Here is a 288358-nt window from a genome sequence, read left to right as displayed (position 1 = left end):
AGATGCAGAGACCCACAGCCAAACATTAAGCAGAGCTCAGGGAATCCTGCAGAAGAGGAGGAGGAAGGACTCTAGGAGCCACTGGGGTCAAGGACATCACAAGAAAACTCACAGAATCAACTAACCTGAGCTCATAGGGGCTCACAGAGACTGAATGGAAATCCACGGAGCCTGCATGGGAATGACCTTGGTAATCTCCATATAAGTTACAATTGTGTAGCTTGGTCTTCTTGTGGGACTCCTAACAGTGGGAACAGAGGCTATCTTTGACTCATTTGCTGGCTTTTGGGACCCTACTCCTCATACTGGGTTGCCTTGCCCAGGCTTAATACATGGGGAGGTGCTTGGTATTACTGCAATTTGATATATCATGTTTTGTTAATATCCATGGGAGGTCTGACCTTTCCTGAACAGAAACAGAGGAGAAGCAGGATTAGAGTGGCGGTGGGAGAGGTACTGGAATACATATATACATACATACATATATATATATATGTGTGTGTGTGTGTGTGTGTGTGTGTGTGTGTGTGTGTGTGTGTTGCTTGTTGTTGCTCTTGCAGAGGACTTGATCAGACTCACTGTTTTGGCCTCTGTGAGCCCTGCACACATGGTATACAGAGATACATGCAGACAAAACTACCCATATAGCTAAGTTAAAATAGACAAATAAATCATTTTTTGGAAGAAAAGAAAGATTTGTTTTATTTTAAATGGTGTGTGTGTGTGTGTGTGTACAAGCTTATGAGTGTAGGTGTCCTAGAAGGCCAGATGAGGGTGTTGGGTCCCCAGAGCTGGTGTAGAAGGCATGGGTGCTGGGAACTGAACTCAGGTCCTTAGCAAGAGCAATACATGTATACATGTTCTTAACTGCTGAGCCATGTATCCAGACAAAATTTTAATATTTTGAGATTTACTATATAAAGTCCAAATTTTATTTAGTTTTAGACCCTGCCTTTTTATTGACACTAGTTGTTGTTGTTTTTTAATCTTTTGTCTTTAGATGTAGGTTAGATATGGGTTGAGCTCAAATTGTCAGAAAATGCAAAAGCCAAAAAGGCTTATGGGACTTGACAGAACCTTCTATAGTATTGAAGGCACTTCCTCGTGGACTTTAAAAGATAAGTTATAATGCAATTTTCAAATGCACTAAAATTGCTTTTTAGATGTAGCTTTAGTGAAGATAGTTCATGAAATGATTTTTCTTTCTTTTTTTGGGGGGGGTGGCTGGAGAGATAGCTCAGTGCTTAAGAGCAATTTCAAGGACCTGCGCACATCCCAGTACTGACATGGAAGCAAGCTCGTAACTCCAGCTTCAGAGCATCTGACGCCCTCTTCTGGCTGCTGAGGTCACGGTACACATGTGGTGCACAGACATAGGCAGGCAAAACACCCATGCACATACATTTAAAGTGTCCTTTAAAAACATATTGTTCTTCACTAAGTAGTTTCCTGGAAGCATCCTCTTACTGGTCCTCAAATTCCTCCCCATATGCATTGTGTTTCTGGCATGACTGACTCCTCCACTAAAGGGCAAGTGTTTAACCTAAGCGGTGGCAACCATAACCCTCTCTGTATTGACAAGAGCACTCAGAAGGCATCACAAGCAATGTTTATGGGCAATGGACTAAGCAAGCGAGTATAGCCCATGAGGGTGATGGGTGAAGAGCAGTGAGGAGGGAGTGACAAGTGTATTCCGGCAAGAACAGTAAGGATGCCATTCCCGTAAAGAAGAGAGAACGCTTGTTTCCGGCCAGCATCTGCCAAAGTTGGTCCAGGAAGGAGGACTAGGATGCTGCTCATTTCTCAGAAAACATTCTGTTCAGGCACAGATTCAGTTGGCCTGGGAAACAAAACCATGCAAGGGAGCAGGAAGGGAGCGGGGTCTTTCTGGCTCTCCTCCCCTTCTCTCGCCCCAGTTTTCTCCCCACTACTTCGTTAGCACTGAACCCCAGGTTCAGATTCTAAGAGCTGATGTAACCCAGGAAGGGCCTGAATTACGAGGAGAGGCCACAGCCAGAGGCCTTGACTGCTGCAGAGTAAAGCATGACTAATTGTAAACTCTCATTTCCTTGTTAATGAAAAGAGACAAGCATGGTTTATATGGACAGGAACCACATGGACAAAACTCAGGGAGACTTAATGTGAGAAGTTGCTCGTTGGAGCATATTGACTGAGGGCTGTCTTCCAGAGCAAACCAGTTTAATCAAGTAAGGCCTGATCAAAAGAAAGTCACCTGGGTAGTGGTGTGTTATCATGAGTGCTAGCTTTTATTTTGATTGTTTGATAAGCTGTCTTTCCGGGTGTGTAAGTTCTCTTGTGCGTAACTTCTGAGGGATTCTGTCACCTTGGTCGTTCTAAATAGTAGAGCCAAGCATAAAAATTGTGAAATGATCTGGTTTAATTTTAATGAAAAATTCAAGCACTTGACTAAGTTACTGAAGACACACTCAGCCAAAACCTTTGTCTCTGAGACATAAGTTAAGGTAGGAAATATTGAATGGCTCCATTTTTATTTGGGGGATATATGAAATGATGACAAGTACAATTCTTTCTTCCCTTCCATGTACAGGGCGTTGGCCAAAATCCGGTGACTTGAGGGGACAAAGAAGGGAAGATGGTGGAATGCCAGCACTCTTTGAACTCAAAGTGAAAGTTGAACCTCACTATGATGTAATTACGGGAATATCGAGGGCTGTTCCAATGCAGCCTTGAAGTTAACATGTGGGTACCAGATGGACCTCCTGCAAGCCTGAAAAACAGCAGTGTTCCTTCACAGTTAGAAGTCATGTCAAGTGGTGTGCCCTCCCCACCACACACATAGGACCTCAGCTTTCTTGCATACAGAATGAGGCAATTGGCAAAGATTATCTGCTCTCTACCCAGGCTGTGGACTATGTTCCCTGGGTGGTCACAAAGGTGAACAGAACTCCAGACCAGCATTCAGAAAAAGTTCCTGCTATAGTTAGTTTATACCTTGAATGTCACTAAAGATGTTAGATGACTGATCTGCAGAGAATGGTAGAACTTTTAAGAGGTGGGACCTCCCATGAGTGACATGTCCTTGAAGGGGACTGGGGACTCCAAACTCTTCTTCTTCCCTTTAGGAGCTCAGCAGTGAGATGACTTTGCTCCGTCATGCAATCCCCTGCCTCACCACAGGCCCCAGAGCACTGGGATGACCAACTTACTGACTGAAACCTCCAAATCCATGAGCCAAACAAGTCTTTTCTATCTATAAATTGATTGTTCCAGGCATTTGTTACAGGGACAGAGAGTTGACTGAAACAACCCCACCGGTGATTCTAACACACAGTTGGGACTGACACAGTAACCTCAAAAGACTTCTATGGTCTCACACACCAGTAACATGCTATGCCCATGGCTTGATAGGATGGATGAACGGGAGTGCAAGCATGGTATGCTTTCCCCCAGTCTGTAAGGGACTTATTTTGTAATCGATGGTCGTCAGTTGCATCAGTTATTTGGTTTTATTGGTATTGTAGTAAAATACCTGGGAGAACTAACTCCAGGCAAGGACAGCTTAATGAGATGCCTGTTTTCAGAGGTTTCTGTCCATAGTCCTTGGCTCCATTGGTCCTGGGCTCATGGTGAGGCACACCATGATGTTGGAGGGAAAGAAATGAAGGACAAGAGGCAGGGAGAATAAAAACAAACAAACAAACAAACAAACAAACAAAAAAACAAAAAAGAGGGGACCGGGAAGAGATTCAGTCCCCAAGGACATGCCCCCAGTGACCTACTTTCTTTGATTAGTCCCCACATCCTGAATTTCTCAAAATAGTGTCACCAGTTAGAGACCGGACTTTCAAACACAAGAGCTCATGGGGGAGAAGGGCATGATATCAACCAAGCATGTTCTCTTTTACTTTATTTAGTTTTTGCCAGTTCAGTAGGTATAAGTGAACCTTGTGACCTTTCTGACCACATTTTCCTGACTTTAAAATACTTGGTTTATCTCTGGTTCTCTTAATCTGAATTGCCTGGTCTAGATCCTGTTTTTTGGTTGGTTTTGTATTTTAGGAAGGCAGAGTTCTTGGATTTATACTTATTTATCCATGCTCCTTTGGGAAGACAACAGTATTAGTCCTGATTTATATCTGTAGTGTCTATTCTTGTAATTTATCACTGTATTCATAATTAAACTCTGAATGTGTTTCATTTCCTATATTTGTGGACTATACCATGGGAACATGGATGTATAAATGCTGGTTACTTCTTATGCTGGTTCTGAAAAATAGTTTCTCTTACTGCCATTTGCCTACACACACACACACACACACACACACACACACACACACACACACACACACACACGGTGCTATTACTGCAGGCATGATTGTTTTCTGGGTTTCTTTACTTTTTAGCTCCATTCCCTCTGTCATCAGGCCTTTCTAAATTGTTGGGAGACTAGCCTGCCTTACCTCAGTATCCGAATTCAAGACACCTAATGAAGGTATCTTTTGTTCAGGACCATGTGTGGGGTGATCTTTCTAAAACAGACTTGTGCAGTGGTCTTGATTTCAACTTGGGCCCAGTTTCTGTGTGTGTTGTTTCTCATGTGGAGGTGTACATGTGAACATTCTTCTTGTGACTCTGGAAATTATTTGGGTGAGAAAATCATAATCCAGTTAAGACATGTTTTGGTAATTTGGTTAATAAGGCTAACAAGAAACTTCTAGGAACAACGTTGTAGACCATCCAATTTTCCATCTACCCCAAATGTTTACCAAATGATCACCCTTTATGTAGGATACTTTACCAATTATTTTCTGATATTGCCCTTTAGGCCTCAAAGAGTCTAGTGAGCAGAGCCAGCCATGTCTCAGGGCTAACTTAGCTTTTCTGCTCTTTGAGGATGTTCCTGTTTTTCAGTGAGGAGGGCACAGATCCATCTTTGACCCACACAATATCAGAACAGCAGCAGTTAATGCTCTGACAGTGTGTGCTTAGTTAGGGTCACTGTTGCTGCGATGAAACACCATGATGAAAAGCAACTTGGGAAGGAACGGGTTTATTTGTTTTGTATTTCCATATCATAGTTCATCACTGAAGGAAGTCAAGACAGGAACTCAAGCAGGGCAGGAATCTGGAGACAGGAGCTGATGCAGAGGTCATGGAGACATGCTGCTTACTGGCTTTCTCTACCTGCCTTCTTACCACCAACCAAGGGGTGGCACCATCCTCAATGGACTGGGCCATTCCCCTTCAATCACTAAGTAGAAAAATGCCCTACAATTTTGCATAAAGCTCAATCTCATGAAGGATTTTTTTTTTCTCAACTGGGTCTCCCTCCTCACTGATAACTCTAGCTTGTGTCAATCAACATAAAACTAGCCAGCTCAGGCGTATCTATGTTGTGCTGCTCATGGTCTGTCTCTGTGTCTTCCCAACAACTCCAGAAAACAGTCTTGGTTCTGTTGTTGGGTGAGCCCTGTATCCCCATCTCCAAATCTATCTATTAACCTGATCTCCCATGTAATGGGCATCTGAAGACTGGGCTTGGGGAAGGAGATTAGGGTTCAATGAAACCTGCATGATGGGATAAAGGCTTTAATAAAAGAAAGAGAAAACTCAAGCTCTCTCTGAAAACACAAACAAGAGGAAATCTCTTTCTAAGAACTCCACTATTGTAGCATCTTCTCTGTCAGCCTTCAGATCTCTGACAGAGTTCCATTCTATAAGGCATCAGTCCATCACATTACACTTGAGATGGCCAAGATGGATATTCTCCTTATAGATAAGAAAAACCAAGGTGCAGAGATGTTAATTGTAATCATTTGTCAAAGCCAGGCTGCTCTCTTCCTCCTGCGCTATGCACTCAACACAGCGGAACTCTGTTCTGAGCCTTCTCGCTAGCATCATTCAGTCTACTTGTTGGTGATGATTGATTTTCTGTGTCGTGGCTTTTTTCCATCCTTGCATCATAAGCCCTTTGAGAGTTGACCTCTGTTATACCTAGGTGAAGACACAGTGCCTGCTTTGTGATTGACAACACATGAACAAATATTCTAACTCCTGATTCCAGAGAAAGAATCAAAACACCAGACGTTCCCTTGACATTCATTAATTTGACCTCATGTAATGTACATTATGTCGGTAATGTCGTGTACTGCCGGGAGTCATTGAGAATCTGTCTCTGAAAATGGGGCTGCCCCTTCCACTTCAAGCATCCTCCAAGACCCCTTATTTGGGGATGGGTCTCTAACTCAGTGACAGAAAGGGAAGAACATGGCAAAACAGCCCAAAAGCAAAGACACCATTTTTTTTGTTTGTTTTTACCATTTTTTATTTAAGAACTCTATTTTCTGTATATGGATGCTTTCCCTCTACCTATGTCTGGGTATCACGTGCAAGCAGTGCCCCTGGAGGCCAGAAGAGAGCGCTAGATCTCTTGCAACTGAAGTTAAGACAGTCGTGAGCTGCCACGTGCTAAGGATCAAACCTGGGTCCTCTGGAAGAATAGTCAGTGCTCTTAACTGCAGAGATATCTCTCCAGTCCTATTCCCCAAAATATGCATCGTCCCACCCTTGAAAATAAAATGCACACGGGCTCCTGAACTTTGTAGCTTCTGTGAGAAATAAGCTTTAGTAAGTTTGATTAGACACATAAAGACCAAGAGCCAAGGAAATGACCACAGACAAGGAAGTAACCACAAATTGCCCAGAGTTGGACAGCCAATACCTGTCAATGGCTCAAGACTATAGTTTGGGCCTCCTAACAAACCTGAAGTCTTTTAAACCCGGAAAATTAAGACATATGTCTGCCGAGTATAGACTTCACTATGTTTGGGGGTTTGCATTATTTTAGTGTCTCCCCAGGCCCTATGTGACAGACAGTACCTCACCCCAAGTCTCTACCCTCACCAACAAAAGAGCAAGAAAAAGCATTTTTTCACAGTGGGGATTTTTTCAGTGTTAGGGATGCAGGCAGGGCCCATCCCACCCCACCCCTCCTCACAGTGCAAGCAAGGCAAGTGCTCTACCACTGAACTGTATCCCCAGCAACCTAAGTGAATGCCCCTGTTTGTAAGGAGTACGGTCCTATCACTTATATTTTTTCTGCTATAGATATGAACACTCCCATGTGAGTGGTTCTATTTGTATGCATTCTGATAGTGAAGGGGAGCAGACATTACATGGGAGAGTAAGGAGCGGAGCGCAACACTCTGATGCCAGCTTCTGTTGTTAGTAAGTTGTGGATGAGGGAATGAGCCTGTCTGCAAAGGAGTGGATGCATCCTAGGTTCCAAACTTACCCTCAGCTCGAAACAGCTGCCCTTTAAAGTTTTACTCATTTATTTTGTATTCAGTGTTCTGTCTGCATGCATGCCTGCACACCAGAAGAGGGCATCGGATCTCAGTAGAGATGGCTGTAAGACATCATGTGGGTGCTGGGAATTGAACTCAGGACCTCTGGAAGAGCAGCCAGTGCTCTTAACTCTAAGTCAGCCCTGAAACAGCTGTCTTCGTGGCTTTTTTTTTATATGAGATAAAAGTGAAAATTACTCTGTAATGTAGAATAGACATTGTGCCACTGGACTTGTTAGTGACCGGTTTTTACTTATTTGAATTCTATAAAGGGCTGTAATGTTGGCTGATCTGAATTGGATGTTGCTTATGGGACAGGATCTGTTCCAAGCAGTTCAGTTTTAATTCATAGGACAGCTGTATGAGGAAGCTGCTTAATGGTCCCACCCATCTTCCAGGTAGGGAAACCGAGTCTCTGAAGTGACTTGTCCAACAGCATATACCTAGGAAGGCATGGAGCCAGGGCTTGGACCACGTGGTGTTTGCCTGGCATCTGTGTTCTGTTTGGTTCTCCCTTGGGCTGTGTTGCATGTTCTCTGCCTTGTCCCTCATCACCAAAGGAGCTGGCTTGAACTGAATGGGAAAAGGCTCAGGTTTTGAAGGAACTCCTTTGCTTAGAAACTTCCAGAACAGATGCTTCAAGGCAACTCTGAGCAACAGCCTAAAGACACCTCAGAATGCAGTGATGTTTGGGGGCGGGTTATTATTATTATTATTATTATTTTTCCAGCCCTAAGGATTCAGTGTTCCCCCTGGTTCCTAGAACTGTTTGTTAGCCAAAAAGAGAAATACTTACCATAAACCACAGCGGAGGGACCAAAGGTGACAGGAACAGTGCGTTATCTCGTGGCCCAGCCAGCGGCCGGCACCTAGGTTCCCACAGCAGTACAGGGTCTTCACCCCTCAGCTTCCTTTCATCTTACTCACAGCTACTGTAAGCGGGGGGCGGGGCATGTGGGGAAGGGATCTGCCTGTCTCTGGAGTGTCACTGGCAGAAAGCCAAAGGGGTCTTAGGACCGCTGAGCCTTGCTGCCTGGACAAGAAAACTTGGCACCGCACGCAGGCAGCTCAGAACCCGGAGCTGACTTAGCCGTAATCGTTCATGCACCTCAGTCATCACTTGGCTCAACAAATAAAAAGGCTCTTTCATGTCCCGATTAGGAGCACTAGTTCTCCACTTTCTAGCTACATCCTGTGTGCTCTCACAGTATCTGCCTATTCGTATGTTCCTCCCATTCAGGCTTCTCAGTGAGCACCTATCGGTACTGGTCCACGGAGTGGGAATGTAACGATACTGAGAGAACTCCTGCCCTCAAAAGGCAAAGAGTGGGGAGTGTGGGCAGAGGAAAATCAATAAGCCTTGTCATCTTGATTTAAAATACTAGACTTTTTCATTGTGCAATATTATGCATTTATATTTTAAAATATCACACTAAATGTATTTATATTGATAATGGAGGTTTTGGACACCCTCCTTAATCTTTGTCCTCTGAGATAAAATTTCCCTGTCTTCATGTCTATCCTGGTCTTGACTTCACAGCACAGGGCTGGTCAAGCATGACCCTGCAGCCTGGGAAAAGGCCCAGATCCAAGGTCAGCAGCAGAGATCGGGGTAAGCCATTCCTTTCAAGACCCTACAACAGGCCACTCACACATTTATCTGTCTGCTAGAGTTTATTCACCTGGGAGAAGGAGGGGACACTGATGAGCCTGTGGCTTGAACCAGACATCCCAGTTCTCTGGGGTCCAGATATCTCCCAGAACCTCTGCCCTTTCAGCAAGCAACCTAGTGTTAGGGCAATGATGTAAGTCTCCTACAATGCCACCCTCTGCTGGGTAGGAGGAGGCTTCAGGATGGGTCAGGGTAACAAAGAAAAAAATGCCCGAGGGGCTTCTCCAAGGTCTGCCTGACTCTCAAACTGGGATCCCATGACTCAAAACTAAGTACTTAGCCAGGCAGGGAACATTTCAATGGTGTGTGAGCAAATCCTCAGACCCCCTTCCTGGCTGCCCCTTGCTAGCATTCCAATGAAGCTGAGGGACTAGTTGATTGCCCACCAGCAACATATGGACCCAAGACTCCCTGACAGCTGCCTACCATCTCAGGTATGTAAGGCTGAATTGAAGTAGGAAAAGCAAGCAGAGGGCAAGGGACTGTCGATGGCATGAAGGGCCATCAAGGTGGGACATTTAGGGAAGGCCTAAGACATCCAGGTAGATTAGAATTCTGGATAAAGAGTGAATAATTTCAGGCCATCTGGATGACTCGGCCTTTAAGGACATGTGCCAACAAGCTTGACAACCTGAGTTTGATCCCTGGGACACACATGGTAGAAGGAGAGAACTGACTCTCAAGCTGTCCTGTGACCTTCACACGTGCACTATGGCATGCCTATCCTCACACCAATACACACACCTGCATAAACAAACAGACAAACAAGCGTATGCAATGAAATTCTAAAAAGAACAACTGATTTATTTTATCTGTAGCGGTAATGCATAATAGTAATTGCTATTATTGGCGTAAGTGGCATGCTCTTATGTAGCCCAGGTTGGCCTCAGTACATGGGGGGCAAGCTTATCTTAAATACTGTGTTCTGTTGGCCTGAAGTCTCCACTGAGTCTTCCCTCCCCTCCCCTCCCCTCCCCTTCCCTTCCCTTCCCTTCCCTTCCCTTCCCTTCCCTTCCCTTCTCCGCACCTGAAACCCTGACATTGGAATGGGAAAGGCTGCACAGTAGGGGAGGCTGAGAATCCTGAAGACAAACTTGGTGACATTCCAAGTATGGAGTCAAGCTAGTCTGCCCGCCACTTCACCAGCACCCTGTACAGGAATAGAAGCTGCCAGCCCCACATGGAATGGCTTTGTTGGATGTAAGAGGAGGGCTTTGGATTCAGTCTGCTACTATAATTATGGATGAGGCTTGAAGTTATGTTGCAAATAGAAAAAAAAAATGTAGACACGGAAAGATATGGCACTTAGAACAGGCAGGTAGTTCACAGAGACAGGAAGTGGAATGATGGTCACCAGGAGCTGGGGAAAGAGGAGGAATTGGGAGTCAGTGGTTTACAGGGCACGGAGCTTGGTGTGTGATGGTAAGAGAACTGTGAAGAAGAATGGTGATGATGGATGGGCACACATGATAAGTGTCTACCACCTTTGTTGCATCTATCAGCCTTGAATTATTGCAAGGAAATGGCTGAAGCAGATAACTTACACAGACAAACCATTTTTGGAGATTACTGCCTTTTGTAGACAAGTGTAAGACTGGGCATGGTTGGCATCTCTGTTGGTTTGGCCTCTGGTGAGGACAATGGATTATGGTGGAACCCTAAAGGGGCAAGTGGCTACATGTCAAACAAGAGGTCAGAGAAGGAGGATGCACAGGGCTTGGTTCTTTCAGAATCAGCCTCTACCAATATGATCTGCCTTAGGACTTCCTGGGATTCCCACCTCCCCTAGGCCCCACTATTACCCACCCATCACCGTGCAGACCAAGCCTTCAATGGCAGCGGACTCTTGGCAGACATTCACCAAACCATAGCTGCCTTGACTACATTTTATCTAGGCATGGTGGAGGCATCTAAGGTTCCAGCTACACCCAGGAGCTCAGGGCCAGCTATGTAACACACAAAGGTCCAATTTTTTCTTTAAGAAGCAAATCCTATATTGTATGTATTTATACAGAGCAGTATAGAGCGCTCCAGGTGGGGCTGCTGGCAGCTTGCAGCAGGTTGCAGTGTCCAGGAGAAACACAGAATCACAGCAACAGCAGATTATTCCTTGAAGCTTCTTATGCCTGTCACTGGGCTAAGATCTCAGTGTCAGCCAGGAAAAGAGGGGCTGAGAGATTCCTTGGAGAGGCTCAGGGAGTCTCCAGCCTCCACATTAGCTCCTTCTTCTACCTTACAGCGATAGGAGCACCAGCCTCTGGCTCCATCACCCCCCTCCACCCCTGCTGCAATGAGCTAATCTCCAAAAAGAGCCTTCAGGGTTCTCAGAAAGATGGTCTATAAATACAGCATGTTCTTGCCAACCAGAAGTCCAAGGTGATAGGCAGATCACCAAAGGGATCCAGATAGGGCAGGAAGGGTCCTAGTATACTTAAATTCAGTCCTGGCTATTTAGCTCAGGTCACTGACTGCCTTGGCCTGATGAAGGAGACTGATGGGCAGGAGGAATCTGTACTCTGTGACTCAGGGATCCATCCTCCATCTTAGCCAGAAGCCTTATGGGTTAATGTGGGGTTTGGATGTGAGTATAAATTTTTATCAGCACTGTTGGTACATCCCCTGGGTCTTTACTTTGGGCACCTAGTCTCTGCTAAATTCAGACAAGATGCAGTTATAAGCTGATTAGACAAAACCTTACAAGGAGGCATCAGGGACAGGCCAGAAAGGGTGGTGAACCACCTGGTAATGGGTCTCTGTCTCTGTCTTTTCTAGTGACAAGATCTAATTCATCAGCTCTCTCTCCCTCTCCCCCCCTCTTCTGCCATTCCAACAGCACTTTTAATAACAAAAAATTTCAAACACAGCTACCTCATTAGGATGCAAATTAACTTATTTTTAATACATAGAAAAGTCGTATTTATGTCTGTGCTACTTTGATTTCTGTTGCAGTGATTAAAAAAAAAAAAGACAAAAACCACTGCAATCAAAAGCAACTTGGGGGAAAAAAGGTTTTATTTGACTTACACTTTGATTCCCAGTCTATCACTGAGAAAAGCTGGGCAGGAACTTAAGCAGGAGCTGAAGAACAACGGTGTTGTCTCATCCACTCACATCCTTAGCTTTTCTATACAGCTCAGGCCCACCGAGGCATGGGCTGCCCATCGTGGGCTGGGTCCTCCTGCATCAAAACTCAATAACCCAGGCGAATTCCCGCTGACAAACTCACAGACCCACCTGAACAAGGTAGTTCCTCCCTGGAAATTTTCTGTCAGAGAATTCTAGGCTGTGTCGAGTTGACAAGTAAAGCTAACTAGGACAATTCCCATGGATTGTTTTGAAAATAAATGTCCTTATGACTCATTATCAGCAAATGTTTTATTGGAGCACCTATTTTATCTACCCTTCCCTGAAATAATCCGTGCCACTCACCACCAACAGCCATGTTTACTCAATATAAGGCCGAGTAATGTGGAATTCTCAACATTTACTCTTCATATGGACTTAGGAGGCAGGCATAATTATCCCCATTTTTACAGAAGAGGAAACTAAGGCTTGCATAGCTTACACAGGGCCAGGTATCTCTAGAATGGCACCTCAAGTCTCTAACTCTAGCTGTCTACCTGTTAGCTCTACACTCCAAGCCTCCCATTGACCAGGATGTGCTCTGTGCTGGGGCTGGAGCACAAGTTAGGGGTCAGTCTAGAGGGAACCTCTTTCTCCCGGCTCCCAGCACTTCTACAAGTTTTGCCGCCCTCTCCTCACAGTGAGCCAACTTTTCTCCAGCAAGTTCAAGTGGATTCTGGCTTTAAGCATCGCTGAGCTCGTTCTAGGCAAGGACTGATCTGTTTATTCCTAAACTCAGCGTCCAAGTCCTCACAGCTGTCCTCATCCGTAAGCTCTGGCGATGAGTATTAGTTAGGAGACAACCACAAGGGGGCAGAACTAACAGCTCTGGAGATAAGTTGCCCTGACTGGGGCAAAGAAGTGAGGTTTGGACAATCGAAATGCGTTTATTCAGAAAAGTAAGCAGTGCTGTGAACCAAGTGAGAGACGCGGAAAGAAGCTTAGGGAATTTGGGGAACTTTCTGGAGTTTCTAGAACATTTGGAAAGCATGGAGGAATTCAGCATTTTCTGATGGACAGCTTGTCATACCTTATAAAGTGTTTTCACTTTTAGTTCCTCAAATAGGATTTTATCAACCAACCAAGAAATTCACAACCCACAAGGTATGCTACGGAAAGCACACACGTACACCTCCAAGGATGGTTAAAACCAATTAACTCTTTTCTACAATCCCCATCCCCCAATCTGGCTCCTTTTCTTATCTCTTTTTTCTTCTCAGTTGCCAAACATGAATTTAAAATATTTTAAACCTATACAGAGCATGGCTTTGCAGAGAAGGCTAGAGAAGGGCATGGAACAGTGTACAGTGACTGGCTTTATGGATCTACATTCACGAATTCACGAGATTTTCCCATTGTGAGAGTCAGACAACAAGAACTTTGAAAGGTGATGTTTTAGAAGAAAGATCATTTTAGGATCTTAGGGGGACCTGGAATCTCCTAAGATCTCGAAAAAGACTTCAGTGGAGACTAATGGGAAGCTTGACATGCACCCTCCCCCGTTCCTTCCACCACCACCCCCTCGCACACTACCCCTCCCACCCCGCCCTCCTCAGGTTGATGGATGCAGTGGACTGCTCCGAGATCCCCATCTGTGAAATCCCAAGGCAGAAAGAACATGCTACTGCTATCTTAGAGTTCAGAGTGAAGTGCAGGCTGTTACTGCTGCAGTTATATACGTGCATGGAGTTTGTTGGGGGAGGAGTTTCTGCTATTTCCCAGGAACCTAGCCTGGGACATTTGTTAGTGGAAGGGTGACAGAGACCCTGCCCCATACCATTGCCTAGGGAAGTAGCATAGAGCACAGAGGAAGCTGGCAGTGGATGGCTGGCATTCGGAGGATACAGAGTGAGGGAAAAGGCCCCCACAGATGATAAAGACACTGGGTCCTCCTTGTAAGCAAGGGACCTTCAGAGGTGGGACCACTGAGTGATCCGAAGCCATTTCTATGAGTAGTAGGGTTTAGCCATTTCTGGAGCACAAGCTCATCTTGCAACAGAGCCTGCTCACGGGCTCACGTGAGAGCCTCCCTCTCACCGGCTTTCCTCCTGGCCAGTATCCATTGGTCCAGAGGAGAACACTGGGGGGCAGGGGAGGAAAAAAGCAGCTACAACCTCTATCCCTCCTTGCATCTGGGAAAGGGGTCTTACTAGAAATGAAGACCAATGTGCATCTCACTCTGTTCCTGGAGTTTGTTGTTTCTGACTTGTCACTACGGTTTTTTTTTTTTTTTTTTTTTTTTTTTTTTAGCTTGAGAACTCTCCATGGCTTGGCCATGAGGGGATGGACAGTTCTTCAGGCTGCCTAATTCTGCATCCAGGGACACTAACCTCACTGGTCAAATTTAAAAGGAGCTACGAGAGACAGAAATAAAACTCCTCTGCACTAGCACCCTTCAGCTGTGCTTGTCCATGTACTAAATTTGTTTTGTATATGGAAGGCTGAAGGAAACTGTGATATCTGAGTAGCAATGGCCTTCTTTGGGAGGGGAGATTATGAGTGAAGATTATTTATTAATTTCTGGGAGCTTTAGTCAGCTTTCTGGCTTGGTGATAACGTACCTGAGATAAGTCAACTTAAAATAGGAAATGTATACATTAGCCAGTGTTTCAGTCCATCACACTCTATGGCCGGAGCAGGTGGCCAGGAGTCTTCCCTCTGTGGTGGCTAGGAAATGGAAGAGGATGGAACACACATCCAGTTCAAAGTACACTCCTTGGTCCTGAAGATTTTTTCCCTTTAAGATTCCTATCTTGGGTGGTGGGGATGCCCACCTTTAGTCCCAGCAATTGGAAGACAGAGGCATCTGGAAGCTCAGTGAGTTCAAGACCAGCCTGGTCTACAAAGTAAGTTCCTAGACAGCCAGGACTGTTACACAGATAAACCCTGCCTCAAAAATAAATAAATAAATAAATAAATAAATAAAACAAAACCAAAACCAACAAACAAACCCTCTCTTTTTATTCTAGAGAAAGAACCCAGGTCCTTGTCCATGCCAGGTAAGCACTCTACCATGAAGTCACATTTCCAGCTCTGGTCCCATCACCACCTCCGAATGGCGCCACAGGCTAGTGAACAAACCTTGAACAGAGGTGCGTTGGGGAGACATTTAGGATTGAAGGCATAATACTGGAGCTTTCTATTTTTTTCTTTTGCTTTCTAAATTTTTAACCAAAAACATGTTTTAATTTTGTAAGCAGGACATTGGTATGGGCAGGGGAGTAGCGGAGGGGACTGGAGAGATGACTCAGTGCTTAAGAGCACTGGCTGCTCTTTGGAGACACCATGGTGGCTCACAGCTGTCTTTAACTACATTACCAGGGGATCCAACGCCCTCTTCTGGTCTAAGGGCACCAGGTACACACATGGTATACAAGCACACATGTAGGAAAAACACCCACACCCATAAATACAAAATTTAAAGAATTTTAAAAAAGAACTGAAAATAAACTGTCTTTTAAAAGTGAAAATGAAGTTATAAAGGGAGAAATCCTGTTTGATTAAAGTTCAAAAGCCTATGCTGCTGGCCTGTGTGGGAGGAACGCTAGAGGCAGAGGCCTGATCCCCATATGGTAAAACAAAAAGTGATAGTGAGCTCCAAAGGAAAGCTAGTGCCCACTTCCCTTGTCATGACCCTGGCCTCTCACGTTTCTCCATCTCCCCTAGGTCCCTTACCTCAGGGCAAACCTATGAACCCCAGACAGACGGTGATAATTCATAACCCTTAGCAACTCCAGGTGGGACTTGCTTAGGATGGGAATTTCTATGCTAACATAGACCCAAGCATCCAAAATGCTTCTTTCCAGTCTTTCCTACCCAGTCCAGGTTTCAGTGACAGTGTCTTAAGTTCTTACCAAATCACGTGGGTGTTACACCACAGCACAGGGCTTCTCAGCCTTGGCCCCATTGCTATTTGGGGCTATTTAGCAGATGTAGGGTGTAAACAGTATCCCTAGCCATTTTTCAGTAGTATCCATAATTGGTTGTGACAACCAGAATAGTCTTTGTATATTATTAAATGTCCCCAAGATGTTAAAATCCCTGCTTTTGATGTAACCACCTTGCTCATTTATCCACAAGAATGGGGCCTCCACTTTTGGACTATTTATGCTGACAGCAGATCCTCTCAGAGTCTGAACAATGCATCAGCTGCAGACGCCTTCCTGGAATGTTGTGACAATGACATCAGATATGAGGTCAGACTTGCCCAGGTGCCAGCCAGGCTCTGCAATAGACTTCTCTTTCACCCACCAACTTATAGGTTGAAGCCTTAATTTCCTGTGTGACTATCTTTGGACATGGGATCATTAAAGAACCCATCAAATTTAAACAAAGCCATATGGTAAAGTATTGATCTGCCAGGACTGTGGGCTTGTAAGTGGAGGAAGAGATATGGGCCAAAGGTCTTCCGCTCACACACAGAGGAAAGGCCACAGGCAGACACAGGGAAGACAGCCAGTAGTGGAGGACACACTAGATACCAATTCTGCTTGGCCTTGATCTTGTACTCCAGACCCTAGAACAGCAAGAAAACCAGTCAGTTGTTTATACCACCTGTGAGATTGTGTGGTGACAGTTTAAGCTGATTAATATCAGCCTTCCATGCACAGCAGGGAAAGAGGCAGCCTCTGTGACCTGGGGACCAGGAGTGTCCTTGACTCAGGATGTTTGCATGGGAGGGAGAGTGTCCCACCTAAACAAGAAGTAAGGGATGTTGTAGTTTAATGAAATAACTATTAATCATAGATATGAACAATAAATCCCCCAGTTGGCCAGCTCTAAGAATCCTCAGGTCCCCTACAGTTCAGGACTCCCATACAGTCATGACCCTTACTGCCCCTTCTAACTCCGTACTTTGGTTGTGTGACTTTTTTCCCCTCCTAAACTGAGCCCTAAATTGTGGGGTTGGAAATAGGGGTGTGTCCAAAGTTTTGGGCTGAAATATCTGCTAAAACACCATTGGAAATTGAGAGAGTTGATTCTCAGCATTTCTGATTGCACAAGCGTGTGGGGGAAGCTGTGCATGGTGGTATACACTCAGAATTCCAGGATTCCAGAGTCTGAGATAAGAGGACCTTACCTTGAGGCCCATCTGGGCTGTGAGACCATGCTTGCCTCCAGGGATGAGGGTAAAGGTAAGGGTAGGGATATGGGTAAGACTACAGAATACAGGACAGATATTTTGACTGAGTATGAACAGAGTATAGAATATCCCTGGGATATTGTCACAACAACAAAATACTCAAATATCTGCTATGTGAGTCTTCCTTCATTCTATGGCTCTTTTTCCTAAGACTTAAGCAAAGTTAGAAAAGTTATTCTGTGGGGTGTCTGTTTTTCAGGTGAGACAGAAGGACCCTTTTGCCTGTGTTCATATCAGCACTTGTTTGATTTGAGAGTCTCAAAAGTAGATACACATGCTGCCATGAGAGTGGCAAGCTGGCTTCGTCATCGACTGGTATAAGGGAGATGAATGGTCCTGGAAGGAATCAGAACCCTTCAAGATTTATCTCAGTCAGTGATGGATGCTGATTCTTGAGGCTTAGATTCATCCTGTAAACAGCATCCTGAGGTCAGGCTGTGGTTGAGATGGTGGTTCTGATGTCCTTCCATCCCTCCATCACTACTCTATCCAACCAACATCTCCTGTAACCTGGAACACTTCAATTGGAAGCCTCCAAATTGTTTTTGCTGGAAGCCACCAGAAAGACCACATCTCCCAAGCCTACCCAAAAACTCCATCAACTGAAAATAAAGTATTCAAACATTTGAGCCTATGGGGGACATTTTCACTTAAGCCACCACAATACAAGATACAATTTTGTTTTTAATCTGAGAGCTTAAACTTTACTTACCATGGCAAAGAGGTAACAGGTCTGAATAGGAATCTCAGAGAGACTATGTATGATGGTGTCACACAAACATTCTATGGCACCATTTCTCACCACCCATCTTGAGTTCCATCATCATCCCCAGATCTCTTATTTTGTACCTGAAACAATGGCCACATTTTATATCAGGAAGGTACTACTGTCTTTTCTCCTCTTTCCCTCTACTTCCAAGCATCTCTTGTATTCTTCTCCAAGAATACTCCCTCTCTCCTTTCTTCTAAGCCCCAGCTTTTCCTCTGCCCTCAGTCTAGTACCCTTAAGAGTTCATCTTTCTCCAGGATTGCTTCTCTTATACACTTGTGTGAGGTCAAGGCCTTCTTCTAAATTCCACAGGACACAAGAATTCTCCTCTATAACCTCATAACTGTTTGCTGGAATTGTTTCGCATCTGCCTTCCTTGCCAGTTGATAAGCCCATGTAGAATTTGTCAAAATGATATTCCAAGGGGTCCAACATGGTTTCTGGACATAGCGGAAGGTTAGAAATGTGAATTGCATGAATAAATGCAGAAATACACCAAGTACCAGGAGGTTCTTCCAAGAGCGTCTAGATGTATGCAGAACCCAGCCTTGCTCAAATGAAGGCATGTATTCTTCTCCCCAAGCAATGCACACAGGAAGAAGCATGGGAGAGGGGGGTGGCTGGAGCAAGAGCATACAAGGCAGGCAATGGGAGCAATGGTGGGAGACCCAAGAAGGACATGTGCAGGGAGCGGCTGACATTCCTTGGTCTTCATCACCTTTGCTTAATCCTATGAAAGGACTTTAGAACAGAGAACAGCTCTCCTTGCTCAAATGTCCTGCAGTTCCATTCCTCTTACTAAACAATAATTTTCACTGTCAGAGCTGCCTAGGTAAGTGTCATAAATATGGACTCCTGGACCTTCTTTGCGTCCCATCAGAGTCTATAGAGTAGGCTTGGGGATCTACAAGGTAATGTGTTTTGGGGTGTTGGGTTTTGTCCTCATCCAAATTTTTACTTTTTTGCAATATTGAAAAAAAAATCACTTGGTGGGGGGATGGGAAAAGTTGGGATGAGAAGGATTACACAATTTCTTCCCCCATCTCTTCTTCACAGCTCCTCCTCCCACCACTCACAAGGTGAGGGTTTTTTTTTTTTCCCTTAAAGATGTTTAAGCATTTTGTATGCATGTATGTCAATGTACCATGTGCACGCATTGCTCTCAGGGTCAGGACAGGTATTAGATCCCCTGAAACTGGAGTTAGAAACATTTGTGAGGTGTGGGTACTGGGAACTGAACCCAGATCTGTTGAAAGAACAGCAAGCTTTCATAACTATTAAGCCATCTCTCCACCTACATCAGCTTTTAGACTGAACATCTGTGAGAGAGTGGGTGAGGTCTACCATGTTTCTCATGTACCCTCCGAAGTTAGCCAAATTGAAGCTGAGACACTCACTAAGTAGTTCTAGGTGAGTAAATGAGTGGGTGAATTCTAAGGCAGAAAAATGCTTATAACTTAGGTGGAGGCATAAAGGAAGGGGGCATACAGCTTCCTGTTATATTTGGTCATGTGCTTTCCTTTTCTTAGACAAATGCCCCATCTGTAATAGGGCCAACAGGCTCCCCAGAAGTTCTTCCTGCCCTCACCATCTGCAGCACCAGAAACCTGTGTCCAACCCACCCCAGCATCTGCTTCCTAACTCCCATATAAGGGAGTAGACAATTGAGACAAAAATCAACTACAATCCAGAGATTTGTTGTCACTTTTAATAGGAGGGGCAGAGTCAAACAGTTTAGAGAAATGTATAAAAAGACCTTAACTTCTCGCTGGAACATGTTATGGTTTGTGCATAGCACATACATATTAAAAGTAGAAACATCACATTTCACAAGCACATGACTGAACAGCTTCTGGATTTCCTACCCACTGCCCTCAAGCTTGAGGACAGGTCTGCACCAGGATCCAGCCCAAGGTCCTTAACAATGAAGACAGAGAGGACCATGCCTGAGGCTGGGGTTTCAGTAGTTCATGAGGTATACAAACATGGCTCCATGGTGGCTTTCTGCACACTTCCCTAGAGTCAGGATCTGGTTGGGGCTAGCTACTGTCCTCCTGCTCCACGAAGGAGCTCCATCCACTCAGATGGAAGAACAGTCTGAAGTATTTCTGCTGGTTCTAGCTTTGTCCCAACATTTCTATCTTTGGTGCTTTTTCAGGGAAGTGACATGGATGGCTGGTTCATCATGGAGAGGGAAGGTAGGAGTAACTCACAAGATCCACTGTGAGGAGGAGGTGTCACCTGTTCTGTGACAAGTGGCGTGGGGTTTTACGTAAGTAAGGGAAGACATAAGGATAGAAAGTTGAAGGTGTTTTCTAGCTTAGCTCCAAACAAAATAAAGGGGGGGGCGAAGGAATCTCAGCAGAGATGCTATGCTGGAGACTCAGGGCCAGCAGTCACAGCACTAGCGACAAAGGCAATGGGGGCCACGGACTCTTCAATGTCCTTCCTTCTTCAGAATCTGGAGAAACTGTGGTCTTAGGGCAGGGAAGGGGGCTGGAGGGTCACATGAGATGAACACCAAACTTCACAGGCTAGGGCTGGGGCAGAATAAGATTTCAGGCCTGGGCTGTTTGATCTAGAGATAAACTTACATGTCTAAAAAGAAGGCGTGTGGTAATGATTCTGATGACAAGAAAAAAACCCCAAGCAAAACAAAAACAAAAAAACCCTGTTCTTCTTAAACCATAGAATGGTTGTGGCCCAGGACTTGGAGCAATGTGTAAGGATAAATGTCTGTTGGAGGGACTGTGGGGTGAGACAGAGCAGAAGACTGGGAAGGGTAATGGCAGGGTATTAATTATTAGATTGCTCACTGTCTTCCAAAGGAAGGTTAAAAAAAACTGTAATGGAAGTAGGAAGAAAAGAGGTGTCACGAGGCAGTGGGACAATGAAATGTTCTATCCTCACATCTATGCAGTGCCCTTGGAGCCGGGAGGGATGGGGTGTTGGATGTTAGGGAGTTAACGATGGCTGTGGCCATCCTGTGGGTACCAGGAACTGAACCCAGGTCCTCTGAAGGGGTATCAAGTGCTCAAAAGCACTGGCCATCCCTCCAGCTCTGCCCCCATGAGCTTCTATATTGCACATTGGTGAGAGGATTACAAACAACAGGTGACCAGTTGTGAAGTAACACTCCATCCCTGTGCATAGTAGCAGGAGAGAAGGGATGGGCCACACCCCTCACTGACTGTGTTTTTCTCTTGTCCCTTAATTTGCCTGTGGATTGGGTTTGACTTGGGTGAAGCCCAAGTCACTTCAGGTCAAAGGGAAACCTCTTAAGAGAATTTCTTTCCATGAGGAAAAGTTGAAATTACCAGCCATGCATTGAACAGATAAAGAAAAATACTGGGACCATCTAGAGACCCTAGCTTCTTATGGCTGATGTCAGTCATAGGAAATCCTCATCCAGTATTGCTCCTAGGCAGCTGAACACTGGACCTGCTCCATCTGGGGATTCTGTAGTTCCTCTTTTGTACCCTGACCATGAAAAGTGGAAGGAGACAGTTGGTGAAGCTCTTTGTCAGGGCTTGAGCACAAAGAAGTGGGGAAAATGTAGCATCCCAGTGGCTTGAAACCTCTCTAGAGTGCATTGGCTCAAGATATGTAGGTTTAAAGATCTAGAAAGAAAGACAGGAAGGGAGGGAAGGAAGGCCGTCGGTTGACCATCTTGTGGCTTAAAATATTTTTTCCTATCCCTATCTCAGACCACAGCCCCAGCCATCCTGTCCTTATAATTCCAACAGCAATGAATACACTTGAAATTCCAAATGACCCATTTCTGATAAACCCTGTAATGAGGTTGATGGCACTGGCAAAGATGTCTAAAAAGGAGGGTGGCTTTCTCCTTCCAAGATTACTTCCATTCCGACATCCCAGCAGTTAAGATGGACCAGTTTCTCTCCCCCTTACACCTGAGCCAAGACTTGGTTCCTTGTAGTTTCTGTCCAAAGCTTGGGGGGTGCGCATGTGGCTGAACTCCTACCATCTGTTGATTTACCTCACTTAGCTTCCTACCTTTCCTCCTCGCCTATTCCATGTCCACCCTGACACTTGCAGGGCAAAGGAGGAAGCTAGAATGGTGTCCCTCTTTTGCATTGCCAACCCCCACCTTCCGCTCAGAATCCCTGAGTCCAGATCTGTCTATAGAGCAGCGAAGCTACGAATAGAGAGGTATGTTGAAGACAGAGGCATTTGCAACAGATGAGGGATTGCCTTGCAGGTCAGGGTTCCCAAGAGTAGCAGAGGGTGTCCGGTCATTTTGTAACATATGCTGAAAATATTTGTGCACTGATACGGCTCTCACTGGTATCAGATTTAGGAACATTCCAACAGTTCAGGAATCTGCAGGCTGGAGGCAGACCACATTTATAGTCTCTCGGGAAACCTCGGTTTAAAATACTCTCAAAGGACAAGAGGCATGAAGGCATTGTAGAGCCAAGGAGCCACTTCAGCTTGGCTGCCTGAATCCTGGGATTATCACACCTCTCCTACTATAGAGAGGAAGAGAGGCACACATGGAAGGTCAGTGCCCGTTCTACCGCATCCAGGTGGCATTGTGTATGCAAGATTAGGACAAGTGAGGAGGGAGTGAGGGTATCGGGTGAGAACTTGGGCGTGTTTCCTGGACATAGTTGGAGAGGGATCACCATGGTGAGTCCAAAGCCTCTGGACTTCCTTCATGCCCTAATTTGCACACTGCCCTTCCTTGCCAGGAAGGTTGCCATTATTAGGATCCTTGTCATCTGAGGTTAAAATAAAACCTGGTTCAAAGTGAGGAAACGTTATGGGCAGGCAGCCTGGTGCTGGCCAGTTCTTAGATCCACACACAGCTCAAAGGCCTCCAGCAACACTGCTCTCAACAGAACATCCAGTCCCTCTGCCTCCACAGATCTCCCTGATGGCCGCAGACACTGTTCTATCACTTTCTTCCCAGGAGGGGACCCCCTTCCTTAACAATGCATCCTGGTATTTTCAGAAGTCCAGTGGCCACGGAGTCCAGGGTGCCAGGTTAATTGTTTCTAGCTTTCAATTAATTCTTACACCCCACTTCCTCCCTACACAGAAAAGATGGCCGCTCACGGTCACTCAGACAACTGATGCAGATGATGCAACTGGATGAACAAGACAGAGTGAGGCATACCTCAACCCTGCTGACTTGACAAGTGATGCTTTGGCAGGCAGAGTCTTGCGGTGACAATGTTGGAAGAAAGAACATTTTGAAATGCCTTTGCTCTGAGAATCTACATAAAGATGTATGGGTATGCATGGCCACAGGTACACTCCCGCCCTGGCCTTTTCTTACGCATGAGACCACATGTCACAAGCATCACATATACTGTGTCTCCTCAGGTGAGGTCAAAGTACAGGATCCACTGCCATTCTGAGATGTCAACTGCAACCCTTCAGTCACATGGGTTACATGCCATGCAGTACAGTGGCCAAGGAAACCAACTCTGGTCTCCTGAAGCACAAGATAAGCTCGTATCACAGGATACGAGCAGAGAGCAGAATTGTTCTCTTGCGGAAAATTCCAACAGAAAAGATGCAGCTGTCACTTTCTGAGCCTTCCTTCACTCATGGGTCCTTATATCCTGGGGAGGAAGTGAGTGACAGTCATGATTGGGGACACCTTGCTGCCTCGCTTTACCCGTCCATATTTGCTCAGTGCAATGTAGGTCCCTCTGTACAGGTCTGACTCATAGGCGTTGTAATTGTTTGGAAGGAGGGTTTCTCTGAACTTGCATTCCTCTTGGAAGCTGGGCTGTGAAGATGAACAGACAGCAGAGACTCAGTGGTAATTAGGAAGTACCAAATACAAGCGGAGCCACACAGAGGCAGCCTTCCCGCTGTGGCCCCCTCCCTCCCCTTAGTGAAAAAACTACCACAGTGTGTACACTGCAAGGAGGGGAGAAACATGGCAGGTCAGAGTGGGAGGCACTTCAGAGCCCTCACAGCTCCTCTCAATTGCCCTCCCGTACCAGGAGGAAGCCAAGGCCCGGACCGTACAGGGATGAGATTCAGATCCTGTGGGAAATCAGAGCAGGACTTCCAGACCTCCAGGTGGATGTGCTTTCTACCAAGTCCTCGGTTGAGAATGTGTTCTATCCAGAGGCGAGAGAGCTATGCCAAGTCTACAGTGAGAGGTTGTGTGGCAAAGCAGGATGGAGGCCCAGGCCACCACTCAATGACTTTTCTGCTTCCCAGTAGTGTAAGCTTGGGCAGTCTCCTCCACTCAGGGCCTCGGTTGTCTTTCAAGCAAATTGTGTGGTGCCAGGGAGATGGGGTAGTGGGCAGAGGAGCAGAGAAACAAGTGGGCTCTTGAGTCCTTTCCCGGATTGGCTCTTTCCACCCTTAGGTCTTCTATCCTAAGTCTGTAGTAGTCCCTTAATGACAAAAGGCTCATTTTTCAGTTTGACTTTGAGCCCAGAAGGTGAGTGGAGCTTCACAGACCACACCATTCTCTGGGGCCAAGTGGGGTCCGAGAGAATAGCCATTTTTATGGAGGAGAAGAACCTGGTTCCCAAGGGAATTAGACAGAGCCCTATAGAGGAAGTTGCTCTACCCTTCTGACTACCATGTGGGATTGGCATATGCGTGTGCATACGCACGTACAGGGAACCACAGTTCAATACCTCTATGACTTCTCCCTGGTGCCAAAGGTGTCCTTGAATTTCTGAAAGAAATCTTGCAGGATATTTTAGTCTCACTGTGACACTCCTGAGACTGACAATAGACTCCAGGACATAGAGAAAGACGCAGGAAGTAGTAGGGAGAGGCTTAGGAAGATTCTCAGCCCTTTGGGATGGAGGAAGAAAGACAGAGAGGTCACTGTCGCCTCTCCGCCACTTCTCTGATCAATCAGGGTTTCACCCTGATATCTGCCCCCCCGAGTATTTATTGACAAAAGAATAAATTAAACAAATGCTTTAGAAGTCTGTGCACCTAGCCTCAGCAGCAATGGGGACAATGGGTCTCCCTTCATGTTGCTATAATGGGGTGATGTGGAGAGCCCATCATCAGTACTCTGGAATCATTGGGGCAGATGCCTCTAACAGCATTTGGACAGCACCTGAGTCCTATGGACATTTAGACTTTACCTCCCCCCCCCCCCGAAGGATCCCAGGGATCCATGGTCAGATTGTAGGGAGAAAGGCATTTGGTATGGTAACTGGTAAGGGCCCAGAGACTAGGGTCCTTAGTGTTCTTGGGTGTATAGCATTATTACTTCTTTATAGGACAAGTCACAGTATCTACTAGATTATTTTTTTAATTGGGATAATAGATGATCAGCAATTCTTTTAGGAACAAATCTTGGCATTCAGTTCCCACATATTTATAAAAGTTGGCACAACATTTTTTTTTTTTTTAATAGCAAGAATCCCAAACAGCCAGTCTTTACTAAAAGGGCAGTGGTTGTCTCAGCTATGAAAAGTTAAACTATGAGGTTCTATCTGCCATGAAAAGAAAATGATTTGCATATTGGCACTGGGCTATCTCAGAAACATATTGCCAAATGAAGATGCATAGTTTGAATCCACGTCTTGCTGAGGATATGGGTTCGAGTCCCAGCATTCACATGGTAGCTCATAACTGTCTATAACTCCAGTTTCAGGGGATCTAACACCCTCTTCTGGCCTCTGACACATAGGTAGTGCACAGACATGTATGCAGGCAAAACACTCATACACATAAAATATAAAAATCTTTGAACTTCTGTGATGTGACCTTTAAAAGCTACCAGCGCACACACTCATGCATAAACAAGCTATTCAAGGAATGGTCCACAAGGGACTGGTCTCACACAGGTTGTGTCTCAGGAGGAACTCATAGGCATCAAGACACTGGTAGGAGTGAAATTTAAGTTGTGTGGGAAATCTTTATGCTTTTTCTTCCTTCTTAAATCATTTTTCATGTGCTATCTACCCACTTAAGTAATTTATTTAAAATGGCAATGAGTTCAAGGTGTAAAATGGGCCAGGGAGTGTGTGTGGGGGGGAGTTTTTATCAAAAGCAGCGGTCTCTCGTGGGGATGCAGCCCCCCTCCACCCACCTTCTTTCCCTCTGCTCTAACTTTGTAGTCTCTGGAGAGGAACTCACCCAGCCAGTTTCCAGGGGAATTTATTTCTGATCTGGTAGTGGTTAAGGGAGAGGTTTTTGTGTGTTGTTTGCAAACTGGTGAGGGGAAGTCAGACAGAGGGAGGGAGAGGAATGGAGCCATTGGGTTGAAAACTATGGGCGTTGTCCACATCCCATTGCCTAGAATGAGTCCGGCTAAGAACCACCATTTTTTAAAAAAACATCTGCATCACTGTGGGTGCATATACAGATGACCATGTGTATCTGTGAGTTCAGTACCCCTAGAGTCAACTCACCATGGACCAAAAATATTCTGGAAAAGATTGCATCTGTATTGGACATGCATAGATTTTTATTCCCTAATAAGTTGTTCCTAAAAAATACAGTACAATATATATCTGTGTAGTCTTTGTGAAGCATTTAAGTATTAAAAGTAACAAATGATGAGTCAAAATGTCTAGAAGGATGCACACAGGTCCTATGAAGATATTACAGAATTTCTACGAGATACTTCATCGCCTAGAGATTTGGGGGTCCATGGGACTCCTGGAACCAACTCTCTGAGGATAACAAGAGAGGCTACACTTTGATTTCTGCTTAGTAGAAATTTTTTTTGACAGGAATGGAACCAAAGGCTTTGCTCTAGACCAGCTCCCAGCCATATCCCAGTCCTGAGCATCAGACAGATTTTGATCATTCAAGTCTGTCCCTTTCCCACTATTTGTTTGTTTTGTTTAAGTGACTGCTTTTGATTCCATTCTGTCCTCTCTAACTTATCTATCCTTGCTCTCCCCAGAACCCTTTACAAACCTGAAATGGGAAAAGAAGAGTTCTTTTTCTTTAGGAGACTTCTGCCTGCCCCTGCTCCTATCAGTTCTCCATCCTGCAGGACATCCAGGTGGTTTGGGGGGTTGGGCTTGTGACATGACATCACCACAATTCAGTTCCGGGAACCTACTGATAGCTCTGTTTCCCACGGGATGGTGGTGGTGCCTCATGCCCAGCCCCTGAGTTTTCTCCATCACACCTCTGAGCTTTGTGTTCCCGTGGCTCATGAGCACTGGTACTGTGCCTTGGTGAGAAAGACCTTCAGCCAAGCAAACACCATGTTAATGAAAGCAGCTACCATATATTATGGCTCGAACACATGAAAACAATTCCACCAGATCACATTTCCTGGGCCTGTTGCTCTCAAGCACTAGTGTAACAATGTCATAAATTCCATGTAGGGCCAAGCACAGCCAAATCTATTTAAAAAGACATAGTCTTTAACTCTCCCAATGTAAAATCATTGTGCAAAGTAACGTATCCCTGAGTGTTCTGGCTGAAATACCTCTGGTAAAAATGTTCCCAAAAGTTGTGTGTATGTGTGTGGGGGGAGGGTGTCATGCTGCCACATCCATCCTCTTGTCTTTATGCAGAGCTAAAGCCCTATTACTCCCTGTCACATGAGAGGGGAGGTTTGCATGTCACTGGGATCCTATTGATTAGAGGTATGTGAACATGGTATGAGTTCTTCAAAGTGCAACAAGCATTTTTCTCAATGGATGGCCACAGAACCCCTTCAGGAGGGGATCCTTGATAACTTTCTGGACTTCAAGGGGAGTGAGAATGTTGGGGTTCACTTATATCCTGCTCCAGGCTACATCCAAGATGGCAAAAGTCCAGGCTATGAGAAGCTCAGCAACTTTGCCTGAAGTAAGTCCAGCAGCTAGAGAGTAGGACGGGGCAGTAATTAGAAGGCTAGTCCTGGGCTGTCCTACCAAATGAGCTTCCCCTGCCAGCTGTCTATGCGTTATCTGCAGGGCCAGCTGTCTATGCGTTATCTGCAGGGCCTAGAGATGGTTCTGCACACAGGTGCAACTGGACACAGGGACAGAGCCAGAGATTGTGGACACCTCGTGTCTCCACCTTCAAAGAGAGGCTAGAGACCAAATGCTTCTCCAGGACAACACTCATAACCACTCTGCAGGACCCCAAATATGTGCTCAGTACAGGGGCGGCTTATGTCATCTGTAGAAAGAGACCTTAGATTCCATAACCCTTTGTCTGAAAGAAGGAAACCCACTCCAAGGTAGCTTTTCTTTGCCTTGGCTCACATGGTGGCTGCCTTTTCCTCCTCATCAGTCCCCTTCCCCCCACCATGAGAAATGCCATTTAGAGGTTACAGCAGCTGATCTACTAGGGGAGGAGGCAGCTCAGGGGGGGCTTAAAGGGAAATAGTGTGAATGAAATCACCACCCAGCAGGAGTCTTCCTGGCTCCTGGGATCAGTTGGCAATTGTTTTTTTAGACTGATAACTGCTGCTGAGGGATGGGGGGCAGGGAGGGGTGTTGAATAGCATCTGGTCCCCAGTCACACACAAAGCATCAGGTGCCCTAGCTGGGACACTGCTGTCCAGTGAGCTCCGATCTCTAGCCCTGGGGTCTAGGGAGACTATCCCACCAAGAGCTCATGCTTCCAGACAACTGCTGTTTAGTGAGCACTCCACCAAACACCTTTAGAACCTGGCGAGTCTGGGTGTCTCACACTTCAGAGAAATTTGCTACTGTGAAAGGGTCTATACTTGGGGAGAATTTTCTCTGGTAGCCAGAATTTATGTTCCCAGTGCTCAGCTCCTCTTAGAACCAGAGATTGTGAGTGGGAAGTAGATGCATTTACCCTATGTCTGCAACCCCCTCCCTTGCCATACTGAATTATTTTCTAATTGAGAAAATAATCTGTTAATTATGGTGGCAGATGTGTTTCTATAACTTAGGCTTCTGGTAGATTTGCCTGCTGAAATGCCCAAGTAGAGTTGTAGACCCAGCTGTCCCAGATCTCCTAGCTGATGGGATTCTGGGGGCTGGTGAGGAGGAGATTTTAGGAGGACTCACTCCACAAGAAGGATGCCTGTTCTTCCAAAGCCTTGGGTGGTCACAGACTGCTTTTTGCCTGCTGCTTCCCCAGAGAGTGGTACATCGGTGTCTGAGAATTCCATCTGGAGAATTCTACCTAGACCCTCCTGCTGCCCTCAGGCCTGGCTTCACACTAGGTAGACCTGCCATACTTCCTTGTCTGGCAGCACCCACAGCTACCTGCCCCTCCAAAAAAAAAAAAAACACCTCACAACCTAAAACAAAACAAAAACCCAAACCCTGAGCCAGACAGATCGGCAGCCTCCGTCCTGGTGCTACTGAGTCTCTGAAGCAAGTGCTGGAAACCCATGCATCTAACAGGTTCCCAACATGATGAGTGTACATGAATGTCCACAGCACTGTGTTGGGGAGGCACTGATTTTAGCCCACACCTTCAACCAACTTTGAGACACTGGCTCAAAAAGTTCGGAAGCAGAGATGCTCTGAGCAGCTCGCTCGAGTATTTTCCAGACTTTCTTTGCTGGAAGATTTCCCCAGGAACCCAGCACTTGTCCCAGAGCTGCTGTTCCCTTTCTAACCCTCATTCTGTCCACCAAGGGATAGGAGGAACAGACTCTACACTCTCCCTAGGAACTCTTGTAGTGGATCTAACATGTCCTTCCTCTTTAGCCACTGTCCTCTCCTCCTCCCCTTCCTTCCTCCTCATCTTTTCTTTTCCTTTTCCTTTTCCTTTTTTTTTAAGATTAAACCCAGGACCTAGTACATGCTAGGTAAGCACTCCACCACTTAGCTAGACTCAGCTTCAATAGGCCAAGTTGCAGGCACAGAGCCCCAGAAGCGAGTGTTTCAGAGAAAGTATGGGTTTCGGGAAACATATTTAATGTTTGCCCTTTCACCAGAGGGCCAGCATTTTCCCTCCCACAGTGATCCATACTGCAGAGGAAGGGCTGAGGTTCCAAAACCTGCTGGGAAGGCTTGGCAGGGCGATATTTCTATAGACCATGGGATCAGAGACCAGAGGATATAAAACTCAGGCTAAAGTCCTCAAGACACTGATGAAGACTAGAGATAGCCTCCTTCCACAGACCTCTTGATTTACTCTATGAAGTGTCTCCTGGAGGGGTGTGTCATGTGGGCAGCAGGCTGACCCACAGGCCTGCCTTTCTGGGTCTTTCCAGTTTAGCAACTCAGGCCTGACTGTGAGCCCGGATGACAGCTTTGTGTCAGAATGCACATTCTTCCCTACCCAAGAGCGCTCTGAACTATGGCTTCTTTAAGGGCAAAGGTCCTGGCAGGTGGGACTGGGAGAACCACAGGCCGGTGTAGATGCTTCTCTGGGAAATAGAGGAAGCATGAGCTTCAAGGTACCGTGTCAGCAAGGGCTCCTATCACAGCCCTTCTTTCTTCCTTCTCTCAGTGTTGTGTGTGTGTGTGTGTGTGTGCTGTTTCAATGGTGTGAGCTTCAGGCTTTCTGCATCCTGGAGTTTCCCCTTTCCCAAGCAACTCACCGTTGTGTATAGTCTTCCTTTACTGTTCATGGCAATGAAGAGGGTGCTTTTCACACCGAAGAGGCTCACCACACCCCGCTCTACTGTGGAAATTTCCAGCAGGCCTGACAAAGAAATGCGGAACACACACTCATGTTCATGTAAGCGTAAGAGAGGAGACTCAGGTCCTTCAGGGGCATCCGTTTGTCCCCTTCTTCTAAATCTCAGCCTCTCCATCACTTCTATCCTTGATCTCTCTAACCTTATAACATCCCTTCACTACACTGGCCATGTCCTGTCACATCCTGTAGCACACTCAGTTCTGTCACAATCCTGTAGCACTCAGTTCTGCATGGAAAAGTTTTACATTGGAATTGGGGATTGCAAGGAACATTCAAACATCTGTGGGGGTGGAGATAAAGCTCAGTAGTAGAGTACTTGCATGGTATACCTGGGTCCCTGGGTTCAATCCTCAGCAACCCCCCACCCCCCATGTGCACGCATACACACTCACACTCACATACACACTCAGTCAATTTTGATTATCACTGTTTAATGTTTGCTTCACATGCTTCCACTCAGCTCACAAACAATGCAGCCACACAGAGCCAGATGGCTTGCCTAGGACCCTACTATCCAGACCTTGTCTTGGCTGGAAGACTGTCCATGCAGACATCCGACACCAGAGGAAGCCCAGAGAGAAGGATGTGTGTCTGAGAGGCACTTTTCAGACTCTCCAAGAGGAACAAAAATGCATGGGTCTAACTAAGATGGGATAGCATAACCTATCTTCCCTATCAGTGCAGTTATGGCTTTTCAGGCTAACTCCAGGGCCAGAGGTGAGACCCTAGTACTGGACTAATTAGTACCATCAGGATGCAGTTACATAGGATGATGGCTAAGAATACCAAGATGCCTACGTCCTGGCCCCCTGGGCCTGCCTGCACCCCTATCAGGGCAGGGTGGGATCAAGCCATCTGAACACTGTCCAGCATGTTCCCTTTAGAATGCAGCCCCACCCACCAGCGCAAGGCTCCTTCATCTTTCGATTCTGCTTGTGCCCAAGCCAGCAAGCCCCCCAGCTGTCTGCTAGTGACACTCACTGTAGGGGTTCTCCTCGTGTGTTCCACTGATCCGGCCATCGGGAGGTACCTGGAGGTGGAAACCAATGCCCACGTTGCAGTAGAGTCTCCGCTGCCGCTTGATGCCCACCAAATAGCCACTTTCCCAATTCACACCCGAAATCTCTCCAGCTAGCCCAGCTCGAGACCTGGACAGGAGGGTGCCCCAGCCTCTGGAGTCCAGTAGCGTGCCGTTAGCACGAGTACCCGCCGGTGAGGGCACTACCATGCCCGCTAGGACGCCTAAGAAGACGAGAGCCTGCAGCGTGCCCTGAACACGTCCTACTCCCCGGAACATAGTGATGAACAGCGTCTGTCCCAGGGCCATCCACCTTGCCTCTCAGGCACGTGGTCAGAATTAATGGCCCTAAAAATACCGCCCTTCTTGTTTTTCTCCCCGCGGCATGGCGGCAGGGGCTTATTTTTGGAAGGCAGATGAAGGCTGCTGACATGAAACCAAAGCCTGATACAGGCACTCGGGTAGAGAGCAGTGGGACCCAGACTGAGCTGCGGCTGGTAGGGACCATGGCTTGGGGACACTCTCTATCCAGTTTGCAGGGCTCCGTCCCGAGGTGATCCTATTTGATTTGACCTATCATTATAGTTCAGCAACCCGGCCCTCCCCTTCATCACCACCCTGACGTCAGCCGGCCCAGCTCACTTACCCAGGGCTGTAACATTAACCTGCTCCTGGGCCTGGCTGGCTCCCCAGACCCCCATCACCCTCCCCACTCCCCAGGGATTCTGAGAGCCACTGTCATTCCAACTATGAGGCAGGAATGAAGTTAGCAGAGAGCATCTCTGCGGGAGGGTGGAGCTGGCTAGGGGCCCAGGGAAGAGGGAGGCAGAGGCCACCCAGGACCCAAATTGGGCAGCAGTCCTTGGCTCCATTATGCTGGCTTCCTTATTTAGAGGGCAAAGGGTAAAGAGAGATGGGAAGGCATGGTGGCAGGTGATGATGCTGGCCTACAAGTGACTCTCAGGACCTATTCATGGAAAGAGCTCATGGCTGAGGAGGGGCCGTCTAACAGGACAATGCATATTCTGTACTGGGCATAAAGGAAAGGGGTTGTCCAGCAAAATGAGGGCTGTGGAGGCAGGGAGAAATGGGATCACCTTTTCCTGCTCACGGTTCTGGCCATGGTTTTCACCCAGAGGGAAAAGTGGTGTCATGCTCTTCTCTTGCTTCAGTTTACCTTTGGCCTCTAATTGTTACCATTCCCCCTTGACTATTGCACAAGCTGAGTCTCAGATGAGGCTTATCATGGGCAGTAAGTAGCAGGATCAGGGCTTATAGACTGCACAGGTCCAAAGCCTTCTCACGACATTGCTTATACATAGAAGCGAGATTTTCAGAGGTTACCATAGATTTTCCTTATTATGTACCAAGTAGACATTGAATGATTATTTCAGCAGGACAAAATGTTTTGGTGTGTGTGTGTGTGTGTGTGTGTGTGTGTGTCTGTGTTTAGACAAAGTCTCATCCATCCCAAGATGGCCTCAGACTCATTGTGTGGTCAAGGATGACCTTGAACTTCTGAATATTCAGAACTTGTATTACAGGAATGTGCTAACAAGCCTGGCTTTATGTGATACGGGGGATTAAACTCAAGACTTCCTGGATATAAACGATCAGTCTATCAACTGAGCTATAGCCCTAGGTACAAAATGACTTTCTTGTTACACACACACACACACACTTTACCAAATGTCTGTATTTTCAGTCAACTTAAAATAATTTAAAAATTTTAAGTGTGTATGCCTATGTCTGTGAGTATGTGCATGTGTGTGTGTGTGTGGGGGGTGCCATTGGAGTTCAGAAGTGTGTTGGATCCCCTAGAGCTGAAGTTACCTGTGATTATGAGCTACCCAACACAAGTTTTGGGAACCAAATTTGAATTCTCTGAAAGGGCAGTAAGTGCTTCTAATGGCTGAGCCATCTCTCTAGCCCTGGCAGTTAACTTTTGCTAGGCTAATATTACAGTTATAAACTACTAAAAACATTTCTATAGTTACCCTTACACCCAATTTCTCTTCTCATATGTCATTTAAGCAGAACGTGTCTATTACCCGAGGTTAAAAATTATTTTAAAAGGGTATAGAAAGGATCCTGGGCTGGTGAGATAGCTTGGTAAGAAACAGTGCTCTTGACCAAATGTCATGACCTGGGTCTGATCCCTGGGTCCCAGATGGTAGAAGGAGAGGATCCTTGCAAATTGTTCTCTTACCTATACATGTGCACCATGCCACATGTGAGAATGCACGCTGCAAGCATGCACACACACACACACACACACACACACACACACACACTATACTATACTAAATAAATGCAGTGAAAAGGGTTACTAAAAATGGTTATAGACGAAGGGATTCACATCTAGGAGAGTGAAATAAGTTAACAAAGGCCACCCGAGAAGACAACTTGAGTTTGACAACTGGATTCTTTGTCCAGCAATCCAGCTCCTAATCTGTTGGTGGAACAGCAGTGTGGGAACTGTAAGAGGTGTGTGTATCCTGGGGAGGAAATATGGTGACAATAGTACTAAGGATTATTTTGAACACAGCATGAGCCCAGATACTGCTCTGTGCTGGTAAGACCCAGATGCCACCTCATGTGCATGCCACACTTTCACTGAAGGCTGCTGGACAAATTTCTCTGCAAGTTCCATGCCTAGCCAGTCTAGCCTAGCAACACCTGCCCTGTGGTCCTAAGCCTCCTGCTCAGGTCTGGGGCTGAGCCACCAGTCCATGACTTCTGCATATTTTCTGTTCCTCTCTTGTTCAGTTGACTGATGCTTTGGTTATCATTTCTGTCAGTTCAGTCCCAGACATGGGTTCTTCAATCCCTTGAAGCTGTGTGGCCATAGATAAAGTCAGCCACATAGGCCTTTACAGAAAAAAATACATACATTAAAGTAGGGCTTTTGGAAGCATCCCACTGAATAGGAGTAACCAAGAGTAATCCAGAGATGGAAGAACTTTACTTTGGATGCCCAGCTTGATTTCATAGATTAAGTTTTATGTGCACAAGAGCAGAGGTATCCTCTGACCAATGCTCAGCTTGGAATCTTGTTAACCACATTCCTACCACCCCAGGAACTAGCATCCCAGTCTTTTGCTAAATGGTTCAGAAAATGCTATGGTTTGCATGTAGAATGGCCTCCAAAGGCCCCTATGTTGCAGGCTTGGCCCCCAGCCTGTGGTACTGTTGCAAGATGGAGGATTCTATAAGAGATGAAGCCCAAGAGGAGAAAGTTATGTCATTGGAGGAAGTTAGGCCACTGGAGGTACGTTCTTGAAGCCAGTCTTGGGATGATAGTCTCTTCCCACCTCCCATCCCCTACCTGCATCCTGGATGCCATGAAGTGAACAGACCTTCTTCACTGTATGAAGTACCACAGGCTGGAGCCACGGAGACCATGAGCCAAAGCAAAGCCTTCCTCCTTTAAGCTGATCAGCACAGGCATTTTGTTACAGTAAAAGGAAGCTGAGTAATGCAGAAATGTTGGCTTGGAAATAATTTCTTGTAATTAGTGAGGTGCTCCTTAGTGAAGACAGGTCAGAACCCCTGGAGTATTCCTTGGAACACATCCACTTTCAAAATGTAACTAAAGTATAGCAAGGGCCACTGGCTGTCCCCAAATGACATGGGATCCTTCCCCTCCTTGGGTCCACCTCATTTCCCATTCCTTTCTGTGCAAGTGTCACAGATATAATGGCATTTTATAAAGCAATGGGTTTGGGGAGCTCTGTGTGGCCTTGGGTAAGTTTTGGACCTTTTGGAGCCTCCTTCTTCTCATCCGAAGGGCAAGCTAGTTAGCTTATGTGGTTTTTATAATGACTAGGCATGGCAAACGCAAAGGGATGTTGCTGAACCACGTAGCCCTTCATGGACCATTGTCTGAAACCCATCAGAAATCTCTCACCCAATTAAGGAAGGACAAACTAGAAGTGAGAAAGGCCATCTCTCATCTCGGGGGGTGGGGGTGACACACGGGCATCCAGGGCTTAACTGCTGCCCCCCACGGCACATGTAGTGATGGGTGTTGACATATGCAGGGGCGAGCAGGCAGTTCAGATTCCTAAAATATTCTGAAAACCAGTAATAGCTTTGGTGCTGTCCCCTGTTAAATATAAAACTTAAGTAATTCATTCTATTAAAAAGCTCCAGTCTTATTTTTATCGGGTGATGTGATGAGGCCCCACTCTAAAGGCACCTCCTGTGCCTGTCTCTATAGCAACCCCACTCTGCTCAGATAGCCACATCATTTTCCTTAAGGCTAATTAACCTGACAACTGCTGGGGCGTCTTGGTTTACCAGATTTGCACTTGACCCTTTACTCAGGGCTTAGGGACCCTTTGGATACGAAGTGATAAAGAAAAGAGTAACAGGTGGAGGAGGCCTTGCTGGACCCTTCTTTCACATAGTTCTCTCAGTAGCCTTTGGGGGCTGTCAATCACTCTTGCTTGATGAGCCAAGATTTAGTGGAAGCAAGTGGGGAAATGCCTATGTGTATCTTCTTCCACGAGCTGGGGCAGCAGGAGCTATGGATGGCTTAGATGAGGGGCTGAGCTACACCAATCTGTCATATCAGCTGCTCAGGGGAGCTACCTCTGCACAGCATGCTGGCTGCCCCCGAGGCTCTGGTTTATTACATAATATGGTTCAACAGCCCCACACACCAGGAGTGGCCAACATGAGAGAGCATAAGCTGGCCCTAAGAGCCATGCATGTTGACTGCCTCTGTTTACTTGGCTTATACTACTTTTCACAGTTGTCGCTGAAAAAGTAGCATTACCCTTTTCAAATGATGGCTTGGAAAATTCAGAAAACTGGCAGGTAGAAAGCAAAGCACTGGTTTGTGCTTACTACAGGAGGTTTGTGCTTACTGCATCCATACACTCCGTCTTGGCCTCTGCACCCACTCTGTTTTGATTCAGAGCCTCCAGGCCTCCCCTTTGCTCTTCCCCTGCTGCTCAGAAAGGCACACAACACCTGCTGCAGGTTGCTCATAGACTTCCTAGTACAGGGTGGGCATGTGTAGGGAGGTGAGGGCTGAGGGAGGACCCTGTTTTACACCTGAATAAAGATGGGCACTTAGGGCTCATGAAACTTGTGACAAGAGATGTGTCTGTTGCCCTGTGACTGTTCTATGGAGAACCCGTGCTTTTCAGTTTCCTAGCAGAGCTCCACCAGCCCCAGGCCTTCCCCGTGTAAGTGGAAGCCAGTTCACAGTCTTTACCAGCCCCCCCCCATTGCTGTTACCAATTCATGTGAAACCCCACCCATGGCAGATCACTCCCAAGAGACTTCTGGAGATGCCAAGCATGCCCACACATGTGACCTGAGCACATCACTGCTCTTGCTCAGGGCCATCATGGGACATCCATTTGGACCACACATCCAGGATCTGACTCCAGACCTACTCTTAAAGCCATCACGACACTGTGTATGCCTCGTGTCTCCTTTCTAGGCAAGTGAGAACAAGTAGGTTTTGAATTTGATTTTCTGACTTCCTGTCCAGCAGAGGGCTAAGTCTCTTGCCCGGTGGAACTCACTGGGATGGGCTCCCTTTCTGTTGAAGATGTCTTCTTTCTCAATAGGTCCCTAAATCCCTAGACACAGGGTCTCTGCTGGGAATAGTCTATCACTGTCTTGACATGTCAGAGTACTGATGGGACAGTCAACTGGAAACTCTCTTCTACTCCTGATTTCCTGAACTTGGATACGCACCAAGGAAGACCTGGGTGCTCCACTTTGTGGGGTTACTGACCACACTGTTTCCTCTACTCCACCTCGGAAATCAACTGCTTGGGGGCTTGCGTGCTGTGGGATGCACTCCTTCAGCTCGAGCTTCCATCTGGTTGTGTCTCTCAGGGTGATTGACATCCAACCTCCCAGCTCTCTGATCTCATCTCTGCTTCCTCTCTATTTTTCTCCTTCCTCTCTCAGTGTCCCCACTCCTCACTATGCCCCAGCTATCTCTGTCAATGCAAAGGGTCATCTGGTGTTGCTGGAGGCAGCGGGTACGGCTGGATGGCTGCACTTCTCAGCTGAGCCTGCAAAGGGGCAGAGGAGTCAGATAACTTTCTGGAACTCCACAACATAAGGAACCCTGGCTCTGCCCAGAGTTTGCGATTTCTCAGGTTTGTCTTCCGTGGCCATCATCATCTAATAATACCTTGTGCGTGCTGAGGCGGGCATGCCCCCTGCCAGCCACCACGAAGAGTTATGTAAAGACTCCGTCCCTTGGTGGCAGGCTCCCTGGGGTGGCAAGGAGGCTCTCATGCCCTGACTTCCCCTGTCCTCTCAAGCTCCATCCCTCACTCCCCTTCTCTGGGGACTTTTTCTGTTACTCTAGGGCATACTTTACACCGTTCTTGTCTGGTGGCTCTGCTCAAACTGCCATCATTTTTGCTCATAGATGGAGGTCCCATCATAAAAGACATCACAATCATCACCTTCAGAAGTGACCCTAGTCATTTTGCCACGTGTCTCCGGCCACTCCGTTCTGCCCCCATTGCCCTCGTTCCTGTCTCATGAATGATTTGTGTGCACCTCTGACATACTCCTTACCTGATTGGCAGCGATCTCATGAAGTATTCGATTTGATGATGAACTCCATCAGGCAGCCAGGGTGTGCTCATTTGTGGATGTGCAGGACTGTGTCGTCCCTGCCACAAGATACAGCTCAGGAGCTGTCTGAGTAACTTCTGGATGGAAGGCTTGATTGACTCCATGGCTTTCTGTGGATCAGTGATGTCAAATTGGGGAAAAGCCTTCTTGGTGGTGGTGGGACACATTAATTTGAAAACACACTTTGAATCATAGTTATTTGTGTTTTGCCACTAAAGATAACACTAGGGATGAGAAGAGTCAAGATAATCAAGACTAGATGGCTCTGTTGTTTTTTGTTTTTTTCAGCAGGTTGTGATTAATATAGAGATCCACAAGTGGTCAACATGCAGAGAATAAGAGACAGTGAAGTGCTTGGCTCTAAATGGGCATCTGTATCCCACAAGGCTTGTTGGCCATCACAGATAAGGAGGCTAAAAGTTCCTAAGAGTCAGAGGTTGTGGACTTGTGCAGTGAAACAGCATTTGCAGGGTGTGACAGGGTCATTGCACACATCAGTCATGTCACAGCAGCTGTCACTGCAGGTGTACGATTTGCACAAGAGCAGGCCAACCACAATTCTGGCATGAATGGGGGATGGTCTCATGAAGTCCCCCCCCCAACTGAAGAGCTATTGGCAAATCCTGGCTTCTAGGGCTGGAAGAGTAAGTATTCTTCAGAGATGTGGCCCCTGAGAGGCTTCTTCATGCTTCAAGGGGTGGCCACACGAGGCAACAAGTGCTAAGTGCGCTCAGTGGGTTTTTGAGGGGAATAAAGACAGCGAGAACATGAAGTTGGGAGGAAAAAAGCAGGAGGGTGGATAGGGAGCAATTGGGGAAAAATAAATGGTGGATGTTATCAAAGTACATATACGCGTTATGAAACTCTCATAATGGAGGGTGGTTGGAATGTTCGTGTTGGTGGAACATATTAACTTGAAAAACTCACCTTCAATAATAGTATTACTTGCATTTTTGTCATCGGAAGCAGACTGAGAAGAGCAGGGATAATCAATAGAGGCAGGAAGAGATGGGCATCGGACATCAGAGTGGGAGAGGCAGGAAGAGAAGGGCATCGGACATCAGAGTGGGAGACGGAGCAGTTGAGAGTGCAAAGGGTGACTCAGAGAAGGCAAGGGACACAGGGCTCGGGCCACCGCACTCCCCTGCAGGGACTTATTCCAGAAGTAAATCAGATGGCCCAGGTGAAAAGGTGCAGTGGAAGGGAGCCCCCAGCTCAGAGGGCAGAATCACAAAAGAAAACCCATTATTTGAAAGTGAGTTAACCGGAGAGCTTGAGCAAGGGAAGTCACAAGCCAGAGACCTAGAAGTCAAGCCTCTGTGGCCCCAGGGTGACAGACAGCCACAGGAAGCCATTATTGTGAACAGGAGGGGCAGCAGCTGGCAGGCCAAAATGTGCAGGTTATCATGAGGCTCAGCCCAAACAGGGACGTTTACAGAAGAAGGTAGACCTGCCGGCAGAGGTTAAGTGCTCCATCACTCGAGAATAAATTTGGCATCTGATAGCCTTGAACTTACCTGGCCCACAGGCAAACAAACCTCCAGAGCCACAAGGTGCACGGAGAACTCTAAACCCACAGCAGACTTTTGGACACACTGTGTCACCAGTGCTCAGTGTGTTGTGTGAGCACAGAGACAGGGCCATCTGTCCAGATCTCATGACTGGTCGTCTCATTGAATCTCGGCATATTTGGGAGATAATCCTCCAGCCCAAACAGAACATTGGCCACCTCAACGTATGTACCCAGGGAAATCTCATGAGGGCGAGAAACCCTGCCCAGCCAACAGACCACAAAGCATGCCAGCAAAGGCCCTTGGTGTTCAGAACAGGGGTGTTACTGACATGCAGACAGCTGTGGAGGGCATTTGACACTTGTCCAATGCAGGTTCAGCAGCAGCAGAAGATGCAGAAAAGACAGAAGCCCAAAGGTTTAACTGACATCTCATCTACCTGGTAGGTTTCAATTTCAGAATGCTCAGAAAAAAGTCATTCAAATATCATCTTTTTCTTTTTTAACCCCCCTCTCTTCCTCTCCTTCTCTCTTCCTCTTCCTCTCTCTCCTTCTTTGCTATACTGTTAATAGTACTTGATTTCTCTCTTATGTTTTAGAAAAGATTTTAGGGATAAGAAGAAGGCCTACTGGATAAAGGGCTTGCTGTCCAAGCCCTCTGATCGGAATTCAAATCCCCAGTACCCATGCAAAACAAACAAACAAACAAAGAACAGCAACAATACCACCAGACTGGCAGTGTATGGTTATAATCCCAGTTCTGGGAAGCTGGGCAGATACAGGCAGATCCTAGAGGTTTTCTAGCCAGAAAATCTAACCAAAAAGATGAACAAGGGCTCAGTAAGAGACCCTCTCTCAAAACTCCAGGTGGAGAGAAAGGAAGAAAAACACCTAGCAACCTGTGGCCTCTACACGAGCACATATGAGTGTGTGCACCCACATATACCACACATGTAAACAAACGCACACACAGTTTTTTTTTTTCATTTCTTATTACTTGTATCCAACTGTTTTTGTTGAATCTATAGTTGTCATTACTGGGCAAGGTGATTTGAATAAGAATGGCCCCCCACAGGCTCATTGATTTGAATATCAAAATACCAAATAATCCCATTAAAAATGGGGTACAGATTTAAACAGAATTCTCAACAGAAGAATTTTGAATGGCTGAGATACACTAAGAGAAGTGTTCAACATCCTTAGCTATCAGGGAAGTGCAAATCAAAATGACTCTGAGACACCATCTCACACCTGACAGAATAACTAAGAACAAAAACGCTAAAGACAACCTATGTTGGAGAGGGTGTGGAGTAAGGGGCTGGTGTGAGTGCAAATTTGTACAAGACCCAGCAATTCCACTCTTAGGCATATACCCAAAGGATGCTCAACCATATCACAAAGGTACTTGCTCAATTCTGTTCATAGCATCATTATCCATAATAGCCAGAACCTGGGAACAACCTAGATGCTCCTCAACCAAAGAATGGATAAAGAAAATGTGGCACATCTAAACAATGTAAAAAAAAAAATGATAGCATGAAATTTGCAAGCAAATGGATGGAACTAGAAAAACTCATCATGAGTGAGATAACCCAGACTCAGAAAGACAAACACGGTATGTGCTCATAAGTGGATTTTCAATGTAAAACAAAAGATAACCAAGCTACAATTCTCAGCCCCAGAGAAGCTAGGCAATAAGGGGACCCCAAGAGGGATGCATGGATTTCCCTGGGAAGAGGAAATAGATGAGATGTCCTGAGTAACCTGGGGGCAGGAGGGTAGAGTGGAGGAAGTGGTGGGAGGGGAACATGAGGGATCAGGATGGTAGAGTTGGGGGTGGGATGGAGGGGGAGAGTAATGAAAGAGATATCTTGATAGAGGGGGCTTAGGGAGAAACCTGGTGCCAGGGAAACTCCCAGGAACCCACAAGGATGACCCAAGCTAAGACTCCTAGCAATAGTGAAAAGGGTGTCTGAACTGACCTTTCCCAGTCATCAGTATAGTGAATAGCCTAATCGTCATCACAGAGCCTTCATCCAGTAGCTGACAGAAGCAGATGCAGAGGTCCACAGCCAAGCACTGGGCTGAACTCTGAGAGTCCAGTTGAAGAAAGGGAGAAGGGGATTGTATGAGCAAGGGGAGGCCAACATCAAGATGGGGAAACCCACAGAGACAGCTGAGCTTAGTTTATGGGAGTTCATGGACTCTGGACTGACAACTAGAAAGCCTGCATGGGACCTGCTTAGGCCCTCTACATGTGGGTGATAGTTAGTTGTGCAGCTTGGTCTTTTGTGAGACCCCTAGCAATGGGGCCAGGACCTGTCCCTGATGTAGGAGATGGCTCTTTGGAATCTATTCCCTATGGTAAGATGCCTTGCCCTGCCTTGAGGCAAGGGGGAGGAGCTTGGCCCTGCTCTCTCTCAGTAGAGCGCTTGCTGAACAAACATGTGGTTCTGAGTTTGATCCCCAGCATCCATGCAAAACCTAAGCACAGCAGCACATGCCCCTATTCCCTAGAGCTGGGGAAGTGGGAAGAGGAGGACCTCTGGGATACTGTTGCTCAATTAGGGAGCTCCTGGTTCAGTGAGAGACCCTGCCTCAAAGATAAGGTGAAGAAAAAATAAAAGGGGGCTGGGGGCACACACCTTTAATCCTAGCACCGGGAGACAGAGGCAGGAGGATGTCTGAGTTTGAGGCCAGCATGATTCAGGACAGCCAGAGCTACACAGAGAAACTCTGTCTGAAAAAAGAAAATTAAATAGGATGGAGACTGATAAAGGAAGATATCTGGCTTCTACCCTCTAGGTACGCATATACAGTGACATGTACTTGTGCCTACACTATATACAGAAAAAACAAAGTAGGTGAAACTATAATTCAATAATAACAGAAATCACAGAAACTCTGCAGGTACTTTGAACAATACACTGTTGGGTAATCAGAGGGTCACTGAAGAATTCAAGGATGAAATATGGAGGAAAATGAAAAGACAACTTAGGAGATCCTTCAGGACACAGGGAAGGTGGTTCTGAGAGGAACCCTTGGAGCTGTGACCATGAAAATGAGAGGGACTTCAAATAAGAAAGATATATGTACCTCTTAGGGTCTTAGCAAAGCAAGAAAAACCAACACCAAGGCACTAGACAGGAAACAATTAGAAAGGTCAAAGAAGAAATTCATGAAAAGGAGACTAAAACCACAAAGTCAACTAAACAGTTCTTTGAAAAATAAACAAGATAAACAGCGTTTACCCAAACAACCAAATGAAAAAGTGAGGAGACCAAATGAAAAAACAACCAAATGAAAAAGTTGGCATCACAGCAGGTACTAGTGAGATCCAGCAATTGTTAAGAAAATCTGTCTTCTGTGTCCTGAAAAGTCCAGGGAATAAGGAATGTAAACAGACCCATTAGAGGCAACAAATAGTAACAAAAGGATTTCTAACAAAAGGACACCTTGGCTGGACAGATTTACTTTGAAATTCTATCAGGCTTATTTTTTCTGTACTAATATTTTGCGATAGGGACTCACCATGTAGCTTGGGCTAGCCTGGAACTTGCTATACAGACCAGACTGGCCTTAAACTCACAGAGTTCTCCCTGCCTCCGCCTCAAGAGTGCTAGGATGAAAGGGGTTCACCAACATACCTGGCTTCCAACAGTCTTTAAAAAAGTGCTAGCACCAATGCTCTTGACAGTTCCATTAAACAGAAAGAAAGAATATTGCCAAACTCACTTTATGAACCAAGGACTGTCCCAATACCGAGTCAATACAGACATGACAAAAATGGATTGGTATTCTTTTATGAACATAAAGAGTCTGAATAAAAAAATCAGATTCATGCTGGATGTGGCATGCATGCCTTTAATCCCAGCATTTGGGAGGCAGAGGCAGGAGGATCTCTGTCCTTTAAGGGTCATCCTAATCTACATAGAAAGTCCCAGACCAGACAGGGTTTCTAAAGAAACCCTGTCTCAAAGTAGAAAAACAACAACAACAACAACAACAACACAAAACCCAAATTTAAGTACAAGCAAGGCAATGCTAACTCCACTCTCCATTGCTTTGTAATACTATCTTTGCTATCCTAGGCAGTGCAGTGAGACCAAAGGAAATGAATACAAATAGACTAGGAAGGAAAAAAAAGCTGCTCTTCATAGATGGTAGAAAAGTCCAAAAGAATAAAAAATGTCCTTGGCTTCAACAAGTAAGTATAACAACAATGAAAGATGCAGGTTAGGGAACAAAAGTTTACTGTTGTTATTATTACTAATGTTACTGTGCAGTATATTACATATATGTGTGAATGGTGTGCTTGCGTGTGTGTGTGTGTGTGTGTGTGTGTGTGTGTGTGCACGCGCGCGTGTGTATTGGGAAAGTAGCAGTCACGGGACTCAGGTAAAGATCAGAAGATAACTTGTGGAGTCAGTTCTCTCCTTTCACCTCTATGTGGGTTCCAGGGATAGAATCTTGGTCCTTTTACTCACTGAGCTATTTCACTGGCCATTCATCACTTTCCTATATGCCGCCCATGAGCAAGTGGAATTTACACTATCATTTATATAATCACACTGCCACATGAAATATTCACATACAGCTATGACAATACATTCAGAGGAGCTATATGAGGGAAATGAAGAACTCTAATATATCAGAGAAGAACCAAGCAGAGGTACTTCATGTTCATCCATGAATCAATATTGCATATCTTGATGTACATTTTCCTCAAGCCAATCCATAAATTCATTCTCTGAAAATTCTATCAAGTTGTGCACTTTCTGGGTATCAACACATAGTATCCACCTTTAACACTCATGCAACAAATCAAAAAATAGCCAACAAAACATATAAGAATAAAGCTGGTAGATTGCTACTATCCTTCGAAGGCCAACTGGAAAGCTTCAGACACTGGGACTGGTATTAGTGGAATATGCAAATAGCTCAGGGGAAGAGAACAGCCAGAACTGGACACAGTCAATGCAGATACTTGCTTTTGACAAAGACACAAGGTCAATGCAACGGAGAAATCTTTCCAACAAATGGTGCTAGGGTATTCTAACATTCATGTGGGAACAAATTGAGTCTGGACTGGATTTACAATATCCACAAAAATTCCTTCAAATGGTCCACAGATCTAAGTGTAAAATGCAAAACTATAAAACTCCTAGAAGAAATTAAAGGAGGAAATATGAGTGGTTTGGGGTGTTGACTTTTAAATATGACACAAAATAAATACATCATGGAAGACGTTGAACTTCATTAGTTTAAAACCGTCTATTTTGTAAAAGACAATGTAAAGGAAATGAGAAGGCAAAACATAGACCAGCAGAAGCTATTTGTAAAAGATACATCCAACAAAGGACGGTGATACAAAATAATCTTATAAGATAATGAGCAACTTAACTAAAAATTGAACCACAGATCTGAAAAGATACCAAAGAAGGAATGTGTGTATATGTGTGTGCATAAACCATATATGTGTGTTTATAGATGTGCATACACAGAGATAATGGTATATAAGTATGTCTGCAACTTATGTATGCACCATATACATGACATATATGCATAAACATACAGTGCGCACACACACATATATTACTATATATGTATGTCAGGGTATGTATTGGGAAGTGTCTTGTGTATGTGTGTGCCAACTTAGCACATGAGAACATGCTTGAAATCAGGTATCACCACGGAATGACAATGCAAATTACAGCAATATGTCACTGCATTAGACAATGGAATCCCACAGAACTGGTAACACTGAACACTGGTGAGTCTGCCAAGTCACAAGGATTCTTGTCATTGCTGGTAGGAATGCATATAGTCTAGCATTGAACTCAACTGAATTGAAAACATGTTCATACAAAACCTCAATGTGGACTATTACTGTACCTTTATTAAACTGTCAAGACTTCAAAAGAACATAGCATGACCTTTAGTAGGTGCACAGATATAAATCATATCACAGGCAATGGACTGTTAACTGGGAAGAAATGGTCATCTGACATAAATACATGGAAGCGATGCAAAGGAATACTACATTGTGAGAAAGTAGTCAGAGCCACACACTCTACTGTTCCAGCTATATGACATTTCAGAAAAGGCAAAACTACAAAGATGCTCAGAAATCAGTAGTTTGTAGAAGAGCAGAAGGAAAGTGTGACTAGGCAGAGAAGTCACTAGACAGACCTGGAGGACAGTGAAACTGTCATGCACCATAATGTAGGGGTGTATTACTATCTGTTGAAAGTCACAGTATATCCAAGAAGAAAGCCCAATATGTACCATGTACAGGCTTCAGAAGAAAATGTACTAGCGATGTGTTCATTAGCTACAACAAATGTACCCCTCAGGGCGAGATAGTGGCTATATAATGAGGATATGCAGCATGCAAGGGATTCCGTATTTTCCAGGGAGTTCTGTAGTCACTTAAAACTTTAGTTTCACACACACACACACACACACACACACACACACACACACACACACACACTTGTAGCTGGGTGTGCTCCCATGCCTGTAATTCCATCACCAGAGAGGCTAGTGCAGGAGAATTGCATGCGTGGATTTGAGGCCACCCTGGGCTATACAGTGAGCTCAAAGCCAACCTGTAGTTTGAAATAATACTCTGGATCCAAAATGGTATTATTATTATCATCATCATTGTTGTTACTTTTAAATTTTTAAAAAGCTGAACGCAGCATCCTTTCAATGACTTTTTAGTTATATAACTGGATTTATCTAACAAAGGGGGGGGACGTTTCAAGCAATAATTGCTTAGAATTTTCCAAATTTGATGAAAACATCAAACTCACAAATCTAAATTTAACCCAAAACACTAGATATATAAAGAAAAGTACAAGGTACTTGCTTGAACTGAGAAAACATGGCAACAAAGAAAATTTTAGAGCAATTGAAATGTTTCTCTTATATACAGGGGAACAAAGGTAAGGATGAAATGATGTTTTCTAGTACTATGTTAGACTGGTTTAGGGCATCCATTTATAGGCAGAGATCATTGTATTTGATGTTTAAATGTATGCTGCTTAGAAGAGATTTACTATGCAATGTAGTCTAATTGATGAGTTCTAAGCCAGTAGAAGCCTCTGTCTTGAAGAGACAGAGAGCATAGGTTAGAACGAGTCCTGAAAATGCTCTCTGGCCTCCACACCCATGCACACCCTCACACACATGTGCAAAGAAAACATAAGGCAAGAGATAGCTGATAGATCTGCATTAATAACTATCAAAATAGGTTTCTGAGCAAATAAGGAATAAATAACACCATTTCCTAATGAAAAAGGGTCAAATAATCAGGACGTTATTCTACTTGAGTGTAGAATTTAAAAAAGAAAATGAAACAAAATCCAATACAGTTGCAAAAAAGAAATTGACAACTCCACAATTATGGCGACAGATGTCCACACACTTAGCAATTCACTGAACAAGTAGACTAACAATTAGCAAACTAGCATCTATGTCCCCATTAAATGCTAGTTGATGCTGTTCTCTAGGCTCAATAAACAGCATTGGCTAACATTTGTTGGGAACATAGATCGCCCCATCTAGTAACAGCAGGATAGCCATTATTCTCAAAGGAACATGCAAATGTACCAAACTAGATCATGGCATAGTGATAAATTCTATCAAACATTCAAGACATAAATTATGTCTATTGCATACAAACCCTTGCAGAAACTGATAAAAGGAAATATTTTCTGTTCTTTCTTGAGGCCAACATCACTTACCCAATCAGATGAAGTTATCGTATCTTTACCTCTAACATCTTTATCTGTCCTTTTGGGTGCTACTGTGAATGATTTTTTTTTTTATTTTCAGATCATTCTTTGCTAGCATATAGAAATCCCACTGCTTTTTGTATACTGATATTGTATGATGCATGAACCCATTTGTAATTCTAATTGACTGTACCATCTTCACACAGAGTCCCATCCTTTTCATAGAAAAATTGGTTTCCCTCTACCTTTCCAAATTGGATACAGTAGTTAGTTTCCTACCTCAGGGCTGATTACACTGTGGCTGCAATGATAACTGGTAGCAATGACAGCAAACAGGCTTGCCTTGTTCCCAGTACCAGGGTGAACATATCCAATCTCCCATGTTAAAAACATTGACACAGATTTTACATAGATGCCTTTTGCCTAGCCAAGGTAGTTCTAGTGTCTTCTTCCAATTTTTAGAGTTTTTATTAACAGTGGATATTGATTATTAAGTGTTTGTTGTGCTGTGGATAGGAAATGTGCCCCATAGTATCATGTATTTGGACCCTTTGGTCCCCAGTGGCTGCCACTGTTTAGGGAGGTTACAGAAACATTTGAAGGTGGAACCTTGTAACACGGAAGCAAGACCTAGGGCAGAGTGTTTGCAGGGTTTATAGCCCTCAGACCATTTCCTGTTCTCTCTTGCTATCCCTCTCTCCCTTTCCCTTTCTCTCCATTCCCCTCTCCCCTTCCCCCCTCTGTCCTTCCTGTATGCAGATGAAAATATGATCATTCAACTTTCTCTTTCCAATTCCCTGTCTTCCCCATCATGATGGACTCTTCTCTCTTTAGGACCATAAGCTTAACACAAACCCTTTCTTCCTTAGTTTACCTTTTTCAGGGATATTTTATTACAGCAACAGAAAAGGAACTAAAACAAGACTTTTCTCCTGGACACATCGAGGTAATCATAACCCTTAATTTGTTAACTGGTGAACTGCATCTATTGCTTTTGTAATGTTAAATTAAGATTACACTCCTGAGAAAGATCCCATGCAATTATGACGTTACCCTTTGTAGGTATTATAATAATTGATTTGCTAAATTGATGTTAGGAACTAGATGTGATGGCTCAAACTCATAACCCCAGCCCTCAGTAGCAGAGTACAAATTGGATTTGTTCCCAGCACTTGTAGTTTAAGGCAAGTTTCAACTACACAGCAAAGGGAGATCAAAGCAGCTACAGCATCATTAAGGTTGTCTGTGTCTAACTTGGCAGTGGTGGTACATGCCTTTAATCCCAGCACTCAGGAGACAGGCAGGCATACATATGAGTTCAAGGCCAGCCTGGTCTACAAAGCAAGTTCCAGGATATCCTGGGCTGTTACACAGAGAAACCTTGTCTGGAAAAAATCTATATCTGTGATTACAAGGAATGTTGGTTTGCAATTATAATTATTATCATAGCACCTTCTAGGAAGTTCTAAAACTGAAGTTTTCTGAAGATCGACATCCAGTTCAGTGGAAAGGCGATGGAGGTCTAAAATTAAAATGTTTGGCCAGTAAAGTTTGGACAAAGTCACAAAATTTCAACAGAGAAAGGGTAGTCCTTTTCAAAAGTTGATTCTGGGACATTTGGCTATATGCAAAAACATGTATTGAAGCCCTATCTCATACCACGTATAAAAATGTGATGGGTTAAGTTTTTCACAAATAAAACTTTTGTGTTTCAGAGGATATTATTAGGAAAGTTGAAGATGTAGGACCCAGTGAAACACACTTTTTATATGAGCATTGGGGAGACTGAGCCAGAGGAGTTTGAGTTTAAGGCCAGCCTAGGCTACAAAACAAGATCCCTTTTCAACATGCACCCCTTGTATTCACTTACCACCAAAGTCTACGAGAAATACTTACAAAACACAGACTAGATAAGGTTCCTAAATCAGAATAAAGAACCCTCATAATTCATAAAAGGAAGCCCAATTATAAAACATGCACAAGACTTTGGTTATCTACTGTGATGTTTAGTGTCAATTGTGTGACTTTTTTTTACTATAGTGATAGGAAAATAAATTAGACTTCTATAGAAGAAAAATTAGATGGCATTCAAACTATTTTTCCAAAGTCAAAAAGGGCTTAGAAAAAAAAAAGACATTCAACTATTTAAAAAAGAGGAAAAATTAAAAAATAGTCAAGACAATTTTGAAAGAGAACAAAATTGAAAATCTGCAGCCTGATTTCAAGACTTCTATGAAGTGACAGAAATGAAAAATGAAGAGACTTATTGGCATAAAAATAAATAGAGGACTAGAGAGATGTCCTGGTCCCACCAGCTTGGCAGACAAGAGTGCTTGCTGCTTTAGCAGAGAACTGAAATTTAATTCCCAGTATATATGGGAAGTTCACAACTACCTGTAACTCCAGCTTCAGAGGATCCAATGCCTTCTTCTCATCTCTGTGGGCATCCCATGAAAGCACATTCACACACACACGCACACATGCACACACGCACACACACACACACACAATAAAAATATTGAAAAGGCAGGTATAAAGACAAATGCAGATAGATGCACTCCAGAAATAGATGCACTTGTGTGTAAACAACTGGCTTCAACTATGATCCCAAGGTGACTTGGTAAATGATGGACACAGAGATACTACACCAACATCTTTTCCAAAGGTGGCCAAGTTTTAATCCCAGACCTGGAAAAGGGTTACCTTACATTGCATGCACAAGGACTGGTGAGGCCTGAGTTACACTTTTTACCTCTCCTTGTTGTGATAGTGTAAGACAGCTTCTAAGACTGGCTCTGCGGACCATGTCCACCTTGTTGATCCCTTGGTTAGCCTCGCTTCAGTGCAGCATTGGGGCTGCGTTTGGTGAAGAACCAAAAGAAAAGTCTGGTAAAGGTAATGACAGATGACTTCTCAGGGCAATCCCTGAAGGGCATTTCAGCTTCTACCTTGCCCCCTTGGATTGCTTCTCTGAAAGACTTGAGTGTCATGTTGTAAGGAAAGGCTCACGTGACGAGGGTACTGAGGCATCTGGCCCACAACTCTGGCTGCCAGGTACGTGAAGTCAGTCAAGCCTCTGGACCCTGGGTAGCCTTTGGGTGGCTGTCATCTGGCTGACCTAGAACTGTTCTTTATAAGAACCCATGAGACAGACCACATGGCAGAGCCATTCTTGAATAGCAATAGGTATTTAAGAATTTAATGATAGGATTTGTCATGAAATTTGGGGGTCAATTTACTACACAGAAATAACTACTAGCAGTATCAATTTCTTTTATGTTAGGACCCCAATTTTACTTATCAGCTCATAATCAGAATAGTTTTCCTTCCATATATCCATGTTCCTAAATTTAGGAAGCCCCTAAACTTACCCAATAATTAATGTTTGTCCCCTGCCTACCATGCCTGTGGGCCCAAATGCCTCAAGTTGTTCCTTTCTCAGACAGCCATTGTCTGTCTCTGTCCCCTTCTATTATTCCTCTCCTCCTTTGCCCTCTAGCACTTCTGAACTTTCTCCAAAAGTTTCAAGATTTTTCAGAACTAGGTCCTAAATTTAAGTACCTTGAAGCAGGATTGAGAAAATCGGGGCCCACCAGCCAAATCCCTTTTGCCCATTTTAATAAGGAGTCTTGGTGGGACATAGCCATCTCTTGTTTATGCACAGTCTCTGTCTGCCTCTGGTGTATCAGAGTTGAGTGACTGTAATAGAAACCATATGGCATCTGAAATACAAATTCTTTACTACTTTATCCTCTACAGAAGTAGTTTGCACCCCAGATTAAGGTTTCTAGTATTTTATACTGTGTGCTATACCACCCAGGAACCCCACTACCAAACCAGGCTGGGGTGTCCTCCTACAGAGGCATTCATCATCTGTAGAGGCTGTCACAGCAGCTTCTTTTCCCCCTGCCTCTCCTAATCACCAGTATATCACAGTCCTGTTTCACTCACACATGCACCTTCTGTCTACATAGGGTATTGTGTCAGTAGGAGGGCATGGATCTCTATTTTCCTTCTCTCTCTCCCTCTTTCACCACTCACCCCAAAGAATGAGTGTCATAACAAAACATTTAGATTTATTACTTATGAACTGAAAAACTGTGTGAAGAGAAGAAAACATTTTGATTCTGAATACACACACACACACACACACACACACACACACACACGAACAATTACAAAACAAAACCAGAGCCAAACAAGTTTGGCATGGAGATGTCATCCCTGACATATAATCACAGAGCACTCCTCAGCTCTGGCCCTGCAAAGAGGAAGAGGAACAAGGGTAATTCCAGCTATTACAGGCTCCTGGGCAGCAAATGAAACACTGCTGTAAATTGTATATAATCAGTACGGAAGACTTGTTTCTCTGTGGTTCTGAATGGGACTTTTCCTTCCTCTTGTCTAGGAGGGAGAGAACTGGTTTAGATCATTCTGGGGGAGTTTCATCTGGCAGAGACAACCAGAACTCTCTCTGGATCTTAATAGGGCCCTTGTCCTATAATCAGGATCTATGCAATGGAAATTCTGTGTCTCTTTATACCCATTTCTCCCTTCTCCTGACCACACAATTTTGGTACTTAGAACCTGGCACCTCAACCATGAGATGATAGAGATTTACAGAGGATTACTATTGTATTTAGAACAGTAACACATGCTTATCCTGTAACATCTTTACAACTGTGCCCATGTACGCTCCACCCCGCATCTCCACCCCTGCCCCAGAGCCCTCTATTTTTCAGGAAGTCCACTTATTTATGGGAAAATGCAGTTGCAAGGGTTTAAGTCCTTAACAAGCATGGGAAACCTGCCTTCCCTGTGGACACCACCTTTCAGAATGAAGGGTTCCGTTAAGGTCCAGGAGATGTATGATCGGGTCCTACGTATGTTCCCTCTGTACGAAGGCAAGATGACAAGTTCCCCCTAAGTTACACTTTTAGAAATGATCCTTTCTCATGATGTCCTACAGGGTGGTGATGGTAGCAGCTAGAAGTTGGAGTACCTCTGCTAGACTAACTTATGTGGCATAAATCTACAGCAAATCTGTTAGCCCTGGAGGAGTGGGATGCTTAGGACAGAGTGGGAAACCCACCTTCCCTGTGGACACTGCCTTTCAGAATGAAGAGGTGAACTGCAAACACCAAGCAGCTAGTAAGCCAGACAGGATGAAGTAGATTTATAAACCCTTAAGAACAGAGAGCAGGAAGTGCCTACGCTGACAGAGACAGAACCAAGGTCTGCACATCAGACAGAGACAGGAACTGAGGTATATGGGCATGGTGTCAGCAGGAAGGAGGGTGGGGCTAGAACAGCAACCTCTTCCCACACCCAAGACTAGAAATAGCAGTCCACACTTATGCTTCTTCCCATTAAGTAATATTAAAATTTTTGTTCTGATTTTATGATAGTTCTATATTATTTGATCTATAAATTACATAATTTTATTGGTTATTTTTAATCATCATTTTCTGTCTCTATAATGTTCTCATTGTGGAATCTATTTACCTCTCAAACACTTTTCACTACTTATGTAACCTGTTGTTGGATGATTACCTCTTTTTTTCTCTATATATCACAAAATATGTTTATTCCCAATGTCATACCTTTTAAAGGACTTCTTTAATGTCTATCTCCCTTTGTCTCCGCCTACACATGACTCCTCATGCATAAAATCCTGAAGACTCTATCAAAACCTGCTAGAATTAGTAAGTGAATTCAGTAAAGATGTAGGATATAAAAATCCACTCATAAAATTAATAGGATCTCTATGCATAAATAGTGAATCATTTTAAGAAGCAATCAATAAAATAATATTTTATTGGCAGCATCAAGGGATGTGAATTAGCACAGCCATATGGAAGGCAGTGTGAAGGGTCCTGAAAGACTAAACCAGAACTACAGCAAGATCCAGAAATCCTACTTCTGGATATATGGCAAAGGAGATGAAATAACATGTCAAAGAGAGACCATGCTTATTGCAACACTATTCACAATAGCCAATATAATGAAATCACCCTGCAACACTATTCACAATAGCCAATATAATGAAATCACCCTAAGTATACAGCAAGAGTTGATTAGGTTAAATAATATGATATCTATACACAGTGGGATAATAATACACAGCCTGAAAATGAAGGTGTATGAAATACTTTCTATTGCTGTGATAAAACACTATGACCAAGGCAACTTACAAAAGGGACGGTTTGTTTGGGCTTATGGTTCAGGAGGTGTAAGAGTCCATCACCATATTGGTAGGGAGACAAGATGGCAGGCAGCCACTGCAGCTGGAGCATCAAGCTGAGTTCACATCTTGAACCCTATCTACACATAAAGCAAAGGGAACAACTGGAAAAGGCACAAGTCTTTAAAGTCTCAAAGCCTGCTTCCAGTGACATATTCCCTCTAACAAAGCTGTACCTCCCCAAACAGTGTCAACTACTGGGGACCACGTATTCAAATACCTGAACTTACAGGGGGCAATCTCATTCAAATAGTTACAGAAGGATTTATGAAACTGAACGAACCCAAAGGACATTGCAACAAGTGAAATAAGACAAGGAGGAAAGACAAACACCATATGATCTCATTAACGTTTAAAATCTAAAGCATCTTAAATTCATATATACACAGAATAGAATGGTAGTTAGCATGGGCTTGGGTGGGCATTAGCAAGATGTCAAAGAAAAGATGTGAATTTTCAGCTAGACACGAAGAGCACATTTGTACCTACTGTATGATGCTGTGGCTGCACTTAAAGATGCATTGACAAATTGGGGGTGCTGATCAGTGGCAGAGTTCTCAGCTGGCAATAATAGGGCAATAAAGTCAGGCATTGTAAGACTAGAAACTGCTAAGGGTCACTTTTGAATGTTCTCATCACTGAAGAAGGCAAATGAAAAGGAATGCATATTAGTCAAGTTTGCTTGGCCTTTCTACAGTGTATTTGAATACTAAAACATCACATGTACATTATGAATATTGTGATTTCATTATTAAAATTATTTAAAGGTTTTCATGCTTGACATTTCCCCTAGTTTGCTAGTTTTTGTCTTTATCTTCTGTAACTTTTTCCTATCCTTGTCTCTACCTGAGTTCTTCTCTCTTATGGAATTACATCCTACTATCCACTCTCATTGATGCATTTCTTTCTTATTCATTCATTCAAGCAAGCAATTAGCCTGGCCATGGTGGCACATGCCACATTTAATCCTAGCACCCAGGAAGCAGAGGCAGGCAGATCTCTGTGAGTTCAAGGCCAGCCTGGTCTACAGAGTGAGTTTCAGGACAGCCAGGGCTACGCAAAGAAACCCTGTCTCGAAAAACAACAATAACAAAAAAGTAAACAAGCAAGCAAACAAAGAAAAAACCCCAAAATGAGAAAACCAAACAAAACCAAGCAAGGAAGTGCATTGTGATGGTTAATCTTGACCATTAGGTTGATGGGAGACACACCTCAGGTATGTCTGTGAGGGTATTCCAAGAAAAGTTTAACCAGGGTGGAAAGATCCGTTCTGAATTTGGGCAGTGCCGTCCTGTGAGCTGGGACCTCAAACTGGATACAAAGGGAGAGAAAGCAAGGGAAGTGCCAGAATTCATGTTCCTTTGCTTCCTGAGTGTGGGCATGGTATGATCTGTGGCCACCACCAATGCCTTCTTCACCACGATGGATGGTTCCCTTTCAAACTATGGGCCAAAATAAGCCCTTCCTCTCTTAAACTGTCTTGGTCAGATATTCTGTCACACTAAGGAGAAAAGTAACTACTTGAAGTCTTAGAGTTATGTTGCTATGATGAAACACCGTGACCCAAAGAAACTTAGGGAGGAAAGGGATTATCTAGCTCACAGTTTTATATAAGGGTTCACTATCAAAGTGAGGGTAGGAACTCACACAGAACAGGAACCTGCAGACAGGAGTGGATGTGGCGGCGGTCATGGAGGATGCTTCTTACTGGCTTGCTCCTCATGACTTGCTCAGCCTGCTTTCTTATAGCACCCAAGACTAGCACTGCCCACAATGGACTGGGCCATCCCCCCCATAAATCACTAATCAAGAAAAGGCCTTATAGCCTTCCCTACAACCTGCTCTTATGGAGGCATTTTCTTAATTGAGGTTCCCTCCTCTCAGATGACTTTAGCTTTTGTCAAGTTGACATAAAACTATTCAGCACAATTGACCCCTTGTCAACTTGACACATAGGCACATCACCATTAAACCACAACCTTTCCTTTCTCATTAATCCTTAAGCTCTCACATTAAATACATGAATAACCTTAAATGCCCTATACTCTTTACAAATTCAAACACATTAAAAGTTCAGTCTTTTTAAAATAGTCAATCTCTTTTAAAGTTCAAAGTCTCTCACCTGTGGGCTCCTATACAATAAAAAAAATCAAATACGTTCTTACTCTAAGAGAAAAGAACCATGGTACAGTCAAAATCAAATCAAAACAAAAATCAAACTCAAAAAGTGTAAATAACTCAACATCCAATGCCTGGAATTTACTCACAATCTGCTGGGCTCCTCCCAGGGACCAGAATCACTTCTCCAGTTCTGCCCTCTGCAGCACACACAGAGCTGTCTTCCAGGCTCTAGCCGGCTCCGCTCCACCGCTGCTGCTGCTCTTGGTGCTCATCCCATGGTCCTGGCATCTCCAAAATGCCGGGGTCTTCTGCTGCAACCAGGCTGCACTTCCACCAATAGCTTCTCATGGCTTTATTCATGGTACCAAGCCTCGACTTCTCAGCATGAGTCCTTCAGTCCTGGACTTTAAACTGCTGCTGAGGCTGCACCTTCACCACTGGTCTCTCCTAACTTCTCACACTGCCAAGCCTCAGCTGCTCCCCATGATCCCTTCATGCCTTCAAAACCAGCACCACCTGGATGATGCTTACACTACCAAGTTCAACTGCTAGCATGAGGTATAACCTTGACCACCTCTGGAACACAGCTTCTGTGTGCTCTTAGGGGACACTTCCCAGGAGACTTCATCTCAGTGATGCTGGTTTCTTCTTCGTCACTGCTAATTTCTCAGCTCCAGCTGACCAACATCAAGTGTCCCAGCAAAGCAAAGGTTTCATGTAGTAGTTCTGGCATCTTGTTAATCACAGCTGTTTCTTTAGCACCAGCTAACCAGAACCACAGAACCTTAATTTAAAATAACAAATGTCATCCATGAAGCCAGATAGAGGAAGGATTGTAGGAGCCAGAGGGGTTGAGGATACTAGGAGAACACAGCCTACAGACTCAACTAGCAGGACTCATAGGGGGTTACCTGCCTAAGACACTTTCTGATCGATTTAATGAAGAGTTGAATGTCCAATAGCTAGGCAGGAAAGGATAGGTGGGACTTCTGGGGAAAGATAGGAATTCTGGGAAAGAATCTGACATGCAGTAGATCTGCCAGCCAGACAAGGAGGAAATTGCATGTATGGTACTGAGGAAAGGTAATGAGCCACATGGAAGAACATAGATGAATAAAACTAGTTAATTTAAGTTTTAAGAGCTAGTTGGGAACAAGCCTGAGCTAAGGTCAAGTTTTCATAATTAATGAAACATCTCCACATCATTATTCAGTCCAAAGAAAGACCTTCCACACGGTCCTACGATGAATAAAACATGGTGTCAGGATTGCTGGCCTCAGAAAGTATACCATTAATCACAGTATGTGACCTCTTAAGAAGGCATGCATTTGCACTTCCTCCTGTCCAAGTGATAGCTCAGTTCCTATGACTATGGGATTCCTACCTACTAGAACAAAGTTAACAAAACCTAGGAGTTGACTGCAAAACTGAATTCTTAGGAGAATCTCTTCCACTGAAGATTTATGTGTTCCGTGTTCAAGGCCTGTGATCTTGGGGGCTACAATCAAAATTGTCTGCCTCACTTGGATGCAGGAAGGGTTTTGGTTTTTCTAATTCCTTTTGTTGTTTTGCTTTAAGACAGACTCTCCTCTTGTAGCCCTGGCTGTCCTGGAACTTATTATGTAGACAAGGCTGAACTTTGAGTGCTAGGCTTAAAGAAAGGTATATTTCACTATACTTGCAAAGTAATGTAGGAATTTTTTCATCTTTGAGGCCCGAGGCTCAAAGGTTTGGGCTTGGCCTTTTGGAATTAGTATGCTGTCACTCATTGTGAAGCCCCTACTCCCCCCACAACCAGAGAATACCTTCTCTCCAGAGAATGGGGGAATGTCCCTCTGACCCTTATAATCTTTTAGCCTCAGCTCCTACCACCTCACAATAGTCCCTCTCTCTCCTCTCAAATATAATCCAAACATTGAGTTCTGAATTCCTAAACTGGAAGGCAGAGAAGGTTGGACACAGTGTCTTGCTTTTCCAGTGTTTTTAGGAAACACAGACATCAGGCTACATTTTTTTAATGGAGGAGAGGGAAATACAAGAAGAAAAACAATACATATTATCTTGTGTTATCCCATCATAAGTCTTGTTTTCATGGATGGGTTGAGAAGATCACTTAGGAAGCAAATGGCATGTGGTGCATTCTATTCCGGGTCTCCAAGCTCCTGAACCTGTTACTTGTTCTGGGTCCTCTGTCGTCATTTCAACTCTGTTGCTAAGATGACCTGCTTGAAATACAACCTTATGCCATGTATTCTATGTTCAGAAATGATCAGGAGGATGTGATCTGCTCTGGAATTAGAATGTGATGACGGTCAACTAACTTTGTGAATGCAGTCAAAAGACCTGTACTTTACACTTCAAAAGCATTTTAGGGGGTTGGAGACATGGCTCAGAAGTTAAAAGCACTTGCTGCTTTTGCAGAGGACTTGAGTTCAGTTCTCAGCACCCACATAATGACTTCAAACTGTCTTTAACTCTAGTTGCAGAGGCTCTGACACCCTCTACTGGCTTCCGAAGACCCCTGTATGTGTGATGCACACAAACTCAAGCACACACACACACACACAGGTACACATAAAATGATACATATTGTAAGAGGATTTTATACTTCTCGAACTATAGCTCACTTTAATAAAACCAAGGTGTTATCATGCTTCTCCCTCGGAGTTCCAGATCTTCAAATATGACCTTTCATTTTTTTTTTCCTCTACTATCATCTTCCACTACCTAGCACCCCTCTTCACCCTGAGTACTCAGTCCCCTGACCTCTGGACGTGCCATTTCCTCTAACTGAAATCTGTTGTTCCTTTTACCAATCCCTATCCCACACTCACCTCAAGATGAGTTCAAGTCCCACCTCCTGGAAAACCCCATCATTTTCTAATCTCTCCGGATTCTAAACCCTCTTTGCACTTAGTCTTGTAAGTTTTATACGATCTCTTGAAAAAGAGACCACTTTTTTCCTCTTCTTTGTAACCCAGTGTCCTGCCTGGCATCTGGCACTGAGTAGACAATTTTGAAAGTATTTGAGTAAATTAATCAATTGCATTCCTGTTACACTTTCAGGGGATCCTATATGCATAACTTAACCTTGAGTTTTTTCAACTAGAAGGTAAAGTCCAGTAGGAAGGGTCTAGATTGAATGCTAGTTCAGGTGGCTTGGCTGAGAAAGTGAACCCTTTTACAATCCATTGGTGATGATCTAGAAAGGGAGGGCCTTGAGCAGGCTCTAACCAGCCTCAGGATGCCTTGGTGAATGGCGGTCATCCCACCCTTAACCACAGATGGTTCATTGTCCACCGCTCTTGGCATTCATAAGAGCATTTGGAAAAAGAGAGAACAATTTTCCCCAGGGCTTATTTTTAAAGCCAGTGTAAGAGAGTGCTTGTTGGCAGTAGGCTCAGAGAGATCTGAGAGTGTGCCATTGGCCTGGTGGATGGGTGGGAACTGCTCAAGAAAAGAGTCAGTGTCTGGTTCTTAATCTGGGACCTCTGATTCCCTGGGAGAAGTCAGGCTAAGGGGGAGGGATGACTTCCCACCAAACAGACCCTCTCCCGGAGATAAGGAACTAGTCAACTTGTTTTAAAATTAGAGATGGATAGCCAGGGAGCCCATTCAGTGCCTTTCTCTTCCTGCAGTGGAAACCATAAGGTTTTTTTTTTGAGGGGCTACATATCCCCAAAACTCGGCCAGGCATTAGAGATCAAAGTGGGACACGAGATTCTAACCCTTCAAAAATATCTAGAAAACAGTAGGAAGAGAGACAAACAGATAAGTATTCTACTGTGGTAAGCACACCGTGATAGGGTAAAGGGGTAGGGAATCCAGGAAGAAGCATCTCAAAAAGCTGCATTGAAGCTGAAGTGCGGGCATGGGTTGGACAACTAGACAACAGGGGGCAGGTGTTGTTGCTGAGAGAAACCTGCAAAGTGCTCAAGGCAGGAAAGACGGGGCTGTATGTGTGTCTGTAGGTAGTTCAGTCCCCTCCACCAAGGGTGACTCTAACAATGGCCCAAGGCCACAATCAGCCAGCCACCTCTTTTGTTTGAACACAGTCCCAGTCACCCCCTTGCACACTGTCCATGCTGCCTTGTCACTCCAGACAACCACCGACCACCCCATAACACATTCATGCTGCTGTTGCTGCCACAGCCATGTTTTGCTGCATCTGTCATTGTCGTAAGTCTTGGGGTACCCAGCTGGGTAAGAATGCTAATGATGTTCCCCCAACATAGATAGCACCTTCCGGTCCTGTGACAGCCAGCCATCAGCAAGGGAGCTTCCTGATTAGGACCAACTTGATTCTTCCATGTCCTGTGGTAAAACCGTGTGGTATCTTCAGCTATGACAACTTCCCAAGAGGATTAGCCTTTATTGCTTTGTGGGTTTCTGTGATACCCTTGACCAATTACTTGAGGGCAGGTATTCCACACCTGGCACTGGAATTTTTATTTGGCAAGCCATGGCTTCTGGAAGGAACATTACCTCTGGGTATGATAACCAGCAAAACTTCTTCATTTGAATATATATATATATATATATATATATATATATATATATATATATATATGATTTCCAGGTGGCATTTTCAAACATTCTTAGTGTTACTTTTCCCTCTCCCTACCTCCTCCTCTGTTTTGCTCTCCCACCCCTCACATCTCCTCCCCACTATTCCCATGGCACTTGTCTCCTACTCCCCCTCTTCACTTAAGATCTTTCCTCCCCTCCACCAATGGTCCTTTCCTAGTTTTCTGGATTTTATAGACACTCCAAATTAAGCAGGCAAACTTAAAGATTTAACAGTAAGAGCCATATATGGGTGAGAACATGCAACATTTATCTTTCTGGGTCTGGGTTGCCTCACTCAGTCTAATGTTTTTCAGCTCCACTCATTTACCTTAAAGTTTCTTTCTTTCTTTCTTTCTTCCTTTCTTCCTTCCTTCCTTCCTTTCTTTCTTTCTTTCTTTCTTTCTTTCTTTCTTTCTTCCTTTCTTTCTTTTTTTGGTTATAGCTGAATAAAATTCTATTGTATATAGGTACCACACTTTCACTATCCATCAGTTAATGGACACCTGGACCATTGCCATATCATAGCTATTATGAACTAAGCAGCTATTAACATGGATGAGTATGTCTCTGTAATATGAAATAGAGTCCTTTGGATATATTACCCAGGGGTGATGTGGTAAGGTTATATGATGAATCTATTTCCATTTTGCTAAGGAGCCACCACATTGATATCCACACCAGATCCTCTCCAACCTCACCAGGACTCGCTCTATTTTGTTAGCTTAATGTTAACCATTCTGACTCAGCTAAGGTGAACTCTCAAGGCAGTTTTAATTTACATTTCCCTGGTGGCTGAGAATGGTGAGAATTTTAAAAAAAATCCTTCTTAGCCATTTGTATTTCTTTATCTGAGAACTTTCAGTTCAGTTCTACAACACACTATTTAACTAGATTGTTTGTTTCCTTAGTGTTTAGTTCTTTGAGTTATTTGAATATTGAAGACATTACTTCTCCATCAGATGTACATCTGGCAAAGATCTTTTCCCATTCTGTAGGCTACCTTTTCTGTCCATTAAGTTTCCTTTGCAGTACAGATGCCTCGAATGTCACCAAGTTCCATTTGTTGACTGTTAGTACTATTTCCTGGGTAACAGAGTCCTATTCAGGAAGCTTTTACATAAGCCTACATCTTGAAGTGTACTTCAAGTGTACTTTGATCTATTTGGAATTGATTTGTATATAGGGTGAGAGGGGATAACCGTGTTTCATTATTATACATGTAGAGATCCAGTTTTCCCAACATTTGTTAAAATGACTGGCCCTGAGTTTTATTATCATTTTATGAGATTGTAGGTTTTTAATTTAGTTCACTGGGGAATGACGATCTTTTATCCTAGTCAACCTAGTTTGTTTCAGGTCTTGCATTAAGACCCACCTTTTGGGTTGTAGTTTCAATGTTGGAATTTTCAATGATTTCCCTAGAATGTATCTCACATATGTGCCTTTCAGAGTCTAGAGTCTGGTGGTGTCCTGTCTCATGGCCTGGACATGTTTGGCAGGGTGTTTAGGGAGATTCATGTTGGTGCATGAGAAAGCATCTTCTATTCTTTGGGTAGTCAGTACAAAATTTTTTAGCTCTTTGATTAAAGGTTATTTACTCATATCTTCATGTCAATTACATTACTCTTGTTATTTTCTCATGTGATAGATCATAACTTGTAGCCTCATATTTATTTATTAATTTAATTTGTCTCATCTACTAGATGTAGGTAAAATATCTGTCAATGTTTCTTCTATCTGTCTTACTCATCATTATGTAATTTTCTTACATAGTACAAAATAGATACTCAATGCATACTTATTTAATGCATAATTCCATTCTTTCTTCTAACCACACATCTGTGTTTTGACTTATCCCCACAAGGATGTGGAGATCTTTAAGATATAGCAGCGATCTGAAGAATCAAGTCTATAATTTTTATAACTTTATATTTGTAAAGCTTTCTCATATCTATTTTGTCCCTGTGTGGTTCTATGAAACAGAGAACAGGAAAAGATAGAAATTATACTTTGTAGATTCATCCACTGAGATCAAAATGTACTAGCTTGTTTTGTAGGTCAACTTCACATAAGCTAGAGTCATCTGAGAGGATGGAGTCTCAGCTGAGGAAATGCCTCCATGAGATCCAGCTGTAGAACATTTTCTCAATTAATGATCAGTGGAGGATGATCCAGCCCATGATGGGTTGTGTCATCCCTGGGCTAGTGGCCCTGGGTTCTATAAGAAAGCAAGATGAGTAAGCCAGGGGAAACAAGCCAGTAAGCAGATCTCCTTTGTGGTCTCTACATCACCTCCTGGCTCTGTTTGAATTCCTGTCCTAACTTCCTTTAGTGATGAACAGCAATGTGGAAGTCCAAGCCAAATAAATCCTTTCCCCCCAACTTGCTTTTTTGGTCATGGTGTTTAGTCACATCAATAGAAACCCTAACTAAGACAAAAAGAGTTAACATATTTTGTCCAAGATCATAGCTAGCTAGTAACCAAATTGATGGGAAGGGACAGAATGACTGCCTCACTGGGTGAAAAGTCAGCTGTTAGCTGTCTTAGAACTTGTTGTTTCTTGATATCTACTGAGAAGATGTTGTTATTGTTTCAGAAGTTTATATACTTAGATACTGCCATATTTTATTTGATTTAATAAAACTATTAGAGACATCTTTAAGTTTATCATAACTGACCTACTTTTAGATTTCATTTTTATTTTTTGTTTAGGTTTTTACCTTTTTCTCTGAACCTAAAGATTTATGTTCATCAGTTCTAGGAAATAGTTAGACACAGTGGCTTGTCTAAGCCTTCCTGGGCCCAAATAAAATGGGATGCATAACTTACATATGGAATATGGAATCTCACATGAATTAAAGATCGAGGCAATAAAAAGGAGATGTTAAAAGTCATAAAAGAAAGCACATGAAAACATGTCCATGATCCTGGGTATAATAGAGGATATCTCAAATAATTACAGAGCTTAAACTGTATGAAAATGGTAAAATACATCCTAGTAAAACTTAGACCCTCATGGTCAAAGAACAGAATAAATGAATAAGTCAGTTGGGCTATAGGCCCTTAACTCAGAGTACTCAAAACTAATGTGTTAGGCTGAGGACATACCTCAGTGGTGGAGCGCCTGCTAGTCTAGCAGGTGTAAGGCCTTGTGTTTCATCACCAGTACCCTCCTCACCCAAGGGAGCTGCAGCCAAGATTCACAAGGATTCTATACCTACGAACACATTGGATCTTAATGCAGCAAACTGAGTCATGTGTAGAAAACAAAGTTTTCAACTGCCCTTCTCATAGGGCTCCACCTTCTCAACAGTGCTCCACCAAGACTGCAATATACCCATGATTGTGAGGAAAGACAAAAACCAAGATAGTGCTGAGGAGAGAACACTATTCCTGATTCCCTTCTCTATCCCATGTCCTTGTTTTTTCCAAATATGGAGACTATTAGCCCACTCCTTGAACTTGCTTTCCTCAGCAGAATGTGGCCACATCTCTAGTTTCCACCCTAACTTCCGCTACATGATTAACCTGGAGGAGGAGACCTAGTGAGAGAAAGACAGGTGTGTCAGAAAGTCAATCATCTATTCCTGTCAGCCAACCTTAAATGCCAAGTCAAAGTCATCAGTTGTCCAGTGACTCTATGGCTGACTAGAGATTCACAAATAAGTGAAGAAGAGCCCAGAAAAGCTGCTAATGTGACCCGCAGAACTATGAAACATAAAAGTTTATCAGTAGCTGATGCAAAGAAGAAAGTGGGAAGTGGGTCCCCTGGATCTATGGTGCCCTTAAAGGAGAGTCCAAAGTCAAGGGTTGTGGTGCACATCTGTAACTCTAGCACTTGTGAGATTCAGGCAGGAGGATTGTGAGTTCCAGGCACGCTCAGGCTACACACTGAGACCCTTATTAAATAAACAAACAGAAGAAGAGAAGGAGGAGGAAGAGAAGGAGGAAGAGGAGGAGGGGGAAGAGGAAGGAGGATGAGAACATTTACGCAAGCACAACATAACACTATGGTTTAATAAGCATAGGGACTAGGTGTACAAGCATGTACATAGGTAGGCAAGAAGGCTGATAATTCCATGAACGTTTTGACACTTTAGAAGCATTTTATAATAAAGGAAGTTCACTTAGAAAATGGTACACTAATCAAGATCCTCCAGATGTTTCTGGAGGAAGAACAGAGAGCACTTAATCCCTCTCCTCTTCTCAGTTCACTGCCGTCCAAAAAGCAGCCCAAGTAGACTGTGGATTTTGATTGCTAGTCCCCCTTTCTCACCCCAGGACAACCCCTCTCTTCCTTCCTAGCACTTAATCCTCCTGTCTCAGCTGCTCATCAGTGAAGCAGGAAGCATCTGATCAGATCACCAACAAGAGAGCTGCAAGAGATAAGCTGGGGTGGGAGGCAGGGCAGCTTCTTCGTCGTAGCAGTTATGTGGGCAGATTTTAAATTCCCTAACTACTTCATCCTATTGTTATGTCTAAAATTGAGGTTCACCTGATAAAAATATGCCAGTCCTTCCTGCTCCACTCAAATCCAAAGTTAGCCACCTACCCTGTGACTTCCTCCTGACATCCTAACCTGCCCAACCCTTTGTATCTGAAACTTTCCATTACTGACACAGGTGGTGCTCCGTCTGCCTGCCAAGAGGATTTGGGCTTCACCCACTGAGAATAACAAGGGCTTTCAGAGGGTACCCACTCAGCGCCAGAGAAATGCAGGGCTAAGCCCAATGCTCTCAATGGATTTGACATCTCTTTTGGACCATGTATTGCTAATGTTTCTATTTTGACTCTCACAGCTCTCTTACGTTTTGTTCTGCACTGGTTGTCTATCCTGGTCATACGTTGGCTGCTACTTTGAGTTACCATGTGTTCTTTCACCAACTCCTTGAGTACATAGTGTTTTAAGTGACTTAGTATCCCTACTGTCTAATGAGAGGAAGGAAGGAAAGAAGAAAGGTCAGACAGGAAGGAAGATTGGAAGAGCAGGCAGGAAGGAAGGATAATAGCAAACATTTATAGAATGACTATATGCCAGGTAGTCTGCTCATATTTGACCCTTCCAACCACTCAATGAGGTAGACACTATTATTAATTTCCATCCAGCTTACCAATGAGAGAGCGTGCTTAAGAAGGGTAGGTAATTTGCCTAATGTAACAAGCTACCGTGCATAAAGCAGGGCCAGCATTTGAACCAGGTTTATGTAACTCTTCAGGCATTGCTCCTGACTTCTGCAGCTATGCTTTGGCCTGGATTAGAGACTTCTGAATAAGATGAGTTAACAGGAAAACAGGACTTGTTATAAAAGGAAAAATGGGAGAAATCAAGGAAGCATTGGAGAAAGACAGAGAGATACCAATCAATACATTTTCCACATGGGTCACACCTAATCTTTGACAATATCATTTCTATTGGGTACCTAAATGTCTCCAGAGAGGACCTGTTTGCTGTTTAATAATGAGTTCTAAATCTCAGTTTCTGTATGATAAATGTGATGGTTCGAATAAGAACGACCTTCATAGGTTCACATATTCGAATGCTTAGGGAGTGGGACTATTTGAAAGGATTAGAAGGTTAGCGTTGTTGGAGGCAGTGTGTCACTGTGTACTAAGCAACTCAGTTTGTCCGTGAATGTTCACAAATGACTGGAAGCGCTACCAAAGGCCTTGAATTTCACTCCACTGAGAATTTACTACACACTTATTAAGTTACTTTTCTATTGCTATGATAAAGCATTATGGCCAAAAGCAACTTGGTCACGTTCTATGGAGAAGGGAAGTCAAGGCAGGAGGAACTCAAGAAAGGACACTGGAGGCAGGAACTGACACAGAAGCCATGGAGGGGAGCTGATTGGCTTGTTCTTGGTGGCTTGCTCAGCCTGCTTTCTTATAGAACCCAGGACCACACACACAGGGGTGGGCTACCCACAGTGGTCTAAGCACCCCCCCATCAATGACTAACCTAGAAAACGCCCCACAGACTTGCCCTCAGATGGAGTCTTTTTCTCAATTGAAACTCATTCTTCTCAGACAGCCCTGGCCTATGTCAGCTTGACAAAAATCCTAACCAGAACAATATATGATATAGATTTGAAGAAACTACTGCCTTGGTTGGCTCACCCCACCTCTGTGCGCATGTGTGCGAGTGTGTGTGTATGTGTGTGTGTTGTATTCATGTAAACTGTCCATGTATGCATATGAATGCTGGTACAATGGGTACAATGCTTTGTCATTCTCTGCCTTATTCCACTGAGACAGGGTCTTTTGCTGAATGGATTTATGTTGATAGCAGCAGTGGGGTTACAGGTCCCTGCACAGCCACATCCAGCTTCAAACTCAGGTCCTCTTGTCTGCATGGCAAGTGCTCCTAAGCACTGGACCATTCCCCAGTCCCTGTTAGTGACTTCTGCAGGTACACTACACTTTAGTGAGCAGGTGAGTTCACAAGTGTGAAAACTATGATTAATAAGAATGGACTGCATGTGGCATGAAGTTCAGTACACTCTTACCAGGGTATACCAGGAAATGTTTTCCAGTGGGAAAACAGGACAAGCACAGCAAGAAAAATCCCAAGTGTGCAGTAATAGTGTGAGCTCTGTCTGTGAACAGGAAGCCACAAGCACGTGCGGATCTGTGGGGAACCTCAAAGGAGAAGACACTCATCCATTCCCCAATCCTGCTGTCTACAGCTGTGGTGCCCCTTTGGGGTTCTACGTATTAGTCGTGCTTTAGGGTACCACTGAGATAGCTAAACAATCTTCAAAACTCGCATTTCACTTGGACAAGAACCCATAGCTTACACCAAATGCCAAGGTTCTGGTTTTGATTTTTCAAAATTTCCTGGAATTCTATTATGTCAAATCTACTACGTAATAATATGTGACAATTACACAGGCAGCCCTGTATGCTAACACTGTGTCAGCTAGCAATCAGAACTTCACCGTCACAGACAAGCCTCCAAATTTCAGCTGTGTGTTAAGCTTTCCAATTTCAGAGCTATGAGGGGACACCAGGAAAGCTGCTGGTTAAAGGACAGAAAGATCATTTATGTAAATGATTCTGAAGACAATGGAGTCTTTTCAAGGCAGGTGTTGGAAAATAATCCTTTTATTGTTTCACGTTTATGATAGTGATTTGTACATTCCTGTGGGTACTTTTGGGCAAAGAAGTTCAACTGAACAGGAAAGCAGTTACAGAAAAGCAACTATATCCAGAAGAAAGCCTGAAGCAGCTGCGGCCTCTAGGCTGTCCAGCTCTGGGGCTTCTCCCTGAGGACCCGAGACAAGAATGCTTCTGTACTGAAGAGTTCTCTTGTGAGAAGTGGGTTGCAATCGAAGTGACATAAGTGATGGTGCGTGCTGTGTCAACATGAGAGCTGCTAACTCCCGGCCCAGGGAGATTCTTCTGCTGAAATTCCTTTTCCATGTGTTTCTTCCATTTTGGTCCCAGTGTCGTGCTGAGACCCAGCTGGCGCCACACTTGTAGATCAATGGAAAGGTTCTAGCCTCCCTTTGCTTCACTTGGGAACAGGTGGGGAGGGAAGGGAGGAGCAGTGAAGAATGGAGGTCCCAAGCTCAGCATTCTGGCCTCAGTTCCCAGCTGTAGTTTGAAGGCCTTGAGGACCAAACAGTCATCTGTCTCAGGAATATTCAACTGTTTACACAAACAGAAAACTATGTTCACCAGGACATTCCTCACCAATATTCCTCACACCGCCACCACTACCACACAAGACTTAAAGTCAGTCCTCTCAACATGCTGCCGCTCACTACTGCACTGTCTGCGATTGTGTCTGGAATGCTGATGTCCTTCCTGTCATCAGAACTGCTTTGGATCTTCTCCTCATCCGGTAGGATTTGAGTCTGGAATGTGCTACAATGGAGAGTGATGGGCCTTTAAGAGGTGTGGCCTAGTCAAAGCAAGTTTTCCTTCCTTTGCTCCATATCTACCATGAAGTGAACAGGCCTCCGTGACCACACACTCCCACCAGAATGTACTGTGCTGCCACAGATACAAAGCAATAGAAGCCATGGGCTGAGCCCTTATTAAGCGGATTATCTCATATAGTCTGACACATCTTTCATGAAGTGCTCCCTTCCGAGAAGCGGATTAGAAGATATGGAAAAGTCTATAATCTTAATGTTCTTAGCTCAAATACAAAATTCCAGGCTCTTGATTATAGTGTGATTAAAATCACCACCATTTAACTGCAGGCAGTTGTATCAATACTGGCTTGGGTTTTGGAGTTCTTTCATCAGTGATTATATAACATTGTAGGATTTTTTTTTTCACTCTTGTTGCTGATGTTTACTGTATAAAATAGCACCAACTGAAAAATGGATACTCAATGAATTTGCCTTGCTTTTATAGGTCAAGTTGTACTTTATAATGCCATTAAGCCAAGGCCCCAGGTTACAAGTGACTTGGTAAAACAGCCTTGATGTGATAAAGAAGACTGGTGGGTAGCATTCATCAAACTTCTGTGGATGGACCAGCTCCAACACCATGACAGCTGCATGGGCCACCCTTCAAGCTGATGATGTACCCTTAAATATCACAAGTCCCACAGCATCTGTAGAAATATTCCAAGGTCTCTTTTTGAATGCTGCCACTCCTGACTGGGGTTCACACATGCTAAACAAGCCTCCTACCACAGAGGCACACCTCTGGCTCTGAATTGTTCGTGTTGATCCTACTACTCCTACCCTAGCTAGATCTGTCAGTTTATGAGCAGAAGTGGTCTCTGCTCCTGCCCTGTCCACTTCTAGTTTCTGTCTGCCTTTCCTGCATCAGAATTAATCCCATGAGAACAATGGTACTTGGCAGACCATTTCTTCAAGGATATGGGGAATCTCCATATGTAGTGTGGACTGGATATTCCATCTCTTTCTTAATCAGAAAACTAAGAGCATCCCTCCATGGGAAAGCACCTGCCTACCAAGAGAGTGTCTGCCATAGTTTTGATACTCTGGCATACTTAAGAGAGTGCTGTTTTTGTTTTCCTGAAATCAAGAAATACCACTTTATCATGACACCAAAAACTCGATTTCATTCTACTGACCAGTCCTAACACCCATGCTACCTAGACGTGAAGAAACTTCTGCTGTTCTAGATGTCTGTGTGCCAGTGTGATGGGATACATGACAAACAGCCTCTGAGGAAAGAGGCATGGAAAGAGGATAAACAGGAGGGAGAGAGAGAGAGAGAGAGAGAGAGAGAGAGAGAGAGAGAGATTTGAACGCAGCTTCGGCAATGGGAACAGGAGTAGAGGAATGTGCGAGGAGAGAGGTGCATTTCTAGAGAAATGCAGAAATGAGAACTATTCTAGTTATCAATGGTACTGAGCACTGTAACACTGCCAGGTGCAGGGTTAGACTAACTTACATCAGGCTGGCAAAAAAGAACACTATTCTCCCAGTCCATGAAATGCTATTAATAGACAGGGGCAAGGTCACAGAGGGATGGTGACACAGCGGTAAAGAATTCAAAGCCTTCTCTGACTCTAATTTATACAACCTTAGAAAGAGTAGATTCAAAGCCAGGGTTTGAAATAGGAGAATTTAAAACAACAAGCACATTTGTCTTGTGTATTTATATTGCTACAAAAACATTTTCACAAGAAACATATACTTGCAATGTATATTTAATTTCTGATTTGACAATGTAGAATTGCACTTGTATGACTAATTATGCTTGTGTCTGATATGATACATGCCTTAGAAAAATCAGAGGGCTTCATGGAAATGTAATGAACACCTCTGATAAATGACATTGTTTGATAAATATTTTAAGTTTTAACATTATCATTCACAGAATAGGACATAAAAGTAGAAAAAAAAAGGTCTTATTTCATGAAGGGGCTTTTTGAGTAAATGCTTCAGTTGGGAGCTGATCTCTAGTCTGAAGAATACACACATTTTTGGAATGTTTGATAATGTCCATCATAATTTAACAGGTGGTTGAGTTGTAGGTTCCACTGGGTACCTTTTGCTTGACATGATTCCAGCATAGTCCTTGCTCCTGGAGAGTTGAGAAACCCTCTTCTGCCAGAGTGTCAGTATAGTAGGGTTTTAGTGCTTGGATGTCAGAGTGAGTGTTGAGGAGACCCGGAAGATTTGGGGGAGCATGTTACTCAGCTGATAAAACATTTCTTCAGAAATACTCTGTAAGAGGTAAACAAGAAAGAGTTTGAATTTGGTAGATCATCACTGACATTTTCGCTTTTTCAAAGTATTTTAAAATGTGGATCTCATTCTAGATAGGTAATATAATATGTGAAAAATGATGTTTCATGGATGATTTAATAACTACAGATTGGGGCTGTTTTTGTAGTTTCAACCCTCTGGCAACTTACAGAAATGTCAAGTAAACTAGTCAACAGTACTAGTTTTCCTACATTCTAAACAGAATTCAGAACTGTTGAAAGTATCAATGGTCACCAGTATCATTGGTATCACTGGCTCAATCCCAGCACTCAGGAAGGCAGAGGCAGGCAAGTCTCTATGAGTTCAAGGCCAGCCTGGTCTATTCAGTGGGTTCTAGGACAGCAAGGGTTACACAATGAGACCCAGTCTCGAAAAATAGAATTCAGAATCATATGCTACTGTTCTTTCTTGTGTCCCTCCGCAATCTTCAAGCAGAGGGGAAGACATGTCTCATTTGATTTGCAGGCTAAAAATCTGCCGAGTGGTTGGTGCTCATATCTTTGACAGTATACTATGTGCCTGCATGATATCCAAATATGCTTTTCTCCTTAAAGTCAGGAAGCTACACTTTACATTAATTATATGGAAGAGTTTAGCCTGGCATGCTATGTCTTTGAGGAATATCTTAGAAGACCTTAGTTTGGAGTAGGATTTACTTAAGCAAAACAGCTGTGGGCTGGGGTGGGATCTGCTCAGATAACACACCTGTGGTACCAGAAATTGCACTGTCCTAGAAATTCCTCCGTCCCACGAAGCCATCTCCATCATGAAACCTAAAATAGACCAACAAGCTGCTGTGTTACAAACTTTGGTTCTCTATCCCAACACTCCCTTACTAAGATGAGTGGGATTTTCATTATGGAGCCTCATATCTTGACCTCTCAGGTAACCATTTATCTGAAGAAAAGGCTAAGCCTTTGGAACAGACAAAGACCCACACTCTCCAATTCTCTATGCCACAGAGGTTTAACAGTTTTGTCAACATTCTCAAATACCTACATGGCCTTCATAGAATGAAGATAAAAGGGAACTGGAATCGATATGTAAAATAAAAATAAAAAATAAATTAATGTATAGAGATTATGAAAAGTTAACTCAGCATTGGCTCTATTTTTTAAGAAAATAAAAGGCAATCAAGAGTAGTCAGAATCGACAAAGTGTATAACAGCAGCTGTGCTAGTTATACTAACCATCACCTTGACAAGAAGCAGAATCACCCTGGAGACTGCATGCCTGTGCGGCTGAATGAGGTGGGATGACCCACCCTCAGTGTGGGTGGGTCCTTCTTCAGGTTAGGCTCCTAGACTGCATAAGAACGCTACCTGAGTACCAACATTCATCCATTTCTTGACTTCAGATGACATGTGACAGACTGCATGGCTGCCACCAAGTCTTCCCTATTGGGACAGACTGCAACCTCAAAGTCTGGACCTAAAAAACCTTTTCTTCCTCAATCGAAATTCTCTAGGCATATTTTTCAGCACCATGTGAGATAACTAATACAGTACCCAGACATCCTTATGTTTCAGAATGGCTAGACATCTGTTTATTTTGTAACTGGTAAAAGATAGAATTACAAAGTCTACTATGACATATTTGACCGATTAAACATCTGACTGAAGAACTAGGAACAGAGGCAACTTTCACGTCTTTCCTTTGGCTTGCTCTTCTTTCAATAACTGGGATGAGATTTACATAGTAGCTGCTAAGCATAGGCCATGCTCACCTTTGACACACTTAAATACTAGTTCTGCTCTCCTTAAGCACCAGGGTATAGTCATTTCCTAAAAACAAACAAAAAATATGTTTTCAGCAAAACTTTATGTAAAAAATAAAACAAAAATCCCTAACATCAGATCTTTATTTTTAATTTTGAGTGTTCCTGCTTAAAAAATCCAGGCTAACATGCTAATCATGCCATTATTATTTCCTTGGTTTTTAGACATTCAAATTCTAGCCAATAAACAGTACTTATAATGCAAGTTGATTCAATGAGATTAGCAAAAAGGACTTTAAAAAATGAACATATCCTTGAAAGTTCCTAGGTAATTAATTTTAAAGTCAACTAGAGACATAGTTACTCCACCAAATAAACAGTCAATGTTAGCATGAATGACTCTGTTGAATTGTACAATAACTACAACTGAAATAAATCGCTTAATTTACCATATAATGCATTATCACAGAAGTAATGGCAACAAACAAGTAGCCTACATCAGACTCTAATGAGATAGATGTACTCATTTTCTTCATTTTGATTTTTGCTCTTTGGCCAATATACTCATGCACACACCAGACTCTGCCAACACCTTATATAATTTTCTATAGCATGTTAGTGAGCATACCATTTTACATTCTATTTCTTTGTACTGTTACCAGGATTATCTTCCCATTCTGCAAATCTTTTCATATATATATATATATTGCTGTTTCATTATGGTATTTCTTAAACTTTTGGAATTCAGAATATTTTTTAAATAACTTTTTTTTAAGATTTATTTATTTATTGTGTATATAGCATTCTGCCTGCATGCGTACCTACAGGCCAGAAAAGAGTGCCATATTTCATTACAGATGGTTGTGAGCCACCATGTGGTTACTGGTAATTAAACTCAGGACCTTTGGAAGAGTAGTCAGTGCTCTTCACCTCTGAGTCATCTCACCAGCCCCCCCAAGAATATTTTATACTTAAAAAAATTATCCAAAAGACTTATATGAGGGGAGACGGCATGTAGCCACCTGTAAGGTAGGATGCCGGGATATTCTCCACTATTATGAACAGGAACAGCTATGAACAATGCTGAGCAAGTATTTGTGGAGTACAGAAGCTTCTTAGCCTCAGAGGGTACCATTTATTAACTGTCCATCTCAGTGTCTGGGCTACTGGTGTTACATTCAGGAAGTGATCTCCTGTGCCAATGTGTTCAAGGATACCTCTCACTGGATACCTCTCACTTTCTCTTCTAAGAGGTCCAGTATGACTGGATTTATGTTAGGGTCTTTGATCCATTTGGACTTAAATTTTGTGCATGGTGATAGATATGGATCTATCTGCAATCTTCTACATGTCAGCATCCAGTTATGCCAGCACTGTTTGTTGAAGATGCTTTTTTTCCCCCATTGATCTTCAAAATATACAAAGAACTCAAGAAACTAGACACCAAAACACCAAGTAATCTAATTAAAAATGGGGTACAGGTCTAAATAGAAAATTCTCAATATAGGAATCTCAAATGACCAAAAGGCACTTAAGGAATTGCTCAACATCCTTATTCGTCAGAGAAATGCAAATCAAAACAACTCTGAGATACCATCTTACTCCTGTCAGAATGGCTAAAATCAAAAACACTAATGACAGCTCATGCTGGAGAGGAAGTGGAGAAAGGGGAACACTCCTCCATTGCTGGTGAGAGTGCAAACTTGTACAGCCACTTTGGAATTAGTATGGTGGTTTCTCAGAAAATTGGGAATTGATCTACTTCAAGACCCAACAATACCACTCTTGGGCATATAGCCAAAGAATGCACTCTCATACCACAAAGACATCTGTTCAACTATGTTCATAGCAGAATTATTTGTAATAGCCAGAACCTGGAAGCTACCTAGATGCCCCTCAACTGAAGAATGGATAAAGAGAGTGTGGTACATTTACAGATTGGAGTACTACTCAACTGTAAAAAAACAAAACAAAACAAAAAACAATAATACTATGAAATTTGCAGGCAAATGGAACTAGAACTAGAGGAAACCCAGACTCAGAAAGACAGACATGGTATGTACTCACTCATAAGTGGATATTAAATATAAAGCAGAGGATAATGGACTACAATCCACAGCTCCAGAGAATCTACGTAACAAAAACCCTAAGAGGGACACATGGATTGCCCTAAGGGGAATTAAGTGAGATCCCCTGGGTAAACTGGGAGTGAAAGGGTTGGTAAAAGGGAGGGGATGCAGGATGAGAACAAGGGAACAAGATGGTAGAGAAGTGGAGAGATGGAGAGGGAGACCAAGGAAAGAAATAATAGAGAGAGAGCCGCTATGGTGTTAGAGAGAAACCTGGTGCTAGAGAAACTCCCAAGAATCCACAAGGATAACCCCAGCTAAGACTCCTAACAATGGGAGAGGGCGCCCAAATCAGCCTTCTTCTGTAATTAGATTGGTGAACAACCCAACTACCATCATAGATCCCTCATCCAGTAATTGATGGAACCAGATGCAGAGATCCACAGCCAAGCACCAGGCTGAACTCTGGAAATTCAGTCGAAGAGAGAGAGGAGGGAATACATGAGCAAGGAAGGTCAAGATCATGATGGGGAAATCTACAGAGACAGCTGAACCAAGCTTGTAGGAAACTCATGATCTATCGACTGACAGCCATGGAGCCTCCGTGGGACTGAACTAGGCCCTCCATATGTGGGAGACAGTTGTTAAGCTTGGGCTATCTGAGAGGCCCCTGGAAGTAGGACCAGGATCTACCCCCGGTGCATGAGCTACCTTGTTGGAACCCATTCCCTATGAGGGGGATGACGTGCTCAGCCTTAACCAGTGGGGAGGTGCTTGGTTCTACCCTAGCTTAATGTGCCAGGCTTTGTCGACTCCCCATGGGAGCCCCTACCTGTTGGGAGGAGTGGGTTGGGGGTAAACTGGGGAGAGGAAAGGGGGGAGTGAGAAAGGGGTAAGAGGGAGAACTTTGGCTGGAATGTAAAATGAAATTAAAAGAATTAAAATAGTAAAATAATTACCCAAGAGTATAGACCTTTGTTTAACGTGGATATGTCCTCATATTTATTTTACTAAAACTAAAATGAGATGTAGAAATGTTAATTTCATTAAACAATGATAAACCCATGTTACTATATAACATAAAATGTTCTTTAATGGAAAATAACTAAAACAATTTTAGTGGAGCCGGTATGTGTCTAGTTGCTAACCATCAGTCACTTTGGTTTGAGTCTCAGGGTTCCTGTGCTCTGAGCCTCTCTCTGTGTGTCTGTTCTTAAGTTATTCTGAGTGTTCTTAGTGCCTCGTTCCTTAAGGGCACATCTTTGTGCCCTTACTGTAAGTGTGACAATTTGGATGGAAAGATATACTGGAGGTTGGTAGCCAAGGAATACCACAGAGTCACACCACCCAACAAACCTCACACAAGAGATTTATTGGGAGGGGAAAACTCAGGCAGGTGGCTACCTCTACTAGAAGCAGCAGAGATCTGAGCAGAAGACAGGGTTTATTTTATAAAGGGTTTCTTGTGTCTGTGTGTGGCAGCTTTTCAGGGCAGAGATTCCCAAGGTAGGGATTGGTAGGATTTCAGTCCTGACCTTGGGCTTGTCAGGAAAACAACTAATTATCATCAGGGTACCAGTGGTAATTATGGGAGGCTGCAGTGCAGCTGGAGCCAAGATAATCTAATGGATTGCATGTAAGTATACAGGAAAAGTGATCAAAACTTCCCACTGCCCTTCTTGTTCAAAAGAGCATCACATTTTTATCCATTAATGCCATGTTTCCTTACTGCTTTGTATATGTGTGATTAGTTAATATATGGCCTAAAACAGCCAGACAAATTAATAACTTTATATTCTTCAGAATGCTGTGAATTGACAGCTTCATGAATGCTACTTAGAAGACATACCAAAATACCAACTCATGATCCCAGCAGAGCTATGAAGTACAGGCTGTCGTATATGACACAATCTAATGGAGAGACAATTGACGCTGTCATATACAATTCATTTTTATCTTACTGTTGCTCATTAGTACAAGTCTAGAAAGAAATGCTAGACAGCTAAATGTTTTTCCTAAAACTTTCCTATATGCACATAGCAATTCCATCTAATAAATGTTAGATGTTTACCAGTTTTCTAGTTGTCACCTTTTTTTTTTCTGATTAAAACTAGTACCCAAGGGGATGGAGATCTGACTCAGCAATTAAGAACACTTGCTGTTCTTGCAGAGGACCCAGGTTCAATTTCCAGCACCTACAGGGTACCTTACAACCATATATAACTCCAGTTTCTGGTGACCTGACACCGTCTCCTTTGACTTCCCCAGTTACCAAGCATGCATACGGTGCACATACACACATACAGGGAAAAAAGCCCCACACATAAAATAAAATTTAAAAAATTAAATACACTTCCCCCAACTCAAAAAAAAATCTTTGCCTAAAAGAGTAGCCTTCAGAAGTTCAGAAGGCCATAAGAAGACATGACTCACTGCTTGTTGTCATGGGATGTGGCCAGTGGTTATACAAACTTACTCCCGGAAACTAACTTTAAAATATATTATTGTAGATGGGATAGAGATCTAGTGAGACAGACAGCAGCAACAGACTTTGGAATATAAGTCCTTTATATTGAAAAAGTGATTAAGTCTTGGCAACATGCCTTACTGAATGCCTTGTGCAGGAAATCCACCAAAAGTTAAATGGATCAAATGACACACTTTGGAATTTGGAAGCAAGACAGAAAACTGACCCGTGCTATTATACTATATATCATAAATAGGCACTGTACCCAAAATAGCGTCTAAAGTCCTGAAACTGAAGTCAACTCTCAATTTTGATTTTAGTAAAAAAGGTATCTTCTATATAAAACCTGAATCTTTGGATTAAAGTTGAATTACTGGAGTTCAACTCCAGTTGTTTATTTTATTTTTGACTTTTTTCATTTAATATTTATTATTTTACATATCAATCCCCATTCCCTCTCCCTCCCATCCTCCCATACCCCCTTCACAGTCTCCCCCCATCCAGTCCCCAGGGAGGGTGAGGCCTTCCATGAGGGATCATCAAAATCTGTCAAGTCATTTAGGGTAGGGCCTAGGCTCTCCCCCGTGTCTGTAGGCTAAGGGTATATCCCTCCATGAGGAATGGGCTCCCAAAGTCCATTTGTGCACTAGGTGTACATCCTTGTTCCATTGTCAGAGGTCCCAGACCTCCTAACTGAGACCCACATTCAGGGGGTCTGGGTCTGTCCTACGCTGGTTTCCCAGCTATCAGTCTAGGGTCCAAGAGCTTCCCCTTGTTCAGGTCAGCTGTTTCTGTGGGTTTTTCCGGCCTGTTCTTGACCCCTTTGCTCATCAATTATCCCTCTCTGCAACTGGATTCCAGGAGTTCAGCTCAATGTTTAGCTGTGGGTGTCTGATTCTGCTTCCATCAGCTATTGAATGAAGGCTCTAGGATGGCGTATAGGGTAGTCATCAATCTCATTATCAGGGAAGGGCATTTAAGGTAGCCTCTCCACTGTTGCTTAAATTGTTAGCTGGGGTCATCCTTCTTCTTGCTCCCTCATATTCTTCTCTCTCCTCATCTTCTCCTAACTCCCTTCCCCTCCCTGCTCCCAATTTTCTCAGGAGATCTTGTCCTTTTCCCCTTCTGTGGGGCCCATGTATGTCTCTCTTAGGGTCCTTGTTTCCTACTTTCTCTGGCAGTGTGGATTGTAGGCTGGTGATCCTTTCCTCTATGTCTAAAATCCCTATATGAGTACATACCATGTTCACCTTTTTGTGACTGGGTTACCTCACTCAGGATGCTTTTGCCCCCCCCCCCTTGCTGAGTAATACTCCACTGTAAATGTACCACATTTTCTTTATCCATTCTTCAGTTGAGGGGCATCTAGGTTGCTTCCAGATTCTGGCTATTACAAACAATGCTGTTATGAATATAGTTGAACAGATGTTTTTGTTGCATGAATGTGCATCTTTTTGGGTATATGCCCAAGAGTGGAATTGCTGGATTTTGTGGTAGACTGATTCCCATTTTCTTGAGGGAAATACTGATTTCCAAAGTGGCTGTACAAGTTTGCACTCCCATAAGCAGTGAAGGAGTGTTCCCTTTTCTCCACATCCTCTCCAGTATAAACTGTCATTGGTGTTTTTGATTTTAGCCATTTTGACAGGAGTAAGATGGTATCTCAGAGTTGTGTTGATTACTTTCTCAGGTGTCTTTCAATCATTTTAGATTCCTCTATTTAGTTCTGTACTCCATTTTTAATTGGATTATTTGGTGTTTCGGTGACTAGCTTCTTGAGTTCTTTGTATATTTTGAAGATCAGCCCTCTGTCAGATATGGGGTTGGTGAAGATCTTTTCCCATTCTGTAGGCTGCCATCTTGTTTTGTTGACTGTGTCTTTTGCCTTACAGAAGCTTCTCAGTTTCAGGAGGTCCCATTTATTAATTGTTTATCTCAGTGTCTGTGCTACTAGAGTTATGTTCAGGAAGTGGTCTCCTGTACCAATTTGTTCAAGGATACCTTCCACTTTCTCTTCTAAGAGGTTCAGTGTGGCTGGATTTATGTTGAGGTCTTTGATCCATTTAGAATTAAGTTTTGTGCAAGGCTATACACATGGGTCTATCTGCAGTCTTCTACACACCATCATCCAGTTGTGCCAGCACCATTTGTTGAAGATGCTTTCCTCCTTCCATTGTATACTTTTAGCTGCTTTGTCAAAACTCAGGTGTTTGTAGGTGTGTGGGTTAATATCAGGATTTTCAATTCGATTCCATTGGTCTACCTGTCTGTTTTTATGCCAATACCAAGCTGTTTTCAGCACTATAGTAGAGCTTGAAGTCAGGGATGGTGATGTCTCTGGAAGTTCCTTTATTGTGCAGGGGTACATGGTTGTTTTGGCTATCCTGGGTCTTTGGTTTTTCCATATAAAATTGAGTATTGTCCTTTCCAGGTCTGTGAAGAACTATGCTGGGATTTTGATGGGAATTGCATTGAATCTGTAGATTACTTTTGGAAAGATTGCCATTTTTACTATGTTGATCCTGCCTATCCAAGAGCATGGGAGATCTTTACATTTTCTGGTATCTTCTTTAATTGCTTTCTTGAAAGACTCAAAATTCTTACTATACAGGTCTTTCACTTATTTGGTTAACATTACCCCAAGATATTTTATGTTGTTTGTGGCAATTGTAAAGGATGATATTTCTCTGATTTCTTTCTCAACCCCTTTATCATCTGTATATAGTAGGGCTACTGATTTTTTTTGAGTTAATCTTGTATCCTGTTACTTTGCTGAAGGTTTTGAGACAGCATCTTTGCTACATATTCTAGGCTTGTCTCTAATTCTTGGCAATCCTCCTATCTCAGCCTATGGAAGGTGTGTAAAACCAAGCCTAAGCCTCAACATGTCATGTTAGGTTCCACTCCATGTCTTCAAAGTTAGATACAAGTACATGTACCCATGTAAAGGAATCAAGGTTAGTCTTTACTTCTAATATACATGCCCCTGAGATATTTGAAACTATTTTATAAATATGTTTTATAGTCATTGCAGATGGTATGCACACAGCTTTGACTATTTTGGGGGACATGGGCAAAATCTCACTATCTAGGCCTGGCAGGCCTTGAACTCAAAAATATCCATCTGCTTTTGCCTCCTGAGTGCTGGGATTAAAGTTCTTGAACCATCATACCGGAGTTGTTTCTTACCTTTAACATTAAAAATACAACATGACTATTACAAACACTTTGGAGACAATTTGGCCATATCTGTCAAATAAACATGCCCAATAACCAACAGTTCTATCTCTAAGTTTATCCACAACAGAAATGCTATAAGAGAAGCATAAAGTTTTTGCAGGAGCATTACAGGTAATGAAAGAGACTCAGGACCTTGTACAACTCACACCTCTACATCCTGGGCTCTGCCAGCTGAGTTTGTAGAGTAAACTTCCTGACCTTGACTGCAGGCTTAAATTTAACTAAAGGAAATCTAGAAAACACACAAATGTCCTTGAATAGTCAAAAGGCTAAATAATTGTAGTTGAGCTGCATTATATTATATATAACCATGAGAAAGAAGAACCCACAAGAACAACACAAAGACAGGGACATGCCTCACAAACGGTACTGAGAGAGCCAACCACTACAGACATGGACCTGACTGACCCACATTTTAGACATGTTTTTATACTTTTCTTCCTACTACCCCCCTCTGCTGTTTATCAAGGGTCAGTTCTTTCCTGCCTCTGTGTGGGTTCTGGAGGTCACACTCAAGCTGTCAGGCTTGGCAGCAGGCACCTTTATCCAGTGAGCCATCTTCCCAGCCCTTAGGCCCCTGGTGAAAACCAGGGAGATTCTTGCATGGAAAAGGGCTTAAGTAGCTGGGAGTACGTGGACAGCTTCCAGGTGCAGGAAATGTTCTGTTCAGTGTATGATTTGGGTATGAGTCACAGAGGTGCTCAGTCTGTGAAAATCTGAATGGAATGCTTGTATACACTATGTGTAGGCGTTCTCTCTCTCTCTCTCTCTCTCTCTCTCTCTCTCTCTCTCTCTCTCTCTCTCTTATTTTGGATTTATTGAGACAGGGTTTCTCTATGTAGCTTTGAATACCAGGATGGTCTCAAACTCACAGAGATCTGCCTGCCTCTGCCTCCCTAGTGCTGGGATTAAAGGTGTACGCCACCAACTCCAGGCATGTACTCATGTCTAACAGCAATTACAAAAGCCCCATGGACCAAAGAATTCCAGCAGTTACCAGTGAACAAAAGGTAGTGGGGACCTCCGGGTCCCTGTCTTGTCGATCCATCTGCTTTAGGTTAGACTGACTGCAATAGAACAGTGTTAGATCACTGACAGATACAGCCACATGTCCCCCCCCCCCCCAGTGGGTTTTGGTTTTCACTTCCTCTTTCTTTTAAAGCTGCAAACAATTCCATAGTTCTCTTGTCTGTCATGGCTATCAGAAAATATTTACTCTTACTATGACACCTTAATGTATGGCAACCACATCCCAAAAGCCTGTTTGTCAGAGGAGGAGAAAAAGCATCTGAGAAAACTTTGGGATCCCTGCACAAAACCTACCACACACCTCTATATCCTGGGCTGTGCCAGCTGAGTTTGTCAAATAAACTTCCCGACCCTGAAGGATGTTTAAATACAGCAGATGGGAGGTCTGTGGCTCAATCTACTTTTGTGAAATAAATTGGACACTTCCGAAACAAACTTAATGTTCTGCAGCTGGCTGTCCTAGTTTGAAGGGCAGCTTTTGTAACACTGTGGGAGAGGGAACCCTGTTGTATCAGATGTCTGGAAGTCAATCTGAACTGAGTGACTTTTGGAAACTGTTTTTGAGGTTGTTTCCCACCTACGTATAACCATTTTTATAAACTGGTTAACCAGGAATCCAGCTGCAGGAATGTCTGGACGTTTCCTTGTGGCAGGAATTCATCCCAGTGACACTCCCTAAAGACCCTTTTATAGATGACTAGTTAGTGAGAGTCACTAAGACATTCTCCACAGAACTGAAGTTTTACAAAGCGGGTCCATCTCTCCTGATGTCACCCAGGGAGAGTGAGGCTGGAGGAGTGAGTGGAGAATAGGGGAGCCAGGGGCTGGCACCATGGGAGGGTAACACAATTCTCTGCACTGAAACAGCATTGTGCTTGCTGAGCAAAGCCCCCAGACTAGAGTGTAAGCTGCAAATCACCCAGCAGCTTCACTTACATGGAACTGACTATTTTATTGTCTGTGTAGGTTGCAAGGTTAAAACGGGGCCTTTTGAAATACAATCTGCCTGAATGAGGGCTTAGTTCTTCACACACCTTTCTATAACATAGCATTTTGCACAAATTTTTATTTCGGTAATAAATTTGGTGCCAGATAGTTTTTATGTCAACTTGACATAAGCTAAAGTTATCTGGGTGGAGGGAACCTCAATTAAGAAAATGCTTCCATAAGATCTGGCTGTAGGCAGATCTGTAGGGTGTTTTCTTAATTAGTGACTGATGGGGGAGGGCCCAGCCCTTTGTGGGTGGTGCCATTCTGGGCTGGTGGTCCTGGGTTCCATAAGAGAGCAGGCTTAACAAACCAGGGGGGCAGAGCCAGTGAGCAGCATCCTCCATGGCCTGTGCATCAGCTCCTGCCTCCAGGTTCCTGCCCTCTTTGAATTCCTGTCCTGACTTCCTTCAGTGATGAAGTGTGATGTGGAAGCATAATCCAAATAAACCCTGTTCTCCCCATGCTACTTTTGGTCATGGTGTTTCATCATAGCAACAGTAACCCCAACTAAGACAGTTATCAAATAATCAAGCTTCCTTCCTGGCATTAAATCTACACAGCAGACAGCAACTTTTATTAGTGGCTGGTTAGTGCAGTGGTTCATACCTGTAATCTTGGTACTTTGGAGGCAGGAGGAGAAGGTTTGGGCCTTATCATGAGTTTGAGGCCAGCCTGGGCTACATAATGAGAACCAGGCCAGCCAAGGCTACAGAGCAAGACTGCATTAAATAAATAAATAAATGAAAAAAAAATATAAATAACCACATTTCCTCCCCTCTTCCCCCAAATAAAACTAAATGTGCCCATGCCTGCTTGGCAACCCTGTATTTGCTTGTTTTGCAGAAGGGCGTATTTGCTTATAAGGGGGACTCCCACAAAAAGATTTATCTGCATATACATGGGCTGCAGCTCATTTGTTCTTTTAGCTTATTTGGAGTTTGCTTGTTTGATTTCTACAGCTTATTTCCTATACTTAATTTTCACGTGAGTGAAGGAAGACAGCAAAAGGGAAGCAACCACAGAAACTTTAAGCAACTAAAAATGCCAAATAAATCACAGCACCTAATAAAATAGGTAATTTGCCATATCTTAATTGTATAAGCCAACATCTGTACCATCAATAAGACATCCTTGAGAGAATGGCTTCTTTCTGCTGTCTTAGAGTCTGTTTCCATTGCCTACTAATGCATATTTAGGAAATGCAAATGTATCATTGACCAAAGGCAAGTGTAGACGTGAAGGTAAACATAATGCTCCCTAAAGCCAGAGAGGGCAGGGCAAGTGGAGGGGACGGCTGGGTGGGAGAGAGGCTGGGAGGCACACTTCTTATCAAATGTTAAAGATTCTCTTGAATTCCTTGTTGACTAATACCAGGCAACACTACAATTTTCTGAGCATTATCATTGTTTTACGTGTCACTTAATTCAACTGATGAGACAGGAGATACAAAGGTCCACCAGTTGAAAGAAAAGGGACCCTTTAAAATGTAGGTTGCTAATAGCATTGCTATGTAACACTCAGTCAAGTGCTCTGCTTACCTCTGACATATCATGCACCAGCAAGAGAGGGACGCTTATTGTCGTGACGTCATGGGTGCAGCAAACCTTGAGTATATTTCGGAGTCCCATAATAGCAGGGTCCCGAGCAGTGATATTTCCCGATTTCACATTGTCATCCACACAGAGATGGAAAGCAACATGGATTTCTGAGAGATTAGAATGACGTGTAATATAAAATTCTCCTGTGAACAACAAATGCAGCCATGATTTTCAAAAGCATGAGTCACACTCATCCACAGCTTTATAAATAACCATGGGGGAAGTCAATGTGTTGACTTCAGGAAGCAACAGCAATCACTGCTTCTTACTTTCAGAGCAAACAATTAAAATAAAAGATAATAAGTAGCCAGTTTGTCATGGTGGCCACGGAGTGTATGAAGTTAGCTCTTGGATGATAGGTATATGAATGTTTATAATCCCTACTAAACATATAATGTCAAATTTAACACATGAAAATATGTGACTCCGCTACTTGCCTCCCTGCATCCTGAGTCTACTCTCACATCTCAGCTGACTGACTGCCAATCTCTGCTTATTATCAGCCCCTCAGGTCAGAAATCCAGAAATTGCACTTACTTCCCTTCTCCATTATCTATCCCCACCCACTGATCTCTTTGTTCTGTTGCTGCTTGACTATAAGTCTACTTCTTCACAGGCCCAAACTGATTTACATACACTGTGAATCACTCTCTCACTTAAACACACTCAGCAGTTGAAAACAGCCAGCTCTTTACTATGACCCACAGGCCTTTCTCTTAACACCCCCTTGCCCCATCTCTCTTCTTTGTTCTAGCCACACAACCTTTGTTCACCTCTAAAAACCCATGCAGCTTTTCCCAATTCAGGCAGATGCCTCAAGGGCCTTTCCCCAGTATTTTCGCATGGTTGACTCTACCAGTCACATCTCAGATCAAATGTCACCTTCTTAGCCTATCTGACACAGGACTCCTCCACCTGTCACACATTTTCTACTACCATTCTGCTTTATTTTCTTCTTAATGATGATATCCTACTTGCGTAGATTATGTTAAAGAGAGTACTACTTATAGTCCCCAGATAATGAGAACCTTTTCTATATTAATAATCCATCTCTGGCACGTACAAAGTTCTTGATAAAGATTTGCTGAATGCATAAATGAGTGTTTCAAATGGACTACTGGAGTGATGTTTCTTAAACTGTAAAATCCAGGCTTCCTTCTTACAATAATTATTTATCTTATGCCGCCAAGAAAATCTCATCAGCCTTTATTCTGTTAATAATGAGTAACATAGGAAACACATGTAAACCCACATGTATGTATGTGCACATCGCAATGGAAATTCTGCCCTGTTCTCCCAGAAGTTGATTTTTTTCACTCTTCTACAATTAGCCCTTGCCCTCAATTTCACTCATCCTTGATTCCAATTATATTAGAGTTTTATTTTTAAGACCTAATTCTTGTATTTAAAAATACTTGGGCCCTACCAAGAGCCAGGGTAGAAGGACCGCACAGCTATGAAGTTGAACCAACTGGAGAAGTCCCTGAACTGGTAAAGGGGAGCACACAGGGAGTTCAGGGCAAGCGGCAGATTATAGTCCTTCAAAGAAACAATGGACCAAGCTTTACAGGGCTGACAATTACAGCAACCCTTGGTCAAACAAGCCCAGATGGAGTATTTACTGGAATACCACAAAAGGAAATATCCAACTGGACTGTGAATGCTATCGCTTTATAGTTGACCTGAAAATTCAAGCAAAGGCAAAATATCTTGCTGGCTTTGTCACATTCAGACATTAGGCAGCATCTGTCTAGTATTGTCTTTATCAAGAACAAACTGTATACTAACTCCCATTGGGACTCAAGCTATATAGAAGCATGGCTTACCATATTTTAAGGCAAGTATATTCTAGAGAACAGTACTAATACACTAGATTCACTAGTAGTCATTATTTACTTGTGAAGTTGGTAGAATTTTTAAAGTATAAGCTCATATATGAATGTTTCATTTGCCTTTTCATTGAAATTTTGCAATTTTGTAGTGGATAAAAATTCAACTATCAAAAACAGTTGTGAACAAGTTATAAATTACCTTGTATAAATGAAATTTATCTTAATAAAAGTTACAACTCGATAGCTTAATATTACAAAATAGGTTCCTGTATTTGGCTACTTACTAACCTCTTCCTATTTTAAAATTCATTTTCCTGAGGTTGGGGAGATGGCTCAGTGGTTAAGAGTACTGGCTGCTCTTCCAGGGAACCTGGGTTCAATTCTCAGCACCCACATAGCAACTTACAACTGTTTGTAACTCCAGTTCCAGGGGATTAGACACCCTCACACAGATATACATGCAGGAAGAACACCAATGCACATAAAAATAAAAATAAATCACTAAAAAATAAAATTCATTTCCCTTTTATGAATACCTATGGTATTTTACTAAAATCTAAAACCAATCTAGGAACACAGAAAGGGAAGACATATGTACTTGTTTTTAGTATTTATATGAGGTAGAAAATGTGTTTAGGAAATAACATTTTATAGAAGTACTTTGGCCAGGTTAGACGACTTAGTAGATAAAGGCATCTACTGCCGACAATGATGTCCTGAGTTGATCCCTAGGACCACACGGTGGGAGAACTAACACCCACAAGCTGTCCTCTGACCTTTACATGTGCACCATGGCATGTGCACACACATGAACACAGGCATAATACAGACACACACGTGCATGCACACATCTACATAGATGTAATAAAAATATAAAGTAGGTAATGTGGTTTTGCACTTCTGCATTTTTAGTTACCAATGCATGTAAACTGTAACTCAAGATGCCTCTCACAGGATCTGGGCAAAAACTCTTCTTGAAAACCAAATGAACTAGAAAAAGAACATGAATAAAGGACATGGATAGAGATATGAAGTAAGCTAGTCAAAGAGAGAGTAAAAAGGAAATCATCTAGAGATGGGCAGTGAGACATGGGCTGCTTGTCAGGAAGGAGTCCACCATAGGAGGCAGTGATCATCTGGGTCCTGTGACGTGTCAGCCTCTGAAATGCCTGCTGATGGTGCAGTGGATGGGACTCCCAGCACTGGGTTTGTGCTGTGGGCCAGCAGGAGGGGTGTGGGTGGCTTAGTGAGCCAGTCAGGTGCTTCTAATCCCCAACCTGGCACTGCTCTGTGTGACCTTAAATGACTTGCCTCTGGTCTCATTTTACCCATGAACAAAATGGGGCCAGTCCAGGCGCTGGCAGTAGTAACAAATTACAAGATACTGTGGAAGGGGGTCTAGGTTGGAAGAGAAGGAGATGTGCTGCTCTCCAGTACTTGGGCTAGGTGAGACAGCAAACGAACTTCAACTTACTTGCATGGTACTTTGCGCAGGAAATGTGGAAATCAGGCCTAACTGATCTTTGACAAAATTTGTTGTGAAAATTAGATGACATAAGCTGTTATGTACCTACTTCATAATAAAGAAACAACCATTCCTGAGTTAAGGGGAAAGGAATAGGATTAAAAACATACTGTATGAAAAATTTCTTAAATTAAATTTTGAAAAAGGTATATGGACACAAGCAGTTTTCTTCATGATTTAAAATAAGTTTTGACAGAGATATTTTTCATGTCAATATGTTGGCTAAGGAAATTCAGATGCTGTCACTGTATGCGGTAAGTAGTTTAAAACTCCTTTCCCAGTTCAGACTTGAGGAATATCAGTTCTTGTTTAGTGGTAATAGTGATACTAACTCATAGGCTTTTTTTTTTTTTTTAAAGGAAGGAAGGAAATAAATAGAACAATAAAGATATAGGCACTTCCAAAACAGCAACAGCCAACAGACTCCTAGAAAGCCACAGTGTGATGACTCAGGTCATGAGTCTACGAAGAATAATAGATAAATGGTCTCCTGTTCCACAAAGGGGAGGAAACAGTTTGTGGTGATTCTAAATATCATCCACGAGGGCAGCAGATGCGAAGGTGGGAGGAAATTTGGAGGCTGATGACCACAGTCTGATGTGCTCTGCTCTAAGACGAATGCAGAAACGGAAATGACTTTTCCTTAAATTAGTGACATGGCCTGCATGTTCAAGATCTGAGGAAGGAAATGTGAGAAACTACCTTAAAAGAGGGTAGAAAACTATCAAGGGAGGACTATTTTTAAGGCTGTACAACCTACCCACCACTATGTTTAAGAGTTCACATTTAAAAGCACACACAGGGCTTCCATGATGTGCCTGGGAATGTGGTTGACTATAAGAACCAGCAAGAGAATTCAAACAGAGGAAGACCGAGAGCTTGAGCTGCAGCTGTTAAATGCGCCCGATAACAGTAAGAGAAATAAAGACACAGAGGCAGACAGATGTGAGGCGAGAGGTGAACAAGTGTCTACAAGTTCAACCACTTTCATCCCTGTGCAACACTGCTTATATTTTAGAGTTCAAAACACACCTCAGCTCATTCTTTAATAGCTAAGAAACAATGTGTAAGAGCACATTAGAAACCTAAAATCATGAAACTTATATGTAGCTTTTTTGGAGTTTCTACATGGATGTAGAAATAAGTCGTTGCTAATATAAAAATGAGGCTGGCATTGGGGAACATCTGCAAAAGTGCATCACACAGACACAAGCAGTGTTTCAAAGGATGCGGCCAACATTTCATAAAGGGACCCCGAAAGGGTGCATGTTTCAGAGCTTCATTTCAATGGGTGTGACTGTAAGAAAGCAATAATTTAAAACACAATACTTACCAGGTAAAATATTTAAATAGTTTCTCTCAGAATTCTTAGACTTCTCATCACTTCCTCCATTTTGGTTTCCAGAATCTATTCATAAAGAAAGCGCAACACAAAAACGCTACATACAAAAATCCATTAGCTCTACTCTTTCAAAACAACCACAATAGCAAAAGTGTGCAGTGCCTCTGCATATCCGGCGTTCTGCTCCATGCTTCACATTTATGAGCTCTGTGACCAGACGCGTGGAAGGCGGGGAATGATGCCCTCCTACCCTCCCTCCTCTGCTCTCTTCTCCCTTGCCTTCTTTTTTCTTGTTGGACTCAAGGGTAATTTAGCACATCTCCTCATTTTATATACAAGAGAAGGAAGGCTTTGGTAAGTTGTTATATAAGCAGGGGCGCACAGATAAGCGGTGGGATCAGCCTTGACCCCACATGGTCTCAAGCACGGTAGACTTGCCAACACTCTAGTTTCCTTCGGAGAGTTCAGGGCACGAAGTTAGCTGCACATAAAATAACTTCATTAGATAGCTGTGGTGTGGCCATCTTTATTTTTAGACTCTGACTCACTGCTGTTGATATAATCTGCTCTGGACCAAATAGACAGCTAGCAATATCAAGAACCATTTTCTATTCAGCACATTCCTAAAATTTACTGTCTCATCTGATATTATATACAACTGATTTCAAGCAGATACTGTTTCGAGCAGAACTTTTTCAGACTGTCAATAGTTTTTCTTTTCTTTTTTTTTTTTCTTTCCTTTTTTTCTCCTTTTGACGTATAATATTTTTCTTATAAGGATGTTAATTAGTGAGACATTTTGATTGAGCATCCATTATTAAGAATGAACACATTATTTATATACATGCATATATTTTAACAGAAGAAACACCTGGACAAGAATTCTCTTGTCACAAACACAAAATGAATTCTGCCTTTCAAAGCAGCTGTTTTTTAGAGGCTATCTACTTACTCAAATTGAACTGAAAATGATTTTAGAGTCTATTTTTGAAATGGCATTCCATATTAGAAAACAGTCAGCTCTTCAAATGGCTGGACAGTACATACCAAAACATCACTTCTACAACACTATCTGAACACACCTAACTTAATAGTATCACCTAGTACTACTGACAACACACACGCTTTTAAGAACTAGTAGAGAAAGTGTGAACTGCACAGGTAGACAGAAGGCTCTGGACTCTTTGAATGAATATTTCATGTAACAGAGGAGACCTTGGCAATGACCATGCTTCAAATCAGCAGTGGATCACAGCACAGACTGCAAGGGACAAATACTCTGATCTGACTGTAGAGAGAATGAACAAACAATCCCTATCAAAGAAGCAAGGCCTGGGGAATAACACACCAATAGGCTGTCCAGGGCTGACTAGCCCTGAAAACACACACAAGTGGCATTATATGGACGCAACAGGTTATAACTGGGGATGTATGCATGTACATATGTATATACACACACAAATACATAAATGCATGCAATAACAACTCATAGAAAAAGAGACACTAATTTGAAGAAACGCATGGAGGGGTATATGGGAGGGGTATATGGAGGGCATATGGAGGGTATATGGAGGGTATATGGAGGGTATATGGAGGGTATATGGAGGGGTATATGGAGGGTATATGGAGGGTGTATGGAGGGGTATATGGAGGGTATATGGAGGGTGTATGGAGGGGTATATGGAGGGTATATGGAGGGTATATGGAGGGGTATATGGAGGGGTATATGGAGGGTATATGGAGGGCATATGGAGGGTATATGGAGGTTGTATGGAGGGTATATGGAGGGTATATGGAGGGTGTATGGAGGGGTATATGGAGGGGTATATGGAGGGGTATATGGAGGGTATATGGAGGGCATATGGAGGGTATATGGAGGGGTATATGGAGGGTATATGGAGGGTATATGGAGGGTATATGGAGGGTATATGGAGGGTATACGGAGGGTATACGGAGGGTATATGGAGGGTATATGGAGGGGTATATGGAGGGTATATGGAGGGTATATGGAGGGTATATGGAGGGTATATGGAGGGGTATATGGAGGGTATATGGAGGGTGTATGGAGGGGTATATGGAGGGTATATGGAGGGTATATGGAGGGGTATATGGAGGGTATATGGAGGGTATATGGAGGGGTATATGGAGGGGTATATGGAGGGTATATGGAGGGGTATATGGAGGGCATATGGAGGATTATATGGAGGGGTATATGGAGGGCATATGGAGGGTATATGGAGGGTATATGGGAGGGTATATGGAGGGTATATGGAGGGGTATATGGAGGGTATATGGAGGATTATATGGAGGGGTATATGGAGGGTATATGGAGGGTATATGGAGGGTATATGGAGGGTATATGGAGGGTATATGGAGGGTGTATGGAAGGGTATATGGAGGGTATATGGAGGGTATATGGAGGGCATATGGAGGGTATATGGAGGGGTATATGGAGGGTATATGGAGGGTATATGGAGGGCATATGGAGGGTATATGGAGGGGTATATGGAGGGTATATGGAGGGGTATATGGAGGGGTATATGGAGGGTATATGGAGGGGTATATGGAGGGTATATGGAGGGTATATGGAGGGTATATGGAGGGTATATGGAGGGTATATGGAGGGTATATGGAGGGTGTATGGAGGGGTATATGGAGGGTATATGGAGGGTATATGGAGGGTATATGGAGGGTGTATGGAGGGTATATGGGAGTGTGTAGGAGGAGGAAAGGGAAGGGGAAAGTGCTGTAATTAAAAATACAATCTCAAAAAAGGGGGGAAAAAAGAAACATTAGAAAGTAGCTCACAGTTCACTTTCCTGTCCATGTTTTAAAGAGTAACATCTTTCACGGTGACATGAAGAGGAGGTGTGTGTGTGTGTGTGTGTATGTGTGTGTGTGTGTGTGTGTAATGTTCTCTTTGGATTTATCATCAGCTGGAGAAATATAATTACTATAATGATCAATAAAAAATAATGAAGCAGAATAAACAAGTACCTGTATATCAGGATGTAAAAATGATGAACAAATATGTAAACATGTGCAGAAAAGGAATACTCAGAAAGTGCTTTCCCAAGACTTTACTGTAACACACAAGTGCCTTTAAGGCTGAAGGAGTAAGATTCCAAGTTTAAGGCCAGCCTGGGCTACAAGGTGAGCTCTGGGAAGCTGGGGATATACTGAGACCCCATCTCAAAACAAACGAACAAACAAGAGAAGAGAGCTGTGTCTCATAAAATAACTCATTCTACTGACTCCTCTAAATCACAATGTAGTTGCTATAACAAGAACAAAACACCATGCCATACACAGTCTGCCTTAACTATGGGTGGTCTAGAAACTCCCTGTCATGTACTGCACACTGTCTCTCATACGCAGACCCAAAATCCTCCTCCCTCTCCCACTTACAATCCCAACCTTCATGTGTTTAGTCAGTGCTAACAACGGCATTAAAATATTCATGGGACGAGCAGGAAGGAGGAAAGAGAAAAGAGACACAATTATAATTTAATTAAAATGTATATGTAAGAAATAGTTCTGACTCCACCATCAGTAGCTGAGCGTGGTGGCGAGAGGGTAACAGAATGAGAGGACACACTGAACTTTGTCACGATTACTTTCACACTGGTCTCCTGATCCTTGCCTTGGCTCTGATATATAACACACGTTGCCACAGCAGAGCCAGTTACCTTTGGTAAAGAGGTAAATCAGGGAGCGATGGCTGGCATTGAAATGTTAAGTGGAGTACATACACCCTGTGACCATAGGCATGCTTACTCAAAGTGCACCATGATTCGTGCACAATGTTATTCATGCACTGCTATATACAATAATATGTGAAGAATAAATACCTACTGATAGGGGACCGGCTAGGCCAGGTACCCTGCAATGCACTACTACACAGCAGGGAAAAACGATGGGCTTTCCAGACTGATAGAGGACCTCCAGGGAAATCCTTAGTGCAAAAGCAGTGCATGGAATGGTGTACATGCAAACTGTGTGTGTAAAAAGGAGAACTAGACACAACATGCTTCTACACACATGAATGTATCTTAAGATACAGGCAAGACAGCACAGAAAGGTGGGGCAGTGGTACACTTTCATCTGAAGTTTTCCTTTCTGAGGTCTCAGTTATCCACCGCCAACTGTGGTCCAGGAATATCAAACAGAAACTTCCAGAGCTTTCAATTGCCTGCCATTCCAAATAATAAGATGGAGTGTCATACCATCACACACTGCCCCATTCAGGACATGGCTTGCTCCCTTGACCAGTGTATTCAGTGTGCATCCTACCTGCCCACGTGTCAGCTGGAAGCTGTGTGGTCAGATCTAGTGTCAGTATCACAGTGTGCTCAAATAGCTTTTGTTCTGCTGAACGGTGGCCTCAAAGTGATGGGACAAGAAATGTGCCAAAGAGAAGCCACTGAAGCGCTTGCCTTGGGTGAAAGGTGAAAACTTGTCAGTGATGTGGTTAGGAAAACTACAGTGGGTGCAGGTTTAGTGGGGCCTGTGGTTCACAGCATCTATTGGTGCTCCTGGAACACTGTCCAGGAGGAAGAGTCTCGCTCATGACAGTCTGGAAGAGCTGAACTATTAGGAGGAGGAGGAATAAGAGGAGGAGGAATAGGAGGAGGGGGAATAGGAGGAGGAGGAATAGGAGGAGGAAGAGGAGGAGGAATAGGAGGAGGAATAGGAGGAGGAAAAGGAGTAGGAATAGGAGGAGGAGGAATAGGAGGAGGGGGAATAGGAGGAGGAGGAATAGGAGTAGGAATAGGAGGAGGAGGAATAGGAGGAGGAGGAATAGGAGGAGGAAGAGGAGGAGGAATAGGAGGAAGAATAGGAGGAGGAGGAATAGGAGGAGGGGGAATAGGAGGAGGAGGAATAGGAGTAGGAATAGGAGGAGGAGGAATAGGAGGAGGGGGAGGAATAGGAGGAGGAAGAGGAGGAGGAATAGGAGGAGGAATAGGAGGAGGAGGAATAGGAGGAGGGGGAATAGGAGGAGGAGGAATAGGAGTAGGAATAGGAGGAGGAGGAATAGGAGGAGGGGGAGGAATAGGAGGAGGAATAGGAGGAGGAGGAATAGGAGGAGGAGGAATAGGAGGAGGGGGAGGAGGCGACAACGATGAAGAAGAAACGAAGAAAAAGGAAATTGGGAACAGAACCCATGAAGATGTTAAATTTTGTTCTTAACTCCCCCTTCCCCTGCCACCCCCACCCCCCCCACCCCGCACAGCAAGCCCACTGCCCCACCGCTAGGAACTTCTGCTTGTCTTTGCTGCTTTACTGACCACGTGCTTCTTTGCACTTGCTCCTGCGCTGGGTTCTGGCGTACAGCGCCACCTGCTGGACTACCTCCAGTTGCTCCTCAATCCGAGGGAAGTGGAAGTCTGTGCATTCTTGGCAAACTGTGGCAAAATCTAAGGGAACCACCAAATATTTATCAATTACTTATAGAAAAAGAGATATGAGAGAGTAAAGATTTAAATATGATTTGTCTTTGCAGTAACTGTGTATTAAGTTAGAGTACAATGACTTTCATCAACACTTGACTCACAGGAGTAAAGCATTCTAATACAGCTCCAAGTTATCACTAACAAACATTTTGATTACAATCTACCCCCAACTCTGCAAACCATAAGAAGTATTGGTTCTGTTTAATCAGGAAGTAATTGGAGACACTGGGTAAACTATGATCATTCAGCCTGATAGAAGAATCTTCTAAAGAACACTAAACACGGTATTTTGGGAAGAACTTAACATCACTGAGCTGTTCATGAATGGTAGTCAGGGCCGCATACTGTGCTTGCTGTTCACTTTAGTTGGAAATGTCCAGCATGGGCAATGTGTGTGGCTCTATGTACTGAAACACTGTAGCCATTTAAAACTGCCAAGTTTCTCATAGTTCCTTCATAAAAATGGTTCCAGCACTTGGAAGCAGAGGCAGGAAGACTGCTTTGAGTTTAAGATCAGCACGGCTTACAGGGCGGGATTCCTCTACAGAAACGGTTACTGAGGGAAACGATGCGATAAATATGTACGTCTACTTACCTCTTTTGATGCCACTGTAAGAATTAATTCGATTATCCACTAGTAAAACTAGGCCGCAGAGAGATGTGGAGTACAGCGACAGTGCGGTCTGGAGCCGGTGGAGTTTCACGCCACTTCCGTGAGTTCTTTTATGCTTACAGAAGTCTAGCATGTCTGCTCTCAGCAACCTCAAATTGTGCATGGTCTTCAACTGGGCTCCTGCGGGTGAACAGCAGTTACAGAGAGGGTAAGGAAACAGCTACAGAGACCCTGTAACAGACGCAAACTTCTGCGGAGAAAGCCATGTTCCACACAGTAACTAAAAATGGGCCTTCAAGCCCACATCTTAACAGCCATCATAGTTTATCGCAGATATATAAGCTGAAACCCAAAGCACACAACACACACACACTCTAGGTTTCGTGGAGAGGGATGTGACTTGAGATTAGGAATAATGGGCATATTCTTCGCACACAGGAATGTGTATCCCCGAGGAAAAGTTGAGAGGTTCCTTACGGCTACTAAGAGGGCTTCCATACCCAAGTGAATGGTGAAGCTTTCTTCCAGCTTCCTCTGCTCCTCATAGATCCTGCCAACGGCGTCTGTAGATTCTCTGAACTGGCTTGGCTGGACTTTAATTTCTTCGCTGAAATTAAGACAAGTATTGTTATGCTCTCATGGCATGTTCGTCAGAATGTTTTTCTTAGAGGAAAATTAGTTCGCCCTGAAATGAGAGAGAACTCAACAGCTGACAGCGGAGCCTAATTTATTCCTAAACTCATCCTTAATCCACGGTGACAAGCGAAACCATAAGCAGCAGCAGCAGGTTCTAAAAGCGCCGCTTGTCCTCCCACTTCCTCTCAGTCAGCAATGCGGATTCCTCTTCAATCATTACAGTATCGCCTAACACGCTGCCACTTAATATTGCCTAGCGGCTTAAAAATGATGCAGGGATTAACTGATGAGCTAATATGCGATACCTTTAAGCGTCACATCGAACATATTTAAAGCTATATAATAGTTCTCACGACAAGGCTAACTGTAAACAAAATAATAAAATAGGTGAGGTGACAGCAGTGAAGATTCAAAGGTTGTTCTGCTGAGATGGCTTTGCTTCCCAAGTCTGCTGACATTAAATTCTACATCCAGGCTCACGGTGGGAGGAGAAAACTGACTTGTGAAAGCTGTCCTGTAATTTCCAGAGGCTTGCCCACACACACGTCACGCGCACAGTGATGATGACTGGAAGACTGATAGTAATCATACATAGTTTTAGTTTTCAGAATCAGAAGGTCATATAAAAATAATGCCAGCTGTGAGGTTCACGTTGCTTCTTCCTGTCTGGCTGCCTTTCTGCCAGCACTCTCCTCTCCCTAGACAATCTCTCTCTCTCTGCTCTACTTGCTACTGGAAAAGTTGCCCCAGAGGAGCTATGATCACATAACTAACTGCTCAAGTCAAGTCCAGGACACAAGGCAATGAAGGAAACCGAACGGCAAAGTGTGGCATGGCCCTCCAAGGAGGGTCAGGAAATTACGACACCCTGTTTCCATCAGTGCACATTTGAAAAGGGTGTTGTCACACAAGGAAGTCAACAGAAAACAGCTGAAAATCACACCAGAGTTCTGAAAGGTCATGGGCAGGGTAGCAAGTCACTTTATAACAGTTAGGAGCCACAAACTTGTACTCCTGAACTCCTCCCTTTAGTCTTCACAAAGTGTGTCCAAGGAAACATGGGGACTGATGAAAAGAGAAGCCTCTGAGTGACTCAAGGCTTGCTGCAAACTGGAGCTGGACGGACAGACAACGTGTAGACAAGGCCTGGGATGTAGCTCAATGGCAGACGGCTTGACCCACAATAAGTCTAGTACCAGGTAACAAGAAAGAAGACTCCATTACTGAGTGAAGGGCAATAGCATGGAGAGGACCTACTCCACGGCAAGGTGTGCAAAGACTGCTGGATGCCGACGATGGAGCAGTGCACGGAGAAAAACTCTCAAACCCTGACAAACAGCATCCCGCTACCACCATAGAAAATGAAGCCTATTGGCAACTGAGGGTCTGGATGACAAACTTCAAAGATCTGCTGTCCTGCTGACAAGATGTGAACAGCCTTAATAGTGATGGCCTGCTAACTTCTGTACATAATTACTATTTAGCTAAATAGTCCCCTCCTTTGACAGTCCCCTCCTTTCTGAATAGCAACTTGCTATGTAGACCAGGCTGGCCTTAAACTCAAAGATCCATCTGCCTCGCCTCCCAAGTGCTGGGATTAAAGGCGAGTGCTGCCACTCTACAATATGAAATCACAGGAAGAAGAGCTGGCTATGGCAGTACACACCTATAATTTAAGCACAGAGAAGGTACAAGAAGGAAGGTCGCCGCTAGCTCAAGCCAAGCTGGTCTACATGAATGACAAGGGTAATAAAAGGAAAAGACAAGCCACAGAACAGGAGCCGAGCAGCTAAAGGACGTGTCCAGTGATAAATATGCCCAATAAGAAAACCCAAAGAAGAGACACAGACACAAAATTATCCCATGAAACACTGCTCAACGTATTAGCCGTCGGGGAAACACAAAGTGACCTTGGAATGAGAGGTCACAGTAATGCCTGTCAGGATGGTCCCAAAGCACTGGAAGTGCTGGTGACCACTCTCAGAGAGCTTGACTGGAGATGGCAAGAGGAGAGAGTGCTGAGTATAAAGGCAAAGAGGGAATGTCATGTCTTGACTGTCTTAATCTGTGCTCCACTAAAATAGGCAGGCTTGACTTCATGGCACTTATCCCTCAATAAGCCAAGTGTTCCAGGAGTTGAGAACAGAATTTCTGTTGCTTGAGGAAACACTTACCAAAGACAGTAATAGTAAAAGCATTGTCCCTGAGGCATAACGGTTTAGGGGCCAGAGCTTACACAGTGAGTTCTGCAGCACGTGCAGAGGGCACAGCAGCAAAGGGACAGGTGGCTTTTGTGACAAGGAACTTAGCCCATGGCTTTGGATACCTTTGCCTGCAACAGGAAGCATACGCTCTGCATCTGGGTCAGTGCATACATTCACACACAGAAAGCCCAGTGCATGGCTGCTCTCACCCCGGAGCCCCACTGCTCTCAAAATGCTAGCTGGGCAGTAAAGTACCCAGGTTGTCCCTAGGAGACTGGAGCAGTTTGTAAAAACAGTGGAGCAAATGAAAGACCATCATATGTAGGGAAGAGGCAATAAAACTGCCAGGGGAAGGTTTCACCAACTCTGTTTGTGTGTGTGTGTGTGTGTGTGTGTGTGTGTGTGCGTGTGTGTATGTGTAGGTGTGCATACAGGCAAAGCTGGGCACATGTATGGAGCTCAGAGGACAAATTCAGATCTTCACTAACTATACCAACTGTGCTACTTCCCAGCTTGATTTATTCATCCATTCATTCCAATACTTATGAACATTTCATGTGTATCAGTGTCAAGAGCACTTGGCAAGGAGCTGTCTGGATATACAAAACAAACAAACTGGAGACACACACACACACACACACACACAGAGAGAGAGAGAGAGAGAGAGAGAGAGAGAGAGAGAGAGAGAGAACTTATTTCTTATCCTTGAGGCAAGACTAGTGGGAGACTGACATCACAAAAAGCTCATCCAAAGACAGCCTGGGGCTGTGTAGCAGTGCTTACAGCATGTGTTGGCACATTCTGGAAACAGGTTTACTGTACATGGAGACTTTTTTCTCTTTCTGCTTAGTGAGTGTCTGGCACTCATCCCGTCATGCCTATTCAAATACAATTTAATGAAATGAAAGAAAGTGCCTGTAATTCTACCACTTGAGATACCAAGGCTGAAGGATTTCTCTGAATTCAAGGCCAACCTAGGCTAAATGCCAAGTTTGAGGTCAGCAGAGCTACAAAATGTGACTCTGTCTCAAGAAAATAAAAAGTATAAAATCTCGACTTTTCATTGCCAAACATAGACAACAGACAAGGCTCCTGTTTGGAATAAATATGGGTAGCGAATAAAACCAGAGAGTCAATACCTGAGAGAGCTGTTGTTGGGGTTTTTCAGGTCCTGATGAAGCTTTATCACCCATTCCTGATACTCTTGCTTCTGGATAGCTGTTGATTGTTTCAGTTCGTTTGACCATTTATTCTCTAAGTCCTAAGTAGAGAGAATCCCAATTGGTCAATTTTTTCCACAAGCAAACGAAAACATAATTATACATGCGAGGCCATTACATCTCATTTCACTTACTTGCTGGGATTCAAAATGCTGGGCAGCCAGTGAGTTTACATCTTGGTCTGTGAGTGATTTTCCCAATTCCTGCATCACCTTTTCCATTTCAATACCTTGTCTAAAGCATATTTAACAAATTAGATATATTGATCAAATTTTAAGGGTATATAGCCACTTTAGTTCACTGACACAAAATGAAAACACAATTTTTATTTTGTGATAGATAATATATCTCTAAGTCCTTGAAAATGAGTATGTGAATACTGATGAGTACGTCTTAATGTATCAACCATGTCGTGTATGCAACCAGACCATGAGCTGAGTTTAATGTATAAGCGGGAGCAGTCGACATCCAAGCAGATTCTCAAAGACTGTTTAGCTGTTCCAACCCTTCTCATTTGCAGAGTTCCTCAATGAAAACACTCTTATAATCCCAGCCTAAGCAGATTTTCCGTGCAAGTATATGAGAACTGACTTGAGCTCAGTGCTGAAGCCAGTCTACACTATACCCAGAAACTGCCAATTAAGTATGAAAAGACAAACTGTTAAGTCACACAATTACTAGGCTTTGTAGCCTAGTACTACTGTCATTTACCCAAATAAACAATGTACAGAATAGCTCCCTCCAGAAGAAGCTAATCAACAGTGCTGGAAATACAGACAGCAGTTATTTACAGGTACAAGCAGGCAGTGACTAGGAGGAATGAGGGAGGCTTCTATATTGCTGGAAACATCCTATTTCTTGATTGGGTGGTCATTATAAGGATATAAGGGTCAGCTTGCTCTGTGAAAATTTACTGGGCTGTACTTCTATAACCTAGTGGCTGTTCTGACAGCATTGAAAAAAATCCCAAATTAAAACTTATCTTTTAATACAAATGCATGCAAAGTTTGTTCTAAAAGATATTTTGAAAGGATGGGACACAGCTCAGTTGGATGCCCAGCACTTACAGAAAAGCTAGGAGTCATGGCACACATCTACAACCCTAGTGCTGGGGAGGCAGAGGCAGCAGTTCCCTGGAAGTGCATTAGCCGCACAGATAAACTTCAGGTTCAGTGAGAGACCCTGTCTCAAAAATCTATTGAGGACAGAGTCTGAGGAAGACACTCAATATTGACCTGTGGCCCTTAAACACACACACACACACACACACACACACACACACACTGCACCTACCTATACACATGAACACACCCATATGAACATGTACATATTCCACACTCACATATGCAACTAAGTAAATACAGTAAAAAAAAAACATATAATAAACAGAATAGAACACAAACTAAGTTTTAAGTTTTACTGTCATTCTAGTGAAATAAATTGTTCTTGAAACCGAGTTTATACTTATTCACAACAGGTAAGTAGGACAGATAGATGTAAGAAATGAAACTCATACACAATTTGTGCACATGAATACTCTGACATCTTCTGGAAGTAAATACTCTGTAACATTTAGCTCCCACTTCACAATATACAATGCAGATGATCCCATAAACTTTCTTGTTTTGTTTGCTCTTTGAGACAGGTTACTATGTAGCCTCATGCCTCTGACTCTTGAGATCTGGGATTACAGGTGTGCACCCCCACTCCTGGTCATTAATATTTTAGAAAGTATGAGGCATGAGGTGATGATTATGCTTATAAGAGAGATTTTCATTTAGAAACAAAAATATCTACCAAAAACTTAGATACATATTTGCATTAATATTTTATAAGAGTTCCCTCTAGTGGAAAAAAAGTATTATTGCCGTTTCTAAAGTTTATTTAAAGTACTACTTAGACTATGGTTTCATAAAAGCAGCAAATTTCTCATACACAAAAACAAAAAAATTCAAGGAGATTTTCATGAGCATTTATGTCACTCTGAATATAAAACCAAAATGCAAGGCATGAATCATATAATTAATGATTTAAGATATTGCCTAGATTAAATTAAAAAGAAATCTGTTCTATTTCAGGTAAATGCTAACTATAGACTGGCTCAGGATACCAGGCATGAGAACTCTGCAACCTGAATGTCAAGTAATAAAATGAAATAACTTCTCAAAAAAAAAAAAAAACCATCAAGTTCTAAAAAGGGAAAATAATTAAATAATTAGTAAGTTAATTCATTGTCTCTGGTAGACTAGGAACTGTGTTGAAGAATAATAAATAAACAGAACAGGGATCACCCCTGATTTTGTAAAGAGAATAGCCTAAGGTGACCAGATTGTCTTTTGAGGGAGGAGCAGGCAGGTCAGAGAAGTCACTGGCTAGGTGAAGGTACTGGTGACACACAGAACCATGGGGGGGGGGGGGCTGAGCAACACAGTTAGCCCTTGGGACTCACAGGGCACTGGTGCCAGGCAGAGGATTTGCATACAACTTATGCATACCCTCCAGCATGTTTTAAATTATCTCCAAACTGCTTACAACAACTAGTGCAATGTAAGTAGTGTTTAGAGTGTATTCTTAGGAATAACTACAAAAACCCAGAGAATGTTCAGAATAGGCATGACTCTTTTTTTTCTTGCATGTTTTTGATTCACAGTTGGCTGAATCCTTAGACACATGAAGCTCAATGCCTGGGTTCATTGTTCAGCATCATAAAAGAAAAGAAATCCATCTGTGATCATTTTGTATTTCAAGTTTTCTTAAATATAATAATGCTTAAAATGAAAAATATTACTTATACACTACTAGTCTTAATGTTTCCTAATATGAGGCTAATGAGAGACAGGAGCACACAGCATCTCATTTTAGTTGACTTCTTCAGTATTAACATTAAATCATTCACAGAAATTAAGTGTGATTTGGCCTTAACAAGCTTCCACAACAAAAACCATTGTTTACCAGTAATATTAAATTTTATCTTTATATCATACACGCCCATATTCTTAAATAAACGCTTTTAAGGTAATAAACGATTCACACCACAGTAACAGAACGGGAGGGAGCAGCCTGGAAAGCTATACATTAACATGAAGAAGCTGGTGGCTTTTTACTCCTCTGAAATACAAATCCAAGAAAGCACTGTTTGTGTGCTATTTTAGGTAGATCACAGAGAATTCAAATATAAATAAAATTTCTTGGGGCTATGCTATGGCTATTTCTGTTTTCTTCCTACTGTGGGAGGCTTACTGTGAAAGACACCATGGCCTAGAGAAAGGCAATCCAGAGGAGGCTGAACAAGGAGTGGCTGATAGTTTTGAAGTCGCCCTGAGTTGGTTAGAATTCTAGCTTGCCCTTGGATAAACTACTAGATTTATGTAAGCCAAGGTTTTCTCACCTGCAAAATGAAGATACTAATTGTAGGGCTATGGTGAAGATGAAAAAAGACAACTCATTCCAAGGATTTACAGTGTTTGAATATCCTGCAGGCTATTATAACTCACAATGTAACATTCAATCATGACAATGCAAGAAATGAGTGGTACCTCTCTCGTAATTTTTTCAGCTCCACGTCTCTTTCACCAATCAGTTCTGAGATGCTGACGAAGTAATTATGTTCCAGATTCAGGAGAGTTTCAGAGGCAGGGGAATGGATCAGGTCATGGTACACGTCTGCAAAATCTTCATCCCAGTTAGGCTCCTCGGGCCTTGCGTGCTCTAAGGTGGTCTGTGAGGTAATGCACACATTCAGTCATGGCAGAACATCTCTGCTTCACATACTACTGGAGAAGTATGGACATTATGAGCGTGCTTTTGCACACCAGACAGGGACACAGAGACCCTGCATTTACACTCATATAGATGTTACTGTAGGATTGTCTGAATACAAAAAAGAACACGGAGAGACAGACCTATGAATTGCCTAGGGGAATGAATGAGGTATTCCTACAGAGCAAGGGATGGAAGTGCCCACAATAGTAAAGGAAGTCAGTATGCCAAGACCCCTTTTCCACACACAATGCACATGTGTGCCTGCACAAAGGGATGAACAACAAAGCTAATGGTAACTATGTCAGGACAGGGGAACTTCTCACAACCACTAGCTTGAGTTGTATTTGCATGTATTATAAATGTCTTAGTTAGGGTTGCTATTGCTGCAATGAAACACCATGAGAAAAGCAACTTGGGGATGAAAGGGTTCATTCACTCAGTTCCATATAACAGTTCATTATCAAAAGCACTGAGGGCAGGGACCAGGAGGCAGGAGCTGATGCAGAGGCCATGCAGGGGTGCTGCTTACTGGCATGCTCACCATGGCTTGCTCAGCCTGCCCTCTTAAAGAACCCAGGGTCAACAGACCAGGAATGGCACCACTCACAATGGGCTGGGCTCTCCCCAATGTAGAAAATGCCTTCTCTATAGCCTGATCTTAGGGAGGCATTTTCTTAACTGAGGTTCTCTCTTCTCAGATGACATAAAACTACCCAGCATAATAAGGATAATTTGTGTGAAGTAATCTATAATCAGAAGAAAACTTTATCCCTAGTGCACAAATGGACTTTGGGAGCCCATTCCCCAGGGAGGGATACTCTCTCAGCCTAGATACACTGGGGCGGGCCTAGGCCTGCCCTAAATGAATTGGCAGACTTTGATGATCCCCCAGGGAAGACCTCACCCTCCCTGGGGAGGAAATGGGGGGTGCGATGGAGGAGTCATTGAGGGACATGGGAGGATGGGAGGGAGCGAGAACTGGGATTGATATGTAAAATAAGATTGTTTCTAATTTAAAATTTATATAAAAAGAAAACCTTATTATTAAAAATATACTATAAAGTGATTCATAGCTTAGTGAATAAAATGGTAATGTGTATGGCACCTTGGAATTCATGAATCAGGCTATACTAGCTGCAACCCTACAGAGAAACAACGATACTATACAACAACAACAAAGACAACTGACAAAACAGAATTAACCAGAGCTGAAAATGAACTTGGATCACTGGCTTAGGCTGTCAGATGAAATTCTGGCATCAGCTCAATTGGGACTTCAGATAGATTAATGTAAGCATGTAAAAGACAGTAAACATGCTCCAAGAAATATGTAGGATAAAGTAGCTTCATGTTTCCAAATGTACTATTCCAAACATATTTCATTTTTAAAAAAATGGTGTTGGGGCTAAGAAATAGTTCACTGGGTAGCACGCACTTGTCACCAAGCATGACAATCTCAGTTCAATCCCTAGGACCTGCATGGTGGAAGGGAAGAGCCAATTCCCTCAAATTGTCCTCTGACTTACACACACACACACACACACACACACACACACACACACACACACACAGGAGCTCATGCTGACATAGAATGGAAGCACAGAAGCAAGAACATATGATGTATGTTACTGGTTCACAAAAAAACATGGGTTTCATATGATTTCAACAATTAAAACATCTCCCTAAAGTCTGGAATATTTTCTAAATATACACTCTGACCTCTGTCTCACCTCAGCATAAGCTTTGGCCCATGTACTTGCCAGCTGGTGTAGATCGACTTCACCCGATTTAACAGCGTCCAAGGATGCTTCAGCATCTCTGTCATGGTCTCTGAGGGATTCTTCTTCTACAAACTGGCTCAGAGCTTCCTTTAAGTCTGTATGAGGGGCAACAAATATCATCTTCAGCCGAGATATACACACAGTAGGGGCATACATGCAAATGACCTGATTTGGTCCCTAGGACCCAGATGATGGAGAGAGTTAACACTCCTGAAAGTCATCTTCTGACTGCCACACATGTGCCATAGTATGTACGTGCACACACAGAGAAATGCATGTAAGCATAATGAATAAATATGTAATTTTAAAAGTATAATTCACATACATTTCTTACAAGCTTATAAGTTCCCAGAGATATTGTTTGTCTAGGTTGGAACAATCTTTAGAGAACTACCAATGGGGTAAGAATTTGCCCTTTTTTGTGTCCTGGTTCCTGGTTTATACACTGACAGTGCTAGAATGCTTCTAGTTTCCTTTATCTGTTCACCACTCTAGTTGGTGAGATGAACCTGGGAGAATGGAGCCTAAATATAAGGTGGACTAAAGTCTCATGCAATGACCAACCTATTCAGAGCATCAGAAAATTTATACTCTGAGGGGTAAGAAGAGCCACTGAGGTAAAGTATACAGTCACAAGGATGAGCCCCACATGGCAAAAACATGTTTTCCCATGGATGCATCTGAATAGCAAGGGCTGAAGTAAACTCACTCCTATCTACTACACCTGGGAGGAACACGGAAACATAGTCCAAGGCCAATTCTGTGTTTTGAAGGAACTGAGGTCACAAGATTTTTATCTTGTTTCCTTGGAGTTTTCTCATGAGGTCTCAGAAATCTCACACAGCTTCATTCATGGGGCATATTCCAACAATAATCCAAGCACGCAACGATCCAACAGATTCTCTATTTGAAAGTTCCCTCGGTGGTGAAAAAGAACATGGCCCTTTCAAAATAACTTAAAACAGATGAGTGTGTAGGTCGGGCAGACAGAGGTTATTCAGTGGTAGGAGCGCCTCCTGTTCCTTGGTACCTCAAAACCGATGAGCTAATGAAAAGAGATCAATTTAGCACCAAAGCTCCACCACGCAAGTGATGCTGAGATGCCTGGTAAACCCTACAACCAGACTCAGAGTTTAAATACTTTAGCTACTGTTTTATTATGGCATCTAATTCAGATACTAAATTACCTCATAAACAACTACAGTACAAACAAAAGTTTCAAAAGTTCTGGTGAACAGCTTTTCTTCTTGGAAGTTTAACTCACAATTTATACTTCCTTTGCCTTGGGGCTTCTGAAACTATTCACACTTACAACTCACCTAGGAAAGTTTTATATGACTCATATATTTAGGCTCCTGCTTGTTTTTGTCAACCTGACATGTCAGTCTTCCAAGAGAGAACCTCGGTTAAGGAAATGTTTCTACAAGACTGGCATGTGGAGCATTTTGCTGATAATGACTGGCATGGAAGGGCCTAGCCCACTGTGGATGTTATCACTCCTGTAAGAAAGCAGGCTGAGCAAGCCATGGAGAACAAGCCAGTAAGCAGTGTTCCTCTGTGACCTCAGCTTTAGTTCCTCACTCCAGGATCCTACCTTGAATTTCTGCCCTGACTTCCTTGATGATGGAATGCAACCACAACCCTTTTTCCCCAAGTTACTCTTGGTCATAATCTTTACCACAGCAATATAAACCTAAGCAAGACATTAGGTATATGAAATAGGTATACAAATCAAATACTGTTTAAAAATCATGAAGAAATTTATGTTACCTTGGTGTACATAAATTATACTATTTATTAAAGACTAAATTAAAGGCTGGGAAAATGTCTCAGTGAGTATGCTTGCCGTAAGTATGATTTCAATCTCAAGGACTTATATAACATGCTGGGCATAGCAGTGTGTACCTGTAATTCCTGGGCTGGGGAGGCAGAGACCAGAGGATTGGATCCCTGGGGCTCACTAACCAGCAAATCCTGCTGAATGGATGAGCTTTAGCCAGCAAAAGACCCTTTCTCAAAAGTAAATAAATGAACAAATAAATATGTGGACAATAGAGGAAGAACTGACAATTTTTGTTCTCCTGTACCCACACCCACACCCACCCCATACACGTACATCCCTACACACCTACACATGCCCACACATACATGCACATACATGCACACACACACACACACACACCACACTTACCCCTCCCACATACACCCCTACACAATACACCAAACATACACATACCCCACATCCCTACACCCCTACACCACCACACATATTCCCCCACATACACACCCCCACACATACCATACACATACACCCCACACACCCCACACATATACCCAACACACATACATACGCAACACACATACACCCCACACACATACACCCCACACACATATACCCCAACACACATACACCCAACAAACATACACACAAAGACTAAAAGAAAGATGCATAGTGGTGAAATGGATGTGCTTGTTCGCTTTCTACACAAATAATTAGATCTTGGCTGAATAGTTAGACTGCAGGATGTAGTGTATCTTTAATATTTCTCATTTTCATTTTATAATTGTCAATGCCAAGAATGCTATTTCTCATAAATATGTAGTTTGAAATGGCGAAACACATGTTTAAGGACATTTCAGAAATTGTTTGCAATTCTGTCTTAATTTCGTGTCAAAACTCATTAAATAAACTTTTATAAAACTAAAGTCAGCAACTAAAGCAGCAATTTTTAAAATCAAACGTTTGGGAACCAAAGAGATGGCTCGACAGATAAAGATGCTTGCTTCCAAGGCTGACAACCTGAGTCATATCCCAGGGTCCACACAGTGGGAGTGAAGAACCTACTCTGCAAGCTGTTCTCTCTCTCTTCACACAGGCTCTGTGGCCACATTGGTTCTAGCCTCGCGATAAATAAACACAATAAAAACTTGTTTTAAAACATTCTAACACATTCTAACACAAAGCAATCTAAAGACATAGTAATTTAAAACTTCAATGTTGAGGAACAAGAACAGGAAAACACTAAGCTCTTAGCTTTCCATAACTAAGCCATTATTTATACAAGAACAGGAAACCATACACACAGTAAGAGCACTGCAATTCCTAACAGCAACCTTGAGTCTGAGCCTGGAAGCTGTGGGCAGCACTCATTGGAGGTGCATAACAGGGTGGCATCGGCAGTACCAAGTATACAAGCCTCATGTACCATGAGCCCACTATACAACTGATTCTTAGTTAATTTTTGATCACTCATTCTTGAGAAGCTTTTCCTGTTGCCACTATTTTTCACCATCCTAACATTCAGTTGTGCAATCTCACGGGTCACATCCCGAGTTCAAGAATCTGTGTTCTACCCAGAAACACCCAGTGACAGAGACTGCAGGAACACAAGAGAAAGTCAGTTCTCACCATTGTCTATGAAGCAGGGCAAACAGTGCAGCAGCATCAGACGTCCATGCAGATGGCTGGCATTCTCGTCCACAGGGAACCTGAGGGGCACTCTCAGTTCGAAGCGCTCATTTCCTGCCTTGAATTTGTACACGAATTCTCTTTCCTTGTTGCAGAATCTTTCTCGGCTTTTCTTCATATTCTTCAGCAGGATTTCTGCCGAATGAACAAAAAAGGCCACTGGTCAAATGTCCACGTTTCCTTATTGCTGCAACACTTCTAAGACACAGCCCAGTAGCACTCACGGACTGCACCCCTGCAGTTCTGAACCAACTATTCCAATTTCTATTTTACTTCTGTTTCATTTTAGATATGGTCTCACTGTGAAGCCCAGGACAGCTTAGGACTCACTATGTAGCCCAGGGTAACTTCGTTTAATCTTCTTGCCTCAGCATCCCCACCAACCCCCAAGAAGTGAGATTATAGATGTGCACCACCACAATCAGCCTATTCTAGTTTTTCCTGTTTGTTCCTGCACATTTGTCTTCATGACAAAAAATGCTTCTTTTTCCTTTTTTGAAAGTGAAAAGTTATTTTAAAGTTAATTTCAGGGCAACAATATGCTCAGAAAGTACGTTTATTTCTAGGCAGGAATAAAAACTATTTAATATGAGGAAAGGAACAGAGGAACAGAGATGGGGACAAGAGGATCCTTGCGGTGTGTAGAGTTTGTGGAACTGGTAAAGCATCAAACCCAACAGACCGGGTGGATTCTTGAAGATATTAGATATGGTGGTCATGAGATATGATGGAAAAAGGGTAAGAGAACAGAGAAAGATCTCCAAGTGGGAAGCAATACACAGAAGAACAGACCATACATGATGCTGCCCACAAGGCAAACTGGACATTATTCAGAGAAAAGCAAACATAGTAGAGAGTAGGAATAAACATCCCTTAAAAGTCTACTCAGCAGCCTCCTAACTGGACTTCCCATTGCTAGGATTTCCCCCACCAAATCAGTTCTTAGACTGTTCTCTTCCTAAATCATAGTAACCTTTCTTTAAAAAAAAAAAGCACGTAAGCATGTATGTCCATGTATGTCATGTGTGTCAGAGCAGCAGCGCCTTGGAGGTCTGGTGGATCTCTGTCTTGCTTCAACAGTGCTTCGAAGGAACAGATGGGGACTCCCTCTTTGTCAGTGTTCATCCACTTTTCAGTCTCTCCAGTCACAGCCTAGGACCAGCCAGCACCATTTCTTTGCAGAATTAGCTTGGTACTGCAGATCAGCCGTGACCTCTCAGATTCGTCAAAATTATTCCACCAAAGTGGAAGCTGCTGTGAACGGCCTGCCTGATCAACTTGCTCCTATGGGCCTCCTACACCTACCTCTCTCTAGGCTACTATTTTGATCGGAATGACATGGCTGTGGAAGCCACTTCTTCAGAGAATTGGCTGAGGACGAGCATCTCCTCAAGTTTCAGAACAATCGATCGTGCCCCTCATCACACACACACACACACACACACACACACACACACACACACACACACACACACATTCTTCCAGGATGCACAGAAGTCATCTCAAGATGAATGGGGTAAAACTCAGGAGGCCATGGAAGCTGCCCTGGCTCTGGAGAACCTGAACCAGGCCCTCTTGGACCTTTATTCACACAGATCCTCATCTCTATGACTTCCTGGAAAACCACTTCCTGGATGAAGAGGTGAAGCTCATCTAGAAGATGGGCAACCACCTGACCAGCCTCTGTAGGCTGACTGGGCCACAGCCAATGCAGACCGGCATAACACAGCCATCTTTGGGTGAGTATCTCTTTGAGCAGCTCACCTTCAAGTATGACTAGGAGGCCTTGCCTTCCAAGGGGCTCCTTCTTCTACCCTGCACCAGCCAGCCTCAGAGCCTTCACCTGAACCTCTCAATCCACTAGGCAGCTTTGTAACTGCCCTGGAGCCCCACCCAGGTCTTGGACCAAGTTAAAACAAGGCTCTTTGAAACAGGAAAAAAAGAAATAGCACATATACGCACACACATATCTGAAGCATGCATACACCCACATATATATCTGAAGTTCCCCCAAATACAATACAGATTCTTGTCATTGTTCTTGGTTGCCCACAAAAACTAGATGATGAACTCTACTGCTAACGACACTGCACAGCTCAGTTGATGATGTTTCCTCTCTGCTGGGTAGCTTTTATAGTCCTGGAAGATACTATGCAGGCTGCTGTGGGAAAATGTTATTAATGGTCTCATCCAGCTGTGAACTATATTAAACTGTCAGGCAAGATGTGCCCACCTGTGCACTCTTTCTGTCGTGAGAGTATCCAGTGTGTTCTGCCTGGATTTAAGGTTAGCTCTGTAGGGGAAAAGGGCCAGACAAATAAACACATCCTGAGCAGAGCCAAAGGAACACACTTTGGCCCTAGAATCAGAGCCTGTGAAAGACAGATTCACTGGGGAAGCCCTTCCCTGCTGGAGCAGAGCTGATACTCTGGGAAAGCCTTTCTCTGGAGCAGGGCTGTAAGCTGCTATGGTTACTGTAACCTAAGACTCCCCTTTGCCAAACAGAGTACCTTTCCATCTGAGCTGTAACACTTAGTATTCTGTGGCTCCCGAGTGCCAGGGTACCCTTTCCATCTGAGCTGTAATGTTTACAGGCTCCATAGGAGCAAATCCCCACTTGGTACTATAACCCTGGTCAAAACCCCATAGCAGATAAAATCATAGGCCCTAGGAGGAACCGTAAATACCAATGTTCAGGTAGACTGACAGTGTTAAACCATCTTCTAAATATTGGTACCCATAGATAATACTACTCTCAGCCTTAATCAGAGAAGTGTCTCTTTCCAGTGAACAGTAGTGAACGCAGAGACTCTTTGTGATGACACGAGGTGCTGAGAGGAAGTGATAGAAGAGTGCTTAGCCCCAACAAGACATTTATAGCACTCATTTCGAAGGCTCAAGGAACACTGCAGCAGAGGGAGTGGAAAAATACAGGAGCCAGAAGATCGAGCAAAGGACGACAAAATGACATTTTCTGGGCAAGACCCCGCCATTGAAGTGAAAAACTCACTGCAGTTTCGGCTGCCTGCACTGGATCTGCATAAGAATAAGGCGCGTCAGCAGAGGAACCCAGGCCTTACTAGCTAGCAGCGGAAGGGGCATCATTGTCTTCAATTGTCCGCTGGTGTCCCCGACAGGCTCCAGCGAGTAGTTGCAACCCAATGCGCAGACATCTGGTCTGGTTAAGTTAAATGGGATACAAAACCAAACCAAAACTTCCCAGAATCTGGAAAGCGGACCCGGTAGGGATGTGGGGGTTAGAAGGAATGCTAAAGTAATAGGGGTGGGAGGGGCATATGGGAAGGAGAAGGAAAGAGTAATCAGAATGCATTGCAAGCATATGACAGAACAATAAAAAATGAACATCTTCATGCTATTATAATTTGCTTATGAGAGTCCGCTGATCTCGGGATAAATTCATCTTAAGACAGTTTACGTCTCCGGATTCTTTGGGTGTGCTCACACCCTGCCAGAGAGCAACATGCAACCTACAAATCTAGTGTTCCACATATACTGAGCTGTCCATGCCAAGCTGCACATCCGCACTTTAGTGGCAAGGAAGCCTGCTCGGGTTCCTTAAGCCTGCATTACATGCTCTCACTGGGACCTCCACAGTGAAGGGAATACCTCGCGGTTGGCATGGGCTCACCTCTTTCCTCAGAAGCCAAAGCAGACTTTGAGCTGTCAACGCAGAGCTGCCGGATAAATCAGCTGACTTCTGGCTTGTTTTTACAACCAGCGGATTCTCTTTGGCAGATTCGCTACTCTCCGTTCCCCTTTCCTCGCGCCCCAAAGAAAATTCCAATTCAAGAGCCCCTTTGTTCCATTCCTCTTTAAGTTATTCGTTATAAAAGTTAGAGGAGTGTTACTACTTTTATATTTTATTTTAGAGTCGGTACCAAATCGCTGCTGTGACGAAAGTGCAGCGTGAAAACAAACACTGGGTCCGGACCACCAGGATCCGGGATGGTGTGCACCGGGAAAGGTGTGTGAGCGCAGGCGCGCTCTTCTCAACACGCAGGCGCCGCCTCCCGCAGGCGAGCAGTAATTGGCCGGCTGGCGCAGCGGGGCGTGGAGCGCGATGTATGGGTTTGGGCGGGAATTGAGACCGCCGCGGCTGCTCTCCGACTCCGGAACGCTGCTGCTCTAGGCTGAGGACGGGCACCATGGTGCGCCCCACCAGGTGAGCAGTGGGTGGCGTCCCGCGGGGCCACGCTGGAGGCCATTGTCACACAGGGTTGAAGAGGGGGTGGGCCTGGCGGAGGGCAGCGGGTCGGATCGGTGGATGATCGTCGCCAGTCTCTGGTGAGAGCCGCTGCTGCTGAGTGGCCGACCGGGCATCCTGCTTCCCGCCTCTCGGTCTCCCTTTGCAGCCGTTGCCCGCTGACCCACACTATTCCAGACAGAACAGGCAGGTTAGCGTTTGAACTGCGCTTTGCGCTACACCGAGAGAGCACGTATGTGGCCTTCATGTGTTCAGCACTGCAGCCCCGAGCCTGTTTTATGGCCCCCAACCTCCTAGGCAGAAAGGCCCATTTAAGTTGTAGCGACCTGTGACGTACCTCCAGTTCCTCTGTATTTTCCATCGTACAGTTGGAATCCGTGATCACAGCTGGGATGCTAGGCCATCCATCCGTTTTGTAGAATTACCGAGTATAACTTAGGATATGGGCTCAGGGGTGGAGTGATTGCCTAGTACATGAGAGGCCCTGGGTCCTATCCCAGTATTGCACAACCAAACAAAAATAAACTTAGTGAATTCACTTAGTCCTGTACTGTACTAAGAGCTGGCGGTTACCCTCTAGTGGAAGATGGGGCAGGGGCAAAATAAACTCCACAGTGTGACCCAGTGGGAAGGAGGAAAGCCTTACTTTAGAGTGGAGGGTCATTGAGACAAAATATAAGAGGCATCTTAATAGATGAGTAGAAGCCAAGGCCATGAGCTTGACCATGTTAGAGAGACATTGAAGGTGTGCTTGTAACAAGCAAGGGGGAGAATCGTTGAGCATTAAGTCAGATAAATAGTTAGGTGCCAACGTAGATAGGGCTTTGTGGGCTTTAGAAAGGAGTTGGGGTTTTAGTCTAGGCCAATGGGAGATCAGTAGTTTTAGTGTAGGTAGGTGGGAGTTATTCTGATTTTACTTTTATAAAGGTCACTGGGAGCAAAAGTGGCCAGAGTGGTAGGCTAAGGTATCACCAATTTGTGATTTGGCACAGTGTGGGTGTGGAGACAGAGCAGGTGACTTTAGGTACTTCTGACAAGTGGATATGGAGATGAGGAGACAAGGACAGAATCAAGGTTGACAATGGCCTGAGCTACATAGTGGATGATCTTTGTATTGACTGAGATTGGGAACTCTGAAATAATGAGGTTTAGAAGGTAGAGTTAGACTAGATTTCTGTTTCTTACGTGGTAAAGTTGAAAGGGATAGGCGTACAGGTAGTGAAGACATAATACTGTTGGTAATATGTAGTAGAGTGTGGTCTCCAGGCCCTAGGGTCCCCTGAATCCTCAGGCCTGTGGGGTCATGACTATGGTGTGCTTGTGTTTATGATTTTGTGTACATGATAGGGGTGGAAATGGTGGTACACATTCCATGTCTTGAGTGTGGAGGTCAGTGGATAACTCTGGAGTCATTTCTCTCCTACTTTTTCATGGATTCCAGAAGTTGAGGTTAGGGCATCAGGATTGCACAGCAATGAACTTTACAAACCAAGTATCACTAGCCCATCACTTTTGGTACAGTAAAACCAAGACATTTGTTTTCACTCTGACTGAACTTAACACAAATTGAGGCAGTGATGGTAGTAGTTATTGCAATTTCTATGGCCACATACTCAGATTTTTAAAAAGAGAAGCATTTATGGACTGGAAGGCTGGCTCAATAGTTAAAGAGTGCTTGCTGCTCTTCCAGAGGACTCAGGTTCAGTTCCCGGCACCCACTTCAGACAGCTCACAACTCTTCCAGCTCCAGGGCATCCAGTGCCCTCTTCTGGCCTTCACAGATAATGTACTCATATACATATACCTGCACACAGGCACACACATGCGCACAGAATTAGAAATCTTTTTTAAAAGTAATGGTTTTCTGCATATCCCTCACCCCGCTGGGTTTCTAAAATACGATAGGGAGTTTGTGTTTCATGAACCAGGAAGAATTAATGTGTGTGTTAAACCTCAACCTGAGTATACTTACCTTTTTAGGAGGCTTTAGGTTTTATTTACTAGTTTTCAATTCGAGCGTGTTTAAAGATGCTGTCGTACTTCATGCAGCTGTCATACCCTGAAGAATGTAAGAGTGGCAGGAACACCTCCTTTAATGTGTGTGAGGCTACAGGCAGGCACACACGGTAGTTCTCCAAAGGGCTGGACACACCTCTTTCACAGAACTCCACTTTTGCTTGAAAGAGCAGACAGCTGTAAACAACAAGCTTGTTTATGCGGGGCATTTAATAGACCACAGAAGGGAAAACTGGACAATGTTGTGTTTCTTTCCTAGAGGAGGGAAATTAACCTTTTCATGTTGAATAGCCTTTTCCTCTGCCTATTTTAGTTCCTACAAAGATGGTAGGGACAAACTATTTTAAAGTGTCCGTCCCATTAAAAAGACATAATTTGGTATTGTAGAGAGATTTCTTTTAAATATTTATTTTACTTTTAGGTGTATTTCTGTGTGTCTATGTCGATGTGGGTATGTATACATGAGTGTAAATGTGTGAGGAAGCCAGAGGGGTTTTAACCCCCTAGAGATGGAGTTATAGGTGGTTGTGGGGTGCCCAGCATGGGTGCTGATGACGAAATTCAGGCCCTCTGAAGGAGCAGTTCATATTCTTAACCACTGTGACTCCACCTCTGAAGGATTTTTTAAAATATGTCAAAACTGAAGAGATACTTTATAATGTAAACAAAGAACTAGCACAAAGGAATTTATAAATGCCCAGTAGCCACTAACAGAATATAAGTGTTAATTGATAATTATTTGTATTCTCCTTTAGTTGGGGGTTTCTTGAATTAACTTTTTCCCCATATCATATCTATCAGGTATGGTTTTGGCTTTTCAATTTAATGCCAAGTTCTTTGTGTTAAATTCAAATAATATTTTGGGTTGAAGTACTTCTAAGAGACCTCAAACACATTTTCCTTTCTTCAGGACTATTAATAACTTTAAAGTGAAAGTAAAAAAATTACTATTTGTATTAATGAAAAATTTTCTGTCTTGATCATAGAAATAAAAAACCAGTCAATTACTCACAGTTTGAGGACTCTGGTGGTGACTCTGATGGTAAGTAGAGCTTTTTACTTTTGCTTAAGAGATAGAGAAATTTATTCCTTCGGAGTTAAATACTGAGAAATTGGACCCTGAAAGCTTAGGCTTAAGCTTTGCCGAATTGCTTCTGTCTTTGTTGTCAGAACTTTGATCACAGTTTGAGAAATATTTCATTAAGTTACAGTGTATTTGTAGTAGAATTCTTTTTTCCTCTGTGTGCTGGGGATCAGTCCCAGGGCCTCCCATGTGCTGAGTAAATACTCTGCCACTGAGCAATAACCTCATCCTGGAAGTAATTTACACTTCCTTCCCACACCAGCATAGTTTCCTTTAAGTCAAACACTTTAGCAGTTTCTCTGTTCAGAGAAATCTCTTTTGCATTAAGTGTATATACAACTTGTGAAAAAATAGTATAGCAGATAACTTTTAGCTTTCTGTCATTGTCAAAGCTATGTGACCAGGTACTTATAAGTTGCCAGTTGTGTTCGTGATACTAGGAGGGTTGGAATGTGCAGAAAATTCTAAGATAGATTTCCATATGTGGAAGCATGAAAGAAATATGTTAACAAATTCTTTTAAAAGGTGTGTGATCCTACGGGTATACGTTCATGTGTCATGCATGGGTTTTTTTAGTACCCTGAGAAGAACCATGGGAGTCGTGAGGGTTTAGGGGATTGGAAAGGCTGTGAGAAACAGGAGTGGGTTGGGAGAGTGATCAGAGCAGAGGAAGGCCGTGGGTCTCGGGTAGACAGCTGGTGTGGGACCACTTCGCCTGCTCAGTGGTTCTTCGTGTTTCCTTAGGCTTGGTTTCTTACTACTGATGTACGTTTGTAGACATGCTGGGCTACACATGAAGTTTAGTTAAATCATTTCCTTCTGATTTTCCTAATGATTCTGTGGGTTTTTAGTTAATTGTTACATCTGACATTTATGAACTCTTTTAATTTACCTTTGTAGTCTGCAGTGAATTGGATTTTGATAGGTTGATATTTTTAAAAAACAAGCCACCATTCATCTTGAGATGGACGAGTGAAAGTAGAAGCAAATTGTTTTATTGATTTTTTTAAAGTGTACAAATTAAACATGATTGTGCATAAAATGTGGGTAAATGAATTTTAGCTACCAAGAAAATAATTTTCCTTCTTTTAATTTATGCAAAAATAGATGATTTTATTTCGACAACCATGCCTAGAAACAAGAAGTCTAAAACCATGCCAAAGGAGGTAAAGCAAGACAAACCAAAACCTAACTTGAAGAATCTTCCAAAAGAAGACATCCTGCCAGCGAAAGCCCCTAAAAAAAGGTGAGAGGTAAGACACAGAGAACACAGGGTGTCCTCCAGATGTGCTTATTCAGTGCCTCGGCTTAAATGGGGGTTTGCGTGGGGGCTGAGTGGTGTTTGCAGCACAGGGAGGTGTTGTTTAGTCTTCCGACTTCCTTCACAGACATAAAAGAGAAAAAACAACTGGAAAGTTTTTGGGTTTTTTTTTTTAATTAATAACATTTTGTAATATTAAATAATGATGTTACTAACCCTATATCTATTCCTGCCCCTCAGACCTCATAAAGCTATTTTGTTGAAAGGATAAGTTTAAGATCAGTTTTAAAACAAACATTTTAAAACATTTTTCCCTCTAAATAAAAGATACTTTCTCACCATCTTGTGTAATTTGTTCAACAAAGAGAAGGTCCTATAGTGTCTAGGCTAACCCTGACACCTCATCATTTGGTACCAAGAGGGAGAAGGCAGTCTTAAGTGACCCCAAAATGATTGTGCACAAAGGAAGGGGTGGGTGGGATGGGTAATATTTTACTGTTAAGGGTTCCTCTGTGGAAAGTTAATCAGCATTAAGAAATGTCATTCTCTGTACTGTTTGTTTCTATTTTGAAGGTCAAAGATGGGATTTTAAATATAAGACAAGCTCAGTCCATAAGCGGGAGACAACATTTGCAGATGCAACTTAAGTAACTTGCATCCTAAGTATATAAAGAACACTTAAGTTCTGCAATGAAAAGGCTGTAGTCTAATTTCAACGTATAAAATATGAAGGAGCATTTTCCCAAAGATAAAGAAGTAATCAGCAAACACATGAAAAGATACAGGGCATCATTAGCTGTCAGGAAAACAGACATGGAAACCACAGTGTGATAATTCTTCTCACCCACTAGGTGGTGTTAGTAAGTGTTAGTGAATATGTGGCCAAATCAGAACCTTCAGACATTGCTGCTGGTAGAATTATAGAATGGATGCAGGTACCTAAGAAAATAGATTAGCAGTCTTCATTATATTCAACCTAGGACTGTTCTATGCATGGCTTACATAGTGCCCAAGGAAACTGAAAATATGTCCACTTCATGTCAATGTTTATAACAGTGTTCATAGTATTAAAAACAGGAAAGCAACTGGATGGCTGTCAGTCAACAATTGGTTAAATAAAATGAGTTCTCTGTCATGGACACAGCCACAAAAAAATGACCAACAGATACATGCTGTAATGTGAATGAGCCTGGAAATGCCATGCTTTCTACACCAGGTACAAAGCCACATATTACATATCATTCCACTTGAGTGAAGTGTCCAGAATAAACTAATCCATGCAAACAGAAGATGAATTACTAGTTGTTTGGGACCGAGAGAAGGGTGACGATGTCCCAGTTAGCATTACTACTGCTATGCTAAAACACTGTGGCCAAAAGCAAAATGGGGAGAGAGGGTTTCAGCTTAAAATTGCACAGCATGGTCCATCACTGAGAGAAGTTAGGTCAGGAACCTAGAGACAGGAGCTGATACAGAGGCCATGGAGGAATGCTGCTTACTGGCTTGCTCTTCATGACTTAATCAGCCTGCTTTCTTCTAGTACCCAAGATCACCAGCCCTGATATGATACCATCCACAATGAGTTGGGCCCTTCCACATCAAGAAAATGGACCACAGCCTTATTCACAGGTCCATCTGTTGGGGACATTTTCTCAATTGAGGTTCCCTCTTCCAAAATGACTATAGAGTGTGTCAAGTGGACATAAAGCCAGCATGCACAGGGTAATCAGGAATGCCTGGTGATGGGTGTGGATAATGAAGTATTCTAAAATTAGGTGATGGTAATGATGCTTTCAGAACGCGGAAGATACTAAAAGCTGCTGAATTATTTCCCTTAAAGTGATGGATTTTATGGGGCTGTGGATGGAGCTTCAGTGGTAGAGTTCTTGCCTTCTGTGCAGGAATTCCTGGATTTTATTCAGCAGAAAAATCAGAAATAAAGGTTATATTTTACTAAGTTTTGAGGGCAACTTAGGATACATGATATCCTGTCTCAAGGAGAAAAGGAGGGAAAAGAAAACTATTTTAAAGTACATGAATTATATCTCAATAAAACTTTTTGAGTTCCATACGTGCTTGGAATTATTAAGATCGTATTCATCCCCACCATAACTTACTTAAAAAAATAATAGTTCTAAAAGGTGCATTTCAAGTTTTCTTCCCTTTTGTGATTTTTCCTCATCTGTCTGCGTTTTCCTGTTATAATCATTAGAACTGTTGGTCAACTTGAGCAGGAAGGCTTTACAATCTGCCTTTTGGGGACTAATCATTTATATGGCTTATTTCTCCACCTTCCTGATTCACCTTGAAGACTCCTTGAGACTACTTTTAGTATTCCAACCAGGATACTGTCTTTACATGGTATATAGTGAAATATTTGTTAAAAATCTAGATTGGGAGAACAGAGGTAGAAATACATTTACATCTGCCATAGTGGTGGACGATATGAAGAGAATTGTGGGTGGGAGTGATGTTTGAACTGAATCTGTCTTCAGTTAAATCAGAGCTTTGTAGGCAGAACTGATAGTAAAGAGAAAGGACAATTATAAGAACAGTAGTAGTCAGCAGAGGTTCAGGCTACTCCTGCCACACCTGTACTCACTATATAACACGACCTCGCTACATTTTAGGAGTCTTGAGTCAGTCAAGGACATGTTAGGAACATTTTTGGAAGGTGCTCTTAAGTAGTAAGATAGGAAAATCTGAAACGTTTTAGATTTCATTGTATTAGTGCTGTAATTGAAATTAAAACACCATTGTTTCACACATCTATTTTAGGATGGCTTTAGATGACAAGATTTTCCAACGAGGCCTAGAAGTTGCCCTGGCTTTATCCGTGAAGGAACTTCCAGCAGTCACCAACCAAATGCAGACTTCTCAAGAGAAAAGTAATTCTATTTCCTGTGTTTATCTTTAAAAGTGTCTTCCAGTCTTTGTGATCATTTTTTAGGGTAGACCTTCACAGAGAAAGGAATACATTTAATCTATAAAAAACACTTGGCAGAGGGCATCTGTGGATTTAGTTCTTTATTCGGTTCTATCAGTGTCCCACATCACATGTCTTTGCTTGGCACATTCAGGAGCCTGGGGCTTACTGTGATGTGGGCTGCTTGACAGCATGATGCCATGCAGTAAGGGTCCAGTCTTGATCAAATGATCTGTACAAACCTAACACTCTGATTCCTTAGCTTTTAAATCTAAATTTCTTGAATATGACCTAATGGTGAACATTTGTGTGATCTATTAAGATTAGAGGCACCAACCTTCATAGAAAGTTCAATAGAAATGACTTCTAGATTTCTCTGTGATTTTTCACCTCTGAATTTTTTTTTTTTTCTTTCTGTAACCGTGTAGCATATGATATGGGTGAGTCTTTTGCTTTTTAAAGTTATTTATCTCTTTAAAAATCAACCATTTTGATTAGGAAGACTTAATCAGGAATTAGAAATTTCGAGAGTGTCAGCATGTACTATATCTGAAATTAGGGGGACAGAACTCATCTCAAAACACTGGATGTATAGCAGGAATTTTTCTTAGAAGTAGCACTCACTGAGTAATGCTCTTCATAGCATGGGGACCTAATGTTACCAATGTCATCATTTAAAGGTCCTCTAAAGGCTTGAGATTGGTCTTGTTTTATGGTGCTAAGGCTGAAGTGATAAGGCATACATGCTGTGCCTAATATTTTAGCTCTTTATTGTTTTTTAGGTTGTAATGATGGCAAAGAGTTTGTATCAGTTTCTTCTTTGTTGCTGTGATAAAAGACCATGACCAAGCGCAGTTTATAGAAGACAGTTTATTTTGGTTTGGGTTCCAGAGAGTTAAGGGTTTATAATGAATATCAGGGGGAACTTGGCAGCAGATGCAGGAGCAGAAAGCTGGCTGACCCTGTGCACACCCAGAACGGGACTGAACCTATACACTCTTGAGGCTTCCAGTGACTTCCTTCCTCCAGCAGGCTCCATCCACATCCCACTCAGTGTGCCAGTGGGGCTCAAGTGTCCAGATGTGTGAGCTTACGGAACAGTTCTCATTCAAGACCCCACCGAGCTTAAATTGCGCGAGTGTGGATTTGTCCACACACAAGTGACGCTGACTGACTGTATTTGGTCATACAATAAGCAGTTTCTACTTGAATTTAATCTTCTCCAATAATCACATAAGACATTATCCTCATATTATAGACAGGGAAATTAAATCTAGAGAAGAAAGGCAAGTTTACATATGGGACCTGTCTTATTTTAGAGCCCAAGCACATAGTATGTGCTAGCTCCTCTAAGTAAAACCACTGGGCTGGTGTGAGTCTGGGGTGGTTCATCCCAATCTGTGTGTTTGTGTGTTTGTGGTCGTCTTCCTGCTTTTTAGACCCTGATTGATTAGGATGCATCTGATGTGCTTTGCTTACTTCCTATGGTAGGTGCTGACAACCAAGGTGATGGAAAAACAAAAGTAACGGATAAGTCTCCTCCTGTGTCTAACTGCAGTGCAACCAGTGATAATTCAGGTAACTTTTGATGTTAATGATGGTTCATTTGCAGTGCTGTTTTTCTAACTTGTTTCAGTTCTTGTGCCTGTAGCTAGAACAAAGTCTTCCCATGTCCCAAGGCGCTCTATCTCCTGGCCTTTGTTTCTTTATGCTTTAGTCTTATTTTGACTGCAGACCTCCTTTCTTCCCCGCTGGGCAGTCATAACCACTCAGGCCCTCCCCTCCACAACAGGTGACCACTCAAGGGCTGCTTCTTCCCAGTACCATCTGGAGAGTTCTTTGGCAGTGACTCTTTAGAGTCTCAGACTAACCCTTAAAGCCAGAATCTATTGCTGGGAGAGTGATGGACTTCATCCCAGCGTGGCCTGTGTAGTGTGTTATTGGAAGCAGAGAAAGCAACAGGTTATAGAGTTTGCTCAGAGTTCTCACTGATGCTCCTGTCTCCAGAAGATGTGGACAAGATCGTGGAGGAGGGGGATGCCGGCAGTGTGGACGGGGAGAAAAGAATAACATCTAAAGCTGAGGCCCAGCGGAGGAGGGGCCTTTCGGAAAGCAGTGATGGCAGCAGTGCTAATGACACTGAGCCGGACAGTGCAGCTGGTGAGTGACATCCTGCTTCAAGCTAATCCTGTGGGAATTCAGTAAACACTTGTCGGGGAGCGGGGTGTGTGCAAAGCACCGTGTTGAGCCTTTGACGTCTGTAAACTCAAAGAACAGTTAAAAGGGAGAAACTGAGTGTAGGGGTAACCTGTCGGCCTTGTCTGGACAAACAAGTAGTGTTAGAAAAGCCAAGGGACAAAGTCTCGTTTCTGGCTGAGGGAAAAGCAAGAGCAGACAAACACGTTCAATGCGACTCCAGGGAAGAGGCCGGAGACACAGGCTGGGCTGCCGCTGGCTGTCAAACAACTCTTAACCCGCTAGCAGGTCCCAGCTTTTCTACAGCGAGTAGAAACTTAGGAAGTATTTTCAGTTGAAAGTTGTATGAAACAATTTTATTATCAGTTCTTTCCAGACTTAGTAGAAATTAGGGCAAAGGGAAAATGTGGTGACTTTGACATCATCATGTGTTAAAAATTTAAAAGAATAAGTCTGTACATTAATGCCAATCAGATACAGCATTTTAGATTTTAATCTGTCAGCAAATAACAGACCTATTCATCAACACTCACTGAACAAGTATTTGATGCCTATGATGTTTGCTATGTTCTAGGTGCTAGTAATGAGCAAAACCGTTCAAATTCTAATGAGGGATCACAGACAGTAAACACGCAGGTAATGTTTTTAGAGTTATGGTGTGCAAGCTGAAGGGCCTCAGGCGGCGGCTCGGTGGTAGGACACTTGTCTAGGAAGTGTGGTTTCCAGGGTTTGATCCCTGGGGCTGTAGAAAATAAAGCAGTACAAAGAAGAAGGAAGTGTGGAGTTATAAAAGTCTGGTGGGAATGAAGTGGGACTCGTTGTTTCATGTCGGAAGAGGCTGAGGTTTGAGGTCAGAAACCGCTTTCAGAGGCCAGAGCATCCCTAGTGTGTAGAGTGACAGTGAGGCCATTGCAGATGTGACAACAGAAGTCTCACTTTTTAGAACAAAGATAGAAAATATAGTTTTCTGTTTTAGGTGAAGACTCAGAAAGTGATTCTAATTTTGATGAGAGTGAAGAAAGTGATGAAGGCTTTGCAGCGAGAAAAAGTAAAGTTAAAGAAACAAAGAAGAAAGCAGTGCAGAGAAAACCTGCAGTGGACAAAGAAAAGAAATCAAAACACAAATGTGAGGAGGCATCAGGTAAACCTGCTCTCAAACTCGCCATTTTACTGAGTCCTGTTTGTAGGGTTTCCGGCTCTTTGCTAACACTCGTCTCTAGTTGAAAGGAACCCTGGATGGGGAGAAAAGCTGAGAATTCTGAGCCCTAGTAGCCACATGGACAATGAGTGTGGACCCTCCACCATTAGCACGCAGCCATCCCTGCAGACACCCTGAGCCCACATCTTACCTTCAGAACACTGACATTCAATATATGCTGGAGTTGTACACATCAGTGAGGCTCAGATCAATCCCAGATTTGCTTGTTTAGAGACTGGATCATGCTGTCTGGGTGTTAAATAGTGAAGCATGCATGAGCCTAAGTCCTTGCTTTCTTGCACAATGTGATCTTGAACCCATTTGCAACATCTTAGTGTTATTATTACAGTGAGAATTTGTGACAGCTTGGACATGGGACACATGTTTCTTATGTTCAAAAGTTAGACTATTTTTGAGCCTGTATTATATAATAGATTATTACAAAATGCTACTTTTATTATAAGATTTGTTTTATTTATTCATACCAATTTTTCTTTTACTTTCTTAATCCTCCTGCCTCAGTCTTCTGGCAGGTGTCTTATCACCATGACCTAGTAAGAAGTTTTGAACATGGAAGTCACTTCTAAAGAAACTTAAAACTGTGAATAGCCAGACTCCTGGCATAGCCTGTGGGTACATGACAGTACCTTGATTGTGCTCCTTACCTTTCCCACCCTTCAGACTCCTGCTCCACCCAAATAAATCACAACAAGAACTTGTGCTCTAGCATCGCCTGCTCTACTCTCTCTGCCAAGAAAACTTCTCTTCATTCATCTTTCCCCTCAGTCATGATTCAGCTCAACCCATGATCACCTCCTCTGCACCTCCTAAACACACACGAGATTCCAGGGTCCCTCCTACTGAGCATCCTTAGAATCTCAGCACATTGCAGTAGACACAGCTCTTCACTTTACTGTCCTCCCACTGATGTGTAGTGCAGGACATTAAGTTCCTTGGGAACAAACTGGACACATAGTGTGTTTAGTCTCAGGGTCTTCAACACTTCTCCAACATGTAGAAGAGGCATTATTTGTAAATGGCTACAAGTGTGGCCTTTGATGGCAAACCTTGTTTCTAATATGTGCTCCAACAAGAGCTGACAAACTACAGGCAAATTGCTTCACCTCTTCTCTGTTCCCTTATCTGATAGTGGCTTAGTGATCCTGAAATGGGAGTTGTCATAAAGAGTGAAAGTTCATGTCTGGCACATTGCCTGACACAGAAATGCTCATCCAAAGTCATGGTCCTTAGGCTTGCTGTCAGTGATGTTTGGTCTTTTGAGAACATCTTACTTTATAGCTTATGCTGCCTTTGAGTTTAAGATCCTTCTGCCTTAGCCTCTGGAGTACTGGGATTTCAGGAAGTCACTACCTCACCTGGACAGAAAATGTTTTTTTTGTATGTTTTTTTCAAATTTGTAACCTGTGCCTTTCGAATTTTTTGGAAGGTATGAGACTTCATCATATAATTTAGACTTGAACATTATCTTCCTGTATGACAGCTGCTTTGGTTTTGTTTGTTTATGTTATTCAATGACTTCAGAAGATGTGGCTCCAGCTGCCGTCAAGTCAGGATCTCCGTCCTTACCCCAGGCAGTTGGTCTTTCTTCTGAGCCCACTAGGAAACCAGCAGAAATGTGCAGCCCTTCAGCTAAAGCCAAGAGACCCAAATGGGTCCCACCAGGTATGGTAACTTGCTCTCAAGGGCACCAGCTTAGAAAGCTGCCATTGGTAGCTCTTTCCAGGTCACAGGAGTTATGGCTAAACAGGTCCCATGTTAATTTCACGTTTTTCCAAACCAGGGTTTTTAGCACTTCAGTTTATCGTCTTACCATTTCCTTATTAGGCGTCAAGGTTGAGTTTGATTTGTTTTTATTACTATAAATAAAACTACAGTAAAACAGAGACATTCTTATTTCAAAAATCTGCAGACACATCCCTATCACAGAGTCAAGGGGCATTAGTGAACTATATATATATATATATAGTTTGTTTGTTTGTTTGTTTGTTTGTTTGTTTCTGGCCACAACACAATTTTGCCTCAAGACCTGCTGCCCTCTACAGTTTCATTGAGTCCTTAGGCCTGGGGCATTTGAGCATTGTAACATGTAACAAATATTAATGCATTGGTAAATTTGAATTTGTATATGTTTGTTTTGCTGCGCATCCAGAAAAGTTGAAGACATTGACGTTTTTAGAGTTGGGGTTTCAGATTGTGTTGCTTGGCTGCCCTATGCTCTTCCTGAGCTCTGTGTGGGTCATTCTTTTGATCTGGTGTTGCCTGTGTCGGGCTCTGTGGAGCAGAACAACACCTAATGACTTGTTTGCCTGTGTTTTCTTGCAGCCGCCTCTGGGAGCAGAAGCTCCAGCAGCAGCCCACTGGCAGGAGCACCCACCAAGTCCCCGAATCAGAGCCTCCGTCTGGGCCTCTCCCGACTAGCCCCAGTTAAGCGTTTGCACCCAAATGTCACAAGTAGCCAAGTGCGGTAGCAGTAAAGGACCTGTGGGACCCTCAGTCCTGCAAGCCGGTTGTTGGATTCAACTTGCACATGAGGAACCCTTTAATGAGCCACATGAAGGATCTCTGCCTGTTGTGACTCTGGTCTCAGCAGAGCTTTTCTGTCCTTCAGCAGAGGGTGCTTGAGGGCTCTCCTCGTGCCACTCCTGAAGGATGTGTTGTGTTTTCCTGTCTCATCAGTCACTGTCACTTGGGGTTCTGGCACATCTGTTCTGAGTGTCCGTCTGGCAAGGGTTCCTTCAGGAGGTGTTTCGGAAGTCTTTCCCGCTAGTGAAAATTCTGCTTCTGTGCATATTAAAATGATTACTGTACTGTAGCATGTGTCCCCTACGTGGGGACAGATAGTTATTGTACAACAGGTAGAATGTAATAACACTTCATGAACTTTTCATTGTCAAAACTTTTACTAAGTGAGAATGTTTGAAATGTGTTCATTGATGCCATGTCTCCACCAGTCTGTCTACGTTTGGTAAAATGAGTTCTGTGGTCAACGTAAGCAATATAAGCGGAGTCTCACCATTTCAGATTAAACTGGAGCTTGGAAGACTGGCTGTCAATGTGTCACCTGTATTAGCTAGTGTAGCTTCTCAGGAAATTTAGATTCATTGTCAATAAAAGTAATTATTTTTATGGTGAGACTATAAACTTGTTCCTGATGACTCTTTAATAAAAAATTTAATGTTTACAATAAACCTATTTCATAGCTGTGAGACATTTGTTACCATGGGAAGAAGCAGTTTGAATTATGATTAAAGTGAGCATTAGCTTATTGACTTTTGTATGTTTTTTTCGTGTGTGTGTGTGTGTGTGTGTGTGTGTGTGTGTGTGGTGTGTGTGTGTGTCATTTACACTATTGTTCACCACCTTACCTACTTCACCATTCCCCTTAAAACCCCAATCTTCAGTTGGTGTTTAGTGTTCTGTGTGGTTTGGGTTCTGGGTTTTGAGACAGAGCTTCCTATATAACCCAGGCTGTCCTTGAACTCAAGGTCATCCTGCCGTAGCCTCCTTAGTGGTGGGTGTTTCCTGAGACTGAGTTAATTTGTATACTTTGAATAATAACCACTGTTAAGTGATAGTAACTGCTCACTGGCCCTCACTTGGGGACTTGGTTTTTCTTTAGATCCATATTACTTTTATTTAAAAGTTCCCACAGGGGCTGGAGAGATGGCTCAGTACATAAGAGCACTTGCTACTCTTGCAGAGGACTCAGATTTGATTTCCAGCACCCACATCCAGCGCCTTAAAACTGCCTGTAACACCAGTCCCAGCAGATCTAATACTCTTCTTCTGGATTCCAGTGGTGCATATGCATGCATACACTCAGACACAAATAAGCTAAAATCTTCCTCAAACTTAAAATGTGCCTAGCTACAAGCATTAATAACCACCAGTTGCCAGCCTCATAACTTCTCACCCAATTTTACCCACCCCAATCATCATACCCTGAAAACATTTTTCTCCTTTGGCTCATGCACCACCTTCCTGTCCACTGTAGCTTTCTGGTCTCGTGTTACCTACATCCACTTGCCGCAGCATCATACCTGCTTTAGACTACATCTGGCTTGTCACACAACCTATTGGTGCTGAGTAAAATGTCATTGTGCCTGTATGCCACTACGCTCGGTACCACTATGCTGATTTATTCCCTTGCTATTGTGAAAAGAACAGTAATGAGCATAGCTTTCTGTCAGTTACTGGTACCACCAACACAGGTGCCCAAGTGCAGTTCTAAACTATTCCACTAACTGGGTTTCTCAAAGCTACTCCTCCATCTGTCCTGTTATTCCTCTGGCACACTGCTTTACTGATCTGCCGTCTCACCTCTATTCTTCCCTTGCTTGTCCGTACTGTTACAGAGCATTCTCAAAATAAAACCAGCCTGAACAGTGGATGTGGTGGCAGCAGAGGAGAGTGCATCTCTTCTACTTCAAGGTCAGCGTGGTCTACATAGTGAGTTCCAGGCCAACCAGGGCTATATAGTGAAACTCTCAGAAAAAAAAAAAAAATTAGTAAATGAACAGCAGGGGTTCAGAGTCCACACAAACACCGAAGTCTGCCCCACACAAGCTGCTGGTGGTACTCGCTTGGCAAATGCTTAAGGACTTGAAGACTCAAACTCAACTGCTTCTTTTCAGTGAGTCCTTCCTGTGCCAAAGCCCCTCAGGACAAGCCAACATCACTTATAATTCCATATGGTGCTTTCTGAAAAGTGGTACAGACTAAATGCTCAAAGTGGACAACATCTCGTGAGGAAATTCAATCCAGGGCTTTTATCTACTTCTACATACTGTTCTTGAAGGTGCTTGGAAATTTTCCAGTCTGGTCTGTCTAACTTTAATCTCAGGGTCCTGGAATTTCTTTCATATCGTGGCTGATCCATGAACTGGGGAGAGGAAAACTAAGGAGAAAGATGTAGTCTTTGGCTTGGGTGAAAGATAGTTTGGGCCTTGACTGGGATAATCCTATTCAGTTCAGAGTCACAAAAAGGGCCTGAGCCGTTTCTACAGCAACGGAAAGAGGGTGTGGCCCTCCCTGTGCAAGGCTGCTGGCTCACCCTAAGCCCCTGCAGAGGTCCCTGTCTATGACAGCCCGATGCAGCTCCTCCCACTTCCTGCTCTCATCCGGACAGAGTAAGCGCCAGGGAGAAGAGGCTTGCGATGGGCGCAAACCCTGAGCCAGCTAGGGCCGGGTCCACTTGGGGCAAGTGGAAAGGGAGAAGGGAAGTAAGAGCAAGGGCTGGGACGGGTGTGCGGAGGAGAGGAGTCTCTCAGGCCTTGCCAGCTGCACGCTCCTGAGCATCCCGACTCTCCTACTAATGGAACATTGCGTTAGGACTCCAGCAGAGTGTCAGAAGGGAGGCAGCGGGTGGGACTCCAGCAACTTGGGGCATGAAACTGTTCATTTCCACATTGTCATTGTCACTGCATGTGGGTGTCATTGTCACTCACACACACACGCACACACGCACGCACACACACACACAGCTCAGCCCTTTGACACAAGAATGTCCCAAGGAGTGTATGGATCACATGCCTAGATCAACTTTCCTCAATGATGCTTGCTTGCCCTGCAGGAAAGTCCCCAACATTGGCAATATGGTTTGTTTCAGAGGTAGTGGGCACACAACTCTGACCAGTGTCCAGGCCACTTGGGGCTTAGTTTTTAGAATCACCAGTTTACATAATCATAACTTTGGATAGAAGCATCTTGTGAGATTGTCCTTTGTCTTGCTTGGGAGGTGGGGTGGGGGTGGTTGCAATTCTAAGAAATCTTCAAACATGGCCCATGCCTGTAATCTCAGTGTCAAGAGGCAGAGAAGCAGGGGATGCGTGTTAAGTTTGAGGCCAGCCTGGTTAACATGGCAACATAGCAAGTGTCAGAGCAGCCTGGGCTACTGCCAGGCCTTACTGCCCGGGGACTTAATCCTTCTCTATTTCAGTCTTTAGCCAAATGAAGATGGGAACTGAAGGCCTATCTGGCAGTTTGCCAACCACTCCTCTGACTTCACGCTTTCCAACTACATATGGTCTATACCTCAGCTAAAATGAGTGCTTCTCAAATATGGGGCACCGAATTGTGGTTTTAGCTGACTCTATCCCCCATGTATGTTTGATATGACCAGCTAAAAGGGAGAAAAGGCTAGTGTAGACTGTACTCAGTAAGTCACCAGGACCATCAAGGGACGAAACAGGCACACTGCCTGACCTAGCAATGATAAGAACACAAGACTCCTAGAAACGGTAGCTACTTTAAGAAAAAATAGAGTAAAATAACCACAGTGCCATCTTAACCTGCCAGGCCTACGGTGTGCTCCATTGTGGAAGAGGTTCAGGCAAACCCCCACAGGCTGCATTGGGTAGAGTACACATAGGGGAGAAAAACAAGGTTTTTATGTTCTGAATACTCAAAAATTCTTGGATGGAAAGGAGGATAGATTTGTTCTTTGTGTTTTTGTGAGGATAGAAAAGAGAGGTGAGAATAATATCTTGCGTAATGTGAAGTACCCTTCCCACAAATACTTAACAAGCATCTACCATATGTAAATTAACATCTCAGTATGAAGGGGGCTTGTTGGGAAAAATTTCACTGTCTCAGGAACACTCCAGCACTGACAGGTGATTACTGGGGAGACTAAAGGTCCCTGCACCACCTGAGGGCATGGAAGAGAGGGTTTCCCAAAACCTCCAGCTCTTACAATTAAGTTACTGAATCATGAAGAATTCAAAGACTCATGTAGAGGGCTGAGGAGTTGAATTTGCTTTATCAGGGTGTCATTTAAATAATTAAATAATCATGTCCCTTTTTGAAGAAATATAAGGAGAGTTACCCTAACCTTATTCTACCACTATATCCATTTCAAGGACAACCCCCAACTCATAAAGGTCAAGCCACCGCCAACTGCAGTAGAGATCTGCAGGTGACCTCAAGAGACATTTTCCCTTTGGACATTAGTGTCCTGTGTACACAGGTGCATATGTTTAAAATTCCACACAATAGGATTTTAGTAACAGTAACTCTGTCACCTCTGCTTCCAGATTCCAAACTTTCTGAGAAATCCATTCTCCTCGTCTTTCATTATACTCAGCACCATCGTTGGCACTGGGCTGATGCTCTAGTTCTTTGGTGAATTAATCTAAACTCTCTTAGCTTTCTCCTCATTCAGCAAATTCATACAAAGGGTTTTCAATAGAGACCCATTGCCATGCTCAAGCTTATGAGGAACTGAAAAATATAAGTACTAGCTCACCGCCCATGGCCCCATGAGACTCAGGATCAAAATGACACAGAAATTTCAACACCTTTCCAAGACAATTAAGTGATGCTAATGTTGTTGACAAAGGGGGTTCACACAGGGAAGGGCTGCTCAATCCAGGAGGGGAAGAAGGGGTGTGGAGATGGAAGGCAATTCTGACCTGTATGTAAGATCATCTTTTCCATTTTAGATTCATTTTTAAATGGCCACCACTGCAGCTCTGAGCTAAGTTTATTATCGTCAAGCATTACTGTAATAAAATGTAAAGGAAAGGTTAAGTCATTTTAAGTCATTGTCTATGCAACTCATTGGACCCCAGGACGTTAGGATGTGCTCTGCCACTGAGCTACATCCTAGTCCTCACGACATAGTCTGAAGACTAACAAGCATTTGCAAAGTTTTGAGTCAGGCTTAAGTGCTCTCTATCATTAGAAGCCATAAAATGCATAAATGAAAACACAGAAGACAGTCCTTGGTAATCACCGGATCATCACAGGGGAAGAAATTAGAAATAATTTATAGGACTGGTGTATGTGTGTGTTCCGCGTGACATGTATTGTAGGATTAGAATGTAAATTACTAGATGGGTCTTGAGAGTTCATTCAGTTTGGTCTTATCATTTTACAGATGGTGGAATGGATTATAGAGAAGACCAAATGGCTCAGTGGTCTCTTGGCAGCATGGCCATGAGACTCCAAGGTCACTCAGCACCATCTGCAGGCCTTGGTCTGGCTTTTACCTCCAGCTACCAGAGAGGGGGAACAGAGGAAAAAACTATACAAAGGATATGTTACATCACCCATCTTCCTTGTGAAGTAGACAAAGAAGGATGCGATTCAGGAGAAACTTTCTTTCTCTGTGTTGGGAGCTGACCAATGCTGTGTCCAGTTGAAGGCCAACATTTTTCCCATTTCACCTCTCAGTTTATTTTCTAATCCAAATGTCCCCCTCTGTCCCTGCCTTAGCTGAGTCCCTCACTATGTGTCAGTAGGTTCACAGAATGGCTTCCCAACAAAGTCCCTCTAAACTGTGCCCCATGGCATTGCCATGAGATGGTCCTAAAACACAGAGCTGTCATGCCAGACCAGATGGCCACACAGGCCACAAGACTAGCCTGGGATAAGAGACCCCTCACCTATATAGCCCTTCAGAATGTCTCGGAGCTACTTGAAATTCCAGAGAATTCCTTTGTACTTCATTCTCCATGTGCCTTGCCCTTCTACTCTCCACTCTGTCCATACTCACTCTTCAAGAATATTCTCTGGGAGGCTGCCTCAGCTTTCACAGCTGGACCCCGTACCAACCAGAGAGTGCTGCACACATTCTGCATGCACTGCTGACATTTTCAGGTTCCCTTTCCCTAACCGTGAGTTTGCCTTAGCAGCAGAGACCATGGCTAGCGAGCTCATCAGTAGAACTGCCTGAACAAATATGTCTACAAAATATAGAAGAAAGGAGGGAACTGATCAGTAGCAAAGAGCAGTTTAGTTTTTGCTGACTTTTGCATAGGTTTTTGTCATTATTATCATGTGTGCTCATGTGTAGTGTGTGTGTGTGTGTGTGTGTCCGTGTGTTCGTGTGTCCTGTAGCTTGAAACAATGGCATGATCCTGTTGTCCACACAGTTGAGAGACTAAAGGGGATCATTTGAGTATGGGCCACTTGTGCCATGTGACGAGACTCTAATATCTTTTCTGAAGGAGGGTACCACTTTATAATCAAGGCTGGCCTTGAACTTGCCATCTTTGTACCCTAACCTTTCAAGTGCTGTAATAACAGGCATGCATATCACTATGCTGACAAAGAGATTTTTTTTTTTTTTTGTAACCATAAAAAATTCTGCTCAGTTCTCCAACTTTACTCCTTGCAGGGAGGTTTTGGTTGGTTTGTTGTGTTTTATTTTTTATCAATTCTCTCCTTCTAGATCCTTTTAGATGCCTGTATGGAGATGTTAGCATCAAGCTTTTTATTAGATAAATATAGGATCCTGCTACATACTGTTGCACTGATTTTTGACTCAATTTGCCATGGGTATTGTAAGACCCGCCTCGTTTTAAAACTATCATTGCACATACTTCATTGGATGTGGAAAGTAGAATATTGTTTTGAAATGTTTGATTCCTCAATGAATGTATGTTTGACTTGTCTTAAATTCGATGAATAAGTGAAAAGCATGGTACTGCCATCATTGATGGGTTATAATGTCTGCAAAAGCTAACAACTGTACTAACCGTGTCCTGATCTCCATTCCACCCCACTTGTTCTATTTGTTTTCCAAATTCCCTTTGCTCTTTTCAGAGCTGGAAGCTATAAACGGACTCCATGGGACACAGCAGAATTTCAGCAGTACTCCACAACTAACAAGAACTAAAAATGTCCCAAGAATTCCCTAAGACTTGCCTCCCACTTATATACCACAGCTCTATCTAGACTCTATAGCCATATGCAAGGTTTTATTTTTTTTTTCTCATCTTGCACAAGTTAATTATTCATCGAGTTGGGCTTTGAATGAGGAAAGCACAAAAGAAAATGCTGATAGGACATCAGCTCCCCCTTTCCTTTTCGTAGATATCAAATCACCCAAGTAGTCTACTGTGTGCATGACGGTTCCGTGCCATATGGTTGGGGGCCACGGGCAGCAGGGGGTGGGGGTACCGTGTGTCCTAAGAGGATGCCTTTGGCTTTGCAGTTTGCTAGGGAAATGGACTCAGGGCTGGCCATTGTAACTGTTGCTACCTAACTTCGCCATCCTGCTCCTTGGGCCCTGCCTCTTCTTCTATACTCCTGTCTTTCTCAAGCCCAAGAAGGAATACAAGAACTTGTCCTTGCTGTAGGCTGCTCCCTGCTTTTCGCTAAGCCCTTCCACTTTTGTTCACCCCCAAGAATGTAGGCCTGTGTTTGTATTTTATCCCAATTGCCACCTTGCCATTGTGTTATCAGTGCTCCCACCATCATCATTACCTCCCACACCAGCACCGTCTTTGAGACAGGGTCTTGATATGTAGCTCAGGATAGCCTTGAACTTGAGATTCTCCTTCCTCAGGGGTCTAGCTCCGGTGGCATAGGCATATGCCTTGATGCCCAGAGCCAACTTTATTTTTTTTGCTCTCTTCTCTCTCCTGCAGGACTCCGATGGATGCAAACAAGCCAAGGAAACGCAGTTTGACGACCTTCCCAATTCTGAAAACAAAGAAGAAGCAAAGTTTCACCTCTGTGAAGGTAAGCGTCATTAGGTCCCAAGTAAACATAGCCAGGAAGACGCAGAGAGCCCGGGACCCCGGGAGGAGTCCCTCACCCAAGCACCTCGAGCATAGTACTGAGGCGAAGGTATGCCGGACCCAGACAGCCCTGGAGTCAGTGCTGACTGCCTGGTTGCTTTGACAAAATATTTGAAAGAGAGAGGATTTGTTTTGGCTCAGAGTTAGAAGGTACAGTGCACTGTGCTGGGGAGAACATCGTGACAGGGGCTTTGCGGTGCTGGTTCACGTTGCATCGAAAGTCAGAAAGGAGAGAAATGAATGTGGGTGTCCAGCTCACTCCTTCTCTGGTCCAGGCTGCTGCCCGCATTCAGAGTGGGAAGCTCTCTGGAATCAGCAGTCCTCCCCCCCCCATCCCCCTGAAGCCTGTGCAGAGATTTGCCTCCTAAGTGGTTCTGAATCCCTTCAGGTGGACAGGATTACCTATCAGGGTGGACTCGAAAGGAAAAGCAGACAGACTTGTGAGGCTTCTATCAAGCAGGTGACCTGTCCACGGTGCTACTTTTCCCTTCTGTCTACATGGGATTACCCCACAACAATCCCCCACAGTCCACAATGAGTATTCAAGATCATTTCAAGACAATATGTTCTTTTTTCCAACAAAGACATAATTTATTTTTTACTCAGCCACAAAACCGAATAAAAGGCACAACACAGAAGTTGGACCAGGAAACAGTAATCAAATTTACCACCTATGAACCAAGTAAAGGGGAGATTTTTTTTTTCAATCCAGTACAATTTAGTGTGTTCAAAATATTATATTGTTTGGGGCCTTTTCTCAGAACTGGTTTGAGGGCATTCTCAACTACATTGTGAGTTCTAAGCCAACCTGAGCTACCTGAAATCTTGGCTCAAAGGAAAAAAATGTAAACAAAAATGGGACAGTTACTACAAGAAACATTTGAAATAATAAAAGCAGCAATTGCTCAATTTCTTCATGCTGCACTCTGCAGTAACTCCCAGCAGGTGGGAGGAGGTTGGGGAACACAGAGACACACACAGGTACACACACACACACACAGACACACACACACACACACACACACACACACGCAAAAAAAAAAAAAAAAAAGCCCTGGAGATGAATTATTACCTGAGTGCATCCTCTGCCTTTAGAATATGCCAAAAAATACTTAAACACATTAACAATGATGTGTAATTTTCATAATATTTAATATGCTCACATATTAGCTGTTAGGCTGTGTTTGGGAATGAGCACCATGCTTCATGCATTTTAGGAAGCACACTACTCCTGAGTTACAGCCCAATCTTAAATAGTTTAAACTTGAATGTTGGTAACTTTCAGTCAAAGAAGCTCTTAAAAACGTGACTTTTAAGGGCTAGAAAAATGGCTCAGCAGTTTTCTAGCTGAGGACCTGAGTCCAGTTCCTACCACCCATGTCTGGCCGCTCACAATTGCCTGCAACATCAACTCCAGGGCATCCACACATGTGCTCACAGACACACACATACTTTAATAACAGTAAACAGAGAGCTGGAGAGATGACTCAGTGGTCAAGAGCACAAACTGTCCTTCAGGAGGACTTGAGTTCAGTTCCCAGACCCATGTCAAGTGGCCCACAACTGCTTATAATCATAGTTCCAAGAGGATCTGACACCTCTGACCACCACAGACATCTGCACACGTGTACATACTCTACATCCCTATACATACAGTCAAAATAAAAATGGACCTTTAAAGAACAATTTAAAAATGTGATATTTTAAAAAAGCTATCTGGTGGGTGGAGAGATAGCCCAGCAATTAAGAGCACTGGCTGGTCTTGGGTTCAATTCCTAGCACCCACGTAGCAGCTCATATTGTCTGTAACTCTAGTTCAGGGGTACTAGTGTCCTAGAGACCTCTCTTCTGGCTTCCATGGGTATTGCATGCATGTGGTACACAGACATACATGCAAGCAAAGCACCCATATACATAAAATAAAGGCCGGGGGTGGTGGTGCACACCTTTAATGCCGGCACTCAGGAAGCAGAGGCAGGCAGATCTCTGTGAGTCTGAGGCCAGCCTGGTCTACAGGGTGAGTTCCAGGACAGCCAGGGTGGTTACACAGAGAAACCCTGTTTCAAAACACTAAATAATAATAATAGTTGTTAGTTTTTTAAAAAATACTTTGGGTTGAGAGGGTATTTTCTAAAATTGACTGGGATTGATGGCACATGCCTGTGAACTCAGCACTCTGGAGGCTAGGTTAAGAGAACAGCCTTAATTTTGATGTCAACCTGGACTACATAGTGGGTTCCAGGCCAGCATAGGCTACCGAATAAGATACCCTCCAAAGCAAACAAACAGCAAAAGCCACAGACTGAAAAACAAGACAGACCAGCAAGTCCTTATTAGTTTTAACCACAAGACCCTTCAATGGGAGACCCCAGGGTCAGACCGAAGGCAATGAGGACAGTGGGAAACCTGGAAGTGTGTGGGCCTGTGAGCCACACAGCAAAGCTAAACTCAGCTGACGAAGAGTTGGCTGGGATTCCCAACCTTTGCAATAGTGAATGTTTGGCTTAGTGTTTTTCTGTCGGCCCTTTGGGTATGGGGAGCTGACGAGACTGAACAGGCAATGAAATCAACTGTGGATGCATAGCTAGAACTGCCTGGGGAAGTTGTCTAGGCCACTGAGGGTTATAGGGATTATGATTTGCTGAGAGAGAGAGAGAGAGAGAGAGAGAGAGAGAGAGAGAGAGAGAGAGAGAGAGAGATGGCTTTGCACTTACTGCTCTTGCAGAGAACCCAAGTTCACTTGTCTGTAACTCTCCAGCTCCAGGAGACCTGGCACCTCTGTCCTCTGCCAGTGCATACATGCAGTGCACATGTACACACACACACACACACACACACACACACACAGACTTTAAATAAAGATAGAGTGCTTCTCTATTAGGTAACACAAATATCCATTTAAATACCAGATATTGTGGCTCACACCTGTAATTCTAACCCTTGGTAGGTAGAGACAAGAGGATCAGGAATTCAAGGTCTGCCTCAGCTACAGAGAGAGTTTGAAGCCAGCCTGGGCTGCATAAAACCCTGCTTCAAAACCAATAAACAGGCAAATAGATAAATACACACTACCTGCAAAATGAGATCATTAACTGTTTCTTGTGATATTTGACTCACATTAACTGTTTCTTGTGATGCTGACTATGATGGTATGAATGAATGATATTATTAATGAGAACATAAAATCTCTGGATGGACATATGCTCTTGATGTCTCCCCTTTGTTTAACAGAAAGCAGTTTCTCTTGAGAGACAGAAATGGGTTCTCACACAGTGGAAGGAAGTACTTAAGATCATCCATTTTTGTCTCATCAGCATCCCTCATCCAAAAATACCAAGGGCGGGGGACACCAAGCCAACAATTTGCTATTGCAAAAGGTTTAAAATCTTACTCAAAACTGAATGGCACACAAAGCAAAGGTCTCACTTGTCAGTTCACCCTAGCTTTGTTTGGTGGCATGCTGGTATCTAGGGTGATCCAATCATAGTTTAAATACAAACAAATGCTTCAGGGGAAGTGCTTGTCACTATCACAGAACATTTACAATAAAAGCATCTGCTAGAGTTGGTGGTGAAAGCCCAGCACAGTCTTCTACCCAGTGTACATCTGGGAGAGATTTGGCATCCTGAAGGAGACCTTAAAGCATCTTGTTTTCCATTCTCCCCCAGGGACCCACTCTTCCTCCTGAGATCTACATGGTGAGTACCAGTTCCTCTGCCTTCATTCCCACAGCTGCCCGACTTTGGAGAGAGGGGAACAAAGGTTTGAGATTACCATCACTTGCTGTGAGAGGATGTTAACACAAACTGGCATAGGAGAGTGTCTCTCTGATGCTGGAATTCAGCAGAGCAAATGCATGCTTCAGAGGACAGCATCTCTAAGCTGTGAAACAGGGAGGACAGAGGCGTTAGAACTGCAATGTGGCTTTGGCTTTTCTTATTTTCGCTTTACATCTATGTTGAGATAATTTCCATTGGTTCACAGAGGAGGAAGCTGAGACCCAAAGAGATTAAACATGGTATCTAGAGCCAGCCTGCTATTAAAAGGTGAAATTGGTACTCTGGATTTATTATGCAATTCATAAATTTTTAAAATTATTTTCACTACAATGTATACTAAGATCCATTCTAAAAAGAATACTAGATGCATCTACTATCTAGCTCAGTGTAAAAGTCACCTCAGAGTCCCTTCCCATTTCATTCTGTCCCATTCGTTGTCCCCTACGCAATCGTCATTCTCTTGGGTTTTGCATCTATTATTCCGTTGTTGTCCTGTGTGTGCATACTCATGTATGCCTCTGGTCACAAATGTGCCAGTGTTTCCAGACGATTTATCCAGGGATGGGCGTCCTGGGTGATGAGATTTGAAGACTCTGAACTTAAGCAGATATTGCAAAAGTCTCCCAACCCTGGCATCAGCATGCTTTGCCCTGGTGCAGTACGTGTTTCATCTCCTTGTCATTTTGATCTGTTTGTACCCTGGGGTGCTTCGTCTCCTGGCTTTGTAGCTAAGGGACATGTCGATTGTCTTTAACTAGTGCTTGGCGATTATATTAATGAGGTAGAACTTCCTCTCATCTGTTCATTGGCCATTTGTGTCGTTTTCTCGAAAATGCTTGCTAGTCCTTAAAAGTTTTTTCTGTGATGTCACCATTTCTGTATTGGGGATAGAATATTTTATATGTTTATCTTCTAGACTTTTGCCAGTTGTAAACAGCCTCTCCAAGGTAGTTGGCTTCAATGCTTTCATGTACTTAATAGTCATACAGCCATTTTGAATCTATAAAAAAAAAATAGAGAACAAAGTCCTCCATTGCCTGTCAAGGTCTTTGTATTATTGGCATCTATGGTGGTGTGCTGCTGTTATAATTGATGATGCAATACTGGTAAGTTATTATTAACTGAAGGCCATAGGTTATATGTGAGTTTGCCCTTTATGTTGTGCAAAAATTTGACAATGCATAATGTCATGTATCACAGCATCATAAAAGACATATTCACTGGCCTAAATCCCCCATTCTCTATCTATCCATCCATATCTTCTCCCTTATGACACCCACCACTACCCTTAAGTCAATAGTTGTACCTTTTCCAGAATATCATATAGTCAGGATCATACAACATACAGCCTCTTCAAATGGCCTCTGTCCAGTTAGCAGTACAAGCGCATTTTCACATTTTGTGGTTTGATATAATTTCCCTTTACTGATAAGTAACACAGCATTGTGTGAATGCAACAGCTTGATTATTTGCCAATTAAAGGACATGTTGATTGCCTTTTATTTTTTGGCAGTTGTGAATAATACTGCTGTGGAACATTTTAATGTGCAAGTTTTAATGTGAACAGAAGTTGTCAGTTCATTTGGGTAACTACCCAGAGCATGGCTGCTGGATTGTAGGTTGAGGCTACAATTAGCTGTTTTCAAAAGAAGCCAGAGTGTCTCCCAAAGCAACCATAACATTTTGCCTTCCCAGCATTAGTGAATGAGAATTCCTGTAGCTGTCACCTCCTTTTTGACACTTGGCATTGTCAGTGTTTGAGACTTTACTTGCCAAATAATGTATATAGTACTAACACCTTTACATTGATAATTGACTAATGACTCATGATGGCAAACATCTTTACCTATGCTTATTTAATGTCTGTGTATTTTTGATTTTAAGACAGACTTCAAAGTCCACATACTATATTCTTTAGTCTGTGATTCCTCAAATGTATTACATTTTATTTATTTAATTGTATATTCACACACACATGAGTGTGTGTATGTGTGTTGGGGGATGAGTGTGAGTTTGTCACAGCATATGTGTTAAGACCAGGGGGCAATTTCTAGAAGTCAGTTTTCTCCAACCACTATGTGGGTTCTAGGGTTCAGGATTGGCTGAAGGTACATTTACTCACTGAGTCATTGAGTCAGCCCTATGTTATGAGTCCTTGAAGACCAGTCACTGATGGATTCTTTCAGAAATCATTCTCCCAGAGCCAAAGCATTGTCCTCAGTGCTGTGAGACAAAATGGTGCATTTCTGGCCAGATTGCATGGTAGAGCTGGGTGTGAACATGCAAACAGATGCACATCAAGGTACAGTAAAGGCTCTCATTGAGGAAGGTGTGACAGGGGCTCTCACTGAAGTAAGAGCAAGTTTCCCTGGCAGTTCAGAGAACATCTTCTTAAGCTACTGCCCAGAACATTCCATCACGTACCAAGCATGTACCAAGCAGTCATAACAGCATCACAATAGAGCTCGTTTATTGTATTTTCTTCTGTTTGTTAATGTTGCCTGGAGTTGTTCAAGGAGACTGCATGTGAAGTGGAAGAGAGCATTTAAGGCAGAAGTAACATAAGCAAGGTCATGGCATAAACACAAATGAACAGAACACATTATTAAAAATCATCTCCTTTAACACTTTTGTGGTACACGTATCTCTATGTTACAGAAACCTAGAGTTTCCTGCAATGATTAATAGACAATTGATTTCTGCAACCATATACAGATAGCATCAGAATGAAAATATGAAATTTACTTAAAGATTTACTTTTTATTTTATGTGCATAAATGTTTGCTTGTATGTATGTCTGTGTACTGTGTTTGTGTCTGGTGCCCCAGGAGGCCAGAAAAGGCATCTGATTTCCTGGAACCTGATGATTATAAGATGCCATATGGTCCTGAGAATGAAACCCAGGTCCTTTGAAAGTGCTTTTACCTGCTTCAGCCTCCTCAGCCTATTTTACTTAAGAGTTTTGGAGAAGTATTTCGTTTTCCTCGTCCATCGGTTTTGTAGCAGACCACAAGTATTCAGAAGGGGTAGCACCATGACTCAGTAAAAAGGCACTTGAGGGCTTAGGTTCCAGACTCAGTTTGCTACTGTTGGCGGGAGTGCTGCTTCCTTGGACAACATATTTGGCTAACCTTGATTTCTCTTTCTCCATGTGTCAAATGAAGCCATTCTGTGACATATTCCCGAACATTGTCCCCAGCAGCACGATTACCCAAGATCCATTAATGAAGTCGTAAGATGTGTTCCCCAGTGCCAGGCACTGAGAAGTAGGCTCCAAGTGTTCCAAGCCTGGGTTCCTGCGTTTCTCTCAGTCTGTCCAGGTCCCCTGGGAGGACATTGCATCCATGACATGGGGAGTTGTTGTTCCTATGTGAATGGTCATGTTCATTCCACTAATGGGTCTCCAGAGTCCCTCCTTGCCTGTGGGAGGACCCAGGAGACCATTCCTTCCTGCTTATGCATCCTGGGCCGCCTCATGCAGAGGAAAGGCACTTTCAGTGAAGACTCTCAGCTAGAAGTGGCATCAGATATAAACTTTGATTAGTTAAGATTTGCAGCTAGCAGTGTAGCTTAGTCTTTCAGCTGGGCTGTAGGATCAAAGCACCTTCCCCTTTCCCAGCTCTTTGTCTGGCTTGGATGGGCCTAATCATCCACTTTAATTATATTCAGTATCAAATCCCTAATGACTTTTCTTCTCTCTCATCACCATACTCCCTCCTTACACTGAGCATTTGTTTTGAACTTGTGGTTTTTTTTTTTTTTCCGGCCTCTGGGAGAAGATTATGGAGCCTGCAGGGGAGGAAACTGAGCTGATAGCAGAGAACTAGAACCTCATATGCCTGCCAGTCTCATCCAAGCTCTAGGGATTTTTTTTTTTTTTTTTTTTTTTTTTTTTTTTGAGTGAGAGAAAGAGGAGGAGGAGCCAGTTGAGAAAACAGAGAAGTCGCCTGTGAGGAATGACTAAGACCGAGTTGTTTAATGATGTACCTCTGAACAAGCTAGGTGGCCTAGAGACAGGGGACCAGGGGGAACTGATGCCTGTCTAGAGCCCAGATGCTTTCTTCCCTGGACATCACAGATGAGGACATCCAAGGCTCAGTCCAAGGTAATAAAACCAGGAGATGCATCTTGGGATCTTGTTATGGGGAAGAAAGCAATTGTCCTTTAGCTCTCAGAGTGACAGCGTTGGACATAGGTTCCCCTGTGGCCCTTGTAAACTGAGCAGAGCTTTTCGTTTGAGGTGGGGGAGGGTGTTCACGTTCACTTGGGACCTGGTGAGGAGACAATGCAAGCCAGAGGAGGAAAAGACAGAATGCCACTGGTAGGGAACACTGCAGTATATCGATGATTTCATCCTTCTATGTATCCTCTGCAGCTCTGGGGATCCCATTCTTCCCTATCCCCCCCCTTCATTCTGACAAGCAGGTCACATGATCAGGTCATTGTGACTCACAGGAAATGAACACCTGTCTGGGCTTTCCAGAGCTTGGTTCCCTAACATAGACCACTTTTATCTAGTCCCCCAGCTCCTAAACTACATTCAGAAAGAGGTTCGTTTATTGGGAACAAAGCAGTGAGGGGCCAAAGGACAATGCCAGAAATTGCACCTCCTAAAAAGAAAATTCCTCTTCCATTGTGGATGTGGGAAAGCACAGCGGCTTCCTCTTGTCCCTTGGGGATGCTATGGTGGAATGAGGTGCCATGAGGTAACATGCCTCTTGAGGAAGTTGATGGGAAAAGAGGTTGTCTTCAAGTCCATCATCTGGTACTACATATCACTTTTTGAGACGCCCCACCTTTCTCTCTCTCTCTCTCTCTCTCTCTCTCTCTCTCTCTCTCTCTCTCTCTCTCTCTCTGTGTGTGTGTGTGTGTGTGTGTGTGTGTGTGTATGTGTGTGTGCGCGCGCGCATGCGTGCTAACATGCAAGCCGAGACACAGAAGCCACCATTTGGAAGGAGTGTCTTCATCAAACCCAGTAGGCTCTAACCTTCACTATGAGCTGCATTTTCTCTAAATCCTGGGTTGCTATACAAAGTCAGGCAATATATGGCATGTATGGCATGCTTAGAAGCTTTGCTGTATATGGTCTCATGAATACTTATTTTTTCCTTTCACTGTTACTGAATATTAATTCTTTGGCATTTCTTACTTTCTATGTCTACAACTTATTTCTTGCCCTGGTCCTAGAATCTGCCATTTGTCCAAGGACCCCTGGTTCCTCTTATTGAAGAATGGTATGAAATATGATTCTCATGTGGGTTCGAGGCATGCTTATTTCTACTGGGGGTGTTATTTCTCTTAAGTTCTCTCAAGAACAGAAGAAGTGTGTGTGTGTGTGTGTGTGTGTGTGTGTGTGTGTGCACGAGCGCGCTAGTCTATGTATATACATTGATATAGGATTTCTGTGTAACCATTTGTAAGTATATTAAGTTAAACACCAGTTTTTCTGTATCCAGTCCTAGTCAGTTATAAAGTGATGATGATGGACCCTCACTGATATGTAAATTTTCACCCCAACAATGAGAAACCTGCCATCTTCCTTCTAGGCACTGCACTCAGCTCCCTTGTGTCTGGCAAACTCCATTTGTTGTCTCCCAGATGTTTTGTTTTGTTTTACTCTTTTCTCAGGTTAAACATTGTGATCCTTTAAGTTTTGTGGCCACATCATCTTGTCCATCATCCATCAGGTCTGTGTTCATAGCTTTTCCTGTTTCAGGGAAAATGACCAAGATCGCCCCAGGCTCTTCACAGCTAAAGACAAGGAACCACCTCTGCAAATTTGGGTACAATATGAGTTGTCCAGATGGGGACTGTACAACAGGAACTGTTTCAATAGTCATATTTGACCTCCTAGACTCTGAAAGAGGGCTGAAGGAAAGGGGTGTACACGGACAATGGCCATGGTCTCAGATCCCATTTGTTAATTTGCTAACATATGCTAAATTCAGAATTTTCCTGTCCATAGAATGGGCCCTAGTGTCTGGAGAAATACTACAAATTTAAAACCCCAAGAATATTATTAAATGTGTTTCCGGGGATTAAAACTCATAAATTACATAAATGTTTTGTTGGTGAAATGTTATACTGACTACTTTGTTTTTAAGCTAAGAATTTGCTTCATAGTCAGGCTGTCCTGGAACTCATGACCCTCCATATCAGGTATACCACTACTGGAACTACAAGCAGGTGCCACCCCACTTGGCTTTACATTGTTTCCATTTTTTTTCCAAGTATGTCAAACATAGGATAAGTCAGTCGATGCTTAACATTTCTGGAAAGAACATTTGTTTGGATAACAATTCATTCTTCTATTCTTTGGATAACAACTCATTCATGCAGCCACTGGATAACAGTTCTTTCAAGAATTCACTGAGTACTTCTTTTATCTTCTCTTGACTTTTCCTAACTTTAAAGTTAGGAGAGCTGGCTTTGAAGGCACTTTATCATAATGGGAAAAAAATGTGCAGGTGACTATTTCAATTATCTCTCACCTGATCTAGGTTGAGAGTAAGCCTTTGGTTCAAGTCCAGAAGCCATCCTCCAAGATCAAGAAGCTAAGAATGACCCGATGTTCACAAAAGGTAGGAAGTGATGGCTAGTGCCCTTTCTCTAGAAGAGGGTGGAGGCAAATGGATTGTTGGGAAAGAGTTTAACAGGCCATTTTGTTTAACAGCTATCGTACTCTAAATATGGCTGTGGATTGATAGATAAACTCTCTCCCAATCAACCCATAGACTAACCAATGCAGGATAATGTGGATCAAATTATAATGTATCCATAAAGAAGACTGGGGGTTGTGTTGCACATACAGCAGGAGAAACTTCTCCAAACTTGGATGCGTTTTCAGAGAAATGCATGAAAGTCAGACAAACACTTAATTTGGGAGATACATCGAGAAACTTACTGTTTTTTAACTGAAAAGAAATTCTGGTTGGAGATAGGTCTTTCTATCTATATTGAAATGGTGAAAATAAAAGCCAGCACTTTTGGGGTATTTACATATATTTCCTCATGAAAGTCTTATGAGCATGGTCTCATTTTGGTCACCATGGTAGCTGTGAAATAAATGAGGCTTAGAAAGTCAGTGTGAGCTACTGAAGGCTTACAGTTCACAAGTGGTTGAGGGAGGATTTGAACATCCCAATTGTTTTCACACTCTGCTCTCTGGAATCTGCTTTTATTGTGAACCTGGGTTAGGTTCCACATTGTTGTGGAGTTAAGGATAGAAGAGATAACCCAGAATTCACTTCCATTTCTGGGATGTCTGTAACCTATTCCCTTTCTCCTTCTATAGAATCCAAACACCAGCAGCACTGCACTCCCTTTTGTGGACACAAAGGGGAGAAAGAACACAATTAACTTCCCACGCATTGGCAACAAAACCCTATCAAAGCAATCCATGCTGTATCAGGTGAGTAAGACAATGGCCATGGCCTCGGGCAAGCAGATCTGAGTCACGAGGTCAGTGCAGTACCAGGTCTGGGGAGGTCTGGGTTCTAGAGTTCTCACTCGCTATGCAAACTTGAACAAATGTGCCTTCACCTTTTGTTACATATAAAATGGGTTCTCTGTGTCTTCATGAGCATTCATCAAGGGAAAGAAAATGAAGTCCCTGCTGCACAAGTGGTAGAGACATTCAAAAGATTTCTTCCAACGTCTTCTACTTAAAAAACATAAGTTTATGTAATGTGCTAGGTATGTTCTTATGAATGTAGGTGCTCAGAGAATCCAAATGAGCCTGTCAGATCCCCTGGAGCTGGGGTCCCAGGCAGTTGTGAGTCACCTGATGTGGGCCCTCTGCAAGAGCAGGATGAACTCTGAGCCCTGTCACCAGTCTCTCCTCTACCTTTCCTGTGTGGCGACCCAGTGAGACACTGTGAGCTAACGATAAGTTGACAGAGGCTGGTCTCAGTTGAGCCTCTGTGTTCCACTAAGTCACTTAGCATATTTGGAACTGATCTGTATTAGTTACTTTTTCTCATCACTGTGACCAAATACCTGCAAGGAAGCAACTTGAAGGAGGAAGGGTTTATACTGGGCTCAAAGTTTAAGGCAATGAAGTTCTTCATGCTAGCAAGGCCATGGCAGAAGGAGCTTGAAGTAGCTGCTCACATCATGTCTGTGGGCAAGAAGTAGAGAAATAAATGCTGGTAATCAACTCTATTTTCTTTCTATTCTGTCTGGGCAACTTAAAACTCCCCATTAATGGTGTTTCCTAGTGTCTTCTGTCCCCTGATAGTAGGTTTCTCTGCTGAGGCAGTAAGCCAGATCAAGCAGAATTGAAAAACTGTAACAACAGGTTTATTTGAACAAAGCAACTCCGGGACAGGTTCTCCAGTCTCAGAGATCAAGGCAGGAGAAGCTGCATGCCCAAACTAAATAAAGCCATAAGCTGGGTTTGTGCCCAAGTATGGTCAAAAGCTGACTGCTTTAGACAAGGACTTGGGCTGCTGACAACTTCAGGGGAGGAGCTGGTATAGCAGCCAGGAACACAGAGCTGGGCTTTTTGGTGCCTTCCCTTTGTTCTGAGATTCTCTGAGTGGACAGGATTTGTAGAGAGGGGAAGAGGGCTTTTCTGATCTTGCAGGGGTGAGCTGGAGGTTCCAACTGAACACTTCCCACATTCAAGGAGGGGGTCTTCATTCTTCAGTTCAGGAAACATCTCATAGGCAAATCAAGAGGTGTGTTTCCATGGCGACTGTAAACCCAGTCAAGCTGACATTGAAAAGTAACCACTTCATGACCTCTTCAAGAGCAGCTGTAAAAATTGTTGAGTCTCTCTCCACAGTGACATGCCACTGCATTGTCAACTGCGTGGCGTAATACAGTGGATCTCCCAGGGCACCATGTGAGAGTCGGATACTCTCTCTAGGAGAAGGGATGAGAGGCACACGATCTCTTAACTCATAACTTTTTTCCTCCAGGGAGTGGTAGGCAATGATCTTGGCTGGGGGTAGATCTGTTGGGTCAACTGGATGACCTATGACCTCCAAGAGAATCCAGTCTTTTGTTGCAAACTTGTTTTCCTGGACAGGAAAATCAAACTCACAATCAAGTGCTCTCCTCTGAACTCAAGACTTCAGAAATACCGTTCAACTTTAACCCTAAACCCCAAGACACCAAGCCACACACAGAGCTACCTAAGAAGCACAAGGTCCCTCTTACAGCCGCAGGTATGACGACGTGTGGGGAGGAGCAAGGCAGAGTGGTCCGGGAATAGAGTGGCGGGGCAATAGAGTGGTAGGGAAAGCGTGGTTATGGATGTTTAAAAGTTTGAGAACTGAGCTGAGTGAGCTACGGAGATCCAAGCTTCCACGTACTGGAGTTGCCAATTATGGCAAAGAACCAAAATGAGAAAAATTATTCCGATGATCTCATAGTGGCTAAGCAGGAGGCCAAGAGGGAACGAGCGCCAGCCCTCTTTGTTTCTTTGTTCACCACAGAACTGCACCAGGTCAAGGTCAGCTGTGTCAATATAGACAGAAAAGCGCTGAACTGTCTGTCACAGTCAGGTGTTTTGAAGTTTCCTCCTCTTGATAGGACCATCTAGACAGGGAAGCCCGAGGAAGAGCTCAGTCATGGACAGGTAGAGGCCTCCAAATGGCAGTGCGCATGCGCAGTGGGGGGGTGTGGATGTGCATAAGAATGCTTCCTGACCGGGAAGCTTGATCCTGGGCTGTAGCTCCAGCAGGAGACTGCCGTGTATGTGAAGTGCTTTGAATCAGGAGGGAAGCTGCCCTGTGATGCCCGCCTGTAATTGTGCTTGGTGGAGCCTTAAAGAGCAGAAGCCAGACTCCTCCCAGGGTCCAGAGATTCAAAGAGCATCCAAGTCTGCTGAGCGTCTTCCGCATGCCAGCACTGTTCAGTCTGTAGCTCTTCCACCACAGAGCCCGGTTGAAATTGGCTGTCCTTCAACCATCCCAGCAATGACTCCAAAGGAGACAGCGTCTGTTGTAGGCTAGTTCTGCCTTTACTGGGTGTGGTACCTTGCTCACTTGCTGTCCCAAGCCGTGATTCTGCCTCTGGGTGGAAAATAACCTGTTTTAGTCTCTAGGTGACTGTCTTGTCACGTGTAGGAGGCCATGCACCTCGTTTTCCTTCTCCCAGTGGTCCCTTCTGTAACTCTTCAGCAAACAGTCTGCAAGACAACTGGGTGACTGTCCCCAACCCTCTGTCCTGAGCAACCTCCTTATATTAAAGTTTACATCACTGGGGCTGGAGAAACTGCTCTGAGGTTAAGGTTGCTCTGAGATTGAGATCTTCCAGAAGACCCAGGTTTGATTCCCAGCATCCACCGACATGGAAGTTTACAACCATCTTTTACTTCAGTTCTGGGGGATCTTAAGCTCGTTTCCGACCTCTGCGGGCACCTGGCACCACACATGTAGTGTACAGACTTTCAAAATTTGAAAAATTATTAAAGTTGACTATTACCCATAGTATCTCACCCCTGCCTTAGTACACACACACACACACACACACACACACACACACACACACACACACACTGAGCTGTGCTCTGACCATTTAGCACAGATACTCTTCCCTGTGCCCTGAGGTGCTTGCTACCTGGGTTGGTTCAGCACAGATTTGAGTGGGAAAATGTGCCAGGACAGTTGCCATAGTAAAGCTGTGTTTACAGTACCTGTCTGACTGCGGTAAACATTATCACTTTGAAATCCGCCCTCCCTCCCCGTGTAGTGTGATTCCACATGAACTTGGCCAAATGGCACCTTAACCCCATACTCTTGTTGCCATAGAATTTGCTCCTGGAGCTTTCACTCATGCCGTGGCACCCCATGGTCTTGGGTTGCTAAATCCTCCTTGACATTCATCTGTTACATGTCCACAGGGTGAGAGGTTCAGTGTGTGGCCCTTAGGAAGCCAGCTTGCCAGGGAAATGCCCCCTTAACTGGAAAGAATCCTTGTCTGGGGCAGATCCCCATGGGACTCAACTGAGTGGCTATGTTTTTCACACACAGAGGCCCTAAAGTTTTTTAAGAATCAGCTGTCCCCTTATGAGCAAAGTGAAATCCTAGGCTACTCGGAGCTGTGGTACCTGGGGCTTGAAGCGAAGAAGCTAAAGGTGGGCCCTGATAAGTTCAGCAAGACAAGCTTTGATGATGAGCACGGCTCCTACGTGAAGGTAAAGGTGCTGGGTTGTGAGAGTTTCACCTGGGTGGGGGGAGAGGGAATTGTTGTATGAAGAGAAAAACAGGTGGGGGGAGTTTATAGTACTTTATACTAATGTACTAGGGGGTAGGTTTCCCAAAGGAGTCTGTGATTTGTTGTACAAACCCCTCTATTGTCAAAATGCCAATGTTTTCTATGAATCCTGGGGCAACAGATTGATATGGTGAACTACCACGGGCTCCTCTGAGTAACCGTGGATCCATTAAGAAAGGAATAAGAGACATTACCTTCATGTCTCCTTTTTCTTTCTCCTTTATACAAACCCCATTTGTGGACATTTTTCTATTTTATAGTAGGAGTCATTTTCCCATAAGGAAATATCTCACAGCTTTTGTTAGTGTGGCCTCTGGTACACAGTTCCCAACCACTCCTCTTCTGCCTGTCTTATTGCTCCTCTGGGGCCCTGGAAGCCCTGTTTCTCAAGCTACTGTGCACACAAATCAGCTAGGGATCTTGTTAAAATACAGATTCTTATCCAGCAAGATGTGACAGATAAGGGATTTCACATTTATAAAAAGCATTTCGGTGATACCCCAGCCACCGACCAGACCACACTTAGAGAAGCAGGCATCTTGTTTCTACTATGCAGGTGCCACAAGAGGCCAGGTTCTCAACAGTTTTGAGTCAAGGATCCTTTGGAAGTCTTATATAAGCTATGTGCCCTCACATCCCCCCACCCCAAAGCAATCTGCACATACACAAAGTTTCAAGAGAATAATATGGGTCGTTAGTTACAAATAATCAATATAAGTTTTTCCCAGGCATCATCACCTATTTCTTCCTGGATCTTTCCATCTCCCTATGAGGGCATTAGCTAGGACCTTCAGTGAATGCACTGGACCTCAGTCAAATCTTAGAGAGCTTTTTTTTTTTTTTTTAATGTGGCGGTGGTGGAGGTGGGTGGGTATGTATTAATGTGTGTTCTCTATAATCTCCTATCAGCATCTTTATTTCATTTTATACACGTCATGCACACAACCAAATACCCAAATAAGCTGCACAACTACAGCTACAATCTTATATTTACTCTGCCATCATTTATATTTTTGTTACTTATATATCTATTTACTGCTCCCCTGTCACAAGCCTGGGTGTCTCCTAGACTCTGCAACTATAAAGAAAGCAGTCTATCTATCACACATTACTATACTGTGTTAGTCAGGTAACTACAATTAATGTCAAAGTGAATGTGCAAGCAAGCATGATACAACCAAACCAGTGCCATGAAGGAGATTAAAAGAATGCCAGGAAATACAAATACACTTTTACATGAGCAAGTCTGCAGATCCTGCCCACTTCATCACAGGCCTTTACCAGGAGATGAGCCCTTTTCCATGTTGATGAAATTGTACATGCTCCAACTCGTGGTGTTGATGAAATTGTACATGCTCCAACTCATGGTGTTGATTCCTTCTGTATGTACAGAACTACCACATACATGTTCACAAGCATAGGGTGAAATCTACACACTCATCCTTTATCCTCCCAGACTTGCGAGTTTGACACTATTAGTTGGAGATTCACATAGCTAGAGGACCTCACACACCATGTCAGTCTGAATCCCTTGCCTGGCATTATAGATCAGGGCACTGTAGCTCAGAGTGAACAAGGGGATGTCTGAAGACATTCAGCTCATCTTCAACCACCAGCTTCACATGGCTTTGGTTGAATGCCTGCTCCCTGCTTTTCTACCAGATGATGATTCTCTCTCTTTGAAGATGTTTTTATTCTTAGCCAAGGAACGCCCAAGTTTCATACTACTTCCTCAGGAGAGGATTAAATCTAGATAAATGAAGGAGATGTCTGGCCAAGAAATGATAAAGCAGACACCAAGCTTTCTTGTATGGACACTGAAGGCAAAGCACGGGTCAGAGTGGAGTTAATTTTTTTCTGCTGCAGGCTGTAATCATACAGAAAGACAAGTTCCCCCAAAGAGCATCCCATGCTCTTTACACTATTAGATGTGGATTAAGCCTTGAGGGACATTTCCTGATACCACATGTGTGGTCTGGGGTCCAAACAACCTAGTCATTTATGAGAAGATAAGTTGAGAGCAGGAGTTCAGAACTGTTCCCTTCCCAAGAATGAGCCAGATCTAGGTAGTGGGATCCAGGGGTCTTGGGATGAGGTGAATCCAAGAGTCCATGGTTCTGTCCCTCACTGCTGCCTGACTTCTACAGGTTCTGCATGACCATATTGCCTACCGATATGAGGTTCTGGAGATGATCGGGAAAGGGTCCTTTGGACAGGTGGCCAAATGTTTGGATCACAAAAACAATGAGTTGGTGGCCCTGAAAATCATCAGGAACAAAAAGAGGTGTAGTGTGATGGGTAACCTAGGACGTAGAAACTGGACCATGTGGCTCTACGTGCTTCCAAAATCCAATTCTCTCCTCCACTGCGCTTCTCAGTTCTCTCTGTGGCTTTTCCTGTTTCTCTTTCTGTCTGATACCATGAAGGGGCAAGAAGAAGCAAAATGGATCTTTGGATGCATTCTGACATCCTAGACATTCCTGGGGTTGTTGGGAGGGACCGAGGACTGTCTGCAACATTGTGATATGATGTGTGTTTTCTGTCCTCATTGCCCACCATCCTGGCCACTCCCCAATCATCCCAGATTTCACCATCAGGCTCTGGTGGAGCTGAAGATCCTGGAAGCCCTCAGAAGGAAGGACAAAGACAACAGCCACAATGTGGTTCACATGAAGGACTTCTTCTACTTCCGGAATCACCTCTGCATCACCTTTGAACTCCTGGGGTCAGATACTTTTTGTTACATTATGAATGGCTGAATAAGTGACAAAAGAGAAAGGGGTCAGAACACCAGATTTTTCTAGATGTGGTACTTAGTGACTAGAGTGGATAGCATAGCCCCTCAGATAGAAAGGAGTTTGATATGGAAAGCTGACATGTCACCACATGCCTCAGTGAAGGCTGGCACCTGCTTGAGTCTATACTTATGTTGAGCTTCCCAGATGCTGAGTATTGGAGTAGGAGACATAGCCCAGCCCTTGCCTCAAGCACACTGAAGTATACTGCAAAGGACATCACTTTGCTTTCATGTCCCCCTGTCCTGACTTTCCAATTCTGTGGTGTAGAGATTAGGACACAGAACCACAGGCAACTGGCTACTTCGAGTGAGCAAAGGACTTTGATGTTGAGTAAAGATGAAAACAGATTTTTTAAAAATAAGGAAACAAGACCCTGATTTATGTAGATTGGCAGCAAATGGCTGGATATGGATCTGAAAAGATGTGCTTGTTGGAAGGGTACATGCTTATTTGGTTATATTTCTCACAGCGAAGGCTGATGCATTTCAAGTCAGAACAGAAACCCAGAATGCACTGATCAAAGGAGAATAATAAAAGGAGGCTCTCAGTAGCCCAGTGTTCCTGGTCATCGACTTAGTAACATGATGCTTTGATGACTTGTTGCACTTCAACAAGAGAGTAGACGTTCTGTTCACCTTCTCTGGTGACTTCGAAATGCAGTCTACTCTCCAGTACAAGTGAATTATCTTCCCTGCCTCTCTTAGCCACTTAACACAGTGCCCAGGTAGGATGCCACTGTGTATAAAAGAGCTATGAGAAACCAGGTCTACTGGGGAGTTGCTCAGGGTCAAAGGTTGGGGAGTCTAGAGCCAGCTCTCCTATCTGTATTGTACCTCCAAGCCAGCTTCCTAAATGCTGCTACAGTCAGATACTGTCAATAATGAAAGAGGGGAAGGGAGTGTCCAGGTGTTGGCACATGCTCTTTCCTTCCTGTCCTCATCTTAAAGTCTGTACAGAAGACAAAAGCCATCAGTGCACAAACGTATGTTTCTTTTAAAAATTCTTAGCATTCGTTTTGAAGACTTGCATACAATACAATACAGCATGGCTTTGTGGAATGTTGCAGACTTCCACTGCTGTAGAAAACTGAGGATGGTATGGGGAGATTCAGCCTTCATTCTTGCAAGGCCACAGTTAAGGAGCCAATGAGCCACACTTACCTTTGGTAGAGTGGGGGCTCCCTGGTTTACCTGAGCTTCCATTGGGCCATTCTCATTTCTCACACATGTCATGATGCTGAAGGTGTGGCTGCTTTGCCTATGGCTCTCTGGGTCTTATTCAAGAGCTGGAGGAACTATAGTTATGCATCCTTGCCTCCTGGTTTATGATCTGCTTGATATTAGAAGGAGCCATGTGGCACAGGTTATACACGTGTGTCCAAGCTGAGCATGATGTGTTGACAGCCAACTACCTCACTCTCCTCTCTTTTTCCCAGAATCAACTTGTACGAGTTGATGAAGAACAATAGTTTTCAAGGCTTCAGCCTATCCATAGTTCGTCGCTTTACCTTTTCTGTTTTGAAATGCTTACAAATGCTTTATGTAGAGAAAATTATCCACTGTGATCTCAAGCCGGTGAGTACAAACTCTGTCCAGCTGGTGGGGCATGCTGCCATCGCTGGTGTCCAAGGAGGAAGCTAGGCAGTGTTCATTTGTAGGTGGAGATATGAGGACTAAGGCATAAATACTGAGGAGAAAAAGAGGAAAGGGGATATATTGAGATATCTAGGAACAAGTAGGGTCATGGTTGGTATCTTGAGCATCAAGGCATCCTATGCTGCAAGAAGTCCCGGGAGTCTGGATTTACTCTTTTGGTACAGTCTTTAAGAGTATTCTTGTCAGTTAGGTATGGTGGGAGATCAGGAGTTCAAGATCATCCTCAGCTATATAAAAAATTCAAGACCAGCCTGCGATATATGATACACTGCCTTAGACTCCCTTTCCCCAGTATTTATTATTCTATAATTAATGAGAGAATTGGCGATTACTCTGTAACATGCCTCCACAAACAGGGTCAATAAAATCTTATTGGAGAAACTCATGCACAGTCATATTGGAAAGACCCATCATGACATGTGAAGGTAGGCACATTCTTATTGATATCATACTTTGCATATTCAAAACTGGTGGATGACTTGGGCATAGCACACATGTAGGCAGATGGTCTCCATTCAATTCTCATCCTTACTGGCATTGTGTACATGGATCTATAGCTGTACTGGTCGCCTTATTTAGTAATTGCTTCTTTGGGAAGGGGCTTGGTTTTTATTTTGTTTTGTTTTGTTTTTGAGCCAGGGTTTTATATAGCTCAGGCTGGCCTCAAGCACCATATTTAGTTGGGACTGACCTTGAACTCTTGATCATCTTGCTTCTACCTCCATCAAATGTTAGGACTACCAGCATGCACCACTGTGCCTGCTAGGAATTGATTCTTAGATCTGAGCCATCCTCTGGACAACAAGCTCTTCCTAAGAGCAGGGACCACTTCTTCTCACGGTCACATCCTCAGGACCTAACACAGAACCTGGTACCAGAAATAGAAGGCAACAAATGATTGTGACATGTGTAATGGCTGTCAATTCAGAGCAGTGGCTTGGAACAAGATATAAAGAATTAGTTCATGGATTCATGAACCAGCCTAACTCACAGGGAGGCAACTATTCTTAACTTGTCCTTACTCTCTTCTCTTCATCCTTAAAAGTGGTTCATTTCTTTTGAAAACTGTAAGTCCTGGAGTTAATTTTTTTTCAATACAGGGTTTCTCTGTATTGCTTTGAAGCCTGTCCTGGAACTAGCTCTGTAGACCAGGCTGACCTCAAGCTCACAGAGATCCCCCTACCTCTGCCTCCCAAGTGCTGGGACTAAAGGCGTGCACCATTGATGCCCAGCTAGTCCTGGAGGTAATTTTTGTGATTAAATATTTCAAGATAGATGCTGTCACATCCTCATAAAAGTGGAAATATATTGATTTATTCATGACACCCATTTTCAAAACATCAACTTCCCAGCTCCAAGTCATCCCATAATATCTATGGTCTTTAGGGGCTGGATTCCATCAAGGGAACCCACAAGATTTTCCCCAGGTAACAGATTTCTTTGAGACATGACTGAGTGTACTCAGTAAGTATGCCCCTTTGGGAAAGGAAACACAAACCAGGAGGGTGTTTTGTGAACATGTATGCAAAGCAGGGAATTGTTGTGTCTTTAGTGTTTACAGTCAGTGCATGAGTTTTGAGTGTCCATAGCATAGCTCCCTTCTAAGAGAACTTTCTCCCAGTAAGAATCGAGAGGGGAGGGTGTGCCTGTCAGTCTTCTATTGCTGTGCCAAAATACTGATGAAATTAGCTTCTAAGGAGGAGGAAAGGTCTGTTTTGGCTGGTGGCTTCAATCCATGGTCAGTTGGCACCATTAGTTTTAGAACTGTGGTGAAGCCAGTCATCATTACAGAGAGTAGAGATATTTATTTCATGGTGGCCAGGAAGAAAGAGAGCGGAGGGGAGGCTGGTTCTCAGTGTCCCCTTCACTGCCGGGCCCCAGTGAGCTAACTTCCTTCCACTAGATGCCCCCTCCTGAAGTCCCTGCCACCTCCCCATAGTGCCGCAGGCCAGCAACTAAGTTTACAGCGCACAAGCTGGTGTGGATACATAAGATCCAAGGCACAACCCGGGGCCAGCCCCATCTAGTGAAGGAGCCTCTCCATTGAGCTGAAGATACACCAGAAAGCCTTGCTCTTTTAAGCCTTCTGCTGCCGATCCTCCCTTTACAGACATTCTTCTGAAAAGTATTGACGGAGAGATGTGTGCTTTGCGTGAGGTGCCAGAGACTTCAGATGGGCTCAGCTGTGCCCCATGTGCATGTTAGCTCAGTAAGCAATCCTCTGACAGGGAGACCCTTGAGACACAGTTAGGACATCATTCTTCCAGCTTTAGCCAGCACAGCTTCACCAAATTTCAGGTTGAGACAAGAGGCCAGAACTCTGCCTTGATCTGTGACTTAAACTAAACACCTGGCTCCCAAAACTCAGCATGAGAATCATACAGCCCCATAAAATCTATCTGTCTGTCTATCAATCACTTATTTATCTTTCTATTATCTATTTATCTATCAATTCTTGGTTCTATATTATCATAGCAGGATGTTAAGGATAGCATTTCTTATAAATATTACATATATTCAGCCAATAGCATTTGTCAGGCCTTAGGCAAGCCAAGCAAACAATCAGGTACCAAAGAGCATGTAAATAAACCCATAATTGTCAGGAGTTGTTGCAACTATATGCAACTATTTGCAACTATATGTAAATATATGCAAATGAAGGTATGCAACGCAGTGGATACTGGGTCCAAATCAGATACCGACCCCAAGTCAACGTGAAGTCCCAGGAAGGGAGGACACTGGGCAGTGAGAGGATGTGGGAAGAGGATCTTTGAGGAGGTTGTATTTGAACAGGACTGTCCATGTATGGGTGTGACACATGGGGAAGGAGAGAGCTGGGTAGGTAAGGAGAGAGCTGGGTAACATTAATTTAAATAAACATAACATACACCTTCTTCTCTCCAGGAGAATATCGTGTTATACCAGCGGGGCCAAGTCACTGTTAAAGTTATTGACTTTGGATCAAGCTGTTATGAACACCAGAAAGGTAGGCCCTTCGCCAGCCTCTCTGTCTGAGTTCTGCTGCTTTTATAAGTTCTCTGTATTGCACACAAGGTTACCTGGGTGCTAGCCTGGGCTCAGCCATCACAATTATTGACATACATCATCTCTGAGTGCAAGTTTTTCATCTACAAAAGGTGAGAGTTGTATCCAAAGAGCATACAGACTCTCTGAAGTTCTCATAGTCCGTAGCTGTGGAATGACCCATGAACATTGGGTCCCCAAACTGACTAGGTGAACTTAAAATCACTCCAGGGCTCTACAACACTATAGTTCTTAGGGGCCCACCTTACATGCATCAAATCCAAATTTCTGGTGAGTCCTCGGGAGATTGCACTTTAGAAAATACTCACTCTACAGTTTAGAATGAACCACTTACCCTGATTCAGCCTCTGAACTTTTCAAGCTACAACCTAGAAGGGAACCCTGGGGCATATTCATACCAGCCTTCACTGAACTTCACTATCACCTGCCTCTCTGCCTTTTACAAGTCTGATCTAGACAATATGTCCCAGCTATATGCCATTCATTAGTCTAGGTACAAACAGATAGAACCCCAAACCCCAATATTGTCTCACAAAAGTGAGATAGCATCTGACTTTATTCCAGGCTGGCCAGCAACCAGGGGTCCTTCTGCCTCTACCTCTCAGATGTTGGGATCACAGATAATGTGCCACCACCCCCAGCTAAATTCACGCTTTAAAATGCCTTGTGTAAGATAGGGGCTGTCATTCAGTTGATAGAGAGCTTGCCTAGAATATACCTACGAACTAGTGGTTCCTAGCAACAAATAAACCAGGTGTTGTGACACACATCTGAAATTCTAGCACTGGGGAGGTAGAAGCAGGAGGATGGGACATTCTAGGTCATCGGGTCTCAACCGGTGAGTTACAACTCCTTTGGCAAACCTCTATCTCCAAAATATTTACATTACAATTTATACCAGTAGTAAAATTAAAGTTATGAAGTAGCAACAAAATTAATTTTATGGTTGGGGGTCACTACAACATGAGGAACGGTGTCGAAGGGTCGCAGCATGGGGAAGGTTGAGAACCACTGCTTTAGGTAATATTCTAAGCTACTTTGTGAGTTTGAGGCCAGTTTGGGCTCCATGAAACCTTGTTTACAAACAAACAGAAGCCCCAAAAAATGAAAATATGTCTGCATAAGTGCCTGACAAACCCGTTTTATAAGCAAGTAGGGTACAATATTTATTTTTAAATAATGAAATCTTGAAGTTGAGGACCCAATACATCTTCAGTTGATCAATTTAACAACAGAGAGGGTGCCTCTCTCTGCACCCATTCAATAATCAGAAATCCTAGTCATGTGTAAATTACCAAAAAGTTCCATCTCTCTGCCTCCAAGCCTCTCACCTATAAAATCCAGGGTTCCTGCAGCATCATTGTTTAATGTGTCCTCCCCTGCTGAGCTTTACTGAATCTCTGTCTCTATACTTCCTGTTACAGGAGTCATACATAATGTATCAATAGCCATCCAAATTGAGTTATGACTTTAAAAAAACAGGGTCTCAATTTTGGCCCACGCTGGCCTGGAATTCAGAACTCTTAACTCATCCTTGTGAGTGTATGGGATACCTGGCCTGGCCCTACATTTAAATTATGCATTTTGCATGTTTCCTTTCCGATTGTGACTTGCTTACTTCCTTAGCAAACAGCAAGAAGCTGTCCACCCAAAGTTTGAAAACTTAGTTTGTTAGCTTTACAGTTTACTTTTGCTGTTGTTGGTTTTCAAACTTAATTTTTGGGACTGGGCCTTTCTATGTAGCCCAGAATAGCTTTGAACTAAACAAGGAGCCCAGGCTGGCCTTGAACTTTCATCCATCTGCCTAATCTCCTAAATGCTAGGAATAAATGTGTATAGCACCATACACACACACACACACACACACACACACACACACACACACACACACTTACACACAAGCATGCACGCATGCGCATGCACACACGCGCATACACACACAGACACAGCTGGCAGATTTGTGAGTTTGTGAGTTTGTGTGTTTGTGTGTTTGTATGTGTGTGTGGGGTTGCTATTCAGTTTAATATTGAAAACAGCTAATTTAAACTTACTTCCTTGGAATTCACTCCTTTGGAGTGCCTCACCAATAAGATGGAGATGATAGTCAGCTATTGGGAGGATTAATCTGTCGGTAGTTAATGGAAGAGCCTATGGGGCGGAGGGCGGTGCTCTAAATGAGTTACCGCAGAGGCATCTAGAGAAAGCTTTGTGGTAAGGTTTCTCTCCCTCTGCACCACAGTGTACACATATATCCAAAGCCGGTTCTACCGATCCCCGGAGGTGATTCTGGGCCACCCCTACAACATGGCCATTGATATGTGGAGCCTGGGCTGCATCATGGCAGAGCTGTACACCGGGTACCCACTGTTCCCGGGGGAGAATGAGGTCGAGCAGCTGGCTTGCATCATGGAGGTGAGGGGCAGGGTCAGCCACCAGCATGGATGGCATCCTGGGATAACCTCCATTCTCAGACACTGGGTTTCATCAGAGCCAGCAAGGGCAGTGCCCTGGGTATCTCCCTACTTCTCAAAGTATTTTTGTAATGATGTGCCTCTTGTATTCTGCAGAGCTGAGAACTAACTTTTCCTCATGATTTAAATAGTTGCCAATGATGCCCTTTCCCTTCCTGTAAATACTGATATTTTAAAGTAAAATGGTGATACTAGTCTTCAAATACATCACTATGATGATGATAATAACAATACTGAAGCCAGTGTAATAACAAATAATTACAAATTGAAACCAGATCACACTAGTACCCACCAAATCTACCTAAAAATCTGCTGTGTTCTTAGGCAGTGTCGCCTTTCTCTTGCTTTGTTCTTCTTTCTCCTTGAAAAAGCGGGGAGGTGACAATAAGCTGGAAGTGGCAGTTAACTGGTCCAGGAGTTAGTAAACCAGGGTCCAGCCTCGGATTTATCATGACATAGCACATTGTTTGCTGTGGACTATTGCAAGCAAGAGTCGGGGTGTGTTGTTAAGGCTGAAGTACCCGTGAACCATTCCTGCTTCTATCACATGGGAGCCTGGGGTGTGTGAGCTGTGTTCCCCACTGCTCCAGGGGCTCTCTACTCCCTTTCGACCTCAGAAGGGCTGCAGAGCCAAAGGGTGGGGTTAGTTATGCCTCGGCTGCGTCTGCCAACCTGGGCGGAGGGTGTGCTGGCTAATTTGTCTTATACACATGTAACTTTCAGAAAAAACAAACAATGGCCACTCAAATCTAATTTTCTTTCCAAGAATATTCTTTTGTCTTTTCAGGCTCCAGGGCTTTTTGCCCTTTGCCTCTCCCAGCCCAGTGCTCCACCCTAGGAGTCATTCCTCATTCAGTGCAGTTTGTATGGAATGGACAAGGGATCTGGGTGCTACCACAGTGTCTTACCTATTTTGCATGGTCGGTGTAGGATGCTGAGGCAGCCCAGAGTAGGAATCATGAGACCTAGTCTCTGGACGTGCTCTGTCACTGGTGTAGTGTTGTTACTTAAAGCTTTTGCACCTTAAATGTAAAGACAGAGTTTGGCCAAAGTCCCACCTAGATCTTGACAGCCTTTGAATTTGTGACTCCACAATAGTGACACAGCCACACTGTACTTGTTGAAGGTGCTGGGCCTGCCACCTGCCCACCTCATCCAGACGGCCTCCAGGAGACAGATATTCTTTGGTAAGTCCCAGATCTCTTTGTCCCACACCATAGACAGAAAGACAGACAACTTTTCTTTCTCTGTATCGAAGGGTGATGAGGAGCTGGAGATGATAAGTGGGTACATAGTAGTGTGACAGATGGTGTCTCAGAATGGAAGGGGGTCTTAACAGCACAATACCAGGAGCATAGAAGACCCCATTTCCCAGACCTATCAGTACTGCAACCATGGAAGAGTAAAACCATTCTTCCTCCTAGAGATGCTCCCCAAACACTTGGTCTCTCTTGCCATGTACCATGTTGAGAAATCAGGGCAAAAACTTCTGGCATAGTGGGAAATTCCACTGTCTATAGTCTACTGTTAATGGAGAATATTATTATTACGACTACTACTACTATTAGATTTGCATGTGTAGGGGTGGGGTGTATGTGTGTGGGTACATGTGTATGCACGAGGATGCCAGAGTTCAGTATCATCTGGAACTGTTGTATGACACTATTCCTGGGGTGGTGTGAACAAACATAGATCAAAGTAAGGATAGCAACAAAGTCCAGTCGGTGATCCATTGAGTGTTACTGGGGTTACTGTAAGTATGGGTGAGAGGGGCCAGGGGGGCAGAAATGACTTAAACATAGCTGCATCACCAAGAGCCCAGTGTTGGTGACAGCTAATGAAAGTTGGAAGTCTGAAGCTCCGGGCACAACTTGCATGAAGCTCAACAGGTTGGAGAGTGGCTTTTTCAGGCAGCCCAAGAGGTCTGGGCCTCTTCTAGGTAGCTCAGTGATCTCTGCTCCTTCCATGGAAGAGAGTTATCTCTAGGCAGTTCTTATAGCTTATGTATGTTTTGAGAGAGAAGGGACTAGAAATTCATTTCAGGGACTTCCTGAAGCTTTTGAATTACCTCCTGAGATGAATGAGCTCCGCTGTAGGCTGACAAGCCTCCCCTCCCTTTGAAACACCCTGAGTCTTAAGGAGCTTTCCTCTAGATAGAGGTTTATCTTGGAAAGAATTGCTACACAAAGGGTATAGTCTCCTGTCACTCTCTACCTTCATTTTGAGATAGCACTTCTCTCACTGAAGCCAGTGCCTACATTTTAGCCAGCAAGCTCCTGGGATTTTCCTGTCTCCATTTCCCTGGAGTGACAGTTGCTGTTATATTTACATTTTATATGGGTGCTGGAGATCTGAATTCAGGTTCTCATGCTTGCACATTACGAACTCAGCCTCTCAGGGTTATCCAAATAGATGGAAGCCAGACATGAAGGAGCAGAGACTCCCCAGGCAGGGGGAATTATTGCTAGTCAGCCACTGTTGTCAGCCAGCTAGTTGACAGGCTCACACAAGATGTGCAATCTGAGTCTGTTCAGTCCTCTCTAATCATTGTCAGGGACTGGCCTCAGGAAAAAAATAGGTAAATCATAGATTACTCTCAGCCTTCTCCATCAGCAGGAGAGTTGAGATTGGCCTCACAGGGAGACACTAAAACAAAAAATGGTTTCAGTCTTGCTGGTCAGCATGTGTCAGTTTCCTCTTTATGCTATTCAGTAACAAGCCAAGTCTCCAGACTTCCTGGCTCCTCACTCAGGTGTCCTTGGAATGTCCATTTTATAAAAACTAAAAATTGAAGGCCAGAAGTACTCCATTATGATCCATCTGTCCCATGCCATTCCAGTTTTCCAATCTTTTGAGTGTGACCTTTTATTTCTGACTAGAGATTGGAAGACCTTGCCTCTGAGCAGGGCAGCATCCTTGTTCTCTTAGCACAGTACTCTGATACTTAGCTTTCCTCCAAACACGTTGAGGACAAATACAGGCTCTGGCTGACTCCTTGGTGAACTGATAGGAGCTGGGCTTTTGACTGAAAATGCTCTTCCCACTAGCTGCTCATAGAACTGAGCATTTGGGCTTTGAAGAATTTGAGGGAAGAACAATAGGCATAGCGGGTAACTCCCTTTTGCTAGACTATCACACCAGGGAAGAGTCATATCACATTGTAAACTTTAACAGTGACCTCATGAGACAGTATCCAAGTGGGGACTTAAGGGAGTACACCGCATCCTTGTTGAAAGACACCAATGACATGTGGGCTGATGTTCTATCAGTATCATCATGCCTAGGTCTTGGGGTAGGTTTTCATAGCAACGTCCACATCTTGGCATCTTCAGTATCACTTGGAGCTGCATCCACTTCATGGTTGCCCAAGTGTTAGAATTATCTGGGTGCTCAGCAAAAATGCTGATTGCGATGATTCTCTTATGTGACCCACAGATCTTGGGTCTCTCATGGCTGCTATTTGGGACTCTTTGGATAGGGTGACTCTGAGAAACACCTTCTCACTTCCACTCTGGACTCTTCTCCCTGATTTTGGTTTTTAACAATTTTTTCAAGTCCCGGCTACTCTAGGTTACATTCCTACTCGGCAGGAAAGAGAAGCTGCCTCTGGGTAGTGTGATGAATGTCCCACGTAGCAAGAAGGAGATGGAGGGGTTGGGAGAATTAGATCATAACTGGGGTCAGGTCAGAAGAGAGGGAAAAAATGTGGCCAAGAAAAGCAATTATGTGACAATGACTTTAGATGCCATTTACAGGGCTAGAAGCTTGGTTCTCTCTCTCTCTCTCTCTCTCTCTCTCTCTCTCTCTCTCTCTCTCTCTTTCTCTCTCTCTCTCTCTTTCCAACATGGGGAGAAGATGAGTGCAGGAAACAGAATTGGTGTGTGTTTATAGGCCCTATATAATTCTCTGGTCCATTCACAACCTTGTAAACATGAGGATATCCATGTCCTCAAATTCCTATACACACATTTCTGGAAGTCTCTCTTGCAGGAACTCAGTCAGAGCAGATATTTTGGAGTCCTTGCAAATTACACTGGTTACAAAACCAATGGAATAGAGGTGGGCATGGGGTCTACACCTTTAATTTCCGGAACTCAGGAGGCAGAGGCAAATGGATCTCTGTGAGTTGAAGGAGAGTGTAGTCTCCATAGCAAATTCCACGTATGAGACACATATGAGACAATGTCTCAGAAAAAGGAGTGAGGGGGTAAGGAAAATGACAGAAGTTCATTATTTGGCCTCCACAATGCCCATCGCACACACACACCACTGATTCTGAGACACAGATTGTGTAAATACATGTATTTGCTCACACACTTTACAAGGTTTCCTCTTCAAAGGCTTCTACAAAACATCCTCTGGCAATCTTTAGAACTTCCTGGACTTCACACTTTTGGCAAGGGACTAACTCCCCAGAAAGAGTTGAAGAAAGGCCATTCCAAGCTGTGTCTTCTAGAGCCAGGCAGGACCAAACGCTCCAGTTGTTGACAAGATTTTGGTGGTGACCCTAAAGCATCAAGGAAGATCACCAGCGTGTGTGGCTAGGAAATGAGCTCTGAAAGCATTCTAAAGTGTCTTGCTTTATTCTGCCCCACGAATGGCCTTATTTTTACTTTATTAAGGTTAGTGAAGAAAAACCAAGGACACAGATAACTCAAGAAGCTGCAACACCCAGAGATGGGATACGTTTGCCATTTGAAATTTATCACTAGCACCTCCAATATATGATAACATTGGTCAGTGGCAAGTGAATTAAACTATCTGCTTGGCGTGGGAAGCATGTGGTGGCGGGAAGCAGGCTCAGAACATACAGGAGAGTGGCAAACTTTGTATTGGGCATCAGTCGTGTTCACCACATAAGATTCGTGGATTATTTCGGTCTGGCTGGGACCATTGGATGTGTTTGCATGTATGGGTGGAGAGGGGTGGAGTGGGACAGCCATGTCAGACAGGACAAGGGCTGTCAAGGAGCGGCACGGTTGAGTAGACAGCTGAAGTGATTGGCGAATATTTATACCTGGAACTAAATACAGAATGTTGTTTCTCTGAAGATTCCAAAGGTCTTCCGAAAAATATAACCAACAACCGGGGAGAGAAAAGGTACCCAGACTCCAAGGATCTCACGATGGTGCTGAAAACCTACGACCCCAGCTTCCTAGACTTTCTCAGAAGGTGTCTGGTGTGAGTTTGTCAGGGTGCCTTTGCCTGCGGGTCCCCTAACCTTCAAGTACTATGCTTCCCCCAAGGGATTACAGTGGAAATCTAAGGCTGAGAGATAGGAGTCAGTCACTGCTCACAGTAGAGCTTCGAAGTCTTTTAGTCATTTAATGTGTCGGACACTGCTCTTGCTGCAGTCTAGGCTCGTAAGTTCCACTGTTTTCTCTGGACGGCGGCTCTCTCTCTCTCTCTCTCTCTCTCTCTCTCTCTCTCTCTCTGTTTCTCTCTCTGTGTGTCTCTCTGCTCTCTGTCTCTATTTCTCTCTCTCTCTCTCTGTGTGTGTAGAGAATGTCACTGTGTTAGTCTCTGACAGACTGTAGGTCCTCCCATCTGACACTAAACTAAAGCCAGCTCTTTAGTGGGCCTGTGGTATTGTGTGCCAAGCTAGTCCCTGGATTTAGTGTCCAGACGTCCACATACTGAGCAGTTAGGGTAGGGGTAGACTACTGTGCACAGCTGTTTACTCAGAATCTGAGAAATCAAGTTCTGCACTTTAGTCACATCCCCATGAACAAGGAGTGGCCCGTGATGCAAGCAGCCATGTCCCAGTTCTGTGGTGTCCAGAAAAGCTTGGCTGTGGCTATTATTTAAGAGGATTTGCCAGCCCATCTCTGTTGAGTCTAATTAGACTGGTCATGTGTATTTTCAGCAAATCATCGTTTCTCTCTGGGCCTGTGTCCTTTTCTCTAAAATGAGGTATTACTAAGATATGTCCACCCATCAGTGCTACAGCTGTTTATTGTTGTCAGAACAGTGTGTCATGACAGTTGCTCATTATTCTGGAGGGACAGAGTGACTTTACAAAACAGTCTGGGCACTCATGCCTTCCAGAACTTGCGCAGTGTCCCAGAGGGCAATCTGTATTTCTAGAAGAACCCTCTCCATGGGGCAGTCAGGCTATTTTCCATCTGAAATCAAAGATGGCTCCTGTGCCTCATTTTTACCCCACCGCATGTCACCCCAACCTCTGGCTGAGACTATGGAATGAAAGTCTCTTAAACAATGACAGAAACCAACATTACTGAGACTGGATTTGGGATAGGGGTTACCCAGAACATAATTCAGGAGCAAAACAGATTTGTTTATTTCTTTCTTATTTCTTTATTGCAAAGGATGAACTGCCCTCAACTCATACAAGGCAGTAATGTTGACAGGGCCTGTTACTCACCCTGCAGTGGCTAAGCAGTAACGCTTTGGAATGGTAGGTTAGAGGTTATGAGCCAAAGCCCACAGGGATAGACAGAGCACATTAAAGCCTTGCCTCTTAGTCTTAGAGGCTAATTGCAGACATTCAGGAGAGGGGAGATCCAGCCCAGCAGTAGTTCATTTGGCAAGCGAGAGCTCGTGTAGCTGATGACTTTGATGAGTCTAGAATGTTCGCACTGCCTCCCTGTAGCTGGAAGCTCTGCCTATCGTGACAAATGACGGAAGTACCCACCATGAAAGGTGGTCAGACAACAGAACCACAGTGCACAGCCAATAGATACTGGCGACTGACAAGGTTTGATGTTTGTAGGAGAGTGTGTCTTTATCTGTCGTTCCTTTGGAGAAATAGGGTGACATTAGCAATAGTTTTCAGATTGTTGAAAGGACTAGGATTCAAAAGAAAGATCAGCCATTTTATACTATATAATGCTAATGGATAGAATTTAGATTTGGGTGAAAGTTACTTGGAAGTAAGCCAATCTTGGCTTGATACGATTGAACATTAAAGCCTTTTGAGGATCAGTGTTTTTCAGCTGAGTGAGATGGCAAATGTACATAAGCCCAGCTGTTTGGGAGGCTAAAGCAGGAGAATTTCAAGGTTGAGTTCAGCCCTGGCTAAATAAGATCCTTTTTCAAAATAAGATTGAAAAATACTAGAGTAGGGCTCAATGGTAGAGACACGTCTGAGTACGTGAGGCACTGGGTTTGAGAACTAGCATAAAAAAAAGACATTTTCAAAACTGAAATCTGTGCTAATATCTATTTCCTGAAGGTATTTTTAAGAGTGGTAGAATGATTTGCTCGTTCTGTAAAATGTATTTTTTTTGTTTTGTTTTACTACATTGTTTTGGGATACAGGATCTCATGTAGCACAGGCTAGCCTCAAATTCACTAGACATTTGAGGCTGGACTTGATCTTCTGATCCTCTTGCCTCCACCCCCACCCGAGATCCCTCCCCCCACTCCCACCTCCGCCAGAGCTGGGTTTAGGCATGTACCATCATGCCCTTCCTCTGTATAAATCTGATATGCTATGATTTTCTTTCCCCTTACCTTTGGAGGCCCAGACCCCATAGTTTGAGAAGCACACACCTTGTTCCCATCTAAACTTGCCAAATCCTATGTTTCATTGGCTTGGATTCTTAAGTAATATTTAGGTTGTTTGTTGCAGATCTGGAGACTGATCGATACTCAGGGTCCCATATATGCTAGGCGGGTGCCCTAATGCCAAGCTACATCCCAGCCCTAAACAGTATTTCCTGCAGGATAATCTCTAGGGACCCTAGATGATTTGATATTAATAGCGTACCTGGTTCATTATGCATCTTTAAAAAATAATCAGTAGCTGTTTGCAGCTACTTTTCAAGTATGTCACCATATATTTGATATATTTGAGGTATAACACAGCTAAAATGGAAAACATCTTGGTTAGGTTTACAAAATATTTAACTATGCAAAGGGGAAGTCAACAATAACCAACTCATGTTGGGTTGTCTTGGTGTCCAGATGGGAGCCTTCTCTGCGCATGACCCCTGACCAAGCCCTCAAGCATGCCTGGATTCACGAGCCACGGAAACTCAAAACACGGCCTAGGCCGCAGATCCTAAGGAAGTCCAGTTTATGTACTTCTTCTGAGATAAGCAAGGACAAGGCTGAAGAGCATCACTCCAACAAAAGCAAAACAGGTGAAGCCCAAGGGCGAACCAGCTCCGATGTCTGCACAGGGCGTGGACTAATTCAGCCCTCACTACACCATCATGAGCTTACCATTCCTTGGGTTTTGTGCGTTTCCTTTTTTGGGAGGCTTCATTCTAGCTGGACCCCTCCTTTTGGCCTCTTGCCATTAAGATTTTCCCTTTTTTCAATATTCAATTCCTTTTCTCCTCTTTCTTTCATTATGCTTACCCCTTATGCCCTAAGACCACCTTTTATGTCCTTTTAAAAATTATTTTATTATTTGTGAGTGTGTGTGCTGGTACCCACAGGAGCTGGAGCTGGAGTTATAGCAGTAGTTGTAATCTTACATATGGCGGCCAGGGGTGGCGCTCTGACCCTCTGGCAGAGCAGCAAATGCTCTTAACTGCTGAGCCATTTCTCTAGCCCCCTATACATTACTGTGATGGCATACTGTGATGGCATGAGGCAGATTTTTCTTTGCAATGTAGCCTAGTGATACAGATCGCTGGACTCCAGTTATGTGGGATTAAATTGTGCTTCTGCCATACTGGGTGTGGTTCTTAGGCAATTTACCTGTGTATCAGCTTCTACACATATGGCAATAGTGCTCATTCTGTGGGGTTTAGGAAATGATCAAATGGATAAGCACAAAGTGTTTAGAACGATGCTGGTCACAGAATGTTCAGCCTCCCCAGGCTGATGTAGGAGCTAGCACGCAGTGGCTAAGCGCCTTTGAAGGCTTACTCTCTATCCTTCCTTCCTGCAGACGAGAACACCAAAGAAACCGAAGACAAACTAAAAGATGACGCCGAGAAGCATGGTCAGAATTCAGGCAAACAGCAGAGCTCTCTCCAGCACATGGGTGACACAGTCCAGCTGCCCCATCTAGCAGAAGTTTCTGGAAAGCCAGAGACTGTTGCTGGGTCAGAGGTGCCCACAGAACAACAATGCACCTCCTCCCCAAAGAGCACAAACATTTTGCCACCCATCATGTGACCCTCATGGAGGGTGCATCCTGTTCCTGTCCACCATCGATTTGTATTAGAGAAGACACTTTGATTGTACAATACTTCACATTGCTTTTTTAATGCATAAAGGTTTGTAAGAAAAATCAAACTCCATTCACATGATGAGTTGGCATAATTCCTCCAGTCAAAGCGGATGGCGGCCTGAGGGAGGGAGTCATTAGCTGAACTTACTTTTTTAGGGTGTGTGTAGGGGACAGTGGCAGATGCTATAGCCTCGTTCATGGAACTCTAAATAAAATCAGATCTTGTTCGTGACTGTGAATGTATGTCATTGTTTTTGCTTTGTTCATGTGTTTTTGTACATATGTGTGTGCACATGGAGGCTAAAGAATAACCTCGGCTGCCATTCTTACTGTCCAGGTGGTTTCCTGAGACAATCTCTCACTGGCCTGAACCCTTGATAAGTAGGTTGTACTGGCTGGTCACTGAGCAGGGATCTGCCTCCACCTCCCCGGGGCTAGGATTACAAGTGTGTGTGTGTGTGTGTGTGTGTGTGTGTGTGTAAACCTGCCATGTGTGAGGAGTCCAGTAGAGGGCGTCAGATCCCCTGGAGCTGGAGTTGCAGGTGGTTGTGCACTGCCTGATGTGGGTGCTGGGAACTGAACTCTGGTCCTCTTGAAGAATGAGCAAGCACTCTTTACCACTTAGCCACCTCTGCAGCCCCAGGTCTGTTTTTCCCCCCACTGGTCCTGGGTATTGAACCCAGGTACTTATGATTATATGACAAACATTTTACCAACTGACCTATGTCTTTGGCCTGGAATTCTTGTTTGAAAATGTATGTCATAGCAGTTCGTTGACTTGTACAGTTGGAGAACAGCTCAGATTCCCTGTCCATCTATTAACCCTGCCTCTTGCCTCCCTCCACTTCTCCCCTTCTGTAGTTAGTTTGTTCTGATGACAGGCTCAGTCTGGAAGTTAAGGGATTACCCACATCCTCTTCAAAGGGCAGTCTTGGGGTTGGGGATACAGCTTAGCTGGTAAAGTGGCTACTGCATAAGCAGGAGGGCTTGGCTGTGGACCCTAGCTCCCACGCGGAAAGCCGGCTGCAGTAATGTTTTGATTGGCTGGAATTCAGCCAGCTCTGGGTGAGGTAGGCTACTTTAGAACACACCTCATAACAAGAAACAGCTGCATCCTCTGAAATAAATCAATAAACAAACGTAAACAAACAAAAAAAATCTGCGCTAGTAAGATGGCTGCCAAACCTAACGAACAGTCTGCATTTCTTCCTTGCTGGGACTAAGGTCCACAGACCTCACACGGTGCTAGGAGAGAACTGATTCGGTCAGGCTGTCCTCTGATCTCCACACCTGGGCTGTGGCAAGCACGTCTTGTGCCACATAAAGACATAAATAAGTGTGGTTTAGAGGCAGAGAATCACCTTAAACTAACGAGCTTACTGCCTCCGCTGCCCAGTTGCAAGCATTGCAGCCCTGCATGGCTATACACCACCAAGAGCTTTCTTTTCTGCAACTGGGATGACCTAGGACGGCCCTGGCTACATCTACCATACCCATAGCCCTCAGGGCTGCTTCAGTGGAGTTGGGCAGTGGTCCCACGGCTGCGCAGACTGGACGTGGAGCCACACCCACAATACCACAATGGGAATGATTGGCTGTTAGAAACTGTTTTCTGGTCGTTGTGGTTCTGAAGGATGGAAATGAAATAAAATAAGCCCAATTGTGTATTTTAGGGGACCAGTATAAGCAGCTCACAGCTAGGGATAGCAGGCAACTTAATGGCTGGCTCTGCCATTCTTCTCTGCCATTCTGTCCTCTCTCTGCTCTCTTCCCTCTGATGGCTTTCTCCGAGAGGGTGGGGCCTTACCTTTCAAACAAAAGAGAGCCAAACTCGTGCAGCCCTTTATTTGTAATCTTTTAATTTATGTCCTTGCTCGCATGGACGAGAAAATCTGCAAAATCCAGTGAGTAGCGTTAGATGGTGCATCTGGTGTGGGTGGTGTGAAGGGAACTTTAGGGCTCTGTGTGGCAGGGAGAGGAGCTGAGGGAATGGGGTCACGGCCCACTGCTGGAACACCGGGTGGGCCCCAATCACAGGTTTGCCATCAGCCAGTCCAGCAGCTGCAGCCGCGTGACGTTTCCCACTGCCTCATCCAGCTGTCGCTCCTTCTCATACCTCAGCACCGACTGCAGAACCTCCCCGACGCTGCGGCCTTTCTCCACAGCAGCGGCTGAGAGCTGAAGCAGCTGTGGAGAGAAGAGAGAAAGGTGATGGAGGCGCAGAGCATCCCAAAACAGGCTGCAACCAAGAAGCCATCCAAGGGGAAAACTGAAGTTAGTTGCATCAACCACAATACAAACAAGTGTTAGAAGTCCCCCGTTCATGACTTGATATGGAATATGCGATCTCTCACTGAGTCAAATCTTCCCATTGTCTTCTTGAAGATGGTGCTTCAGGGTGAGCGTTTGTCAACACTGCTCTTGTTCCCCAAGAGTTCTAATATTCTATACTCGCCCTAATATAAAAATCTCCATTTGTGATGGCTTATATAGATTTCCAACTAGACAAGAGAGATGTAGAACCACTTTCTGGGTATGGTGAGGGGTTTTCTAGACTAGGGAAATGAGGTGTGCAGACCTACACTGAATGCGGGTGGCACTTTCCATGCGCTAGCGTCTCAGACAAGCACAGGAAGAAGAAAGCTTGCTGAGTGCAAGTATCCATTTCCTTCTACTTCATCGCTGTGGAGTGCAATCCTCCATGGTAAGGAGATCCTGGCAGTGGGGCCGTGTGGTCAGTCACAAGGCCTCCACAGCGATGAAACAGAGGGAGAGGTTGGATGTGACAGTGCTTACTTGGAATCCTAGGTCTCAAAAGGTGGAGGCAGGAGGATCTCTAAGTTTGAGGCAGCATGCTGTACAAAGTGAGTTCCAGGTTAGTCAGGGCAACATGCTTCCAAAATCCAAAGACTAAAACAAGCCAGCCTGGCAGCTTAGGCCTGTCATTCAGTTATTAGGAAGGCAGGACTTTTGCAAGCTCAGGGCCAGCCTGGGTGACTCAGTGAGCTTCCATCTCACGTGAAGTATCGCTGGGGTGGGACACTTACTTTGTGTGTGCATGACCCTGGGTTCAAATCCCAGTTCAGGGCAGGGCAAAGTTTCAGCAAAGAATTCAGAGCTGTAAAGGAGCACTAAGTGGAAATGTTATGAGGTTATGAGATGGAGGAGGCCACAGAAGAGAGATAATGGAATGGAGACATTATCCAAGATGAAAGACATAATAAGTAGAACTCTGGGGCCTGCAAATATGACAAAGGGTTTAACACTCCCATCCTTAGAATAAGAGAAGAGGAGAGGAGATGTGGTATGGAAGAGCAGCTGGACGACCACAGCCAAAAGCTTCCTTGGCTTACCTCAAGTGAAGTAGCTCGGCATATTTAACAAAACAAAAGAAATCCACCCCAAAAGCTTTGCTTTTGCAAGACAAGGGCCTTATCTGTAGCCCAGGCTGGCTTCAAACTCATGGCAATCCTCCCAAGTGCTGGGATTATGGGTACCACCATGCCTAGTCTGTAAGAAACATGGCTGCTCTTCTAGAAGCCCTGGATTCAGCTCCCAGCTCCCATGCCAAGCACCTCACAACTATCTGTAACTCCAGTTCTGGGTATCTGATGCCCTATTCTAGTCTCCACAGGCACACACACACACATAATACACATAAATAAATTTAGAAAATCACTTTTAAAAAGGCATTTAAAAACATATTTTTGAACTGATGATTGAACTGAAGGCTGGGCATATACCAGGCAAACACCACCACCACTGAGCAACATTCCTAGGGCAGAAAGCATCCTGAAAACAGCCAGAGGGCAATAGAGCATCACTCAAAGGGAATCACAATCCAATTGCCATTGCATTGTTATTAATCAGAGACTAGAAGAGTCAGAAGGGAGGGGAATATATAAGAAATGTTGATGGGTTGGGAGCTGGTGAGATGGCTCCGAGGTTAAAGCATTTGCCTTGCAAGCAAGAAGACCAGAGTTTGGGTTCCCAGGACCTACATAAATGCTGGATGGGTGTGATGGCCTGTCTGCAATTCCAGCCTCAGAAGACAGTGGTAGGTGTTTGAGGACAGGATCAAACCAGCTAGTTGGATTTTATTCAAAGACCCTACCTCCAACAATTAAGTGGAAGAGGAATTGAGAAAGAATCCCGACATCAACCTCAGGCCTCCACACACATGTACACACATGTACTGAACCCATACACATGTGTACGGTCTATCAGATGCTCTAGGCCTTAGCCAAAGTTGGTTGCCCCAGCATGACTGTGAGGCCCTGGGTGACTGTCCAGGTAGCCTGCTGTTTCTGTCATTTCTTGCACCTTTAGGAAGTCCCACACTTGCACTTCCTGCCTACCCTAGTAATGCTATTTTTCTTCACAGGTCTTTGATGAGGTTGAAGACTAGATAGTCACAGCTAATACCCCTTCTTATCTTAGCTAGGACATATCAGGTACAAGACTTAGACTTTCCAGAATAGGACAACTATGGGAATAATCTCTGTTGTATGCCATTTCCCTGGGACTGGACATTTAGTATGTGTTTCTTGCTTAATATTGCTCTTGCTGGTTGTAGATCTAAATTTGTATATGTTTTTACCTTTCTTTTTTTTCCTGCCCTATAGTTGATATTTGTTATCAATGTATACAGTTTTTGTTATCAGGCTTTAAACCCTCTTATTTAGACAAAAGGGCGAAATATAGTGGCATCTTGCTTTGCCAGTGATCTTGCAGTGGTGGCCACACCCTAGGGGCGTGGTTTCAGGTGTGTAACTATGACCCCTTATAAGGTAGAGGAGGGGCTGGCTCACTCTCGGGTTGCAGTGAGAGCATCAGAAAGGCAGAGACTGCATCTTCTGGAGCAGGAAGACCACAATGGTTATTTACTATTATTTGTGTAATTGCTTCCCTAATAAATACCTAGTTATCATTTGTCTTGGGTCTGGTGAACTCATTTAAACCTGGCCTTCAGAGAAAAGTCCATGTGACGTTGTGATGGGTCAGGTTGGTTAGCACTGTTCCCTTCACAAATTCACAATTCTATGCTATGAAACTCTCCTGTGCTTTATAGGACTAGCAACTGTCTTCCCTACTGTGACAATCAAATGTCTCCAGACTTTGGTATGTTCCCTGGAGACAAAACTGCATGCATAGAAGAAGCACTGGAAAGGGTTGGGGTAGAAAGCCTTGCCTAGTATGTGAGGGAGGCCCCACGTTCAATCCAAACACAAGAAAGACAAAGAAAAGAAACACTAGTTGGGCAGAAACTATTCATATTATCATTATACATGACAAAAAAACAAACAAACAAACAAACAAAAAACCCACACAGCTTTAGTACCCTGAGGTGGAGGCAGAAGGATCAGAGTGCAAAGTCATCCTTAACTACATATGTAATCAGTTGGTAGGGTATGTGTCTACCATGCACATAGCCCTGAGTTAAGTTCCTAGCACTACATAAACTGGGCATGGTGCCACACACCTGTAATCCAATCAGTGGAACCTAACACATGCTATGCAGGAGGATCAGAGGTTCAAGGTCATCCTCAGCTACACAAGGAGCAGCCTCTGATACATGAGATTCTGTCTTAAAAACCAGGCAAACTAGCCACGCAGTGAAGCATGCCTTTAATCCAGCACTCAGGAGGCACAGGCAGGAGGATCTCCGTGAGTTTGGGGCAAGCCTGGTCTATAGAGTACTAAGGCTGTTACACAGAGAAACCGTATCTCAACAAACAAAACGAACAAATGACAAAAACAAACACACAAACAAAAAACAAAAACCAAACAGGCAAACACTCCTCTTTAAACTCCAAACAAGAAGAAAGCAACCAGAATGTGGACAAGAATTCTGCACAGACATGCAGGCAACTGATTGCACCAAGGAATCTACACAAATGGATGAAGAAGCAAATTGAATTATGTTCAACATCTGTAGTCATTTGAATTTGTTTATCAAATCAATCCACAATGATCCATCACTATGATTCCTATAATAAAGTCATGTGGAGGTGAATGGGAGGAGTGGACACCCATCTAAACAGCTAGTGAGACTACAAAATGAGATGGCTATTTTAGAAATCTGTCTCACCATTATTATTATTATTATTATTACTATTATTTTAACTCAATATCTCAAAATATATCTCAGTATGGCCTCCAGCTCACTATGTAGCTCATCCTCCTGCTTCAGTCTCTCAAGTGCTGGGTTGTAAGTATGCATCATTATTCCCAGCCCAGTTTGGTAAGTTAAGAAATTGACCTTATCATAAGATAGCAATTCTACTCCTCTTTATCCATGCAAGGCTAATAAAAGCTTGTGTGTCAACACAGAGATATTAATGGAAATGTTCATAGTGTCATTATCCACAATAGCAAAATATGGAAGCAATCCCAATGTTCTTTAAATGGACAGTGTGTATTCATAAAATAAAATACTGTTCATCAATAAAAAAGGAATGGACTACTGATACAAACAACATGGGTAAGTCACAAAAAGTATGGTACATGCAAAGAACTATATGTAAAAGACTACATATTTTATAGTTGAATTGATGAAAGATGAAAACTTAACAGAAAGGCCAATGGTTGTCTTTGGGTAGGACCAGGTAAGACTAGTGCTGTGGTTTGAGTGTGTCCATAGGATGCTGTGTTGAGATACTTTGTCATCAGATTGTAGCATTGTTATAAAAGGTTATGGGGCCTTTAGGAGATGAGCATTGCTGAAGGAAGTGAATCAAGGAAGAAAGCTCCTCTTGAATTTCTTAGCCTGGCTCCACTTCCTGTCTGTAGACACACGTGACCAGCTGCTCAGCTCCTGTCTCCATGCCTCCTCTGCCTTGAGGGACTGTAGGCCACAATAAACCCATCCTCCCTTGAATTACTCATCACAGCTGCAAGAAAAGTAACTAATACAACTGCCTAAAACATTGATACAATTAAGGAGTCTTCAGTCTTAGGAGATACTTTAAAATCTTAAGACTACAATAAACAGAGTCTGACATCAGGCTAAGAATAGACAGAGACAATTCAATGGCACAGAATGTAAACCAGAAAGAATCTAGTGGAAGCCAGTAGTGAGGGTAGGAATGGGCAACAAATGACAACGAAAATCTGCCTCCTCATGTACAAATGTATATAAAAAGAGCAAAGTCATAAATACTTTAAAATATTTTAAGCATTAAAAGAAAACCCAAAGCAAAATCCAGGAAATAATAAAAGGAAAACTTTCAGACTAAATTCTACATGGTGAAATCAAACTGAAACTCCAAACACCAATACATAAACTAATAGCACTGGGTATGGCGGGGTGGAAGCTTGTAATCCCAGCACTCAGGAGGGTCTCCAGTTTGAGACCGGCTTGGCTACATAGTGACTTTAAGGCCATCTTGAGTTATGTAGCAAGACCCTGCTTCAACAAACAATTACAGAGCAAAACAAAAACAAAAGCATGAAACCAGTGTTGAAGGATGTGTACCTTCACATATATGTATCCATGTAAGTTATATCATATGTATGCTTGAGCATCCTATCATATTTATGTGTGCATGTATATATCATATGTATATGTGTATGTGAATTACATCACCTGTATGTATTGCATGTATATTGTCACTTATATATGCATGCAACCACTTGTGCTAAAAAGACAAATATACATTAGTTTTACATGTACATGCTTATGCATTTCTGGAAGAACACACTAGAAATAGATGAGTTGCTTTTTTTTGCAGGTAGAGCAATAGTGAAGTGATTTGATGAGGAGACGCCCTTTATTTTGGGTGTTCATCCTTTTTTAATTTTAGGTTTGATCTTGCATCCACCACATGACCTATTAAAAATAAATTATAGTGTTGAAGGCAATTGGGTACTGGGCCCCAGTCTAACTAGGCTCAGTGGGCTGCATCAGCATGACAATATTTGCACACACCAGTCTCTTTCTAAGAAAACCAAAATCACATCAGATAGTTTCTTTGTTTTATGTATCATTCAATTGAACATGAAGAAGTCAAACTGCATTCCTTCTACTTTCCTTTCAATAAAATAATAGGTGGATATATTTTTCTTCAGAATTAACAAGTCTATTGTCCTATTTAGATGAATACATTATAGAATTCTAGATCAAAATCCACCAGCAAAATGTATTGTGCATGTTATGTATGGTGCAACAGAAAGATGGCTACAGAACAGAAGCCTCTTCACATACTGCACATGGAGGCTGAGTTTGTCTTAGCTTGTTTGTTAGTCTACATTGTTTGCCAGAATGTAGTCTCCCTTCCTCCTGCTGACCACTGCAGCCGAAATAATTGTGCCACATAGACCAGAAACACTGGGGGCCCTGTGGAACAGATGCAGTGTTGGAGCTAGATGAGACAGATGACTGGCTGGTTGACACTACATTTTCTGGATACTAGACAACCTGGAAACTCAGTTACCAAGGTTATATGCTCACACATCAGCTGAGTATTTTGCTAAAGATGAAGGTTGTGTCCTAGTAGGGCAGGAAGGAAGCTTAAGCTCCTGCACTTCTAATGGTCTCAGAGGCTGCCAGGGAGGATGCTCAATAACACCCATTAAGAAACAATTGTAGCCTTGCTAAGACTGGAAGTGTTGTCCAGATTGAAGTTAGGCTCCATCATTTCTTTTTTTAGATTGATACAACCTAAACTGCACTCTGTTTAATTCCATGTCTTCCTGGTCATTAGATAAGCCCAGTTTCAGGGGTATTAATGCAACTTTTAATTAAAAGAGATAGCCTTTTTCTTCTGTGTCTTCTTGGTTTCTAAGAGGGTTTTTTTTTTTCTTTTCTGTTTGGTGCTGGAGGTTGAAACATTCTATCTCCCCTCTGTCTATCCTAGGCCTCAAAACAAATGACAACAACAAAAACCAACACTAAAACTCAAGATGTTAGAACACCCTCTCCTGTCTTTTGATTTAATTCCCAAGTGTCCATGGAGACACCTCTTAGTATCACCACCAAAGGCTTAGAAACTCTGGTTTGGGTATAAAAATGCCACTCGTTCCATTCAGGGTGTTTGATTCTCTGCATTAGTATTTGTTTTTTTCCTTAGGATCACTGTGGGAAGTTTGCCTTCAGTTTTCTTAGACTCTCTGTGACAATGTAGCCTCAAGAATTCCATAGGCGTCCTGGAAAGTAATGTAAAGTGCCTATGTACCGGCCTTCATGGCCCTCCATCAGGAAAGGGGCTATGGCAAAGAGAAATCTCAAAGAAAAACTCTTGATCTTAAATGATTCCTGTGTATGTCCAAACTCTACTTTTCCATTGAGAATCAACAGAACACAGGGACCAGGGATGTGCCTCCTCCTACCCCATGGAGTTCTACTCCATGCCTGCATTCTCCTCAAGCCACCAGAGAAAAGAAGCCAGCCCTATAGGACATAGTAAGAGTACAGCCTTCTATTGACTATTCTCTCTTACGTCTACACCACTCCCTTTAAAACAAGTGCCTGATCCCCATGGATAATCCACATCCACATCCTGTTTTCAATCAAAAGACATCCGATAATGCAAGGAGGAGCAGGGAAGGACTGACACAGATTTAACACTATCTTTCAAACCTTAACTTTAGTCTTGAATTTTGACTCCTTGTTGTACCCTTGGGAGAAAACAGACACTCTTGAAGGAAGCTAAAAAACATGCAGACTATTAGTCAATGTCCTAATGTGCAAGAACTCATTGATTGTAACAAGCTAACAGAGAGCCACATGTATAGAATAATTATAAAAATCCTGATTATATATAAAATGCATTTAAAAACTATTAACTATGATAGTATCAGAGAGGATACACACACACACACACACACACACACACACACACACACACACACACACACACACACAGAAATCCCACCATATCTCAACAGGCTAATTGAAGCTTTCAGGAAGTCCATCAAACAATCTGTCATCTCCTAAAAGACAAGCCCTTTAAGGTCAACATTTTATTAGCCTGACAGCTACTAGAATTTGTAGAAAGCTTCATAAACTTCAGATGGGACCCCAGACCCCTCAGGCTCAGCTGTTGGACACTGTCTTCTGAGATCTGGTGGGAAACCAACGAAGGAAGAAAAATGAGCCCAGATGATTGTGCTTGCCTCTGAAGGCACTTTTGGTTAGATCAATACTCGCAAGGAATCCTTACAGCAAGTCCTTGAGTCATGCTTGCCAAAGTACAATAGCCCAGCCATTAGGAATGCTACTAAAACAACATCCTTCCCTTGTGGTCATGTCTGACATGTAAGGCCTGCCACTGGAAGGTGGATTTTTCCTGTCCAATCTCAGAATAGTAAGGGGCTAATCCCCAACTGAGGGTGCCAGGGGACAGATTTGAACCAGTTCCTGACATATCCAACTTTGCTGAAGATGCTCGGGTTGCCCTGAACATAACAGGTAAGAAAGTTACTCTGCTCAAAGATACTGGAGTCCCTTGCTCAGTCTTTATCATTTCCCCTAGAACTTTCCTCCTGATTTATAGATAGTAGGAGTAGAAGGAGCCTTCCACATACAGTATTTTTTTACTCACAAATATTCTGTCAAGTTACATGGCTGAGGAGAAGGAATACCTCAATGGCAGCATTTTTACACTCCCCTCCAGTACTCTGTCAATCTCAAGACCATGTCAATCATGTATTCCTGTTCACCTCTCCATGTCCTTAGTCCCCATTGAGAAGGGATATACGGAGCCACCTAGGGATGGACAATCTTGCAGTTCAGTCATGAAAGCCCTAGCCTCTGAGGTGCCCTGGGGCATGCTACCAAAGGTAGACTCAGTAGTTTGTGATTGCTTACCCAATCAAAACCCAGTTAAAGCTTGGAGAAAGTTATCCTAATGAAAAACTAAGAATTAACAAGAGCAGACCCTAACCTAGGACCATGACCTATGAAAACTTTTCTAAATTTTGGCCTACTACTCTCTTGTTGCATCCTATGTAACACCCCAATCTCCCTAGTAGTCAGGCCAACTAGGGAGTTCTTCCTGGTGCAATTCTGCTGCATCACCCGGAGCCTAATCCCTACACTCTTCATCTCAAGTCCAGGAAGCTACTGAATGGTACGTAAACAGTAAAACAGTTTCTTTTCTTTTTGTTTTTTCTTTTTATTTAAAAGCCACTTTTTTCATTTTTTTTCTTTCTTTTGCACTTCTTTGCAGTTGGATTCTGACACCTGTTTGCTTTAGAATGGGAGGACCCAGTCACTAGAATTCTCCAGCAGCACACTTGGTGAATCCTCTATCAGAAGTTCAGGGACAGCTCCCACCTTTTTCCTAGGACACTAGAAAAAGATCTTAGGGACCTAGTTTTTCCAGAAAGAGCCACCCTACACTATGCAAATATTTTGATATAGAGCCCTACTGGGGAATGCTTAGGTCAAAATACCAGTCTTAAACACCCTAGTCTCTTGAGGCTACCATGTCTCCACAAAAAGCCCAGATAATCAGTAGGAAGGAAGTATCATGTTGGCTCTGGAGGTATGGCAATCCCCCTGCTTCTAATTACAGCAGTATTCAAGCCAGTTTCACAACAGACAAGACCCTTCAGGGGATTGTTAAATTTTTGTCAAATCTGTATTTCTAAATTTGGACTGATGACAAAAGCTTCTTCTCCCGGGGCTTTTGGTGCTCAGCCCCTTGCCTGGGACAGCCAACAAGACCGCTCCTCTACTCAGATAAGGCGTGCTCTCACAGAAACCCCTGGCACCAGGCACGACGATTTCTAAGTGCTGCTCTTGTTATTTGTGTCAAAGCAATGAGGTTTTGCTGTTCTGGTGTTGGATCGGTGCCTAGGGCCACAGTGGGAGGGCTGTAGTGTTTCAAAGAAATCAGAGGTAGCATCAGTGTGGCCCTCTGGCTCAGAGCTGGGACAGCCACGGGCAACACCCAAGCCTTCCTCGTTACTCCCTTCTACCTTGGCCCCAGAGGCCAAACTAAGAGCCCTAACGAGGGAGCTCATTTTCAAAAAATGGTATTATCTACCATGGTATTATCTACCATGATTTGAAGAATGCCTTTATGGTCTATGTGACATGCAGTCATCTGAAAGAGCAAAGGCTACTGATAGCCACCAGCTCACCCACAATGTAAAAGCAACAAACTCTAGGTCTTTGAGACACTCTGAACCCTAAATACCTCCCTGTACAATCTCACTGCACCATTTTTTTTTAATTAAGAAACAAAGCAAAACACTGAACTGGGAACTGGAAAGTGATGAGGACTCAGTCCATAAATCCTATAAGCAACAGGGTATCCAAATCTACTCACCATAACCATTCTTCTCATACCTTGTCAGTCAATCGCCTGAAGACTGATAATCCAGTGTTAGACTGATAGGAGTGAATAGGGGTACACCAAGAAGTTTATTCCCAGTTTTGGGAGTTTTAAGTTTAGAAAGCTCAACCCAAAACCTGTCCTTTGCACCATAACAAACATGGAAGGTCACTGTAGTTGAGGCACAATAATAAAGCCTTAACTCTCTTAAATGTGTGGTCCTGCAGAAGAGAATGGAAGGTTCTAGAGAATGGATTTCTTCACCTGATATGATTCAAGTGTCTCTATTTCATTCTGGAAGAGCAAGTACCTGGAAGTTCCAGCTACTACCCTCTGGATGTAAATGTCCACCTATTACCATACTATTGGTCGAATCCACCAAACCTTCAGTGCCACCAGACAAGCTGAGAGACTTGTGACAGGTTGTCCATAATCAAGCTTGTGAGATGGCTTAGTGGTAGAGGTGTGCCTGCTGCCTGCCTGATGGCTGATGGTCTGAGTTTGATCTACAGAACTCAGTAATGGAGAGCTGATTCCTGCAAATTGTCTCCTGTCCATGTCCTAAATATGTGACAAATCACACACACACACACACACACACCGCCCATAAAGTGAAAAATAAAAGAGGTCATTATATCCAAACTGTTTCTTTCTTCAACCCATTCTAGAAGTAATATCTCATGTTTTTGAGCAATTCTGTTCTATCAAAAACACACGTATGGAGCTGAGGAGATGGCTCAGTCAGTAAAGTGCTTGCCACACAAGCATGAAGGCCTGAGTTTGATTCCCCAAGATCCCATGTTTAAAAAAAAAAAATCTGGGTGTAGCAGTGCATGCCTATTTCCCAGCACTACAAAGTGGAAGCAGGAGGATCCCTCCCATGCATGGGCAGCCAGGCTAGCTGACTGGTACAGGATGAAACCCTGTCTCAAAAATAGGCTGCAGTGGGATAGGGGAAGACATTCAATGTTGTCCTCTGGCCTCCAGGTGCATATGCATACAACTGCACTCATGAAACCCATGTACGTGTAACGTACACATACACACACACACACACACACACACACACACACACACACACACAGAGAGAGAGAGAGAGAGAGAGAGAGAGAGAGAGAGAGAGAGAGAGAGAGAGAGAGAGAGAAAAACACCAGCCTAAACTTTTGTCTGATTTCTACACCAAATCTCCTGGAGAATCTTCAGTTGTGCTCCAGGCACCAATAAATTCGGAAAACAGAAAATTGTACCTCTCTTCTTTGCCTCTCTTAGTGTGTCTCATGATCCCATCTCAGTTGACTCTTACCTCTGTTGGGAGGCATAACCTTCAAACTGCTTCTGCCCGATTCTCCCCTCTCTATAGCTGTGTTCACATTCAGGAAAACAGACAGACTGTAAAACCCAAGTTAACATAACAGGAAAGCGTTCTGGCTTTGCTGTCTTACCTTCTCCTGGATTCCTTCATCATCGCCAGCAAAGTACAAAATAGGGACATTGAGCTCCGAGGCAGCTACCCACTGCAGGACAGCTTGCAGCTGCTTGTTCTGAACGGTGTCAGCCAGATTGTGGTTGCTGACGATCACCTTGGGTATCTCGCATCCCTCGGGTGGCTGTCCTGACAAACCTCTCAGTTCGTTATGGATGGCTTGATAGGCATTCTGCAGGAGGGCTTCAGCTGTCCCTGTGCCCTTGACTGGTAAGCATTCATATAAGTTATCTGGGAAGGCAGAATTTGGCCTGCTGGCATCCCCACACTTCTCATCTCCCAGCTCTGACAAAGGAGAGTCACAGGACTTGGCAATAATGAGGCATAACTTCATCACAGAGTCCATCAGGTGTTCCACCATCTGCCCATTCATACAGCCATCTAGCTGGTTGGCGACCATCTTGCTTAGCCCAGAAAAGGCACCACCATTCTCCTCCTCCTCCTCCTCACAGAATTTCGGGGCAGGAGGGGTCACAGGCCTTTCACATGGATTGATCTCTTCTTCCCTAACATTCTGCCCCTTGGATTCACAATTACGCTTACTCTTGAATATGGTCTCACTGAGTAAGTTCCGGATAAAATTGAAGATGACACTCATGAGATCCTTCTTTTCTGATTGTTCTTGGTCGCATATCTTATGAGGAGACTTAAGTCTGGACTCATCATGAACTACAGGCATCTTGGTGGCGGGGAAGTTGGTGCTGGCAGCAGCTTCCAGGAAGCTCTGAGCATCCATTCTGCCTCCCTGGGCCAAGTGGTATTGAATCAGAAGCAAGGCTGACACGATCAGGTCCTTGGCCCAGGAGTCTGATTCACACATAAAGTTCTCAAAGGCCTCTGGCTGCTGAGGAGGAGGGCTTAAGTCACAAGGATCTGGACTCTCAAAGCAAACCTCTTGCTGAGCGCTACCTTGTTTGGCGGCTTGATCGAGGCCAGGAGTTTTGCAGTCTTTTTGGTGAGTTTTGTGCCACATGGTCAGTCCCTCCTTAATAATGTGCTCACCCAGAGTTTCAGCACATGTCTTCTCTTTCTCTGGTTTGCACGCAGAAAACAAACTTTCTCTCATTTTTGATTCTGATTTCATTGCAAAGTTCATGTTGGGTTGTCTAGGGTCACTAGCCCGTGATTTCATGGAAACAAGGGAGTAGCTCTCAGACTTGTCCCTGGCTTTCCTGATGTTCTCGGGGAATTTCTTGGCAAACATCACATTGTACAGCTTACCCAGCATGGCATCCATGATATCTGTGGCCTTTTGGCTTCCATGAGAAAAAAGACTTCTTTTCACAGCTGAGACGAAGTCTGTGTCAGTCATGAGGCTCCCTGTGACATTGTGGAGGTTCTTCATGAACGAGTCGATGAGATCGGAGACTACCTCTTTTGCGTGCTTGATCAATACCTTCTTCAGCAGAATGGTGGCGATGGTTGTGTCTTTCACCTGGATCCTCAGGGTCTTCATAATGGAGACCATCATGTCGGATACCACACTATTGGCATAGGTCATGATCCCTTGACTGACAGAGCTTGTAAAGTCATCAGGCCTGTCCGGGCTCCGGAACAGCTTTCTCTCTCCAGTTAAGGGCCTTCCACCATCCTTGGCATCCCCGGCATTCCGAGATTCAAATACTTCCTTATAGAAGAAAGACTTCTTAGAACCAGGCTTGTCATCTGGACACTTGCCATCTTTGGTGCTCTCCTTGATCTTCAGTGTGCTTTTGTATCTTAGACCGGGGCTCTGGGATGACCCCAGGGCTCTATCTCCAGAGCCTGGAGCTTTATCACCAGCAATGTTCTTGGAACACACAGAGACGGTCTCATTCACCAGCTCGGAGGCTACTGTACTTAAGCTTTTGTGGGGCACGGGTTCGTCCCCCATAAAGAACGACTGATGGATACATTTATTTTCAGAGCCATGAATCTTCTCATTGATCTCCTTTCGGGCCATGGCTATCACTAGGTTTGTGAGGCGGTTGGCATAGAAGGAAACTTCATCTATGGAACTCCCATTACCAGCTTGGGCAACAGGGCCAGGGGAAGGGTTATCCTTGTGAGTCATCTCAAAATGCAATCTCCCTGGACTGCCCTTGTTGGTGGTATTGTAATAGTCGACACAGAAACCTTTGCGTTGGTCTCCTGGGATGGCCACTTCCTCCCCAAATGATGACTCTCCAGGCTTGAACCTCGAGTCCTGGAACCCTGCTGTACTTTTTTCCAGGTCTCTGCGGAGCCAGCTGAGCACTCGGACAGGATCTGTTGATGCATCCTGAAAACCAGACATTGTTTCACCCAGATGCAGCACAGCAAAGATAGGGGCATTCAGGACAACCAAGCAGGCCAGGACCCCAAGCTGGCTCCAGCATCGCGATAAAAGGAAACCTCATTTACTGAGTAGTCACTATACAGATCAGGCACAGGATTTTACGGCTACTATCCCATTTAAATTACTTTCACAATAAGCCTACGTGTTACTTCTCTTGCTTTCTTCATTTTACAGGGCAGAGAATTAAACAACTGGGAGATTAAGTTAGTGAGTGAGTCATTTGAAAATATAACATTAATTGGTGGTGAAGCTGGAATTCCAATCAAGGCATCTGCTACTATATCATGCTGCTTCTATTGCATCTACCAGCAACATCCTGATGATCACAGGAGTGCCTATCTGAACTGAGCTGGTACTGATGCTCATCACTGCCTCCTCAGGTCTATCTGTTGTGTTGTTTTCTTCCCCTTTGTTGACATAGAGTTTCTCTGTGTAGACCTGACTATCCTCAAGTTCACAGAGATCTCCTTCCTGCACCACCCTCACCCAGATATCTGTTAATTTTAATTTATGTCTCTTATTATAAGAAATTTCAGAAAAGTGGGGAAATTGTACCTAATTATTTGACACAGCAGAATCTTGACCTGCTAAGTGGCTTCCCATGACTAATTGCTATTAATGAATTGATTTATAACTGGGGGGGGTTAGTAACTGTGGGTGATTAGTTTTGTGCAGTTACAGATTCTCTGAAGGATGTGAGCTGTGATAAGCACGTGCGCGCGCACACACACACACACACACACACTTTTATATCTACTCACTGTAATCTATATGTGGCAAAAACTTTAAACCTGAACATAGTACCATGTACATATTTATGCTTTCTTTCCTAGCAAATGTAAAGAATTCTGTCAAAGTAGGAATGACCCTAAATAAAGCCAGTTTTTAAAAGAACAGGGCTTTGTTATAAAATTACCTATATGTCATCAAACTACTGATTTATTATGAAAGTAAAGTTACTAGCTATTGGGCTGGGGGGATGGATCAGTGTTCAGAGCATTTGCTGCTCTTTCAGAGGATCTGTGACCATGATGGTCACAACTGTCTGTAACTGATCTGACACCCTCTTGTGGCCTCTACAGGCAGCAGGCATGTAGAGGTGCACAGACAAAACACCCACATGCAGAAAATAAAATTACATGAAATAAAACAACATAAAGTATGTAAAAAGTTACTGGCTACTATTTGTTCCATAGTAGTAATTTTTTAACAAGTTTTAAGTAATGTTTTTGTGGGCATGTGTGCGTGCGTGCACGCGGGTGCCTGCAGAGGCCAGAAGGAAGAGGTGTCAGACCTAAGTGTGCTCAGGCCTGCTGCAGAAAGTTTGTCGGACTTGACTTCTTCATCTCAGTTTGGCAAGTAATACAGAGGCCTTTGCAAGCCCACTCTGAGCTTCCTCAGAACTTCTAGCAAAGCCAGTGTCATAAGGCAGTCAAGCCAATATGGATGCCACCAACCTCCTACTGTGATCAGCAGAATTCTCACTTGGAGGTTGTTGTTATCACCTTTTATCCAAGGGGGATGGAAGAGACTTGCAAAAAAAAAAAAAAAATCTAGTCCTCTGTCTATCATCTATGTCCAAGCAAAAAGTATTCTTTACTCTATATGCCATCTGGTTCTGCTTCTTGGGACCCTATTTTACAACTCTCTAGGCTGCATGTATTGATGGAAACACAAAATAATGTGAATGCTTCAGAGACTAAGAACTCCCATTTCTCCTCTATGAGAGTCTGCTGGTCCTGCAGCCCCTCCTCTTACACAACAGTATCCTGAGCTGCATGGAAGTCAAACTATTCTTTTTCCTTTTCAAAATCAGAAAAGCTTCATGACCAAGAAGGAATGTTTTCTCTGCTCAGCCATCCATCTATGCTTAGCAGCTGAGTTTAAGCTAACAAACTTCCCATATCTAGCTCATTAAACATATTTAATCCAGTTTTTTTCCATCTCCACCTCCCAAGTGCTGGAGTCACAAGGTATGTCACTATGCTCTGCTTGCAGTGACCATTATTTAAACTATAACAACTATTGTTGAGAAGGTCCACTTGGCCAATGATTGCGATTTGCTTGTTTTTTTTAATTAATGTCCAGTGGTTATTTACATACCTTCAAATGCCAGACTGACATCAAATTATACTTATATCTTAAATTATATTTAAGCTTTAAATTATAATTATGTTTTCCCATGAGTGGTAAGGTTCACTATGGCAGAATTAAATTTTGTTTTTGGATTTCCTAGAGTACTTCTTGCTTAGTGAAAGGTGTTAGAATTTTGTTTGTTTGGTTTAACTGGATCTGATTTGTCTCTTGTTTCTTTATGTAAAAGGGCAGAGGTGAATAAAAGATCCAACAGAGGCAGCTTGGGGTCTTCAGCAAGTTGATGTGAGTATCTGTACATCTTGTGATTTCTCAGGGGTTTTGGCTCTTATTGATAAGAAAATATATTTGGCACACACAGAAAATGGGTCACTTATTACATGCAAATACATGTTGGGCAAATGCTAATATTCTGAGTAAGGTTACAATAATGAATGTATTGAATTATGTCATCTTTAATTTTGTGTTACTGTGTGTGTGTATGTGTGTGTGTTACTGTGTGTGTGTGCGCACATGTACGTGTATGCGTGAGTGCGTGCACATTGTGTATGTGAGTATGGAGGTGGGCAAACTATGGAAGTCAGTTCTTGCCTTACCCCTTCAGCATGTGGGTTCTGGGACATGAACTCAGGTCACCAGGTTTGGTGGTAAACATCTGTACCCTCTGAGCCATCTCACTCATCCAAGATCTTCAAAAAGAGAGAACTCTATCCAATGTGTTTGGATGTTTCTGATGCTAGAACCTACTGTCTGGACAGGTCAATAATATATGGTTATTTAGCCCAGACTCATCTTGCTTTGTGACTCTGGGACTGACTCCTTCAAGCATCTCTGTCTTTGGGTGGTGGCCTTTGTCATTAGAGGGCACTGCATGGCTACAAGAGGGAGGAAGGAGCTGTGCCCTGGCCACTTGCATCTGAACAACCTGGTGTGAGGGCTCTTGTGAGTTTCAGCGTATGGCCTCCTTTCTATATTTACTTCTAGAATCCTCAAGTCTTTCCCTTGTACCTTGCAGTAATGTACTACCTTTTCCCAGGAAACAATTTTTAAACATTAAAATATAGGTATGGCTTACTGCTTACTGCTTTTGTATATTTATTACTATCGCATTAGACACTGATGGATTCACACTCCACTCCCCGCCCCGGGTTTAGAAAGTGCTCACTGGGTGCCCAATGTGCAGAGGCTGAACAGGGAGTTTAAACGTCTCAGAACTGTAAGACAACCCAAGTTTCCGGTGTTATTTCTAATGTGCCTTGGAAAATTTTATATTTTTTCCCTGACTGATTGATTGGGAGCAAGGTTATTTCACAACGTTTATGTGGGGGTCAGAGGGCAGTTTGCCCTGAGCTGGTTCTCCTTCCACTATGTGGGTCCCAGGAGTCTAGCTCAGATCATCAGGCTAACGGCAAGCACCTTTACCCATAGAGTCATCTCACCAGCCCAGAGACACATTTCTCATCTGTGGTTCTTTAAAACTTAAAATTGTATTGAGTTAACACACTTTTTATTAATCTCCACTAAATAACACATTCAGCCTCGCAGTTAGGAGCATGCACTGCTCTTTACAGAGCTGGGTTCCCAGTGCTCACAGGGTATCTCACAACTGTCTGTGGTTCCAGTTTCAGGGGAATCACACACCCTCTTCTGGCCTCTGGGGAACCTGCATTCACACGTACAAGTTACACCCCCAGGAACACATAATTAAAAAACTAAAGTATGAAGTATCATAAGCTGCAGAATTTGCTGGGGTGAATTTGGAAATTTTTCTCATTTTAACTGCCTTCGAAATAGAGGACAGAATAAGGCTGCTCTTGATGGCAGTCTGAATGTCCCCAACTAGTGCTGCTGAAGAAGGCAACCTTACCATTTTCCAGTCCTGGTGTTGGTTGTCTCCAGGTGAATAGACATCAACTTTGCATACGCCATTTTGGCTTTGTAACCAGTCAACCCTATCCGCCATCTGGTAGTATTTAAAAAAGAAAGAAAGAAAGAAAAGTCATCAAAATGTTACATGAACCGTAGGAGAAATAAAGAAAATGGCAGAGATGTAGGAAGCAGGAACCATGCTTTCCACAGAGACCTGTAAAAAGAGCTGCTTCAGCTCACTCACCCAGTTATCTTCAGCCTTGGCTCTCACCTACAACACAACTTTCAAACATTTTTACCTCTCTAGAGATGGGGTTGATGCTTGGATGGTGCTATCCGTGGGACCAGGCGGTACAGAAACTCTGTCATCAGCTGTTCATGCTTAATTATTTGTTAAAGGAACAAACCTGTCAGCTGCGTCTTGCTTTGTTCCCTACCCTCACCCCCACCCCTGATTTTCAGTAGACGCTTGAAACTGAATGTGACCAAATGGATTAATTGGCTTTTACCTTGCCTCTTCTGTCTACATGGGCTGATTTTTAAAACTAGCACCTTTGTTTCGCGTCCATTTCTAGAGCACTAAGGTACACTAGTCATCTTCCTTGAGATCGTTCTCTCTCTGATAAGCCTAGGGTGCCGGGAGCTTCTCAGACTCCATGGTTCCGGGTCCGTGGTGTCGTGGTGACTTGCATGTCCTTTCAGGGCCCTCTTAACTGTTCTGTTCTCTCATGCCAGTGCTGCCGCCACCGGCTACCTGGTGAGATTCATTTAGCCTGGCATCATCTTCACAAGACACTGCCTTCACCACCCACCAATTCTTCCACCACCAGTTGCCATCTATCTTCTTACACTTGCTGCTTTCAATGCCCACCCTCAGGGCCCTTAATCCTAACGCTCTTTTGGCCTTTGTCTCACCTAGTAGTCGCAACCTTGTATTCTACTTTATAGTCTCTGAAAATGTAGCCAAGTACCACGGTGTCTTAGGTACCCTGCTGCAAACCTAAAGTGGCCAGCGGGGTCTCTTTGCCCTCACTTTCTTTTCCTATGCCCAACTTCCCCTTCTAGGCTCCACACTGAGAACCCCCTAGCTCATTACAAACTCAGCTCCCATCTAACACTCTCAATGGGAAGACAAAGGTAGACGCACAATAAGCCCCCACCCCACACAGTGCCCTGACATTCCCATGATTCCAGCAAAACACTGCTTTAAAATTCCATTACAGTAAAGCTCAACATCTTGCTCGAAGCTGAGGTCATGATCATAAACAGCTGATTTTTAGGGGTGTTCATCTGATTAATCTGAAATACTTGTTTTAAAGAATGTTGGCTGAGGTGGGGTATGTACCCTTGCTCAAAATTAAGATGAACACAAATCAAAGGAACACCAAACACATTCTTAATAAAGGCTGAAAAAATAGCAGGAAGAATGATGACCTCAACTGGCCCCCTGGAACTCACATGCTGTAAGGAAAACTGACTCTCACAAGTTGTTTTCTGATCATCACACAGGCACCATGGTAGTGTGCACCTGCCTCACCACCACACACACAATAAATAAAGATATAAAAAGAAAGCAACCAAAAGTAATAGTGCTTACACATATGTGGGCATATTGTGTTTGTTCTGGAGATTGTGGATAATTATTAAAGGAAAATCAAAATATAAAATCCCTCAAGAGCTGTTTTCTGTTTTCTTATTTTCACACTCTACTGTCCGATTGCTGAGTTAGGAAAATCGTTTCTGTACTCCTCCAGATGACAGAGATTACTTGAGTAAACAATGGATTTTCCACAACTAGGAACTCATGCAATTACTGAAGAATGGAAAGAAAAAAGCTGGGGCTGAGGGTGTAGCTAAGCAGTACCTGGCCTGTGGAAGGCCCTAGGTTCGACCCAGTACAGAAAAGGAGGAGAGACAGAGACAGAGAGAGACAGAGATACAGAGAGGGGGGAAGAATATATTAAATAAAAATGCTAAATGGAAATCTTTCTTATGGTTTTTGCATTGAGGATTAAGATTCCTTAAAAGGGCCAGGAAGGTGTCTCAGCAGGTTAAGAATATCTGTCACTAAGCCTGACAACGTGAGTCTGATTTCCAGAACCCACGTGGTAAAAAGAGAACTGACTCCTACAAGTTGTCTTCTGTGCTCCACATCCACATCACGGCATGTGGTCCCCCCCCCACATACATGGAATAGAGAAAACGTATTAAAATGTTCTCACAAGCTTTCTGGGTGATTCGAAGGGACAAGAACTGAGACCTCCTGGAGAGGTAATGTGATAGCTAATCTTGGTTGTGAAGCCAACACACCCTGGAAGAGGGAGCTTCCAGTGAGGATTCATTCCATCAGACTGATGGGTGGGCATGCCTGTGGGAGCATTTTCTAGATTAGTCATTGATGTAGGATGGCCCGGCTCACTGTGGGGTGGTCCCAGGGCTGGGCAGATGGGCCTGGATTATATAAGAAACGTAGCTGAGCAAGCCTGTTAGCAGCACTCCTCTGGGTGTCTGCTTCAAGCTCCTGCCTTGCCTTCCCTTGAGAATGGACTCCATCCAACCTGTAAGATGAAATAAACCTTTTCCTCCCCAAGTTGGTTTTGGTCAGTGCTTTATCACAGCAACAGAAAGCAAACAGGACAGGTAATTTAGAAAGTTTTCTAATCTTTGATTTTCTATTTTAATGTTTCGTTCCCTATGCAAAGAACTTCATGCTAACAAAATTAAACAATGTATCTCAGAAGCTAAAAATTATATATACATTTTCCTCTTTTTTGGTGATTACAGTGCTAGAGATGGAATTCAGGGCCTCTTGCATACTAGGCAAGCACTGTATTCACGAGTCTCACCTCTATATACATATTCTTATGCTCTGGGTCATTGCCTGACAGAAAAATAACAGTACTGCAATTTGGCCAAGAAAGGCAAAATTTAGTAGCAGCTTGACCTAGAATTTTGACAGTATAAGATCCACAAACACAGTTTTTTCATCTTGCTTCTATTTCATTCAGTGGGTTGCTTCTGATAGAGAACAACTAATTCAAAAGAACCTTTGCTTTATTCAGGCTACCTACATATGACAATTAAGACACACACAAGCTAAGCATAAAGAAGGAAGAAAATGATGTGGTCACTTACTCTTACTGAGGATGGGTTCTGAGATACAAGGAAGACTCCAGATGAGCTTTGTGGGTGTCTTCACTGTCCCTAAGTCTACCCGCCCCTCCTGCCATGTAATATATAAGGACTCTGTAAAGAAAGAAACAGAGAAAAATGAGCAAGCTTACATATGGACCCCACTGTTTTTTATGACCCAATTATGACTTTGACTTATTTCCATGTATACATAGAAGTGACACAAAGTAACACGGAGACTTCTGGGAGGGATCCATATATTACTGTTGGTGTGTTCTGAGAGTTCTCAGATAACAAATCATTCTACTTTTTGCCAATGATTTAAGTGACTATTTTATTCTCTGCTCTTAAATGAATGGCTTACTTAATGATTAAAAACAACTGGTTGATCTCACACATTTCACTAGGAAGCAGATGGGATGGGGAGGAAGTACCCTGAGTTTCTGGATCTCAAAACTTTTTAAGAATTCTTTTCAGACTTGAAAGAAATATATGTCCTCATAAAGAGAGTTCATAAATCATATCTCCAGTTCAACTAGCTTCCTTAGTCTATCTTTTCTGAGACACTAACGTGGAACATTAGTGCATTCTACCCTTGGAATATCTACCCAGCATTAACTGCTCACATGCCTCCAAGATGTTCTACTAAACCCCATCCCTACCTGAGCCCAGGCCACAGTTATTCTATCTGTGACAAATTTCTTAAGTTTCTAGTTAAATATCAGTGCTTCTCCTTCAAAGTCTCCAATTCATTTCACATTCTCATCCTACCTAATATGTCAACTGTCCACATGTATCCTATCTGCTTCATTAAATGTCTTCATGAAGACAAAACAGTTTTCTTCCTCATCTTGGAATCCCTCCTAAGAACTAGTACCTTTAAAGTTGGTGCTTAGTAATTTCCTATTGAAAGAGTGAATATACAAGTCCTGCCCATTTGTAATTCCAGGCAGTTCATTTTTCTCTTTCTTAAAATTGGAGAACCTGGGAACAACAACAACAAAAAGAAATGGCTTGCTCAAATGAGTTACGATGGTAAGCCATAAATTCTGAACTTCTAAAATCCAATGCTTTGCCATTGAGTTTCCCATAGAAAGTTACTTTATGGTGGGACCTTCCTATTCCAGTAATGCAAAGAAATGAACATCCCCCAAATGTTCAGTATCCTTTTCAGAGAAGGTTTTTACTAGTTTAGTATAACTTGCTTACATATATTCTAATGTTTTTACTCTATTTTATGTGTGTTTGTCAACATAAAGCTTGTTGTGCTCAGCTAAAACTCCCTAAGTTTTAAGGATGATGGTGTGTGTGTGTGTGTGTGTGTGTGTGTATGTATGTATGTATATATATATATATATATATATATATATATATATATATGAATGTAAAAACTTTCTTGCCTTTTGCTGTTGTTGAGAGAGGGACTCATTACAGCTCAGGTTGCCCTTAAACTCACTGAGATGGCCTTGAATTCCTGATCCACCCAAGTGCTGCTATGAGTCATGAAGCTTTTCAGATTTTGAAGTTAATGTGTACATTTCCCACAATAAAGAAAGGAATAGCTAAAGATTAAGGGAGTCAAGTGAATATTGTATTAATAAACTGAAAACTGGAAATGGGCATGATGTCTCATGCCTTTAATCCAAGCACGCTGGAGGCTGAAGCAGAAAGACTGCCCTGATTTTCAGATACATATCTAGTTCTAGACCATCCTGGGTGAGAGAGTGAGACCTCGTCACAAACAAAATAAAAAAGTAACAACATGCTGGAGTCGTTGCTCTGTGTTATCTGTGAAACTGACAAAGGAGAAAAGTCAATATACAAAATGTGTCACTCACTTTTCAATGAATTCACACTCTCATTGTATAGATTGGGAAACTAAAGCCCAGAAGATTAGGACCGATGGGACTTCTTTCTTTAGCTAGTCAAGCTCTTTAGGTCAACAGCCTGGGAGATTTGGCATTGTCTGTGGTTGCAAAGGTCGGACTTAAAATGTTCCTCAAAAATTCCAATGTAAGGCTAGGAAGATGGCTCAGGGAGCAAGAGTTCTTGCCAAGCAAGCAAGGAGACCTGCGTTTGAATCTCCAGCAGGCAGCTCAAAAGCTAAATGTGTCTGCTCCCTTGAGTTGTATCTCCAACCCAGTAGGAAGGGTTGAGGAGGGCCAAGTGGAGACAGGATCCTAGGCCTTGCTAGATTGCTGGCTACCAGCCAAGGTGCAGGTTCAATGAGAGACCCTCTCTCTAGGGAATAAGGCAGAGAGCAGCACACTAGACACATTCCTCTGTCCTCTGGACATGTAGGCATGGATGCATGTCACACACACACACACACACACACACACACACACAGAGAGAGAGAGAGAGAGAGAGAGAGAGAGAGAGAGAGGGAGGGAGGGAGGGCTGGGAAGATGGCTTAGTCACTAAAGTGCTTACTAGACAACCATACAACCAGAATGATCTGAATTTTATCTTCAGCATCCACTTATCAAGTTGGGTGTGGTGGTTCACATCTGTAACTTCAGCACTAATCAAATTGGAAAGCTCTAGGGTCAGAGCGAGACTGTCTCAAAAAATTAAGTGTAGAGTAACTGATGAAAATGTGTCAACCTCTGACCTCTCCAAGCATGTTCTCTCTCTCACACACACACATATACATACATATACCCATCACATAAATGCCAATCAGACAGCTGGATCTCAGTACTTGGAGGCTGTGGCAGAATGAAGACTGCAAGTCTGAGATCAGCTTAGACTACCCAATGAGTTCTGAAGAAGCCTGGGCTACAGTTATAAGGAAAAAAAATATTAAAAACAAGACCAAAAGATGGTGTCACAGTGATTATTACCTCAAACTGAGGAGGAGTGCAAGCAATGAGTGCCAGCAGAGAGCTGAGTGAGACAGGAATGGTTGGCCTACTCTATCCCAGGCCACAGCTCTGCCTGGACCCCCTCCCCACACACACACATTTCCTGATTTCTCAATATTTCTAAACTCATGAAAAACCCAAATTATAGCTGGTATAAATGGGGCTTTTCCGGGGTTGCTTCCTATCTGGTCATATTTTGAAGCTCTTTCAGCCAATTTCAGTGTTTGTTTTAATATGGATGAGTGCCTAAGTCTCCATCTCATCTTCCTCCTCTGTCAGTTCTTTCTGTCTGGAACACTGTAGAAACCCATCAAATTTTTCTGAAACTGACACTGGATTTTCTTACCATGGAGATTAGGAATGTGTGATTCAGTATTATTCATCAAGCCTTTGTGTAGCATGCCTCAAGCTTTGCTGGCCCTTAATAGTACCTTCTTGCCTACAGCCCCCTCATAGAGACTTTTCCATGGGCTTGCCCATCCCCAGGGCTCTACTGCCTAACCAAAGCTTCAATTCTTAAAAAAAAAAAAAAATGTGAGGCCTCAAGTAGCTAAAGCTGGACTTAGCTATACCAGCATGATTCTAATCAGAGTGCTGGAGAGAAAAAAGAGCATGGAAAATTAGCCAGACAATACAGTTGGAAAAGCCAGAATACAGAGTATTGGCCAATACTCTACTCTCAGCATCACACTGTAAGGAGGGAAAGGAGTTAAGTTCCTGGGGCCTCCAAAAAGATGGCCTGGGATATCAGGTCACACTGTAAGTAACTCAGAACTCGAGGAGGAGGGTGTGTGTGGGGGATGCTGTTGAGAGAGTCTACTAATTTCCACATTATTCAAAGATTAAATTAATACTGGCAAAGCAGAAGCATAAAGCTGAGTTAGAAATGAAAAAACTGTCCATCGTTTCTTTCTAATTACAAGGGATCAAAAAATGGGCTGTTTTACCAATCCAGTGGGCTTTCCTACCTCTGTAGCTCTGGAATAGTGAACCACAGAAGATTCCAGAATATACTTTTAAAGTCAATGAAGATGCTGGGATGTTCTTGCTCAGCTGAAGATCTTGTTTCCTCCCCCAGCCTTCCATGCACCTCTTTCTTGTTGGGACTAGGGAGTGACATCAGAATTGCAACTGGTGACATCACTGTTTCTATAGCAACAATGTGAGGCTGCCTAAGATTGAGTGCTCAAAAGGATAAGAGGACATTTAGTTAGAAGGACTGGCCTTGCTTTTTTCCTATTAATTCACTTCTTTGAGTGTCTGAGTTGGGAGGGGGAATGGGAGGGGAAACCATGCCAGTGGATTCCATTTCAACAGCAGGGTATTACAAACAAATTTACATGGCAGCCAAGGAGAGGATCCTGTTTCACATTGGCTCAGCCCGAAATTCGGTGTGTGTGAGTGTGTGTGTGTGTGTGTGTGTGTGTGTGTGTGTGTGTGTGTGTGACAGTTGGTGACATGACTTAACTGTGCGACCGTGTCTCTATAATTGTTGCTGCTGACTGTATCACAGGTAGGGTCATCATGCCTGGTGTTAAAAAACAGTCGAACCAAGGAAAAAAGTTCCAATGAAGGTGACAAAAAACAAAACAAAAACGAAAAAAAACCAACAGGCATACATAGACACACACCAAATGACAACAAAACCCCAAGCCAACCAAACAAACAAACAAACAAAAAAAAAAATCAAAAGACCCTACCTAACATTCAAAAGTTGGTTGGTTACAGGCATCCTTCAATAAAGCTATTTGTCAACTATCATTTTTGATTGTTGATCTTTTTCAGCTTAAAAAGGGGGCGGGGCCTGTTGGCTTCTGCAGAGTCTTTCCAGCTCAAGCACTCTGCATCCTGCACTTCCCTGGAGTTTGAATGGACACACCTGTTGCAGCACTTTGCAGTTGACAGAGGTCCTTTACATCATTAAGTCACCTGAGCCTCACACTAATCTTTCCAGGCAAGTAACTGGTGCTCGCTTTGCAGTTAGATATTGGACTGGGAAATGGAGCTAATAATCTGGGTACTAAAATTAGTTAGTGCTCTTCCACTACCTGATGTCACCATGCACAAAGAGTGAGCAGGAGGCAGCATGACTCAGAGATGTTAAGTGACACAATTACTACACAGGGATTAGAAGGCAGCTGCAAAATGGGGGTAGGGCCTGCCAGTTTACCAGGACTTGAAAAGTATGGTACTATTCATACCAATCTGAAATCAGCGGGTAGCCAACTGTGAGTTCTGAGTCAAGAAAGGGTGAGGCCAAGAAATGCAAGGCAATTCACAGTTAAAGGGTTTCTTTCCCAATTCAACTTGGCAAATGACACTGCTTATAAACAGTAGGGTGAGCTGGGTCTGTAGACCTGTAGTCACAGTGCCTCAGCTACTCAGGAGAACTGAAGTTCAAGGTCAGCCTCAGCTACAAAGTTTAAGGTTAAGGCAACTCAGTGAGACACTGTCTCAAAACAAAGTAGAGTACTGAGACAGTTGCAAGTCCCGTGCCCTGATTTCAGTCCCTTGTACCTTAGGTAAAAAGGAAACAACAGTAGAGAGCATGCAAATTTACAACTCTACTCAGCCAAGCAGCGTCTACTCAGAACCAGTCAGCTGCCTATCCCAGCAACACATGCTTTCTTCCCAGAAATGAACAATGGGCACTACCAAGACTGAGCATTGAAGCACTAGCCAAGTCTAGAATGATCTCCCCAAACTAGACAGCTTATTGATAAGCCCTGAGGTACTGTGACCACATGAAAAACAGCTCACCTCAAAAGGGGACAAGGGGTAGTTTATTATGGACCCAAATATAAGTGACCAAATACAGGTTACCCTAAGTTCCATGGTCCAACACTGAAAGTTCTTGTAGTAGCAAGACAAAGAGAGTTACAAATAAACACTTTTCTTATACAAGTGTAGGTCAGGTAGGCAGGTTACAGTAACTCAGGAAACCATGATGAATATGGATGGACCTCAGATGATCTCTGATGCCATCTAGTGGTCCCCTGACACATCTCCCCCAAAGGCTTCAGGTGATGGTCACAGGATGTTGGGGCACACAAGAGTGGACAAAAAGTGGCTGTTTAGAAGGTTAAGGATAGGCCACAATAATCTGGCTTTGGGTCTGCACCATTCCACCCTCTCCATAATTAAAGTTCTAATCAATTAATCAATCTCTAGGATGCTCAGTGCACTTGCAGCTTCTTCCTGGGAAATTTAGTTCACGACTGGCTGTATTCTACTCAGGTATATTGAGGTTAACTGGAATGAGTTTTTGACTTTTTTACAATTTGAGACAAGGTCACCTACTTTGTCCTGGAACTCCCTGACCTCCTGCCTCTGTCTCCCAAGAGCTGAAATTACAGGCATGCACCAACACATCCTGAACATGATTTTAAAATATAAGTGCTTACAAGTGCTTTAATTTTTTTCAGAATATCCCCAGGCTCCAGGTGTCTCTTCCTAGAACAATACAGATTTCCAAAGAAGCCCAGTTTAAAAAACAGACAACTGCTTGGGGTAAAGCCACCATCGGTATTTTTTTCATAGAAAGTGTTGAATGTCAAGTGTGACTTGCAATTTTATATTGCATTTCAGAAGGTTCATGTTTCAAATCCATTTATGAATCCCTATATCAGCTCAGGTGGTGACTCATGCCTGAAGCAGGGCTGTGAACGTCTCAAGTTCGATGCCAACCAACTAGGGCTTCCTAAGGAGAACCTACGTCAAAATTCCAAAAAAGAAAAAGAAAAAAAAAAAAAAAAAAAAAAACCTTCCAGATTCATAGGTCAGATAGTGGTTTGTGTGTTCCTACAAATAAAATTCAAAACCAAACAAACACATAAACCAAAATTCATGATGGGGGTCTGATCACCACCTTGGAAAGGTCAGAAGCCCCTGGAGAGGGTCACCTGTGAGCAGATTTGAATTGGTATAGACATCTAAGCGAGCATGTCCCAGTATGAACTGGGACAGTGAGCACTACAGCCCCAAAGAAAGGTTGTTCTTGATGGCATCCATGTGCACTTACTCTGGCAGCGGGCGAGGGGTGTGTGTGTGTTGGGGGGGAGGGGGAGGCGCCTCTGCGTTCCTATTTCTTGCCCCCCACTTGTGCACTCTGCACAGACCCTCGCTTTGCTTTTTGTTTTTCTTCCCTGCAACTTCGTGAGTACAGGACCACGTCTCCTCCTTATCCCAGCCGTAACCCCGCAGAGCTATCTGGTACTTTCTGGTAACAGACAACCAAGCGTTGATTTTCGAAGGCTGGCCACTTCGCAGGCTCTGGAATCAGTCCCTGGTTGAGTCTGAACTGCACACTCCCTAGCAGGATAAGATAATCTTCGCAGCCCATTCCAGAACCGGGATTCTATCGTCCCTTTTCCTTTTTCTCTCCTCCAGTCTGCTTTCACTCTCAGACTCCCACCTCATCACAACCTGCTACCAGCCAGTTCCGCTCTCAGTTGGCGCCTGCGCAAAGAGGTCCGTGAGAGAGCATTTGGCCCTGCGTCGTTGCCGTAGTTGGCGGAAGCTTCGGCCGTGGAGCATTGTGGGGGAAGATGGCGACCGCCGTCCACTCCCGGGTTGTCCGATCCCTGCCAATGTCACGTAAGTGTCACCGGGCACCGCCGCTCGGCGCCCGATTCCGCGACAGGAACCTAACGTTTCTTTCTCACACTTCTGGTTCATGGGTGAAGTTGTGCTCACGAGAAGGGGATGGAAAGCAGGAGAAGCGGGAAGGGGCGAGGAGAACCTGGACGCTTAAAGGCTCGAGATAGCGCGGAGATTGTTGGGAAGCTTGAGGTCAAGGTGAAATACTTACTCAGGGAGGAAAGGGGGATCGGAAGCAGGGCATCGACTGGCTTCATGGTAGTAGTCGCAATGAAAGCCACAACCCGCTCCTCTGCAGAAGGAGGCTGTGCTAGGTTGTGGCCCTAGGGTCTGCAGCAGGGAGAAAGGCTGGTGGAGAAAGAATCGGGAGCTGGGTGGGAGCAAAAGCGTAGAAGAGTGAAGGGTAGCGTAGAATGTGGCGGCGTTGTTTATTTACTCCACAAACGTGCCCGCTTCAGCCATGCTTTTCCACAGTGTAGTTTACTCATTACCGAATGGCATTCGCTGTCAAAATTGCCTCGTGTCAGAATCACTTTAAAAGAGCATTGGATCCACCGTGGGAAAGTTCAACAGCTGCTAATTAGGGAGTCACACGTCTCTATGCCACTGCCTCTTCCATCACCCCCCCCCATTTCCACTGCTGCCCACGCTACTGAAAAAAGGCCGCCCTGAAGAACCCTTTTTATTAGGTCCCTTTGCTCCTACTGAGGAAAACACAGAAGAGTGTCTCTCGAGAGACTCGCCGAATGAGTAGAGATGAGATGTTTGGAGCAACCACAGCCTGGCCTCTTCAGTACCAGGCGAACTCTGGCCTGGGTGGAAATGGCTGCAGGGTCATCTAGAATTAGGCTGTGATAGCACAGAGATCTGGTACAGACTGTTTTCTGTACAGACTGGCTGCGGTGGGGCAATCAGATAGGTCTTGTAGTTTTCTCAAGGCATCATGGGATATGCAGGACCACTGGTGCTGGTAAGGGTAGGTGACTGATAGTCTCTTTGCTCAGGTTAATCAGAGCAGCAAGAGAAAGTCCACCAGCAGTCAACTGGGGAGTCAGATGTCCCTATGCCCCAGGGTTTTTTAATTTACTGTAAATGAACATCAGAGGAACACTTGGAGTAGGAATGTAAAACAGAAAGGCATCTTAGCTCACACTTGTAATCTCAGAACTTAAGAGGCTGAGGAGGAGGATCATTGTGGGTTCAAAGGCAGCTTGGACTTGTAGGGAATTCTAGGGTAACCTGTGTTATGGAAAGATACCCTGCCTCAAACAAGTCAGGTATTTAACACCAGCCTAATAACTTAGGGTGAGGTGGTGCCCCCTTGTGGATACCAACTTCTGTCTTTATTGTAATTTACCATTACATTCTGAATTTACATTCTCACCAACCCATCACCAAAATTTCTGTATGAGTATTTATTTTGAGTAGGAGTGTATATGCAGACATACTTGCATGCGGGCACATGGGAATATGTGTGTGTGTGAAGGCCAGAGGTCAATGTCTGCTGTCTTCCTTAATCACTCTCCACCTTGTCTGTCTGTATCTGAGACAGGATCCTTCACTGAACTTGACTGAGCTCTAGGGATCCGCCTTTCTCGGCCTCTATCAGCTGTAACTGGGATTACAAGTGTCTGGCAGGCCCTTGCCCCCTTACATGAGTGTCAGGGATTCAGACTTCATGCATTCATAGCAAGCTTCTTACCAACTGAGCTGGTTCTCCAGCCTTTTTTTTCCCCTGTTGAGATGCCAATAGTCCCCTGCCTCCAGCCACATCATCCCTTTGTTCTCACTCGCCATCAAGTTTCAGTCACATCCAGATAGTATTTTGCTGTTTCTGCACTCCAGTCTTGCTGATTCTTACTTCTCCTTGGTTGTGCGTGTTCCGAGTTTCTCATGGGATTCTAGCCTTTGCTATTCCTCTTTAAAACCTTTCTCAAAACACTTTACCCAGAAGTCCTTTCTCGTGATAATGTGACTTAAGGTTATATATCCCATATGGCATGGTATTTGCTTTCTAATTTTATATATTTCCTATGGATTTTATGCCACAGTAAATTTGTGTTTACTATTGTTGGTACTTAAGTCGCTAAGGTACTGTTCACAAAATAGAGTTATAAATTTCTAGGGAAAGAAACTGTTATTTATTGGTTGCTTTTATGATAAGTTGTGCCATATTTGCTGGCTTTGGTGTTTCCCTGAAGGTCCTGCCATTGCTGCTGCAGCCACATCTGTGTTTCGTGGCCCACCCCATCGCCAGCTTCATCATGCTGTTATACCTCATGGGAAAGGTGGCCGCTCGTCTGTCAGTGGAGTTGTGGCCACTGTGTTTGGAGCAACAGGATTCCTGGGTCGATATGTTGTCAACCATCTTGGTAAGTCAAATTCGTTTAGTCCATTGTGCTCCATTGCCCTGAACCAAGATTGTCCCACTTAAGACTGTAAGCCACATGGTTTTGTTTTAATGGTATTACAGGTTACTTCTGTCTTAGATTTATATAAATTATGCCAGGCATTGGTGGCACACACCTTTAACCCCAGCACTCAGGAGGCAGAAGCAGGTGGATCTCTGTGAGTTCGAGGCCAGCCTGGTCTACAGAGTGAGTTCCAGGACAGGCTTCAAAGCAATACAGAGAAACCCTGTCTCTGGGGGGGAGGGGAAAGATTTATATAAAATTTATCGGTCTTGGTCTTGGCACTGTGAGAGCATCCATGTTTTCTCTATAGGACATTGTGAGAATAAAGGACTGTGAGAAGTTATGGCATCTTTAGTATACCAGAATATGCTTTTTATTTAGTATTAAATTAATCTATCATATTGGAATTTAATAACTTTCTGAATCACTATTGTGTGACATATCCTCCTTATCATGCTGATGTTAATCCCTGTTTCACTTCATCTTTTAGGACGAATGGGATCACAAGTAATCATACCCTATCGGTGTGATACATATGACACCATGCACCTCCGCCTCATGGGTGACCTGGGCCAGATTATCTTTCTGGTAAGCCTTTATAGTTGGCATTGGAGTTGTTAATTTAAATTCTGAGGTCATTGTTAGGGTAAGAGGCAATGCGATAAAGCAGTAGTTTAACCCCAGACCAAGAGCATCCTCAATTCTGCTAGGATCCTGCAGATCTTGTTTTAGCATGCAAACCGTAGTCTGATCATTAGCAAATTGTTTTTGTAACTAGATAGTGCACTAGATAGTGAGTATTTACAATTCTCAGGTCATAGAGTCTTTGTCAGAGAGGCTGAGCTCAACTCTTATGATCCTAAAGCAGTCATAGACAGTATCTGAATGAAGGGATATGGCTATGCTCCAGTATTACTTTATAACCTGGGTGGTAGGTGTGATATGGTCTGTTGGCTCTAGTTTGCTAACCCCTGCTCTAGATATATGTTTCTGTGTATAGCCATGCGTAGCTGTTGAGCACTTGAATGGTGGCTAGTCTAAACTGAGATGTACTGTAAGATAAAATATGAAAAATTATATTCCGTATATGCTAATTTTTTATTGTTATCACATATTGAAACAATATTTAAGATACATTGGGAGAGATAAAGTGTTAATATGAGCTTTTCTTGATTTTGTGTTTATTTTTTAAATTGTGGCTAGTAGAAGATTCTGAAAGTAGCAAATGTAGGATTATGTGTAGCCTCATGGTATGAGTCTAAGGTAGTTTTACAAACAGAATCACAAGGAAGACGTCTAAGAACTTGGTCCAGTTGGTATGAAGTTAGCTTCTTGTTTTTCTTTGGCCAGGGGTTTCCAGAGATCTAAAGAGTGATTTAGCCCTTCCTAATCCCTGTAAGGGAGTGATGGGATTGTGTGGGCTCTTTGCTCGTCCAGTGAATGGTGAGCTGCTGATAAGTCACATAGGTTTTCAGCTCAACATAAGCATTTCCACAGTGACTATGGATTGAGTAATCTCAAGAAGACAAGAACAGAATTTTCCACATTGAAATGAAAGTTATGAAGACAAGAACAGAATTTTCCACATTGAACTGAAAGTTATGTCAGAGGTGATGACTTGAGTACTTAAGAGTATGAGACAGGAGGATTAATGTGAGTTTGAGGTCAGCCTGGACTGCATAGTGAGTACTAGACCATTCAGGAATAAAGTGAGGCTCAGCCTTCACAAACAAACAAGAGTTAGGCATGGTGGCACACTCCTGTAGTCCAAGCAATGGAGAGGAGGAGGTGTTCAAGGTTAGCCTGGGTCATGTAAGACCCTATTGTAAAACAATAGTAACAATAAAAACTGCATTTTAAAAATATTCTTGTGTTCATATCTTTAAAATAGATCTGATATTATGAGGAGTATTAGGGGCTGGAGATGTAGCTCATTTGGTAAGATGTTTGTCTTGTCTTGTATGAATGAGGCCCTAGGTTGGCTTACCAGCACTGCAATTAAATAAATAGGAAAGAATGAAGAGATACAAGGAAGTCATTCTGAATTCCCTAGTTTGGTACTGATCCTTTCAGCCATCTCCCTTGGCGGGTGTCCAGAAGGTTTGCTTATATCCCAAATTATACTTGCTTCTCTACACTCTTGGGGAACAAAACTTACTGTGCCTCCATCATTGGCTACATAGTGAGCTGCACGTCAGCTTGGGTCTCATAAGACCCATTGTGTTCCATTCAATATACACAATTAAATAAGAACTCCTTTTTTTCTAGTGCTTGGTTTCATGATGACATTTACTTTTACTGCCTTGTCTAGGAAGAGTGGAGAGTGAGCAGGGAGTCTGAGACATCCGCTTCATCTGTTAGAATCAGTGGAGTCTCTGTGAAGCGGCGCATGTTTGGACAACCGTAGATGACCCTTCTGAAAGTTGCTGTACATGCTGACCTGTGCTGCATGTGTTTTAATCTGATTGGTTCCTGCTGTTGTAGGAGTGGGACGCAAGAGACAAAGATTCGATCCAGAGAGCAGTGCAGCACAGCAACGTGGTCATCAATCTTGTTGGACGGGACTGGGAAACCAGGTACGTCTCCGTCTCTCCTGTCTCCTTTGTCTTAGGGTTCAGTGACACTTATCAGGGACTTGTGTGTGCTGGGGACGATAGTCAGTAATGGTGACTAGGCTCGTTGGCAGCGTGTCCCGTGGATGTTAGCTGGATGATGCATCATGTCAGTGTGGTTGGTGGTGGGGAGTAGACAGGTTCCATTGTTGACTCTGCTGGAACCTGTCAGTCTGGGGGAGAGTTAGGATGTAGCATTCGCCTGCCCCACTGTTCATCAATGTTTTAGATTGCCTCTCTGTGCCATTCATTGATTTCAATGTTGTTGAGTTTTTGTGGGGATTATCAATAATGGTTTATTGTTGTTATTATTTTGTCTTTTGAGACAGGGTCTTGTGTATTCCAGGGTGACCTTAGACTTGCAAGGGCTAGAGTTATAGGTGTGGGCTACCATACTGGCCCAAATAACATTTTAATCTTATACTTTCATAGCCCTTTGTTCATACTTGTTTTTCCTTTAGCATTTATTAAATGTCTGACTTAGGTTTATTTTTGTTACGTGTTTCATTAAATAGTTTAAATTCTTTGATGATTTATAGGGTCCTTTCAACGTTGTTTCTCCAGTAGGGACTGGCACAGTGACTTCATCATTCAGCTAATGTTAGATGTTGGACTATGGTGTAGCTCCCTCCCTGCCTCCTTTCTTCCTTTCCTCTCTCCTTCCTTCACTCCATCTCTCCCTTCCTCCCTTCCTTCTTCTTTTTCAATACTAAGGACTGAACTTGGGACCTCACTCATGTCAGGCATCTGTTCTACCACTGAGCTATATTCTTAGTTCCCTTTTTCTTCTTAATTTCTAGATAAGATCTTACTCAGTTGCCCAGTTGCCCAGGTTGGTCTTGCGCTCACTCTTGAGCCCATCCTAGCTTTAACTAGTGAGTCCCTGCCTTAGCTTCCTAAGTAGCCAGCATTATAGGTCCTTGCCATCAGGCCCTGCCATGACTGATAGTTTTAGGTTTTTGTTTGTTTGTTTTTTTCCTCTTTAGGGAAACGAAGTTCCCTGAATGAGAAGTGAGTCCCTTTTCAGACCCCAATACTTCTCTGCTTCCCCCTAGCCAGAATAGTCAGGTTTGCTTGATGTGCCTTGGCCTCAAGACTCCTTGAGAACATAAAGCACTTCCGATGCTGGATTCTAACTTCAAGTAGGCCATTAGCTAAGTTTATTGGTAATAAGCAGGACTGGAAACCTCAGGATAAATTAATTTTGATTTAGAGTTGGGGCATTACTGTTTAAAAGTTTAATTGTTACAGATTCTGATACTGTCATGAAAACCAAAGTAGTATAGAACCCTCCGGAAGCCTGAATTGTCTTGAATTGTGATCTGCCCCCTCTCCCTTTTCTTCCAGAAACTTTGATTTTGAGGATGTTTTCGTGAAGATTCCTCAGGCAATAGCTCAGGTGTCCAAAGAAGCTGGGGTTGAGAGACTCATTCATGTCTCCCACCTGAATGCCAGTATGAAGAGCTCCTCTAGGTACCTGAGAAGCAAGGTCAGTGCGGGGAGCTCAGCAGGTACTCCACAGGCAGGACAAGTGCTTTGGAGCCAAGGGGAGTGGGAAGTGTTTCTCCACCGTGTGTTGAGAAGTCAGAGGGTTTTATCATTGCTCTTCTAGAACCAGGTGCACCCCGTTGTGATTTTAATTTGTTTGGTTTTTGACGTTGAGAACTGAACCTAGGGCCTTGGCCTTGCTAGGCAAGTACTCTATCTGTGAACAGTGGCTTTAGCCTCTGCACACGTGTTGTGACCTTTTTGGTTGAGTGGTCTGTTGAAGGGTTTCAAATGTGGGTAGGTCATATTATCTGCCTCCAGATGCCTGAGGTTTGGGGGAGGCATGATAAGAGGTACACAGCAAACACCAGGAAATGTAGAGTTTGATTCCTGCCAGAGGAGACAGGCCTGGGTTACCTCCTGCGACCCTTTTCCTTATTGACCCTTCTGCAGTCACAGGTTTCTGCCTGTCCCACCAGAGCAGTGTGGAGGCCGAGAATGATAGGAGTAGCAGTGTTAGTGAAAATGCTCTTCGCACAGGTCATCTTTTCCTCCTGCAAACTCCACTGGCGTCTGGGATTGGCCGCTGTGGTTCCGAGCCCACTGGGCTCATTAGTGTCTGGGTCTACCTGTAAGCATTTGTCTTCTGCCACAATGAGTTTGTCTTGTGTCATCCCAACAAGGACAACAGAGTTCTTGATAATGACTCCAGGCTTTTGATCCATCGCATATATTTATTGAGAAAACTATTCAGTAAGCACCAGTTGTATGCTATAAATTCATGCAGTTACTTGTCTAACAGACTTGATCCAAGCGTACATTAAGTTTCTAGTCCACCAGGGAAAATGATCCCAGCTGCATGAAGCATTGTAGAGTAGCAGAATGTGCCACAGGAGCGGGAAATAGTGGGGTGTGGAAGGGAACCCCTGTGGCTGGTAGCAATTGATTGCTAGCATCAGAGAACTCCATGTAAGGGGCAGGAGAGATTGCCAGGCAGTTAAAGGCATGTGCTGCCCTTGCAGAGGACCTGAGTCCCCATGAGGTGGCCTATCACTGCCTGTAACCCATCAGATATCATTGTCTGGCCTCTCTGGGCACTTCATCCATGTGTATAAACCCCTACTCTCAACACACACATATTCATATAATTTTTTTAAAAAAAAAAAGGAAAATTGGATGTAAACATACAGGAAATTTATAGGCTTACATATCTAAAAGCAGCATTAGGTAATCTTAATCAGGATTGGTAATGACATTAGTCAAGCCTGTAGCTTGTTTCTGGGATTTTTCTCAGCTCTGACTTTCTTTTTATGTAAGTGCTGTCTTCCGTAGTCAAAGGACTGCCTTCCGGCTTGTGTAGACCACACACTCAATTACACTGGAGAAAAAGACAGTGGGAACAAAAACATAGCATGGCTGCTTTTGTACTGAGTCACCTGAATGTCACAGGTAAAGGAAGGGGCTAGGCGTGTTGTGTTGGCTTAAGCCACCTGAGGCTGGTGGTACTGTTGAATAAGGTGGGAATACTTGAGTGGGTTAGGATTTAGGCCAGTGATTCTTAGCCTCAGTTACACATTAGAGTCACTGAGGGAGATTTTTAAAACTCTAATATCTGGCCTGAACCCCCCGACCAACTAAAGCAGAATCTTTTGGGGGAGAACTTGGCTTTCAACTCTTCATTTTGTGTTATCTAGAGAATGACCTATGAAAGCTGTGCTTTCGGTTTTGAATGCATTTGTTAAGGGTATAACAAGCAGAAGTACAATAATCAGTAACAGTTCACACGTAGAGGGAAGCAGCAGGTAGATGTCAGATCATATGGTCACAGAGTCCAGCTGGGATGACTGGAGTAGCTCAAAGGAGAGAGCAAACAAAAGCGATATCACCAAACTAGGTGACAGACAGGCATCCAGCAGAAACCAATAGTCAGCTGACCACACTCTAGACTCAGGTAGAGCAGAACATCTCCTCAAAGGAGCTAGCCAGAGCAGAGCTCTCCATGGGTGATCTCTGGCTTCTCTTTCATGGCAGGCATTGTTACACTTGAGAGAAGCAGTAGTAATCTCTGTGGGAAATTGGTTATCCTGCAGCTGTTCTTAAGGACACAATGCTCATACCTTTAGCTGCTGCTGATTTCCCATCTGCCATCACAGAACCAAGGGTCCAGCCTGACACAGAAGCGGGTGTTTGGAAAATACTTCACATCAACATGCTTTTGTGTCCGGTAGGGACAGGGGTCAGCTCTGCTTCCAGCGCCGGCTCCTCGGCAGCCTCAGGAGAACATGACACTTTGCCAGTGCCGTGTCCATGCTACTCTCGAGGCCGTGCAAACTCCGCACAGCCTAAGGGAGTACAGTTTTGCTTGAGAGAATGCAAGGCCAAGTTTCCAACTTGGGTTTCAGTGGTGTCCCAGTTGTTCAGGGTTTTTGGCCCTGGAGCTCAGAAAAGAAATCTGTGCTGGAGATAAAAGTTGAGAGTCAACAGAATCTGTTTTTGGAAGAACAGGAAGGCATAAGAAGGCTGACTGGGAAGAGAGCTCTGAATGGGGCAGAGGCATGCAAATGCCTACAGTATGGTGGCTGAGGGTTACTTGCAAATACTAAAGCTAATCAAGACTGGAGGACATGTGTGGTAGTTGAGAAGCCAGAAGAGAGCAGTGTTAAGGAACCCTAGACTATAGGAGGTATTTTGTGTGTCATCGAATAGTCGGAAGTGCACTGTCAGATCTGTGGGCATCTGTGGTCTTATCAAAAATAGTTTCAGAACAGATGTTGAAGTTGTTGAAGCAGCATCCAGAGTCAAAGTGAGTGAGGTGCAAGCTGGAGCTTGGTGTGGTGCAGCAAGGGTGTGCTTAGTTTTATCTAGCTTGGCAAGAGAGAGAAGGCGGAGGGAAGAGTGTGTGGTGGACTTGGATTTTTTTTAAGTGTAGGTTCCACCTTGTTTACATTGAATGAAGGAATTGGTGGGACAAGGAGACAAATATGGACAGCCAGTAAAGTGAAGAGAGGCCACTGCCACCACACTGACCTTTCTTTGTCTGGCTGGCTGCTAGCCTATGGACGCAAAATGCAGAGAGTCTCTAAATCAGAGAAAGAGACTGAGGCTGGAAAAAACCTCGTCTCCTCCTTCATTGTGGGGTTCCCTAGCATAAGAATAGGAAGAACCTCAACAGAATTTCTGGGCATGGGGTATTATTTTTTTTGTCATGCGTGCATGCGTAACATGCTGCTGAGTTTTATGAACTATGATTATCTTCCAAAATTATAGTTACCTAATGAAAACAGGGCCTTGGAAATGTAAGTCGTCTTTGGTAGCGGGGAGAGGGAAAGCTCTGTGCACTTGCTGAAGAACTCAGAGTGCTTTTGTTTTTGGTTGCTTAGGCGGTGGGAGAAAAGGAAGTGAAAAGTGCGTTTCCTGAAGTCACCATCATACGGCCATCTGACATCTTTGGAAGGGAGGACAGGTTCCTCAATCACTTTGCAAGTATGTGTCTTTCTTTCCGCCAGCCTATAGTGCTCCAGCCTACAGTGCTTCCGGCCTACAGTGCTCTCTGAGCTCCCACACCGATTTCTAGTTCCCCTTCAGTTTCCTTTCCCTTTTAGAGTTTTATTTTCACTGACAGCGTGGCCCTTTCTGCTTCTGGGTGATGAGGGTCTAGTTAGATGTTGTGGTGTGGACTAGTGTGATACAGATTTACTCCCTATAGCTGCTGAAGACAATGGTCAAGCTTGGCCCGAAGTTTAAACTCAGTAAGTCTGTGAGCTTGACAGGATACTAACAAACCCCTTGAGATCAACAAAGTCTCCCTTTTCCCTGTCCTGGACATCTGACAGCCACTGATCTTTTTCCTGACTTGGTAAAATACTAGGGCATTATAGTCACACACCATGAAGCTTTTCAAATTGACTTCTCTCCCTTGTATGGATTTAGGACTCTTGTGGACTGTTTCTTTTTGTAGTTGAATAGTATTCCTTTGTGTGGCTATACCCATTTGTTTATGCAGTTTCGTTGTTTTATTGTATCTTCCTCTTGAGAGTGCCATCTGGGATTCTGCATTGATTTCCACTCTGTATTTAAACTCGTGATACACTATATATAACATAAAACTTATCTGCTAGTTCTTTTTTGTTTTGTTGTTTGTTTTGAGAAATGGTTTCTCTGTGTAATGGCCCTAGCTGTCCTGGAACTAGCTCTGTAAATCAGGCTGGCCTTTAACTCACAGAGACCCACCTGCCTGTGCCTCCCGAGTGCTGGGATTAAAGGTGTGCACCACCACCACCGCCATATTGAGGCTTTAACTCCTGATGTAACTCAATGTGGACAGAGGGCTTTGGAGGTGATTGAGGCTAGATGATGTCATAAGGGTTAGGAACTAATTGATGGAGTTGGTGGCTGTACAAGGAGAGAAAGTCTCTGTGTGCACACACTGAAGAAAGGCCACATGAGAACACAGGAAGAGGATGGCCACCTACGAGCCAGAAAGAGAGCCTTACCAGGAACCTGACAACACCTTGGTTTTGGACTTTCCAGGCTCCAGAGAAAGTACAGTTTTGGAGAAAGTACAATTTGGGTTTTTAAGCCATCTAGGCTGTGGCATTTTATTATGACAGCCTAACAGACTAGGCAGCTGTGTGTGGAGGAGACGTGAAATGATGTCACAGCAGCGTTGGATCTGGCTGTGGGGTAGGCAGAGAGCTTTGAAGGCATGGGAGCCGTGTGGACCGGAAGAAGCTGTGTGGCCACGTTCTCATTGTATGACTGAATACACGAGGAAGCACCTTGGGGAGGAGGGATTAATTTTGGCCGACACCTTGAGGGACTACAGTCCACTGTGGTGGGGAAGGCATGGCAGCAGGGACGTGAGGTGGCTGTCATGTTATATCCACATTCAGGAACCAGAAGACAAATGCTACTGCTCAGCACTCTTCCCTGTAGACCAGGCTGGCCCGGAACTCAGAGGTTCTGCCTCTGCTTCCTGAGTGCAGAAATTAAAGGCGGGCACCATCACAACCCAGCCCTCTTTTTACCTACTTGTTTGTTTGCTTTTGCTTATGTATTTATGAGCCATCATGACCCAGCCCCTATTTATTCATTCACATATTTATTTGTTTGTTTATTTATGAACCATCACAGCTTATCTCCTTTTCTACGTACTTATTTGTTCTCTTGTTTATTTATTCAGTCCAGATCCCTCAGAGTCTGTTTTATTTGTTAAATTATTTTTATTGTGTAAATGGCCTATACATTCTCAGGACAGTTTCTCGTTTCTTCTTGCAGATATTCGTTGGTTTGGCGGTGTGCCTCTTATTTCTTTGGGCTTTAAGACAGTGAAGCAACCAGTATATGTAAGTACTCTGCATAAAAGCTTAGCAATGGGTGTTAGCTTGATTCAGATTCAGTTCAGTTGTCTGATTGTATTCTCATGTACTGACTTCATTTTTTCCTTGTTTCAACCGGTTGCCTCAGTTTACCTAAGAGGTGCATGTCTTCTCAATGTCTTTGTTGTCCATTCACCTAAGAATGCTTAATTGAGTCAGGTTGTGCCGAGTTGCCCAAGCTAACCTTGAGCCAAACGTGTAGCATAGCCAGGCCTTGAACTTGATACTTGCGGCCTCGTCTTCCCGGGTCACGAAGGTTAAAGCCCTGGGTTTCCAGGTCTGATGAGTTTGCTCAGGAATTGCTTAAACATGCCTTATGATTTATATAGTGTGCTGGCACCCATGTTCACGGCCTTTTGGTACAATAACAAATCCTCTCCTAGCACTTATCTCACTGAATAGGGGCTGTTTTATTTACCTGAGAAGAACTTGACAAAATGTGTGTCGGACAGGCTAGCCTTCCTATATTCCCCGAAACATAGGGTGCCAGGTATCAAAAGGCCATGAAATCCAACTTTAGACTGGTTCAGGGTCAGCTGATGGCATGGGACTCTGTTTCACAAACAGGGAACAGTACAGACTAGGGCCCAGAGATGAAAGAGAAGGTTGGGTCCCATACTGGGTTGGGCTGGGTTGGACCAGGGTTTCTGTCTTAGAGTTTCTATTGCTGTGACAAAACACCATGACCAAAAGTACGCTGGAAACTGAAGGGTTTATTTCACCTTACAGCTTGTAAGATCTTCACTTGGGGAAGCCAGGATGGAGACTCAAATAGGTCAGGAGTCTGGAGGCAGGAACTGATGCAGATTTCATGGAGGGGTGCTGCTTCCTGGCCTGTCTCCTTGGCTTACCTTGGGACCACTTGCTGTTTTATTTACTCCAGGACCAGCTGGCCAGGGGTAGCACCATTTAGAGTGGCTGGGCCCTCCCACATCAATCTTCAGTCAAAAAAAAAAAAAAAAAAATGCCCAACAGACCAGTCCTATGGAGGCATGTTCTTGATTAAGGTTCCTTGTTTTCAAATGACCCTACCTTGTGTCATGTTGGCATAACAACTAGAATTTCTCAACTGGCATTACTGGTACTTGGAGCCAAATCTTCAGTTCTTCCTTGTAGGATGTTGAGCAGCCATATCCCGCCCCCTCCATGGCAAAAAAAAAAAAAAAAAAAAAAATCCATAGTTGTTGGATACTTTCTAGAACCATAAACAATTTCTGGTTGTGGCTTCTGGGTCTAGCCTCCTTGTATGCAGTTCCTATTTTGAAAGTCAGAATGGCAGAACATCAGCAGCTCCTTGTGGTTCAGCCTCTAGGTTCTGGGGGCTTAGGACAGCATGGGGAAGAGTGGTGATAGATCTCACGTGGTGAGATGGGGGCCTGGCCAAGTCAAAAAGGCTTGTGACTGACTAGGTAAGACTTCTGACGAGGCCAGTACCCAGATGAGCCTTGAATGTGATTATTTGAACACCAGAGTAGGTAGGTGGTTCCTTGAGGTATCTGAGAGGGGAGGGTGGCATTGTTTAGTCCCATCCCTGTGAACGCAGCACCTGCGTTTCTTTCTTCCTTCCTCTTCCTCCTATCTTTCCATATCTTTCTAAACAATTATGTGTGTTTGTTTCTGACCCTGGGGTTAAAGCCAGGACGGTGTGCATGTCAGGCAAACACTCTACCCCAGTACTACCACCCACTTTCAAAATATTGAGACCCATTGCTCCAAGTTGCCCAAGCTAGCCTTCAACTCAGTGTGTAGGCCGGCCAGGCCTTGAACTTGATACTTCTGGCCTCATCTTCTCAGCTACCAAGGTTATGGGTCTGGTTCTCCAGGTCTGATATCCTAGCTCAACTATTGCTTAAACATGTCTTATGATTTGCATAGGTTGTAGATGTTTCCAAAGGAATTATTAATGCGGCTAAAGATCCAGATGCCAGAGGAAAAACCTTTGCCTTTGCCGGGTAAGTGCCTAGAGTTGGCCTTGGTGAAAAGATGATGGTGGTTTATAAAACAGTACTTCCTGAACAAGTCACTCATCTGATGCTCGCACTCAGCAGCTGGGGGAGCCTAGGACTCTGCCTGAACATGCACCATTCTGAGAACCTCTGCCCTGCACTACTCTAAAAGCAGTCAGCACTTGGTGTCTGTGGATTCAACTTTTTTGATAAAATATTCAAGGAATCCAGGCATGGTGACTCTCACCTCTAATCCTAACGCTTAGGAGGCTGAGACTGGAGGATTGCCACAAGTTTAAGGGCAGGCTGAGTTACATGGTGAGTTTAAGGCTTCCCTGAGCACATAGTAAGACCCTGTCTCAAAAAGCAAAGTAAAACAAAAATCATGGAAGAAAATGTCTGCACATAAGATGTGCCATTTTCCCCTAATCCCTAAGCTCACTGTTAGAGCTAGACAGTCTGGGAAGCAAGCCCAGGGGACCTGCATGTGTCTACCTCCCCACACTGAGATCACAGACGTACTTGGCTGTGCCCAGCTTCTTTTTCACATCGGTGCTGGGATCTAAATCCACACCCTCTTCACACTTGTGCAGCAAGCACTTGACCAACAAGCCATCTCCCCAGCGCCTTTAGATCCCTGGTAGTACTGATGGTATTGCTTTATTCTGTCATCCATTAAATCACAGGGACACACTCACACTCACATACACATACATATGAGAATTAATAGACAAGCTCAGTAAAGACACCAAGTACATCAATATGAAAATCGATTTTTATATACCAACGAGTAACTAATCTGCAGTCAGAACTGAGTAAATCTTACTCACAGGCTGGGGAAATGGCTCAGGCAGTTAAGGGCTTGTCATGCAAGCAGTAGGACCTGAGTTTGCTTTCCAGGCACACAGTGAAAAGGTTAAAAGAGCCAAGCAGGCCTATGAATGACCCTGTGACCCCAGCTCTGGGGAGGTGTAGTCATGAGGATCCCTGGGGCTCATTAGCCAGGCAGCCTAGCTCAGTCAGTGAGCTCCAGGTTCAGTGAAAGGCTCCGCCTCAAAGAACAAGGTGTAGAGTGGTAGAGGATTTCTGGCCCTCCTGTGTGCTGCAGGTGCACTCACACACATGTACATGCACCTAAGAAAGTCATGTCCACAACAATATAAAAAGTAGAACATTAGGTAAATTTGATAAGACATATACCTAAAAAATACCATGAAAGGAAGTGAGAAGTAAATGATAAGACCTTCCAAATTCTTGAATTGGGAGTATAAAAATTGATAAAATAGCAGTTATCCTTAAATAGGTCTATAAATTAAATCTTGTCGAAATTCCAGCTGCTTTTTGTAAAAAGTTATAAACCCTAAGTTTAAGTGGTAATATAAAGACAGTATAAAATCAGTAATAGGCTAAACCCTTGATCTTCCCAATTATAAAACTTACTCTAAAGCTATAATTATCAAGATAATTTGTGCTAAATTAATCAGTACCAGCAGTCCAGAAATAACCTTTGTTTGCTTGTTTGTGACAGGGTCTTAACCTCCTGGGTAGCCCAGGCTGCTGTAGGACTCACTATGTAATCAAGGCTAGTATCACATCAAAATCCTCTCATTTCCTCTTCCTGGGATTATAACTCTGCAGCACTATGCCAAATCAGCTTCCAAATCATATTTATGCACAGTTGACTATGGACAAAAGTGCTGTCCACTTTAGTGGGGAGAGGGTAGTATTTTCAACAAGAAAAGACTGAAAAATAGGAATTTGGCCTTTTATTTCATACTATGAAGAAAAGAAAATAAATGTAAGCTTTAAATTATAAATATTTAGAATGGAACATATTCTAGACCTTGGGTTAAGCAAGATGTTTTTAGCTCTATCATCAGAAGCATAACCCATAAAAGGAAAAAAGTTAAGTACGACTCATCAGAATTTGTAACTTCTGTATTTCAAATGACACCATTTAAAAATGGAAAGACTGGGACTGGACAGATGGTTGAGAGGTTAAGACACTCCTTTCTATCCATTCCCAGCCCCCATCCCCACTCCCAATGGTGCCTCACAATACCCTTGCCTGGCTTCCATGGGCACCAGACATGCACATGGTATATAGATATTCATGCCCACAAAAAACTTGTACACATTAAATTTACAACAGAAACTTCAGCCAAGAAGGTTGTGTGACTGTTGAAAAAGCACATACTGAGATGGCTGTTGTCTTTTGTAGTTACTAGGGGAAGTGTAAACTACACAGAACTAATAGCAAACGATAGGTACAATGTAGAAAAATAGGAAATCTTACAAACTGCTGCTGGTGGAAATGTGTAATTGCATAGCTGGCCACATAAGGTAGATGTGGTGTACCTATAATCCTAGCATTCTAGAAACTAAGTTAGTAGAATCAAAAGTTAAGGGCATGGTAAGACCCTGTCTCAAAGCAGAAGTTAACATAATGGGCATGAAGGTGGGGGGTAAAGAAAAATAATCTAAGGCTAGATTATGGTTATGGCATAAATTTTATAAATTAAAAATTTGAATTATAACTTAAAATGAATGAAATTTATAGTATAGAATATTCTAAAATAATGAATGACACAGAAAAGGCTTCTGCTTTTATGGAGCTGATAGACTAGTTATGACACCCATAAGTAATAAGCAAAGCCATGTATAATAAACTCCCAAAAGGAGAGCCCAGTGAAATAGAGAACCTGGCAGAGAAGGAATGGCAGCGTGGTGATTTATGGCCACCCTGGACTTCAGCCTGACTGGAGCGTTGAGACAGGGCCAGCTTTGGACTGTGGGGGTCTCACTGGGAGGGTAGGAGGTGGGGTCTCACTGGGAGGGTAGGAGGTGGGGTCTCACTGGGAGGGTAGGAGGTGGGGTCTCGTTGGGAGGGTAGGAGGTGGGGTCTCGTTGGGAGGGTAGGAGGTGGGGTCTCACTGGGAGGGTAGGAGGTGGGGTCTCGTTGGGAGGGTAGGAGGTGGGGTCTCACTGGGAGGGTAGGAGGTGGGGTCTCACTGGGAGGGTAGGAGGTGGGGTCTCGTTGGGAGGGTAGGAGGTGGGGTCTCACTGGGAGGGTAGGAGGTGGGATCTCACTGGGAGGGTAGGAGGTGGGGTCTCACTGGGAGGGTAGGAGGTGGGGTCTCACTGGGAGGGTAGGAGGTGGAGGCAGTAGGCAAACAGCTCTAAGGACAAGCAACAAGAATGTGCTAAGAGGTGGTAGTAGGTCTGGCCAGATGGCTTATGGGGTAATGGCACTTGACGCCAAGCCTGACTGACTGAGTTGTCTTGGAACCACATGGTAAAAGGAAAGCACTGCCTCCTGCAAGTTTTCCTGACCCCCAAATGTTCACAGTGACACACATTGTGACCACTCACATAATACATGTCATGAAGGGGTCTGGCAGATGAATATACAGTCCGTTTAGATCGCAAAGATTGCTTGTGTGTTGGTAAGAATGATCCAGTGAAGAGCTAACAGTTGATGATTCTAGGGACAGAGTAGTAAAAGGCATGAAGGCTCCAGGAGTGGAGAAGATTTGGCGACAGAGTGCAAATGAAGGGCTTACCCACCTTTCTTCACCTTAACAGGGACAAGCTGAGGCTGTGTCGAGATGTAGACAGCTATGACAGCATGAAAGCTGCCTATGAGGAAAGGGTGACAGTCCAGAAGATAGGGTTGGTTTTGATCACTGAAGGGACAGAAACTATCAGAGGAAAGAAAGATGGATAAATGGCCACAAACATATGAAGAAAAAGTAATCTTGTATATCAAAGAAATGCTGATTAAACCAGGTGGTAACTCAGGCTGAGGCAAAAGATCGCTGTGAGTTTGAGGCCAGCCAGGGCTACATAGTGTGAGAGCCTGTCTCAAAGGAACAAATAGGTTAGTGAATAGGGTGTATCATTAACATATGCATGAGGATAAGAAGTGTATGCAAAATAGGTTGTCTGGCAGTAAGGTTAACAGGTGATTTTTCTTTGCTTCTCTGTGTCAGTGTGTTTCCTTTTTTGTAAGAAAAGTTTCATTGTTTTTTAAAAAAATTGCAGAGGGCAAATAATGTGAAGTTCTGTGTTTTGGTTTCCAGGCCGAATCGGTACCTGCTCTTTCACCTGGTTCAGTACATCTATGGCATGGCCCACAGGACCTTCATCCCCTACCCGTTGCCACGATTTGCATATCGGTAAGCACAGTGCTGCCTGTCCATGTGTACCCACGAGAGGGTTGACTTGGGATCTTATTCCTAATCCCTTCCCTGGGTAACAGGAAGTACTTCTACAGAAGGCCAGTCTCCACACCTCTAATGAAGCTACTCATACTGGCCAAGAAAGAAAATGTCAGTGACCTTAACAAGCAAGGATGATTTTAACAGTGTTTGTTGGATTGTTCTTCAGATTCTCCAACTTAAAGTCCTAGGGTTGGGCTGGGAATCTGTCTTAGGCAGAGCATTTGTGGCCATGTGAGGCTCTGGGTTTGGTCCCCAGCATCTTGAACAAATAAGCAACAGTAAAAACCTGGGTTTTAATTTGGGGAAGTGTTTGCTTTTTTGCAGCTGCCCACTGGGGTCAAGGTTCCCACCTCTTGTTAAGCATTCTTTTGTGTAACTGGAGAGGAGGACCCTGACCTGCATCTTTAGTTTTTCTCCCTCCCTCCCCTCCTTTCATTCATTCATTCTTTTGCTCTTTGCTTTTTCCCATTGGGGACTACAATTTTAGACCTACTGGGGATGGTAGCTCAGTGGCAAAACACTTGTCTGGCAAGTGCAAGGTCCTGGACTCATTCCCCATGTGGAAACATACATTCGTTCTTCTGCTGGGTGTGTCCTCCATCCTGGACCCATCAAGGCACATCTTAGTAGTCTTGGAGGAAGATTTTCACATCTAATGTGCCAGATGGATTTATGAATCAACATGGCAGTCCATTTCTTCATTCACTCAACAAATACTTGTTGATAGCCTTCTACTTCTCAGGTAGTGTTCTAGGCACCTAAGATATGACAGTGAACACTTGAGTAGCTGTGGTCTATAGGCTGTAGGCTGTAGCTCAGTGAGTGTACAGCGTGCTGAGCCCTGCCTTCAATCCGTAGCACAAAAGCAAGACAAAAAATGTAAACAACAAAACCACAGCACGACGTGATGGTGGTTGTTTATTGAGATCATTCTCCTTTGGAGGCTTTCCTTTGACTTCTTTAATACTCATAGTGACTGTACATACTAGACAGGGTTAGAGTATGGACAAAGAGGGCAGAGGAGAAAGCCTAGAAGACCAAAGACTGCCTCCACTAAACGGCTAGCAGAAGATAAGAAACCACTGATGGAGGATTTTCAAGACATCAAAGGAGGTTGAGAGGGAAAGTAGTTTTGTTTGCTTTCTTGGCTCCATAAACCATGCTAGCTTGGAACTTGCAAGGTAGACTAGACTGACTGAATTTAGAGCAATCCTCCTCCTGCCTCTTTCTCTAGAGTTCTGAGTCACGGGTGTGTACCTTTTTAAAGGGGATGAAAAGCTTGAGTAGCTGAGGAGAGAATGCTGCCCTTTTGTTCACACCCTTTCTCCAGTATCTAGAACAGTTACAGAGGAATCAGGCTAGGTGTTTCTTGATCTCTTATCCAAAGGGTAGAAGGGCTTACTTTGCAAAAATAGTAATTAACCTATTGAAAGCAAGGGGGGGGGGAGGTGGTACAGATTGGAGATGGGCATGTTGTTAATATTGATAGCTGGCTGGGAACATACTTGGCGACACCAGTTATTGTTTTGGGATTCCTTTTATGAAGTGCAAGAGAAGAAGGAGTTTGGTTGCTAAGGAGTGTAACTGGTAGAGTTCTTTATTTTGATTAGCAGATAATTATTTTTCCTCCATGCACTGATTTTTAGTCACATACAAGTCCAGTTTTGTATAGATGTAAGATGGCAAATTGGTCCTCCTTAAAAGTTTCCTGAGGACCCGATTTTGCTTCACTCTGTGTGCATCTGAAACCAGTTCAAACTGGATCAGAGCTTCCAGTCTTTGTACCCAAGTGCACTGGGAATATATTTGCAAAGAAACTGTCCCAAATTTGATGGTTGTTAGGGGAGGAGAAATTTAGTTCATTCAGAGAGGATGCAGGTAGGGGTCCAAAGTTGCTATGTCCAGTGTTTGGAGATGTTCTCGTATGTGTAATACGGGCAGATGAAGGAGCTAGGCTGCCAAGTGCATTATGAGAGGAGGCAGATGTGCAAAACCCAAATCCAGCTAGACTCTGAGGTTACTGAACTATTTATGCCCTGCGCTTGTGTGCCTCAGCACCGTGCCTGGTGCACAGAAGGCCCCTCCATTAATATTTGTGGACTGACATGCTAGTGAAAAGTCAACTGATGTAAAGAACAAGGGAACTCCACAAAGGGACATGGAGTCATTGGAGCCAGCTTTCATACAACGGAGAGCTATAATCAGGAGGCAGGGAGGCATTTCATGACGCACATGAAGCGGGGAGTTAAGTCAGGGTTGACAGGTATAGGCGGCATGGCCCACTAAGGATGTTGCATAGTTCATATGAGATCTGTTAGTGTGGACCCAGACATGGGAGCTGCTCTTAGGAAGGGTGACTATAATTGGGATTTTATACACTGCTAAGGAAATTCTGAGCAGACTTCAGGCTTCCTTTTTCATGGATTTATTTTAACAGTGAGAATGTTCTTTCAAGCGTTTAAGAAGCTGTAGCTCAGGGCTGGGATCATTGCTCATAGGAGTAGAATGCTTGCTTAGCACATGTGAGGCCCTGAGTTTGGTTCCTAGCCCCTCCCCTGGCCACCACTGCCCAAAAGCTGTAGTTTTAGACAGGTGTGGTGGCGCATGCCTTTAATCCCAGTACCTGGGAGGTAGAGGCAGGAGGATTAGGAGTTCAAGGTCAAGCTTAATAGTGACGTTGAAGCTAGCCTGGGGTACACGAGACCCTGGTTTAAAAATCTAGGCAAGGAAGAGATGGAGGAAGGGTGAATTAGATATGTCTTCACACGGTAGAGCACGGAGTTGGTCATTGTCTCAGAAAACAACGATGACAAACCCTCAGTGAGTTCTTGTGTTCAGTAGTCCCTCTTTCCCCGGGGATCTGACCAGCTGAAACCCGGCACAGAGACGCTTTTCACCTGTCACACCTGTCTCCATTCCAGGTGGATCAGCAGATTCTTTGAACTGAGTCCGTTTGAGCCCTGGACATCAAGGGACAAAGTGGAGCGGGTAAGTCTGGGTATAGCAAGGCAGGCAGAGCGTTGCAGAGGTGGAGATGCCAGTTCAGCTTGGTTGACTGGCTTGGATGGTTGTAGGCTCCTGTGGGGACTGTCTCTGCTGGCCAGGGCTAGCCCTTCTGCTTTCGGCTGACATGAGTTCATTCTCACCCTGCTCCACCGTCTTCTCTCGGGTAGTACAGTTCCCTTTCTGTAAGATCATTCCTGTCAGCATTCAGACAGGCATAATGGTCACCATCCCTCACTGAAGGCCCGACTTTCTCCCCTTCTCCATCCCCTATTGAAGGCCAGACTCCCTCTCCTCCCCTGCCCCTCAGCCATCCCTTACTGAAGACTTTCTCCTCTAGTCACTTTGCTATTTGTTGTGTTCAAATACAGCCCTTTCAGTTTTCAAAATTCACAATATAGGTGAAGGTGACCTTGGGTTCCTATTTGTCTACTTCTGCCTCTAAGTGCCGGGATTACAGGTGTGTCACCCTGCCTGGCTTTCCCTTCACACCTTAACCTCTGAAGAGCTGTCCGCACCTGTTCCCAACAGACTCTGGCTTCTTCCTCCCTCTCTCGCTCTCTCTCTCTCTCTCTCTCCAATCCGTTAGAATCAAATGTTCTCTCTCTCTGCCCTAAAACTGCTCTTCCCAAGGCTACCCACGGCCCCATACTGCCACCGCTCGGTCAGTTTTCTGCTCGGTCAGTTTTCTGACCTCATCTCACTGCTGCTGTGAGCGGCATTTGTTACTCTATTTGAAATGTGCGTTTGCACCTGTCTGGCCCAGGCTGCTTTCTCTGGCTTTCCCTGCTCCCGTTTCGCTGTGCTGGAGGCTCTGTCCCTGCTGCCCTCTGTCCTGCCTGCTGAGAGTTCTGCTGAGGTCACAGCTCACTGTCCTCCTTTCTGCCTGTAAGTTATTCTGCCAGTTGCCAGGTGCTGCTGATAGAGACCATGCTACAGCTTTTTTCTCATCTTGGAGTCTCCTGTTGAACTGTGCAGACTCAGTAACATGTTGTAACTAGTACTGCAGCTTGTTTGTTGTGGTTGTTGTTTTGTGGGTATTGTTGTTGTTTGTTTTTTAGTGTTTTTGTTGTTTTGAAATAAGGTCTTGCTGTGTGCCTCCAGCTGGCCTAGTGCCCACTGTGCAGCCGAAGCTGACTTTGAACTCATGTTGATGGTCTCAGCCTCCCAGGTGCTACGATGACATCTCCATGCCCTGCTGTTGGGAACTTGTGTTCTGTCCTCAGGCTCTCAGGGATGCCCTTTCTATGTTCACATAAAACTTCTAGTAATTCCCCACAGCTTTTATTCACTTTTTAGACCTAAACCCGCATTGCCCACGGGGCTTCCCTCAGTGCTCAGAGTGGCCTCTCAGTGCCATCACATTGCCACAGCAGCAGTGATGTGGAGGGATGATACATGACAACCATGGTGGCAGATTTCAGATTTGAGCTCTTGTTAATTTTACTTCACTGAAACTGGAATTTGAATCACACTTGTTAGATGGTAAAGGGCTAGACCCCCAACGACCGTCAGTAGATGCCAGGTCAGGCCACTCCTAACTCCTACCTGTTCATCTAGTGTTTCATTAGGAACATGCTTCTGGTAATACTGGATGTTTGCCATGCACTGAACCCAGAGTGCTAACTGTAGCCCAGGCAACGGTCCTTTTTCCTCTCTGGGAGCCTCTTGCTGCCTCTCTCGTCCGCCTGCAGTACGCTGAGCTCCAGAGCCCTGACTCTTCTTTCTCGCATCTATATGCTTGTCTGACTCATTGATTATTTGCTCCCTGCGTGCCCAAATCTTGCTGGGAAGATGTCAAATGAAATAAAACCATGACAGCATCTCAGCCCCAGTACCATGGATTTTCTTTCTATTGACAGGACGTGGCCACACTGTCCCCTAAGAGCCAAAGCATAGCAAAGAGTTTTGAACAGTCCCAGGGAACAGGTAGTGGGCAGCTGTTAGCCTCCCTCTGACAGACTGCCAAGAAGCAGAGACATTTCTATGATGCCCTTCTTGTGCTTGAGAGCCCCACTGTCTAACACTTGCTGTTCTTACCTTGGTGACTCTTATCTTGGTATGAGTCTAGTGGGCAGGGGATCTCTGGGTTTGGTTTTCAGAAAGCCCTAGAGTACCCAGTAAACACTCTGGTCCTTCTGTGTTGCTCACTGGGAGAAGGGGGGTAGGGGAGGGATAATGAGGTGGGACCTGGTGCAGTTTTGTGTATAGAGGTGTCTGCTTTGGAGCTTTTTGATGAGTGAGGCTGTCCTGTTAACTCTTGTTATAAGCAGTTTTCCCGCCAGCCTGGTCCCAGAGCCTCATCAGCCCCAAATAACATACAGAGACAGTGTATTTGATATAAAGCTGTTGGCCTGTTACTAGCATTTCTTATTGGCTAGTTCTGTCTTAAATATTAATCCATTTCTATTAATCTTAAGTGTTTCCATGTGGTCTTATCTCGCTGGAGAGAGGGTCCAGACTTCTCTCAAGTCTCTATATCTTGACTCTACTATCTCTCCCAGAATTCTCCTTGTCTCCTAGTCCCACCTATCTTGCTTTCCTATTGGCCAACAGGGCTTTATTCATTAACCAATCAGAGGAACATATTTACAGAATGACATCTCTCATCATATTATTCCCTAAACAAGATAAGCTTGGCTTCTGGCTTTGTAGTGAGCATTCCTTAAGCCAGGTTGAGTATAATTAGAGTGAAGAAGGCTAATGGGGCTGGGCATGGTGTTAGAACCTCCAGTCCCAACACTTGGGAGGCTGAGACAAGCATCACAAGTTTGAGGTTAGCTTGGGTTATACAAAGGGTTCCTAGGGTCACAGTGGGAAACACTGTGTCAAACAATTCTGAAACCAAAACAGAATAAAGAGTTAAAACTTAAGTAGAGAGCTAGAATACAGAAACCCAACTTAAATGTGGGTGGGGGGGTAGGTGGACTTATTCCATTTTTGCTCTTACCTGTCTCCCTCACTTCTGCATACATGTGCCTGTGGGTCTGCTGGTCCAGGGTCCCTGTCCTATATTCCTGGGTGGTATGGGAGACCTCTGGTCATTGATGATCTTCACTATTTGTTCTGCTTTAATGAGTTCCAGAATCAGGTTGCCATGGACTCTCTAAAGGTATTTGCCTCAGTAGCGAGCTTCTGGCCGGCTTGAGGGTGTGTGTGTTTTAGGGGCAGCACTCTGTTTTCAGCATCCTCTGTGGTCCTTTGTTCACAGATACACATCTCAGATGTGATAGAGCCTGACCTGCCTGGCCTGGAAGATCTTGGCATTCAGGCCACACCACTGGAACTCAAGGCCATTGAAGTGCTGCGGCGGCATCGCACCTACCGCTGGCTGTCTACTGAGATCGAGGAAACAAAGCCTGCAAAGACAGTTAACTATTAGAGAAATCCTAGCCACCTGTGCTCTTTAGAGCACATTATATAGTAAATGAGGTCACTCTATTAAATATCTGAGGGTTCAGTCTGCTGCATGTTTCTTTCTTGATTAATCAGAGGAGAACTCTCAGCCATTCAGAACTGAGCCCAGTTTTCTTTAAATGGCAATATTATAGTATTGACATATATGACTATTCTCTGAGAAGTTGGAAGGCTTAGATTTCTTAGACCAAGGCCCTACCTTGAAAATCAAGATATTGTTATGATCTCAGGGAATGCATGGTTGTATAGAAGTATTCAGTATAAATGAGCACGTATACATTTAAAACTGTTCCGAATTTGTTGGGCTGTTGTTCTCAGGCGGTGGAATGAACCTTATGTCATCTAATGGTGGAAAGAGACAAAGGGGCAGACAGGGAGCAGGGAATTCAATATTTTTGTTTTTGCTAGGGATGGATGAGACTTAGAGCAGTGTGTATGTAAGGCAAGCGTTCTACCACTGGGACACACCCTTTGCCCCCCAACCTCTTTTGTGGCAACAGTAATCGCTCATGGCCCCGCAGCTCTTAAAAATCTAGTGACCTAACCAAGTCCAGGGGCTCTGCTGTGCTGGAACTAAGCCTCCATATGAACTCTGGAGGGATGCACCCTTTTCAAACCCCAAGACCAATTAAGGAAACGGTTTCATCATTCCAAGCTCATGGCATTCGCTCTTGAGTGCAGATTACACATGGGGGAGGGGGACTGTGAATGGCTTGAGCTCTGAGACACATGCTTAGGTAGATCTTTTCGGGAGGAAGAGGGCTGAATGGAGTCTCCATTGTAGGGATTATTCCTGTGAGGACTTCAGGTGTGCCCTCATGGAGGTGAGTGTACAGCTTACAGTCTTTGACCTCAACTTACTCATTACCTGATTCTCATCGCTGACTCGAGCCTGCAGGACTCGGCCCCATGATCACTTCATTGTCATTAATCATTGGTGCTTATCATATCATCCATCCAGCCTGTGTAATTCACCAGTCTTCCCTCTGCTGTTACTCTGAATTCCTTTCATTCAGAGCCGGTCTCATGTGCCCTTCAACCTTCAACTGTGTCCTGCTAGAAACATAAGTTCTGTCATGTCTACAAAGAGCTCAGAGTATGAGGAAGAGGCCATCTCTGGACAGATCAGGAGAAAAAGCTATAGAAAATGAATGTTTTAAGTTGAGTCTTGGGTCTAACCAGGAAATGTGTGTGTGGGGGGGGTACAAGTACGGTGTGTTTACATGCATATGGGGTGTGTGTGTGAGAGAGAGAGAGATTTGCATGCCAGTCACTCATCTGTTCTCTGAAGAGAACAGTATGCACAGATGCCTGCGGCATGACTGTGAAGGTAATTCTCAAGAGGAGACCGTGTTCTGGGACAGGGCAGGTATGAGGGTCTAGCCTTTATCTTTTAGATGCTCTCTATACAAATTGGCTTCAAATGTGAATTCTAAGAGAAACTGTGGGTGGGAATGTTAACCAGTGCAGCCACTATGGAAATAGAGGCCCGAAGGAGCTTCAGAAGACTAAAAAGAGAATTACTCTGTGCCCCGGCTGTGCCACTCTAGAGTACCCAAGTGAAGAGCCGAAGTCAGCATACCATAGAGATCCCTGCACATCCATGTGTGTAGAGGCACTGTCCACAGTAATCAAGGTATGCAATCTTCTAGATGCCCACGAGCTCTCACCAAGCCTCAGACTGTGACCTCTCCTCAGTGTGGCTGGGGAATGAATGCCTCTCTGTTACCTTGCTTCTGTCTTATATACTTCCCTGATGTTGGGATTAAAGGTGTGAGCTATAATTCTCTTTTACTCTGATTCACTCTTGTGTACATCTGGGTGGCCTTGGGCTCAGAGATCCACGTATCTCTTAAGCCTGAGTTCTAGAATTAGTGGCTTCTGGCTGCTAGGATTAAAGGTGTGTGCCTGGTTTCTACGGCTTGTAGCTGACTTTGCTTTCTGAATCCTCAGTCAGTCTTTAACAGATCATAAATAACATGTCACAACACATTTTTGCTCATGTGGGCTCTCATGACAGTAGGATGGGCCTACTGGAGAGAGGGTGGGAGGGAGAGGGAGGAATAAGGTAATAGGTGGGCATAAAAATATAATATTGCATATTTTATTTCATGTCTAGTTTTAAGTGTGTGAGTGATGTGCATATGCACACATGTCATGCTGTATGTGTCACAACATGCATGTAGAGATCAGAGGACACTTGTGAAATTGGTTTTCTTCCACCACATGGGTCTCAGGGATCAAATTTAGGTCATCTGGCTTAGCAGCAAGTGCCTTTCCCTGCTACACCATGCTGCCAGACCCTTTTCTCTTTTGTGTGCAGAGTCTCACTCTAGTTCAGGATGATCTAGAATTCACTATGTAGTTCAGGCTAGCCTTGATCATGCAGCATTTTTCCTGCCACAGTTTCCGAAGTACTAAGATTACAAATATGAGCCACTGCTATTGAGGGGGAGGGTAGAGAAAAATCAGCAGGGATGGGGAAAATGGGGGACAAGGAGGGGAATGAACATGAGTAAGATACAAAGATGTATATGAAAATTTCATATACATAAGGCAGTCCGTTATTTTGTATATACTAAATTTTAATGTAGAAAAGAGGTATGAATTTTAGTACTTTGCTGTAAAAGTTGGGCAAGTCTGCCAGTCCTCCCCCCCCCCCCTTTTTTTTTCTCAGCCTTAGTTTTCTTGTTTGGAAAATCAGGCAATAACAGTAACTACATTCTGGGATTGTGGTGAGGAGCTGAATGAGCTAATGCATTTGAAATGCTGGGCTTGTGTGTTTTAAGATAAACTTTAAAAAGAGCTGGGGTGGTGGTGGAGAGATGGCTTAGTGGATACAAACACTTGCTGGTTCAGTCCCTAGCACCTACATGGTGGCTGCAACACTTACACACAAATTTAAAAATTAAAGGGCTTGGGGTGCTAGTTCTCACCTAGTGTGCAAAGCTTTGGATTCCACCCCAAGAGATACAAGAACAAACATAGTGGTTGTTTCTAAAAGGGAGAAAGAGACATCAGTTTTCCGAGTGATAACAGGGACTAAGAGAAGGCAAATGGCCTCATCCATCCGAGTTGGGTTTCTGAATCTCACTGTAAAATCTATGGCTTTTGTGTCAGGGAAAAGGAAGAAAGCATGGACAAAATCTGTCAGATTTACATTCCAGAAGTCAGGAAATGTGCAGGAGGTATAGTGGAATACAAAATGTGTTTGACGAAAACTTCCCTGTGAAGGAAGAGTGTCATGGTCACTTTCCCACCAGCCTGGTCCTACAGCCACATCAGCCCCAAATAACACACAGAGGCGCTGTAGTAATGGAGAAACTATTGGTTGGTTACTAGCATTTCTTATTGGCTAGCTCTGTCTAAATTATTAAGCCATAATTACTAATATATGTATTTCTACATGATCTTATCTTACCAAGAATGCCGGACTCATGTGCATCCTCTCCTGAGATCACATCACTACTCCTGTTTCTCAGAATCCTCCACTTCTAGTCCCACCTGTCTTGCTTTCCTATTGGCCAACAGTGCTTTATTCATTAACCAATAAGAGAAACATATTAAGAGAATAACATCTCCCATCAGAAGAGGTCCAAGAGAATATATGAGAGAGAGAGAGAGAGAGAGAGAGAGAGAGAGAGAGAGAGAGAGAGAGAGAGAAACGCTCAGTCAGGAAGGTCGAGGGTATCCAAGGAAAACAAATCCTTGTATCTGGAAAGATGCTACAAGGGAGGAAAGGGGACTGACTGGTAGAGGACAGAGGGCTGGAGCAGTGGCCAGGACTGCTGGGAGGAGTCTTCAGGCACTTGAGACCAGCGGGATTGTGTACAGGAAGTCTAGGGCTATCTGTGTTTACTTATTGAAAGGACAAATAAACTTGTACAAACGACAGGAGAGGTTTTTGCATCTGAGAGCAAGGTGTCAGGGTCTTGGAGGAAATGTGTCACTGTGAAGACAGACACTGAAGTCTTATATCTTCAAGCTAGGCCTCCTGTGAGTTTCCCGCTGCCTGTGAATCAAGATGCAGAACTCTGAGCTCCTTCTCCAGCACCATGTCTGCCTGCATGCCTCCATGCTTCTTGCCACGATGATAATAGGCTAAACCTCTGAAACTGGAAGTCAGCCCCAACTAAATGTTGGCTACCTTGGAAAAAAGCAACCTTGGCCATGGTGTCTCTTCACAGAAATAAAACCCTAAGACAGAGAGCTAGTGAGATTCTGTCCTTGTATTTAAATGGATCAAAGAAGCAAAAAGAAAAATGAAGTTAGGATGGGTTTGCATCATCTCAAATGGAGCCAAGAGACCATTGTTGCACTGGGTTTCTGACAGGTCGCTAGGTAAGTTACCCTTGCACTTAGACTACAGCCAGCCATGCTCCCGGGTGCACTGACCTGTGAACAAGGACAGAGGAAGTTTCTTGGGGCATTGGTCTGTTAAATTGCTTTCTGCCAACTACCCAGAGACCCGGGCTGTACCCAAACCCTTTCTTGCATGACAGCTCATTGCCTGGTTGGTTGGTTGGTTGGTTGGTTGGTTGGTTGATTGGTTGGTTGGTTTGAATAGCCTCAGTATGTTGCCTAAACTGGCCTGGCACTCGGTAGATCTTCATGCCTTAGATCACAATTCAAGGTTATTTAGATTTGTGTCTCCCAGATTATCAACAAGCAAATGTAATTTTCCCTTGTTCTCAACCAAGTTAAATTTTACTCTCAGTTAACAAATGAAAAGTCCATCTGACCCCCAAGTAATAAGAATTTAAATCGTAATTGCTAAGCTAGGATTGATTGTAATTATTTAAATTCTGTGATAAAACCGCCAATTTTATAATGGGTTATATTTGATAATTAGGATGACCAACCCCTGTAATCATTCAAACCTTGCTGAGTACCCTTGAGTCTCCTCTCTGAGCTCCAGCTGGAGAGTAAGAAGGCAGCATGGTTGGCTGACATCCTACAGTCTCATTTATCTTCATTCCAGCTTGCCAACCTGAAGCATCCTCTCTCTGGCACTGAGTGGGAGGTTAGAGGAGTTGAGGGTCTTTGTGGCACATACCTTGTCTCCTTAAGCAACCTCTATTTAAAGTTGTTATCATGAGGGTACTTTTGGCAAAATGATCATTTGAGAGGGTAACTGAAGCTATAGGAAGAGACATTGAGGCTTAGAGTACTCTGTTAATGAAACATCCATCCATGAACACTTTAGCATAACTTAAAGTAGTTATGTATTATCAGTAAGGATCTAAATGGCTGCAAAAGGATGACTAGTTTATGGATGAGGCTGGAGTGAGAACTGGATGGAAACAGAGGTAGGAAATTTGGAGGAAGTAACTGGAGTTGTAGGGTGAAAGGCTGGGCTCCAATGGGCCAGCCTCATCGCACATCATCATATGGCAGTTGAAGGTGAGAAGCAGAGAGATTCCATACACATGACCGCACAGAGAATGGATAAAGGGGCCTAGTCCCCTATGTCATCTTTTGGGTGCTGATGTGAACTTCTAAGTTTAAATAGAGGAGTTAAGGCAAAGGTCAGCAGGTGTGTTTACTGAAGCAAATCTGGTCAAAGAGACATCTAATTGATCAGTCTTAACATGCAGGCAGGCAGGTATAGGGGAAACTTAGCAACCTAGGACCCCATTTGACTTGGTCTTTGTGCACACTCACCTGACAGTGCTCCTAGCAACCTACATACCCTACTCCAAAGAGTTCCCTAATACTCCCTTGGTGACTCCCTTTACAGCCACTTTCCATTTAAGATAGGGTCAGAACATAGCCAGGAGCTGGGAATGGGAGACTTCTCTGACTGGAACTAGTTTGGGTGCAAGCACAATAAGTCAAATAATCTCTGCAGGGTGACTCTGTTTACCACCTTTGTCTATGCATAACTGAGGTGTTCATATGATTAGAACCTGATGATGTGTGTTGAGAAAGGGCATGCACAATGAGCTGGGCAAAGACTTTCATCGTTCAAGCCTGCCAGTCACCCACAGTAAACCCTTAGCAACAAACCTCTGCTGCACCAGCCCCAAACAGTAAGCAATGCCCGATTACGTTAGCTCGTGGGGCTGACTGCTGGCTGGCAGCAGGTCTGGTCTGCACTGCCTTGGTTACTGACCTGTATGTTGCTTCTGAATGAACCTGCTCAACACTCTGCAGTGCATGCACTTCTTCAGACCTTTGTGTAAGATGCCAGGAACCCGCAAACACTGGGAGCCAGCAACCAATAGTAACAGCTCCGACTACAAGGTGGCCCAAAAAATCTTATTGCTGCCATCACTTTGAGGCAGGATAGACAGACAGGGAATATTAAGGGGACATAGGAATGGACAAAAGCCCCTCAGTGAAGAGTCCTTTTGCAGCCTTTCACCAGCTAAGCATCAAAAATTATAGCATAATGGACATTTGCTGTGGAGATTGCCAACAGACAGACAGTTCTTTTATAAAGAAATATTTTCAAATTAGTATGTTAAAATAGCCACAAAGCAGGTTTAGGTTTGAACATATGTATGCGACTTCGAACTTGCAGGTACCTGCCTCCCAATTAGCTGGATTATAGGCATACTCCACAGTCACGGGTGGAAATTTTAGCACTGTGCTTTACATGGCTACTGTTGGCTGATGTCTTGTTGGGAGAAAATGGGCTGGGTCCTGACAGGGCAGGGTAGCTGCTCCTGATTCTAAAGAGATGTGTGAGCTCCAGCCATTTGCTATTGGACTACTGTCTTTTCTCACTTTGCAAAATCAGCATGTGGAACAGGTAGACAGGAATTGGAGCTTGAAGCTGGCCTCCAAGGAAATTTTTCATAAGGTTTCTGCCCTACACTCACTTAGCAAAGGAGTGGACTGGTAGACAGCTCTGCCAGGCATGCAAGTAAGCAGACTGGGCCTCCCTCCCATGACCCATAAGAGCCCTTCAGTTCTCTTCACCTTTGAAAGTTGGAGGGGGTGTGTCTCTTTAAGATGGAATGTTCACACCATTTTCTTGAAGCCTGAATTAAATAAAAACCTCTATGCTAGCATGATTTACAAAATGTAACAGGCTCTTGTGGCTGAGAACAGAGACACTGAAAACAACTTCAGGACAATCACCTTCCCCACAAAAAAAAATGGGGAACTGATTTCATAACCAAATCTCTCTGCCTCCTGCCCTTGATCTCATGGCTCCCTGTAGTTGTAACCCTGACACAAACACAAGAGAGAGAAAGCAGATGCTTTCCCTCATATTTGACCAAACTACAAATAAATCCATTGTGTTCCCTAGTTTCTGTTTCCTAGTTTCTTCTAGAGTTCAGGAAATCTGAGGTCATGGACCTATGTCCTGTAACGTTCTGTTACAGTGTTCCTCATTAAAGGAGCTAAATGAAAAAGAAATGTTGGGCCTGCAAAATGGTCCAGCCAGTCAAGGCACTTGGCATGGTAGAAGGGGAGAGAATCAATTTCCTAAAGTTGGCCTCAGATCTCTCTCTCTGTCTCTCTCTCTCTTACACGCACACACACACATACAGAGAGAGAGAGACAGACAGACAGACACACACACACATGTTTAGCCAATATTATAAAGAGATCATTAGGCATCAGAGTGGAACAAACCCAAAATCCAGCTATATGTTGTCTGTGGGAAGTCCACTTTTTTTTTGAGTATGAGAACACTGACATTATTGCTTCAAAGTGTACAAAGTCATTCCACACTAACACTGTCCTGAAGAAAGTGAGAGTTTCAGACAAACAAGCTTTAGAGACAGGAATAGTCTATACTTCGGGAAGGCATAATGGATTTAGCATGTGTACACCTAATATAACACAGCACTGAAATCCACGAGACAAAAGCCCTTCCAGAAGAAATAGGCTAGCAAGGTATCATCATCAGGGACTCTGAGACCTCTAATGTTGCTGTTATCTTTTAACCCTGTAGTGATTGTTCTCAACTAGACCTGGTGTGGCCTGTCACTTGTCCTGCCCCCCCCCTTTTATGCAGCTTTTAACTTTGGTCCTCTCTACTCTAAGCCATGTTATAGCAGATCACAAAATGTATTTCTTGACTCTCCTGCTGAGTGGGACTCTCTTGGGACTTGCCACATAAGTCATGACTGTGAAATTGTGCCCCTGGGACAATGACAGAGCACCCCTTTTGTGTCCTACCTTTCAGAGGTCACATTCCTCTGCGTCCTGTGATCTGAGAACAGTTATCTCATCGATTTTGTATAGTTTTGCAGGTGTTTTTGACAGGAGAATCAATCCACTCTCAGGTGTTGCATCTTAGCTGGGAGCAGAAGATGACTCCTGATCATAAAAAAAAAAGTATGTGTTGGTTCTTCGTAATTATCCACTACTCAGTGTGATGCAGTACAGGAACAGCCTTCTCTCCCACCCATCAAACTAACCTTTACCTGCCTGAAAGCCCACAGTATCTTGTCCTAAGTGCATCATTCAGTTTTGGTGTAAACTGAGAGTTTCTCCTTAAATTATTTTAAGTCTCACTAGAATGCCTGAATGAGACGGAAGCTAAGCTAGTCACTGGCAGGTGGTAGCTAAGGCAATCTTTCACATTCTCACCCTTCCAATAACACCCTGAGAACTGAGTTTAACAGCTTGTGAAAACGAATCTCATGACCACATAGGGCTGCATGTGCTGGAATAGTTCCTTGTGACCAAGGCTTCCCATTTGTCTCTGGATGAAACTCATAACCAAGATACTCAACGACAACAAAACAAATATATGAAAAATCCCACGTTCTGCTCTCTTCTGTTGCCTTATTCTGTAGTCTATATTGATCTGTTTTCCAGATGAATGTTTTTCTTTGGGACATTTTCTTCTTGTAGGCACTCTGGGCTGATACACTTTCCAAAGTTAGTAGGTATCAAACATTCTGGCTGTAGCTGCACTACTGACTTACTTAATTTGCACAGTGTCTACAAACACATCTGGTTGGGATACAATCCAGTTCTGTGTAACAATTCGTTCCCTTTTGTTGCCATGGTGGAGACATATGACTGAGCCCGGTGACTTCTGCAGGAGAGAGAGAGAGCCCTTAAGCTGCAATTGAACCTGGAAATTCTCTTGCCAGCAAGTGTACTTACCTTAGGATTTCCTTTTTGAGTCATACTGTCTGCTGTTGCCTCTCCTGGCTAAAACTACCATCAAAATACAAGAGAGGAATAGGTGGAGCTGCCAGGCAGAGAGAATAAACAGGAGGAGAAATCTAGGCTCAAGAAAAGAAGATGGAGGCCTGAGAAATGGAGGAGAGGAAGACACCAGAGACCAGCCACACAGCCGGCCACAGAGTAAGTAAGAAAGAAAGACATACAGAATAAAGAAGGGTAAAAAGCCCAGGGGCAAACTGTAGTCAAAGAGAAATGGGATAATTTAATGTAGTAAAGCTGGCTAGAAATGAGCCAAGCTAAGGTCAAGGATTCGTAAGTAAGAATTAGACTCCATGTGTTTATTTGGGAGCAGTCCCTCAAAGAGTTAAAAAATTCAACTACAGGTGTCTCTAATCATATTCTAACCTCCCACATCTCCCTATTATAATTTTGTTTTGAATTGTCAGTTATTGCAGAATGGAACCCAAGGCCTTGTGCACGACTGATTGCTTGGTCATCCGTTGAGGTCCCTGTCCCTAGCCAGCATTTTATTATGAGCAGCTTTCGGTATCACAGTTTGGCTTTCAAAAGTTCTTCTTTTTAAAAGTGAACACCACAGTGACAACAATATCTTATGTTTACTAAATAATGCTGGGCCCTTTACAAGGCTGCCTGCCCTCCCAGAACCACACTGCAAAGGAGACTGTTGCTTTGTTTGTTTGTTTTGAGACAAAGTTTCACTGTGTAGTCCAAGATAACCCCAAACTTGTGGCAATCCTCCTGCTTCAGGCTCATGAGTGCCCAGATTCAGGGAAAAACTCATCCTGCCTAGCTTGTTTGCCTGTTTGTTTGCTGAAGCAGACCCAGGCTTGGCAAATATGAGTGACACCTCCAGCCCCAGTCTTATAAACCCTCATTTTCCATATAAGAATAATAAAGTTCAGAGAGGTGAGCTAGCTTGCCTTGGTCTTCCTGACTAGTGAGTAATGAACTCACTCTCTTAAACTACCATCCATACTTGCCCCCAAAACTCTCCTCCCAGGGCCTGTGGTAATCTAATTGAATCTAACCCATCAAACACTACACAATATTTAATTATTCTCTTCTGGTTGTGATGTATAGGGATGATGGTGGTGGTGGTGGTGACTATGGTGATTTGAATGCTAATGGTTCCCATAGGATTTTGAGTATCTTGTTTCCAGTTGGTGGAACTGTTTGGGAAGGACTGGAGGCGTGGCTTGTTGCACAGGTGTGTCTTTAGGGGTTGGGTTTTGAAGTTTCAAAAGACTCCTGGGATTCCCAGTGCTTTCTCTGCCTCACAGTTATGAATCAGAATGTGAACCCTCAGCTTTTGTTTGTTTTTGTTTTGTTTTGTTTTGTTTTTGCCCTGCCATCATGGACTCTAAACCTTTGAAGCCCAAAGCCAAAATCAAATGGTTTCTTTTATAAGTTGCCTTTGTCGTGTGTTATCACAGCAATAGAAAAGTATCTAAGACAGAGAAAATGGCAATGGCAACTATGATGCTTATGCATTATAAATGCATATGAGGTAAGAACATCTCATTTTTTCCCCGGCCTCCATCATGCCATTCTAATCTTCACTGACGATTTATTCTTCATGAAATGATGTGTGTGCAGTCTCTTGCCCCAGTAACTTTCCTTACACATGCTTGTTTTGCTAGAGCAACTGAAACTTGCATGTCTTTGAAGCTATCACACACTCAGGCCCCCCTTTCCCTCTGTGGCCCTTGGCTCTACAGGGGACACTACAGGATTGTAAGCACATTGACTGATGAAATTCAGTCTACATGGATTTGTGAGCACAGCCAGGGAAGGCATTGGTATGGGGCATTTGTTAACATAAAGGTGTCAGAATCTCACACTAGAGATAGAGTTAAAATTGTCAGGAGGAACCTAGAAATCTGCATTTAAAAAAAAAAGATTTTATGTATTATGTATACAGTGTTCTGCCTGCACACCAGAAGAGGGCACTCATTAAAGGTGGTTGAGAGCCACCATGTGGTTGCTGGAGGAATAGCCAATGCTCTTACCCTCTGAGTCACCCCTCCAGCCCTTAAATCGGCATTTTTACCAAGTAGTCCAGATGATTCCTGCCACATCATCATTGGAGAACCACTGCCTGAGCATTCTGGGTGTTGATGGGATGCATATGAGAACACCTAGTTTTTCTAGAAAGCCACCCACACCTCTCCTTCCCAAGAAGCCCTCTGCTCTCGTTGTGGACAACAGCAGGTGCAAGGGCTACAGAGAATGCATCACGTGTGCTGGGAATGCAAGCCCACACTTGTAATCCTAGCACCTGGGAGCTGGAGACAGAAGGGTGTGAGGTTCAAAGTCATCCCGGACTATACAGTGAGGTCAAGGTCAGCCAGCGCCGTGTGAGATCCCTGAAAACAAAGCGAAACAGCCATAAAACAAAAGCATAAAGAAAAAAAAAAAAAAAAAGAAGAAGAAATGAAAGCAATCTAGTTATCTTTTTATCCAGGTGAACTACTGCAGAAACCAACAAACAATTCCTGTTCTAAAGTCATTTCTACCAATTTGTTGTTCATGCATAATTCATGCACATGATACAAAATCGTAAATGTTGTACTGTGAACACCACTCTCGTTCCCACATCTATTCCTCAGCTTGCCAGCATCCACCACCTCCCGAAGGCGATCAGCATATGTTTGGTTGCGTGTTTTTAGTAAAGGGTTTAGGAAATGTTCTTACATGGCTTAGTGGTCAGTTTGTGCAGAAGAGGGATCATGCTTTCTGAAGTTTTTAAATTTTGAGGTATTGAGAGGATCAAAAAACTTTGCAAAGACAGTGTGACATATTTTGGTCTCCTGTTACCCTGTTTCCTGCAGTGGGTGTGTCTGCGAGCGCCCATGCCACGGTGTGTGGAGGTCTGAGGACAACCTGTGAGAATCCATAATCTCCTTCTGTCTTGTAGGTTTCAGGAATTCATTTAGGGTTATCGGGTTTGGTGGCTAGTGCCTTTACTGGCTGAGCCATCTTGCCAACCCAGAGGATATATTTTTACAACCATTAACACAAACACTGTACATATTTCTATGCCATGTGTCACCTATAGATTCCAGTGACCAACAGCTGCAATTAAGATACTTCATGATTCTCTCATCGCCATTTGCATATAATTCATCTCTGACTGACTACTGGCTTCTTCAATTTGCCATTTCAGGTGAAAAGTAGAAACCTCACTTTAAATTAATCTACCCAACCCCTGTTTAATTGCCCAAAATAGTTAGCTCATCTGCATACTTCACAGGAAGAGGCCATGGCAAACAAAACATTAACCAGACATGATGGCTCACTACCTAATCCTTGTACTTGATAGGCAGAACCCTAAAGTCCAATGGAAGAAGGGCTTTCCCCTAGGCAATTTGAGGAGCCACTGCCATGCCCCTGACTTCTTAGATGATGCCGAGTGCATCCAAGTGATCTCGAAATTGTTGGGTGGCTGCCCTGGTCCATTGCCCAAGCCTGACACTCTTTAGAGACAAACCAGGCAGCTTGTGACAGCTTTTCCAGCCAGAGAACATAGGCTTAGCAGGTAGGGTGTCATCTTTAGGCTGCCACCCAGCTGAGACAGCCTGGCTGGTGGGCTCTGCTCCTGGGTTTGCCTGGTTAGCCACAGGGAGCAAGTGAGGCTCCCCAGGCTTATGATGAGGCTGTGGAGGAGGAACTGCTCCAAGTCCCTGTGCACTGTGCTCACTCTGGTCGCAGCCAACATCCTGCTGGTGCTTTACAGCAAGAGGACCATACACAACTGGGTTGTGGGCAGCCTCCACAAGGAGGACTCTGTGGTGGCCCTGGAGAACAATGTGCACCGCTCAGGTAAGTTCTACACCCATTGGGAAGGGAAACTCTAGGGGGTGCAGGCTGAAGGAGCTTCAAGAACTTAAAAAGGGGGGGCATGGAGGAAAAAAACCAAGGTAGAGGCCAAGTCTTCAATCTGACGATACACTGTTGGACAATGGACTCCAAAGAAAAGGGAATTTCCCCCAGGAATCTCATGCTGGGAGAAGGTAAGGGTATCAGCCAGAGGGGTATCTTGGGAAAGATTTCACACGGTTTTAATAACTTGTCATATCACCAATACAGATGAGACTGGAGCCCAGACAAGAATGGGTTAGCGGTGGGTGGCAACAACATCTTGACAATCGACAGCTTAGATGTGCATGTTGTTGGACCTCTACTTAAACTTTATCTGACTTCAGGACACAGAAAATTGATTGACAGCGGGGGTTGGGGGAGGTTCCCCTAGATCTCTTTGTTTCTCTTGCCAACTTAGCTATGTTGAATAAGTCTCCTTTTTCCGCTTTTAATTGGCTCGTTGAGGATCTGACTTTGGGGTACAGGTTGTGATCCCAAAATAATATAACAGTGGGAATGTTGAGAGAAGGGCCATCTAAGGCAAAGATATTCATTTTGCAGAGTTCTTATCATGCTTATATAGTGGACTTATTAGAGGGCCAAGGATCTAATATGGACATATGGTGTGCGACTCTGAGCAAGTGAAGACTGTGACAGTGACCCTCAAAGGGGGTACACAGAAAGTAATATGAACCTCCACCCCCAACCCCACCTCCTTTTTTGACACCAGATCTTGCTTTATAGCTCACGGTGGTCTGGGAGTCTCCATGTAGCCATGTCTGTCCGGGAACTTGCCATCTTCCTGCCTCAGCCTCCTGGTTCTGGGATTATAGTGCGCACCACCATACATGACTGATATATGTTCAAATTTAGCTTATTTATTTAAACTTCAGGGTAAGGTTTCAAAGTGCTTTGGGATAGTTTGTGATTCTGTGTCTCTGCTGCCTGCATCTGGGAATCAAGTGCTTGATCCTTTAAAGGAGGCATTGACTGTGTAAACCCAGATTAGGAGTGTGGTCCTGGGGGGGGGGGAGGTACCAGTGTGGAGCCAGAACTAAGGACAGTGCCGTTATTGTTATTGACATGCAGCTTACAGCCCTCCTGCTTTAATGTTCAGAGTGCTGGGATTATAAATATGTGCTGTCATGTCCAGGAAAAGTGTCTTTCTTTTAAAAAGATGGAGACATGACAACCAGACAAGGTGCCATATACTTGTGGTCAAGAGTTCAAAGTCACCATAGACAACACGGCAGAGGATATAGGAGACTCTTCTTATAAACAAACAAGGAAGCAAATAAATAAAATGAGACCTGAGCATTTATCATCGGTCAGAGTGAAGGAGAGGGGTGGCTCGTGTGTGTTCTCAAAGACACACAAATTAATTAACCAAATAAAAAGATTCAGAGATGGGTTCTGAGGCCAGGGGAAACAGGAACTATTGTGTCAGCATGTGCTTGGTGTGAAACAGTACAAATAATAGTGGGATTGTATTGGGACACTCAGCACCATTGTGTAAGTATGTGCTTGCTATGGAACAGTATGAATAGTAGTAGAATTCGATTGGGACACTCAGCACCATTGTGTAAACATGTGCTTGGTATGGGACAGTATGAATAGTAGTGGAATTCGATTGGGACACTCTGCACCATTGTGTAAGTATGTGCTTGCTATGGAACAGTATGAATAGTAGTGGAATTAGATTGGGACACAGCACCATTGTGTAAGTATGTGCTTGCTATGGGACAGTATGAATGATAATGGAATTTGATTGGGACACTCAGCACCATTGTGTAAACATGTGCTTGGTATGGGACAGTATGAATAGTAGTGGAATTTGATTGGGACACTCTGCACCAAGTTCTCACTTTTCTTCTCCACCTGAGCAAGCATGCAGGGCATTTACAGTCTCCTTTAAAAGACCAAACACTATCTTCCCCCCAGGTTTTTTATCTTGAGCATATCTCTTACTGTTCATTTCTTCTCCTTGAAGTATGTATGTATATGTAAATGTGTGTATGTATGTATATATTTATTTAAATTTGAAGCAAGCTTGTTTTGCATGTCAACCCCAGTTTCCAGACCCTCCCAACCTCCCCTGCCCCCCCCCAACTCCCTTCTCATCCCCTTTCTGCTCTCCAGGGAGGATGATGTCTTCCATGGGGGATCATCAGAGTCTGTCACATCATTTGGGGCAGGGCCCAGGCCCTCCCTGTGTGTCTAGGCTGAGAGAGTACCCCTCTATGTGGAATGGGCTCCCAAAGTCCATTCGTATACTAGGGATAAATACTGATCCACTACCAGAGGACTCATAGACTGCATAGTCCTCCTCACTAACACCACATTCAGGGGGTCTGGGTCGGTCTTATGGTTTCCCAGGTATCAGACTGGAGACCATGTGCTCCCCCTTGTCTCCTTGAGCCCATCTTATGTCATCCCCTGTACACATTCGCCTCCCAGTTGTAGCCTTTCCTGTTGCCATCTTGGAGGGCTATGCATGCCTCTGGACTCAAACACACACATGCTCAACAAGCCATGTGCTGTGGTGCAGGGGATGGGCTTGTGTCTTGGAGGAGCCATGCAGAGGGATGGTGCCTTGCTGGGCTGGGAAGCCTGGGCTGCAGTCATCCAGGAGAACTATACTTCTGTCTAACACACAAAGAAGATTCTGGATGGGGTAAAGGGGTCCTGCCAGTCTGGTTGGAATTTAAAGTGAGCTGGGGGAGGGGCAAGTGGTTCTATGGTGGGAAGCCTTCGTCCCCATTGTCTCAAGGTCTCTCTCTCTTCATTCCTCCCTCCCTTTGGGGTTGTCAGGGGGAAGTTAACAGGGGTGGAGGAAGCGGTGGAGTCTGCAGGCCACTTTCTGAATGGGATGCATCATTGCTATTATTGATCTACTGTGCCCTTTAGGCCTCCTCTGTGTGGACATTTCTCTACCTGTATCACCATCTGATCATTATGTTCGGTTAAGATCATGATTCTCAAATGAGTGTGGCTATTATCAGGAGCAACTGTGGAAAACAAACCAAGCTAAACCAATTGAACCGCTTCTATACTGTATCCCAGACCAATGGATCAGTGTGTCTAGGAAAGGCCTGGGATCCTGCATTTTCCATGAGCACCTGAAGATAATATTATAATCAAACAAACTAGAAATGTAGGCCTAATTCATCCCTAGCTTAAAAGTTCCTGATATTATCAACCATGTGAGATGTGAGGGGATGGGTGGTTGATTAGACACTCTAAAATGTCTTTGCTAGCTACTAATAGCGTGATGTTTGTGAAACAAGTGAACATTCTAGTACCTTCTGTCTGTCTGTCCCCTTACCTGGCCCTGGGATTCTGATTTGATAGATTTGGGGAATTTCTACATTAAATACACATGCCCCAAAACAAGAAAATCAATCATTGATATTTCTTATGTGACTCTCAGGTATCATTCTGAAAAATAGTCTTATTATGAGTCATTTCTGAGATCAAATTCAGGTGAGATGTGGGTAGGTTTTGATGGTGCTGAAGAGGGAAGCTATGTCATCTAGTGAAGTCTTGAACAGCTTTGACAAGGACTCTTTCTTTACCAATCATCTTCCCGGGGACAAGAGCTTATAAGGTCTAATGTTTGGAGAATATGCCAATCAACTTTCTATAGTGTGACAGATTCTTGAGCCCATCTGGTTATAAAAAGAAAGGTTGTATATTCGCTCGGCACTTTGGAAGTCTAGTTCATGGTTGATTGGCAATATTGGTTGGCACGGTTGCTTTGAGCTTCAGATGAAGCAGTACACCATGTTGTGGTGCCCGTGAAGGAAGCAGATAACGGCAAGAAAGTGAGAAGCAAAAGAAACACTGGCCAGGTCTCCAGTGCCCCATTGAAGGGCAGTCCCCATACACTTGGAAGATGCTTAATTAAGCTTATCTCTTGAAGTCTCCACCCTTCTAATGCACTGGAGAAGACGACCATGCCTCAGAACCCCGAGCCTCTTGCAGGAACATTGCAGGTGCAAAGTGTAGCAGAGAGAAAACGGTCCAGAGGAAGTTAGGTTGGAAAGCAGTGCCCACTTCCCTAAGGATGGGCTGAAATGTCTTCACACCACCCCGTCCTCTTTATTTGCAGGAGAGAGTCTGAAACTGATTATGAAGCAACAAGGCCACATGGGATGGGGAAATGCTGAATTCCACCCCGGTTGGAAAGGAGTGAAAGCCAGGTTGGCGCTCAAGAAGCTCTTCCAGCAACGGGGGAAGGAACTCTCCGAGGCACAGCAGAAAGAGGCTCAGTACTTGTTCCTGGAGTTCGGTTACAACGTGTTCCTCAGTGACCACTTGCCTTATAACCGAAGCATCCCTGACACCCGCCATGCCAGGTGCTCTGGACCAGGGGTGGCTTTGCCGGACCTCAGTGTAGTTTGGTGATGAACTTTGCCTCGTGCAAGTGAAGGAGTAGAAAGTCCGGTGAGGGGCGGAGGCCTGTGGGGAAGGGGATGAGCAGACTTCTTTCTTGATGTGTTTAGTTTAGTTTTGTTGTTTGGAGGTAAGTTCTTACCACGTAGGCAGGGCTGGCCCCAAACTAGACATCCTCTTGCCTCAGCTCTCTCAGGGCTCCATTACAGTGTGCCCTCCCATCATGCCTGCCTGGCCTCTTGTTTTTAATTTTTTATGATGGCACATCAGAGAAAGGAATGGACTAATTCAAATGCTCTAGCTCCCTGGAGAGAGGGAGAGGACACCCAGGAAGAGATCCCACAGCATGGGACTAATCCTCTCCCAAACAAAGACCCCAGGGCAGAGCTCTGGCTTTTCCTCATTCTCTGCTTGGGTCCTCCTGTTCCTTACTGAATCTATGTGTAGAGTCTGTCCTGGGTGCAGCCCGCCCCCATTTTCCCTCTCCATTGCTCTAGCTCTTTATGCCCCCCCCCACCCCAAAACAAAATCTCAGCAACAAAACAAACAAAAAACACTCTTTGTTGTTGTTGTTCTTGTTGTTTTTTGAGACACATCTTATATATCCCAAGCGGATCTCAAATTCTCTGTGGCTGAGGATGATTTTGAACTCCTGATCTTCTCATTTTAGCCCTCTGTGCACTGGGATTAGAGGTGTATAGATTTGCTGACAGATACAAATAAGTGGCTTCTATTCTAAATAATGAATTAATGGGGACAGGTCTCCTTACATAGTTGAGGCTGACCTGCAGCTTTTGGAGATCCCCTTTACCACTAGTGTGCTAGTATTACAGGTATGAACCTCTATGTCCAGCAATGGTTCTTAGTATGTTCAGAGTTGTGCACAAGCCGCACAATCTGAAAACATTTTGATCTCATAAAGAATCCCTGTACTCTTCACGGTTCATTTCCCCCTCAGCTTCCTCATCTCTATGGATTTGTCTGTTCTGGACTTTTCTTAGCATGGAATCATGTATACGTGTGTGTGTGTGTGTGTGTGTGTGTGTGTGTGTGTGTGCTTTCATTTTTTATAGTGTGTCCAAAGTACTATCCACTTAATAGCTAATAATGTGAACCAATATTTCCCCTTTATATTGATATGTGGCACTTTGCTTTTAGTAATTAGCTGATGGCTGTTCTGTTGTTTCCAGGTGTGGGCTACTGTGATTAATGCCATCCTATTTTGCTTTTTTAATGGTGCTGAATTGGGGTTTGATACAGACATGTTAACCACAAAGGTGAGGGGAGGGAGAGGTGTTCAAAAGGGAGGAGACACACCCAGAAACATGGGTGTGGGTTTTTCAAAGAAGGGCTGTTTCATGTGCAAGTTTGTATGAGAACAAACGAACGTCTTCCTTTTGTGGATGCTTGAAGTAGAGTTGCTAGGTCCATATGTAACTCTGTATTTAGCCTTTTGAAAGCCTGGCTGCAGACTAGTACTCATGGAACCCTGGGCTGACCAGAGTACTGCCTGAGTGCATTCTCCCAGGTGACAGGGGCAGGCCAGCATGGCTGAATCCTTACACTGCTGGTTGTGAGATGGGATCTCGTTGTGTTTTATTTATTTATTTATTTAAAAATTTGAGGTCTACTGATGAACACCTTTTTATGTTCTTATCCATTTGCATGTCTTTTTTTTTTTTCATTCAGAAGTGTCTATTTGGATGCATTCTTTTTCTACTGAACTGCAACCTCTCTCCCTCCCTCCCTCCCTCCCTCCCTCCCTCCCTCCCTCCCTCCCTCCCTCCCTCCCTCCCTCCCTGTTTTTCTTCTCTGAGCTGGTTTCTAGGGGGAGAAAGCCAGCAGTGCCAGTAGCACAGTCTCCTCAGCTTCCTGATCTGTGTGTGGCATGTGGGAGCCCCGGTTACTTGTCCCAGCTGTCAACCCTTCCCTGCCATGATGGATTGTACCCTCTTGAACCTTTTCCCCTTAAGTTGCCTCTTACTTTGTCAGATCAGTGAGAGAAGTTCTTAATACAAAGGCTTCACAAATGTGGCTAAGTAAAACTAAATTGACGACCACTTTCATTTTTCTTTTAAGTATGGATTGAGATTTCCTACCAGAGTGGCAGAATGCTGAAACATCTCTCCCCTCCAACAAAACAACCATCTGACTGGAGAAAGCCATGTGCCAGGCAGCATTTCCAGAAATCATCTTGAGGATACACAGCAAGTGAAGAATGTCTCAACAAGGCTCAGTGGGAGGCTGTGTCCCGTGAGCCATTGTTTGCCCCCCCCCCCCCCAGTTCTGGAGAATGATATTCTATGCCAAGTTCTTTATTCTGGGTAGGAGTGGTCAAGGGGCCTCTTGCCACTGTATTTACCTTGGGCTGCAGTTTCAGCCCTGGGAAGGGCAAACCAACTAAAAACACATCACACCTCCCCATCCCCCTCATTGAGATGCAAGTCCTCTACCTACAGAGGTGGCTGAGGCAACCCTGACTCCCACAACCTCCTCAGCTCTGCCTCCTCCTTCACCTCACACCTGCTCTGAGGATAGAGTTTTAACTCCAACTGCACCAGACCAAGAATGCTGGCTTCCAGCTGCCTTTGCCCAGTTTGCTTACACAGAGGGAGTTCTGTACTGGAATGGTAAAGTCGGGGAGCCCAAGGGCTGCTGCCTCCTTCCTACCCTCCTGTCCCTTGTGTCTGCTTGCAGAACAGTGTGTAACTGGATCAGGGCAAGTGAGCTGCTGTCTGCACCCTCAGACCCTGAAGCCCAGTGCAGAAGCTCTGTCCAGCATGGAATTCCCAGTGAAAACCTTCCCTGCTCTTTTTAAGGAACTGGTCTCATTTGAAACAGTTTTTAATTTAGGGTCTCACTATGTAGCTCTGGCTGTCCTGAAACTCACAGAGACCCACTTGTTTTTGCTTTCCCAGTGCTGGAATTAAAGGCATGATACCACCATGCCTGCTTATCCATGCATTCTTGGTGGAGAATATTTAAGAGGAAACTCATGGCTCATATTATAGGTAGTATTGTGCACGAAGGTGGAACATTCAGAAATCTAACAGAAGCTAGGACAATACAGCCAAGAAGAGCCCCCTGGGATCTCACGCCTGTGTGTGAGCACTGGGCTGGACCCACCCAGCAACAACCAGATGAGCAGGCAAGAAAGGCTGATCACCATTCCTCAGCCTACACACAGATTCATCAAAGGGCAGCTGAAGCCTCTTGTCACCCAGGCCATCATCCCAACTTCTGAACAGTGTAAACAGTAAGTCACTCTGATCCAGGTCAACTTCTAGGATGCCAGGCTTAAAAAGAAAAGTCATATGCTATAATTTCTTCAGATTGTAGTTTTGAAATCTTTACACTCACCCCTTCAACCTCCACATTCCCAATTTACTTTGGTGACTCGGATTAAAGTCATGTGTCACTTAGTTATAGGCTGAGTTCAGAGGAATGTACTATTAAGTCATTTTTTTGTCATAGTACAAACGTTATAGGGTGTGTTTACACAAACCAAGACAGCTGAGACATCATTGGGCAACATAAAGCTTTAGCAACCATGTTTGTATATGTGGTCTTTCATAGACTGAATCATTTTAAGAAAGAGAAATGAAAGCATGCTGGCAAAGTTCAAGGGCTGGAGAAATGGCTCAGCAGTTAAGAACACTTGCTGATCTTACAAAGGACTAAGGTTCTGTTCTCACTGCCTATGCTGAGGCTCACAAACATCTGTAAATCCATTTCCAAAGAATCTGATGCCCTCCTGCTGCCTCCAAAGGCACTGCATGCATATGGCACAATACGTATATATGTAGGCAAACACCCATACACATAAATTAAAAATAATTTTAAAAGAAGCTTGCTTAAGAATGTTGCTCTACACACCTATGAACACCTAATTTTTGACAAAGAAGCTAAAAATGTAAAAAAGAAAGCATATTCAACAAATGGTGCTGGCACAACTGGATGTTGATATGTAGAAGAATGCAAATAGACCCATTTTTATCCCCATGCACAAAACTCAAGTCCAAATGCACCAAAGACCTCAATATAAATCCATCCACACTGAACCTCATAGAAGTAAAAGTGGGAAGTAGCCTTGAATGCATGGGCATAGGAGACCACTTCCTAAATAGAATACCAGTAGCAAAGATACTGGGAGCAAAATTAATAAATGGGACCTCCCGAAACAAAGAAGCTTCTGTAAAGCAAAGAACATGGCCAATAAGAAAAAATGATTGCCTACAGAATGGGAAAAGATCTTCACCAACCCCACACCTGACAGAAGGCTGATCTCCAAAATATACAAAGAACTCAAGAAGCTAGACATCAAACTACCAAATAATCCAATTAAAAATGGGTTACAGATCTAAACAGAGAATTCTCAACATACCAATCTTAAATGGCAGAGACATTTAAGGAAATGCTCAACATCCTTAGTCATCAGGGGAATGCAAATCAAAACAACTCTGAGATACCATCTTTCACTGATCAGAATGTCTAAGATCAAAAACACCAATGACAACTCTGTGGGAAAGGATGTGGAAAAGGGAAACACTCCTCCATTGCAGTGGGAGTACAAACCAATACAGCCGCTATGGAAATCAGTATGGCGATTTCTCAGAAAATTAGGAATCAATCTACCTCAAGACCCTGCAATACCATTTTGGGCATATACACAAAGGAGGCACATTCACGCCACAAGGACATTTGCTCAACTATGTCCATAGCAACATTATTTGTAATAGCCAGATCTTGGAAATGGTCTAGATGTCCCTCAACAGAAGAATGAGTAGAGAAAATGTGGTAGAATGAGAAAAAAAAATCCTGAGTGAGGAACCCAAACCCAGAAAGATAAATTTATTATGTACTCATTCATAAGTGGATACAAGACGTAAAACAAAAGATACCCAGCCTACAATTCACAATCCCAGAGAAGCTAGAACCCTCTCTCAGAAACAGATGGAAGCAGATGCAGAAATCCACAACTAACACTGAGCCGAACTCTTTGGAGTACAATCGAAGTGAGGGAGGAGTGATGATATGAACAAAGGAGTCAAGGCCATGATGGGCAAACCCACAGAATCAGCTGACCCGAGCTAGTGAGAGACCCCTGACTCAGGTCTGACAAAGGGGGAACCTGCGTAAGACTGAACTAGACTCCCTTAATATAGGTGACAGTGGTGTGACTGGGACAATATATGAGGCCACTGGCAGTGGGTCCAAGATCTAACACTAATGCACAGGCCGCTTAGGCAGGGGATGGGGGTTGGGTGGGAGGGCTTGGTCCTGCCACAGAGATGATGCAACAGACTTAGTAGACTTCCTAGGGGAGGCCTTACCTCTCTGAGGAGCAGATGGGAGATGGGGTGGGGGGAAGCAGGAGAAGAGGAGGGAGTAAGAACTGGGATTAGAATGTAAAAAAATAAATAAATAAAATACAATCTAAATAAAAGAATGCTCCTCTAATTACTGTTATCATTGCCCCAAAGCAAAAACATCCTAAATATCTTTGATATCCATCTGCTGGCAAATGGATAAGCAGTATATGCTAGCTCTCTTTGGTACAATGTTAATTGACCACAAAAGGAAAGCTATTGGTACCTGCTGCAACACTGATGAAAATATTATGCCCAATAGAATATATAACTTGTTTTTCATTTGCATGAAAGCTCCAGGGCAGGTAAGTCTATAAAAATGGAAATTCAATTAGTGTATGCCTATGGCTGAGGGGACATAGACAGATGGGTTGGAGAGAAATAGCAAATAACTGGTAATGTTTTAGGCTTTCTTTATACATGATAATTTTTTTTCTATAATTAGAGGTTGAGGAGATGGTGTGGTGAGTAAAATGGTTGCTTCACGAATATGGGGACCTGAGTTCAGAGGCCCAGCATATCTGTCATCCAGGGCTGGCAGCAGGTGGATGCAGATGGAGTTTCCATGGCCATCCATCTTAGCCTAATTGAAACGATGCATGTTTAATGAGAATTCCTGTATCAACAAAATAAGGTTGAAAGCAATTGAGGAAGGCACTTGACATTGACCTCTGATCTCCACATACATCCCCTCACCCCCACTAAGTTAATGCTAATCATTACTCCACTCTGTGACTGACAAAGTTAGGGGAATTACATGCTCTTAAATAGGTGAACTCTATTGCATGTACATTATTTCTCAATAATTATGTTTTTAAATGATGGCTTGGTTGATAGATTTGAAGCCATAGTTAAATAGAGGAATGTCTTCAAGGCGTCTGCTATACAACATGTCTGTAGATGAGTGAAACGGAGATGGGCTTCCTCTGTGTAAGCAGGAAAAAAAAAGTGAACAAATAGATAAAAACCTTTTTTGCTTCTTGGACAAAGACCTGAGATTATCCTTCACCCACTGAGTTTGAGGTTTAGTGAGTTGATGAATAGAATGCCATATACACTGAAGAGGAAGACTGGACAGTGATATTTAAATAATTAAAGAGTAATGTGTTCCAAAGAATGGTGTCTTACAGGTGTCTTCAGAAGACATACCCTGCCCAGCTCCCATCCCTCAGTGTCATCCTCATATTCATGAATGAAGCTCTGTCCATCCTCCAGAGGGCTATCACCAGCATTATCAACCGGACCCCTCCTCGGCTGCTGAAGGAGATTATCCTTGTGGATGACTTTAGCTCCCACGGTGAGGCTCCTGAGGGAAGGATAAGCAAGCATGATTACCATTGGTCATCTGAGCTTGGCTGGAAGGAGGGAGTTTGGGACATGGTGAGGGTCTCCCCGAGGGGAAAGTAAAGGATAATTTAGGGAGGGTCTATTTGTGCTGGACACATTTACATTTCATGGTGCCAGTAGTACAGTTCATCATCTCAAACGCACAAGACACAAAGGCACAGGAAAAGAATCGGGTATCCACATTGTGTGGCAGGTCAGTGTGAATTTGGAGGTCAGGTGCAGAACCATGTGACTCCAAAATCACCTGGGCTCTGAGCATGCACTGTAAAGGAGACCTGAGGGTTGAGATGCATGAGACCCCAAGCTGACCCTCAGACTCCAAGAAGGGATTCAGAACCTTCCTATATAAGGCAAGGGCCACACTTCTCAGGTAAGGAAGGCTGAAGGAAAGAAATCTTCGGGACCTGGGATTACTCACAATGGCAGCAAGTCTTGTCCCCTGGCCGCCCAGCCCCAGGTTTTGCCTACCTAATTAGGACACATGGCACACTGTAGATTTATAGACTTGTTTGATTGCTCCCCCCCCCTTTTTTTTTTTGTTTAAGACATGGCTTCATGTAACATAAGCTAGTCCAAAGCTTGGTCACTGTTTTCATCTCCCGAGTGCTGGGATGACTGACATATACCACAAAGTTCATTTCATGCAATGCTAGGATGGAATCTGTGGTTTCCTGAATGCTACGCAAACCATGAAGGTGCAGCTTGGGTTGCCTTCTGCCCCATCTTTTCTCTCCAGCTTTGTTACTGGGGTGCACCACCATGGTGGGCCTGAGTCTTTGCCTTCTAAATTCATAACCCCTAAAGGATAGATCCCTACGAACTATAACATCTCTTTGATTCATTTTCTTTGTAGGTAAAATGTGGTTGTTGATTACTGTAATCATCTTAAGAAGGACAGCTAACATGATTTTGCTTTCTTAGTTCTACTAATTTTGGGTATTAAATAAAAAGAAACTAAGATTTAATTATAGACCCAAAGGTCCAGGCTGATGATAAGGAAGGATTTTCAAGTTGGGTGAACTTATGAAGTGGTAGGTCTTTATTCCCTCATCTTTAAGGATGGGCATCTTTAAGGATGAGAGTGATGAGATGGGTTATTGAGTCTGAAGGTCATTGCAAAGAGAGAAAGAGAGGGTGTGGGGTGAAATACTCCACTGCTGAAAAACACTACTCTTCATTTAGACACATCCCCATTCTACTGCTATAACCAATTCAATGAGAAAGGAGAAGATAAATTGATAGAGCAAAATACTACTGGAAATCATGACTGAGAACTAGTTTCGTTCATTTCTGGTCATGGAGATGGGCACCAACTTGTAGCCTGGTTCTGCTGATGAGAAAGGGAGAGCTAGACATGCATCCTGGGCAGCTGAAGGCCCAGGCCCCATTTGGTGCTGTCTGAGTAACCTTGGACAAGACCTCTCACTTCTCTGGGACTCACAGAAATGATGCACAGGTTGAGATGGATGATCTCAAAAAATCCACCCACTTCCCACACGGACACAAGAGTTCTGTAATCCCATGGTACATAGCGGGAAACTTAATTCAAGACTCTGTAGTGGGTCAGCAGCGCTGAGCGTACAGACAAGATCACCTGCAAGGGCAGGTTCATGAGGAAAGCCGGATAAAGCTTCCTGTTATCCTAACTGCCAGTCACATGACTCGCAGCTCTCTCTTGGGCCTGGAATCAAATTACATTTTTGTTAACTTATCCTATTTATTGTTATTGTGTGAGGGGCTGTTGATATAATATGGCTCGAGGGGGACCTTGGCAGATCCCATGGCAGGTGAGGGACAAACACAGACCGAGTTTGTGTGGAGTTTGTGTGGAGGGGTTTATTGGTGGAAGGGAAGGGCGTGAGAGAAAGGAGGGGGCGGGAAGAAAAGAGAAAGAAGGCCTGCCTGCCTCTTCAGAGGTCATCAGAGACAGCAGGATGGGCAGAGCCTGTCTCTTAAAGGGACCTTTTGTGCCTGATACAGGGCCAGGGTACTGCTTGCCATGTGCCCCAAGGGGTGGCGCCAAGTTGTGCCCGGATGCTAACAACAGGTGTGGGCATGCACATGCCACTGTGCACATATGGAGGAAATGTTACAAAATGGGGCCAGGGCCAGCAAGACGGCTCAGAGGGCAAGGTTACTTGCTTTCAAATTGGGTGACCTGAGTTAATTCCCCAGCGACCCCACAATAGAAGGAATGAACTGGCTCCCATAGGCTGTTCCCGGTCTTCCACATATGTGATGTGGTGTGTGTGCAACCCCACTAAAAAATAAATAGACAGACAGACAGATAAAAACTAAAACCAGACAAATTTTAGTGCCATAGCCATGTGTTGATTTTTAGGAGCTGGCTACCTAAGGTTTCAGGTGTATATTCATCTTTTGAGAGAGGAACCAATAAGGTGGTAGTGGGCTTAATAAAGTCAAGCCGATGTGCACATGTTCCTTGAGCCAGTGTGTGGTTTAAGACACTATGACTTAAAAAGAAAAAAAAATTAAAAATAAGAAAAAAGGAGTCCAGTTGTGCCACTAAATGGATGTTTGATTTGGACAGTTTTGTGCTCTACGCATGTCTCAGTTTCCCTTCATCTGCAAAATGGAAAAGGCTCTAGTGCCATCATTTATAGGGTTCTGTAAATGATTAAGTAAGTAATATGATCAGTGATGCCTGTAATACTAGCCCTTGCGAGGCTAAGGCAGGAAGATTACTTTGAATTTGAGATTAGTCTAGGTAACAGAGTAAGACTCTGTCTCAAAAACCAACTAAGCCAAAAAACATGTCATCAGTGGATAACTGGGTCATTTGCTTAGCTAGTTTGCATGCTACTTGGTGATCTGTGTGAAAGATGAAGTTGCTTTCAAATATGCAAAGAAGGCAACTAGTAGCCTGCCTTAGCAAAGGCAGAGACAGGCTTTACAAAAAGAGAGGGGAGGGGAGAAAAAAAAAAAAAACTTTGTAAACAGTCTGGGAAGAGTGAGTCTTGCTTGCATAATATTGAAAGTAAACTCTTCAGCTAGATTCAGCTAACTGCTGGCATAGAAGATCAGTGTGAGCATTTGTCCTCATTGTGATGTAATCAGAACAGTCAGGGATATTTAAAACGAAGCAAAGCTGCTTATTCGGGTTCTCTAGGAAGACTTGCAGATAAGCTGTGACGTTCTGGGCTGTCTCAGCAAACTCATCCACCAGTGTTAGAACCTTAAGTGATCAAACCAGGCCTGCCCTGTTTCTTTGCCTGTGAGTTTCTCAGTATATAAAGTGTACTCTTGACCAGTGGTCCGCATCTCCCTAGCAGGGAGATTCAAGGATGGGGAAAGGAAACAAGGAATGATACTAAATGTCTGGGGGTAGGCACTGGGCAAATGGTATCTGCATCCCCAGTGAAGGCTCTGGAGTTGCTTACCTTTCAGCGGCATCACCCACCCACTATTCCAGGACAGTGTAAAATTTCTGTATCACACTCATTTTTGCACTCAGTGTCTCTATGGTTGTGTAGGAGAACTGAAGACACGGCTGGATGAAAAACTTAAGCTTCACAACCAGAACCATCCAGTCCTTCTGAAACTTATAAGGCACACAGAGAGAAGAGGTCTGGCTCAAGCCCGCAACACTGGCCTGGAAGCTGCTGCAGCTGATGTGGTTGCCATCTTGGATGCTCACATTGAAGTGAACGTTGGATGGTAAGGTTCTGGAAGGCTGCTGCTTTCAGGAAAGGACAGAACTAAACTATTGTATTCGGCAAGTCAGCACGGTGTTGAGCAGGGAACACCGACACCACATCCTTGAACAAAGACAGGTTGTACAGCTTTCATTTGGGGAGTCGTGTTGGATAGAGAGACAGTATAAACCCGGTGTGGTGACACATGACCATAATTAATCTCATGATTGGGATATAGAGACAGGACGGTCACAAAGTCAAGGCTAGTCTAGGCACACTGCGCACATCACAGGACGGTGTAAAATTTCTGTATCACATTCATTTTTGTACTCATTGTCTCTATAAGAGAACTGGATGAGACCATGAAAAGAGGTGGGTGGGTGTTGCTTTTCCATCGGCTCAGTGACTATACCTGAATCTACTGATGTTTTAATTACCGTCTGAGCCCTGCAGTCAGCGCCCTGGCACCCAGGCTGCAGTACTGGTGCCCGCCACTCCGCTGCTGGCACCAGCCCCTCTGCTGCCACCAAATGTAGTTTTTACTAAGTATCGTTCTATTTACCAATACTCGAGTCAGATGCTATGGTGAAAACCTGCTTGTAACATGAACTAATAAATGACCCAGAATCTGATATTCAAGCTGAATATCAGAAGAACATAGCAGCTGGCCACTAGCTTCTTACCTCTACCTCAGGCTGAATGGGCTGATTCTGTCTCCCCGAGCTCTCATCAAGCCTCAGACTGTGACCTCTCCTCAGCGTGGCTGGGGAATGAATGCCTCATACTGAGACCTTGCCTCTGCCTTTTATACTTCCCTAATGTTGGGATTAAAGGTGTAAGATATAATTCTCTTTTAGTCTGATTCACTCTTGAGTAGATCTGGGTGGCCTTGGACTCAGAAATCTGTCTATCTCTTAATCCTGAGTCCTAGGATTAGAGGTGTTTATCACCATTTCCTAGTTTCTGGCTGCTGGGATTAAAGGTGTGTGCCTGGCTTCTATGGCTTGTGGCTGACTTTGCTTTCTGAATCCTTAGGCAAGCTTTAATAAACCATTACCAATCACCACACCTACTAGCTCAGAGAGGCTGAGAAGCAACCAGCTGACCTTCCTTTTTGGCCAGAGCCCAGCAAGAGAATGTCTCTCCTGCAGCCCCAAACCAAAAAGACCACAAAACTCCAAGTCCTTCCCTGCTCCTTCCTGTGCATCTCTATGTCTTTCTGGCTCCTCTGGACTCTCTATGGCTAATTCCTTTCATGCTGGCTCCATGCCCTGGTCCAAGGTTGATTTTATTAACACAGTCTTGGGTTTCATAGTGCCATCAAATATCCCACAAAAGGTGAGGGCTTGAAATATTGATGACCGGTCCCTGACTTTGTTAAATATTTTGTGATTTTGAATACTAGAAACTTGTATATTTATCCTTAAAATGCAGAATGTAATCGCTGGCAATTCCTCCAGTATGCCCAGCTCTTAAATGACACGAAGTAAAGATTGCATGAGCAATGTGGAGAATCACACAGAAGACAGACATCGTTTGGAAACAGGAATAGTGTAAACTCAGGTAGAACACTGCCAGTCCTCATTCACAATGGCTTGGATGGGATAGCTGGACACTAATTTCAAATCTGCTCTTGGCCTGGCTCAGTGACCAGGAGCCCCAGCTACCCAGAACCCAAGAAATTCTCTAGACTCTAGAGAGTCTTATTTAGTTCCAAACCAACTGAAATAAGAATGCCCTCCGTGTGAGGGTGAGGTTCACCATGTCTCTGTCTGCTCCAGCCTGAGGCTGATCCACAATGCTGTACTTACTGTATTCTCCTCTAGGGCTGAACCCATTTTGTCTCGGATTCAGGAAGACCGCACTTTGGTTGTGTCCCCTGTGTTTGACAATATTAACTTCAATACGTTTGAGCTGGAAAGGTACGAACTGGCAGCAGTTGGGTTTGACTGGAAGCTGTGGTGCCAGTACGATCCTATACCACAAGCCTGGATGGATGCGGGTGATGCCACTGCTCCAATAAAGTGAGTATGAGTAAGCTGGGAGAGCTTAGTCAGAATGAACTGCACAGGACTTGTCTACCTTTGGCGATCATAATGGAGGCAAGGCGGAGGAACAGATGAGGATAAGAAAAACATATAGCAATGAAAACAAAACAAAACAAAAAAAAACACCAAAGGCCTGACTCCAGATTAGAAACCATAGACATTTGGCATTAGCTAGGTTTTCAGACAAAAATCAAAGGTATTTAGCATTTTAGAAAGTATTTGAGGCAACTTGGAGCATTATCAGACTACGAGAAAAGAGGACATTCCAGTATCATTTGTGATGGGTGGTGATGGCGCAGGGAGCACATCTTCAATCTAGCCTGAACGTTTCAGAAAGCCTCCGGGATAAGGAGAGACTTAGGCGTTCTGAAGACCATGGTGGGGCTTCCCAGTCATCCCCTCCATGCTGACCAGTTTCTTGGAGGGGCATGAGTAATCCTCTTGCCATGTGCTCTGCAGGAGTCCTTCCATCATGGGCATCCTGGCTGCCAACAGGATCTTCTTGGTAGAGATCGGGGCTCTGGATGGTGGGATGCTGGTCTATGGAGGAGAGAATGTGGAACTTAGCCTGAGGGTACGTACTTGCTTTCTTCTCTGTGGGACATATTGGAGAGTCATAGGAATTCTGGAATCCTAGAACTCAGCTGAGTGCATTGCTCATGAGATGGACAGACTGTCACATTTCCAGGTCCCTAGGCTGACAAGCAAGTGGTGGGCAACAGGACTCTGGAGAGGAACTTTCCAGTACAGGCCTGTGTTATATGATCTGAGAGTTTTGGTGGTCAGTGGTACAGTTGAGGCTGTGAATATATTTCTTTTTCTCCAGAGGATCATGGGCATTTTTAATTATTGGGGTACACCATCTCTGAGGAAGACAAGTCCAAAGACTTGCTGGACAAGCACCCTACCACTGAAGTACAATCCAAACTCCTTTTTTGAGACAAGGTCTTTTCCAATTGTGTGGTCTGGCTTTGGAACTGCATCCTTCTGCCTCAGCTTCCCCAAGTCTCAAGCGGGAACTTTAAGGCTGAATTCTGCTTTTCAAAGTAAGATGGCATTTGTTGTTGAAGTTGTTTGTTTGATCAATTGTTTTGTTTTTCAAGACAGGGTTTCTCTGTGTATCCCTGGCTGTTGTGGAATAATCTTTTTGTACACTGTTAAGATGTGTCACTGGTTTTGACTATGTGGACAAGGTTAGCCCTGAGCTCATGGAGATTCTCCTGCCTCTTTGAAAGATGCTGGGATTTCAACCAACCATGAATCTCCTCTTTTTTTTTTTTATAGTCAGAATCTCATTGTGTATTCCTAGATGATATAGGCCTGACTATGTAGATCAGGCTGGCCCTAAACTCATAGCAATCCTCCATCCCCTGCCTCGTGCTAGGGTTGCAGTTGTGGGTCACCATGCTGGCTGATAGCAGTTCTTGTCATAGAGCCCAGGACTTCATACTAGGCAACCACTCTACCCAGAGCTACACCTAGTCCCATCATAGACTTTTTTTAAAGCATAATTTCTTTATTGAATCTTCGGGAATTTCACATCATGCACCCTAATTCTGCTCACCTCACAGTCCCTTCATCTCCTCCCCTCACTACTTCAACAGCCCCCCCAAAAGAAAATTAAAAAATAAAACCAAACCAACCAAGCAAGCAAACAAACAACAACAATCCCTCCAACCCCCCCAAAAGTCAATCCTCCTCACTAATCTGTCTTTCTGCTTCTCCAACACCTCTTCATTCATCCTGGTGGCATCGGGAGTTGAGGTGTGTCAGGCAGTATACTCTACTATCCAATCAGCTTTACCTGCGGATATTCATTACAATGAGTCACTGGTCTGGTTCAGGGCCCCTGGTTTCTGGTACACCATCATCTCTGGATCCTCATCGGAGCTCCTCTCAGATATTCTGCATCTGCTTTGGGTTATGGCGATTCCACAGGACCAGTCCCTTCATGGGATTTAGTAGCTCCAGTATTCCAATATCTACATCTAGCTGGTGTAGATGTTAGGGTGGGCCAACCCCAGGCCTGGCTGTGGGCCTGGGTGGTAGTTGAGCTGGTCAGTACAGGCCACTGGGGCCACCTGTCTCAGGTGAGGGGTGGAGCCAGCTCCCGTATGCCCATGCCATCAGGACCAGTTCTCCTTCGTTCATTGTGAGCTGGTGGGGTTGTATCTCCTTTCCCATAAACAGCTCTGTGGCTGTAGCATCCAGTAAGGGGTAGAACCAGCTATGCTAGGGCCAGTGAAGGGTGGAGCTAGCTTAATATGGTCCTCTGATTTCATCATATATGGTTCCTATGGCTCCCTGAGGTGACACAGATCACAGACATTAACACAGACCCCAGCTGCAGCAGGACATGGACTCAGACATGGCCCTTGGGCTCAGACAACATCCTGAATCCAGCAGCACAGGCCGTTCAGATCAGGACGACTCTGGTAGTGGCATGGCTCCAGACACCAACACGGCCCCAGGTTACGGCCCCAACTCTGGACTTCCCATGTAACTTTTGGTGGAAATACAGGTCTCAGACATCAACACAGAGCCCAGATACAGTAGAACCACAGACTCAGACATAGTTCTTAGTAGCTTCTGGGTCTGGATATCACCACTGCCTCAGGTGGCATTACAGGACACTCAGATGGGCACAGCCCTAGAGGCAGCCTGGTTCTCAGACACTAACATGGCCCTGGATCTCAGGCATCTACATGGCTTTTGATAATTGAAGAACATGGCCCCACATGGCGGTCCAGACTCCGGGGATCTGCATGAACCTCATGGCAACAGGAGCCATGGACATCAACACAGACCCCAGCTATAGTAGGGCCACTGTCTTAGTTAGGTTTCTATTTGCTGAGATAAAGCACCATGGCCCAAAAGCAAGTTGAGGAGGAAAGGTTTATTTGGCTTACATTTTATCATTGCTGTTATCACTAAAGGAAGTCAGGACAAGAACTCAAACAGGGCAGTACCCCAGAGGCAGGAGCTGACACAGAGACCATAGAGGACTGCTGCTTTTTAGTTTGCTGCTCCTGGCTTGCTCAGCCCACCTTATTATAGAACCCAGGACCAGCAGCCCAGGGATGGTACTGGGCTGAGCCTTCCGGCATTGATCGCTAAATGAGAAAATGACTTCCAGCTGGATCTCATGGAGGCATTTCCTCAGCTGAGTCTCCTTCCTCTGATGATTCTAGCTTGTGTGAAGTTGACACACAAAATCACCAATACAGCTACAGATCCAGACCAAGCTCCCAGCCACATCCCATGGACATCACCATAGCATCAGATAGCAGCACGTACCATCCAGATCTGCATGGCCCTGGATGCAGCATGACTTCTTTTATAACCCAAAATACCAAAGTCCATATTGCTCCAAACAACATCATGGTTAGACCTGTCACAGCAATACCCTAGTCCCTAGTACCTTAGGATTTTTATTGCTGTGAAGAGACACCATGACAACAGCAATTCTTTAAAAGAAAACTGATTGGTGTGACTTGCTTATAATTTCAGAGGTTCAGTCCATTATAGTCACAGTGGGGAGCATGGTGGCATGCAGGCAGATGTGGTGTTGGAGCTGAGAACGCTACATCTTGACTCAGAGGCAACAGGAAGTGGACTGATTGTCTCACTGAGGGAAGCTTGAGCTCAAAAGACCTCAAAGCTCACCCCACAGTGACACATTTCCTCTAACAAGGCCACACCTCCTAATAACACCACTCTCTTTGGGGGCAAATTTTTCCCCAATAACCATAAGGACCTTGCATATTATTTTCTATGATGGTCCTAATAGCTTACATTCTTATCCGAGTGTGTAAGAGCTCCATTATCTTCTGGTCCTTTGCAGCATTTGCTGATTTTGTCCTTTTGATAGAAGGTATTCTAACAGGAAGAAGTGACATAAACTTGTGATTTTAATTTTTCATGTTCTTGATGGGTAATGTACTCGTCATTTTCCTGTAGCCTGTAGCCACCCAAGAAGATCTGCCTGTCTTCGTTTCTCTTCCTTCTTTCCTTCCTTCCTTCCTTCCTTCCTTCCTTCCTTCCTTCCTTCCTTCTGTTTTTTAAAGATTTATTTATTTATTATGCATACAGTGTTCTGTCTGCATGTATGCCTACAGGCCAGAAGAGGGCATCAGATCTCATTACAGATGGTTGTGAGCCTCCATGTGGTTGCTGGGAATTGAACTCAGGACCTCTGGAAGAGCAGATAGTGTTCTTAACCACAGAGCCATCTCTCCAGCCTCAGATCTGCCTTTCTTTAATAGCAGAACCTGGAGAATATCAGAGTGGTATGGAGTGCTTGACTCCTCACTGTTTTATTTGTGCCTGTGGATGTGTGTGTGTGTGTGTGTGTGTGTGTGTGTGTGTGTGTGTGTGTGTGTGTGTAGGAATGATGGATAGAAAAGAACATGGCATTCATGCAGCACCTGTATCACAGGCATTGTGTCAGAGAGTGACATGTGGACTGCCGGGCTCATAATATGGCTGTCACATACTCACTGACAAACATGGACAAGTTATTAAATGAGGATTAAAATTAATTCCCACGTATTCTGCATGGTGAGGGTTAAATCATAAAAAGTACTAGGACAGGTGTTTTGAGCAGGAACTTCATGTCTGTGGAAGGGGTGAGAGATTGGAAAATGAGAATACACTGGGATAGTAAAGCCAGAGGTGGTGGTTTGTGCCTGTAATTCCAGCACACAAAAGGTTCAGACAGGATTACCAGGAGTTCAAGGGTCAGCCTGGGCTATAGAGTAAGACCCTGTTTCAAAGAATGGAATAATATATTATAAGCAAATAACCCAGCACGAGGACTTGCATTAGCGTCCCTGAAACTCACATAAGAAGCCTAGCATGATGGTGCACGCTTGTAACCCCAGTCTTGGGAAAGGAGGTGTAGTGCAGACAAGGGGACCCCGAAGGCTTGTTGGCCAGAGACTTAGCTCAGTGGATGAGCTTCAGGTCCGGTGGAAGTCTTTCAGGGTCAACTTGGGTCTGCACATGTATACACAGCTGTACAAGCATGTGCAAGCATAACACTTATAATTACATTTTAATTAAAAATAAATAAACTAATGAATAAACAAATTCATTGAAATAGCCAAGTTAAAAGTGTTCAGCAAGAACAATTGATAAAATTTATTATTTTATAAACAATCTTTATTTTTAATATGTATGCAAAGACTCTTGTGCAAATTATTACGGGTTTTTTTTTAAATTTCCTAAACTTACATGAATCTCATCAACTGTAAAACCTGAAATAAAAGGTAAATTTTCATTTTGTTTTGTTTTTGAACAGAGTCTTGCTTTTTGTCCAAGCTGGCCTTGAACTCGTGGGGATCTTCTACCTCTGCGTCTCTTGTGCTTGGATTATAGGCATGAGCCAACATACTTTACCTTGTGTTTGAATTAAAAAAAATTTTTTTTATGCATGTGGGTGTTTTGCCTGTTCTGTGCACCACATGTATGCAGTACCTCTGGAGGCCAGGAGAGGACATCAAATCTTCTTGGAATTAGAGTTACAGTTAATGAGTAGCCATGTGGTGCTTGGAATCTAACCTAGGACATCTGGGACAGGGACCAGTTCTCTAGACCACTGAGCCCTTCCTCCAGGCCCCAGTATTTGAATTTTAAGTTTTAAATGATTGAATGGAAAAAAGAAAAACCAGAAACAAATTAGATTAGGATATAATATCTACAAGAGCTAACGAGAGGAGATAGAGATGGACTTGGAGAAAAAGCTATTCTTTTCTTACTACTAGCTGCTGCACTTGGTATGTCCTTGAGTTGTCCCGACAGCCCAGATGGTGGAGATGGTGGCTGGCTCTGTGCATGTATCATCAGAGGGAAGGTGGGGTTTTGTCCAGCCAGACAGATGCAGAGTTGGATGTGAACACAGGCCAGCCTGACTCCAAGCTTGACTGTTCAGGAGGAAAGCTCCTTAATGTCACTTAAGACTCATTCCTCAGGTGGACACACTTCTTCTGTGCCAAATGAATTGGCAGGGTATGGCTCTTGGGTCAGGGAAGGGTGCGGGAGGCTGCCAAACTAAACTGAAGCAACTTGACAGGATTTTGCCAGAAATTGCCACCCTTTGAGGTCACCATGAAGAGAAGACACAGGAAATACGACATTGGCCTAGAAGGATGAGAAAATTCTTTTATTCATTGTCACCAAAACTACTTGGGGAGGGTTGGGAAAATGGCTCAGTGGTTAAGAGCATGTAGTGTGCTTATAGACGACCAGAGCTCGGTTCTCGGCACCCATGGCAGGCGGCTCACGATTTTTTAACTCGATCTCCAGGGGATCTGATGTCCTTTTCTAGTTCCTGTGGGCACCTGTATTCACATGCACACACTACCCCCCTTCCCCACACCAGACACACTCATACCATTTAAACAACATATGAGCACATATGTTCAGAGAGTGAGCTGAGTATTCGCAGTCAGATCACAAGTTTGTTCTGTATCATTGCGTGACAGCATTAGGTCAAGTCAGATACCTTAGAGCAGGGTGCATTCTTTTCTTTGTCCTTAAGCCTTGAGGACTCATTGCTTCTGAGCTGTATTCCCAGGCCTTTTTTTACTTTCGGCCTTGGGATGTGACCCACTGAGTTGCCCAGGCTAGCCTTGAACTGACTCTGTAGTTCAGATAAGCGTTGACTTTCAGATATTCCGGCAGCCTCTGGGGTAGCTGGAATGACAGACCCGGGCCAGGAAGTCCTGGAAAGATCTTTCCATGTGTCTCCCAGCAAGATGCATGCATAAAGTCATAGCGTCTGGGGTTAGGAGTCTGTGCAAGGCTGGAAACCAATGGCCAGTCAGTGTTGGGCTCTCACTCAGGCTGGACTGGGGAAGCGTTTGCTTTTAGGGTCACAGGATGTTGATAGCGTTCAGCACCTTAACGTCCTGTCAGCTGAGGCAAAAGTCAAGTCTTACCAACTGAGGCAACATTCGGGGGTTTTTGCTGACTGGCACTTGGAAGCCACTCTTACTTTCTGGATATGTATTCCTCCCTATTTGGTAGCTTATCCCACAGTGGCTTGCTTCTTCAAAGCCAGCGAAAGATTATGTCTTCCAGCAGGATGCTTTTTTTTTCTCACACAACCGTACACATATTCAAAACACTCTGCTGTCTCTGCCTGGTTTGTTGGGTGGAAGGCAGCAGGCCCATGAGCAAGGGAAAGGGTTGGGGGAGGATGCTGACTCCAGGAGGGGGGACCAAGGAGGCTTCTGGCATCTGCCCATCCTACAAATATGTGTCTGACATGTTAGCAGAAAAGGATTATGGGAAGCTGTCTAGTGAATGGCTCAGGTCACGGAGGTTCTGGCTTCTTGGGCTTCCTCATTCTGAGTGGCAGGCAAGTCCCTTCTTTGGGCCTCTTTCAGGAGACTTCCAGAAGGAGGTTGGACTGACACCACGAGAGGAGCTGTTTGGCAGACTAGGTGGATTGATGTAAGAATTTGGGGAGATGCCATGGAGGTGGGAGCAGGAAGTTTTCCAAGCTGACTGTGGTAGTTCATGTCCCTGATCCCAGCATTCAAGGAGCTGATGCAGGAAGATTGCAACGAGGCCAGTGTGGGCTAAATAGTGAGCTCCAGGCCAACTTGAGCTACAGGGTGAGACCCAGGGTGGTGGCATAGGCCTTTAATCCCAGCACTGGGGAGTCAGGGGCAGGCGGATCTCTGTGAGTTCAAGGCTTGGTCTACAAAGTGAGTTCCGGGACAGCCAGAGCTGTCACACAGAGAAATGCTGTCTTGAAGGGAGGGAAAAAAGCAGGGGGTCTTAAATGGGATCCCTTTCCAGTTCATTGGCTATAGGAGCCTGGTATTGACGGACAGGGGTACTGTCCCTCTCCTGCAGGTGTGGCAGTGCGGAGGGAAGATTGAAATCTTACCCTGCTCCCGGGTAGCTCACCTGGAGAGATTCCATAAGCCCTATGCCATGGATCCAGGGATTCCCTTGCGGCGGAACGCCCTGAGAGTGGCGGAAAGTTGGATGGACAAACATAAGTACATGGTCTACTTGGCCTGGAACACTCCTCTCGAGGTTGGTCATGGATTGAACAGAAGGGAAAAATGAAGGAAGAGAAAGTCCTAGTAGAGGGGGGTAGGGTAGGGTAGGATAGGAGCTCTGGGGCTTCGTGGATTAAGGTATGGTCCCCAGTAGGACCACAGTCCACAGTTGCACAGAAGTAAACCACTGTGTCCAGACACTGCTTGATGTATTTATTTTTCTCCTTTGGCTATTTTGTGTTTTAAAGATGGGGTCTTCACAGTATCACAGGCTGACATAGAGCTCATGGCAACCCTGCCTCAGCTTCACTGAGGGGAATATAGGCCCGAGCCAGCATCCCGGCTCATGTATGAGTTCTTTTTCCATCAGCGTGCAGCCACAGGGTGTTTTATGGATGAGGAAGGCCAGGCACCAAGTATTGGAAAGAAATTCTTGAAGATAACACTGGTGCAGGTGGTGAGGAATAGACACAAAACTCAAACATGCCTGCCTTCCAGATTCCATGTTCTTCACTTGATAATAAGAAAGATGCTTATAATCCTAGCCCTTAGGAAGTGGAGGTAGGAGGGTCAGAAACCCAAGGTCACCCTCAGCTATAGAGCAAGTTCACAGCCAGCCAGCTACACGAGTCCCTGTTCTAGAGGAAGATGGAGGGGGAAAGGCCCCATGTTCCATCTTCAAGGCCATCTATAGGTTCCAAGGGAACAGCCAGTGCCCACATAGTCCACAGAAACCAATGCATTCAAGGGTGTTTTGAACTCCAATGAACACATACCACCTGTATTTTCTCTTCAGAACTCTGGAATCGACTATGGAGACATTTCTTCCAGAAAGGCACTCCAGGAGAAACTGAAATGCAAAACCTTTGACTGGTACCTGAAAACCATCTACCCACTTCTGAAGCCAATCCCCGACATTGTCTGCTATGGAAGAGTATGTGCTGGGCTTGAATGGTTTCATTGTAAAAAGACAAAGCAGTCAAGGGGTTGTCCCAAATCCATCCTGTCCAAACCCCCTTCAACGGCTACTCTTACTTCTTGGTCCGGAGGCGCTTTCTTTCTTCTCAACTTCAAGGTCTTTTCTCCTCCACCTCTGTCCCTTTGCAAACTGCACCTCTCTCTTGACCCTCTTAGCTCCTCAGCCCATGGTTGACGTCACTCCTCTGAACAGGGCTGGATCAGATCGCCCTCTGCTGGTAATGTTATCTGTCATCCCATGGTATAACCAAAACTTACAGGGCCTGAGGTGCCTTCTTTCTGTAATTCTTTTCAACAGTGTGGTTGTGTTTTCTCCTTTAGATGAAAAATTCATTGGACGAAAGTGTTTGCCTGGACCGAGGAACTGTTCCAGGCAACTCTCCCAAAATGGAACCTTGCCATAGGTTCAGTACACAGGTATTGTTCACTGGCGTCCCTGCTAAGGTAGTGGGTCCATACTGGCTCAGAGAATCTGTGCCACAGGTTAGAGTTTCCTTACTGCCAGAGGATGGGGGAGGCAGAAGAGGAGCATTCTGGGTAATGTGTAAGCATGCACTGTTTATTCAAAAAGTACAATAGTGACAGGCAGGCCCACAGAGGTAGGGAGAACAAGCAGGAAGGTTCTGCTGATGACATTCGTTCTCCAGGTGACAGTTTGATTGGCAGTCTTCCCATCACTTCTTTTCCTCTTAAACTTGTGACTCTGCTGTTCATTCTTCTGATGTGTGCCTTGGAAATAGGACAAGCAAGCCTTGTCCAATTATGTTCCTGCAGAAGGAAGCAGGCTAGGGAGGAGAGGGAGAAGGAAGATCCCTGTGCAGGTTGGAATAGATATGACAAGTGGAGGGTGAGCTTAGGAACTTTGTCATTGAGAATACATGCATATATTATCTCACTTTACAAATATGTTTAAAGAAGTATTTTATCTGTATGAGTGTTTTGCCTACACACATATAGGTGCATTACCTGAGTGTCTGGTGCCCAGTGCCCAGTGCCCACAGAGGCCAGGAGAGGTCATAAGATCCCTGGTAACTGGAGTTACAGATGGTTGTGGACCACCATGTGGATGTTGGGAACTGAACGGAGGTCATTTACAAGAATATCCTATGCTGCTAACTGCTAACTTGGTTTGCCTGCTTCCATCCACCTCATGCCAAGTGCTGAGTCTACAGATGCTTGCCAGCTCACCCAGTTATGCAGTGCCAAGGATCATACCCAGACCCTCCTGTGTGCTAGGCAAGGACTTTATATGGGCAATGTTGCCAGCTCTCATTTTACTTTGTATGTTGTCCTTGCAGAAAACTTTTAGGGAGTACCTGGTAGAGGTAATAGCCACAGAACAGTTGGAAAGATGAGCCACAAAGCTCATCCAAGCTTACTGAAAGATACATATCAGGCTGGGAATTTGAAGGAGGGCTGCTGCTTCCCTGTGATCAGCATCACTTAGGTTTCTATTGATGGTGTCTTAACTTCCTTTGAACGGATTCTTCAAAGACAAGGCCCACCCACAATCCAGACAAGGCCCACCCACAATCCATACAAGCCATGATTCTTTTAGGACCGTGTTCACCAGCTAGTTGTTGCCGTGGTAGAATACCTGTGATCAACAACTCGGGGTCTAAAGATTTATTTTCGCTCCAAGGTTCCAGTCTGTGGTTGCATGGTTTGCAATGCTGTGGGCCTCTGACAAAGCAGAACATTGTATACAAGTTGATAGCATGGGAAGGATGGGGAAGGGACCAGGGACAAAATGCAATTCCTAAGAACGTATTTCCAGTAGCCAACTCCAACCAGCCTCTCCCACCCCGCCCTACAATATCATCAACTTATGAATCACCAAGGAGATGATGAATCCATTGATTTTGGTATGCCCTGGACCCAGTTAACTCTCAATGATTGGATCCAACAGCAGGTCACCAACCATCCCATCCAACCTATGAGCCTCTGGGGGGGGGGGATGTTATAGCCAGGCCATCACAGGAAGGAGGGTGGGCTGACTGCCCCTTCTTGTGTCTGCCCTTTTTCCTAGGGCTGGGAAGAAAGGCAGTGAGCCCTGAGTCCCAGGATGTCCATGCTCTCCCCATGCCTATGCCACCCATCCGCATGTCTTCCCCAAATCCCTCAAGTTTCTATGGCAGTGGATAGGGAGAAAACTACCACCCTGGAGCTGGCTGTGAAGTCGGGTCTCCTAAACACAGAGGGTGGGTGAGAAGGGAAAATACTTAAGACTGCTGTGACTCCAGAGGGCTTGAACTCTAATCCTAAGCCAGGCACTTTTAGAATGTTCTCAGCCCTCTCTGTAGCTAGGCTTTCTAGCATATAGTTTAATGGCTGAGGTCTCCCTGGGCCTGGGCCCAGCACAGTGTCCTTGTTCTCTTGTAGAATGTGTACTACCTCCTCTCTGGGGAATTCTACGTGGGGGAACTAATTGCAAAAGAAGTCATCCAAGAACAATACTGCCTGACGGACTCTGGCCATGGGGAGGACCCCTCATTGGAGCTGTGCTCTGAGGCAGCCAAAAGAGGGCAGCATATCTATTGGGATTTTCAACAGGTGAGTTGCTTGGGTCTGAAAGGGCAGCTATCCAAATAGAGCATGAAAGGTTCAGATTTGGTTGTAATCTGCAGTGCTTTATGAAATTTTGTGTGTGTGTGCTAGTGTGTAGGGAGATACTGCATACACACAGCCACCACCAAAATACCACCAACAACAATAACAACTCCCCCCCCCCAGTCATCTCAGGGTTCTTTTGCTGTATTGTTGCCTCATGGTCGATGGTTTCTGACCCATCGTTTTGCTGTGTGCTATTGCCTGTTGGTCGGTCGTTTCTGACCCATCAGAGTGACACTTCACAAAGGTTGCATGGCAGTGGTGATTCCGTAAGACAACAGAATATTTTGCATCATTGGAACCGGCTGTGAAGCTAGGTCTCCTGCACACAGGGAAGTGGTTAAGAGAGAAAAACACTTCAGATTGCTGTGGTTCCAAAGAGTATGGGCTCCACCTGGTCTCCTCGCTTCTAGAAAGTTTCCTAAGCTCGCTCTAGCTAGTTTTCCTTAGAAATAAAATGGAGACAATAAATATCCACTTTTATGGGATGAAGCGAGATAGCTTGTGAAAGAATTTGGCACATGCCCAGCAAACAGGAACATGTGATACCTATGAGTCACTGCCTTTTATCAGTATAAGTATCAGACTTGGGAGCACTGGGTGGAAATATGTAAAAGCCCTTCCTTCAGTTGAGTGCATGCCTATAACTCTAGCCCTCATGGTGCAGAGGCAGGAGGATTACCAAAATCTTACGGCTGGCCTGGTCTACATGGTGAGTTCCTGGCCAGCCCAAGGTTACACCCTGAGACCATGCCTCAAAGAATAAACAAAGCTCTCCCTTTGACATCAGCATCAAATGACCAGAACAGGGTGGAAAGAATTTACCAGATGTCCCATGACAGTAACATAAGGAACCTCACTGATCACAGTCTATGTGTAAATTCTCTCTGTGCAGGATGCATATAGAATTGGTTGGGTCTTAGGCCACTTGGGTAGGACCATGATGTCCTGTGGGGAAGATGACAACCTGCCTGTGATCATGTCTCTGAACACCTGTCTACTCCATGGACATTTTTCTTTTATTTAGACATTCTTACTCTATAGCCCAGGCTAGCCTAGAACTTGAAATCCTTCTGCCTCAGTGTCCCGAGAGCTGGAGTTAAGCACATGAACCTCCATGCCCAGCCAGCAAATAACTTTTAAAAACTTATTTATTTACATTTATTTTGTTGAGGGTATAAGTGGTTGTGAACTGCCCAGTAGAGGTGCTGGGGACCAAAGTCTGGATCTCTGCAAAAGGCAGCAGGAGCTCTTAACTACTACGCATCTCTCCAGCGCCACAAATAACTTCTTAGAGCCAAAGTGGTTTATCCTTATTTACTCACTTTGTTGTTGTTGTTGTTGCTTTGTTTTTAAAAATATTTATTTTACATCCTGACCCCGATTTCCCCTCCCTCCTCTCCTCTCAGCCCTCCCTCCCACCGCCCTTTTGCCCCTCCCCCATCCACTACCCCTTCATTTCTATTCAGAAAAGATCAGGCCTCCTGTGGATATGGACAAAACATGGCTCATGTTGCAGTGAGACTAAGCTCATCGCCTTGTATTAAGCCTGGACAAGGCAATCCAGTATTAGGAGCAGGGTCCCAAAAGCCAGTAAAAGAGTCAGTGACACCCTTTGGCATATTGTCCCAATAACTGAAGACCTCTAAGTACTTGCCACCACCTCCCAATAGTGCCATGCTGAGGAACAAGGTCTTAACACACAGGTCCTTGAGGGACCTTCCAGACCCTACTGATTGATGATGCACAGATTGAGACCCACGGGATGAGGATAAAATATGGGTTATATATTTTATTCGGGGAGAAGTTACTTACACGAGAAACCAATAACCCTCAAGTTCCCACTCCAAGGATCCACACCCAGGCTGCTCTCCATGATCCAACTGGAACCAGGAGATCAAGCTGGGGTCCTGGGGTCCGGCACCCCAGACCTAGCCTCCCACAGGTCACGTCAGCACTTGCGCCCATACCCGATGGGCGTGGTCAGTGCAACAGGTGCAGGCGGGGTGGACCTCTCACTACAACTGATACTGAGGAGTTGCTGGGGAAGTGAGACCAGGGGTGGGACACAGGAACAGGCAAGGGCTTCCTAGCAGGCCAGTGGTTTTAGCTGCCCTGGAAGAGCAGTCTGCCTTGTACTGTCATGGCTTCGATCACCAGGCCCAGCATGTGCCAGGGTTAGTACACCAATGGGATTTTAAATCCTTAATGGACTTGTTACTTCATGTACAAGCCTAACGATGCGGAAGCATTAATTTTTTTTTCACTTTTTAAAAGTAGTTTTTATTGAAAATAGATTCTTGTTTCATACAACATACCTTGATTATAACTCTGCTGCCTCTACTCTCCCAGTTTCTCCCACCCCACATCAACTCTCTTTCTGTCTCTTTTTACAAAAGAACAGGCTTCTAAGAGATAAAAACAAAACCTAGCAAGATAAAATATAATAGGATAAAACAAAAACTATCCTATCCAAGTTTCACAGACAAGGCACTAGATAATTAAAAGAGCTCCAAGAAAAGGCACAAGACCCAGAGACCCACTCATTTACATATTCAGCGTTCCCATAAAGCTAATGTGCTAACAGTTGTAATATATATACATAGATCTGGTTAGACTCATGGAGCCCCCTTACTTGCTGTGAAGCATTAACTTTACCAAATTTTCTTATGATTTAATAAATTGAACTTCCTTACTCACTGAAGACTATGTTCAAAAATCACTCCCAGTATTTAACCTTAAATTTAATGAACCTTAATTTCCTAAGTCTTAACGTGAAGTCACAAATTCAATTATTCAATGACACATCTTAAAATTGGTATCACAGTGTTAATTAGTAAGATGTTGACTTTTCCTAAACATAGCACATTCTTCCTGGTAGCATATAGATACCGAATCTTTGGGAATCTGTTTGGTTCCCTTACTGCCATATTTTATGACAAAGTTCCTAGAAGTAAAGATACTAAAGAAATAATTATTCAAACATTTGGAAAGTTGTCTTCCAAGAGGGTTTTTGGAAGATGGATATATTAGTGACTTTTCTCAGTTTTGTGACAAAATGTTTGACACATGCAATTTAAGGCAGAAGGGGTATCCTTTGGCTCATGGTTGGAGGGGATACAGTCTGCCATGGGGAAAAAGGCGTGCTAATACAGGAAGCTGCTGTCTCCATTTCCCCCTATTTATTCAGCTTCAGATCCCAGCTCATGGGATGGTACCATCCAAATTTAGTGTTCCTCTGTTAACTTTTCCTGAAAACACCCAAGAGTGAGTCCCCTTGGTAATCCCAAACCCCGTCAGGTCAAAGGGGGAGATAAGCCATTGTGTCACCTACTCATTGAGGCTGACCAAAGGAGAGATGTTTCTATCTGAGTGGGAGGCCTGCAGGACAACAGGACATTCCGTCTGCCACTCTGAGGCTGAGGCCAGGTCTGTTTATGCGGCCTCTATGACAAGAACTCTACAAGTTAAAGAGAAGGTGATTGGATGGCTCCTGGCATAATGCCCAATGCTAAATTCACTTAAGCCAATTCCTTCTCTCCAGTCCTTTCCTATCTGTGCGAGGTCCTAGAAGCAGAATATTTCAGATATAAAAGTGGTGTTTGGTTGGATGCTCAGTCTCTACTATACCCTATTTACTGTATGGGCCCAACTTACACATTATTCTACTAAAACATTTCCAAAGAGCTGAGAGGCCGATGTGCTTAGATATTCCCTCTGCTCGCTTTGGCTCCCATGGTTCTGAGTTTTGTGTCATGCAGAGAAGGCTGTGACCTCCGAGGAGCACAAGGGAGCCAGTGTTGGTGACTGAGAAGGGCCCTTTTCAGGAGAGCATAGGTCTTTAGACACATGGACATTCACGTGAGAAGCCTGGCATCCAGTGTACAGTAAAGCTGAGGAGGGTGGGGTGAAGGTGACCCCATAGGACCCTGCGAGGCTCTGGGGGCGGTAGGAGGAGTAAAGGGCACCAACGGCCGAGGACTGCAGGGGGCAGCACCCAGGGGAAGTGGGGAATCCAGAAGAGAGAAGTCCCTTGGAACAGGGAGGGGGTACACAGAGGTAAACTTAGATCCACCGTACAACTTCCTTGTATCTGGCATAGGACATTCCAGGAACAGTGACTCCAGCCTTCACATGGAAATCAGACTTGGGAAGGTTATGAAAGTCGCTTAAGGTCCTGGGAAGTGAGGGCACCTCCTCAATTCTGCTGCTTAGCTCATTGAACAGTGATGGGAGGAGGGTACCACTGGGGGTGGGGTGGGGTAGACAGGCTGAGATTCCTGTGTGGTTACTGCCCTATGCTTCCCTCTATGATGATGGAGGGGATGAGGGAGAGTGGGGGTTTGTGGGCTCAAGGGTGGAGAAGTTCAAAGAAGGGCAAGTAGCAGGGGGATGCCCTGTGGGATGCAGCCATGATTGTCAGCCGAGTGCAGGGCTGACCTTTCACCCCTGAGAGGCATCACAGCTGCAGTCGCCTAGCTTGTACACACGGCTGGGCGGAGATCTATAGGCAGGCGAAGTCTACTCCTTGCTTCTCTTTCTCCTCTGGGAGAGGACCAAGGAACCCTGAAGTACAAATCTGACCACCCAGCTGAGCAAGAGGATACGCTCTCGAGGAGGACACAGTAAATACCTCGCCTTTGTCTCTTCCATCTAGGGAAAATCCATCAAAAACAAGGATACCGCACGGTGTCTGGAGATCAGAAAGGACCCCTCAGGCCCCTACAGGCTTGTGTTAGAGAACTGTACCAAACAAATATGGAAAATAGAGCATATAGGCAGAAACTGGGGCCACTAATAGCCAGAGAACTCCAGGGATGTGGATTTGGGAGTCTGTTTCTAAGGCCCACAGTGCTTTTCATACTGGGAGAGGATAAGAGACAGATGTGTGTTTGTCTACTGTGACTTCTGCGTGTGGTTTACAGAGGGGAGGCTTGAGTGGCTGCTGGGGAAAGTGATGGAAACTCTGAAGTCTCCTCCCAAGCTTGCCTTGAAAGATCGTGATATGCATGCATCAAACGCCATTCTGGGAAACTTCTCAAAATAGCCAGCATCATCTGGCTGAGCTGTGGAGACAGAGAGAGGGACGAAAGTTTATCTTTGATTTCCACCAACGCTGTTTAGCCTTCATTCCTGACAGCTACTACCACCACCTGCCTCACACCTCCTCCCTGCTTGTCTGCTCCCCTCCCCAGACTGTCGTGGGGTGGGCCATGTGAGAGACTGGATCCTCTTCATTCTAGAAGCCTGACAGCCACCCAGGTGGCCTCAATTCCTTCTCTGTCCGGACTGTCCCGAAAGAAGCAGCAGACTTGCAAGTGACTTTCTGAGAGCCCTCTACCACATCCTCAGTAGAGAGAACTGTGTTCTCTGGTTTTCTCTGCATGGCCAGTCTCTCCCACTGTGGCCTGGTCATATAGATGGGAGAAGGAGGCTGATCCTGTGTGTGTACTGTGGGAGCCAGAGGTCCCCTTTAGAGTGGCCTCAGATGCATGGGAAAACATTTGGCTCCATTCCCAGTGGAGAGCCACCCGGAAGGTGCACCGAGGTAACTTTCCACTCGAGTTGGGAACTGACAAACAGTGCACAGCTCATTCTGTGAGCAGGGATGTGGGAAACAGGTCATCTCACACATCCATGGCAGGGTTTCAAACTGGGGCCAGCTTCCTGGTGGGCTAATTGGCAAGATCTAAAAATAGTATGTGTGTATTTTCTCTTTGTGCCAAGAATTCCACCTCTAGAAATTTACCTCCAAAATTAGGAAAATGGACTGCCAAGATGGATGTCGCAGAGGATAAAGGCATTGGCTGCCAAGCCTGACAACCCAAGTTTGTTCCCAGGAAGGTGCACAGTGGAGGGAGTGAACTGATTGCTCAAAGTCATCCTCTGAGCCATCCACAAATGTGCGCGCACACACAAAATACACTAGATACAGCAGATACACGTAAGGTAGAAAAACACATGTAAAGGAAAGAGAGTAAGGAAATATTCACGAACAAAGTAGTCCCTTGCACTATAGATTCTAAATGAAAAGTGTTGGAGGTGAACCACATGCCCACACATCAGAGCACTCAGCCAGAGACATCCACACAGAGGGATGCTGTGCAGCTGTAGGAACCAGCAGGCCACATCTGTGACTGACATGCATGGACAAGCTGTGCATCTTATTAAGTTAGAGGGAGAGAGAGAGAGAGGGAGGGAGAGGGAGAGAGAGGGAAGGAAAGGGAGAGAGAGAAAGGGAAAGGGAGGGGGAGGGAGAGAGGGAGAGAGAGAAGAAGAGGGAGAGGGAGAGAGGGAGGGAGAGAGAGGGAGAGGGAGAGGGGGAGAGAGGGAGAGGGAGGGAGAGGGAGGGAGAGGGAGAGAGGAGTGTGTCTTGCAGATATCTTTTGGAAAAAGCGAAGGGAAACATGTGATGTCCATTTCTACACAACATAAACAAAACAAAAAAGCCCAAAGTTGGATGTGGAGGTTCCTAATTGTAACCCTAGCAGCTGAAAGTGTGAGGCAGGGGGATTAAGAGTTTGAAGCCAGTTTGAGCTGTACAACACGATCCTGGAGAGGGGGAGAAAAAACAAAGAGGACTAAAGGAGGAACTAATGAAATGTGGTGGTAATGGGTGGTGGCTGGCAGCATGCTGTAAGGGACTGGGGCTAGGAACAGAATACAAGTGCTGTGTGTCCAGGGACAGAGCTCCTCTAAATGTATGTTTATGCAGCTTTGACATCTAGAGCAATGCCTCAAAACTGAATTTTCAAAATTAAATTACCTAAAATCAGAGACAAAAACCTCAAATGGATTATAAACAAAAAGGAATGACCCATATTTTCAATTTTTTTGTTTAACGTGTGTGTGTGTGTGTGTGTGTGTGTATGGGTGCACATGCTTGTGCTTGAGTGTGTTGTTGTTCTAAGACAACAACTGGTGTGGTATAGGCTGGACTTAAACTCTTTATGTAGTCAAGGTTGACCTTGAACTCCTGATCTTCTTGCTTGAACCTTCCAAGTACTAGAACTACGGCTGTGGACCATGACACCCAGCTTAGATCTAGTTTCTAAATATTTTTCCAATAAAAGGAATTAGGATATTAGGGCTCCTTAGGGGATGCCACTAACTTTTTGGCTGGTTCTAGGACACATTCCTGTGTTGAAAGTAAACAGTTGCTCAAGGAAGGGTGAGCTGTCACAAATCATAGTGGCCAGATTGAAGCAGTCCCCACTGGCAATGTTAGGGGCTGTGTGATTATCGGAGTCAAACATTAAGTCAATTTAACAATAGATGACACCACAGAATAAGATAAAAACCCACCAGTCATTTTGAATGAATATATGAATGAGAAGGGTGTGTTTCTTTTACAGTAGAATGCCAGCTAATTAATATTGAAATAATTGTGAATTAGAAAGTCACCATCTGGCACCTACCATAGCCGGAATTGTCTCAGGCAAGAATCATTATGAATGGACAAAACCTAGTGAGTGCTGAGAGACAGGATACACATATGGTGATAAAGTAAGTGCCCAGAAGATAGGTATTAACTACACACTGAAAACAGGAAGGCCTGGCAGACAGTGTTAACATCAGCAGTTGTTGGACAAGTGGATATCATATGCCTTCTGGCAGCAGAAACATGGAATACAGAGCCTCAGGAATCTTGAGAAAACATTAAAGAAACCATAATTGAGGGATGTTATCTAAGATCGTCTGATCTGGTGAGGGGGTATATGTCCATATTTCTACACTCAAGAGACTGAAACAGGAGTATTGTGAGTTGATGCTACATGTCAGTGTAGCATAGTAAGACTGTCTCAAAACAAAACAAAACAAAACAAAACAAAAAGACTTGACAAAGCTAGGTGCATGCTTCAAATGTCAAAGGTCTCTACCCCCAAATAGCCCCCCCAAAAAGATTGGGGAACTTTCTCCATATTAAAATAGACAAAATAATGATGTGTCCAGTGGTCCTATACAAGACCCTAGGCTGGGGGTGGGGGATGCTCTTCCTCCGCCTAGAACAGCAGTGGATGACTGGTGCCAGTTGAACAGGGTTTGCTGCTTGGATGGTAGTGTTGTGTCTACATTCTTTTCCTTGTCTGAATGTGGTCCTTGCCTATAAAAGACAGTGTCCTTGATTTTATGAAATAGTCACTGACTATATTGATGGGACATTCTCTCTGAGATTTTTATGAGTCAGGATAAATGACGGCTGGACTGGTAGGTGTCTGGAGCCAAGGATGGCAAGGAAGGAAAAGATAGTGACGTAAGGATACATGTATAGATGGGCGGTGAAGGACATGCAAGAATTCTTTGTACTCTATTTGGAACTTTTCTTTAAGCCCGAAATTGCTTCAAAATAAAAAGATTTTTAACAAATTCAAACACAAATTGCCCCATCTATGTAGACGATTATTCCCTTTCTGCGGTTTTGTTGTTGACACATTTGGTTTCTTGAGGTCAAGTAGTTCAAAAGCATTAGATGGAAAATTCTAGAAATAATTCACAATTTCAAATAAATTGGCCTGAAAGCTACAATAATGACCTGCCTGAAAGACATGTCTGAGAAATTGTCTTGCAGTAGATGGTAATTAACACAGCTGGAGAACAGGGAGACACAGACTTTGGAGTGCTCAGTGCTGAATAGGATCCTATTCCTCTTTTAAGGCTCAGAAGATCGGAGGGGAAAAGGATGGTAGAGGACTTCCAGGAAACAGCATTACCAGACACACTGGGGCAGAGGCACATATGAGCTCACAAAGGCTGTAACGGCAGACACAAGACCTGTGCAAGTCCAAGCTGGAGGAAATCCCAGCACAGAGGAGGGGATGTGGGCACAAAGGCCCCTTTAGTCTATTTACAGTGATAGCTGTGGGAGAGGAAAAATTAGTTCTCTTCAATGGTGTGACAATGGGTAGGTTTATCAACCACACTCCACGGCCGGCCCCATGCTCAGGGGTATTTAATAAACACAAATCAGACACCATTGTTTTTCTGTTTTTGTAGGTATTCCGTTTGTTTGTTTGTTTGTTTGTTTAAGAGAGAGCAAGAACATGAAGCTGAATGAATAGGGGGACAGCTGGGAAAACTTGAGAGAGGGAAAGGATATGATCAAAATCTATTATATAAAATTATCAAAAGAATAAACATTAAAAAGTAAGTTGGGACTGAGGAGATGGCACACAAGGATCCATGTTTGGGTCCCCAGGATATATGTAAAAAGACAGGACTGGTGGTGCATGCTTGTAACCCCAGAGCTTAGGGGAAGGGACACACAGATCTGGGGGCTTCCTGGCCAGCCATCCTAGCCCAAATAGAGCACTCCAGAGTCAACAAGAGAGTCTGCCTAAAAAAACAAGGTGGAGAGCAGCAGAAAAAAAGACATGTTTCTCCCTGGATCCTACCTGCCCCATTATGGGCATGTAGAATTGCACACTTGCTCATGTGTGCATGTGTGTGTGTGTGGGGGGGGATCACAGAGAGACAGAGAGGGAGGTAGATAGAGACAAACAAAAGAAAAGTTAAAAAGAAAATAAACTTTATTACGTTTGCTCTTGTAAATTTTCCATTACTAAGCTACTTTTCTTACTACTAATTTAAAAATTCAGCTTTAGCATCACCGCAGCTTTAATAAGAACAACGTTGAGAATGTAGGGTTTGCCACTACCCACCGCTTTCAGGATCCTGCCTGTGAAGTGCTTCTTCCCTCTCAGCTGTGGCTATGCAAGCAGCATCTGAACCTAACTTCCGTGTCCATCACTGGTAAGAGGAAACCTGCAACTCTCCCATGGGCATAATTAATGTGACAAAGGGCTCCATAGGCTCTGGCTTCCCTTGCAGCTCTGGTCTGCAGGGCAGGGTGGTGTCTTGCTAGTCTCCTTCTGGATTCCAGAGGCTCTTTGGAGGGCCCCACTTCTGAGGCTGTGGTCCATTTCCAGCATCATCTGTGAGGGGATGTGAAGGTCATTTCAGTGGCTGACTTCATCTGACCACATTAATTATTCACCGCTTTCCTGAGCCTTGGGGATGCTGGAGCACACCTGTCATCAACAGCAGTTACAGCAGAGTAACTGCTGACCTGGGAGCGAACCGGCCACAAAACCCTGGCAGAGAACCAGTTCTGGGTTTCCCCTTGAATTCTGCAGCTGTGACCCTGCCATGCTGTCCCAGATGACCAGACATCCCAGTGATGTTCCCAGGAGTGTCTTGAAATGTCCATCACTGATGTAGCCTTTCTTCTGGGTTCCAAGGTGAAACCCCGATGAACACCTCCCAGGTGCTACAACCGTACAAGGTACCAGGTAGCAGGCTCAGCTCCTCTCCTCTTTTTAGCCCAAACTGGCTTTTAACTCACCCTGTAGCCCATCAGGCCTTGAACTTGTAATCCTTTTGCCTTGGTGCTCTAAGTTTCTGGGATGGGACTATAGCTCTCCTTCCCTCCCCACTTTTAAAATCTTTTCATTACCATCTTGAATGAGTTGTGGGCCCTGCTTTTGGTATATTTCTCTCCAGAGTTAAAGTGAAAAATTGGGGCTCACACTTTCCTGTCTCCACAGGGGCTGGGACCTGGGGCCAAAACCTGCTGTTCTGGTGTCAAGGCTGCTTCTCCCCTTCCTGAGCCTACTCGGTGCCCGTCTCTGGGCTCGACTAGTCTTGTCTTGAGTAGTCTTCCTATGGGAAAATTCCTTCCCAAAATGCACAGGAAGTTCCTATTTTTCCAACCCCAAATTCCAAGACAAAATCAGTTGAGTAGTTGAGAAAACAGGGGAAAACTTTGCAGTTTTTCTTTGAGAGTGAAGACTTCACACATGGGATGCTATGGTGAGGGTTTGCAGGAAGCAGGTGTGTCAAATGGCACTGGAGAGCAGGAAACAGACACACTCCAAAGTTAAGGTTGATATTTTCAGAATCCAGGACAGGAGCACGGAGAGAAAAAGCAGTCATCATCTGTGTGTGCTGCGTCACCGTGATGTAAACGTCTCCTCCCACAGAGACTGTGGAACGGCAATTCCTCTCAGTGGGGTTTTATGCAAAGAGAATTGTCCACAGTTGAGTTTACCGTGCTTCATAGAAAGCACCACAGAATTCTTAGGAATGGTGTTCTCAAAAGTAACAGATTTCTGAAGGCAAACTACATGCTATAACTGGAATTTTCCACCTGTCATTCATTCTGCTTGGAGCGGCTGGCTTCGTGAGGAAGTCTGAGTATTACATTATTTGAACACACACAACAATGTTTGTGGACATTTCCCAGAGTTTGAAATCACACTTTTGAGAAATTACTAATATTAACATGTCTACCCCTGAGTTTTTGAGACAAGGTCTTGCTACACACCCAAGGCTGGCCCTGAACTCTCTGTCCTTCTGTCTCATCCTTCCGGGTGCTGAATCACAGGTATGGGTTACCATGTCCAGCATAGATCCAATATCCCTGACATATGTAACAGCCTTTTAGCTCTGCGTAAGTGACTGCTATAACTACTATTAGAAACAGCTAGCGAGTAAGGGATGATGTTAGGAGTTTTCCAGAGCCCTCATTATTCACTCCTGCCTCATTCAGAATCTGGTAGGAAAACTACCCCTGACCTTGAGTAAGCCTACAGCCAACCTCCCTGACTCATTACTCCAGATTCTCCATTCATTTAACAAATCAAAAGAGGTCATGGGGGGGTGGAGAGGGAGAGAGAGAAGGGAGGTGGGAAGTAGAGAGGGTCTCATAGATGAGAAACGACCAGTTACAGATGGGAGGGGCACAGAGAGCCAATGAGAACAGAGTATAATGACGTAATGACACAGATGTCAGGAAAAGCCACAGTGAAACCCATTCTTTGTAACCTAAAACAAATTGTAAAATGAGCAAGTGCAAAACCATTGTGGTCTCTTTCTTAAATATGTGTATATATGTATGATGTATATGCTGGTGTGTATTTGTGTTCACAAAGGTGTGTGTAGGCACATGCATAGGTGTGTGTGTGTGAAAGAGGGAAGAGAGAGAGAGAGAGAGAGAGAGAGAGAGAGGAGGCTGGAGGTTGGCCTTGGGTCTTGATTGCTTTCCACCTTAAATACAGAGGTATCTCTTGCCTGAGATGAAATCTCACAGATTTGTCTAGTGTAGTTAGACAGTTTGCTCCAGGAATCTGCTTCATCTGCCTCGTAAGTGCTGGGATTGCCGACATTTCCTTGGTGTTGGGGATCGGAACTCTGGTCCCAACTCATATGACTATCACTTTACCCAATGAACCATCTTTCCAGCCCCTTTCCTTTTGAAAAGTGTTTTTAATGCTTTGGGGAGAAGTTTAGCAGTCTTCTTTTCTCGTTCAGGGTAAACAGGCTGTGCCTGCCCTTGGAAGGTGGGCTTGGGTGACCCCCACCCTGCAACAGGATTTGGTGCCCCTTGCTGATTCAAGCAGTTTGCAATGTCAATGTGGGGACTGTAGCTACAGAAAGTTCTAGGAACTTCTTACTCTTCAGGACCTTCCCACCAGGCAGGAGTCCTTTGCTACAGATGGAGAGAAGTAGAGTCACAGACATGTCGGCTATCCCTGCCACAGGAGCGGGTCTTAGGGTCCACTTTGACTCTTTGCAGGAACACTGGGACCAGCACACAACCCCAAACATGTCCATGTCTGAGAGAGCCCTGGGGTCCAATACTGTCTGCACTCCATGCCTCCTTTCCTCATGGGATCCCTTTCCAGAGTGCCAAATGGGTGACACTGGCCATTGCAGATGTCACAGCCAGATAAATGTACACCGTCAGTGTCACAGGCTGATGCAGACACAAGACAGGTGCCTCAGTAAGGACTAAGTGCAGGGCAGGGATTACAGGAGAGTACAGTGAATGGCAAGTGTCACAGGCCATTAGAGTTTCTGGCAACAAGCTATTGTAGGCACAAGGTAGGTGTCACAGGCTGGGGCAGGAGGCCAGGAAGTGCCGGCATCCATGCAGTGGCGGATTCACAGGTTGTAATTTCTGGCAGACACAGGTGTTGGTACCACAGACTGCCACAGGTACAGAGCAGATGTCAGGCTGTCGCAGGAGCAAGGCAGAAGCCATAGGATGGGACAGACGCAGGATAGTGTGCCATAGGCTGCTGCAGGGACAAGGCAAGCATTCTACTCAAACAGGTATGGAGCAGATGTCACAGGCTGTTGCAGTTATAGGCCAGGTGGCACAGGCTGGCACACATAAGTGTCACAGACTGGCATAAGCACACGGCAAGCATCGCAGGCTTGAACAGGTGCAAGTCAGTGGTCATAGGCTGGCCCAGAAACAGAGCATCTGTCACAAGCTGCTGCAGGCACAGGACAGGTCTCCCAGGCAGGCACAGGTAATGGGCAGATGTCCCTGGCTGAGTGAAATCACAGGGAAGGTGTCACAGGCTGTTCAGGCTCAGAGCAGATGCCACAGCTGGTGCAGGATGGTACAGACACGGATCACATGTCTCTGGCTAGTGCAGTCACATGTCTCTGCCTGCTTCTGGTCCCAGGCAGCTGGTCCTGATATGGGGATATGGAAACTGTTGACTCAGAAGCTCCAGTCTTCTTATTTCTGTCTTTTCGTGCTCACACTCTTCCATAGTCAGGAGCAGAGACGCCCCTCCCTGCGTCCCCAGGCCCAGAGAAGAGGGTTGACATTCCCGTGTCCTGGGCTAGGCTGCTGCTGCTCTGAGGACTGGGGTCTGCCAGGTCTGGCCTGAAGAGGGGCACTTTGCACCTCAGCTCTCTGGTATGGTTTAGGCAACAGAAGAAGCTGGCAGAGGGGGCAGAGGGACGCTGGCTTCAAGAGCACACTGGCCAGTGTCAAGCTGGTGTAGCCTTGAGAACACTGGAGTGTGGGTGGCTGCAGGTAGATGGGAACCAACAGTGTCGCATGAAGAGTCTGTGTGTCTGAAGACAGAGTCATTAGGCAACAGATCTTGAGGGGGCTGGATAGGGTGTGTAGATAGGGATTCTGACTACACCAGTTTGGTATCACAGCAGGTTCCCGTGGCCCTAAGAGGCCCTGAGATACCCTGAAGAAGCTCTGGCAGCTGCAGGGATCTATTCGTGATGTAAAGTCTCCAGCCAAGTCTGGGAGTTGGGGGTAGGGTCAGCTGTGAAAGATCCAGGAAAGAGACCATAATCCTTTATCACTGTGCCTGAGGTTTCCTGGCCCCTGTCTTTCCCAGATGTCAGGGCCTATGTACACAGGGTTAAGGTAGCTCCTAAGGGGCAGGTGCTGCTGAACATAGGATAATCAGATCAGATGGGCTCTGCTCTGTCAGGATGGAGCAGAGGGGTGGGGGCGGGGGGCTGCATCCTGAGCAGTGAGCTTTGATATCGGCAGTCATCTTAAGACAAGTTCTATAAAAGAAGGAAGCCCCACCCCCAGCCCTCTGTGAACAGGGAGGATTCCTGAATGTGAGAAATATCCCTAAACAGTGAAGGTATTTTGTTCTCTTACATGGACCGGTGTGAACTCTGAGGAAGGAGAAGAGAGAGTCTGTCTGTGTTCTGTCTAGAGCCTATGCAGAATCAGTTTGAGCAGAGCTACCTATCACCACTGCTTTCTGAGTGAGACAGTGATGACCACAGCAAACCCTTTGCTATCACAACTTTTTCTAACACATCCTTTTATGCATAAAGGAGTTTGGAGAGTTGAAAACAAACAAACAAATAACAAACAAGCTCCCATTCACCCAGGGCAGCCTCCACCCCAAAGTCAAAAATAAGAGGTTCTTATGAGAAGGACGGAGGCTCCTCAAGAGGAGGCCCGCCACTGGCTGGGCCTCTTCCAGCTGGCCAGCCCCTCCCTGCCAAGCCTGTCTCTGCCCTCCCTGACAGCAGTGCAGCCCTGCACAGGCCAGTGTACTCTAAATCCCAGCTCACCCTGGCGCTGGTCCAGAATGGCCTGGCAAATTCAGCCCCGCAGAGGCTCTGAGGTCCTGGCCGGCAGCTTGGTCTGTCTCCACTCCATCCTCAGATCCTTTCGGCTCCAGACAGGATCAAAGGTTCCCACTCTTTTTGGCTGGAGGCCTCGTAAAGAGACGTGTGCAGGGACCTTTTCATAGTGGGTAGTGGAGTGTGAAAATCTGGCTGTGAGTCTTTACACCAAGCCAGCTGCTGGCACCGGGGATCTAGCAAGGATCCACTTCTACCCCTGGCCTCGTTCGAGTAAAATATGGAAAGCCTTCATTTTGTGGTTCTTTCCCTGAAACATCTGAGAGGGGAGGGAGCAGGGAGACATAGAGAGAGCGAGAGAGCGAGAGAGAGAGAGAGAGAGAGAGAGAGAGAGAGAGAGAGAGAGAGAGAGAGATTGAAAGAGTGGGGGGTGGAGGGAGGGAAAAGGAGAATTTCCAAGGTTTTAGAAAGAGAACTGTAGAGAATGATAGGTTCTTATGTGCTGTTGTTTCATCGGGGTTTTTAGTGTGTTAGCATGGCCCGCCAGATTGGATCCATGAATGGGCCCTAGCAGGTTGACAGGTCACCTCTAAGGCCATAGCTAGGGCGCAAAGGATGCGTTAAAAGACACAGAGGCAGTTCAGTTAGACCCATGAGTCAGAGTATACTGAAGACCAAGACAAATACACTCCCCACCGGTGTGGCTCTGGGGACAGGAAAGGGGAGTCGGGGAGGCTGGGTGTTGTCTTTCCTGTCTGAAGGGACCTTGTAATACAGGCTTTCTTTAGAGGTCTTCCAACTGCATGCTGGGATAGATAGCAGCAGGGCCCCTCACACACTCCAGGCAAGGGCTGTACCCACATCCCCAGCCCGAAGACTCACACTGTCTCTCCTATCAGATTTCAGTTGCTGGAAGCTTGGCCTAGATATACTAAAGCTATGCAAATGCTTCCTTCTGAATTTTATGTTTCTTCCTTTTATCTCTCCTTTCCCACTTCCAGTGTTTTTTCTCTCTCTGTCTCTCCCTCTCCCTCTCTGTCTCTCTCTCTCCTCTCTGATTTTATACTCCTTGGCAGAGTGTAGTCAAATGATGCTGGAGATCCATGGGAATCAGGGATGGATCTGGAAGTGGGTGAGGAGGCTTCCTAACACAGTGGGAGTTGGGGGGGGGATGGAATGACAGACACTTCCTGTTCTAGAGGCCCAAGAAGCCCAAGTCTTGTCCATCACTCCTTCTCTAGAAGCCAGACAAGACAAGGATGACAAAGCGACTCCTTCCTTAGGGTTTCTGGAAAGGAAACTTACATTTAGCCCAGTGGGACCCATTTCAGGGTTCTGAGCATCCCACCTGCAAGATGATATATGCAATATGTAAAGTTTGCTGTGAAACGATAAACTGGTTTCAAGTCACTGTCTGTGGTAGTTTGTAACACCAGCAATGGAAAACTAATCTGAGGTGGTGGTGTTCTTGGAGACAGAGTTGTGTTCCCCACAGCTGAGGTTGGCTTAGGACTCATTATATGATGTAGGCTGGTCTTGAACTCATGGCGATCCTCTTGCTTCAACCACAACTTTAAAACTGCAAAGGAGCCTGGTGGTGGTGGTACCCACCTTTAATCCCAGGAGTTGGGAGGCAAAGCCAGGTGGATCTTTGAGTTGAAGGCCAGCCTGGTCTACCAAGGAAGTTCCAGGACAGCCAGGGCTACACAGAAACTCTGTCTCAAAAAAGACAAAACAACAGCAACAACAAAAAACTGCAAAGGAAGCAACGGCTGTCCCGTCTTGCAGGTTAATTGAACATCTATATGTGAATTGCTGCTTAGGTCTTGGGGGAGAGAGAACTGAGTCAGGACAGATTTTGAGCTCTAGCTTCCCAAGGAGCTGGGGAAGGGGCAGAGTAGTTTAAACACAGCTGCAACTTCTAGAGTGTTCCTCACGTCCCAGCCATGTGGCCCTCTTCTCTTTGGTATCAGTTGATAGTTTGTCAGGTCCTGTAGTGAGATAGTCCTTCTGTGGCACTGACCACGCCCATTTGGGGGTGGAGCCATGGGCGGAAGTGACCTGTGGAAGGAGGTCGGAGGGGGCCAGGAAGGCGCTCTCTTTCTGGCGTGACTCGGACAGGAGAGGATCGGGTTGAATTTCCTGGTGTTCATCTGTCTAGGTTGTAAGTTATTTCTCCCTGAATAAACATCTATTCGGCCTATTTGTTTATCCTGATCCTTATTTACCGCAATAAGGTCCCTCTCCCATTTCACCATTCTGACACCATTTGGCCTTCCTTTTCATCTTCTAAATGTCCTTGGGATCCATGGGGACCACCTGTGCTAGCCAGCATCATCTCCCTCTCTTAAGATCAGTTGGTGTGCAACTCTAATTCCACTTTTCTCCGTGACATAGACCCAAGGGTTAAGATGAGGACATCTTTGGAAAACTTGGTATTCAGCCTGAGTAATTTTCTTTTAGGATTCTGCTAATTTAAGTATTGGGATGTAGCATTTATTGAGCTCCTGCTGTGTTGTGTGCCAGGTGCTGGGAATTAAAAAAACACACAATGCATGGGCCAGTAGCGGGCAAGAAAGAGCATCAGCAGTGCAGTGTGATAGAGGGGACTGTGGGGCACAGATAAGGATCATGAAGCTGAGACGGCAGAAACAGAAGACACCTGGTCCAAGATAGTGGCTTCCCAAGAGCTTTGGGAGCGTCTCTTGGAAACCATTGAGGGTGATGTAGCTGAGAGGTAGTCCCTTTAAGAGCTGACTTCTCCATAGACGTTATGGGACCCTGAACACCTCTCCTCTTCTCTACATTCTGTTTCCTGGATCCCGAAGACATGAGCCCTTCGCTCCATCATGGCTCCTGCATGATGTGTTACCACTGGCCCCAAACAATGGGAAATTAGAAATCGCTGAGCCCAATTACACCTTTTCTATCCATAATTTGTTATAGTGGCAGAAAGCTAACTCACACCTGGCTTCTTTTCTTCCTTCCTTCTTCCTTCCTTCCTTCCTTCCTTCCTTCCTTCCTTCCTTCCTTCCTTCCTTCCTTCCTGGGGGCCCTAAGTGTTTGGCTTTTTCTCAATGAACAGTGTTCTCTATGCCTACTGCTTCCCTCCCAGGCCACCACCTCCTGCTGACTAAGGCTGATTTGAGGTCCTCAAAGGTGACCTCAAATCAAATTGTAGCATCAATTCCCGAATCACACCAGGGTCTGGCCTTGATTACCTCCCTGCTTTGGGCTTCTTTTCCCCAGAGCGAGCTTCATTAAAGTCCTAATTAGGACAGCTCTGACGAACTGGAAATGCATTTCTATAAAGCGACGGCTTGTCTCAGCAGATTCTTCGCTCCCTTGAAGGTGACAGGGGAGTGATTATGAAGCAGCTGTGGTATGATGGCCGGAGAGGGTTAGAAGCCGAAGATCTGGCTGTGACTCCATCCTCTGCCATTTAATCTGATCTTGGGGGAGTTACCACACTTCTCCAAGTCTTTATTGTAATTATGGAATGGGGGCTGTAGTAAACAGTATACGCGCTAACCGCTGTAACCAAATCTTAGATTTCTAAGGTTACAAAAGCTTTTATCCCGTCTCATACAAGAGTCTGACTTGGGTGTAACTGATCATGTGGTTCTTCTAGTCTACTCTTTTCCCATTGTGATTTGGGGACTCAGGATTCTTCCATCTAAGTCCCCAGAGATCTCCCTGGGCTAAAAACGGAGAAGGTTAAGGTTTTGGTAGTTTTATGAGCCAGGCCTGGCTGTAGCCTACAATTCACTGAGCAGAACTCAGGAACATGCTATGCCTAATTAGCAGCAAAGGTATCTGGAAAGTGCAGTCCAGCTGTGTGTCTAAGATGGAAAAGATTTGTGGAACTGTGTTTTATGAGGATAAACTTGTTTCTGGAATTAGGTGAGATGAATACGCACCTGTGTTCAAACAGTCGTAGAACACATTTTGTGTGTGTGTGTGTGTGTGTGTGTGTCTGTCTGTCTCATAGAATAACACACCCTTAATGTAAATTAAGGGCTGTGGGAGGAGGCCTGCTTAATGCTGTCTTTTAAAGCATTATTGTATCAGGAAAAAAAAAATAGTAAGAAATAGACCATTATCATCCATAACAAAAACTCCACAAGAAAACATAGTCCATTAGCTCTGAGCACCTCTCAGAAAGAGCTCTCAGAGGGACCCTGAGCTGGGCCCGTAGAGCTAACAACCCCTTCTATCTGTTTTCCTGTGTCCTGGCTACTAATTGCCTTTCCCACCTCCAGCACCCATGCTAATTCCTCTCACTGAGAGGAGCCAAATCAACAGGGATAAAGGGTGTGGGGTGGATTAGACCAGACAAGATAATTCAGAGGAATAAATAGGGCACCACAGGCTGGCTAAAGGAGAATTAAATGCAATCTGGCTAAGAGAAATAGCCACACTAATAGAAATGTGTGTGCAATGAGTGTGCAAATGAGTTGAATAGAAAGAGGGACTATAATGCCAGTGATTTGTGATCTGGTTCCACTTGCCCAGTCCCTTCCTCATTCCCTCCCCCCTCCTCTTCCCCCTCCTCCCCTCTATCTTGCCCCCTCCCCAGCATGATGGACTCATAAGGAGGAATGGAAGAAAGTCCATCTCCCTTCCTGCCTGATTCAGGCTGACAATTGTATTTGAATATGAGTTTCTTTTTCTTTTTTAAAGATATAATAAGTATATTATGTCTTCTCCCTTTCACCAGCTTAGTCCTTACCTCAGGAAAGCAGTGGGAAGAAACTATTAACTGGTGTGAGCTGCTTTTAGCGATGTCCAGAGGGACACATCCATCTCCATTACATGTCCAGCTGTTGAGAGCAGCAGCAGGCTTTCAGAGGAGCTCTGCAGCTGTGGGGAAGGGCTGGGAGGGGGCAGCTCTCGAGTGGCCCTTGAAGCACAGCCCTCTCTGAAGATGTCCCTGGGGTTATTAGGAGAGAGCATCCCCTCCCTCCAACATGTTAGGGCTCAAGGCAAGCTGCAAAAACCGAGGAATAGGAGCCATTTGAAAGAAAGTACAGGACACGCTCAATTGAAGTAATGCCTGTGGCTGAGGGCTCTGAGCCTTTACCTTGCCAGGAGTTATTTCTGCTTTGCCCAGGGAGGGAAGCCACAAAAGTCCTTTGATGTGAGTGCTAATGTGGACACGAGGAGGTGGGTAGGAGGGAAGGACTGCGGCTGGAGCTTGGCTTGGGTGACTGAAGAAAAGCAGGGGGGATAAAGTGGAAGAGAGGCCAGGTCAGTGAGGACAGAAAGGCAGAAGTCAGAATCTCAGGTCCGTGTTTCAGAAGGAAGAGACTTGTCACTGTTGGGGTGAAGGGGACATCTTGACTTTGTCTAGTCGCACTTTTCCTTGTGGAAAATTCCCAGCAGAGATCTCACAGAAAGGGGTTGCAAGGCATGGTTGTTAAAATCTGAGTGAGCACGAATTCCAGCTTTCCTATCTGGGGGACTTGGTGGGACTCCTCTACCTGTCAACCCGAAGCCTGGAAACTAGTGGAGATTAGGGAATAATGTATGTGTCTGGCAGATTATCAAATGTAACTGATATAAAAAAATAAATGCTTAGTTTGGCAGGGAGAGGACTGAATGGGCGGAAAGGTGTCCCAAAGGGGACAGTAGAGTCCTGGTGCAAACAAACATCTCCTGTCACTGGGGTTTCATTTTAGCCTCACCCAAGGATTCAGACAAGACAGAGAGAGCATAGCGTTGAAGTTGGGTGGAGTGTATTCCAGAGCAGAGCTGATCACACTGTCATGGGGACATGGACAACGGCAAAGGGACCACTGTGCCACTTTATATTTGAGGCACAACTCTTACTGTTTCTATAGCTGCCAGAACAAGCAGCTTTTCCTGAAGGGCTTTGAGTTGGTTCAGGTGATTGACAGGCCCACCTGGAATGGCTCATACTGACTCATGCAGTGATGGTATGTAAAGCCTCCCGCTAGACAGTAATCCTATAAGGTTTAGTTTGGGCTTCTAGACAGTTGCCTAGTAATGACCTGGGCAGTTCAGGATGTCATGTCTCCATCCAGACCCAGGGATCTGACTCTTGGCTCATTACTATGCAAGTCTCATGGTTCCAGAATTTGCAGGCTGTTGATTGCAATGGAGGAGTTCAGCCTGTGTCCTTAAAGCCTACTGAGACCGAATGGGCAGTCCACCAGGGTGAAGAGCTGGGCTCCGGTCACTGTGCTGTCATAAGAGGTTTCAGTCCATTGGGCAGTTTGAATATGATGTTTGGGACTTGGGAACCATTGGGAGAATTATTTTGAGGGACAGTGAGTCAGTGGATAAACACTTGCCATGTATGCCAGGCAAACTGAATTCAATCCCTTGAACCCATGGAAGGAATGAACTGACTCTACAAGGTCGTTCTCTGACTTCCACGAGTATGAACGTGCATCCACAGATATACAACACACATACACACAAGTGAATTGTGTGTGTGTGTGTGTGTCTGTGTGTTGTGTGTGTGCTATGTAAGTCTATGTGATGGGGTGTATGTCTCTGTGTGTGCGGGCAGATACCAGAGGAGGATACCCAGTGTCTGGCTTCATCAATCTCTACTTTACTTTCTTGAGAGAGTCTCCCACTGAACCTGAAGCTAGGCTGGTAGCCAGAAAGCCCCAGTGAGCCTCCTGTCTCCTACTTTCCCCCCAGCACTGGAATTAAAGGTGCTCCCAAAATCGCACCTGACTTTTAATTAATTCTGGAGATTTGAACTCAGGTTCTCATGCTTGCACAGCAAATACTCTTACCTGATGAGTCATCTCCCTAGTCTTAGTGTGTTTGTGTATGTCTGTGTGTGTGTGTGCTTGCACATGTGTATGAGGGTGCATATGTATTTTGTGGGTGCATGTTCACGTGAGTGTTTGTACATGTGGAGATCAAAGGACAACTTCAGGCTTTGACCCTTATGTGCCTACCCCCTTGCTCTTTGAGACAATCTCTTTCATTGACCTAGATAGAGCTAGACAATCAGGATAGCTTGTCTGGCCAGCAGATGGGGGCAGGGGTAATCCTTGGCTCCACCTCCCCAGGGCTGAGATTACCATCAGATGCCCCCCACATCCAATTTTTAAAAATGTGTATTCTACAAATGGAACTGGGGTATCTCCACCAGCTGAGCTATAACCACAGCTCCCCTCAGCTTCCATTTTAAAACAGTGACCAACCCATGAGGCCGGTCTGCTGCACAGAGTTCTCACAGCAGGTCTGAGGCAACCCTCAAGGTGGGCAGCATCTAGGAGCTGTCCCAGGGCCACTATGTAGGTGGCTATTTCCTCTCACGGATGGGGATTGATAGAGGTCAGACACTAGAATGACCACAGAGCCAGGAAATTTCCAGAAAGAAGAGGAGAGGTGGAGAGGAGACAGTGAGTAGGAAAGCAAGGACTGAGCAACTGGCAGACAACCTGGGGTGGGGGTGGGGCTGGAATGTCTGTTTCCACAGGTCAGAAGGGGGGTGGTCAGGTGACAGCCAGGAATGATGGGGTTCCAGGAAGTGAAGGCAAGGAAGTCTTAGAGACTGCTGTCGAGTCTGAAGAACATAGGAGTTGAAGGCATAAAATAATGACAGTGGCAAATAACATTTGTAGAGCTAGTTATCATCCATCTATTCAATAAATATAGTGTGCCTGATAAATGCCTAGAGGCTTTGGTGCTGAGAATAGACACACCAGTGAAAGCAAAAGAATCCCTCTCTCTGTGGAGCTGGGCTATGCAGATGGATAAGCAGAAAAAAGATTTTCTTTTTCAATTGTGTATGTGCATATTCATATGTGTGTGGACACACACATGTTCCTTCAAGCATGAGGGGTCAGAGGGCAGCCTAGAGCATCAGTCCTTGCCTTCTACCTCACTTGAGACAGTGTTGCTGCTGTCACCTCTGTGTGTGTCAGGATCGCTGGCTCTTGGTCTTCCAGGCATTTATTTTCCTGTGGTCATCTCCCATCTCCCAGCAGGAGTGCTAGGATTATAGGTGCATGCTACAGCACCTACTGTTTGTTGGTTTTGTTTGTTTGCTTTTCAACATGAGTTCTGAGGATTCTACCTGAGGTCCCTAGGCTTATGCAGCAAGTGCATTGCCCATGGAGCCATCACCCCAGCCCAGAAAAAGGGTTGCTAAATAAATATATGATGGGGTAGGGATCTATGTCTTCATCACCCCTCACACTGTATCCAAAGGTTGATTCTAAACGTACCAAGAATCTAAGTGTAAGAGCAACTACCTAAGTCTTAGATATATTGAGCTTGATAGTCCCATAATTGAAGTACTCAGGAGGCAGAGGCAGAAGGATTGCAGGTTCAAAGCCAGCCTGGGCTACATAGTGAGATCGTGGCTCAAAAAAGCAAGTAACAAATGAAACAAAAACTCTTAGAAGAAAACATAGGTTTTGAACCTTGGGCTTGGCAATGGATTCATAGCTATGACACCAGCTGCCCCAATACAAGAAAAACAAGGCAGATCTGTTCGACTGCATCAAGTGAAAAGACAGCTCATTTTTTCCCCCTGTAAACCTACAATTTCTATAAAGTGTCTTAATTGGCAAGACTGCCCATAACATGTAAGAAAATATTGCAGATGATATATCAGATCAGGGCTTGTATTTAGAAGTTATAAATAACTTCTTTAACATGGGCAAAAGATGGAAATAGATGTTTCTAAAGGAAGATATACAAATGGATAATAGGCATATGAAAAGATGCTCAATTTCATCAACCACACCCCCACTCCCAGGAAGATGTCAATCAAAACCACAAGGATGCACCACATCACACTCATTAGCATGTGATGATGCTAGGAGCAGACAACAGCAATGGTGGGTGGGGGATGTGAGATGGTCCAGCCAACCCAATAAACAATTCCTAGCAGTTCCTGCGAAGCCAGATGGGCGTTTACCACCTAACCCAGAAATTCTATTCTTAGGTCTGACTCCAAGGAGAAATGGGAACACATCCTCATAACAATGAGTATGTGAATACTACAAGATGCAGTGCAAGTGGAAATGTTCACAACAGCAAACTATAGAAATTACCTGATTCCCCATTAAGGGATAAATAAATAAACAAAAAGTGATGGCATGGGCTTTTCTTTTCTATCAAGAGGAATGAGGTGATACATGCTATATAATCAGTAGACCATGAGGGAAACCAGTTATAATGTTATAGTATTAATATGCTTCCCAATGAGAAATAATTTCAAGCACTTAGAGATTAATAAAAGATAAATAGCACACAATTGGTTCTGGTTAATGCACAGAAGGGATCCAGCCCTGAACAGAAATCCCTACCAGCTTATATAATTTCACTGCCCCAAGTTACACTTTGAGCAATTAAACATGTTTCACAGACAGAAATTGCAAGGTGTTGGACAAACGGGGAGGTTTACAGTGTAAAAGCATCATCATGGTTCTCCATAGTTGACCTAGGCTGCTTTTCCCAGGCTGCTGTTAAACAGGGTCATCCTGCCTCTGAGGCAGGATTGTGTTCTTCCAAGTAACAGAGCCAAGGAGTGCTCATGTCACGAAATTCTACTTTGTGTGACTTCATATTTCCTAAGCAACTTCAGTGGATCCTTTATGATGTCAATTATTACTCCCAGTTTCTTCTGTATTGACAATAGGCCATACATCACATGGCTCCGTTTGTACAAAACATCCAGAATGAGCAACTACACAGAAATGGAGGAGTAGTTGCTTGGGGCTGATGGGAAGTGGCAAGTGCTTTGGGAGCCTTGGGAGTGACAGCTGAAGGTGTGCGTTTTAGTGGTGATGAAAATGATCTTAGCTTGACAGCAGTGGT

At 44.1% G+C, this 288358-nt stretch overlaps 7 protein-coding genes and 1 pseudogene across 10 annotated transcripts; 5 read left to right on the top strand and 3 right to left on the bottom strand.

The window, feature by feature from the left end:
* Nucleotides 1–23507: 23507 nt before the first annotated feature.
* Fgf6 (fibroblast growth factor 6) lies at nucleotides 23508–32250 on the bottom strand. The gene is made up of 3 exons (XM_051173030.1): nucleotides 31563–32250; nucleotides 30481–30584; nucleotides 23508–23799 (listed from the first exon to the last, which is right to left on the bottom strand). Exons 1-3 carry the CDS (start codon nucleotides 31906–31908, stop codon nucleotides 23623–23625), a joined length of 627 nt encoding a protein of 208 aa, XP_051028987.1. The 5' UTR covers nucleotides 31909–32250; the 3' UTR covers nucleotides 23508–23622.
* A 37730-nt stretch (nucleotides 32251–69980) lies between these two features.
* Nucleotides 69981–107691, bottom strand: CUNH12orf4 (chromosome unknown C12orf4 homolog). The gene is made up of 13 exons (XM_051173048.1): nucleotides 107500–107691; nucleotides 104040–104185; nucleotides 102084–102265; nucleotides 98682–98781; nucleotides 98467–98588; nucleotides 94988–95094; nucleotides 94470–94667; nucleotides 93710–93838; nucleotides 88413–88487; nucleotides 83663–83865; nucleotides 72339–72396; nucleotides 71318–71385; nucleotides 69981–70570 (listed from the first exon to the last, which is right to left on the bottom strand). Exons 1-13 carry the CDS (start codon nucleotides 107675–107677, stop codon nucleotides 70478–70480), a joined length of 1659 nt encoding a protein of 552 aa, XP_051029005.1. The 5' UTR covers nucleotides 107678–107691; the 3' UTR covers nucleotides 69981–70477.
* Nucleotides 107692–108267: 576 nt separating this feature from the next.
* On the top strand, nucleotides 108268–109386 carry LOC127212878 (ferritin light chain 1-like; annotated as a pseudogene).
* A 2316-nt stretch (nucleotides 109387–111702) lies between these two features.
* On the top strand, nucleotides 111703–125014 carry Rad51ap1 (RAD51 associated protein 1). 3 transcript variants are annotated; one of them, XM_051173179.1, is made up of 9 exons: nucleotides 111703–111742; nucleotides 114787–114842; nucleotides 115992–116130; nucleotides 118924–119033; nucleotides 120563–120649; nucleotides 121082–121231; nucleotides 122244–122408; nucleotides 124008–124148; nucleotides 124809–125014. In XM_051173179.1, the coding sequence occupies exons 1-9, from the start codon at nucleotides 111726–111728 to the stop codon at nucleotides 124952–124954; spliced, it is 1011 nt and encodes a 336-aa protein (XP_051029136.1). In that variant the 5' UTR covers nucleotides 111703–111725; the 3' UTR covers nucleotides 124955–125014. The 3 variants fall into 3 exon arrangements, with proteins under 3 accessions (XP_051029136.1, XP_051029135.1, XP_051029134.1); XM_051173178.1 differs by having other exon boundaries at nucleotides 121079–121231; nucleotides 124011–124148; XM_051173177.1 differs by having other exon boundaries at nucleotides 121079–121231.
* A 7852-nt stretch (nucleotides 125015–132866) lies between these two features.
* Dyrk4 (dual specificity tyrosine phosphorylation regulated kinase 4) lies at nucleotides 132867–167210 on the top strand. The gene is made up of 14 exons (XM_051173035.1): nucleotides 132867–132956; nucleotides 143295–143375; nucleotides 144089–144205; nucleotides 145829–145967; nucleotides 147777–147940; nucleotides 150168–150304; nucleotides 150605–150745; nucleotides 152254–152392; nucleotides 155378–155459; nucleotides 157758–157930; nucleotides 159116–159176; nucleotides 163041–163170; nucleotides 165919–166097; nucleotides 166856–167210. The coding sequence occupies exons 1-14, from the start codon at nucleotides 132870–132872 to the stop codon at nucleotides 167083–167085; spliced, it is 1860 nt and encodes a 619-aa protein (XP_051028992.1). The 5' UTR covers nucleotides 132867–132869; the 3' UTR covers nucleotides 167086–167210.
* A 1772-nt stretch (nucleotides 167211–168982) lies between these two features.
* On the bottom strand, nucleotides 168983–194314 carry Akap3 (A-kinase anchoring protein 3). 2 transcript variants are annotated; one of them, XM_051173182.1, is made up of 6 exons: nucleotides 194155–194304; nucleotides 191197–191303; nucleotides 190323–190433; nucleotides 187186–187281; nucleotides 180867–183167; nucleotides 168983–169327 (listed from the first exon to the last, which is right to left on the bottom strand). In XM_051173182.1, exons 4-6 carry the CDS (start codon nucleotides 187279–187281, stop codon nucleotides 169172–169174), a joined length of 2553 nt encoding a protein of 850 aa, XP_051029139.1. In that variant the 5' UTR covers nucleotides 190323–190433; nucleotides 191197–191303; nucleotides 194155–194304; the 3' UTR covers nucleotides 168983–169171. The 2 variants fall into 2 exon arrangements, with proteins under 2 accessions (XP_051029139.1, XP_051029140.1); XM_051173183.1 differs by lacking the exon at nucleotides 191197–191303 and having other exon boundaries at nucleotides 194155–194314.
* Nucleotides 194315–197674: 3360 nt separating this feature from the next.
* Nucleotides 197675–222309, top strand: Ndufa9 (NADH:ubiquinone oxidoreductase subunit A9). The gene is made up of 11 exons (XM_051173033.1): nucleotides 197675–197782; nucleotides 199987–200157; nucleotides 200690–200787; nucleotides 202684–202775; nucleotides 204159–204300; nucleotides 207680–207782; nucleotides 209577–209644; nucleotides 211553–211629; nucleotides 215706–215801; nucleotides 218768–218834; nucleotides 222061–222309. Exons 1-11 carry the CDS (start codon nucleotides 197734–197736, stop codon nucleotides 222229–222231), a joined length of 1134 nt encoding a protein of 377 aa, XP_051028990.1. The 5' UTR covers nucleotides 197675–197733; the 3' UTR covers nucleotides 222232–222309.
* Nucleotides 222310–235039: 12730 nt separating this feature from the next.
* Nucleotides 235040–268469, top strand: Galnt8 (polypeptide N-acetylgalactosaminyltransferase 8). Its single transcript, XM_051173072.1, has 11 exons — nucleotides 235040–235211; nucleotides 239362–239608; nucleotides 246145–246311; nucleotides 249856–250039; nucleotides 251844–252041; nucleotides 252525–252639; nucleotides 259932–260117; nucleotides 260880–261017; nucleotides 261383–261478; nucleotides 263444–263614; nucleotides 268329–268469. The coding sequence occupies exons 1-11, from the start codon at nucleotides 235040–235042 to the stop codon at nucleotides 268467–268469; spliced, it is 1815 nt and encodes a 604-aa protein (XP_051029029.1).
* Nucleotides 268470–288358: the final 19889 nt, after the last annotated feature.

The sequence above is a fragment of the Phodopus roborovskii genome, unplaced genomic scaffold (assembly GCF_943737965.1).
Source record: "Phodopus roborovskii unplaced genomic scaffold, PHOROB, whole genome shotgun sequence".
Taxonomy (NCBI): Eukaryota; Metazoa; Chordata; class Mammalia; order Rodentia; family Cricetidae; genus Phodopus; species Phodopus roborovskii.
The sequence above is the reverse complement of the archived record's forward strand: the minus strand, read 5'-3'. Positions and strand labels throughout refer to the sequence as shown.

Coding starts and splice junctions, on each gene's coding strand:
- Fgf6 (XM_051173030.1), bottom strand. CDS start 31,908: ATGGCCCTGGGACAGACGCTGTTCATCACTATGTTCCGGGGAGTAGGA. Junction 30,585..31,562: donor ACACGAGGAGAACCCCTACA/GTGAGTGTCACT, acceptor TTTCTTTGTCAG/GCCTGCTGGAAATTTCCACA. Junction 23,800..30,480: donor AAGGAAGACTATACACAACG/GTGAGTTGCTTG, acceptor TCATCTTCACAG/CCCAGCTTCCAAGAGGAATG.
- CUNH12orf4 (XM_051173048.1), bottom strand. CDS start 107,677: ATGAAGAAAAGCCGAGAAAGATTCTGCAACAAGGAAAGAGAATTCGTG. Junction 98,782..102,083: donor CTGAAAAAATTACGAGAGAG/GTACCACTCATT, acceptor AATATGCTTTAG/ACAAGGTATTGAAATGGAAA. Junction 70,571..71,317: donor TGCAATTTCTGGTACCACAG/GTGTGTTATCTG, acceptor TACCTCTTACAG/AGTATTTCTGAAGAAATGTT.
- Rad51ap1 (XM_051173177.1), top strand. Junction 114,843..115,991: donor CTCTGGTGGTGACTCTGATG/GTAAGTAGAGCT, acceptor ATGCAAAAATAG/ATGATTTTATTTCGACAACC. Junction 121,232..122,243: donor TGAGCCGGACAGTGCAGCTG/GTGAGTGACATC, acceptor TTTCTGTTTTAG/GTGAAGACTCAGAAAGTGAT.
- Dyrk4 (XM_051173035.1), top strand. CDS start 132,870: ATGGATGCAAACAAGCCAAGGAAACGCAGTTTGACGACCTTCCCAATT. Junction 132,957..143,294: donor AAAGTTTCACCTCTGTGAAG/GTAAGCGTCATT, acceptor CACCTGATCTAG/GTTGAGAGTAAGCCTTTGGT. Junction 152,393..155,377: donor TCCACTGTGATCTCAAGCCG/GTGAGTACAAAC, acceptor TCTTCTCTCCAG/GAGAATATCGTGTTATACCA.
- Akap3 (XM_051173183.1), bottom strand. CDS start 187,281: ATGGCGGATAGGGTTGACTGGTTACAAAGCCAAAATGGCGTATGCAAA. Junction 183,168..187,185: donor AACACCAGGACTGGAAAATG/GTAAGGTTGCCT, acceptor TCTGGTTTTCAG/GATGCATCAACAGATCCTGT. Junction 169,328..180,866: donor ATGAAGGAATCCAGGAGAAG/GTAAGACAGCAA, acceptor TTCTCTCCACAG/CTGCTTCAGCTCTCAGCCGC.
- Ndufa9 (XM_051173033.1), top strand. CDS start 197,734: ATGGCGACCGCCGTCCACTCCCGGGTTGTCCGATCCCTGCCAATGTCA. Junction 200,788..202,683: donor TGGGCCAGATTATCTTTCTG/GTAAGCCTTTAT, acceptor CTGCTGTTGTAG/GAGTGGGACGCAAGAGACAA. Junction 204,301..207,679: donor CTAGGTACCTGAGAAGCAAG/GTCAGTGCGGGG, acceptor TTGGTTGCTTAG/GCGGTGGGAGAAAAGGAAGT.
- Galnt8 (XM_051173072.1), top strand. CDS start 235,040: ATGAGGCTGTGGAGGAGGAACTGCTCCAAGTCCCTGTGCACTGTGCTC. Junction 246,312..249,855: donor GGATGACTTTAGCTCCCACG/GTGAGGCTCCTG, acceptor ATGGTTGTGTAG/GAGAACTGAAGACACGGCTG. Junction 252,042..252,524: donor GATGCCACTGCTCCAATAAA/GTGAGTATGAGT, acceptor TGTGCTCTGCAG/GAGTCCTTCCATCATGGGCA.